The 288358-nt window shown below is 38.9% G+C and overlaps 6 protein-coding genes across 22 annotated transcripts; 3 read left to right on the forward strand and 3 right to left on the reverse strand.

The window, feature by feature from the left end:
* Nucleotides 1-26275: 26275 nt before the first annotated feature.
* Nucleotides 26276-32262, reverse strand: LOC147652445 (uncharacterized). The gene is made up of 2 exons (XM_086894142.1): nt 28161-32262; nt 26276-27341 (listed from the first exon to the last, which is right to left on the reverse strand). Exon 1 carries the CDS (start codon nt 32260-32262, stop codon nt 30544-30546), a length of 1719 nt encoding a protein of 572 aa, XP_086750268.1. The 3' UTR covers nt 26276-27341; nt 28161-30543.
* Nucleotides 32263-63910: 31648 nt separating this feature from the next.
* Nucleotides 63911-138405, forward strand: ANO5 (anoctamin 5). Of its 14 annotated transcripts, none has more exons than XM_086894127.1 (23): nt 64008-64156; nt 74763-74807; nt 77152-77216; nt 83213-83260; nt 88812-88856; nt 89887-90000; nt 102957-103025; nt 104490-104774; nt 105125-105238; nt 106812-106927; nt 107859-107993; nt 109737-109842; nt 109932-109992; nt 118866-119017; nt 122027-122101; nt 123515-123737; nt 126138-126307; nt 126900-126997; nt 129665-129795; nt 131369-131574; nt 132501-132682; nt 133755-133860; nt 134721-138405. In XM_086894127.1, exons 1-23 carry the CDS (start codon nt 64096-64098, stop codon nt 134940-134942), a joined length of 2829 nt encoding a protein of 942 aa, XP_086750253.1. In that variant the 5' UTR covers nt 64008-64095; the 3' UTR covers nt 134943-138405. The 14 variants fall into 14 exon arrangements, with proteins under 14 accessions (XP_086750264.1, XP_086750262.1, XP_086750256.1 ...); XM_086894128.1 differs by having other exon boundaries at nt 131402-131574; XM_086894130.1 differs by lacking the exon at nt 74763-74807 and having other exon boundaries at nt 63997-64156.
* Nucleotides 90499-94984, reverse strand: LOC147652446 (uncharacterized). Its single transcript, XM_086894143.1, has one exon. It carries the CDS (start codon nt 94982-94984, stop codon nt 94466-94468), a length of 519 nt encoding a protein of 172 aa, XP_086750269.1. The 3' UTR covers nt 90499-94465.
* A 2128-nt stretch (nt 138406-140533) lies between the features above and the next one.
* LOC111930676 (uncharacterized) lies at nt 140534-154751 on the reverse strand. Of its 4 annotated transcripts, none has more exons than XR_015288350.1 (4): nt 154288-154605; nt 150987-152396; nt 146278-150139; nt 140534-143620 (listed from the first exon to the last, which is right to left on the reverse strand). XR_015288350.1 is itself a non-coding variant. In XM_086894147.1 (4 exons), exon 1 carries the CDS (start codon nt 154749-154751, stop codon nt 154329-154331), a length of 423 nt encoding a protein of 140 aa, XP_086750273.1. In that variant the 3' UTR covers nt 144589-146458; nt 149974-150139; nt 150987-152396; nt 154288-154328. The 4 variants fall into 4 exon arrangements, 3 of the variants coding, with proteins under 3 accessions (XP_086750273.1, XP_086750272.1, XP_086750271.1); XM_086894147.1 differs by lacking the exon at nt 140534-143620 and having other exon boundaries at nt 144589-146458; nt 149974-150139; nt 154288-154751; XM_086894146.1 differs by lacking the exon at nt 140534-143620 and having other exon boundaries at nt 144589-147730; nt 149974-150139; nt 154288-154751.
* Nucleotides 154752-154912: 161 nt separating this feature from the next.
* SLC17A6 (solute carrier family 17 member 6) lies at nt 154913-183840 on the forward strand. The gene is made up of 12 exons (XM_023928817.2): nt 154913-155198; nt 158222-158474; nt 159457-159575; nt 172048-172162; nt 174128-174215; nt 174315-174401; nt 175317-175459; nt 177458-177607; nt 178884-179016; nt 179709-179819; nt 181255-181382; nt 181724-183840. Exons 1-12 carry the CDS (start codon nt 155113-155115, stop codon nt 182054-182056), a joined length of 1746 nt encoding a protein of 581 aa, XP_023784585.1. The 5' UTR covers nt 154913-155112; the 3' UTR covers nt 182057-183840.
* Nucleotides 183841-235146: 51306 nt separating this feature from the next.
* LOC147652447 (uncharacterized) lies at nt 235147-242551 on the forward strand. The gene is made up of 6 exons (XM_086893309.1): nt 235147-235405; nt 235738-236297; nt 236907-237572; nt 237746-238184; nt 238367-240397; nt 241146-242551. The coding sequence occupies exons 1-6, from the start codon at nt 235147-235149 to the stop codon at nt 242549-242551; spliced, it is 5361 nt and encodes a 1786-aa protein (XP_086749435.1).
* Nucleotides 242552-288358: the final 45807 nt, after the last annotated feature.

Consider the following 288358-nt stretch of genomic DNA (forward strand, 5'->3'; position numbering starts at 1 on the left):
ATTTGTAGTACTAAGTAAGGCTGCAGAACAGCCATGGAGACCAGATGTAGTAAAGTATTTCATTACTTTCACTATTAAGGATGAGAAAGCCACCATAAATAAAGGTAACATCAGGGCTACCCAAAAGGATCACAACTTTCTATCAATTTCAATATTTTATATCTTATCTTTGTGTTCATATTTCCCTGATACGAGCGCATTGCAAAAAGTAATTAGGGTTTTATCTACCCCTAGCTCCATAGAACACTCCTATTTAATTTAACAGAGTCTATGGACATTAAAGATATACAGAGCTCTCTTGGTCTTGTTCTGAATTCCTCATCTTGATACATTGTTAATGTATCAACAGAAAGGCATTTAATGGAGAATACAAATAAAAGAAAAAATAATAATTAGAAGTCTCATTGTTGATTGTTTTCAAGCCTTGTTGCCACTTTAATTAAATTCTATTCTGCTTTTTTTAAAGAAGATCTTGTACTGAACTATTTGTGAATATTGATATAAAGCAACATCAAAGAAAATTTAGATTTTCTTTCAAGATATATTCTCCTACACTTTAAACAATAAAAATACTACACATTGGCACAACACATCTTTTTTTGAGCACTCTGAGTGTCTCACAGCAATAAAAGACATTATATATTTTCTCTTGGAAAATGGCATGAATGAAGTTGATAATGTAGTACCATTTACTGAACCCAGAAATAAATCCCAGTACAAGATCTCTGTTAAAGTGGTATATATTTCACATGTCCCTATACTGAATAATATAAAATTTTATACTATAATTTAAATAATAATTAATATAGAGAAAAAGAAAACCCTTTTTTTGTGACATCTTGTCTATTAATTAAATAGATACTATAGAAGTCCAAAATTAAAAAATCTGAGACTGATAAAACCAGGATAAATGCCAACGGTCTTTGCATTTCTCTGTATTAGGAATTATATTATGAGGCAGGCAATAAAAATTCTAGAATTTTTACCCCCAAAAATACAATACAACAATTTCTATTAAAAACTGTGGACTCTGGAAGTTTTCCACTGAAATACTGTGGATTGTAGACTCAACTATTTTGATGTTTTCAGAGATTACTGAAATAGAAATACATTCAAATCCAGACCTGTCAATTTAAGGCAACCTGAATCTCAAGACACAATAATTATGTCTAGAATTACTTAACTGAAAAAATATTTAAAACTTGCTATCTGTATAGTCAATGTTTAGTTATTGGTCAAAAAAAAGAAAACATTGCCAAGAGAACCAATGTTTATAGGAAGATCATGTCTTTGGGTCAATTAGCACTATAGATTTTCAGTTGACAAAATTTTCCTATCTGATTTGTAATTTTGTCACATATTTAATCTGAACTGCATTTTGTACTTGAGTAGTCTTCCATTCCCCTTAGCAAAACACACAGAAGATTTCAACCCATTCATCATATTTCATCTTAACCCTAGTGTAGTCATTTTATACCTCTAGACAATGTTTTCTAGCATTAACACAAGGTAATTCTTTAATTCACCTACCCATTTTACCAGATTATTTTATGCAAGTTTTTTCCCCCTTTCAGTTCTAATTCATATGCTAATTTGAGTGTAGTGGAAAAAAGCAAGTCAAATTTCTCAGTAGCCTTCTGTTTCATTATTAAGATTTTACTATATTTTAACTCATTTTCACACATGGTTCCCTGAAATCTCTTAATTTTTTATTCCTTCTTTTCTTCCTTTTAATTCCTTATATTGTTTCTACCTAATATGCCCTTTTTTATTCCCTAAGATTCTGGCTACTCTGAGCCACAATTCAGCTTTATAAATCTGCCATGAATGTGCTAAATGCAAGATAGGAAAACTGAGACTTGTGATTTCTTTCTATTTTCTTGAGTGGATTGCTTGCAAATGCTAGTCATGTGCTTTTTAAAATATAGATATAGATAATAGATATGCATATAGATATAAATATATATATAGAGAGAGAGAGAGAGAAAGAGAGATGATATAGATATATACAGCACTACATTTTTTTTTCATTGATTGGTTGGTACAGTGCATTGACATAGCCTAAAAATCTATTCAAAGTATCCCTGGGGTAAAAATAATATTTTGCTGAGTAAGAAGGCTCCAGACTTACTTCAAGGTGAAGGATGGATTAAAAAAACAAATAAAGAAAAAAGAAAAAAAAAAGATTAATCATTCATTTAAATTATGGTGATTTGGTAAATTATAGTAAATACATGATGCAAATATTATTAACAATAAAAAATACAGAATATTTTGGGCTACTCATGCTTTCTGAAGACAGAAAGGTGCTGCTCAGCATTACAGTATTTTGCCCATCAAAATTCTTTTTTTAGGCAGCATTTCTGTCTCAAGGTTTTTAGACCCAAAGCTTCAAATTGCTTCCCTCATGCCTTGGGTACAATATGAAGCGCTTTTGAAGACTGTTTAGCAAAAATTGACACCAATTGCTTCACTTGAAGACAATGAAAACTACCAGCGTACAGTACTTACTAAAAACCTTGGTCCCTACAGTTGAGTGCTTACATCTCCAAATAAGACCTGATAAAAGACTATATGTTAAAAAAATATATAAACTATATAAATATAAAATATAAACTCTACCAATTAGTCTGATGAAAATGATACCTGCTTTTAAATACTTTGCCATTCCAAATCAGCTTATGTTCCCTCAGATAATAACCTTATACAAAAGAGACCTTGAGCACCAAAATAAAAGCCTGCACTACTAAACCTAGAAACGGCAGTTTTTTCTGCCCTAGCTGTACATTATCTGAACATATATTGTTTCCTCTGGTGAAAAACATGTAATACAGAGGGCATCTCTCCATTAGCAACTTAGTGTACATCAGGGAAGCAGATTTTACATCAATCTGTTGTTACTGCATTTTAATTCTCACAGCAGTGTGGTTTTGGACTGCATGAATTGATTCTTTTTCAAGTAGAAATAAATCCAGAGGTGTACTCCAGGAGGACACCTAGCAACACCAAAGCATCTACATGCATTTCTTCACAGGAACCAGAACTAGACTATGGGGAAATAAAACTGCCTGAAATCCGTACAGCATGGACCTTAGCTCCTCCATTCCACAGAACTGCTGCTGCTTGCAGTCTGCATCACTTGTTGACATAGATGTAGCCACAAGAAGCAAGCGGCTGTTCTTCCTAATTATGAAAATGTGTTAACTCTAGAAATCTCTTTTTCAGTGCCAAGTAACAGAAAACATACAAAAATTTTGCTTAAATAACTTTTAATGCAGTGGTGCATCAGCCCTTTACATATAGGTGACTGTCTCGGTTTAGGAGACAGGTGTCTGCTAGGGAGTGCAGGAGCCTCCCTTGGAATGAAAATGTAGACACCCCTTCCCTCCAAATTATTATAATTTTGAAATCAAGGGGCTCTCAGGCAGACATCTGGGGATAGGAATAACAGTTCTTTACTAGTATAACCAGGCAAATAAACAACAATAACTACAGCGTTAACAAAGCAGAAGCAGGGACCCCGTGACAGCTTTCTCGGCTGAGACGGGAAGCGATGGAGGAGAGGCTTTGCTTCACAAACCCCTCGGGCAGTCAGTGCCGGTGCTCCTGCAGGGCTCTGAGGAACACTCAGCTGGAACAGCAGGGATGAGCTGAGATCCTGGGCTGGTGGCTGAGGTGTATCAGTAGCTCCGCGGCAGTGCCTGGCACTGCAGGATGTCCCGGCAGGACAGGGGGTGCGAGGCCAACCAACGAAGAAGGAAGAAGCAGCAGCAGCAGCAGCTCCATCTGGGTGATGGCAAATTCCCTTCTCTCCGCAGCAACAGCTCTTAGTAAAAGTGTCCTTCTCTGAAGTTGAAGAAGCCAGCAAAACTGTCCTTGCCCTCCCTTCTTCCTGCCCCGCTTCCCCCTGGGCCCAGCCGAACTCTTTGTGTTTCTCAAGCACTCACCAAGTACCCGCAGTTTGGTTTTCCCCGAAATTAATGGGTAAAAATTCCACAGGTGAGCCAGAACTCAAAGAAGGACACCTAACCCCCAACAGTGACTTCTATAAAAAATAATGACCTTTCTGGAGCACGGTATTCAACTCCAACTATGAAACACTATGAAGTGGAGAGCTTCCCTGTGTCTCAGTGGTGTACCCCGTTCTCTGCCCAGGACTGCAGTGGCTCTGAAACATGTATGCCTGCTTTAGCCGTAATGTACAGATGGATTGGATTATAATCCTGAGAAAATTTTAGGATTCTCACTTAAGGAAATGCATATAGTTTAGATATGCCTGTAGTTTATAATATGGAGGGGAAATGTTTCGTTTTTCTTTTGACAGGCAGGATTAATTTTAAACTGTGGAAATTTTTATAAGGCTGGCTGATTTCTCAGCATCTCTTTAATGTGCATCATTCATTCTTAATGGCTTTCTCTCCATATTTGCTTTTCAGGCTGATTTCTATATTACAAACATTCCCTCCCACTTCAAATCTAATGGCAAGCATAAGGGGATATTTTCAGAAATATTAGACTTTATGGAGTCAGATTAGCCTTTCACTTACAGAGTTGAATTCTGTATAAGTCTCTCTTGAAAAACTACATTTTACACCATCCATCCTATCTCTGCACTATCAACTCACCAAGTGCTTCAAATATTGAAAATTAAAGCCAGTAATACATTCAGGAATGCAGTCCAAGAAATTATATAAGCGTGTTTGTACTGTGTATAAAGAGGCTGAAGTCATATCAAAAGGAACATAGTTATATCTTGCCTTTCTGACTCAAATTCATATCTGTAAAACTAAAAAAAACAAGTGTGGGAAACATTATAAATTAGGAGAGTAGTTCTCCAGTTGAAGAACAGGCAGTGGTGCATAAATAAAGTGGTGCATTTCTGACTCAAATTCATATCTGTAAAACTAAAAAAAACAAGTGTGGGAAACATTATAAATTAGGAGAGTAGTTCTCCAGTTGAAGAACAGGCAGTGGTGCATAAATAGAAAAACATTTAATGGTATTATTTATATGCCTATAATTGAAAGGAAGACTATATTCTTACTAGAAAACCTTTAGTTTCAGTCATTACTGAATTTCCTTAATGTTGTGAAATTCAGGTATGTGCCTTTTGACAAAGGTGAATTCTAGGAAAACTTTTAGAAAGCTGGAATAGCAAATAACCACTGCTTATTGTCTATAAGGATTTTTATTCTGACAAACCTTTGAAATTATTTGTACTATTGCCAGATTTTATGCTTGTCCTAGTTGTTTACAGCTGAAACTTGAGCTTTCTTTATGAGTAATAACTCTATTTCTAGATAAACTATTTAAAAAGCAGATTATTTTACATGACAGGAACATCATACACTATAAAGTTGCTCTCTTTGCACTTGACCATTGGCTTCCATCAACCTAGAGCTAAGCTTAGCTTTTATCTCTCTTCTGCTTTTGTTCTGTATAGTTTGAAATATTAATTTTCTCATAGAGAAATTCAACAAAGCAAGATTCATATATATTAGGCAGATAAAATTCAATGTGTTAGTTTTTAAATACTTTTCAGTTAAGTCTGTCACATAAATAAGTGTTTCAAAGTGTTCAGCTTTACATGATATACATGAAGAAAACTGAGATGTTCACTAAGACAGAGGGTAGGAAGCAGGTAAAGAATCTGCTGTTCTCATGGGAGAGGAAAAAGAAAGAGAAAAAATTACTCAATTAAAATGAAGAAAGCTACAAGATCTTACTCTATGAAATAAAGAGACCGTTGCCATGGTACCAGGAAAATTTCTCCTTCTCTTATATACACACACATGTATCCTTTTTGACAGAATAAACTTACAAATGTGTAAGGAAAAATATTTTCTATTATACTTCCTCACAATATTTTAAATAAATATTTGCATTATATTTATATGTAATCAGAGAGGTGATCGTCTCTTGCAGATCTTTTCCAAAACAAAGCACAAACACTATATTGGCACTGAAATGCATATCCTCTGAAGATGCTCAAGGCACATAGAAAGAAGGGTATATCACAGAATCACAGAACAAGCTGAGTTGGAAGAGACCCACCAGGATCATCAAGTACAACTCCTGGCCCTGCACAGCACCATTCCCAAGAATTACACTATGTATCTGAGAGCACTGTCCCAATGCTTCTTGAACTCTGCCAGGTTTGGTGCTGTGATCACTTCTCTGGGGAGTCTGTTTCAGTGCCCAGCCATCCTCTGGGTGAAGAGCCTTTTTCTGATATCCAACCTAAACCTCCCCTGACACAACTTCAGGCCATTCCCTCGGGTCCTGTCACTGGTCACCACAGAGCAGAGATCAGTTCCTGCCCCTCCTCTTCCCCTCACAAGGAAGTTGTAGACTGTGATGAGGTTTCCTCAGTCTGCTCCAGGAGAAGAGACAGTGCCCTCAGCTGCTCCTCATATGGCTTCCCCTCAAGGCCCTTCACAATCCTTGTTGCCTCCTTTGGAAACTCTCTAACATCTTCATGTCTTTTTTATGCTTTGGTGCCCAAAACTGCCCCAGCACTAAAGGTGAGGCTGCTCCAGCTCAGAGCAGAGCAGGACAATCCCCTCCCTTGCCTGGCTGGCAATGCTGTGCCTGATGTACCCCAGGACAGGGCTGGTCCTCCTGGCTGCAGGGCACTGCTGACCCATATTCAGCTTGACATCAACCAAGACCCCCAGGTTCCTCTCTGTGGCACTGCTTTCCAGTGTCTCATTCCCAGTCCATCTGTACATCCAGGGCTGCCCCATCCCAGGTGCAGAATCCAGCACTTTCCCTTGTTAATTTCATGTCATTGGTGATTGCCCAGTCCTCTAATCTGTCCAGATCTCCCTGCAGGCTCCTTACAGTTTGTATCATTGCAAACTTGCTTAGTATTCCTTTGAGTCCTGCATGCAAGTCATTAATGAAGATGTTGAAGAGCACAGGGCCTGAGATGGGGCCACTCAGAACCTCATTAGTGACAGTCTGATGCCACCCCATTCATTGTCACCCTTTGCACCCAACCCATGAGCCAGTTGCTCACCCATCATATGATGTGTTTATCCAGCTGTGTCCTGGACATTTTGTCCAGGTCACTCTGAGAGACAGTACTGAAATCTTTACTGAAATCCCAAAAGATTACATCAACTGTCTTCCCTTGATCAACCAGGTGAACTACCCTGTCATAAAAGGTAATCAGGCTTGATAAGCAGGACTTTTGTCTCATGAAGCTATGTGGCTTTGACCAATCACTGCATAGCCTTTCAGGTATTTTTCAATACCTCCCGGAATAATCTTCTCCATAACTTTACCAATGACTGAATTGAGACTGGCAGGCCTATAGTTTCCAGGGTCCTTCTTTTTGCCCTTCTTGAAAATAAGAACAATTTTCATTAGTTTCAGTCAGTTGGGACCTTTCTGGAATTCCCAAGATTGCTCAAAAATAATTTAGACAGGTTTTGCAATGATATCAGCTAGCTTCTTGAGGGATTCTTGGATGAATCTTATCAGGCCCATAGATTTGTAGGGATTCAGCTGCAGCAGCAGATCCTGCAAAATTTCAGGGTCAAATGGAAATTGACCATTTGCAAAGTCATGTTCCTCCAGGTGAGGGTCCATCATCTGTGCTGAAGACAAAAAGGTACTTTCATTGCACTTTAAATAGGTAGGTGTCTAGTGTACAAAGATTTTGTATCAGTCACACAAAAATTTCCTCAGTGTCAGTACAAACACTGATTTTATATAACAGCATTATATCACCTTACACCTAAAACTGGTCCTTGCAGAGTAAATTTAAAGACAGACATTTTGAAGACAAGAGGGATCACTTAGTAGCATTCAAATAATGTATTCTTGGATAACAGAACATAATGCTAATTTGGTAATGAAGAAATGTATGCTTTCAAATAGATCACTGATTCACTGAAGACCACAAATTCCAAAAGAAATCACCCATCTTTGAAAAAGGTCTTACAATGGCTTTTTTAAGTTTTTTAAGTAGTTTAAAAATGTGAGCAATTGTAATTTCACTTATGCCACACACACAAGTAATATAATTTCCCAGTTCCCAAAGGAAAGTTCCTTCTTCTCAACACGTGTTCTCAAAGCCAGGGCTTTGCAGAATGGATTCAAGGTGGGTTGATTACCCAGTATGACCTGAAAACTTTTCCAGAGGCACTACTGTCTTGAGCACAGTCCCTCAAGTCTGATAAAGTGACCTACATTGTCTCTGTTCTTCAATGCTTAGCATTGCATTTGGTTATGCTGAAGTTGAAGCTGGACGTATTTGAATTGGAAAGCAAGCTGTGGAGATCACACTGTAAAAGTGACTTGTCTCCCAGCAGAAACAGTTTGAAACTTTACATTCCCTCTGCAGAATCCATAGACTTTTTCTTTAAAGAGAGACTGTACCTTCTTGTGCTCTCTACTACATACCATTCCTACAGGCATGACGCGTAAAACTAAGTAGTGAGAAGAAAGACAGAATGCAACTTCATATAGTTATAGTGGACACAACGATCTTAGAGATCTTCCCAGCCTTAATGATTCTATGATTCTTCTGTCAGTTATCAATCCATGCCCTACTATTTGATCCTCTGATAGCTGAAGACACACACTTGGGATGGATGAACTGCGCTGTACACAGATCTATAATAGTCATTGACTGCAGCGTCCATTTCTCCTCCCATCTTTCAGCAAATAAGCAGCAGTGAAAACAGATGCAAATATTGTGCTTTGCTGCTTTCTTTCAGTCATGGAGTTACTTTACCTTTAAGGGAGTTGGAGTTGCTGGGAAGTGCTTGGAGTCTTTTCTCCTGACCAATTATTGGTCATTGCTGGGAATTGACAGCAGTTTAGGTCATTGAAAAGTGGGATCAACTTGTGAACCCTACCTTAAAGTGTAAAAGCAGAGCTCTCTGGGTTCTCTTTGTTTTCCTGGCTGTGAAGGGTGGCAGAGCTCCAGGCCTCCCGTTCCCTGCCCAGGCCATGCGGCCGGGTGGGGACGGGAGCCAGGCCTGCCGCGTCTCCTGGCCGGGAGATGGGGGGAGGGGCTGGGGAAGGTTTTCCACGGGCCCCGGGCCGGGCTGGGCCGGGCCCGATTTCTAGCTCGGCTGCAGGTTTTGCTGTAACTACATTCACTAGAAACTGCCAAGTCCCCCTGGACTTGCAGCGGGCTGGAGCAGCGACTACACTCTCCAGAGCAGCTATGAGGAACTTTCCATCGCAGACGGCTCCAGCTCCTGTTCAGCAGAGATCACCGAACCATCTACAAAAGCCTGGGCAAGATTTTAACTCTCTCATTACCCATATGAGACTTGCAGATTAATCTTTTTATCCAGAGAGAGAGAGAGAGAGAGAGATCAACATGAAAAGAGACTTTATAAACTACCAGTGACAGGAAAGAAAAGAAGCTTCAGGAAAGGTAGAGAATTAAGAAGATGCTTTAATTAAGCTGAAATATCTTTCTATTAAAACTATGGAGATGGACAATGAAGTTCTGAAAAGAACTCTTTTAATTCATGATACAGTATCTAGAGAGGAATAAAGTGTTCAAAGTGTAAATTTGAGTAAAAAGTAGAGTAATTATGGTATAGTGAAGTGCTGGGAGATTAAAAGCCTTGAGAGGCAATGAGAAAACTGTTGGGGAGATTTGAAGCCTTGAGAGGCAATGAGAAAACTGTTTTCTGGTGAAGCTCACAGAAACAGATGAAGAAGACTTTTTTTGCCTTTGAATAACTTATCCTTAAAAATGCTATCTCTAGACTCATGGCCCATATGCACTTCAGAGTGATGTGAAAATGGGAGGAGTGAACTCTAATAATAGCAGCTCTGGGCAGCTAACATTAGGGCAATAGAAAACTATAACAAAAATAGTTTTCTTGTGAGAAACTCCATAAATTAACAGGAAGAAACTTCTGTTTCTCTATAAAGACTGGTGAAAAGACTGTAGCAAGAATTGGGACTGTTTTAACCATCAAAGTTCCAAAGTTTTTGTCTCTGTTGTCATGTGAACAAGGGAATAGTGGGTAGATAGGGGATGAAAAGGTTTTTTCTGGAAGTTTATTCTGGTGTTCTTATTATTGTAGTTTGTCAATAAACTTTCTTTTTTTTTCCTTTTAAGTTTTATGCCTGTTTTGCTCTTGTTCTAATCCATATTTCACAGCAAGAAATAAGTAATTTTCTTAGTTATTGGTTTAAAACCATGACACTTTCTAACAGGCTGCATGCTACAGGCTGTCAGGAAACAGTATAAAGAGAACAGAGCTTCTTTCTCATTACATTAATTTTAATGAGATCAGTAAGTGGGTTCAAATGAAACAATGCAGGCTCCAATGATAAGATCCCCATCTTTTATAGTGCTGGATCCAACTCTGAGACATTATTATCTTCCCTGAACTCAATTTAAAGGATCAATCTTAGCATATATTCTGTATGCTGTGATTTCTCCAGGAAAGGAAAACTGCCCTTACTTGATCTTCATTACGGCTGTACTTCCAGGTATTTCTGCTCCCAAATGATAAAACAGCTATCTACAGATTAACACATACATTGTTTTGTGCATGCATAAGATACTTATGTCTTAGTTGTTGTTTACTCCTAAAAAATCAGAGCTCCTCTGTTATGCCTTGCACTGAGATAAATTATATAATTAAAGAACACCCAGGAGAGAGAGAAATATAAAAAGGCTGAAGCACAAACTCATTTAGTTTCCAGTTTTTAAGACTGACACATTTTAAGAAGGCTGCCAAAGACTACTTCAGAAGGAGTGCAACAATCACCAACACAAAGATTAAAAGTGCAAAATAGATAAATAATCCTGAAACTCTAAAATGAAAATAAATCTACCAAAAAGTTAAAGAGAACTCAAACTTCACTAGTTACTTAAACAGCACAGAGAAGCCATATATCAAGGTGCAAGAAAGGCTAAAACTTCAGTGATTACAAGCTAAAGACAAGGAATTTTGCCACAATTAAAAGTTACTGTTCCCTGTCATCACACAAAGAAATTGTGTGCATTACTTTATGTTTTTCTTAGGCCCAGACAAAAAAGGAACAGATCTGCAAGATTATGTTGTCCCTTTCTAACAACCAGAGTACTCATATTTTGTGGTTTGACATTGGTCCAATGCCAGGCAATTTACTGAACAATAACATAAACCATTTATCTGGAAGACAAGACACCTGGGTACATTTATCACTTTCAACAGGAGATATATCCTATTGCAATATCCTATTGCCATAAGTAGCACATCACTGTGGCTGGCTGATGCAGTAAGAAGGAAAAGCAACTTGATCCTTTCCACAGAAGATGAACTACTGTGAGGCCATATAATCAAACTTCAGAGGACCAAAGCAAATGTAAACTAATAGACAGGTCAGCAAGTTAGGAAGAAAATCAAAAGTTGTTTGGATTTTTTTCCTATGACTGTGTGTTTTATATTGTCCAGTCCCTAGCTAAAGAAAACAGAAACCATACTGTACATATTTGTAGCTTCAAATAGAAGTAAAACATACAGTTCTGCATCTGACAGAAATCAGTCAATTGTGTGTAAGATTTGACCTGAAGGACACGTACACACACTTTGGGATTTAGAAAAACTAGGGAACCCTGCACCTTGCTTTTGACCACAGAAGGGCAAGGCAGGTGTTCCAGGCACACACTTCTTTTTTTGCTTTTGCAAACTTGTTAAGTGTGTATGTTCAAAATCCTCCTTCTGAACGTAGGTGTTGCTGGGATTTTATGGGTACTGGGAAACATTTCCTAGCCCTGGGCATCTAAACTCCACCTGCGTCCACCTGTGTCAAAAAAGAGATATTGTTGGCTTCTTTCCTTTGACCTTTTCATATTTTCTTAATTCAACAACTTGCTCTGCTCAGTAGGGAAATAGAGATGGAGTCATTATTACTACTACTGAAGCATCATCCTTTAGATTCCTCTCTCCTCCCTGTTTGTCTTATTTGCATTGAGAAGCCAAGAGTTTCTCATATTCTTTGCTTTCAGCTTTCATTACAGCACAAAGGCTTAGTGGATCACGAGGAGATTTGTTATGTCTGTCTCATTCCGAGTCCTAACTAATGGAGAACCGCTCAGAATATTCAGAGTCCTCGTAGAGGTAAAAGTGAACTTCACTTTATGTCTATCTTTAGCACATTCTTATAGGGTCCTACAGGGTTCACATGGCTCAACAAGCTACTATTGGCTAATAAATTTTGTTTATCATTCCTTTTCTTGCACACAACATCATTGTTTTTCTTCATTCTCGCTGCTCCAGGAAAGTTCCAAGGACGCTGTCTTTGGAATTGTCATCTGGGTTGAAAGCTGGGTTGTGCAGACAGGCTTTGACTAAAATATCATGCCTTTGCTCTGTTAAAATGTTTTCCTACACCTAACAGTGAAAAGTAAATTGGAGAGAAGCTAGCAAACAAAAGAGGTCTTGAAATTAGCTTTAATTTTAAAAGAACTAACTCTTCTAATAGTGGAGCTTATTAATTAGCAAGGGATGCTTAGAAAGATATGAAGCAGAAGTTTTCTTTAGGGTAAAATGCTGGACTGCAGCATTTAATTATGAAACACAAATATGAACTTAGGAGGATGTATTTGAAAATGATTGCTGACACCCAGGGAATGTTTCCATTTGTTGTTTTAAAATGCCTTTTAATCTGCATCCAGTTTCCCCCTAAATCTTCAAGCTCTTTTCACACAATGTAGAGTGTGATGCATGCTTTGCCCATAATGTTACCCTGGCTCAAGCTTTGAACTAGCTGCTAGTGATAATGGAATAAGGAGCTGTCATGTGTTCTGCTATTTCAAACTCAAACTAGGAGATGGGAGACTGAAAAGTTACTCTTTTGACTGTGTGCTCTGTATCAGAGGTTTGAGTTTCTCATTTAATATTGGAGAAAATCCTATGAAATATCACCATCTGCCCTGCCTTTATACTTTCCCCTAGCCACCCACTACTGGCTACTCTAAAAGATAAGATGCTGTACTTGATAGTCCTGACAATGACTGTTATTAAGTTTTTATGCTTTTTTGAAATTTCTGTAGATCATAACTATGTCACTTTGCCACAGTCACCCTTAAATTATACTTTTGGTTGATCTCAGCAGAAAGTTTAAAGCCTGATATTCTTCTCCTCATAAGCAATGCAGTTTGGCTTGTCACCTTCAAGGAAAGCTGCATTAAGTTTTGACATAGAAGAGTGTAGAATCAATAACCAGAAATATTTTCTCCTTCTCCAAGTTTATCTTCTGGATCAGAGTCAGTTTTTCAGAGTACAACACTCTCCATCTGTTTTCTGCTACCCAAAGGAAAAGAATACTGATGCTGGTCATATGAGCAACAGCTCCTCATGTACCAGCATCATTCCTGAGAGGCTGGAAAAGGGATCAGCAGTTACTTTCTGTTTCAGCTGATGACATAAAACATGGCCAGCCAAAAAAACCTGCAGGAACATATATATACATCTTGTGTAAGAGGTCATTAACCAAACTTTGTCCTTGGGTCTATACAAAGAAACTATGTTACTATCAGTAAGATTTATATTTATAGACCCAAGGACAAAATAAAGCTGCCAGACAGCATTTTATAGTAGAGCTGTTTATAGTAGACATGATTATTTACATTGTTATTCTGAAAATAAGTTTAGATCAACAAATGTAAAACTGTATGATGAGTAGAGCAAAACCTACTTTCCAGCCAGACTAAGATGCTTCCTGAAGAATAAGCTAGTTCTGCAGTCAATAAATTTGTGATTTGTTGTTGAAATACCGATTCAAAGTCATTTGGACAGCACACAGAAGAAATGCAATGGATTATTTACTCAGTATTCAATATTCTTGTGTTATGGAGCTCATTTTATATTTTTTCCAATTAGAGGGTAAAGGTTCACACAAAGTCAAATCTATGTTTAAATTAAATTATCTACATGTTCACAGGCCTTTTTTGTTGTTTATGATGTTACCTGTAGGTGTCAAAAACCCAGGCTCTGGCATTCATCATAACTCTGAACACAAGAGATTAATCTCTGAACTCAGCTGTACAGTGCAAATCCAAAGGCTATTACATGTCTCAGAACCAAAACTTTCCCATAATAAGGAATCTACAGCCTTTGTTCACCAGGCTTTGCCAAAATCCCTTCATCTGGCACTCAAAATGATTATCTGGAAGAAAGTAGCATAACCCAAATGGTATACACAAAATATCAGCTGGAGCTTAGGGCAAATCTTGGTCCTAATGAAGTTAATGGCAGAAGTCCCACTGATCACAGTGAGACCTGACAGACTGTGGCAGCTGTGTGCAAGCCGGAGCAGACTGGTAACAGCCCTTCAGCTCATTGTACGCCCTTGGAAACACACAGAGCCTTTCACAAGTCCTTTTATCCATTCCAGATACTCAAATATTTTAAATTATCCCAAGGCTAATACTGGGAAAGTACAGATACAACCGATGTCAGTACCCTGCTGTATAAGAAAAAAATGAAATGCTGTTTCAAGATTCACTTAGATGATTATTCCATGAACTTTATAGAATACTAAAATTCTAAAAAGTACTAGCGTGGCCAAAGTCTACTAAATCTAAAATGTTTTGTAATGCAGTTTAAAAATAAAGAAAAACATTCTTATTCAGTTAAACAGATTTTTTTAAATTAAAAATCTAATACATATATACACATACATACATATATATATTTATATATAAATATATATATATAAAAATATATATATATAAATTATATATATATATATATAAAACAGTTTTTCATTTTTGAAATGAGCGAACTGGGACAATGCATATAAAACTGTTAAAACTTCATTTCCCCAAAAAGTTTCTGTTAAAAAAATCCTGGCTCATTTTTTGTAGATTTGACTTCTGGATAGCATGAGGCTGACTGAATGAATTACAAGCTGCTTCTGGACTCCTCTCCAAAAGAAGTGGCTTGTGGTGATCTAAAAACATCACAAGATGAAATAATTTTAGTAACCCCAGCTGACACAATTGCTTCTGTTGACAGGCAGCTACTGTAACCTAAATTGAGAGGTAGTTCAGGACTCTTGAGAAAATTTGTATTGAAAAAAGACCTGAACATCAGGGCTTTCCCCTCTATTGCAGTTGCATGGAGCATTATTCAGAATTTTCTCCTTGCCCTTTGTTTTTTCTGCTAGCAAAGTGGTTAAGTACTGCTATGTTGAGTCCCACCACTCTGTAGGGTTACTTAATTAGGTCTACAATAAAAAATTAATTTTATCTTCTTTTCCATATCACAGCTGATATTCAGTGGAAAGAATAAGGTCAGAGTCTTCTATTTTTCTTTGAAGAAGATAGCACCAAGCTATTCTGTTTTATCTTGATTTAATTACCAATTCTAGGAGGAAAGCTGTCACACAGGTTCTGTGGCTGCTACTTTGTTTTAGTTGCTATTTGGAGGCCATTGTAGTGACTGTTTTGGATGTGCCGCCAGGCAGTTCTGGCCTGCTGAGATCTTTTTTTTGACACTTTGAGAACTACTGATGAGTTTTCATACCCCTGAGGCAGTGCAACCTGTCTCTTTGGCAGCTAAAAATGATGCTGCGCTGGCTGGACTGCTCTCTGCTACAGTTCATGGATTCTCTTCTTGGCACACAATTACCAACAGGTGTAACCATGCTCTAAGAGGCCCATGGTAGCAGCCTGAAATACACTAATCGCTTAAAGGAGATGTTCTTTTAGAAGAAATGATGCTTGCATTGTCATGCAGGATGCTGATCATTGCCTGGCACCTCTGTACTCAAGGCAGGAGTCCAAACAACTTGTGACAAGGCACTCTGCCATCTCAGCAGATGGACATGAACATAAGCAGCTTAGGGACTATGCCTGCATATCAAGCATAGGCATTGAGGGCATGATTCCTAGCCAAGAATGCTGCAACTGCTGTTTATATTCTGCTTACCAGCCTAGAGTTGTTTATCTTTTCTTACCAGCCCAGAGTTCAGGGAATATGTCATTGCTAATTAAGACCTGGTCTGGACTCAGTTTCAAAAGCATAAAATATGACTGTGCAAAACAAGTGTCTGTCTAGCTTGAATTGAACCACAAGTCCTAAGAGAAGGAGTTATCAGGATGAAATTAGTACCGGGGTGGACCACCTCAAAATGTGGCCATTTCATCAGATTCAGGAAAAGAGTAAGGGAAGTATGAACAGGAAAATCACCATTAATATATGGGTGGATTTATATTTTCTCAAAAGAAAAAGTAAAACTTGGAATCATAAAGATGTGCAGTTGGAATGGGAAAAATAGTGGAGACCAATATGAAGAAAAAGTCCTGATTGTAAATTGCATGAATTTACAGAATAATCTCAGAAAGGGAAGCTTATGGGCATTTTTGTTTGGCAGTTGAAATACCAAAAGAAAAAAACTTATTCAAAAGTAGAAGGCAATAATGTATTGACTGCGAAAAAAGGCAGACCCTAAGGGATCTTTTCTTCTCCCAGTTCCATGAGTCAAGATTTCATTAGCTGAGGTGCAGTGCTACTAGAGGTCCTAGAATGCCTCTGAAAGCCTAAATTAGCATTTAATGTTTGGAGGCCGTGTCCATACACAGAAAACACACAAAGCAGAGGAATGGGCAACATATGATTTAATCTATGACACGATGTGCTTCTGCTCATTGGAGACAACTGCAAATCGGATGACAGGATCAAGGACACACTGAAAATAGACTGGAAATTTATTAAAACTGGATTTTTATCTTGCCACTGCTATCCAAGTTGCAAGCCAAATTTTCATGAAATAGCCTTCTTTATAATTTTAGTATCAAAACTGATTTGCAATTAAGGTAAAAAAAGAGGTTAAGCATTCACTTGTCTGATGAAAACGTAAATAGAAATATTGAGAAGGAAAGCAAGCATATAAAAATGCAAAACTAAAACTGAAAATAATTCACTGCATGACACTTCATTGACTACTTGAAATACAGGAAAAGCTGCCCCAAAAAGTAAAACCCTCACAAAAGAAATGCTGAAACCAGACACAGCAAATTTCAGTGCTGATATCGTCCCATTCAAGTCATTATTAATGCACTATAAGTAACAGGACCATACATTTTACATTATTTTATTTTACCTTCTTTTCCTTATACCCATGAAGCAATCTTTATCAAGCAAAGATTGAAAGACATTATGCCTGTATGGAAAGTGGAATACAAGAAACTCAAATGTTATTTAAAGCCTAACAAATCAATAGATCAAGGCTAGTAAGTTTCTATATATTGTATGTTGCTTTTATCATGTACTGATTCTAGGAAGTTAATGTCTTATATTCTCTTCCTCTTATATTGGAGGTTGGGAAAGAGGAAGGACAGTGGGAAAGGAAGTTTTGCTTACAAGGAATCAATACTGAAGAATAAGCAAGAACAAGATGCAGCATATTCCAACACCCTTCTCTAATGATACAACTAGATAAATTATATCACTTCAGTTCTCCAGCCCTATGCAGAAAGACAGATGGGATTTGTCATTACCGAAATGTCTTTCCACAGTTCTATCACCTTTCAAGACCAGTGTAGCTCTGACAACTTTCATTATTATTACACTTGTATATATATCAATGTTTGAATTTGAATGTATATATTTATGCTTCTGTCAAAGGACCTTAATTTTTAAGAAAATATTTTGTTAATATCATAAAATTTTTGCAGGGTCATCACATCCCCTTGCATTGTTTAATGTGATAATTTTGGAATACAAAGTAAGTTAGAGAAAATCTGAAGTTTGCCTTTGTCTGTTACTATGCACTTTTTCCTACTGAAACTATTTTAAGTCTAAATCAAAGCACAGTGAAGTTAGAAATTGCTCAATGAAAAAACCTTTCCTTATTTATCACACTTCAAGTCACCCAGTTTCCATTTGAATATCCTGATGGGCCTGGAGTTAACATGCATGTCAGAACTATTCAACTCATTCTCTCAGATTGCTCAGACTACTTTGCAGTCCTGCTACAGCCCCTGCCACCACACCAAAAGAGTAAATTAAATGAATATCCTTTTCTTACTTGTAAGATGAAGGTCAGCTACCAGGTTGAAGATGACGCATTTGTCGCCTTCACTGCTAGCTGGAAGAATATTAATGTAGGGAGGGCTGGCTTCCAAAAAAATGTAGGAAAGGATTGCTTTCCATCATAAATCACAAATACAGTCATCGGGTTTTGTAAGGCTGGAGGATGAGCACTGGGCAGTTTTAGGGGAAAAAAAAAATTTAAAAAAATAACCAGCAACCAGCACTAGATATGCCACCAACAATGAAAATGTCTGCCGCTAAATTGTGCTGCTTGTTTCTCTTTCACCTTTAACTTTTTCTCCTTTTCCATGGTATCAAGGCCAAGGTTAACATGGAGAGTAAGCACTTGCAAGTCAGATATTCCATAGTCAAACTTGCACTTTCTAGCATCCACCTCTCTAAAAGGTCTCCAGATACCTGCCCAAGGCACCACTGCTCCACAAGAGAGGATTAAAAGGGCATCCAAAGAGACACTAATATGTGGTACTAAAGATACACACTGGTATTATTGTTGGTCTAAAGATAATTCTGACCTTCCCGCCTCCAGCTTCTTCATTTCTGTGCTCACTCTGTCACAAATTCACACTCTTCCGTTCTGAGGATTGCTCTAGCTATTCACCTATTCATCTTCCATTTCACTGATGCCCCTCTAGCATAAACATCCAGACTGTTTCTATATTGCACAAAATTTCTTAATTGCCCAAGCTCCAGCAGAACAGGACTGATCTGGGACTCCTATTGTCAGGAGATCAAGAGAGCTCAGCTCTTGCCAAACTTGCTCTAAAGAGGATTTGTGTGGCCTCCCAGCACTAACCTGATGCCTTGTTTCCCCATTCACAAAGACATTCACTGGGAAATGGCCTTTTTCTCACAGTCAAGGTTCACTGCTACCTTACCCCACCAAGCAAGCAGAGATCTGCCAGAGGTGGTGGTACAGCCAGGCCAGAGCCAGGCAGGCTGTAGAGGGGCAGGAGAAATTAAACATCCTCGCCCAGCAGCTGCCAGGAGGATAAGACACACTGGAGACTTGAGCCTTGCTCATGCCTTCCTCCAGCATGCTTAGCCTACAGCAACAAGTGTACATTTTTACCATGATTACCAGGAAGAAAGACAGAGGATAAAGAAAAAGGTAGCCACTAATCTTTCCTTAGGCCTCCCTTTGCTCCTGAGGGAAGTATTTCAAGATTTTTTTTTTCTGTTGTGTGTGTTATAAATTTGTATTGTGATATTGGCTTTCACAGATGAATATTATATATTAAATACTTTTTAGCTATGCTAACAAGTCTTAAGTTTAAAAGAATTTCCTAGGTACAAGGCAAGGAAACCCCAGAGGGCAAGGACAGTGGGGCCCAAGCTGTTTTCAGAACAATAGAACCCAAACTGTTATCAGCGGAAGATATGAAGACCAGCTGCCCTCAGGGGAAGGATGAGGGGCCCAGGCTGTTATCAACAAGTGACCATCTGCAGCAAAAAGGAAACCAAACTCCAAAATAATGCTGACCAGCTAGAATAACGATAACCAGCAAAAATTATGCTGACCAGCAGAAAATAACATGATCCAAGAAGGTGGAACCAGGGAGGGGACATGCTTGAATATGCATTAACCTCTCACAGCAAAGATGGGATAAAAAGGACACTCCTGAGATACCAGGTGTGTTCCTGGCAACCCGCCAGGGCACCCGGCCGTTTTAACCCTTTGCTTTATTTCTTTTGTCTCCTAATTGTCTTTTGTTTATATTAAATTCTTTTTATAATTTATTAAGTGAATCTCGTTTTTAAGATGTGGGAAGGTGGGCAAGGAAGCAGCTGTTTTAGGAAACAGTAAGCGCAAGGATGCATTGGAAATGTGACTGTGACCTACTCTGTGCTTCACATTGTGCAGGAAAATGCTTTTATCTGTTGGAGATTCACATCTTTTAGCCCTTTCCTGAAAGAAGGGGTCTGTGACCCATCTTTGAAATAGCTAAGAAGGAACTATTCCTTTTAAAACACAGTTGAAAGGGGACACGATGAAATAGCATTGAATAAAATAGGAATCCTTGTAGCATAACTGAAGCTCTCCATCTATCACATAATGCCCTACCCATGAAGCCATGTTCTACTTTATTCTCATATTGGCCTAGTGAATCCTGAGTTCATTGCTACACAACAATCCAAATTCAACAGGATGGCTGACAAGCACTCCTTATATACCCTGGTGACCATGGACACCCAAACTTTGCAAGAGAATGGGGCATGTAGGTTTCAACTCTGTAAGAGAGGAAAGAAAGGTGAACATATTTTTTTTTTCCACTTACAGGCTACAATAATGCATGGGCCAGAGCTTAACTGGCTCTACCCCTTCAGCCCACACCAGGAGTGGATCACAGTCCAGGAGCAGGATGACCTGAGGCGTAACTAGAGCACTTGCTCTACAGCTTTTTGGCTGTCAGTCTGTGCTCTGAGGAGGCAGGGACAAGAGGGAGGTCTTTTGCTTGGGATAATAGAGGATTTATTGCTCTGGGCAATCTCGGGGGCAAAAGACAGAAAATATGAGCATGCAACAGCTGAAATATGGAGGCAGTTCAAAGGGAGAGTGCAGAGCATAAGTTAATTAGAGATATTCTGGGGATGGCTAAAAGGCAGGGTTCACAAAATCATCATCCAATGAGAGAGGTAGGGGCAGAAATTTGGTCACATGGAGTAATCAAACATCAAAATTTAGGGGATTTCTGAAGTGGAATTCCAAGCATGTGGTGGGCCTAAGGTAAGATTGACAGAAGACTCGAGTAGATTGACAACATGGGGTAGGAGGGTCTGAGTAGGGTGATAATTTGGACCAAACCATCAATTTGGGCAATAACAGAACGTATCATTAACAAGAAACACACTGCAACACTACAATAGATAAAGAAAATAGTAGGGTGAAACTATCTTTCTGCTAAAGGAAAATGACACATCATACTGCATTTTGTCTAGTCTTTTGAGTCCATGAGGCAGTTCACTAGCTGGAATCACTTTTGAGATTTAATTATAGGATTATCTAATTAGTGGATTTAGAAAGTAAAGCCCATGAAACTCAAGAATTCACTGTTACTTTAACTTGATATCTAGACAAGGTTGAGTAAGTCTGAACTCTGGATGAAGAGGGAAAAGAAAGCTACTGAAGGATAATCAGTTACAGCTATTCTCCAACAGCCAACAGCAGTCAAAGGGCCAGCATCCACATCCTGACACGTAGAAGGAAAAGTGTAAATTCATGGCACATTTAGGCTCACCAAAAAAAACCCCAATGAACTGAAAAAAACCCAGCCCTGAAATAAGAAAACTATATAATAAAAATGTCACAAGCAGTACAATTTTTTAGGTTTCTTATTAAATAAGAGAGCTTCACCAAAGCAAGGATCTGAAGTGTGGGTTCACTAGTGAATACATTAAGTAAATTCTTGGTTCAGAATTCCACTGGGCAATACTCATTAAGTGCTGTCTCTTACTGCAGATGGTTATGAAGTATCTTAATAGATAAAAAAGCTATTAAATATTTCATCTTAATAATACCTACCTGCCATCTCATAGTCTACAGAAACAGGCAGGAGAATCTTCCACAATAAATTAATCTTTCTGAAAAGTAAGAACTGGTACAGATTTTTGGCTGAATTTTTTTCCCACTTGTCTTTTTTTGCCATTTCACTCCATATGCTCTGGAAGCATTTTCTGCCAGAGGAAAAATATATTATTTACTGAAACAAATCAAAGATTCATGCCATTTTATGTCCTGTTCTTGGTAGTAGTCAATATGAGTTACCTGACACAGAAGAAGATAAAAGATTTGTACAGGCAATTCTGACTAAAAATTTGGAATAGCAGGGTCAATAAGAAAATACTGGCTTAAGCTCAGGATTAATACCTCCTGAAATAGAATTATTTATGCTCATTTAAATATTCTATCCCATTAATATTTGTCAGGTTTTCCAGTTTTAGTTACGGTAATTGGATAATACTGAACCATTTCAACTCATTGTCATGGGGTGACTTTACCTTTAAGATAGTTTTGAGAGCTAAGGAAGTTGAAGCTGTTGGTGACTGATGGGAGTCTTTTCTCCTGACCAATTATCAGTCATTTCTAAGAACTGACAGCAGTTTTGACCATTGAAAAGTGCGATCAACTTGTGAACACCGGCTTAAGATGTAAAGCCAGAGCTCTCTTGTTCTCTTTGGGTTTCCGGCCTCTGACAAGGTAACAAGGCTCTGTCTCAGCCTCTTTCCCCACCCCCCTGCTCCTGGCTGGACAAGGCTGCAGAGGGTGGAGGGGGGAGAAACGGAGCTGGCCAGCCTGGCTTGGTTTGCGGTTTCTGCTGCTGGACTGAAACCTAACACTATGAACATCTGCAGCTTTTCCAAGACTTTAATTCTTTTACTACTTGGATAAAACGTACAGATTACTCCTTTTTTCCCGAGAGACAGAGAGAGAGACAATCAACATGAAGAAGACAGTGAAGAAAAGAGTTAAGTTTTAGATGGGGAAGAGAGAATAAGGAGATGCTTTATAAGCTGCAATATTTTTCTGTTAAAGCTATGGAGATGGACAATAATGTTCTGAAAAAAAACCTCCTTTAATTCATGACAGAGTATATTGGGAGGAATGGAGTGTTCAAAGTGTGGATTTTGAGCAAAAGTAGAGTAATTGTGATACAGTGAGGTGCTGGAACAGAGTGGAGCGAAGATTTGAGGCCTTGAGGGCAATGAGGAAACTATTTCCAGCAAAGCTCACAGAGACAGATGAAGAGGACTTCTGACTTTGAATAACTCATCCTTAAAAAATGATATCCCTAGACTCATGGCCCATACACACCTCAGAGTGATGTGAAATGGGAGGAGTGAACTGATGACAGGATTTCCGGGCAGCTGGCATCAGAGAAAAAGAAAACTATAACAGAAGTAGTTTTCTTGTCAGAAACTCCATAGATTAGCAGAAGACTTCTGTTTCTCTAGAAAGACTGATGAAAAGACTCTAGCAGGAATTGGGACTGTTTTAAACACCAAAGTTCCAAAGTTTTTTGTCTCTGTGTTGTCATGTGAACAAGGGAATGGTGGGTAGTGAGGGATAAAAGGGTTTTCTGGAGGTTTATTCTGGTGTTTTTATTCTTGTAGTTTTGTTAATAAACTTTCTTTATTCCTTTTTAAGTTTTAAGCCTGTTTTGCTCTTGCTCTAATCCATATCTCACAGCAAGAAGTAATTTTTTTAGTTACTGCCTTAAAACCACGACACTCATATATTTCTAAACAATATTTCACTCCTGTACTGCTTTATAGTAGTTCACTAACACAAGTTAAACCAATTGAGAAACAGTCTGCTCTCCATCTGATACCAACAAATATGATCTAATTCATTAATTAGATCCCCAGCTTTGACAAGTTTTTTAAAACAGTTCTAGAGAACTATTAACACCATTTTTTCCAGTTAAATTTATTTTGGCTCATGGTCTGGTCTACTATTCCAAACCACTGTTATAAATGCAACGGCAGATTAAGGATAAAAAAGATAAATTTATTATAAATTAATAAAACAGCAAAACAGCGAGGAAAAACCACAATAAATGAACAGCGCAGGGCTGGGTGGACAGGGTCTATACGCAAGGTATAGGTGTTCCCAAATCCACGTCTGAGGGTTCTTTGGCCTGGGTTTTTATAGGGATTTTATGTCCCCAGGCTAGAATTCCAATCAGTTTCCATTCACCAAGTGTCCCTGATTGTCAGGTGAATGGATTTCCTGGCCTAGAAAATTGAGTCAGTAAGTGTCCGGGCAGAGTCTCCTCAAATGCAAAGTGAGTCTGTATGTATTTTAACATATTTCATCACAGCAGAGTCGAGGGATCCGGGCTAGTGCCGATGGATATCTCAGAGGAGTAGTCTCTTCTTTGTCCTTCTTGATTGAGTTACTTTAGCATAGGTTTGGCGGGTGTGGTGTTCAATTCTGGCAACGACCATTTTCCTGAGGCTCGTCCCTTTTGTTTCGCTTGATGGTCTCCGGTCGAAGTCGGCCGGGTGTTGCCTAGGTCCGGAGGTAGACTTTCAGGCTAGTTCTTTTGTTTCTATGATGGTCTTTGTCCTGTTCTTTCCTCCGAGTTGATGTGCCTGCTGAGGTTTATTATCTGGGGGGGTTCTTTTGCAATCTGTAACTTTGGAAGAGGAATTCTACCTCGACCTGGAGGAGAATTCCTCATTCCATATTTTCATCAGTTATAACTATACATACTTCATTTAAACCTTTTCTTTCGAATTTTTATTCATCCAATTCTTTATTACAGTCCCCCACCTAATAATTTGACCACATTAAAAATTCGTGTCTGCATACTTTTTCAGAGGAATACAGGTTTAGATAATGTCGCTTTCCTCTTTGTCTGACTCCTCTACATTTTCTGGGGATAACATATGTTTGTTTTCAAATTCTCTCAATGCTTTAACCGCATTTCTACTCTCTTTTTCTTCCTCTAACTTCATGATTTTAGAAAGAAGGGCAGTGTTTCCTTGTGCCTTTTCTGGGTCTATTGGGAGAGAGGCAATCTGCATTCCTTGAACGACAGAATGTATCAGTCTGATCAGACAAGGAATTAGGCAGGGTAGGAAGATGACTCCGGCAATTGAACATCCTATAAAGAATACTAGCTTTTTCCACCATGCCCCTTGTCCAAAAATTTGATCCCACCAAGAAGCTTGTAAAATCGAATTCCATTTCTGGACTGGTACATGGGCTACTTTCTTTATTTCAGCAGCTAGACCCTTTATAGTTTCTCCGAAGTCATCTATTTCCATGCAACACTCTGACTCGTTATATCTACCACACACTCCTCCCTCCTCAGCTAGCAAATAGTCGAGAGCTAGTCTGTTTTGGTATACAAAAGCTCTCATCTGGTAATGTTGTTTTGCTAGGAGTTCCAGGGCTTCTGAAGTGTGGTTTGAAACAACTTCTACCACAGCCTGTAACCTAATGAGCCGATTGAGGAGGTAGATTGGGGTCCTGTATCCCCAACTGCCATCATTTGCCCATGCTGCCGGTCCATAATATTGTATGATCCTTTCGGCGGGCCATTCCTCCCCCTTCCATTTGTGGTTACCCCCGGCTATTGGTAGCTCCCGTTTCAATTCCCTCTTTTGTCGGGCTAGAGTTTCAAAGAGGGGAGCACCTAAAGACCTACTTTCATCCTTAGGTAATGTAAAGAAGAAAGGCCGAATTATTCCAAGTGTGCATGATCCTTTCCAATTTCTGGGTAATTCACTGTATGCTTTCTTTCCGCATATCTAGTAAATCCCATCCGGTGCCTTCCAATCTCTGTTAAGTTTTGCCGGGTCCTCCCAATATTCCCTCAGGCCGAGAAAGGCATGGAAGGGATTCGCCCCGTCCTGTTTGTTCCAGCATAAACCAATTAAATCTACCCATTCGCAATTATTTTCCCGAGATTGGCTCCAATAGCCCTCGGGTGATTCTGGCTGCCAGATTTTTGTCTTTTTATCTGAATTTACCGAGAGAGTTTTTACACACGGGGTGTAACCAACTAGCTCGGTGAATTCCCTTCCTTCCCGACTGATGCAAAATGTTCCAATGATTCTTTTGTCAATCACCTACCCCTCTGGTCGCCGGGTTGTTTTAGATAATTTCAATCCTGTCCACTTAAGTAATTGTTCCGGGGTTAATCCTTCTCCCTTCCATGGCCATCTTTCGGCTGATTTCAGGCCGCCACATATCCAACAATTAGTTAATCCTAATTCGGTGGCTATTTCTTGCATCAGATCTATAAATAGATTCTGATTAGGGCTAGGTAGTTTCCAATTATCGTATTGTTTTTCTAATTGCTCATATTGCTCACTGAGAGAGTTTAACCTCTCTTGTTCTAGTCTTTTTCTTTTGTTTTCCATTTCCTGTCTTTTTAGTTCAAGAGTCAATTGTTTTATTTTATTTTCAGGGTCTGAACCATCCTCATCTTTTGCAAAACAGATCACCTGATCAAACTGTAGACACACCCTGTCATCGTCATTTTTCAGTAAATCCAAAACTATAGGTTCATTACTGAATGACACTTTCGTTTCGTGTTTCAGGTTCCTCCCTTCGCAGTACAATTTCCCTCCCATGGTACAATATTTTAAGTTTGCTTTATTGTAACACAAGGGGTTGACTCTGTGATACGCAATGAACGTCGACTGTTTCTTTCCCCCAATCCAGACAGTTTTATTACACTGCCCGCAGACCGAGATTGGGGAAACCCCTCCTATTTCTCTTCTACTTCGTAGGTGGGTCGCTTGGACCTCTCTTCCCCCTGTGATATGTGATTGCCTTTTTCCAGTACTTATCCCCGGGGTGGAGCACCAAATTTTCTTTTCTAGCTTACACAGGTCCATTTGGGTATCATTTGCCCAGCATTCCCCTGCGTGCAATTCCGGAGGGCAAGTGATCAATCGCTCGGTTCCTGTGGCAGTTTGGCACTGCTCACACTTCCCCAGGGAGGTCGTCCCTGGAGGCGCCTCGGGGTCCATCCCCTCGGCCCAGCACATGGCTAGGTTCAGGATCGTCAGGATTCCCCACAATCGCATCCCTCTGCCATTCCCTCCGCCTGTATAAGAACATACGGTGGGGATAACCATCTTCTCGGCAGCAAGGACTGTCTTCAGGGGCCCTTGACGTCCTGATGGCAAACCTCCTTTTAAAGGTTGCCCACCGAGATGCCTTGATTGTGCCGCTCCTGCACGGTACCTTTACGTTTCGGCGGCACTCGATTATTAGAGGTTCCGCCTTACAGTCTAAATGACCTTGTAGTCCCTTTTGAAAAAATCGGAACCACTCCGGAGAGTCGAGTTCCAAGATGCCCACCCGGGTAGCAAGTGCTAGAAAAAGGTTGGTCTGTTCTAATTCCTCTTTGTAACACACGGCACACAACCCTCTTGGTTTCTGCCCCCCTAAACAATGAGTCACCCACGTTTGTTTACAATATGCACACTTAAAATGTACAAAAGGAAAACAATAACATTCGAAATTGGTACAACTTATCCTTTCTTCGCTGTTCATTTGCCGTTCCGCTGAAGCCTGATTTTCAATTCTCCCGGAGGGGTTACAATTTTCCACTCGGGGGGATCGTGAACCGAAACTTCCTTCACTCGGGAAGAGTGTGTCCAGCCCTTTTCAGCCGTGCGAACCGCGGTGTCTGTAGTCAGGAGGACGAGGAATGGTCCTTCCCAGTGAGGACTGAGGGGTTGTTCTTTCCACACTTTGATCAATACTTTGTCCCCTGGTTGAATTTGGTGGATCGGAAATCCCAACGTGCTGCTCTGAGGAATCAATCCTCTTCTCCTTAACTCCTGTAAGTTTTTATTTATAGAAATGAGATATGGTTGGAGTTGCACATCCTCTATTTGAGGATGTTCAACCGGCATACCATGCTTGTATGGCATTCCATACAGCATTTCAAAGGGGGACAGTCCTGTCTCTGAGTTCGGCATGGTTCTTATATTCAACAATGCCAAGGGGAGACATTTGATCCAGGACATTTTTGTTTCGATTGTCAATTTGGATATTTGTGATTTTAACGTCTGATTCATCCTTTCTACTTGCCCCGAGCTCTGAGGGTGCCAGGGAGTATGATATTGCCATCTGATCCCTAATGCATCGGACAACTGTTTGATAATTTTTGAGGTAAAATGTGTGCCCTGGTCCGAGTCAATATGGTCTACAATACCATATCTAGGAATTATTTCTTCTAGTAGAATTTTAGACACTGTTTGGGCCGTAGCCTTAGCTCTGGGAAAGGCCTCTACCCAATGTGTCAATTTATCTACTATAACTAACAAATATTTGTTTCTACCAATTTTTGGTAATTCTGTGAAATCCACTTGAATTCTTTCAAATGGCCGGTATGAGAATGGCCGACCTCCCCAGTTAATTTGTCTAAAATTCGATCTATTTACCTTTTGGCATATCACACACCCTTGTACCTCTTGCTTTGCGAGCTCGAAGATTCCTTTACACCCAAAGAATTTTAGAAATTGTTCCGCCAATGCCCTGGTCCCCCAATGGGTTTGTGCATGTAGTCTTTTGAGTATTCCTTTTGCTATTCCCTTTGAGACCAGCTCCCTCCCGTCAGGTAACCACCATTTACCCTCTTTGAAATGTCCACCTACCTTTTTGAAGTCTTCCTGCTCCTTTTCCGAAGGAAGCACTGAAACCTCTGGAGGTTCCCTTGGGGATAGCTCAGAAATACTTACGGTTAACAATGCCGCTCTTTTCGCCTCTTTATCCGCTAAATTGTTTCCCCTTGTATGGAATTGTCGTCCGGTCTGGTGTCCTTTTACATGAACCACAGATATCTCCTGTGGCTCTCTGACCGCTTCTAAAATTTGTTTGATTATTTCCTCGTGTATCAATCCTTTTCCTTTGGTGTTGATCAGACCCCTTTCTTCCCAAATTTTCCCGAAGGTATGCACTATCCCAAATGCATACCTCGAATCTGTATAGATGGTTCCCCTTTTTCCCTTCAAGCCTTTAAGGGCTCTTAGGAGAGCAAAAAGTTCACACGCCTGTGCTGACCAATTTGCCTTTAGGGGACCTGATTCTACAGTCTGTCCTGTTATGCCGTTTATGATGGCATATCCCGATTTACGTTTTCCTTCTATCATTCTCGAGGAACCATCGATAAACCATTTTTCTCCTCCTTCCAATTCCTGATCCTCCAGATCGGGTCTTACTTTAGTCTGTAATTCTACTGCCTCAATACAACTATGAAGTAGCTTTCCTGTCGGTTCTCCATACAAAAATTGTGCAGGGTTTTGTGCAGAGGTCGTCCTTAATTCCAGTCCTGGCGAGCTGATTAACATGGCTTCATATTTCAGAAGCCTTGAATCAGTCAACCATTTCTCTGCTTTTTGTTGTAAGATGTTTCTTACGTCATGTGGGGTGTAAACTATCAGGGGAGCTCCAAACGTTACATTTTTGGCTTCCCCAACCAACAGTGCTACTGCCACAATTGCTTGCAAGCAAGTAGGCCAGCCCCGACTGACTGGATCTAGGATTTTGGACAAAAACCCTATGGGTTTTTTCTTTTCTGCCCATTCCTGGGTCAGAACTCCCTGTGCTGCTTGTCCACTTATATCAACAAACAGTTGAAATTCTTTATGTCCGGTAATGTTAGAACTGGAGCAGTGACGAGGGCATTCTTTAGTTCCTGAAATTTAATTTCGTCTTGCCCTGTCCATTTTAATCGATCTGTATTTAGTCTCTCATACAGAAATTTCACCTTCTCGCTGTATCCTTCAATCCACTGTCTGCAATATCTCATGAGCCCTAAAAATTTAAAAATTGCCTAATTTGTCTCTTGGTTTGTGGGGCAGGAAGTTCAAGAATTCCCGCCACCCTCTCGGGATCTAATTTCTTTTTCCCTTGCGATATCCAATGTCCATGATATTTTACTTCGGGCTCTGTGAATTGCAGCTTGGATTTAGATACTTTCAACCCTTTTTGTCCCAGAAAATTCAGCAGGGAAATGGTACATTTCTTCACCTGCTCCTCCGTGATTCCGGCGATTAGCAAATCGTCTACATATTGTAATAGTTTTGTCCCTTCCTCTGGAGTGAATTGAGTGAGTAATTGCTCTAAGGCTTGTCCGAACAAGTTCGGAGATTCTACGAATCCTTGTGGGAGGACTGTCCACCGCAATTGCTGATTTCGATTGGTATCCGGGTCCTCCCACTGGAAAGCGAAAAAATTCCTACCCCCTTCATCCAAAGGACATGTCCAGAATGCATCCTTTAAATCAATTACACTATACCATACATCCTCTGGTGAGAGTCTGTTTAGTAGAGTGTAAGGATTTGCTACCACCGGAAACCTGGTTCGGGTTCTAGCATTTACAGCTCTCAGGTCCTGAACCAATCGGAAGTTCCCATCGGCTTTCTTCACTGCCAGGATGGGGGTGTTATGTGGGGACATGCAGGGTTCGAGGGTGCCTCCTTTGAGCAGCTTGTCAATTATTAATTTCAAACCCCTCCTCCCTTCGGCTGGGATGGGGTATTGTCGGATCCTTATCGGATTCTCTGGATTTTCAATTTCAATTTTGATGGGAGCAATATCTAATTTCCCCACTTCCCCTTTTGAGTGCCATACTCGGGGGTCGATTTCCTTTTCATCTTTTGAAGTCAAATGTAACACCTTTACGACTAATTCTGAATCTTTCACAACGATATTTATTCCTAAAGCTATGATCATATCTCTCCCTAATAGATTGTAGTCTGCTTCTTCCACAAGCAACAAATTCCCTAAACATATCTTATTTTCCGACTCGATTTCCACCTCTTTGATTACCGAGACTTTAAATGGATCTCCCTTTGCGCCAATTACAATTACTTTTTCTTTACTCGTTTCACACCCTATAGGTAATTTCTGCAGGGTGCTTCTCTCAGCCCCGGTATCAACCAGGAAACTCACTTCCTGGCGGTGGGGACCTACCTTCAATTTTATCAAGGGCTCTTTTGCTGTTACTGTCCCCATTTGAAAGAGCCCAAGACTTCCCTAATCTTCTTTAAATATTTGTTCATCTTTCATTCGTTTCCTGCAATCCCTTTTTATGTGTCCTACTTTCTTACAGTAGAAACACTCTGGAGGATCCTTTCGAGGAGGAGTTTCCTCCTTCTGAGATCCCTTTTGTTTCTTAGGTATTGGTTTACCTTGTTTCTGTTCTTGTTTTTGAACTTCCTTTACTGCAGCCACTAATATTTTGGCTTGAAGTTTCTGTTTTTCGTCTTCTCTCCTCATATAAACCTTTTGAGCTTCCCTTAGAAGCTCTTGGAGACTCTTCTCCTGCCATCCATCAATTTTCTCAAGTTTCTTCCTAATGTCCTCCCATGATTTAGCCACAAATTGAGTTTTAAGCAGGACTTCCCCCACCGGGGAACTGGGATCAGTCCCGGAGTAAATCTGCAGACTTCTCCGCAGCCTTTCTAACCATTCGGTAGGGGATTCTTCCTTTCTTTGACATTCCCCAAATATTTTGCTTATGTTTTGTCCCCTGGGGACCGCCTCTCTTATTCCCTGCATGATGATATTCCTTAAATCTATCATGCTTCTTCTTCCTTCCTCGGTCTGGGCACTCCAACTCAGGCTCACACTCGGCCACTTTTGGTCGCCGGGTGTTCCCTGCGGGTGACGCCTTTCCCAATCTCTGATGCCTGCCTGCTTAATCATCTCTCTTTCCTCCTGGCTAAACAGGGATCTCAGGATGGCCATGAGATCTTCATAGGTGTAGATGCTACTTCCTAGAAAATCGTCTAACTTTTCAGCCACCCCAAATGGGTCATCTAGCAGTCGCCCCATTTCTTTCTTGAATGCTCGTACATCCCCTGAGTTAAGGGGTACGTTTACAAATCCAATTATTCCGGGGGCGGTCGGCACTTCCCTGAGAGGGAACATTCGATGCCCATTTTCTGTCTCCCCCCATTCTCCATTCCCTATTTTTGATTTCCACCGAGTCCTGCTTGCAGGAGGGGAACTGGAGTTTGCGGGAGGGTTTCCCCTCATTGCTGGCGGGATGTCTGCCGCAGCTAGGTGACTCAGAGGGTTTTCTTCTGATACTTTCGGTGGTCCCAGCTGTGAGGGCCGGACCGGGATTTGTGGAGGGGGTAAGCCCCATCCTTGCGCCAACATCGACTCCGGAGAGGGTGCGGTGGCTAGGTTTTCTACAGGTGGGGGGGTAGTGAGGGTTTCCGGCACCACTCCCGGTGGTTGAGGAGAGCGTGCTCCTGTCGGTTGCCCTAAGGAACCCTCGGGTGCTGACGGTACTACTTGATCCATCGCCGAAGGCTCTACTGGCCCGCGGTATGGAGGGGGTAAGTGATCCAGGGGTTCCCAGGTCTCTGTCTTATGTTCGCTTTTATGTTTTACTGGAAACAGCCGTACTTTGGTATTTAACCAGAGTTTAGCATATTCTTTCTCCTCAGCGTCTGAAGAGACCTTTTTCTCTAAGTGTGCGAGTAATTCTCTGCACGTCCATCTATCAAATGTCCCCAATACTGGCCAAGTGAGACAGTTTCTTAATTCCTGTCCTCCCCAGATCTCGGCACAGTAATAAATCATTTTTGCTTTGGATTTCCCTCGTCTTTCGGGACAACTTTCCCAATTTCTCAACATCCACCCTAAAGGACTCTCCGGTGGGATGTCTAGCATTTGTTTTGGTTCCTCTGATGGGCTTTTCTCGTTATCTAGTTTTTGCACTCTACTTTTTCTCTGCCCCATTTTTCTTACGATTCTTACCTGCTCTGCGTTGTGTTCGTCTTTCTTTTCGTTTCTGAAAGTCCAAGGTCGCACTAATACTTACCTCTCGGTTAGCTGTACCGGGGTTTTCTCAGTGCTCCGACTTTCTAAATCTTTTGGCTGAGAGAGTTTACCAGTTCCAGAGCTCGACTGGACGTCCCTTCCTCTCTCAGCCCCTTTTTGATCGGTCCCCTGAGACTCCCTTTAGCCTCAGGCTTTACGAGTAAGGAAAGAGAGACCCTTTCTCACAGAATCGCTTCCTTCGCGGCCGGCCAATTCCCTCGCGGGAGGATGGAAACGCGGCCTTGAAGTCCACACTCGCTTCGTGACCAGGTCACGTCTCTCACAAACTCGCCCGATCACCCGCTCAACCTCACAGTACTTACAGCAATTTCCTGCGAGGGCGTCTTCGTGCACGTATGACTTTTTATGAGCTACCAAGCCGCGGCTTTCCCGAAGGCTCCTCGCCTTCCCGAGCTCTCTGGATCCGTTTCCTCTTTATTATGGTTTTTTCCTCAGCCTAAATTTGGTTCGGCAATCGGAGCGAACTGCGGAGGGTCTCTGCTCCCCAGGCCGCTGAAATCAGCGGGGATACCCCCCTGGACAGCGAGATTCTCTCACAGTTTCTTCCGATCTGAGTCACGGCACCAATCTGTTATAAATGCAACGGCAGATTAAGGATAAAAAAGATAAATTTATTATAAATTAATAAAACAGCAAAACAGCGAGGAAAAACCACAATAAATGAACAGCGCAGCACTGGGTGGACAGGGTCTATACGCAAGGTATAGGTGTTCCCAAATCCACGTCTGAGGGTTCTTTGGCCTGGGTTTTTATAGGGATTTTATGTCCCCAGGCTAGAATTCCAATCAGTTTCCATTCACCAAGTGTCCCTGATTGTCAGGTGAATGGATTTCCTGGCCTAGAAAATTGAGTCAGTAAGTGTCCGGGCAGAGTCTCCTCAAATGCAAAGTGAGTCTGTATGTATTTTAACATATTTCATCACAGCAGAGTCGAGGGATCCGGGCTAGTGCCAATGGATATCTCAGAGGAGTTGTTTCTTCTTTGTCCTTCTTGATTGAGTTACTCTAGCATAGGTTTGGCGGGTGTGGTGTTCAATTCTGGCAACAACCATTTTCCTGAGGCTCGTCCCTTTTGTTTCGCTTGATGGTCTCCGGTCGAAGTCGGCCGGGTGTTGCCTAAGTCCGGAGGTAGACTTTCAGGCTAGTTCTTTTGTTTCTATGATGGTCTTTGTCCTGTTCTTTCCTCCGAGTTGATGTGCCTGCTGAGGTTTATTATCTGGGGTGGTTCTTTTGCAATCTGTAACTTTGGAAGAGGAATTCTACCTCGACCTGGAGGAGAATTCCTCATTCCATATTTTCATCAGTTATAACTATACATACTTCATTTAAACCTTTTCTTTCGAATTTTTATTCATCCAATTCTTTATTACACCACCATAACTATTGTCTGTATTTGAAGAGCAAGAAGTTCATTAGTTTTCTATTTTACAGCTGTCTGGTTTAGATTTCTAAAGCCAGATGCAAGCCCCTCATACTGCCTCCATTCTTCTTGATTGCTCTGCTCAGATAATTTTCCTATGACCACCACCCCCTTATGTTTCCTAAACCAGAAATGAAGCATGGATTTGCAGCACAAGCAGTAGGTTTTCATACATGTTGGCCTGACACAGGCAGAACCTGTGATTTCTGGATCCTGTTCAACATTAGTTATTGTTTCAGACAACTAATTTCTTTCCACACTTAATTCCATTCATCTGGAATTGTGAATAATCAATGCCCTTGATTAAGTATTTTGTCAAATAGGTTTTGATGAGATACATAGGTGGATGGATATTTTACTAGTCCTGCATCTGAGCTCTCCAGCAGAAATAACTCATCAGTTTAACTTATACTTTTCAGCAGAAAGAGCAGGGTGAAATGTCATGAGGCTGTACTGGATTGTATGTGAGGTTTCTGACCTAATTTATTTGCATTTTTCTTTCTTCTTCCCTCTCTCTCCAGCAAACCGAATATCAGACTTGCATAACTCTGTTGAAAATTATAAATGCCCCTTCTATGAAGCAGTATGAAAAATCATTGCATCACAAGCTTTACAGAGAGATGCTAAAGCCCATCTTTCATTAGATGCTAAAAGAATCTACAAAGCCGTACTCACAGACACACATACTGCACATGTGGGGGCCAAAGAATTGGCCAGCAAAAGGACTGTGGTGCTCCCCCGTTAACCTGAAAACTCAGCTTCTGAGCTTGCTGACATAGTTTTCTAAGACTTTCCCAGGACAGTAACTGTAAACATAGAGATAAGTATACATTCCTTCCGTTACACATCTTGTGATGGACATCTCTCATGGCCAGTGGAGTGGGAAAGTCTTAGAAAACTATGTCAGCAAGCTCTGAAGCTGAGTTTTCAGGGCGACACTCCCCTGGAGAGCTTCTCCATAGGCAAGGCACTTCCTCTCATAGTGACAAAAGTGTCTCTCCCAGAGACCCTTGTAAGTTATATGTTGATTGATTGTATACCATAGGTTTTCTTCCCTGTCATTCTACCCCGTTACCTGTAGCCAAGTTTCCCCCACCCCTCTCCTTCCCTATATAAACTCTGGTTTTTTTCCCCAGTTGAGTGGAGCTTCTGTGCTAGCCCCCTTTGCAGAGGGCCCTGCACTAATAAAGGCTGATTTCCCTGTGGAATTGCTAGCCAGAGCTCTAGTCCTTTTTCTCCCCACGTTGCCTGGGAAAGAGCTGCTGCTGAGCCTGTCACTGCTCGCTGGGCCAGGAGAGGGACGTACCTGTGCCACTGAGAGCCATCCTTCTCAGGACGCTTCTTCAGGAAGGTTGCAGCACCCCTGACATCCATCCCACCACGGCAGCACATATGGGGAATGAGATTAAATTTGTGTATGGCAATCTGCTAGTTAAATGGAACATTAATGTAGAAAGTATCTGCTTCTATCAGCAAGGCTACCATCATAAACAGTACAGAGTAATTGTCGCTGTATTAGGATCGGCTGGGAGTGAGTGACCCAGACTCTCAAGGGAGTCGATCAGGAGAATGTCTCATAGTTTATTACTTCAGGTCTTTTTTATAGACCGATACGTGGAAAGTTGTTGAGGGTTAGGTGTCTTTTTTTTCTATTTTATTTTTTTTATTTTTTTTATTTTTATGTTTATTTTTTGGTTTTGTCATTCTGGCCTGCCCGTGGAATTTTTACCTATTAGCTGCGGAGACAACCTAACTGTGGGTATTTAGTGGGTGATTGATAAAGGACAAAGAGTGGCCGGGCCTAGGGGGTGAAGAGAGGCAGGAAAGGAGGGTGGGGACAGTTTTTTGGCTGTTTTTTTTCTTCGGCTTTCGGGGAAGGACGTTGGTTTTGCTGGGTCGCAGAGCTGCTGCGGTGAAGAGAGGAGAATTTCGCCATCACCCAGACGGAGCTGCTGCTTCTTCTCCTTCTCCCCTCTTTATTGGTGGCCTCGCACCCCCTGCCCTGCCGGGACGTGTGGCAGTGCCAGCCACCGCCGCGGAGCTGCTGATACACCTCAGCCACCGGCCCAGGATCTCAGCTCATCCCTGCTGTTCCAGCTGAGTGTTCCTCGTAGCCCTGCAGGAGCACCGGGACTGACTGCCCAAGGGGGTTTGTGAAACAAAGCCTCTATCCCATCCCTTCCTGTCTCAGCTGAGAAGGCTGTCACAGGGTCCCTGGTTCTGTGTTCTTGTTATTGCTGTAGTTATTGTTTGTTTGTTTGCCTGGTTATACTAGTAAAGAACTGTTATTCCTATCCCCAGATCTCTGCCTGAGAGCCCTTGATTTCAAAATTATAATAATTCAGAGGGAGGGGGGGGTCTACATTCTTTCATCCCAACGGAAGCTTCTGCTCTCCCTAGCAGACACCTGTCTTCTAGAACCGAGACAAAAGTACAGAAAAGAAACTATTATTGGTTAGCAAATTACTACATTTCCATCATTGGTCAGTGGGGCACAACCCCCTGACTTTCTCCTGCAAAGAAAACAAGGGACAGACAAACAGCACCTGGCAAGGCTGTTTTCTGTCTCTGAGGATTGTTTTGAATACTCCCATGAATTTCTCAGGCTAGCTTCTCAGGCAGGACTGAGAGCTATGTGGCCTGTAATTTCTACAGGCTCTCTGTTTCAGAGTTAGACACAGAGTCCACAAGTAATCTCTCACTGTTAATAACATTTCACAGGAACCATCACAGACAGCACAGCGGATATATCCACTGTAACAATATCTAAAGAATAGTCCTTTCTCTTCAACAAATTTCATGCAAAATTTGACAGGGCATTATTTAAAAGGTAAGCACTTGAATTTTATCCTATATCTCAGATCCTAAAAATATGAGGTTAGGATACCAATCTCATCCATATTTCCCATTTTATCTACAAAAAATTGAGAACTCAACACTTAAATCTGGTACTAAGTATATATGGAAGGAAGAAATTTTCTCAGGCATGCATGGAGTGGGGTTTCCCTCCCTTACATTAATTATAAGGAAATTAAGTTATACTTAATGGACTAAGATGTGCAAATTAAATTGAAGTTTCTAAGCCAAATCCTTAACTAAAGGACTTAACTAAAAGATTAAATAACACGAAATTAGTGATATGAACTACTAGGGAGTAAAAACAATGACAGTAAGAAGGAAGAAATTACATAGGTATGATATTTCCCTGACTAAACAAAATATCTAGTTTCAATTATTTTAGAAATAGCAAGGCTTCAAGTAGCAGTTAGCAAGATGCTTCTGAAAATGATGGTATTTGTTATTCTCTTGTTTGAAAGAGACTTTTTGTCTTGATGTTTCATTTCCTCTTCTATCTCTTCAAACTCCAACCTGAAAAATATGTGTTATCTATAGAGTTTTCTTTAGACTTCATTATGGAATGCTGGATAAGGCTTTTCTGACCACCCTGAGGTTGGAATTCCTTTCTATATTCCCACCTCCATATTTTAGTACAAGCCTGTGGACACTTTATACTTAAAAACTCCTGTTACACATAATACTGGCATTCCCCTTCATTTCTCACAGATAGAAGCTAACAATATACTCTGAGTCTATTTCAACCCAATGGAAAAGAGTACAGGAAATCCCCAAAAAGTCATCAGAATATTTATTTAGGAACTGGAAAATACAGATTGTTATAAATGCAACAGCAGATTAAGAATAAAAAAAGAAAAATTTATTATAAATTAACAAACAGCAAAACAGCGAGGAAAAACCACAATAAAATGAACAGCGCAGCGCTGGGTGGACAGGGTCTATACTCAAGGTATAGGTGTTCCCAAATCCACGTCCGAGGGTTTTTCGACCTGGGGTTTTATAGAGATTTTGTGTCCCCAGGCTAGAATTCCAATGAGTTTCCATTCACCAAGTGTCTCTGATTGTCAGGTGAATGGATTTCCTGGCTTGGAAAATAGAGTTAGTAAGTGTCCGGGCAGAGTCTCCTCAAATGCAAAGTGATTCTGTATGTATTTTAACATATTTCATCACGGCAGAATCGAGGGATCCGGGCTGGTGCCGATGGATATCTCGGCGGAGTTGTTCCCCCTTTGTCCTTCTTGATTGCGTTACTCCAGCATAGGCTTGGCGGGTGGGGTGTTCAGTTCTAGTGACGACTATCTTCCTGGGACTTGTCTCTTTTGTTTAACTTGATTGTCTCCGGCAGAAGTCGGGCGGGCGTTGCCCAGGTCCGGAGGTAGACTTTCAGGCTAGCTCTTTGTCCTTATGATGGCCTTTGTCCTGTCTTTTCCTCCAAGTTGATGTGCCTGCCGGGGTTCGTTATCTGGGTGGATTTTGCAACCTGTAACTTTTGTAGAGAAATCCTGCCTCGACCCGGAGGAGGATTTCTCATTTCATATTTTTCATCATTTAAAATTACATATACTTTATTTAAACCTTTTCTTTCGAATTTTTATTCATCCAGTTCTTTATTACACAGATCAAAAAGCTTAAGCACATTATAAAACTTGGACTTAACAAACCTTCCAGCAGGACAGTATCCCACTGGAAACAAGACAAGTTGTTCTCAATCTTCCCTTGTGATCTTCTTTGCATAGAAAAATTAAAAACCATTTGCCATTAGGTTGAGATGGATTCTTGGAATTAAAAAAATAATCTAAGTTCTATAGGAAATTAACATTTGTTTCTTAAAACTAGCAAGAAACTGTGGAGGTCCTTGAGAGACAGGGAGCTGCCCAAAGTCACTGACCTCAGGGCTGCCCCCTCTGGTAGCTTTTCACTGTCTCCTAGAGGTTTTGCCATTTCTGCATGCTGAATTACAAACCAAATTTATGTAAATATAAGATGCAAGGATTGGGTGATCTTCATAGTCTTTTTCCTCTGTTGTGAGCTTATCTAGCCCTCCGGGTATGCAAAGTTAGGAATTATGTAGGTTAGTTCTGCTGCAACGGAAATCCCCTTGAGAATCTACCCTTAATGCCTCAGTCATGTATTGCCTTAGGATGGGCAAGGGTCAGGTTATTCTACACAGCAAAGCATAAAAAAAGCAATCTCTTTTTTTGCCACATAAACCACCACTGCCTGAGTCAAAAAGCAAATTGTACTCCCTAATTGCAAGTTGTCAGACACAAGTATGCTTTCCAGGTCAGCGTAATGAGGGGTAGTGACTAACTGATCTCACATCTAAAAACATGAGTTACTATCTCCTTTTTCTGACTTTGAGAAGACTGAAAAGCTTATGTCTTATTAATATAGCACACTTTTTCACAAGGATATTTTTCCAGAATATTTCTAGATTAGATTTCAAGACAACCATAAATCAACATTAGAAAATACCTTGAAAAAATGTTTGTTTTTACAAAATGCTTATGAAGAAATGCTTAGCAGATTATGCAGCAATTTTTTCAATGCCAAAATCAAATCTACTCTAATAAAAACCAATTCATTGGAACTTCATGGAAAGATGGGCAGCTGGTCCACTTACGTGACATCGTTATTCTTTCTAGGAATTTCAGAAGTATAGATGTAATGTAGAGATGCTCACACTACAAAGCCAGAATTCTTGAAAAAGAAATTTATAATAAAATTTAAATAAGCACATTGATTACTTAGGAACCTAAATTCCCATTTTGAAAGTGAGGTTGTCACTGACAACCTCAACTGTTCTAAAAATCTAAGTGACTCAACACCCTAATTCCCAAATTCTCATACACATATCCAATGTGAATTAAGCTTTTTATCTATTAAGATACAGAATTACTGCAAATGGCAACTACTTTTTTTTTCCCCACCAATATTCAAGCAAATAAAAAGATTATGTATAGCATCTTGAGAATCTATTTTTTGTCTGAATTCAAAGCTATTCCCTCTTGAAGTTGGTTAAGGGCGTTTTTTGTCAATCTTCCAATTTGAGCAAAATGACTTCCATAGCTATGTGCAGTTTGTAGTAGACTTCTCAAAGAGCACCAAAACCAAACTAGAAAATACAACTGCTTATGGTGGAAATGTTTATAGTAAGAAATATTTTTAGGCAAATATTTTAAATAGCTATTTCAGAAAAGAGACACTGTAGAGACATGTGTTTGCACCTCTTGCTAGCTGGGAAACAGAAAAAAAATTTAGTTTCCTTCTATATACCCATTCCAGATAGTCTGCCAAAATCTTAGCACAAAATCCCCATTCCCCTGCCACCAGCTAATGGGGCTGCAAGGGAAACTGAGCACCCAAACCCATATTTTTTTCCCTTGTTCTCCTGGGTTATAAAAGGTACAGTTTGCAGATTCCTCAGCCTCAACATAGAGCTGCCTGTTAGGGACTTGTCTTTCAATTTTGCTTTTTCCTTGCAACCAGAAATACCTTCAGCACCCTAACATGTCAAAAGGACTTCCCACCAAGTAAGTTTTTTTTTTTTAATTACCCAGGCATTTTCTAACATTCAGAAATCTGCTGAGTTTTGGAGATGATTATTTATTTGAGCACAGATTTTCCTTTAATTTTTGCACAGTGCTTTGCACAATAGGAGCCTAATTGTATTAATAGTACTCTGCCTCTGAAGTGTGTAGGAGACTTGGGCATCTCCATCTGTGCCAAGTCTCTAAGAAGTTATTATTCTAACAGAAAAAAAACCCAAACAATACTCTAAAGCATTTAAGGATCAAGCAGATATCTAAGGATCTTCTTGAGACAATGACAGAAATACACTGGCTCACAGAAACCAATATGGTTCTATGAATTTTCATTTTGATTCCAGACTGTACTTGATACCTTGTCTAGAAGAACTACACTCATCTAATGCATGCATTTATCACACATACACTGTGATAAATTAATACCAGCATTCTGGTATAGTTATATTTAATGATATAGTCATTAGCAACCTGAATTTGGAAGATGGAAATTTAGGATACAATGTTTGCAAACTCAACAGGATCACTCAAAGCACTAAGTTACTTGAGGAGGAAACCCTCCACAGTATGGGAATTTGCACTTCTAAATAAATATTGTTGAAGAATATTCCTGACAGCAAGTGTAGGGAAAAAAAAAAGAAATGGTTGTCAATAGTGTATTTTAAATGAGCTGTTGTAGTATTGGAATTTGATTATGTTTGTGCCCTTTTTGACAATTAAGTGCTTGCCTATGTTTGCTTTCCCTGAAGAGAGTCTCTAATCTTTGCAGTTGCAATATCTCAGGCTGCTGATGAAAAAGCCTGAGAAAACTGGACAAATTTCTTTGAAATACAGAGCAGAATTTCTCAAAAATGAACCAACCAAACGTAGAACTCTCCTACAGAACCAAAACCAAGAGAAAACTCCATGTATTACAAGGGTAAATGTATTTTGACATCTGGGAAATGCTCAGATAGGATTAAAATGGAGGGCAAAAAAATAATCAAGTACAGGCAAGAGTCCATACATACATATGGTTCCCTCAACTAAAAGTATTTGTCCTTCATTGTTTTATTCCCCCTAGTGTGTATCAAGCTTATACAATGGCAGGACAACTAACCATGGTTCTTTGCCATGGCCTATATTAGGAGATACAAGCACCATATTAATTTATTTCCAGAAAAATCACTTGGTGAAAGTGCACATCAAAGTTTTTCTGTCTCAGATGAAAGGCTGGGGTAACAGAAATTGATGATGGTCTCAGACTGGTGATTTTATGACAAGGAGACAAACAGGAAATCTTCTGTAGCATCATGCTATCAGAAAATTAAGAAATTATTTCCCAAAAGGTTTTGCTGATATTTTATTATTGCTGTGAGTACCCTTTGTGCAAAAGATGGAGCATTGCACTACAAAGCCTCTAAGAAAAAGTATTCCAAACTAAAGTTGATTTCATTTATGGGTAACAGGAAAAAATGGAGCAGAAATCTGTACCTCTCCTTTCCTACATATGGAAATTTCTTGCTTGTCCTAGTTTAGGGCAAATTTGGGACAAAAACTCTAAATTTCCTTCCCTGGGTTTCCCCAGGGAAGGAAAAAAAATTCAAATGACCCCTCCCCCCAACTGGTTCAGGAAAGGAAAAAAAAAAAATTCTTTGGAGAGAAGTGGAAAAAGCTGTTTATTTAACAGAAATTGAATAATATTAAATAATAAAACCTCTCACTGTTCAATGGGATGGAAAATCTAGGAAGAAAAGTCCTTTTCATGTGGTGTAGGTCAGCTCGCTCAGGTTCTCATCAGTGTTTTCGATGCTGGAAAGTGCCGAGGCCCAGGCCCCGGTGGGCCCCGGGCGTGAGCTCCCGGGGTTTGGCTGGGTGTTCAGTCCAGAGCAGGTTTGCACAGATCTAGAAAAAAAAGAAAAAAACAAAGGTCCAGGGAACTCCTCTGCCTCAGCTAGCTAAAACTAGCTAAAAGCCAGAGAGAAGCTCTGTCTCGCTGTCTGTCCGTGCTGCAGACACCACAGTCCAGGAGCGGGATGTGGGGGAGTGATGCTTTTCTTTCTTCTTCTTCTTTTCACAAACTGCGTGCTTCTTCTCTCCACTCTTGTTCTCAGAGCCAGTCTTAAAGGTGTAGAACTTAATATATAGCATAAACCAGACAACTGGGGATACCAGTATCATAAAGTCACCCCAGGACATCGCTGAAGATAGTGCTCGAGAATGTTTTCCCTCTTTCTGCTCTTGCTTCACCTGTAAAAGGTTTCTGCTAGCATGTAGCAATCACTACAACCTTGGAAAAGAGATGATGAAACAAACCTGCAGTGACAGCAGATTGCTGGAACCAATGATGTAGGCCTGCATTCCTGGTCATAAGGTACCTGAAAAGGAAGCTTTCATATGTTTTACTTATTTTCATATTTACTTAAACAAAAGAAGCTCGAAGTTTCAAGCCTTGTGACCCTCATTCCAGAGTTGTATGCAGCACTCCAGGTGGGTGTCATAAGAGCTGGCCAGATGAGGAGAACACCCTCATCCTGCTGCCCACGCCGCTTTGGATGCAGCTGAGAACATGGCTGGCTTTTGGGGTGGCAAGGGCAGATGGGTGGTCATGTCCAGCCTCCTATCCATCAGCACCCACAAATCCACCTCAGAAGGGCTGCTTATTGTAACACAAAGCACAAGGCAATCTCATAGCCAAGGTACTGGCATTCCCTGTTGCATGTACAAATAACCAAGGCCATTGGCAGCACTGCTCTCAGCTCTCCTGGAAACAGCACCTGCTCCATAACTGATGATCAGTTTTCAGTCTTTGGATAGAACTGTCTCCCTTCTCATTTGAGAAATGTGACAAGATTAGAGGGTTTCTATTAAAATTCTAATTAGAATCAGAATTATAATCCTTGAGCTACCTCAGGCCTTTAAAATATTTTAAACCAAAAAGGAGTGTTTAGTTTTACCTTTATTTAATTAAATACCCTGCAAAGGTATTTTATTAAGAAAAAAAATTCTCAGAAACCATTCTGAAGCACTGGCACAGGGTGCCCAGGGAAGCAGTTGATTCACCAACCCTGGAAGTATTTATTGGCCTAATCGCTGGACTGGATGTTTTCAGAGGACTTTCCAAGCCGAAGGACTCGGTAGCAGTGGCAGCCCGAGCCAGAAGTGTCCCATAGGAACACCACCCGCCATGGTGTCCCAGGCAGGACGGCGCCCCACAGGAATGCCGCCCTCACGGTGCCTCACGGACGGCCAGCGCTCCCGCCGCCGCGGCGAGAGGCCTTCCCCAGGCACGGCTTGCGGGCTGACAGCGCCCCCTGCCGGCTCGACCCTCACCGCAGTTCACAGACCGTGAAACGGCAGTGAAGTCACCGAGGTATTTTCCGTGATTTCGCTTTATGTTTTGTGCTGGTTTCGGCTAGGATAGACTTCATTTTCTTCCTAGTACCTGTAAAAGGCTGTATTTTGGATTCAGTAAGAGGGTAATACTAACAACACGCTGATGTTGTGATTGTTGCTAAGTAAGGCTTAATGTAAGTCAAGGGCTTCGCAGCGTCTCATCTCTTCACAAGCATCCAGGAGGGAGCTGGCCAGGGCAGCCGACTCGAGCTAGCCAAGGGGATATTCCACACCATGTCCATCATATAAGCTGGGGAGTTACCTGGGAGTGGGGCTGATTGGGGTTCAGGGATGGGTTTGGCATGGATCAGCAGGTACAATGCAGGTATAATGTGCAGGTTGATGCACAACAGGAGTAATGCTGTTGTGCATCATTTGTCTTTCTTGGGTTTTATCTCTCTCTCTTCCTCATCTCCCCTTAATCACTATTTTTGTGATTATTGTTATTAAATTATACCTTATATTTTGCTTTGTTTCATTTATTAAAGTGAACCCACTGGTTTCACTACTTTTTTTCCTAATTCCGCTCATCCAAACGGTTTGGGGGGAGGAGTGAGTGAGAGCTCTGTGGTACTTTTTTGCCAGCTGAAGTTAATGACACCTCTGCACTGTTTCCTATGTCTGCACCCACTCTGTTTTCCAATCGCTCCCAGAGCACTGTGTGCATCACCACATGCATGACCAGAGGTGCCTGTGCCAACCACGATTGTGTTCAGCCAATTGCAGGAGAGCTGGGTCAGGACCACACACTCCTGTAAATGGTGTTTCCTTGCTCCAGTATTTTTCTTGCTGGAAGAGGAGTTTAAGTAATACCTGTTCTGTCTGCATGGCTATAGCCGAGATGTCCAATGGGGATCGTTGGCAGCTGGCCCAGTCCTACCACCCCAGCCAGAAGCAGGGCACTGGGGCAATCCCAGCCTCGGGCATCAGGCACCTCCGTGGGGATGGGGATGGGCTGAGACCAGCTTGGGACGTAGACTCAGAATAGCTTGGGTTGGATGGGACCTTAAAGCTTATCTAATTCCAATGCCATGGGTAGGGACATCTTCCACTATAGCAGGTTGCTCCAAGCCTCACTCAACCTTGCCTTGAGCATGTCCAGGGATGGAGCATCCATAACTCCTGTGGACGACCTGTCCCAGTGTTTCATCACCCTCACCATAAAAAAATTAATTTCTAGGCTGCACTGGTGCCCAACCAAGCCCAAAAAGAAACATCTGATAATTAGGTTTTAGCATTTGTTATCTCACCCACAAATTTATATTGAAAACACATTTTAGTAGTCACAAATAAAGCTGTCAGTTTGTGTCCAATGCAGACATGATTTTTTTAACAAAGTAACATATAAAAGCATGATTATAGGGTGTAACTATGCAAGTGGAACTTCAGAAATAGTCCCTAATTAGTTTATTTAGGATGATATCAAACACCTAAGAAAAAATACAGTAAAACAAATATTTAAGTCACTGGAAGGCTTTAATTTTGGCACGACTGCTTTACCTTATTATAAAAAGAACAGAACATGTTTCCCAAAATGTTTAACGCCAGTACTTGCAGTTCTCCTTTCACAACACCAAGGGGAAAAAAATTGTCTAATGCCCAAAAATGTCATCTGTGAAAAAAGATCAGTGCTAACAAGAATTAGAAAAACATCTCGTATAACTTATTCACAGAAATGTCCTTAATAGACTTAATTTTCATGTTAAAATATTTTTCTACCCAGTTTATATAATAAAGAAAATTACATTATTAATATTGGTGTTAAACCAGCTTTGCGTAGGAAATCAGATATGCTCAGCAGATGGAAACATTTCTTCTGCATGTAGTGACTCTATCAGTCAGCTGTCTGAGAACATCTTATCAGCACGTTCATCCTTGCCATCTGATTTTAATTTAAGAGCATCACTATCAGTAGTTAGATTTAAAAGGTTGAGAAACAGTCAGATCACCAGATCACTCTTTTGTTATACAGACTATCTCAGATAGCCATTGCAGCAGATTTGAAACTGGCGCTTCAGGCAGAGAGCAACAGAGTGAATTCAAGTAGAAGTCATCTTCCCAGAACAGCATGAATATTACTTGAGGAGGCACACAGTAGAACAAACCAAATTAACCTTTTCAGCATTATTGACACTACAAGATATACTACTCCCTGTTCACTTTAAAAAGATTCCCTGGGAAAATTTTTAAGGGGTGATTACTTTATTGCTTGGTATTGAGTAAAACTATTTGACAAGCTTGTAGCTTGAATAACAAAAGCCTTGATAGAAAGAGATCAAGAGACTGATCTGGATGCCATTTACTTGATTTTAGCATGTTGCATTTAATTTCCATTGTTAAAAGAATACAGCAGATTCATTTATAGAATGAATAGTAACTGTAGTGCTGTGACACAACCTAGGGCCCTGCACTGCACACAGCTCTTGCTCCAGTAAGCAATTAATTTCAGGAAGATTACTATGTACAGCTGGATTATTCTGAGAAGGAAGCACTGGAGCTGAACCCCACAATTTCTACGCTTGATATTCCCAGAATCACTCCACTAATATGTCCCAGTAGCTATGAGGTGAGGAGAGAAGGAAAGATGAAAATAAAGATTTCCATCACCTTTAAGCTCAGGAATAAACTTCTTCCAGATCAAAGAAACCAGGGAACATTCTTGTATAAGCAGAATGTAGAAACATTCTGGCAAATATAACCATAGGGTGAATTTGAGTCAGGTAGTTACGCAATCTAAGAGGCAGTCTTGCTATTAAAATACAAAACACAAGGCTAGCTCACAAGTAACAAAACCCAAGGTTAAGCATTGATAAGACTGAAGCTATTTTTTTGCTGAGAAAAACAGAGAGAGCCTACGACAATGGAGACAGGAAAGAGACCGTAAGTTTAATAAACTGACTCAGACACTAGACCATTTATAGAGCTATGTATACACATCAACTTCCTTTAATATGCTGATAAACAGAGACTTTAGAAAAGTAAAAGTACGTCAAGTTTTACAGGATTACATCAGCAGCAGCATTTTCTAACTGCCATAACCCCTAAGTATATCATTTAGATGTAGCCAGTTTTTGAAAGCTGTATTGCTGCTGACGAAATGATTTTCCCTTTCCAAATAAAGTGTTGGTGAATATTCCTGTTATGCCAAGAAACAGGTAATGCAGGGACATAATGTACTCAGAAGTGCTTGTAATCAATTTATCTGAAGCTTAAAATAAAAGATGAAGATTTATTTTTTTTTAAGTACTTAAACATGTCCTAAATAAAAGCCTCAAAAAGTCAGAGTTATTTCAATTCAGGTGAAACTCTCTCTGCTGGTAGGACAGCAGCTATACACATTTTAGACTGAGAACTGTACTAAGTTCTCAGTCTAAATTTCTACTATGTTTCTACTATGGTTCAAAAAATTCCCTCTTCTCATGTGTTTATTTTCCACTCCCTAGTTCTCTGACAAACATATAATTGTGGCAACCTCATTGATCATCTCTACTATTCCAAACTGCAATCACTGAGAACCTGGTATGTTATCCTTTGAAGGAAACAAAGAGTTTTTATTCCATGTGTAAGCATTTCAGAGCATATAAAATATGAATTGTTGAATCCTAGATTTTAGCTAGATTTTGTGGCTTAATGTGAATTGATCATTAATCCCACATCTGTGCTATATAGATGACTTTGGCAAAAAAATTATGCCAGGCAAATATTCAGGTTATATAAACCAAAGGAAGACTGAAATCTCTTTCTCCAAGCACAGAAAGATTATTCATCAGGAATAACATTTGTCCCACTGTTTTTTGACCCATCCACACTCATCCACTGTACACAGCTACTGTAATTATACTTATCCCTCTCTGTGTTACATATGCTAAAGTAATTTTTGGTAGTGTGTTGCAGTCATCCATAATTCACTTCTGCCATTCTAACAGAAACCTTTATGCCTGTGGGGCTGAAAAACACAGTTGGTTTTTGAATATGCCAAATGAATGCTCAAGGGGATTAGAGTCACTTTCCTTAATCTTCACTCCGTTAAGAAGTCTGTAGAACAAAACACATTTAATAACAAGAGATACCATGGGGCAGGAGATATTGTCAAGCAATAGCTCTAACTCATCATTTCTGCTGATCTGACATTTCTCTGTTGCCAGGTTAATATCCTTGTCCTTGTTTTGCATAATTAACCTTGTGCCAGTTCTCTTGTTTTGGTCAGAATATAAGCAATCATTTTTATAGAACAGAAAAGTCTCAAACTATCAAACTTCTTACTAAATTCTTACTAAAAGAATCAACTTCAAATGATTAACATTAGCTCTTGAAAATAAAGTTGGGCTCTCAGTTTCAATATGTCTGTTATTCTGGGTCTGAATCCATAAAGGTCAGTGACTGTGAATGTCTAAATGGTGGATAAAACACACACAAAATATACTGCTGGGTGTTTCCTAAATGAGAGTTTTGTGCATCTTCCTAACTGCTGTGTCCAGGAGGGGTGATATGAGGGATCTCCATGAGGTACTGCTGTGCAACTGTGTTTTTTATACACTGCTGTGTGCTGGGAGAGTCAGAAACAGGGCACAAATACTTCTTGGAAAACACTTAACAATGGAGGAAAGGAAGAACACACTTCTTCACATTAAATCAAATCAAAGTACCATGTTCCAGACCTTATCCACAAATGACTGCACCTAGGAAACTGGATGATCATTTTATGGTGAGCTACAGCCATGGGTATCATATGGCAAGTATCCTGCAGCCAAGGAGCAGCAACGAAGATGAGCATCAGTGAAAGAATGATTGTTTGCAAGCAAAGAAGAAAGAAATTACACAGGAGAGCATCATCTTCTGGGGACAGTATTCTTCTTTGCGCTTTTTAAACCGAACAAAACCTCTGGAGACGTTAAATTAAATCAATGTTAAAAGAAATGAGAATTATTTCTAACTTGTCATATCAAACCCCTACAGAAAAGCATCTCTATTCATTGTGTAATGCCTGTAATGCCTGAAGATCTTCTCAATTATATTTGTTTTCCAGTTCATTCTCCTCATCTAAGAAAGAAATGCATTGCTATCTAAAAATAAATGCTTCTGACAAGTTTTTTCTCTTTTTCAATGGCATTTTAATAGTAACAAAAAATCTTGAGCCATTAACTTCAGTGCAATTTTTTTCTGAAAATGGGCAAACTGAACATTTTAGGATTTGATCCATAGAATTTGCACTACCATTAGATTCAAATGGATAAATATTTTTTTTCATCTGAATGATATTATAATAGTTACAAAGGGAACATGCTGGGAACAAAGGATGCCAGGTTTGTCACAGTCAGTTCACTGTGACTCCTAATCCAGTCCAGCTGGGCAAGCGTGGCAAAATGGAAGGACAGGAATGATAGTTGCCCAAAATACTTTAATGATGGTAAAATAACAAACTGCAGAAACCACACATTCTGGGGGCAAGCTCCAAAGACCAAGGGGCATGGCAAATTTACCAATATATCGGGGTACCTGAGGGCAGGGTCCAATCGCAAACACAGACGAGGGTGGTGACCTATTATGGAATGATTCCAGTAGCATCCTAATTTCCATCCTTTCAGTACCTCACCTCCCAGGTTTCAGGTTTTTGCCTTCTGTACAAGTCACCTGAGCTAAGACACTATCCATCCCAGCTGGTTCAGTTCCCATACAGAATCAGCAACAACCCACAGCAGTCTGATGTGAAACTTTTTATATATTCAAATGTTAAATTTCAAGTACTTGCAGACAAAGAGACAGGGGTGCATTCAAAGGGGACATAAAGTACTTCCTCCTCCCCAGAGATAAATGCTGGATACCAGGAGACTGCTGTGACGGCACCTATCCCCTTGTCTTGGTTTGGGAAGACAGGAGGGCAGGAGCCTCCCTTGGAATGAAAATGTAGACACCCTTGCCCCGAATTATTATAATTTTGAAATCAAGGGCTCTCAGGCAGAGATCTGGGAATAGGAATGGCAGCTCTTTACTAGTATGTATAACAAGACACACAACAGCAATAACTACAGCGTTAACAATAAAATAGAACCAGAGACCCTGTGACAGCCTTCTCAACTGAGACGGGAAGGGATGGAGGAGAGGCTTTGCTTTACAAACCCCCTTAGGCAGTCGGTCCCGGTGCTCCTGCAGGGCTCTGAGGAACACTTAACTGGAATGAGCTGAATTCTCGGGCTGGTGGCCGAGGTGTATCAGCAGCTCCGCGGTGGACAGGGGGGATGTGAGGCCACCAACAAAGAAGGAAGAAGAACCAGCAGCTCCGTCTGGGTGATGGCGAAATTCACTTCTCTCCATAGCAACAGCTCTCAGCAAAGTGTCCTTCTCTGAAGTTGAAGAAGCCAGCAAAACTGTCCTTGCCCTCCCTTTTTCCTGCCCCCCTTCCCCCTGGGCCCAGCCGAACTCTTTGTGTTTCTCAAGCACTCACCAAGTACCCGCAGTTTGGTTTTCCCCGCAACCAATGGGTAAAAATTCCACAGGTGAGCCAGAACTAAAAGAAGGACACCTAACCCCCAGCACCCCTAAACCATCAATCTCTGTTTCAGAAAGCAGGAAATCTGATTTTGCTAGGACGGAAAAGGGAGAATATGTGGATTTGCAGGAAAAGCAGATGGCCAGAAGCAGAAAAAACCCTTTACCCTTACCATTCCCTCATGTCCTTCTTAAGGGAAAAGCACTGAAATTCCAAGAAGAGGAAAATGCATTCTGAGCTGGCTGGGAAGAGCGTGATAAACAAACATAAGGGTAGAAGGGAAAGCATATTCAGGGTGGAATGGAAGGAAGGCTGATATCAGGATCCAATGGAAGGGGAAGGGATCTGGAGGTGGGTAAGAAGAGCTAGGCAGCACCAGTGGGATAAGAGAGAACAGTGGTAAAGAAAGCTCTGGGAAGTTGACTTACGTGCCAGAGGAATTCTTGGTAAAAAAAATTTTCACTGTCATACAACACTGTACATTATGTGGTAAAGAACCTATATGAATCATTAATCTATGTTGAAGTGTGGGACTGTAACAGGAAATGAACAAAATAAAAGCTGTAAAATATGAAGGGAAATAGAGAGAAAACTTGTTTTTCTCAGATCACACTTTTACATACAGAGAGGAAAACATTTTCATTCTGAAATATTAAGGAAAAACAATTAAGGAAAAAAGGTCTCAGTTAAAGGAAACTTTTGGATTAATATCTTGTTTTGTGGCCTTTTCTGTCACTTTTCCTTGTCCCAACTACACTTTCAACATTTAAATATGTATTTTAGACATACATGTTTAACAAGCCCTAGCTATTGTGTATGCCCATTACACGTAAGAATCACTACCCTGCCAACTCTGGTACCTAAGTCTCATTCAGGTTCTGTACTGGAAGTTATTTTCATTTAAACCTGTTGCCATCAAAAGAAAAGTCTTACTTCTGGTCATGTTGACAACACAACTGGACAGCTGAAAGGTAGTCTAGAAGCAAAGCTGCTAAAGACCGAGGCTGACTAGACCACATCAAAGCACTGCCTTTTGAATTCACAAGAGTGAAAAATTAGGAAAGAATTAGCAGCAGAACAAGTTAGGTTTTTATATCTGGGTGACATTAAACTGTACACGAGGTAGTTCAGGTTTTAGGATAAGAAAGTATAAATATAGGTAGGAAAGAAAAACAAATGTCAGGTTACCCTGACAGGAGTTTAATACATCACTATTGTGGACTGTAATATTGATCTACCACATTATCACAGTGAGGAACATAACTGTGTGTCATGAGTTTCTGGTGAGAGAAAAGCAAGAGAAATAGTTACAAAGTCCCAAGCTCTAAAAATAATGAATGACACTAATAAGAAAAAAATTAGTGGAAGAATACAGGAGACATATGAAATGGAATTCTCAAAATGTAAAAAAGTGCCCATGAAGCAGCACAGGAGACTGACCATGTGTCAGGAAAGGACTGTATTAAAGTTGCTGGTCTTTGGAGGAGGAAGCTCCCTTGTATGGTTTAGTAAAATGTACCACAGTAAAACAATTCTAATAAACAATTCTCTGCTATCTGATATGACGACAAAAAGGATCAGTGTTAAGATTGATTAAAGCACATGCTACAGCTGCTGTTAACCCTAAAAACATATACAGTTGCACTGTATTAGAGAATATGAGCCCAAATCTAGCAGCAAAGCAGAATCTTGAAAATTAATTCAGAACAAAGATTATCAGAGTGTCTTCAAAAAGCATTATAGCAGAAGAAGAAAAAAAACATTTTAAACATAAGTTCTGGGGCATGAAGATAGAAAAACAATGATGGGCTCAAAGACCATGAGAATTTATTAAGGGCTGTAGTGTGGAGATACTAAAACACAACCAGAAATACTATTTTAAAATAACATGGGTGTTCATAAATACAAAGTAAAAGATAAATGCTCTGCCTGTTTCAGCTTTCATTTGAGCATGACAGGAAATGTGTGGGGAGGATATCAATTTTACATATAAAAATAGAGAGATGACGCTTAAGAACTTCAGTACTTTGTGAAACTACAAAGGAAATTAAGAAAAAAGGGAAAAATTAGGCAGACCAAGGCAAAGTTAGCTGATGCAGATGGTGCCTTGCTGGCTAATGATTGATAATAGCAGCAATTACTGACAGTTCTAAAAAATGTTGTTCCATTTCAGTTCTCAATGTCTCAGAAAAATTAAATCACATCAGAAGCCACAGACTTATTACTGAAAGTAAACTTTTATGAAACTTCCTCAAAAGTGTTAGTGAAGTGATTAAATAAGCCTACTCCATTAACTTGAGTCAGACAAGTTTTAGAGGAACGTCAGGCAGAAATGGCCCAAGAATTATTGTACTTAGGGACAGCAAGAGACACAAGGCTATGCTTCTATTTCCAAAGAAAATTTGGACATCAAATGGCAAAGCAAAACCTAAGTGGCCTTGAATATTCATATAATTCAAGACTTTCATCAAAACATGCAGATGTGTTTTGAACTGAAAAATGAAGTAGTATCATTTGCTTTAATTAATGTAGGAAAGGTTTAGGAAAGTCAGTGTTACCCCTCCCATGTAATGTCACATTGACTCCTCTAATTCACCCCTTTGATGGAGCAGGGGATGAGCAAATTCAGAGCCAGAATCAGCCCGCTACACTAGCAAATCTTGATACTGTAGCTTCTTCAGTAACCCACAGAAGTGCATGAAGGAAACTGTGATCATTGACTCCTTATGCAACTGACTAGTTTTAAAAGCCCAGCCAAAAAGTGCTGTTTTATACTAGCTCATTTCTTGAGTATGCAGTTTAAAATTGTGAAGCCCAGACTATGCCTCTGAGAAGCTGTATATGATTGTACTGGAGAACAGTGAGAATACTGAGGTTTGATCCAAGAAAATGAAGACTAGACTTAAAGGTCTAGCTTGGGAAAAAAAAACAAAAAACAACAATAGTTCTTGAGAAATAGACCTACTGACATACTTGTGGTACCACAGATTACACAGATACCACTTTCTCTCCTTTACAATATACTGGGCTATCAACAAGTACCTGTCTGTTCATCTTATATGTTTGAAGATAAGGATAAACCCAGTAATATCAAACATTTGACAGGTACACCGATACCAGTTATTTTAGCAGACTGATTTACCTGAAGATATAACCCAAAGGAAACCATCCAAAAGTATAGGATAAGTAACGAATTCAGCAATCAGGAAAAATCTTCAACAATTAACACAGTAAGACTCAAGGATTTCAGAATTTCAGAAAGTGTCCACTTAGTAACTACCATTGTGTATTTTTGTCTCTATATTTGAACTGGTGTGAAACAGCAGAACTTTTAAAATGAGAGAAACAAAAAAATAACAAATGAGACTCTTCCTCATATATTACACAATTGAATGGATATCCAAGAGGGCATAGTTAGAAGGCCCAAGTAATTTGTTTTCTGTTAAATAATACCATTTACAATTCATGAAAAGAACTGTATTATGGACAGTAGCAAGGATCTCAAGAAAAGAGATTTGACTCTTGTTAGTGATACATAGCTCCTGTAATGTATTCAGCCAATTGACAGGAAACAAGAATTAAGATTCTGAAAAGCAGCCACTGAAAAAATGTTCAAATAGCAAATTTGCTCTACAGATATGACAGAATTATGTGCTGGCCTCTCTGTGTTACATTTTGGCTTTCCTACCTGAAGTCAGAGGTAAACAGCAAAAAAAGAAATTTTATTGATGGCACTGGTAGGCCACTTTGAAAGGAGATTAATCACCTTGAATTTTGAGGGCTTTTAGGTATTCCCCTGAAATTTTAAATATATTTCCCAGCGAATTAACATTTTAATTTATTATTACGTTTTTCTAATTTATTGCTTCTATTCTTTTTTACTCTGTTCCTCAAAGACTCTGCTTTTTTTCTGTTTAGAATCTCTACATAAATTATTATATTATATTGATTTCATCGTACTAATCATACTTCTGATCTTCAAGTACTGATTTTTAGATTTCTTTTTAATTTGCCATCTTACTTTTTGCTCAGTACTTGCACTTCTGTTTGATGTGGCTGAGCACGCCTGTGTGTTTAATGACTCCTTCTGCTTCTGAATGCTTATCGTGTTTGCAGAGCTCACAACTGATCTGTATGCCCAGGCTGAGCTCTGCACAGGATGGACAGGCCAGCTGGGACAGCCCTGACAACTCTGCCTAAGGGTTCCCCTTGGTGAGGGAATAAGTACTGCATTATTCAGACAGGATCTGGGATAGGGATCAGCTATGGCTAGGGACTGGGGAAAGGCTGGAAATCATACAGTCACTGTACCTCACACAGTTCAATGGAGAAATAGCAAAAATAAGAAGGAAACTGAAGGGCTGCAGCAACCGAGAGCTTCCACTCTTCAGTTTTATTTGAACTAGAAACAAGATTGTGTTGAGTAGTACTGGATCAAGGCTGACATCATAATTTATCTCCTATGCTGCCTTCTAGCATGTATCAGCCCTTAGACATCCACTGGGGTACAGGCCAGCACAGGCCAGAAAAATGTATGAAGCATGCAGCTGTGTTGGGAGATGCCAGTGCACAGCCCCAGGAAGCTGGGAAAACCTGTGTGTTTGGGTAGGGTTGGTTATTGCAGAAATGTCTTAGTCAGCTTCCTTTTTCCTTATGACCATCCAACAGGCTTCCCTGAGACAGACAGCCCAACATCTTCATCTTGATTTCCCTTAGAAAAGATATTTTTCTCCTCGTCTCTAATCTCCATACAAAATTGCACTTTTTTTTTTCCTGGCCCATCCATCTTCACTAATTTCTGATTAGAAGTGCTAGCTGTATGCTTAGACTGCTCTGTTAGAGGCCTTTGTGGCTTCATCTCTCTGCTTTTGAATGGGACGAGAATGAGACTGATGGCAAAAAAGGCCAAAATTGGAAGCTGCATGAGATTTTAAAGGACGAAAACATTCAGCCAAGGCATTGGAGCAAAACTGCAGAGTCTAATCAAGAAGATGAGCTGAAAAGAGATACGTATCTTGATAATTTGATATCCAAGAAGCCTACATGGAAAGGACACTTCCTTCTTTTATGTTGTTTATAGGAGTGCTATAAAAGTGCACTGCAATGAATGGAAGCTTTGAAAACCAAATATGGGTCTACCAAGTATACAGTTTAACAGTCATTTATAACAGCAAACGTGAAATATTTTCTTAAAGCTTGTATTATAACTATCGCTATAACTACCATCTGCTCATGGAGAATGTTATAAACAGCAGAGAAGAACAGGGTCACCCAATACTGTCCTTATGAATAGACAATCACCTGTACCATTATTTCTTTTATTATCACCAACCTGCCAGCTACATAAGTTGTGCTTGACTATTGCAAAAAATAACTTACTAATATGCATACTGAGAGGTTTACTTATTCTAGAATTTTTTATGAAAAAGCTGATCTCCTGATATCATTTAACACACTTTGTAATGAAAATGTAATCAAGTTTAAAATAGGCATTTATGAGAGATGTACAAGTCATTAAAAGCTGTGTACGATAAATAGTGGTTAAAAAAAATTTACTTGTGATGATAGAATCTTTGTGTGTATATCATATGTAACTTAGGTTTTTCTGTTCTTGTACTTTTATGGAATCTTTATCATTCAGTTCTGCTTTACTGTCTAAGCTATTAATGCACACTGAACTGAACTGAACTGTACTGAACTGAACTGATTTTGTTAATATTTTTGCTAGAGCTACTGAGCTCCCTGCATCATTTCAATGTTCTGACTTTCACACATCGGACTCGGTGACTCTACAATCCTATGTGTTAAAAAATAATTGGCTTTATTCAAACTAGTTATCAGATTTGGATTATCAACAAACAACAAATATTGTCTAAACTAAACTAAAGTGAAGTATTAGGCACCAGCATCCCTATTTGTCACAGGAGAAAAGACTATTCCACCAGAGGGCACTAAACCCTGAGAAACCAAATTTGCTGTAAAAGGACAAACGAAAATATTGATGATTTCACCAGAACGACACAGGAATTTAGTAAGATGATGCAATTTCTTATCTTAACATTGCAATTTAAGAGCCAGAACTGATGGAGTGGCCTTTACCCAACCCCACCCTATTCGGTAATCTGCTCTGTGAGTGTACCGATATCACTACACAACCCATCACAATTAAACACTGAACTTCACTCATGTTGTTTAGGAGCAGTCTAGCAAAATCAGTGGAACTATGTCCATGGCGACATGATGAGAGCAAAGTATCAAGCCTCACACTTCGTTAATGAGCAGATTTTGTACATATTCCACCAGCCTTAAGAATCTCTTTACCAGCAAGAAAGAGATTTATTCTCTTGACTCCCCAAAACACATCAAAGTGATTTTTTCTTGTTGAATTGGGGGTTTTCTGTTTGGTTTGTTTGGGGGTTTTGTTTATTTGTTTTGTTTTCCTATGTTGTTTTGGTTTGGGGTTTTTTTTGGGTTTGGGGGATTGGTTTGGTTTTTGATTCTGGAATTTGTTTCAGTGGTGGGGTTGTGTTTTTTGTGATGTTTTGTTTTTGCGGGGGTTTTCTGGAGGGTTGTTTGGTTTTGGTCTTAGGTTTTTCGTTTGTTTTCGGGTTTTTTTTGGCTTTGTTTTTAGTTTTTGGTTTTTGGGTTTTTTTTATGGGAGTGTTCGGGGTGGTGGGGATTTTTGGGAGTGGACGGTGGGGTGATTTCTTTGAATTACCGCTTTAAGAAAGCTTTACGGCAGCTGTAAATCGGGCAATCCAGTTAAGGGAGTGTAACTGAGAGATTACAGAACAAAAATGTTTGTCTATTCCCGAAAGAGGACGCAGACTGCCGTTAAGGTTTCCTTGATCTCCAGCAGCCCCCTCCGAGCCGCTGCTGCTCACACGGAAGCACAGACTGGTGCCCGCGTCTCAGCTCCTCCCGCGGTCAGCACGGCCGGGAGAGGACACGGCTCAGCTGGGACCACACCCGTGCGCTTTCCTGCCCCTCGGGGACACTGCAAACGGAGTATTTGGTTTTAGTTCTGCTATTGTCAATGTGTAGTAACTCTGACCAAGACAAACAGGTATCTGTAAAGTCCTCTGTTTGTTTAGACACCATAGGTGTTTATGACTGTGCAATTCATTCTGCAATTTCAGCTGACTGAAAAATGATGACGTAGAAAGAAAATGCAGTGACTAATGATGAACTTTTTGCATACTTTTTAAGAAATTTACTTCCTTTGAAAAGCGTTGGCACTCTGCCGCCTCTCACCACAGCTCTTTATGACACTCCCTTTCCGTTTCCTGATGGATTGAGGGCTGTGTGGTAGCAGGCACAAAGTGTCTCTCGATACACAAATTCACGTGCACATCAGACAGCCTTGCTGTATTTCTGAGTCCCTGACCATTGTGTTCAAGCATCTGGGTTTCCCTGAGGAACCGTGTGTAACGGGAAGCAAGAGTGAGATCTCAGACACTGAGTAATGTGCAGGAAGAGTTTGTGGAGCACAGACTGAAACACTAAAAAGCTGCGAATTCCCTTTCGACAAGGGGCTATTACATTCTGAAAAGATAAGGCAAGGAGACCAGCTCCTTTTTAATGCCTTTATTGAGGTCAGCTGTTGATGGGGGGAAGGCGAGGGACTGCACACACTACCACTGCTCCCGACGGATGACTCAGAGGAAGAGATGTTTAGCTGTGCTGCATAGCGGAGCTGAGGCTTCCGTGCTCACGCCAGTCCCCGGGAAGACACTGACTCCTTGGAAACCTAGGCTGTTCATGCATAGCAAGTGTTGTATAGTTATGGTGACGTGGCCCGGAACATCAGTAAGTGGCTCAACGTTCTCCCTTGCTCCTCGACGTAGTTTGGAGTCCAGTTTGTGCCATGGCTCGCTGATTCTAGGGGTCTTTAGATGTTAATTCCACTTTCTCTCGGTGCTAACCCCCATGGGAATTTGCTCATCTACATACTGGGGAATGTCGTCGGTTGCCATTAGGGGGTGCCAGGAGCAGCAGAGGCAATATACAAGGCAAGGTGGCATTTAACAAGGCTGTCACAACAACACTGATATTTACCAAACATGACAGAACATGAGGTATTTAACAAAGAAGGCACCTTATGCTGACAACATTCTACTGTTCAAACTGTAAACATCTTTGTATACTGATCAGGAGGTCACGTTTTACTCTTTACACATTCTTTTCTTTGCAGTGGCAGGCTCCACAGGCGAGCACACTGTACATCATGCATCCCTGCCTCCTGTCTTGTTGGCTGCTCCCTCCCCACTCCTACAGCAGCCCACTGGCTGGTGTGGCAGCATAGCATCAGGGGAGGATGATCCTCTGCATTCACAGTAGCTGTCCTGTGATCTCCCACACTTCAGATTTGTTGAACTTTAACAGACATTATTGCTTAGGTGTGTTGGTTTGCACGGCCTGGCTTTTAGTAGCACTTGTGTCACAGAGTTGGCTTCAGTGAGAAGCTGCTGGAAGCTTCCACCAAGTCTGGCAGAGCTAATCCCTGACGGCTCTGAAGATGGACATGCCACTGGCCAAAACTGGGCCAATGAGAGAGGTTGGTTGGTAACACCTCTGTGATAACATATTTAAGAAGAAAATCAAAGCAAAGTGAGGTACATGCAGTTTTTTTCTAGCCAGAGAAGAGGAGGAGGTGAAAACACATGAGAGAAAACAACATGGAGACACCAAGATCTGTGGAGAAGGAGGGGAAGGAGTTGCTCCAGGTGCCAGAGCAAGATTCCTCTGCAGGCCATGCTGATGGCAGTGGTGAAGCAGCTGTGCCCCTGCAGCCCATGAGGATCCACAGGGGATGCAGAGATCCATCCGCAGCCTCTGGGGGAGGTGTCCATGCCATAGCGGGTGGATGCCTGGAGGAGGCTGTGATCCAGTGGGAGACCCGGTAGAGAGATGGGGCCTTGCTTCCAGGCTGGAGTAGCCTGTCCTTGGAGGGCTGCACCCCATGAAAAGAGAGATCCATGTTGCTGCAGTTTTGGAAGGACTGCTGCTGGTGAGATTGGAGCCACATTGGAGAAGTTCACAGGGAACTGTCTCCTGTGGGAAGGACTATTCTCCTTGTGCAGCAAAATAAAATTTTGGTGATGAACTGACCCTAACCCCCATGCCCTGTCTCCCTGTGCTGTTGATGGGGAGGAGGGAGGGGTTTGGGGGAACAAAAAGGTCTTTTAAGGGCTTATTGTACTTCTCATTATCCTCCTCTGATTTTGTTAGTAATAAATGCACTTTGTGCCTGTTTTGCTCTTGGAGTGTTTTCTCCCATGTGTCAAACCACAACCGTTTTTGGCAAGAGGTAGCAGAATCGATGCCACACTCTCCACAAAGAAACTGTATTGGTTTGACACTGACCAAATACCAGGCACCCACAAAAGTTGCTCACTTGCCCTCTCCTGCCACAGCTTGGCAGAGGAGAGAAAAAAATTTAATGAAGCCTTCATGAGCTGAGATAAGGATCAGGAAAAAAACCTCCAAGGGCAAAACAGGCTCAACTTAGAGGTTGAGTAAGTACACAAAGTGCGCTTACTTCTAATAAAATCAGAGGAGGATAATGAGAAGTACAATAAGCCCTTAAAAGACCTTTTTGTTCCCCCAAACCCCTCCCTCCTCCCCATCAACAGCACAGGGAGACAGGGCATGGGGGTTAGGGTCAGTTCATCACCAAAATTTTATTTTGCTGCGCAAGGAGAATAGTCCTTCCCACAGGAGACAGTTCCCTGCGAACTTCTCCAACGTGGCTCCAATCTCACCAGCAGCAGTCCTTCCAAAATTGCAGCAACATGGATCTCTCTTTTCATGGGGTGCAGCCCTCCAAGGACAGGCTACTCCAGCCTGGAAGCAAGGCCCCATCTCTCTACCGGGTCTCCCACTGGATCACAGCCTCCTCCAGGCATCCACCCGCTATGGCATGGACACCTCCCCCAGAGGCTGCATGGGGCTCTGCATGGGCTGCATGGGTTGCAGGGGCACAGCTGCTTCACCACTGCCATCAGCATGGCCTGCAGAGGAATCTTGCTCTGGCACCTGGAGCAACTCCTCCCCCTCCTTCTCCACAGACCTTGGTGTCTCCATGTTGTTTTCTCTCATGTGTTTTCACCTCCTCCTCTTCTCTGGCTAGAAAAAAACTGCATGTACCTCACTTTGCTTTGATTTTCTTCTTAAATATGTTATCACAGAGGTGTTACCAACCAACCTCTCTCATTGGCCCAGTTTTGGCCAGTGGCATGTCCATCTTCAGAGCCGTCAGGGATTAGCTCTGCCAGACTTGGTGGAAGCTTCCAGCAGCTTCTCACTGAAGCCAACTCTGTGACACAAGTGCTACTAAAAGCCAGGCCGTGCAAACCAACACACCTAGGATACAGAAACCATGCTCTCTGTGCATTGAAAAAACCCACATCACACTCCCAAAAACAGCAACAAAAAATCTGACCAAAAAACCCCAAACAAGCAAAAAAATATCCCCACAAAGAAAAAAAAAATAAACCACACCAAACCCCCAGAAATAACTGAATGGCAATCTGAGATATAATAACGATAGACTTGGGTACCTAACTTCCATCTAAGTCCCACTTTACCTTTCTAAGCTTGTTTGGTTTCAGGCCTTAGAGGTGTTCTAATTATTCATTTCATTCCAAATTACACTAATACTTATGTTCTAAAGAGCTAATTGAAAGACAGGGAAATAAATAGGTTGGCTCTTTAACTAGGAAACCTCAACAGCCTTTAACTGGTTTACAAAGCAGACGCCTATGGGAGCCAGCAACATTAATTTCTGGGATGCAGTCCACATGTGCTGAAATCTCACAACACAGCAAACATATCCATGGGGTTGTTTAGCCACCAGAGGAGAAAGAGCGGGCTAAGAAGGCTGGGAAGGAGAGACACCACTTCCCTTTTTGCTCCTGTCTGTGTCTCAAACTCATTTTCAGTATTTCTGACTTGTTTTCACAGTCTGATTTAAAAACTTATTAAAACTCTGAATATATATAGATATATATAGATATATGTATATGTGTGTGTGTGTATGTATGTATATAACTTGGTAAACACCTTCTGAGACTGTGACATGGATATATGACATACATAGCAGAGGAAATCCTGAAAGCATGTTATTTGAACAACTTACTGGTAGGTCCTCAAGTGGTAAATGCATAGGCTGTACATAGCAGATTCTTTCTCAGAGGATTGATAAAGAATTAACTTTTTTTAACAGCATCTAACTGATAGACACAAAAGCTCCATTTTCCACATGATTTAAGACTCTGGTTATATTTTCAAAGATACTTCAGTGCCAAAAGTTTTAGATAATCCTCTAAATGGAATTTTAAGAGTTGGCATCTCAGGTTGAAAGCTAGGATTTCTTTTGAACAGCCTTGGGGTGTCTACTTGAGAAAACAATAGACAGCAAGATATCTTTGAAATCTTGTCCTTAAATCCCATAAATTTTCTGTGTTTAAGTATTTTTTTTTTTATTATTATGAAGGCCTAAAGATCAGTTGCATGGTTTGGAAAAAGCCAATCAGTGGATATACAAAAAGGTACAAACTGGAAGTTGGTCAGGCACAGAGTGACAGTGAGTTTGCCCCGGCTGACTAAACAGAAGATATCAAGAAGTGGAGTGCTGAGAAAGAGAACATCTAGATATGCTTGGTGAGAAGCATGGGATTATGGATTTAGTTTCTATATAAGGTTATGTGTTAATGATTAGTTAGTTAATGGTTATGTTGTTGTTCATAGGTTCTTTGTTCTGTTACCAAGGTTATATAATGTTCTGTTCACTGTAATATTGGCTGTCCACTCCAGAGTTTTACCCACTGGGGCTACTGTGTATGGCTTCTGTTTTAGTTGGCTCCTCTATTAAATTGCTTTTTGTGCCCTGATCCTTTTACTTCACCGGTAGCAGCGGTGGACCCCTGACAATGGTTGTCTTGATCAGACCAGTCACCTAGCTTTATTGCTATATTGCGATAGAGCTGCTAACCCTGAATCAGGGTGAACCCTGTTCCTCCAGTCAGGTCAACTGGACTGCGACAACAAACTACCTGCTGTCCTTTAGCACAAACGAAGGATTACTTTTTGCCACTGAATATACTAATTATATTCACTGCCAGCAATTTTGGTGATGCTTGCTACATTTACCCACAGCCTTCTAGGTATTTTATTATTTTTTGGTTTATATATGCATTGTATTAGAAATAGTGTTTCTAATCCTATAGCAGAAATATTATAGTGTACCTGACTACTGTATTAATATTTTAGGAATAAAATGGTCCTGATGTTGTGTGGTTTGCCATATCTTCCTTCATTTTGTCCTTACCAGTTGTTTGCAGTGATTTGTGGAATTGAAAGCCCCCAAAACCCCAAACCAACAACATGATAATTTGTTTTAATAGGTTAATATAAGTCATGCATCCCCTTATCTGCATTCCTTATTCAGAGTGAAACTGGAAGGTGGGAGGGAGAAAAAGGGTGTGTGCCCTTGGAAGGAAGTGTGGTCCTAGATCACATGGGCAAACTGTGAAACCATGGAGTCGGACAATAGCTGGTTCAACTGAATATGCACGAAAATCCAATGCTGGGTATTGCATAGACCTGCTGTGCACCTCCACAGATAACTCATTCTGGAAGAGTATCCTTCCGTTCTATCCCTACCACAGGCTACTGTGTACCTTGCACAAAGTCAGTGACTTGACACATGATCAGCCTGTGCAATTACAGAGGTCGTGAAAATCGTCTTTGGCATTCTGGCTGAGGTACAGCTTTAGGTATGGTTGGGTTCACTGCTGGGTGGAGCTGGGGACAGCAAGCATGCAATTAGGAGGAAAACAGCAATGACTGTGGCAGTTCTTGCTGTTTCTGGCTCTTGTTGAATAGCAACTCTAATTGCATCTTCTGTGGGCATAAAAGCATTTATCCAAGATATGCAGTGCTAGGAGGAAATTAAAGGCTTAGAAATACAGCTCTTAAATGGAGCCTTGTGACCTTGTGCACTGTATGCAGTCACAAGCTGTTTCAGGGCACCGTTAGGTGTGCCAAGCCCGTCCTCTTTGTTCCCACCATCCTGCATTGGAACATTAAAACCCCAACTAAACATTTTAGGCTTTGGAGAGCAACCAGACACATTTTAGGTCTCGCTCCTGACTAAAAATATACTTCTTGAAGCATTTATGTTGCACAAATAAAGGCTTAGTACTGTATATAGGTCTGAAAACAAGCCCAGTAGCTCAACTGACTGACTTGATTAACTTTTTATTAAGATTCCATGAATTCTTATTGGTCATGAAAGTGCTGTTGTGTTACAGTTACCTAAGTACCAAAGCTCCTTGTCAGTTTGGAGCATAAAATGCTTACTGAAGTTGTAGAAGATGAATATCCAAAAAGTTAATTTGAAAGAAGACCTGAGCTTATATTAATGAACAAAAAAAATATATTACATACATATACTGAACAAAGACTGATGGAAACTGTCTCAGATGATTGAAGGAAGCAGTAAGAAGGTAGGGCTGTTAGAGACATGGCAATGGCAGCAGCTCCGGGAGCAGGGACAGCAGCTGTGAACGGAGGCTCACGAGTTAAGAGTTTAATTTCTTCATAGCAGGTTTTATGGGTCTAAGTTTTGTGTTTGTGATAAGAACAGTGTTGATAACAGGGAGCTGTTTTAGGTATCGGTTGCACAGCGTCTAGGTCCGTTCTGCTCCTGTGAGTGCACAAGCAGCTTAGGAGGGGACACAGCCGGGACAGCTGAGCCCATATCACACTTATCATGGACCCCGCTCTCAGGCACATTGCTTAATTTCAGGGTTTGTCCCGTACGGGCCAGGACACTCCTCGATCTGCTGCCCTGCCCCTCGGAGGCACGGCCCGCTAGGGCCCTGAGGGGCGCGCTCGCTCAGGGGGCTGCTCCCAGGCTCCCCCGCCCCGGCGCGCCGTCACTCCGCCTCCGCGGGTAGTGCGCATGCATGAGGCGGCCGCCCAGCCCTGAGTCACTGCTGCGCTCCTCAGCCGCTCCCCAGCAGCGGCGGAAAGGCGGCCACCATGAATCGCTTGGGGAAGAAAGCAAATGAGACCCTCATCGAGATGTCTCTGTCTGCGGACGGTAGGAGGGGGCGGGGAGGGGGGGATCCCGGCTCTGTTCCGTCCTTTTCCCCTGGGAAACGGTAGCGCTTCCTGAGGTGACTCCGGGCCCCGTGGAAGCGGCGCGGGTGGGAGGCAGCGGGGGCGAGCGTAGTGCGGGACTCTGGGGGGCTCTGGTTCCTTCCAAGGGTCTGAAGACCGGCGTCTGTGAGATGAGGCTGATCCTGGGTGAATCCTGACCCCTCCTGCATCGAGCTTTTAATCCTTCGGCTTCCACTTGAGAAGAGCAAAACCACTTTTCCATGAGCATGATCCAGCTATGATTAGATCTTTATAATCCACAAATAAACCTTGAAAATGAAGGTTCACGTATCCGCACCCTGACAAGACCAAAAGCTGGAGAATCCGCTCGATTTTTATCTTAGAGACATAGCGGACACAAACAAAGGTCCCTTTGCCGGACAGCAAACTTTAAGCCTCCCCCGAAGCACCAGCTGGGATGGGGCGCTGGCTCCCGGGAGCTGAGGTTGCCCTTACAAGGAGGCTCAGAGCAAACCGGGTCATCTCACTTAGGAAGGGAAGCCTTCTTCCCCCTCGCCCTATCCCAGATGCACTGGGTCCCCTCAGCTTCGAATAGACCAGACCCTGTGGCAGGGGATGTGGGCCAGTGGATTTGTGTCGGGGCCTTGCTTTTTTTTCTATAGCCGTGTTACAGCTTCCACTTCATGTCAGCATAGTATATCATTACTTATAATAAATGTGGTCATATCAGAAATTTGTAAAATAACATGACGCAAGTGTATGTTTATCAGCACTTCACCTGGCAACGTGAATCAACAGTCCGATGTAAGAGAGCATGTTGATATTTTCAGAATGAGACTGTATAGGTTTTTTTTAAAAAAAGGAAAATGCTGACCTAGAAGAGTTTCTGTTTTGGGAATAATGCTTTGCCATCAGTCCTAGAAGTGAAAATCTTAAAGCAGGGAAGAACCACTAAGTGCCTGTGTTGGCTTCTTGGTTATCTGCTCTCCTTCACAGCTTGACTACACTGTCTCTTTTATAGAAACATATATAGTGCCACTTTAAACACCTCAAGCACTAGTGGCAAGTAATGATTTTCAAAATATTTGGCAGTCTTATTTCAGAGATGTGAAATTATCCAAAAGAAGTGACCTTATGGAGGGGTGTCCAACCGTGGGGAGGCAGGCATTCACAGCAAGAGTCAGACGAAGGTTTGCCCTCTCTGGGAAGGCCTGGTGAGGCTGGCAGGCTTCTTAGGAACCTGAGCAGATGGATATTACAGCCTCTTGGCCAGCAATCCTGTTCCAAAGGGGATGTGAGAGACCTGAGTCATTGCCCATCCCACTGCCTGGAAGCAATGAAAAGAGCCAGGACTGAGCTGCTCTCTCCATGGGTTGTTCTACTGAAGTACCTTGAGACTAAAAAATTATACAGAACATACAAAATATTCCCATTTAGGGAATGATTCTATGAAGTCAGATTTGTAAACTTTATTCTACAGTATTCAGTTTCCCCATAAGCCTTGCGGGAGCTTTTATAGTCGTAAATAGTAAACATAAGGAGATTTGAGGGGTTTCAGTGTGCAAGGATGGTTAAGCAGGATTTGCCATACAATAGCACATAACTCTCCATACAAAATTATGTTCTAATTTAGTTCAATTTTGTTAATTAAACACTTTTCTAGAACAGAAACAAATTGAATATGGAGTGAAGTGAGTAGGCTTTTTAAAGTTTGTGTTAATTTGTTGCCCAAAAGTCTCCCAAGGTTAAAAAAAACCAAAGACTTTCTTAAATTATATTCCTTTAATTAAATTGGTTAGGAAAGTTAACAGTATACATACACTGCCAACAGGATTTCTTAGAGATCTAAACATACGCATTGTGCCTTTAAGGGAAAGCCTCCTAAGGGTCTAGATGTCTAATGTGTACAGGCATGGCCCGTGTAAGTCAACAGGAGCAAGGCAGGAGAAAAAACATCTGCTACTTGGTTTCTTTAAAGATAGGTTTGTATTTGGATAGTATGTGCATATTTAATTCTGGTTTACTGTTGCTTTCTGTTAAACTTGAATGCTGAGGAAAAGGTTATGAGGATGCAAAACTGTCTACCAGCATCACAAAGTTTAACTTTCCTGTTTAGAGCCTGTGTGCCAAAATTTTTACCTTGAAGGAAGCTTCCTGGCTTCCTGCTGAATTACATCTGTGTGAGGTAAAAAAATTCCTTTTTCGTGTGTGTGATTTTGCTTTCTATTGGAAGGTGTGTGTCATATACCCCAAATATTTAAGTCTAAGAAAACTGAACTTGCAAAATTGGAATGTCAGCATCATAGGAAGAAGACTGCAATATGTTGCTAGGATTATTTATGTCTACATTCACTTTCAGTAGCACCCCCACCGTGCTTCCCCTCCTCCCCCAACATGCTAGTGCTGCAGTAGCTGTGTTGTGGCATATATCCCAAGCCTGCCAGTTTTCTGGAAGATTGCTCTTGGTTCCATGCCACGATTTGCCATGCTGCCTTTATACACATGGCTTCTCTTCCAGAACTTCCAGGAGTCTGGTTTGCAGTCAAAACGCTCTAAATGAGCTATATTCAAACGCTTGTTTAGGTTGGTTGTCATCTTGCTTGTTCCCTCTGAGAAAGGTGGAAAAACATCAGGGAAAGCCAATGGTGTGACTTGCAAATGGTGCTTGTGCCAGTGTGTTGGCATTCTGCAATACCTCAGCATCCAGAGCCAAATCTTGCTGTCATTTAATAAAATGATACTGCACTTATTTGATCAGAATTCATACCAGTAACATAAAATACAGGCCTCCATTCAAAACTACATCTGTCTCTAAGTACTGTCACAATGTATGTAGTAATTTCTGATCTATTTGTGGAAACATTGAATAGGATATCATGTTCCCACAGGCCTAAACCAAACGGATTGCTAAGAGGAAAGCTGTTTGAAAGTTTATTCCTAGGTAATGAAATAAAAGCTCCAAGAAATTTAGACATAATTCATAATATGAAAGGCAGGGGAGAAAATACTCTCTTAGCCCAACCAATGTCTGGTTTCTGAGTGGAATTTCTTTACTGGCTGCCATGTGTCACTTCGGGGGCACAGTGTAGTTATTGGAAGTTAAACCTCTTTGTAACAGGAAAGTTACTCCTGTTTGTTGTAGGAAAGCCTGCTTTTGGGAACTCATCCTAACAACTTGTATCGTATCACTGTATAGCTGTGGTGCTTTTAATGTGAAAATGAAAACACCAAGCCCATTCCACTGCAAATGTAAAATACGGATTTTTCTCCAAAGATTGTGCCAGTTAAAAATCGCTCTTGGACAGCATTTTCATTTTAGGTGACAACCCTGCATATGAGATTAAACTCACTGTCTGCAGTCCAGTGAGTAGCAAAGGAAGGGTTAAGTCCCCTGTGGCTCAGTTTAGGAGACAGGTGTCTGCTAGGGACGGCAGGAGCCTCCCTTGGAATGAAAGTGTAGACCCCCCCATTCCCTCTGAATTATTATGATTTTGAAATCAAGGGTCTCTCAGGCAGAGATCTGGGGATAGGAATGACAGCTCTTTACTAGTATGTATAACAAGACACACAACAGCAATAACTACAGCGTTAACAATAAAATAGAACCAGAGACCCCGTGACAGCCTTCTCAACTGAGACGGGAAGGGATGGAGGAGAGGCTTTGCTTTACAAACCCCTCGGGCAGTCGGTCCCGGTGCTCCTGCAGGGCTCTGAGGAACACTTAACTGGAATGAGCTGAGTTCTCGGGCTGGTGGCCGAGGTGTATCAGCAGCTCCGCGGTGGACAGGGGGGATGTGAGGCCACCAACAAAGAAGGAAGAAGAACCAGGAGCTCCGTCTGGGTGATGGTGAATGCTCTCAGCTGCAACAGCAAAGTGTCCTTCACTGAAGCTGAAGGAACCAACAAGCTACCCCTGGCCTCCCTTCTTCCTGCCCCCCTTCTATCGCTGGGCCCAGCCAAACTTTTAGTGTTTCTCAAACACTCATTTAGTACCAGCAGTCAGGTTTTCCACACAACTAATGGGCAAAAATTCCACAGGTGAGCCAGAACTAAAGAAAGGGCACCTAACCCCCAACACCTGCATGCTATTTAAATCCTGTAGCAATTATGCGGGATATTCAGGCCACATTTTGGAAAGCTGAGAAATACAGTTGGATTCATAGAATCATTAAGGTTGAAAAAGACCTCTAAGATCCTTCAGGATCTCATCACTGAGTGATGGTCCTGCCATCACAGGTGAAAGCATTTTCATTTCTTTGTAACAAGGGGCCTACAATTCCACCTTCTCGCTCAGAATATGAAAGAAAATAACCTGCAGCTGTCTCCCACTCACAACAGTTCCTGGAGGAATGATTTGGCTCAGCTGGGGGGCAGAGATTCTGGATTATGAATGCCAAATAAACAGCAAAAAGGCCACCAGCATCTCTTCTGGTGAAGGCAAAGTGATGTTGTCTCAGTGATTCCCTCTCCATCCATTTGCTGCTAAGGCGTTGCCTACTGTGCTGTGCTGTTCTGAGGTGTTCTTTACAGAAATAAACTGATAACTGTATTATAAAATGGAAGTACACTGTAACCTTTATGTACAAAGACTTAATCATTTCTGTGATATGAAGAAACACTAGGATAAGATAAAAGGGCACTGATTAAAATGTCTTTTTAAAATCATGCTTGAGCGCTGTTGGCATATAATTTGTAAAAAATCCCCAAACAACAAGCAAACAAAACCACCAAGAAACCAAATACCACTGTCTTCATATTTAGTATCTTTAAACCAGTGAGTTGCATATGTACGTGGAGGGGAAAAATAGTCATCGAACCTAAACATGTCATCAAGAAAGTATAGGTAATGTAAAAAGGTAATTTTAAGAGGCAAGGTAATAATGCAGTGAACTTTTGCACTAGTTTTTATTGTGATCTGGGGATTGGACCAAAAAGCAGTGCAAGTACTAGGTTGTATTTTCTTATCTAGCAGTAATTTTATCATATTTGGTGATAGCATTCCCATGTGCATTCTGCACATAACTGCAGAAAGGGGAAGGAAGGTTCTTATGTTGTACTGCTAGGGATAGTTCTTGCAATTAAAACATAGTTATGGAAGGATTTACAGTTGTTTGCTATGTGCTAAAGCTGAATAACATATCAGGAATTATTTCTAGATTTAACACTGTGTATTTAATCATTGTGTAACATTGTGTATTTTGTTGTAATGACTGTCACATTTTGTGTTAAATTAAGCAGTGGATGTGGGAGGAGCCAAGTCTATTGGGATGTGTTTACTTGGATTTTACTATTTAGATGTATGTTTTTCATTGAAACATAAAGCTGTTAAAGCTGTGGTGTTCATGCCTTTGTTCACCAGTTGCTCTCAGTGAGTACCAGTAGACGTGGTGAAGTTACAAACACATTTTTTTAGGGAGTATGTCTTTGCATAGAGGGCAGTCTTCTAACTGGAAATCCCAAGGGATTCTTGTCTTCTTTACTAGGCTCACAATTTGAGGCTTTTGACAAGATAGCAGAACCCCAGCAAATCACATGGGTAGGACTCATGATGCAGATGGTTGTCCTTTCATTTTCTGTACTAGCCCTAAATTAGAAAGTGGCCTGTGGTTTGTTATTCAAGGAAGTTGGCTTGGAAATCAAAAAGTCTATGTTTGCACAATTTATAGTGTGCTAGAAATATACCATGCCAATAAGTAATGGCTAGAAGGTGTGCTTTTCAGGCCACTTGTTTCTTCAAACCACTTTGCCTACTTCAGTTATGTTAATTGACTGGTGTTTACACATGAACATTTAGGCAATGGAAGCCATGGCCCATTGCCATGATCATTGTCTTGATTGATAGGAACCATTTCTCTTTGGGATCAGTATAGGAATTCCAAAGTTGTTCCATCATTTTTAAAGTAATTCAGACAAAAATGCCAATTCTTACAGTTCTTGTAAGTCTTGCAAATCTTGCATTTGTTTATAAAATGTCATCCTATACTGGTATATTTTTATGTTGTAGAAGCGAGAAAATGAAATACTTGGTGAATGCAGTAGCAAAATTTCCAGTGATGCATTTAATTGGAGGCATAACCAAAAAAGTACTGAGTGAGGTACAGCATAATGAACCAGAAGCAACAAAAATTTGCAGATTAAATTTGCCATCTGAAATGAAATGTCTGGATAACATGAAACTGAGGAATACCACCAGAGGACAGTAAATTCGAGGTGGTTTTTTTTTTTTAAATATTGCTATATTTACATCATTAGTTTCCTAGTTTATGTATCCCTTTTCATTTATAGCATCTATAGAAGACCTCTCATACAAGAGTATGAGTGTCTTGTGTGCACAGAATGTATAGTGCATTGTGCCTTCTGCTACTTTTTGGCACTTGTGTATTGCAAACACAGAAAGAAATTAAAGACATTAATTAAAGATTAACCTGTTGCCTTACGGTTTACATCAGTGATTTCAGTAGAAGTTGGATAAATGCATTAATGAATGATGCTGTGAGGTGTTTGGTGGATCTGGGCACACTAGGAAAGCAAGCCTGTGCCTAACACTTCTTAAAGTGCTTGTGTTTCCATGAATGCACATGAGTGCATGTGGACTGTGATGAAAAACATTCCCACATATATAAAACATAGTTCCTCTTTCTTCATCTTACCTTGAAGGAGAGGAGAACGCACCTGGCGCTTTCATGTATGTGCCAGGCCATTGCTGGAGCTGTTTGCTTGCCTCTGCAGTCAGTGCTGATGAAATCTGGCCCTGAATGTATAAATATTCTTAAGGGCAAACAAGCACAGCCCTAGTGCTTCATGAGTTGTCAGAACTCCTGCAGTCTGGTGTGTCTACCACACTGTTCTGAGATTTGTTTTTCTAGTCCCTCTTACTTGAATGCATGTAAATGCTGTGCAATTTAAAAGTACCTGACTTTATCCAACTATTCCTAATCTGGACTTGCTTTTTTAACTGCATTTGAAACTATTAATCAGTTTATGTATGTCATTTTGCAGAACAATGATACCTGGAAGGTCTGAGTGCTCACAGCATGCTTTGAGTCTTGCCTGTGCTGGTACATAAAATACAGTGGTGGTTGTTGCCTGAATTGCATTAAAATGCCATTCAAGTTCTGTGCTACAACACTATGTTTGTGGGGTTTTTTTTGCTAAAAACAGATTTGTGCAACTTCTCTTTTTATTTAATGTATTCCCTTTTTTGCTCTCCCATTGGCTTTTAATCAAGAGGAGTGATGGTTTTGTGGTCTAAAAGGAAGGCAGCTGAGGTTAATGACCCATTTTGATTTAAAGTAACCCAGTTACTATACTAGAGATTAGGACTAGGACTGCATGTCTTTTCCAAATGCTAAATGAGATTTTCTTACTGTTAGGAACAGATTTCCATATACTTATTTATAAAAAGAGTTATTTTCCTTTTACTTCTGATGTGTTGATAAATACCTGTTCTCTGAAAGTACTTGTTTAATAATAAAACACATGAAGAAAATTAATATGTCTGTGAAGCAGCCTGTACTTGAATGCAGTCTTCTTAAGGGACTAATAAAATACTTTTAAAATATTCCCAATAGATTTTCTTGGATTCACTAAGAATGTTTTCATTGTTAAACTGTTTTAAATTTTTAGAAGCATCTCTGTGTGTGCATGAATCAGCACTTCAGACATCATCTTAAGATTGAACCTTTAGCTCAGCAGCACAGTTACTACTCTTCAGACAATGCCAACTGGAGTAGTAACTTTATTTTGCTTTCTTGGAAGTCAGTGGGTCTTCAGTTCCCATTGGCAACTCCATCCAGCTCTGGAGGATATGATCAGTATGTGTATAAGTTTAGTTGATTGTTCATTGTAAAGCTGCTTTCCTTAGATATGGAAGCACTTGCAATAGACACTATGATGCTTACTTGGAAGGAGTAAATAATTTCTCTTTCCTGTTGACCAGGCCAGGTGATCAAATAATGTCACGTTTATTAAGAGGGTAACTTCAAGACATCTAGGAATAACATTTTCTTTCATAGCTTGTTAAAGATTAATATAGGGAATTTTCTTCATAGCAACTGCAATATAAGTTTCAGGATTTGGTAGGATTTTGCTTGGTTTATTGGTTTGATTTGTTTGTTTCATTTTACCTGGACCATCAAAATTTTGCTCTAGGGATAGGAATGTGTATAAACTAATATGTCAATGTGTTAGACATACGTAGAACAGTATCAATGGTCTGAAAGCTGTTTACTTGGTTTTGTTGGCTGAAAAGGATGCTGTTATTGTGTCTAAGAAAATTGTGGAAATAATTGAAAGCAGTATTTTGGAAACAATACTGAAATAGCAGAATCAGTAGTAATACTGCCTTACTGCTGCTAAACAATGCAGTTTATCAACACCCACATGAGAATTCTGTGGCTTTTCCTTTGGAATAGCTATATCAGATGTCTTAGCCATGCAAAGGCAGATGATTTTCTAGCTTTAGTAGCAAAACAAATTTTGATCCCTAAAAATGTCTCTTCATCTGCCACCTGATTTTGAAAACACCTAATATGTAAATGTTTTTAGTGGTATAAACCATCTGTCAAAAGCTGTACTTGGTGCAGATGGATCAGGGTTATAAAAGCTGGAAGAAAGGAAAATTTAAACTTCTTACTCTGTTTTCTGATGCAGTGTTGCTCTCAACTGTGCCAGGCTGCAGCATCTGCACACCAGCTGCACTGTGCCTAGCTGTACCTCAAGTGCAGCATCATCAGCCAAGCTTTTTTCTTTGCCATCTCCCAGCACACTTGGACTTACTGAGGGTGCTGAAAATTGCCATCTTCCAGGAAAATTGTGGATTAGGTACAGTTAAAAAGCATCCATGGCTGTGACTGTGCTAGTAATTTAAAAAGCCAAGTTTTTTTTAATTTGCTTTCAAAGATGAATAGCACAGTCCAGCCACACCTGTATGGCTAAAATCCCTTCTCTCTCTAACAAGGCAGACTTCTCCATAATGTTTTGAAGACCAGACTCCAGTGTCCTCCAGAGTGTGCTTCTTCTCCATCTAGGAGAGTGCTGGAAGCTGGAACCATTCTTCAAAGCTGAAACCATTCCTCAAAGTGCACCAATAGTTGAGTGAGAAGTCCTGTGCTTAGGTCTGTCCTGGGCTTTTACTTGCCTAGTCGAGGCACCGCTGTTGTGGCCAGGACATGACCTATGACAGGTTGCATTTCTCCTGGAGAATGTGCAGTTCCTTTTTTTTGGCGCCTCTTGCCTTGCTGCAGCTATTATCAAGAAACAGGTTCTGTGGGAGGCCTTGATTTACAATGCCATCATTACTTTTTTGCAACAGCACTGAACACATGTACTTTTACCTTTTCCTAACTCATCAGTTTTACCATGAAGTGGCATTGGACAAAGTGATTCTGGCACTGTGAAAAAATTTGAACTATTGTAGAATTTACCATGAAGTGGCATTGGACAAAGTGATTCTGGCACTGTGAAAAAATTTGAACTATTGTAGAATTTCTGACTGTTTAATTACACAAGAAGCCATTTTTTATGCTTGTTACAGAAATCATAAGATTGCAGTAATGAAAGTACCTTTCTTGTGAGTAAACTACTTATATTTTAAGACATGAGATCAATCTTAATTATGTTCTTCAGTCTTCAGTACTGAATGTTAATTTGTATTGTGAGCTCCTGTTCTCATCATTCAGGTCTGTAATTGAAGTAGAAATGGTCTGTAATTCTTAGGGGTGGCATACCAAAAGTTTCTAAGCAGGTTGCCCTGCAGTTTGGTGTAGTTCGGGACAGCATATGTTGTCTTATACTGCAGAATTATAGGCCTTACAAAGCTTGCTTATTTACAGTAACATGCACACTGCCAAGGTACATGTATTTAAGGAGTAACAAATAGCTGTGTGAAGAATTGTAAGACTGTTGAAGACACCAGTTACATCCTTTTTGCTAGGATATGTGCACTCCCATGAAGGCAAATTATTTGAAAAAATACTAAAATGATAAATTTCTGAAATAATTTAGTGAGCTTTAATAGTCATAGAGTTGTTTTGAAGTTAATTTTGAACAAAATACATTTCAAAGAGTTTCTGCAATTTATACAAATAAATTTTTTAATAAAGGGCCACTTAGTTTAGTAAGTGTCCTTGTTTGTTGTTCTTGGCATGCAGATATTTCTAGATCTGTTTATATAAATAAAAGCATGTACTGTTGAAGAACAAGGACATACCCTTAAGTACAGAATTTTATCAGATTATTGTTTTACTCCCATCTTTAGATATGAAGCAGTAATTTCATGAAGAATTTTAAAAGCATTTTCTTGGCTAGTAGAAACTATTATGGTCCTCCCTACTACGGATAAGGAAAATTGGCATCCTTGTTTGTGTTGCTGAATAACATACCTAGACAAAAAGGTGAATGCTGGTATTCCAAGAGGAGCCTGTGCCATGCTTTCTTTCTGTCTAGGTTGGTCCCTGGTGTACAGGGTTATTCTTTTGCTTTATATAGTGGCTGTATTGTAAAGGATAGAGGAGAACTATGAAATGGGTTCATGTTAAAATTAATTTTACTTCTGGTTCTTACTGAAGCGTTTTTTCCTTTTAAAGATGACATTGCGATTCTCACCAAGTTCAAGCCATCACAGTCAGAAGGTATCGTACTAACCCATGTTTTACCTTCCCCCCTTCCCCCCTTTTGTCTGTTTTCTCTATCTGGCTTTTTTTTTGTTTGTTTTATATTGGGTTTTTTTTGGTTTTGGTTTTTTGGGGTTTTTTTCTGCTGGGAGCCTCTTGGAAATCAGACTTGGGTTAATGTGAGTCATTGGTATCACATATGAGCTAGGCCTTTTGCAATGTGATTTGCAAGTCAATTGTTGGCTATCTCTTGGCAGCTCTCCTGGTTAAGATCTAACTGGGCATTTACATTGATGGTGCTTGGTGCATTTCTGGGATGGGGCCTCTTAACACTTTTCTACATGATTTGGGTGTGCATTACTTGTGCTGTTTATGTTCAAGAATCTGATCACATGTTTTAGAAGGAGTGAACGTACTAAGTATGTTGTACTTTTCAGTTAATGTATGTTTTGTGTTCTCTTTTTACCTTCTCATATGCTGTTCTAGGGTTATTCATGTTTATTCCAGTGGAACAGATATCAAGAGGATTTCCTTCCACAAGTAATCAGCTGTGGTACTGGGAAAGCATTGAAAATGTGGAACTCTGAATTATATTTGTTCTGAGGTTAGACTTTAACAATTACAGAAAGGATAAAATCCAGGAAAAAACCCACACAAAAGCTGTTATAGGCTGTTGAATCAGTTCAGGTTCCCTCAGCAGTATAGAAAATTGAATGTTCCTGCTGCAGGAACAAGGTGCGCCAGACTGTTCTTGGCCTGGAATGGGAGAGTTGTGTGACAAAATGTTTGGGCTTTCTGCTCCTGGGCCCTGGGCTGGTACCTTTGGCCAAGTCAGCAGTTACCACCTGCCTCCTGGGGCTTTAGGCAGCACAGGTAGCAGAGTGTGGTAGGGATGCTCCCATTCTTTATCCTGGTGTTCAGATTGTATCTACTAATGTAGATTTTTGATGTGTAGATTGCTTTAGCAGAATAGCAGGCAACAGTGTTAAATGTCTTGGCATTCATAAAATTATTTGTTGTATTTTACACACCATTGCCTGGTTTCTCATCATGTCATATGTATAGTTATAAATTACAGAGACCATTTTCTGTAAGTGAGCTTAGGGAAAAAAAAATGTAGGAAACAAAAAACTCTCAAGCTGTATTTAAGCAGCTTATTATGTATTTTTGAAGAACCAGTTTATATCCTGCCTGGACACAATTTTGACATCAAATACAAAACGAAAAGTAGGCTTGTTTTATTGGCAGAAGTAGTCTAACTGTAGTTGTCCTGATAGTAGTCCAGTGTAAGTCTGTCCAGTCTAAGTTATACTCAGCAATGCTTCCTTAATGGAGAAAGAAGAAAGATGAATCCTCTCTTCTGAAAGAAAGAGACATAATTTTTAGGTGCATGGTCTAGATTTTGATAAGCTCTTTTCAAAACTGCTTATCCTTTCCCTTTGGTGGTGGAGTGATTTAGATGCCTGATTGAAGAGACTGATTTGCCTAATCAGCACAGCAGAGGGGTGGTTGTTCACAAAAACCTTCTTGGAGCAGGCGCCTAGCTTATGGGCTCAGAGTTGTCCTCCAGAGGAAACTGGTGACAGTGTAAATTCAGAGGAACAAACCTAGCCAGTGTCTTGATCCAGTTTAAGATTATGAAGGTGCTAAATAGGATTTTCCCTTTAGCATTAGCACTTTAGTAACTGTCTTTGGTGAAATGACTATTTGTGGCAAAGTCATATTGGTGTTCACTACTGTCGTTAAAATGAAAGCAGGTTTTTTGTTTGGTTTGTTTTATCGTTGTTGTTTAGGAGCTGGTTTTTTTAGGATTTGTATCTTTGTTTTTTGAACAAGAAGCTAAGTAATTAAGTTCATATTACTATTCCTGATCCTTTTGTTATATCTTCATTGCATGGGCATTTGTAATCTTGAGGTTATGCATTATTGACTCCTTGGCAACAAACCACACCCTAATTTGATTTCTAGCAAACACTTCCACAGGTAATTTTAATTCCATAACCAAAGCAGCAAAGCTCTGAGTGTGAAACCCCATTCAACCTAGCAAATATTTGAGACAAGAAAGATAAGTGATGACAACAGATTTTTTTTTTTCTGTCACAGTTAAAAATATATTTCTGTGAATGCTAGGTTACATCAAGGCAGTACAGACTGGTACAAGGTAGTATTGTGTTTTGCAGCATTTCTTCCCCTCCAAAGAACCGTTGTTGAAGATTTTATGTATTATTAGTATTATGAGTATTATTTTCCATCCTTTACTTGTTCATAGTTCCATGCCTTCAAGGTCCACATCATTTTCAGATCCAACAATATTTTAAAAATGGGATGTATTTATGTGAATCTCTTTTTCCATGTTCCTTAGGGGAAGAATGCAATGGACCTGAAATTATTTCAACTGCAGGATCAGAAATCCCAAGCAGCTCTGAGGTAAGGTGCCTTAAAAAGTAAGAATGAAGTTAGTTAATGTACTACTTGGTAGGAAGGAAGAAGAGTGGTTGTTGTGAAAAAGACAATTAGTTTCCAAAACTAGTATTTCTTTTAGATTGTCTTACACCTTCTTTTTATCCATGTATATTTTTTCTTCCTGTATTGTTTTGAAAGAGCAAAGCCATGAATATGACATGACACTCATTGAGTCTCAGAAGAGACTTACCAGTGTTAGTGCTACAGCACTGTAGTAGTAGAAAACAGTATGAGCTTAATGGTGTTTGCTGTATCAGTCTTGAAATGAGAATCACACAATCTTTAAATGTTTTGATGATTGGAAAATCATACTGTTTTTGCACAAATATGTCCTTAGCATCTTCTGAGGACCACATCTGGAGATGATCACACAAAGACAGAACTCAGAAAGGCTTCCTAGATTACACAGATTTTAGTCTTCTTAGAACATGCAGCCATATCGTCCCAATGCTTTCATAAATTTACCAGTTCCATTTTAAAACTTGTTCATGTGTTCACCCTGTTCCCTTCTGAATTTGTTCCATGAGTTGTAATCATCTTTTTCTCCAGGAAAATTTTCAGTGAACAGCCATATGAAATGCTTCACTGAACAATGGTCATCATACCATAATTCTGAGCTACTTACTAGAGTCTCTGAGTGGATGGATATGACGTATTTCACCAAAGCTTGGAAGAAGTCACTTCATGACTTAGGACATATGAAAGGGCAGGAAGCATGGGAGAAAGTGTGCAACATGTGTCATATATGTAGAGAAATGGGATTTGAACCTTGTTTGAAGGATGAAAGATTCATGATGGGGAGGCAAAGGAGGAGTTCAGCATGTTTGTGTCTGGGAATAATATATCTGGTTATCCTCTCAAAAATCTCTCCTTGGTAACTTCATGCAGCTTTTTCTCTTGTTTTCTACTTACATGTTTCCTTACATAAATATTTTACTTTATACTTTATCATTACATATCACAAATTATTGTCATATTAGCAATATCAGTAAGTAATAACGTGGGGGTTCTGTTTTGTTGTTTTCATTGCTCCCTCTGAGACAACTTGTTTTGCCTTAGTTGTTTCTGCAGATCAGGTGGTTATCTGTTGTTTGCTTATATTTAAGTTAGTACTTTTCTGTGATTTTCCCTGTCCTACCCAATGAACCATAATGCATTGTCATTTATCTGATTTTTGCTTTCTGTGCATTGGGCAGACATAAAGCTACAGAGTTACTCTTGATCTTGCCCAGTTTCACACTCTTATCAGCCATGACAGACTTAGTTCCTGATTATTAATGTCCTAGAACTCAGGTTAAGTCTATATTTAAAAGTTTTTCTATTAATTAATTGCAATAGTAAGATAGCCCCTAATATTTATGGGATTTTTTTTTTCCTATAATGCTAATCTTTTGTCTTCATAAGTTGTCACAGCTTCTCTTTTCTGTATAAACTGGATGAATTCCTTTTCCCTCAGTTCTTTGCTAGGCTGCCTTTAACATCCTTGATGCATTCCTGTAGGAATTCAGCAGGATCTTCTATTCCAGCATGGTTTCTCCTCCTTTCACCAAGGCCCTCCTGAGCTCAGGTCAATATGCTTTGTTCATGTTTTGACAGGTAGAACATTTCTCTGTGAAATGATTTTACCTTTGTGATAGCTTGGTAATTTTCTTGCTACTTAACAATGTTTCTGCAGTTAAAAAATATGAACATTTGGAATTCCTAAACCAATTTAAGTCAAGTAATTTTAAAAAAGAAATGGAATTAATTAAAAAAAAAGAAACATTGGGAAAGAGTTAAATGACATTCAGATCGCTATTTCATTATGCTCAGGCTGTCTTTTCATTTGGAAGAGAAAAATCATAACATCCAGCAACAGTATGCTTCTGTTCAGCAGCACAGAGAAAAAGCTAAAGCTTTATTGTTGATTTAGCAACAGAAGAGGGAAAAAATAAATCTAGATAAATATGGAGAGCAGAAACATTACCCATCCATAATTCAGTGGTCAGTTGTTCTTTTTTTCCTTCTTTTGTAATCTGCAAAGGAATATATGATTTGGATATAGGGAACGATGCAAGTAACACAAAAAGTGAGGAACTGTAGTGTACTGTGTAGTGAAGCCTGCCAGCATATATACAAAAATGAGATGAAATCCAGGACTTAAAAGGCATTGGAGTACCAATCAGTGGTGCATTTGGTCCATCATGATTTTGCATTCTTGCCAATTTCACCCTGGATTTCTCCTGTTTTAAAACTGCTTCTTCTTGAGTCTCCTTATTTTTCTTATTCTTTAATCTCCCACAGGAACAACAAAAAAATAAGATAACTTGGCCTTCATCATATTCCAAGGCTTATAGCAGACATAATTTCTAGATGCTTTGTCATGCAAAGAGGCAAGGAGATGTTTTCTGCAAACAGCAGACTGGAAAAGGGGGAGAAAAAAAGATATAATGGGGGTATTTTCAAATAAGTGCTGCAATGGGAACTGTTTCAAATTATATCTTTATGAAGTCAGTAATAGACAGCCACTACTGTTAGGGATGGGCAACCATCCTAAGTAAATTCCTGTGTAGAATCTACCTCAATAGGTCTTTATGGAGTTCTTGTTCCAAGAAATACATAATTGCCTCTGAAAGTCCCTTCAAGAGAATTGGAAAATGAATGAAATAAAACTTGAGAATTTTGTTTTCCTATGTGCTTTCTATTTGTGCAGAGAGTGCAGTAGAAAAATATACAGTGGTGTGTCTGCTCAGGGATTGTAATTAGTTGTTCAGCTACTAAGTAAATTAAGATGAAACACCCTGACAAACTAGAGTTCCTGTGCCTAAGAGGAAAGAAGATTACTCAATTATTTCAAGACTGGAGGAAAGGATAAAGAATTTAATTTGTATTGCATTTTCTAATAGTAAAAATTCAGGCGATTCAGATGGGATAAATGTAAAATTTGTACAGCTTTTGTGCAAAATTGAATCACTGGTTTGTAGTTTATCAGCATCTGTAGAGGTCCATCTATACAGAGGACTATTTGTTATTCCAATTGAGAAACACAAAGTAATTTGAAATGTTTGCTTGGTATGTATGTGGCCTCATAAAAGGCAGGTGACCACACTACTGTCCAAGACTGCAGGAACTGTGCCCTATTCTACCTGTAAGGCAATAGGAAATGATTTTGCAAAATTATACATTAAATTTTTACCTTTCTGTGAATTTCACACCAGTGAAATGCTTACTGAAAATTCCTGTTAATCAGGATTTTCCATAAGGTAATTTGATCATATGAAAATCTGTGAAGAAGCTGTCTTTATTTAAGCCAGGTAGGCAGAAGTAAATTGGCAAATTTATTAAAGTAATGCACTTTATCACAATTATGCCTTGACTCATAGGTTACTATCTTTTTTTCAGAGCAGCAGGTGCTGCAGGTGTTCCAAGTTAATTGATTGGGATTTTTTTCTGAAGAAACACCATCGTATTGTGGGTTACTTTTTATGCTTTTTCATTTTTAAACTCAGACTGGTACATCTTCAAGTAGAGAAACATAAAATGCCATTGTTAATATTGCAGAGATGGACTAAATTGGTTTCAAAATACAGAAAGAAGTACAAAAGAACTTCTTCCAAGTCTAACAAAAACACAAGGGCTATTCTGGGGAGAGGCAGAGTGCATTAAAGACTTAAGAGAGTGAATTCCATAGGAAGAGGGACCAGCCCAACACTGCTGCCACCACTGCCAACCTTCTCGGTTTTCATCTCAACAAAGTTAGATTATTTGAGTTGATTCTTGTTTTGCTTTTCATGTGTTACCAATGCTGGAGCTACTTTGTGCTGTACACAGACTTTGACATATCATGAAAAAACAGTGTGTTTCTATCGGAGTACTTGAAATGTGCAGGAGAAGATGTGACTGCCAGTTTAAAAATAGTTGATTCTAATGACTTGAGCTAATTAATTTCTGACAGTTATACTGAGTAGGGTAAGATCTCATGACTTACAGGAAAGCATTTAAGAGAATGCATAGAAATGTACAAGGGCCTCTGCCAGTTGTGTGTCCTTACCTCACAGCTTTGTGTTTCACTAAATGTAATAAAATTGTGTAATAAAATTGTGTAATAAAATTGTGTCTCTGAGCGAAGCAGTGTGGGCAGTGAGGACCGTTGGGTGACTAAAGCCAGTATTTGCATCTAACCATGGAGGAGCTGGTGAGCAGTGGGTGGGAGGAGTACGGGGTGGAGAGACTGGATAAAAGCAGATGAACAAGTACCAGTGTGGATGGGGGGAAATGAAGAGGTCAGGAGCCATAGGGCAGCATTGAAGAGAAAGGCTGTGCTTTCATCAGTGTTTCCATGGCAAGTATTTACAGTGTATAATTTGAGAAAAACTTTCTACTTAAGTGTCTCAGCCCTTAGTTCTCTACTAAAAGTGCAAGTTTTTCCAGTAGCATTAGTGACAGGAGGATTAGACCTCTAAACCCAGTTCAGATTATCTTATGGAAAGAGCACAGTGAAGCTATTTATATTTGCACTATTTCTCAGGGGGATTCCTTGCCAAAAAACAGATTGATCTTTCTGTTTATTTTACTGCATTCTGAAAATGACATTTTTTTACTTACTTAGATAAGCAAATAACCAGAGATGGCATCATTCAAAAAGAATGTAAAGATGTTTGTATTACTGGATGTGTAACAAGGACAGGAATGGACCTCAGTGATTTCTCTCAAGAAAAATTGTAATAAAAGTGAAAAATATAATTTAAAAATAATAAAAAGTACTTTATAAAAATTGGATTTGGGGTAATAAATTTTCTAAAATTTTACAACCCTAAACCAGTAAATGATACTATAATAATAAAATGCTGTTAGTATTCTGCTTCTGTTTTCTGTTGAAAGTTAATTTTATTCCACAGAGAGCTATTGCATTTTCATAATGCATTTTCAAATGCACTGTTTGGTTGCACTGTTTAAATCTGTCTGTGGATTTTGTTCAAAGCACACAAAAGCAAGACAAAACAAAAGTGTGATAAGTTGTTGACTAAGAGAATTGGATATGGGGAAACGGGTGAAGTATTGTAAACCATAATTCATTCCAATAACAGCACCTGATCTCAAAACCCATCACTGCTGCAAGGCCAGAGTGGTGGGCCAGGATCTCAGAAAGCTGATGGCCACCTGTGTAGGATGGCTCTGCTCTGCAGAGACTTCTGCTCTTGGTGTTCCTGTCATACCTGTGTGGAATCTGGCCTAAGGATGTTGCAGCAGCCTCCACACTAACATACAGGCAAACAGTGAGCACCCAGATATTGTACAATTAAAATCAGGGCATTACTTATTACTTAAAATTATTATTTCAATTTACAATTAAAATCACACTGGCTGTGGATCAGAACTGGAAACTGGGAAGCCCTCGCTTGTCTCATTAAGTGTAACGGCAATTACTGGTACCAATTTACATTGTCTACACTGTCAGATTAAAGATTTGTCTCATTGCATTTGTTTTCATTCAGTGTACACTTTATAATTTCAGTTTGTACTTGAAAAATAGCCAAGTAAGGGGCAGCACATTTGTTCCAAATGCACAGTCATATATGCTGTATGCATTTTCCCTCATCGGTATTAAATAAGTTAAAAGTTTTTCTTCACTGGATTATGAAGGTTAATCTGTACCAACTTGTTTAGACTGTATTTTTTGTAAAGGAAATAAGGAGGAATACTATTTAACTCTTATCAAAAATTGTAATTGTTGATGCTTAAAAATTAGTATGGAGCATGTAAAAGTTCATAGTGTAGGTTAGAGACCAGGATCCTCTGAGGAAGTAGAGGTTGGTTTAAACTCTGACTATCTGGACTGAAAATCCATTTATCACTCAGAAGAGCTTTTCAGCAACTTAAACTAGGAACTACACTGATCCTTCTGAATTAGCCTTTAATTTTAAAGCATCCATTGCATCATCGCTAACAACATTATGTTTTTCCTATGATGCCACTGGCAGGGCCTAAACAGTACTGAGACTACTTTACTCATCCCTGAACATCAAGTGGTAAGCAGTAAGAAGTATTCATGCTTCCTTGCATGAATTTGTGTGGCATCTTCTATTACAATATGCCAAAATGTCCCTCACCAGAAAATTTTCCAGTTTCAAGGATACCACCTTTCTAAAATAAACTGTTTCTAGTTGATAAAAATTAACATGGTCTTGCATTTATTCATAGAGATGGCTTAAAAGATAAATTGAAGTAAATCAAAAGGATAATGGACAAAATTGAAAAGTTGAGATTGGTGGAGAAAACTGGAAGGTTTGCTTTTTTATCATTGTTTTGGTTTGATAGGATGTAGGATGTATGCTGACTGGTGTTATTAACAAATGTGGGATTCCTTTTTAGCATGGCGGCCTGAGCACTCTGTGAGTCAGCATGATACTTCAAAGAGCAAGAAACAAACACCAACATAATTTGAAATATGTTGCCTCTTTTTTTTTAATTGTAGTAAATAATAAGGAAAGGCTCAGAATAGCCACTTACTGAAATTCGCAGACAAGATAACTCTATAAATTCTCAAATATATCAGAAAACTTAACAGAATCATTATTGTTTTATGGAGAAAAAGTACAAAAAGTCATTTAAAATAGCTGAAGAAGTACATGCTGAGGCGTATTAAAACTGTCTGCTTGCTTACTTTGGGCTCTGGTGTCTTCCATTAATGCATATACTCTCCTAGCTTACTTTTTATTTTTCTTTGTTCTGTTCTTGTTTAATGTATTCTTTTATTCAGAGAGCCTTTTTATGTGCATTTCAGTGCAAATATCCTGATATCTTAAACTGCTTTGAAATGCATATTTTCAAGCTTTCAGATTTTAATGGGCTTGAGAAGTGAAACATGAGTGAAGGTGAAAAGAGCAGCTTGCAAGTTTTAGCTACAAGAAATAGATACATTTTGTGTTTCTATGAATGGGAAAGCCTCATAGCCTACATGAAGTGGAAATTGAGATGGGTGGTATTAAGAGTATTGTTAATATACGTCTTTAAAGTGAGTAAGCTCTTTAATTTTGTGGATTCCTTCGAAGAAGAATAATGACAAGAACTTAATGGAAAGGGACTCTGGTAAAATGGGAACTGAATGCATAAACCAGAAATATGCCATTTTTATTTCCAGGAGAGTATATGTATATTTATGTAAGTTCTGTAAATGTATTTCCAGGAACATTTTACTTTTGGAAATACCTTTATATAATTTAGATATGTATTTATAAAGTTATGTTTAAGTTCATAAAAATGTAAAAATATACATATATATATATATGAATATAAATATACATCTTTAGCATAGCAGCACTTAAATCCATGTGTTTTTCCTGTAGCATGTTTTAATTCACCAAAAAGGAGGAGTATATAAATAACTTTGGTTTTAAGCCATTGAATGTTTCCTACCCTTTCAGTTATGGAGACTTTTCTTGTATTTTGATACAGCTTTTAAACCTTATATTTTTGTCCATTTTTATATTCTGAAAGTTTTTCTGCCAAAAATTGCTAGTTCATAAATTACTTAGTTGCATTTTAATGTAGTTCTTTGGGGTTTTTTTACTGCCTGTTTCACATCTAATTTGCTATGTGATTATTGAAGGTATGCAGTTATTATAATAAATATTTTGTTTGTAGACTGTATCTTTTAAGCCAGCAAAATGCTACAAATGAATTTAATGTTGTAGTTTCAGGTAGTTTTTTTTCCGGGTAATGTAGGACTATGATAATGTAATTTCTTGATACACTGATGGGGGATCATAAAATCCATTCCATGGTATTAATGTAACCTCTCATCTTTCTTGTTAGTTATAGCCAGAGGTGCTTCTAATGAAACTAATGGCTTCCTCCACCTCTGCTTCGTATTGGTTATTATTTTGTTACTGAAAATACTGCTCTAAACTACCTTCCTACAAAAAAGATGCAAGATACAAAAGCAGAAGGGGAAGGGTGCTCAGGTCTCAACCTAAGTCCCTGCTCTGTGGTGTTGGACATTTGGGAAACCTTGAGGTCTGAGGCATTGAATTTGGGAACAGTGTTTCTAAACATAAGCCCTTAAGGAACTTGCACTTTTCTGACTGAATTATAATCTGAAAAGTATTGCTCTAAGAAAAGTCTCCCTGTCTTTGAAGCAGGGACATAGAGAGGGCTGGGATATTAACTAGCAGAGTGTATTTGGTGGGAGCTCCATGCCTACAAGGTAAGGGTTATGCTGAGTGACCTGTAAGGAGACATTTCCTGTTGGATGGATAAGCAGAAATAGAAATCCCTCAGAGTCACATAAAATCATACGGGATTAAATAATTTAGGTATAATCTGCAAAACATATTTGTTTATTGTGTACTGAGATACCACTAACCCATCAGGGGGTAGCTGCCTACACTGCCCAAAGCCCACTGTCAGTGTGCTGATGTGGGGGTAAGTGAGGCCACAGAGATATTTAGCACGGTGCCTGTCATTCAGCTTTAGCCCGCAGTCGTTCCTCTGAAGCACTGTGTGCCAGTGTTAGTGGTAGCTGCCACTTCCAGCAGCTGCATTATGCTCTCCAGCTCCCCGTGCCTGACTGTTTGCCTTGGCCCTGGAAAAGAGTCTCAGAGGCACCTGTGGAGTGGGGTGGCCAAGGACTGTGAACCCTCAGCAGCACTGAATGGAGAGTCTAGATGGATCTGAATATCATGTGAGGCTGCCAGCCAGCATTTACATACCATGCCCAAACCAGTCTGGGCAAAACGGACCATGGGCTTTTACAGCCTTACTTCATCTTGAGCTGTGCTTTGTTTCCTTACCGGCATCTTGGTCTCTCCTGTCACCTGTCCTGTTGAGTCAGGGTTTCCTACTGCAGGGCTTTGGATTGTGTCTGAGGTGAGGATTGCAAGCATAGGTACTTGGAGGGTTGTTTGGTTGGACATGATCCAATACCCCAGCCTCTGGGATAACTATAACTATTGATATAATACCATATGAATCCTGTAAATTTGCACTTACACCACATGAAAAGAAAATTTATCTCTTCATGATAGACCATTACAACATCCAATTAGTACATCTGTCCACAAGCTGAGTGGTCACAGTTCTTAGATAACTAGACTTATGAGGCTGGAAAGCTATTACAGGATAACAGGAGGGCATTACTTGTTTTTTTGAACGGGTGGGTTTTGTAACTTGCTTTGTAGTTGATGGATTTATTCAACTTATTGAAAGCCCTGGTAAATGCTGAATGTTTGCAGGAACATGATTTCATAGAATCCTACAGTGAACTTGGATTGGAAGGGACCTCTGGGTGGCTAACCTCCTACTCAAGGCAGGGCTGGGCTGGCTTCAAACATAGATCAGGTTGCACATTCAGTGCAGATCAGTCCTGCCTAACTTAATCAGTCTGTGTGATCTCTGAGGATGAAGATTATGCAGTTGCTCTGGACAATCTGTTGTACCCATTCCCAGTCAACCACAGCCTCACATCCAGTAGGAATTTCTCCGGTTGTGACTTAAAGTTGTTGCTTCTTGAGTTTTCACCATCTTCCTCAGGGCTCCATCTCTTCTGTAGTTCCTCATTGGGTGTAACTTAATTACTAAAAAGCTTCAGCTTGCTGCCTGTACTGTGTTAGGAAGTTTTAATTTGGTTACTTGTATTGCAGGAGGAACACATTTTAGAATATTTTATGTGATGAGGTGTATGTTCATTTGGTAACTGCAGGTTGTCAAGGATCATTAGCTGCATTCATGCAGTTCTGGAAAGAGTTGAGTTAAGAGTTAAGAAATAAGATGTACAAATCAACAATGTTTAATGATTTACTGATAGAATCAATGCAAATTACAAACTTTTTATATGTGTTAAACTTGTAGGTGCACATGTATGCGCAAACATTTGTGAATGTGCAAGACTGATCTTGTTGTCCTTGTGAAATCCAAGTGCAGCAAAATGGAAAGGAATAATTTATGGGTTTAATAAGCAGGTCCGTCACTATCCACAATGAATAATCCTATGTACAGAAGGAGAAGGACTTGATACGCATTCCTCTTCTAAGAGCAGATCTGACAGTGACTACTGAATCTTCTTAAATTGCCAGTCAGACCTTTAATTACTGAGGATTCTGATACACCTTAGAAAGCAACTTAATTTTAATGGCAATAAAGATAAAATACTTCTTCAATTGTATTGAATAATATAACTATGCAACCCAAAACATTTGGGGTACTCCTTTGGCAGGAGTTTTTTTTGAAGTAACTATTGCTTATTGTTTTATTTCTTCTTTGTGTATATGAATTTAGTGCACAAGAACAATTTCTATGCTTATGAAGTCACAGTGGTTGGAGCAATTGCTAACATTTTAAGTTGTTAGAATGCACTTTGGGGTTCACTTACTGTAATGCTGAATAATTACAGTACTGTTGATTCTACAAAGATGTTAGTGTGGTTCTATGCACTGTTTTTAACTTGATTAACTTAGTATCTGAACTTGCAGTTTGCATGTAGTCAAAATGATATTTGCGAAGAAAGACCTAAACCTGCAAGTACAAAACGGAACAGAAAAATGCTTTTTCTTTTCTGCTGTTGGATTCCATGATTTTTGTGAGCCTTTTAATCATACAAGATGATGTAGTGCATTTGGAAGCAAAAGCATTTCTGAGGTAGCTGTCCTGATTTCAGCCATACAAAGTAATCTAATTGATCTGCTGTAAATATTTCTCAAGAAGATAAACAGCAAAAAACCTTAACGGAATTGCTGAAGAGGAAAGGCAAAGAATGGATGGCAGCATTTTCAGGAAATAATTTCTTTTAGCTTTTTTTGTGCTGCACTGATATGCAACAGTGTTTGTAGCTCCCCAATGGCTAGCATAGGAACACAGGAACTCTCAGTAATGCATGGCTATTTCAAGTATTGCAGCACACAGCTACAGTGTGTCTTCACTAGAATGAAGACAAACTAGAATGAAAGTCTTCTAATGAAGACTTCTTATGTGTATTAGACACACAGCTACCAGTGCGTCTAATGAAGATGCATAAAGTTGTGCAATGCAGGAACAATAGGATTTTCAATTATTTTTATTTTATTTCAGACAATTTAAAGATAAACACATGAGTTATGCGGATATTATTACTTGTAATTTTGTCAGCTCTGGAATTACATGGTTGCCTTTTGTCTTTTTATGTCCCTGTGGGTCCTGCCAAACTTGAGTATAACAGAAACATGTGTGCACTATGAGTGCATGAGCACTCATATTATGCATGAGCCAGTGTTTTGGTACCTTTGCTCTACACTCAAAACCACTTTCTTAGTGCTCTTTTTAAAATCTGCTTAAGTATCCAAATGATGGCAAGTAGCATTATAGGAGTCATTATCTTAAAACATATTTTTACTGTCCAAATGGATTCTAGCCCAGCTTTGCCTTTAATAAAAGAGGCATGATAGTCATATTATTTGTGGGTGCTTGTGTTTTTCTGGTGGTTGGAGGCTTTTCCTATCTTTAAATGACATGGATTTCTTGCTCACCATAGTTGGGATGTATGTGCTTGAAGCAATTGGTTCTTGGAGAGAAATAGTGTGCCTGCTAACTACTTGTTGGTTATTCCAGCAGAGTGAAAGGAAGTATAATCTGTTCCTAAAGCGACGTCTCAGGGTAAAGTGGTGAATGCTATTGCAAGTGACTTGGGTGCTGCAGTAATAACATGCTTCACTGTGTGACGCCTTTTGTTAACTGGGAGCAAAGTTCACAGTTACAAATAAATATTCTGTGCTTTCTCAGGGAACACATGCCTCCTTGCATGTTAAGAGAGAGAGAAGACAGAGACATTATACTCTGTTTTGTTCCTACTCTAATGAAATAAAACCCCAATTCAGCTCTATACAAATACATTTTTGCTGATAGGTGCGGTTGAAGAAAATAACATCAATGTTCCTCAGCACAGAGTTAATTTAAACTAGAATGTTCGCTTCTATGGAGAGCACTTTGCTGTATGTCTTGTATGTGATTTGATAGAGCTGAATATTAAGATGATAATAAATAATATTACCTAATGAGTTAACTTGCCTAGGAGAGTGGGGTTACAGTCTTTTATTTGCCTAACGTTAATTACTGTGGTCTAATAGTGAAAAAGGTGGATGTTGTTACTAAGACATTCTGGCATGTTGGTAAATTAAAATATGACCTTTAATAGATCGTGGTCATATTTTGACCTAATTACCTTGTTACTTTGATATCTTTTATTAGGTGTATTTTTTTCCCGTGAAAGTAAATGCTCAGTGTTGAAACATCACCCCTGTATTTTTGTGAGCTGTTTTTATATGTGGTCATTGCTGGGCCATATGTCTCTGTGGTGGTTGATTAAGTGAATCTTGTTATGTAGAGGAAAATGCATGGAATTTACATTTTGCTACCTGCTTCAAGTATTCACAAGTATTGCTACACTAACATATTACCTTTATTTTTCCTGTACCAGTTATTTACATGTAATGGGTGTGGACATATGTGGTTAATTTTGAAACTGTTTAAACTAGATGTAGCCCTTGTTAAATCTTGCCCAAATGTATCTTCAGCTGTAAAGAAACTGAAGAACTGTGGCAATATGGGGAAACATCTTTGCCTTCTGTTATATTTTAGAGAAACAGTAATGCTTGTTTTTTTATTCATATGCCTGTATCTTCTGCAGATTGATAAAAGACATCAAAGCAAAGATTCTATTTTCTTCAGGGATGGTGTGAGGAGAATTGATTTTGTTCTCTCCTATGTGGATGATCTTAATAAGGAATGGGAAAAAAAGTTGGTAAGTTTGTCTTTTTGAAGTCCTCTTAATTTTTATTTATAAGATGAGTATCAATTACTAACCCTTTCAGATCATTAGACTCACCTGGAATAGAATTTAGCTAAATATATATATAGCTATGTGAAAAACAATTCCATGGATGGAAATTTCTGTGTAATTTACTGTTGTTTGTCAGGACCCAATTTTATTAGATTTATATGTCTATGTTTATTGTGTTGATCATTCTTTGTTACTTAGGCTGAGCAATACAATAGAGCAAAGTAATCCAAATTATTTTGCTTCTTCATTTAACAGTCTAGCAGAGACTGTAGAGAAATATTTGCAAATACTTGTACCTGTAAATACTTTCAAATGAAGGGGAATTTTCTAAATGAGTGTCCTGGTTTAGGGCAAATTTGGGAGAAAATTTCCAGTGGGGCTCCCCCCAGGAAGCAAACTCACGTGGCTCTTTTCCTCCCACCTCCCAATCGGTTTGGGAAGAGATTTCTCTGAGAGAAGTGGAATAAACCTGTTTATTTCACAGGCACAGCGCTACCCAGTACAAAAATGAATGATATCAAATTACAAAACTTCTCGCCCTTCAGAAGAGATGACAAACTTCAGAGGGTCTCTTTCCTGGGGGTGTTCGCTCTGTTATCAGTCCTTCTGGCGCTGGAAAATGCCGCTGCCCAGGCTGGGCTCCCGGTAGTCCACGGGTGCTCTCCCAAGTCCTCAGGTCGATTCGTTTCAGAAAAGGGAAAGAAAACAGTCCAGGAAGACCTCTCTGCTCCGGTTAGTTGGAAAGTCAAGGCAATCTGTGTCTTGTTTGTGCTGTAGTCAAAACTCCCGATGCGGGGTGAGCAAGTACAGTCTGATAACAGATTTGGTGCTTCTTTTCCACTCACTTTTACTCTCAGATGGAATTTTAAGAATACAGAACCTGTGTCTGGGTTAGGTGGACGAATGGGGATACAATATAACATCATAATCAACCCAGGACATTCCACCCCTTATCCCCGTATCGTCGACTTACTGCCAAAACTAACATTCTAACTCTGCACACATTTACATACATAGAAACTTCTTCTCCGTTCCACCCAAAAAATACAAGCAATATATCCATCATGCCTCTGTCAAGCCCCACAACAAGCTACTGAATCCAGACTCTCCATGCTGGAGAGCTGCAGGATTCCCCACTCTCTCATTTTACTCACTCAAAACACCATCTTTCACCTGCTCATACCTTCAACACTTACACATTTCCTTCTATTTCATGTCTGCCTGGTTTAATGTACAGACAATGGCAGTAACTTTTTACCCAATGATCAGGTCTCCCTGAGGTACACATCGTGTTGTTGCATCTTTCTGCATTATCCACCATGTACAACTTGGTCTTTGAGCAAAGACAACTCTACGGATGGGTTTGTCTGTGCCCGAGGTAGAATTGACTCAAACTGTCTTCTCTAGCAGACCTTTGACATGTACCACTGGGACTTTGTCTCTGCCTACTACATGTAAAGACTCAGACTGGGCAGGACCTGCTCGGTTGGTGGAACCTTTGGTGTTGATTAACTAGGTGGCTTTTGCTAGATGTTGCTCCTAGTTTTTAAAAGATCCTCCACTCAGTGCCTTTAAGGTGATTTTTAATAGTCCATTGTACCTCCCCACTTTCTCAGCAGCAGGTGCATGGTAGGGGATATGGTACACCCACTCAGTGCCATGTTCCCTAGCCCAGCTGTTTATAAGACTGTTCTTGAAATGAGTCCCATTGTCTGACTCAATCTTCTCAGGGGTGCCATGCCTCCAAAGGACTTGCTTTTCAAGTCCCAGGATGGTGTTCCGGGCAGTGGCATGAGGCACAGGGTAGGTTTCCAACCATCCAGTGGTTTCTACTATCGTGAGCACGTAGCGCTTGCCTTGGCGGGTTTGGGGCAGTGTGATGTAATCAATCTGCCAGGCCTCTCTATGCTTGTATCTGGACCACCGCCCACCGTACCAGAGGGGCTTTAACCGCTTGGCCTGTTTGATCGCAGCACATGTCTCACAGTCATGGATAACCTGAGAAATGCTGTCTATGGTTAAATCCACCCCTCGGTCTCGTGCCTACTTATAGGTGGCATCTTTACCCTGATGACCTGAGGCATCATGAGCCCATCGGGCTAGGAACAACTCTCCCTTATGTTTCTAATCCAAATCTATTTTTGACACTTGTATCTTTGCAGCCTGATCTACCTGCTTATTATTTTGGTGTTCTTCATTAGCTCTATTCTTGGGGACATGGGCATCTACATGGCGGACTTTCACTGGTAGTCTCCCTACTCTGGTAGCAATATCTTTCCACTCTTTAGCAGCTCAAATTGGTTTTCCTCTACGTTGCCAATTAGCCTCTTTCCACCTCTCCAACCATCCCCACAGAGCATTGGCCACCATCCATGAATCCATGTAGAGGTAGAGCTTTGGCCACCTCTCTTTTTCATCAATGTCCAGGGCCAGTTGAACAGCTTTGAGTTCTGCAAGTTGACTTGATCCACCTTCTCTTTCAGTGGCTTCTGCAACTTGTCATGTGGGGCTCTATACGGCTGCTTTCCACTTTCGGTTCATCTCTACAATGCAACAGGAACCATCAATGAAAAGAGTGTAGCGTGTTTCTTCTGCTGGCAGCTGGTTATATGGTGGAGCTTCTTCAGCCCTTGTCACTTCCTCTTGTTTTTCATCTGTGGGACCAAAATTTTTACCTTCAGGCCAGTTTGTAATTATTTCTAAAATCTCAGGGTGGTTCAGTTTACCAATACGGGCGCGCTGCGTGATAAGAGCAATCCACTTGCTCCATGTGGCACTGGTTGCATGATGGGTGGAAGGAACCTTTCTCTTGAACATCTATCTTAGCACTGGTAGTCGGGATGTCAGGAGGAGTTGTGCTTCAGTGCTAATCACTTCTGAGGCGGCTTGGACTCTTTCATAGGCTGCTAAAATTTCTTTTTCTGTTGGGGTGTAATGGGCTTCGGACCTTCTGTAGCTTCTACTACAAAATCTTAATGGTCGGCTTCGAGTCTCACCAGACACTTTCTGCCAAAGGCTCCAGGACAGACCATGGATCCCGGCTGCAGAGTAGAGCACGTTCTTCACATCTGGTCTTGTTCTGACTGGGCCAAGGGCTACTGCATGGGCAATCTCTTGCTTGATCTGAGCAAAGGCTTGTTGCTGCTCAGGGCCTCGATGGAAATTATTCTTCTTCTGAGTGACCAGGTAAAGAGGGCTCACAATCTGACTGTATTCAGGAATATGCATTTTCTAAAACTCTATGGCATCTAAGAAAGCTTGTGTTTCTTTCTTATTAGTTGGTGGAGACATTGCTGTAGTTTTGTTAATGATATCAGTAGGAATCTGACGCCGCCTATCTTGCCACTTTACCCCAGGAACTGAATCTCACGAGCTGGTCTCTTAACTTTGCTCTTCTTGATGGCAAAACCAGCTTCCAGGAGGATCTGGATGATTTTCTCTCTTTTTTCAAACACTTCTGCTGCTGTGTTCTCCCACACAATGATGTCATCTATGTACTGTAGATGTTCTGGAGCCTCACCCTTTTCCAGGGCAGCTTGGATCAGTTCATGGCAGATGGTGGGGCTGTGTTTCCACCCCTGGGGCAGTCGGTTCCAGGTGTACTGCACTCCCCTCCAGGTGAAGGCAAACTGAGGCCTGCATTCTGCTGCCAGGAGAATGGAGAAAAATGCATTAGCAATGTTAATAGTGGCGTACCACTTCGCTGCCTTGGACTCTAGCTCGTACTGGAGCTCTAGCATATCAGGCACAGCAGCGCTTAGCGGTGGAGTCACTTCATTCAATGCACGATAGTCCACAGTCAATCTCCATTCTCCTTCAGATTTACGCACAGGCCAGATGGGGCTGTTGAAGGGTGAGTGGGTTTTGCTGACCACTCCTTGGCTCTCTAGCTCTCTGATCATCTTGTGGATGGGGATCACAGCATCTCGAGTTGTTCTATATTGTCGGCGGTGCACTGTCGAGGTGGTAATTGGTACTTGTTGTCCTTTCACCTTCAGAAGTCCTACTGTAGATGGATTGTCAGTCCAGGCAAGGTGTTCAGTTGCTGGACGCCCTCTGTCTCCACAGCTGCTATTTTAAATGCCCACCTGAATCTTTTTGGGTCTTTGAAATACCCACTTCGGAGGTAGTCTATGCCCAAAATGCATGGGGCCTCAGGGCCTGTCACAATAGGGTGTTTCTTCCATTCATTTCCAGTCAGGCTCACGTCTGCTTCCACCAAGGTAAAATCTTGCGATCCTTCTGTCACGCCAGCAATAGAAACAGATTCTGCCTCTACATGTCTTGATGGGATTAGCGTGCACTGTGCACCAGTGTCAACCAAAGCCTCATATTGTTGTGGTTCTGATGTGCCAGGCCAACGAATCTACACAGTCCAAAAAACACGATTTTCTCTAGCCTCTACCTGGCTAGAGGCAGGGCCCCTCTAAGCCTGGTTACCTTTTCCTTTGGTATATGTCTTGGATGTTCTTTCAAGGGGATCAGACGTGTCATCATCATCATACCTGGCAGTTCGGCTACGTGCAACTGGAGCTGCTTCCCTTTTGGTGGAACTTCCTTTGTGACTCTTCTCCTCCTTCAATTCACGCACCCGTTGTGCCAGAGCTGCAGTAGATTTCCCATCCCATCTCCTCATGTTTTCTCCGCAATTACGCAGGAAGAACCACAGCTCAGCTCGTGGGGTATACCTTCTCTCCCGATCTGGGGAATGCTTGCGTTGAGTGCCAGAACCTCTGATCTGTACTGCTGAGATTTGGAGAAGGTCCTCTTTAATCTCATCTCTAAGTTTCTTGTGATTCTCCTCTATCTTATCTTCTAATCTCTGCAGACATGTTTCCACAGCTGCGATTCTTGCATGTGTGGGGCCATGCACGGCATCTGCGTATGCTCGAAGCTTCTTCGCCATATCCAGCACGGTCTCCTCCCTTTCATCCCGTTTCATCATTGCTAACGCAGATGCATATTCTTGTGGCCCAAGTCATATCAATTTTCGCCACATCACGAATGTACGTGGCACCAAGTCTGGATTCTTAGTTGGTATGTCATCTGAAAAAACACTCTCTGCCACTGCCATTTCTCTCATGTGTTGGATCCCTTGTTCGATGGTTTTCCATTATGTTTGCTGCATGTAAAGATCATTTACACACAGGTATCTTTGGGCTACACTTTCAAGGACCCGTGCCCAGAGACTGTGAGGGTTAGCCCCTCTCATTATCCCCTGGTCGATAACCGGATCGTGTGACAGGGATCTCAGATGCCTCGCTTTAGTGCCATCCAGAACTGTAGCTTCACCTGCGGCATCCCACAGACGGACTAACCAACTAATTATAGATTCATCAGGTCGTTGAGTGTAGTCCTTCCTTAGGCCACGAAGATCTTTCAGGGAAAAGGACTCAAACCTCTGATCTTGTGCCAGTTGCTTTGACTCTTGGTTTTGTGTCAGGAGGCGTTGAGGGTCCTTCTCCTGTACCATCATCATCATCATCTACTAGTCAATCGGTTTTGTCTGTGCACTTTCCACTTCTTGTGCTAGTAGCAACAGCTATGGGTTGAGGCTTGCTGTCTGGTTTAGCTACCAGCTTTGTAACTGGGAGGTTGGCTGCAGCCTGAGTAATTGGGGTAACTGTTGATTTATCTCCCTGTCCCCTTTCTCCTGTCTGCTGCCCTACAGTATCTATCAATGTGCGATAAGCATATGCCAGGGCCCAGCTTACTGCAATGATCTTTTTTTCTTTGGAATTATCCTGACACTTCTCTTTCAGGTATTTCACCACCTCAGCTGGATTCAGAATTTGTTCATGTGTAAAGTCCCAACCTACAGGGTCAGAAAATTCCTTCAGGATTTGGCCCATATCCTCCTATTCTCCACCCCACTCAGGATTTTCCATGCTTGGTTCTGGGGTCTCATCAGTCCCTCTAGAAATCTCAGCTCTCATTCTAGAGAGGCTGAAGACTGTATAGAGGAAACTTACCAGATTAAATGCCAGAAAGATGGTCTCTTTAACATTCAGGGGAAACTGAACACTCTCCAATAGTGATGTAACCGATTCAGAGGAGAAGAAGGAAAGGAAAGGTTGAAAAGCCTCATTCCTTACTCCTCCTCTAACAAACTGGGTGCATAACCATACCCATGAATCCTTTATATTTGGAACAGACTGCAGCACCTGAATAAACTTCTTGGAAATCATAATCACTAGGCCCAGCCCAATAGCTATTCTAATCCGTGCCCCTCTACTGTAAAAGCTATGTGTTAGGGACAATACCAGGGCTAGTTGTGGATAAGAAAATAAACCAAGGGACCATAAAGGTATTAAAACCTAAAAAAAGCCTAGCGACCAGAAACACATGAAGGCCTGCACCCCAAAAGACATTATTAATTCAATAATTCATCCAGCATGGCTGGATGGCTAGGGACTGCTTTATCTTATCACAATACAAAGTAATTGCCACTTCAGTACAATCAGTACAGGGTTTTTCCACTCTCTGGTGCCAATGAATGTATTTGTCCTGGTTTAGGGCAAATTTGGAAGAAAACCTCCAGTGGGGCTCCCCCCGGGAAGCAAACTCACGTGGCCCTTTTCCCCCCACCTCCCAGCCGGTTCGGGAAGAGATTTCTCTGAGAGAAGTGGAAAAAACCTGTTTATTTCACAGGCACAGCACTACCCAGTACAGAAATGAATGATATCAAATTACAAAACCTCTCGCCCTTCAGAAGAGATGACAAACTTCAGAGGGTCTCTTTCCTGGGGGTGTTTGCTCTGTTATCAGTCCTTCTGGCGCTGGAAAATGCCGCTGCCCAGGCTGGGCTCCCGGTAGTCCACGGGTGCAAGCTCCTGGTGCTCCCCCAAGTCCAGAGCAGGTTCGATTCGTTTCAGAAAAGGAAAAGAAAACAGTCCAGGAAGACCTCTCTGCTCCGGCTAGTTGGAAAGTCAAGGCGATCTGTGTCTTGTTTGTCTGTCTGTGCTGTAGTCAAAACTCCCGATGCGGGGGGAGCAAGTACAGTCTGATAACAGACTTGGTGCTTCTTTTCCACTCACTTTTACTCTCAGATGGAATTTTAAGAATACAGAACCTGTGTCTGGGTTAGGTGGATGAATGGGGATACAATTTAACATCATAATCAACCCAGGACAATGATCAAAGATCATCCAAACAAGATTCAACAATAACTGTTTTTTCACACCCTTTGACTGTAGTTAGAGGAGAAATAGATTCTTAGCTCCAAGACTCAATGCAGTTTTCTGTTAATACTTTTGAGACACTTTTCTTAAAATATACTCTGAGTGACACAGACACAGCATGTCCTCCTGGAGGTTTTCCCTGTGTTTGACTTTCTGTCTACATATGTGTATTCTTTCTTCTAGAAGAATATTCAAAGTGGCTTTGATAAGAGCCCTCCTATGTAACAGAGCACAAGAACAAACTTTCTCCAAAATACCAGTTAGTGATTATCCCTGAACTTGCCAGCAAGACCCAGTTACCTTGATGGTAGTAATAGGTCAGATGGAATCAGTTAATGACACCTGTTTGTTACATGCTCTGACACATGTGGTCTAATTTGGCTAACATAAATTCAAGCCATATAAAAAAAGTAGTACGTGAGAGGCAGTCAAGACAAAAAATTTTATATAAAGCACAATATTTAAAAAAAATAAGGATTTCAGTTTTTTTTTCTCTGTATTTGCTGCCTTCTTTCAGAGGCAGGAGAGGTTACATTTACAAACTAGTCTCTCCAATACATAACAAAGTTTACTCGTGATCAAAAAAATTTTAAAAAGGAGACACCAAAACATTTTCAAGTAATCATATTATTCTGAAAGATAAGTATATCTGAAAAAAAGCATAATTATACCAATGTTTATGACAAAATCATGATCAAAACTGTTGGTCTTTGAAACAAAGAACACTTACAATCTATATCTTGTCATATTAAAGTATTTCGTAATTAAAAATTCAAATTACCTTTTGAAAAATACTGTGAGACTGGGCTGTTTAAAAAATTTGCATGTTGCTTTCATTCTTTTATTAAGAAAATATTGGTGGCCTGTTTTCGTTAACAACTTCTGCTGCCTGTCTTTGCATCCAAATACAATTCAGTGAGGAACACAGCCCCTGCATCCTACTCTAACTACCTTAAAAAATCCAAAAATTTGTCATGTCTCTGTTTGATGCTTTTCCCAGATTAGGCATCTCAGTCAGCTTTGCTCAGCTAGCCACATTCCAAAGATTTTCTTGGGAGACCAGGTTATTTGATAGCTATAATACCATAGGTTTATATGCAAGCATACTTTTTCACTTTTTCAAACTCACCCTGTCTCTTGTCAGGCCGTACTCTTAGCTAGATGCTTTCTTCTACCCTGAAGCAAAACACGTTTGAAAAAGAAGGAAGACTACTCAGTATAGAGAGAAGAAAGGTGCCCATGCAAAATTTGTCAAAGCAACTCTTAAACTTTTCCATTAGTCATACTTGAATTATTTAAAATCAGGGAAGAAATGAATACTATTTAGGTAATGTCTCAGGTGGGAAGGAAAATGAGTCAAATGGTCAATCTAGTCACTCACTCATATTGTGTGCAGCAGTTTCCTTCTCATTTCTTTATGGGTCTTTAGGGGGTAGTAGGAATCTTTGCCAGACCAGAGTCCATGTCCATGGGTGTCATTATTCACGTGGAAAAAAGCCCAAGAGTTAGTAGCTAATATTCTTCTTCCTCTTTGAGGTAAAAATGCACTTCCTAGAAGAAACATCTCTGTCTTTCAAAAGGTCTAAACATCTCTTGTGAGATTTAATTCTGTGTATATATGTTCCTTGCAAAAGAGTTTATGGCCCTATGGAGGAAGATCAGTAGCCCTGCAGACTAACTCTGTGGTCACTGGACGAACAGTCATGGAGATACCAATTTTTTTTACACAGTTCCTGGGGCATCTACATTTTCCCTATAATTATATTCAGCACTGATCTTTATGCAATTAGTAAGTCCATAAATTGGTGCAGACTTCTTAGCTTACAAGTACTGTGCTGTTGTCTTTGTGGTAACAAGATTTAAATATTGATGAACTGCAGCCTCTGGAATTTGTCTGACATATACTGTCCTTGCTATTGTACAGCTATCATAGAAATAAATGTGTTTTTTACGGTAGTACAAGGATGCAGTAAAATGGAACAACTAAGAATAGAAGTATTCATATGAGGAGAATAACAGTTGTGACAAAGGGTTTTATTTTCTAATCTCAAGGAAACAGCTCTATTCTGCATTTCTAAGAATGGGATAAATAACTTCTTTGTGTGTTTCAACATTGTCCTGATACAGATAGAAATTTTGAGACAGTCTGTTCATCTTCTCCCTTAGTTTCATGCAGAACAACAGGCCTACTGTTTTTGATATTCCCAAATACATTCCAGCTTCAATGCTGTTTTGAACTTGCCTTCTATAAGCTACATAAATAGATCCAAACCACAAAGGTCTCTGAACAAAATTTAGGATTACAATTTTTTGAGACAATACTTAATATTATTCCTTAAAGCCTCCAGCACATGTGGAAATAGTTCACCACCATATGAAATGTATGTGAATATTAAAAAAATAAATCAAATTTATAAAAATATCTAACAAAGATGTATGACCTTTATTGTCCATCAGTGTATTTACAAGAATTACCAAGCATTAGGACTCATGGATCTCTGTGCAAAGTAACTCACTCCTATGTTAACTGGAAGCAAAGTACCTCTGTCCCCAGTGGGGTACAGAGATACATAAGGAAATTTTATCTAGTTCTTTCCTGGTTTTCATCATCTCAGACAGAATCTTCTGCTTTCTTAGAGGTACCAACTAGGCCAGGGAGCCACAGGCAGCAAGTATCAGATGCTTGTTGCTGCTGTTAGCCCTGTTACCAGCTGCACCCCCAGGTCTGCATGAGTGGCCGAAAGCTGTGCTCAGTCTGAACTGGGACTTCTCCATGCAGCTCTGTAGAGGTTTGTCTGGTAGTTGCAGAAGAAATCACAGCATGTCCTGCATTGGAAGGGACCCACAACAATCAAGTCCAATGAGTCAGCAGTGCCCTGGCATCCAGGAGGGCCAGCCCTGACCTAGGGGTGCATCAGACACAGCATTACCAGCCAGGCAAGGGAGGGGGGTTGTCCCACTCTGCTCTGAGCTGGGGCAGTTTCATCTGGAGTTCTGTGTGCGATTTTGGGCACCACAATGTAAAATAGGACAGATGTAGAGAGACTGTCCAAAATAGGGCCACGGGGCTGGTGAGGAATCTTGACTGGAAGCCTTATGAGAGGCAGCTGAGGGCACTTGGTTTATTCAGCCTGAAGAAGAGGAGACTGAGTGCAAACCTCATCACAGTGTACAGTTTTCTTGTGAAGAGGAGGGAGAAGTACCAGTCTCTTCTCTCTCAGACCAGTCAGTGACAAGACTCAAAGGAATGACGTGAAGCTGAGTCAGGGGAGGTTTAGGTTGAGTATTAGGAACTAAAGGTTTTTTTACGCAGAGGGTGGTCAGGCACCAGAACAGGTCACAGGCCACTGCACCAAGCCTGACAATTCAAGAAACATTTGGACAACACTTTCAGGTATACAGTGTGACTCTTGGAGTGTCACATGCAGGACTAGGAGTTCATAAAATTAGAGAATCACGGAATATGCTGAGTCAGAAGGGACCCACCAGGACTTTGACCTGCATTGTTACCCATTGTTGTATCAGCATTGTTATCACAATGGGGTTTATAGAAGTTATCTCTCTTCCATAGATACCTGATTATGCAGTGTTGCATTTACACTGGGCATAATAGTACTGCTGGACTTCGGATCTTGCTTAGTTAATCCTAGTGAGGTGGTTCATTACTGCCCCACATGTGTTAGATGATAAAGTTAGTCTGTGCTTGTCCCACATTATGGGAGATATCCACATAATATGGTGGATGTGATGACTTAAAGAGCTTCCTTCATGCCTCTTTGACTACAGAGTGGCATCTATAGCAGAGTCAGAAATATATGCATCAGGGATAGTTTATTAGGTTTGGGGGCCAGTAAGCTTAGAATTCTAACAAGTACACATTAAAAACTACCAGCTCTGATCCAAGGAATATGTTTTGTCCATTTTAAGCCTTTTATGATGACATGAAGAAATACAGTATTTGGCAAGATTTTTTTTTTTGTGTGTGTGTGAGACTGATTTCCTTTTAAAAATGTTTTTCCCATTAACTGTAAAGTACACTACATTGCATGAGTTTCAGGAGGGGGCTTGTGGGAGAAGAGCAAGGTGGTAAAAAGAGCATAATTTCTTTTAAGAGTACTGCAGTTCATCACACCAAGTGTATTGTAAGGAAAGATAAGTAAGATGGGGCCAGACCCTTTGACTCTGTCTGCTCCTGAGCTGCACAGTTGGACAGAAGCTGGTTGGTGTCTGGTGGCAGAGAACCCTCTGAGCTGACTTGTATGGCTCTCTTTCAATGTTTGCATACACCAGTATGTTTTGTTAGGAGAAAAGGTAATCCAGAGTAGCATATAGCTTTGGATACTAGGCTTGAATGTCAGCTTTTCTATAGTATCTTAACATATATTCTTAAATCACGTTTAAATTGTGTTGTTCTTTATCTGATTATCATGTCAGCAAACCACAGTTCTCTGACATGTTTATACAGGTGCATTTAGGAAGGTTTGTAGGAAAAAAAGCGCATGTCATTGCTTTTTCCCCCAGCATCTGCTAGAACTCAGGAGTTACCATATTCACAAGTTTGTATAGTCCAGTGTCTAATTCAATATCTAGTAATATTTGGCAAAATCAGATGTGGCATTAAAATGAAAGGCCGCTGACACAGGAAAACATTTAAGGGCTATGAATGCTATTTTTTGGTCTGCATTTGTCTGAGTAGGTTATGCAAACTGAAATGCAAAAATGACAGTCTACTCCTCACAGACATGCAGGAAAAGAATATTGGCTGAAAACTATAGTGTTTTGGGTTTTTTAAGTATGTTTGAAAACTGTCATTTTAAGACTTTTCAATAAAAGAAACATTAGACAGCATGGCATGGTTTAGCCAGAAATAATTTTGTGGTGTAGCTTGTGCATTTTAAGGGCTCAATATTTGGCTTAATTTATTGTTATTCTGACAGTTCATCAGCGAATTTTATTTAATTAAGAGGAAATTAATAGTCTCTCAATGGAAGCAAAAATTATACAGAGAAGGAGAGGAAGAAAATGTTCTTACCTAAACACACCACTTAGGAATTAGTTTGCAAAAGAAAGAAGTTCAAGAAGAATATCAAGCTCACACAGGTCATGCAGCCACCACATACTGCTAGGGGTAGGTTTGTTATCTGCATGAAGTCTGTGCTGACTTTATGCAAACTAAGCATTTGATGATTTGTTTGTCTTATCAGTGATGTTTGTGAAATACTGTTTGAATTGTCTGTAATCAGTACTTGAATATCTCTATGGGCATAATTGTATAACTAAATGTGCAAAATAAATAGATGAGGTAAATAGATGAGGCTGTAAGCTATTAGTCTTCCACACGCTTCCAGAATTTTTCTTTGATTTTTCTTTTGGAAATATAGCTAAACTTGAACACACCCCACACACCAGCCTCTTTAAGTCAGAAGTGCTCAAGACAGAAGACATCAGTTGCTTCTGATGACCCAGATCGCACAGAACAAGCCTTTTCCTACCCAGTGGGTGCCCTGTGGCTAGTCAGTGCAATTCCTGGTGGGTTCCCATCACAAAGCTGGCCCTCACTGGAAAGTGGCCTGGTATGCATTGGCTGGTTTTTGTCTGTTTGCTTTGAGAAGGTCACATAGCCTTAAGGGGTTGTCATTGGAGCGGCTGAGAGAAGTGAAACCCAGTGAGTCATCGGTGAGTGATCAATTAATAGCTAACTTCATCAGTTACTTAAGTGTCTTTGTTTCTCTTCAGGAAAGGAGAAAAGAATTTGAGAGCAACCTGCAAAAGGCTGGTTTGGAGCTAGAAACAGAAGATAAGAAGGTAAAAAAGAAGAAAAATTAGGACCAAAATAATAGATCCAGAAATTAATAAACCACTTTCTTTCTTTGAGAAAAATTATAAATTATACTTGTGGATTTCAGTGTAGTGTGACTAATTTAGGGGAAACAAGGTTATGTGTTAATTTGAGTGCTTTTTCCAGATACATTGATAAGAATTGTGGAAGCAGAATAATTTTGATTCAAGAGGAAGCTTTTACTTTTGGTTTCATAACAAAAACAAAGCCTTTGCTTTCATAACGAGAACAAGGCAAAATAGCTGTGATTTGATTTAAATCCACATAAATGGGAAGTATGCTTACAGCTGATTTTAATCCCACCTGGAAATGAGTAACAAGTTTGGAAGGCAAAGAATGGATTAGTTGTGCTCACTGGATATTGTAATTATGAGGAAGGACCCTGTAATAACTTCAGGATATTTGATTAGTGGTACTGTTTGGTGTAATAACTAGAGAACATGCGATTTTGACTGATGCAGTCAGTGTGCCAGAGGCTGAGTTGAGTAAAATAACTCTTGATGAAGTTCAGACTCTGTAACATCCATAGATAGGGAATTCATTGAGCAGCATTAAAAACCCTTCTGATTGCTAACTTCTACTGTGAATGCAGAGCAACACTAGAAGAACATACATGTTACATGAGGCCTATGACAGGATTATTCTTCATGTTTCCAATGTCATGAGAATTTTCAGGCTTCAGTGTATGAGATTGTAAGAAACAATGCTCACTTTTAAAATTTCAAAGGTTTATTAAACCTTTACAAAATACAACAGAAGTACTCAATAAGGAAGGAGACACAGTGCCGGAAGCATATGGCTATCTGCTGTACACTTGTCTACAAAATGGCTGGTCCCCTTTTTATAGCCCTGGGATTACATCAGGCAACCCTGGCCCTCACAAAGTCTGTCAGTCAACTCTTCTTTGCTGTCTGTTGGTGAAGACTGCTTTCTTGCAACTTGACTGGAGGGCAGGTGTTGCCGTGCCACGCCTCCTAGTAACAAGCCTGCCCTCTTCCCAAATGCCCCAACTATGAAGGCTGTCTAGCCTTACAAAAGGGGAGGGGAAAGAGAACTATGGGGAGAACAAATCACAATAACATAACTATACATCAGTAAAGCTTCTCTTAATAGACACATAATATTCATCCCTTAATTGAGAGAGCCAACCATCGCATTACCCATCTGTAACAGAGACTAATATAGTTTGAAAAGCCTTTGGGAACTTTTAGTACTGCAAAGATTGTTTCTATGAACAGCCATCCACCATCAGATAAGCTTTTCAGTAAATATATGTATACACATACAGAAAGTCCTTTATTCCCCCTCCTTTGATTTTAAATCATTTAAACATATGTAAAAGGTAATACATTTTATATGAAAAATATTCCCATAAATCTTGCAATAAAACACAGTTGGGTCTAATGTCTGATTTAACTCTTCTGGAACAGGAATCTGAAGATGGCAAGATTTTTTTTGTGAAGATCCATGCGCCATGGGAGGTTCTGATCACATATGCAGAAGTGCTGAACATTAAAGTTCCTATCAGGGAAAATGACATTACCCCCAGGGTGGAGAACCCCCTGGACTGTGTGCTTTTCCCACTCAGACTGCCTGAGAAGGTGATGCACCCTGAACCAGATTACTTCACGGCACCATTCAGCAAGGACAAGCAGGAGCTGTACCTCATTAATGATGAGAGCACTTTCTTCTCACCATCCATGAGAAATAGAATAGTACGTATGTGAATTTGGCTACTTGTGTTTGTTTACATGTAGGTTTACACGGCCCCATCAGAATATTCATGTAAGGAAGGACTAGGTATAGAAACTAAGGTAAGCACAGAGAGGCCTGGGTACCTGTGCATCTTGCTTAGAAATATGGAATAATTGTTGGAACTGATCTTCTGGATGTCTACAAGGCAATTGTGCCCCCTTTGTTCTTATATGGGATTAGGCCTTCTGAAGAAATACTTTTTGCTTTTGCATGTTCTTCGTGCAGATTCTACACAGTGCACACCATTATAGGTTGCTATTAAATGGCCTTAAAATAGGAAAGGTCTGAAATTCTCGTCCTTGCATCTCAGGTTAATTATATTCTTACACGTTGCCCATATGGAACAGAAGAAGGGAAGAAAAAATTTGGGATTAAGAGACTACTAAACAATGGCACCTATACAGCTGCATATCCTCTTCATGATGTAAGTATTTCAGCTTTCTGCTCCCTTGAGCATTTCGCAGTGTTTGCACTGTTTTACCTACTGTGACATTTGCCGTTCCAGGAGATACGAAAATATATTCAAACCTTGCAATTTGTCCCAGTAATTGATTCTGATTTATAACACACAAGACATACCTGTCAGCCCTACTATCTGGCTTTTATGTGCTGAAATGTTTCTTCCTGTGGATGAGATTTTAGAATACTTGTCAGTCACATCATTTCTTTAGAGACTTATTCCATCATATTCCTGTAATGTTGGTCACACAGACCATGCAGTAGTACCTTAGATTATAACAAGGAATTAATACCTACTGCAGATCCGTACATTAAGCAGTGTGTGTGTATAGGCTTTGTACACACACACTGTAGTTACACTGTAGTGCACACTACCTGCAGTTAGAGAAAAACTCTTGGGATCGTATCATTTTGGGACTGAAGTCAGGTATGTTGCCTGAATCCTGCAGTTCAGTGTGAAATGGTGACTTGGCCATCTCTCAGTGAGCTTTGGGGTGCAAATACTGTAGTACTGGAAATGTGGTAACGATAGTAAATATTGTATTTAGTTTTGCTGTAAGATCAGTTTTTAATATGACACATATGGATTTAGTCCTGGAATTCCACGGAGAAAACAAAAGAGAGATGGGTTGCAGTGTTTTAAATGGGTTTTTTCGCTTAAATTTTTTTTCCTCCTAAATGTTGTGTTTTATTCTTTTGCTTAAATCTTAAATTCTCTCCATGTTTTTAATGGTTATTTCAGATGTCACTATGCTTTAGTGAACTTGAGTTGCTTATTTATATCTCTGAATTCTACCATAAGACATATTTAACTACTGTATATGGACTTATATTTTTAAATGTTTGAAAATATTTTATTTTCCTTGGAAAATAAAATTAAATGAGTGAATGGACATTCCTTAGGTTTTCAGGAGGAAAGTTTGGCTGATTAGGATCTAGAATGCTAGTCTAGGCAGGGAAGTACTTCATACTGTTGGGACTACCAAAACCACAGACAGTAAAAAGCAAGAATCTCTTCTATACAACTACAATCGACTTTAAATGCTAAGAAATCTTATGAAAAAAATTCTAAAACTTGTGAGACAGACTCAAAAATCTTTGTCTAAAAATAATTATTTAATCTTTCAGAATACTTCCAAAATGCAAGCTTCAGGTTGCTTAAACTTCCATTGGTTGCTTCCTGTTTAGAAACTGATTTTCATGCTGTTCTTTGTGACTGAAAGGCATTCAGAAAAAAAGGAAAAAAAGGAAAACCAAGATCATGAAGTGAATAATTGATGTAGCCAAATATTTCTAGAAGTAGAGTTCTGTGGCACAAAGTAAAATTACAAAAGCTGTCACAAACTGTGGTTATTTTACAGTGTTTAATTTCTAGGAAAGTGATGAAATTCCAAAATTTTCTTAGTATTTGACAGTTAAGATACCTGATAATGACCAACACCACAGTGTGGGTGCATCATCATTCCTGTTTGTCTTTTTCAATGTAGTATTTGAGCCTGTCAATGAGCTGTTTTCCCCTTACTCTGATTTACTCACAGTGCCAGTACTGGAAAAAGGCAAGTGACCCAAACTGTGACAGTGAGAGGTACACACTCTACATGGAGTGGGCCCGCTTCTTGCGCTTCTACAAAGAGCAGCCTTTGGACCTTATCAGGTGAAATACTGTCTGTGGGTTATGTTTCCTTGCTTTTCACTGTAATACGGTGTATATTCATTTGTAACGTGATCCTGCTAAGAAGTCTTTACCACTTTTAATATCCAGTGAGAACTGGATATTAATTGTGCACTGTGTCCTGGGAGGACATGACACAACTTTCTACTGAGAAGTAGAAAAATGCTTTATCTCAAATCAAGCATCTTTCCATCTAGCCAGTCTTCCTGGGGCCAGGAGGACTTGATGTAAGAAACACATACATAAAATATCTCAGATTTTTAAATCAATCTCTGCAAAAAAGTGTTAAAGATTTGTTTGAAATGTTGAAATTTCAACACAGACTTGAAAAAATACTGATAAAATCAGTTTGGAAGCTTGAGTTTCAGTTCTAACCCCAGATTTAAGCTCACTTAAGATCTCTGATTCAGCTGATGTGATACAACAGAATGTTGCCTTGTTCACAGGTTACAGCTCTTTGTTTGTAACACAGGTGGTTGTATTTCTGTGGATTGCCTATTTGTTTTAACCACATAGTCAGAACTGTTGTACTGTTTCATTTGCATAACTCCTTGGAAAAATCAGGAAGCAAATCTTCACTTACACTATCATGTAGAAAAAAGAAAAGAGTGATTTTAAAGTTAGTTTCTACTAGGAAGAAAAAAGTAACAAAAGAGGCCATATATCCTGATCATTCACCTTGTTCATGCAGCTTGAGTAACTTCTCATGGCCAGCTTCAGACCTCATTTTCCACAGTACTTCAATGCCTTTACTCTTCTGTTTAAAGAGAATTTTGCCAAGTATTTCACTTTTACTCTGGCCAGTTTGCTCTATTACTCTTTTTACTCTATTAGCTTTTTTGCTCTATTTGCTCTAGTTTTAAATTTCTGCTTTAAAAAGTGTTCTTGTTAACTGCATTTTCTTCTTATTCAGAAAATACTATGGTGAGAAGATTGGAATCTATTTTGCCTGGCTAGGATTTTACACAGAGATGTTGTTCCTTGCAGCAGTTGTTGGTTTAATCTGTTTTCTCTATGGATTGTTTACAATGGATGAAAATATGAGCAGGTAAGTGTAACGTTCAAAATCTCCTGGGCAAAAGCTAAGCAATGTGAAAATTTTATTCTTGAAAAAAAAAAAAATCATTCGTACTGTTACTCAACAGGTAACAAGCTTTTAAAGCTGTCGTTATTGACTGAAAAGGTGGTGGACCACTAATGCAGAGCTTGTGGCTATCAATTAGTAAGACTCAACTTGTAGGTGAAAAGCAGTATTTTATTGACCATTGTAGGAGACGCTTTCTGGGGACGGTCAGAGACACGGCAAAGACCTCTATAATCGAGTTAAGTGTTAGAAGTTTATTTCAGGGCGTGGGGTAGAGAGGTAGAGAGAGAGAGCAAGAGACGGAAAAAAGAGCAAGCAAGAGAAAAAAAAAAGAGAGAAAAAAAAGAGAGAGACGGGAAAAAAGAGACCGAGCTCTTCTATACCACTACTTATATAACCTATACCTTTGAATATTCTATTCCTTAACTAACCAATCTTTCTAAGTATACTAATATAGTAACATTTGTGTACAACCTATAGAAATCGCTATTTTTGCATATTTTTAGTTATCTCAGGGTCCTTCAGACCTTTCCTTATAAGGCTGGGATGAGGGGTCTCAGCTTGGTTTTATTGCAGGAAAGAATGCGTTCTGGCATACCAGCCCGGTTGGTTTCTTTGAATTATTCAAACCGTGCTATCATTTGTATTTCTTCCTTAGCCTTTCTGGCTACAAAATCATATTTATAATTTCTTTCTAATTCTACCTTCCCAACAGACCATATCTTTCTGTATTGGAGAAGCTGCAATACATGAAGTCCTAAGAACACCCCTTAGATCTCTCAAAATTGTTTAAGTGTTTATTGTTGCCTTAAGCTCCTCTATTTAATCTATCTTGCAGAGCAGTCTGATCTTTTTGTGTAATTCATTATTTGTACTAACCAAAAGCATGAGTAAAACACAACAGCAGTGTTCTCCAATCAAATTGGGATCCAGTATCTTAGAAGCCACAGTTTGGTGGGTTTATTTAAATAAGCATAGTGTTTGTTTTATCAGAAGTCCATACATTTATTGTATTCAGGGATTCAGGGTGGGGAGAGGAAAAGAGAGTTGACTTTTTGTTGCTGACTGCTTTCTATAAGTAGGCTTCCATAAAATTTTGAGTTTTAGCCATAAAAGATGACTAACAAGTTAAAATTCTAATCTATTCTGTTGAGTAATGTAGTTTTGAGACTTGTGTTTTAGCTAGGTTAGGAATTCATCTGGGAATACTGTTATACATATTGAGATTTCTCTGGATACCAAAGGACTATCATAGGATTCTTAGGATTCTAAATTTTTCCTGTCATTAAATTGAAGTAGCAAGTTTTACTGCAGCTGTCAAAGCTGAAGTGGTCTCTCTGCTTTTAGAAAAGGTGTTTTGATATCATTGCTAACCTGGTGAGAAGCATGGTTTATATCTTGCCTGAAAGCAGTGCATGTGCAGTACAGCTCCTGACAGACTCCTGATTTATTTCTGGTAGAGCCAAAAAACCCATTCTGATGGAACTGTTAGTTCTACTCCTTTTAGCAGCTGCTTCACTCTTGGCTTGCCCTAACCAATCAATGGTTAACAGCAGTGACTGTGACAAGATGTGGCATCTTTGCTGTAAAGCTGCAAATATTGAGCTTTGAACAAATCAAGCTCCTATTTATTTTTTAAATAAAATTTCATATAATAGCATTTAAGATGCTGTGGAAACAGATACTTTACAATGTTTTCCTCCTTAGCAAAGAAATCTGTGACCCTGCAATTGGAGGAGAGATTATCATGTGCCCACTTTGTGACCGAGACTGTGAATACTGGAGACTAAATACCACCTGCGAGTCCTCACAGGTTTGTATTTGGTTCTGCAGCCACTTGTCATTTTTGTTCATCCTGAAAACTGTCTTGGTACTGACCTGTTCCTGGGTATTCTGTTGCAGTATTCCCATCTGTTTGACAACGTGGCAACTCTTTTTTTTGCCATTTTCATGGGTATATGGGGTGAGTACGTTTGATAAGTTTTATGTTCAGCAGGAAGGAGATCTTGGCAAAGCTACTGAGGGACACTGGAAGTGGGAAGAAGGGAAATAATGGCTTCACTTTAGTATCCTGCCTCAGATGCAGAAGTGACAAATGAGTGAAATTAATTTAAAGTTACAGAAGAATGAAGATTTAAAAAGCCCAAGCAGACATCTTGGATACTGACACTAGAGGACATGAACTATTGAGCGAGGGTCCCCAGAAATCAGTCACACAGCTGCTTTCGTGAGGCAAAAAGCCTTTATTGCGGGGTCTTGACAACCCTTTTATAAGCTTCTCTGATCAGGTCACCCTGATTGGTAGAAGGAACAAGACAAGCCGATACAAGGTGTCACCTACGCTCCACCAAGGATCTTTCAGCAGTGCATCAGTGGCAGTTGGAAAAAATCCATTTATTTTCCCCATAAATACAAAGCATTAATATCTGGTTCAGGAATATCCAGATGCTGCCTGTGGAGAATGTCAAACCACAAATCCAGGACAATCTCATCCTCTGGGGCTAGAGCAGCGATCAGCATGCTGTCAGCTCACTGGAGGAGTCTCCAGCAAAAGGAAAAAATGGCAGGCAAAATAGCCCACAGTCTGGACTGAAAAAACTCAGAATCCCCGGGGGGGTGGGGGAGGAAAAAGAAGGTATTACCTTCCCGCAGCTGCGTGATTTCGATGCCGACTCCCATGTTTCAGGCCACCAGACGTCGCTAGAGGACATAAAATATTGAGCGAGGGTCCCCAGAAATCAGTCACACACACAGCTGCTTTCTTGAGGCAAAAAGCCTTTATTGCGGGGTCTTGACAACCCTTTTATAAGCTTCTCTGATCAGGTCACCCTGATTGGTAGAAGGAACAAGACCCCTCTCATCCCATTGGTGGGATAAGAGAGAAAAAACATGCTCAGAACATCTGTGCCTTGTTTTGGGAAAGTAATTCCTTATTTACACAAATAATCCTTGAGCAAGAATGGGTTCCCAAGACTTTCTCTTGGGAACAGTCAGCATCTGAGAGCTTGAAAATTCTCTCAGGTTCAGAAAATCATGCCCACATCTATCTCTTTTTTTTTTTTAAATCAAAAAAGAAAAAAAAAAAAGAAAAATAAGCAAGATGCCTGCTTAGAGGGACCATCCGAGTGACCACACTCATCTTCTGCATCTGTGTCATCACTCAAAGGTTCCTCCACTTGATGATCTTCCTCCTGGTCACGGCTTGTGGTTTTCCTGTTAGCTCGGTTCTGCCTTTGGGATTGCAGGCCAGGATGGACATGCTTTGTAGGTACCCAGTGTACCCCAGTATCTGTGGATACACACACATACTCATGACCCGAAGCAATAAGTTCAAACGGGCCTTCCCACTGCTTGGTAGTCAAATTTCGCACCTGAACATTCACTCAGGGCTGATGCGTCTCGCCTGAAGCCTGCAAAGAAAGGTGATGGTTTAAGATGACAGGGTTATTTGAATTCTGCAGCACCATAAGGTGATTGGCCATATACAGAATTTTTGCCAATCAACTTTGTGGGGTTTCACCCTGCATTCCTTGTTTTTGTTTTTGAAGAACCTGCTTCAGAGTACCATGAGCACGTTCAACAATGGCTTGGCCAGTTGGAGGATGCAGAATGCTGAATTTGTGTGAAACACCTCACATCTGCATAAACTGCTGCACTTTCTGTGAGGCGTAAGCAGGGCCATTATCGGTTTTCACAGTAGAAGGTATTGCTAACACAGCAAAACCCTGCCTCCAATGGGCAATGACATTGCATGGTTTTTTCTTCAGTGTGAGCAGAAGCCCACATTGCAGAGGAGGAAGTGTCAATAGACACATGCAAATACTTTACCCTGCTGAATTCAGCAATTTGGGTAACATCTGTTTGCCAAATTTCCAAGGCCTTGAGACCCATAGGGTTTATGCCCACCAGTATAGGAGGAGCAAGCGTGTAACAATCATCACAGGAATTGACAATGTCACTGGCCTCAGTTGGAGTCAACTGAAACTGTTTTTGCAATGTATGTACATTTTGATGAAAGAATTCATGCAGTGCTTTGGCTTGTGCTAGTACATCAGGCTGAGGTGCTACCAGTGCAAGGTTAGCCAACTTTTCAGCCCTGGCATTACCTTCTGCTATGGAACTTGGCAGATTGGTATAGTTTGTACCTTGCTCTTGAACCAAATCTGGAAGGGCGACTACATTTTCTTTTTGGAGGGACCACTGGATTTCCCAGATGGGTTTGTCCCCCTGCCCCAGTAAAGGAGGTGTGGGGCACGGCGTGCCCTTCACTGCAGTGGCCCCCTTCAAAAATCTGTCCTGATCCAAACCCCCAAAGCTGCCAGTACATCCCACCCCCAGAGGTTAGCAATAGCTGTGGTGACATAAGTCCGAACTCTAGCAGATTGTCCCTCTGAGTTCATGATCTGCACAGGCCGCTGGCTGTTGAAATATTGGGCTGTTCCACCCAATCCTGTGACAGGCGACTCCACAGGATCCAGAGGCCACTGCAGAGGCCCTGCAGAGGAGGACGGGATGGTTATGTAGGCACCCGTGTTGATCAGAGCTTGTAGGTGTGTTGCTAAAGGACACGTAATGATTCACATGGACACATCTCAATGGTATGACAGGAAAAGAAATAACTTTATTTTCTGACTCCAGTATTTATAGATTCTTGACAATGACCAGGGATTGGATAACTAAGTTACCACCTTCCCAATCACACTGGTTAAGTGAAACATCCATCAAAGACATTTCTTAGAAGGAATGTGTAAACACTTATGTTTATAGTTACTTTCCTGGGAAAGTAACTAAAACTATGAAAACAAGATCAGAAGGTTTAATTTTCATGGCGACATAGGTGGATCTCCGGCGGGGTGGCACCAGGAGGGCACAGGGTACACCACATCTCAGGCCTTCTATTGGTCAGGGTTGCAGCACAGTGTATCTGAGGTGGTCCAGTCGATCCAAAGCAGCCATCCCCTCGACACCAGTCCACAGTCCTAGAAACTGAAGACTTGAAAGGCACAAGTTGAGCAATGCATGTTTTTTCGGGGATAGTTGTCGCACTATAGGGAAGAGTGAGAAGCACGTCACAGACTCTCTTGTGAGTTGTACAGGAGAGCAAGGTTTATTACCTCAGATCTCCTTTTATAGACTGATACATGAAAGTACAGAAAGGTAAAACTCTTATTGGTTAGTGAACTAACATATTACCATCATTGGTCAGTGGGGTACACCACCCCTTGACCTTCTCTTGCAAGAAAACAAGAAACTGACAAACAGCACCTGCAAGGCTGTGTTCTATCTCTGAGGATTGCTTTAATTCCTCCTTATGATTTCCCAGGCCACTTTCACAGGCGAGACTGAGAAAATTATGCGGCCTGCTTTTCCACAGGCACTGTGCTTCCTGCTTTTGCTCATATTTAGCATCCGTAGATAGTGATGGGAGAGGTGGGAGTGGAAACCATAGCACAAATCTGTCCCGAATAATCAGCATCAATAAGTCCCAGATGCACAATGATGCCCTGAAGGGTAGCATTCGATCTTCCTATTAGGAGAGCACTTCTTCCCTCCCACAGGGGTCCATAGGCATCCAGAGGAACTCTATGCACTTTGCAAGAGCTCAGGACTACTGTTGCTGCTGTGCAGACATCAAGTCCAGCCGAGCCACAGGTGCTGGCCATGAGCTGGCTAAGCAAGCCTGTATCAGCTTCAGGATGTGGGGAAAAGCTTATGTCCGAGCGTGTTTCCCCAATGCACTCAGCTTTGCGTTTCCCCAACATGCTCAGCTTTGCATTTCCCGAATCTGGCAAAGGCTGGCCTTTAACATCAAACTTTGCTGTGCAAGCCTCTGCATAGTGGTTTGGCTTTCCACACCGAGTGCACAGAAATGAGAGAGCTTTCCCTTTCTGCTTCTGTTTTCCCTGCTTTTTGGTGGCTTGTGCTGTCACCTGCTTCTGCTGCTTACCTTTTGGCCCTTTTGAGGATGCTCGTAAGGCAGTAGCCAAGGCAGCCATCTTATAATCTGTGGTGCCAATGTTAGCACAAGTGTGCACCATCTGTGCTAAGGACGGATCACCTGGGAGAGCCTTTATCACCCTCATACAGTAATCACTGTCATTGCTTCTTGCCAGCTGTGCAACCAGTAGCTTTCTCAATTCAGGTTCATCCACCTGCTTCTCCACAGATGCAGAGGGTTTTTCAACAAACTACATGTACGGCTTCTTAGCCCCTTGGACTATAGTAGCAAACTTCTGCTTTGGAGCTCACAGTTCTATGGTTTTCAGCAGAACTGCAAAGCCTGTTTTCTGGCATTGATATAGCATCTGCGGGTGGAATGTAACCTGGAAATCAGGATCAGAAAAATTCCCAATCCCCGTCAATAGATCTGTTCCAACCCCATACCTAGGGTCATGGTGAGACAACTGACTATTCCATCCAGCTACCTGTGTGGCCAGCTGACTCCAATTAGCTTCAAAGACTTCAAACTGAACAGGCTGAAACAACATCTGAGGTGCCTAATGTCATATGGTACCAGTGGCTTAGAATGAAGAACGTGAATCATGTGCATTACCTCCTGAGACCCCAGGCCATATTGTGTCACCTTGTCTCTAATGCCCAACACAGTTTTAGTGGATAGGACTTGGTGTGTGTTAGGCAGCCCTGTTCGAGGATTTCCCTTTACCACAGGAAAAGCCTGTAGACCTCCTTGCGAGGTCACAGCATCTCTGTGATCCTGCCCATTAGACGTCACAGGAGCAGAGACAGGCACCCAGCTGGAGCTTGCTTCTCCTGTACCAGACTGTCTGTTCCTGGCAGAATCTGAAAAATTAAGGGAAGTCTCTCCAATTCCCCTACACCTTTCAAGGAATTCCCAATCCTCCATCTCCAAGGCTTTCTCATTTACCTTGTATCAAAACTGTCTGGGATCTCTGGGACGGACTGTGACCTGGCATGGGGGAAGTGTCCAATGGGCACTGGAGTGTGGGCCTTCTCAGCGTCCTCCACTCCGAACAGACACTCGCCCCGACGAGCCAGTGTCACCGCGAGCCCCTGTGGTAAACAAGGGTGCCTCAGATGCACCTGCCCCGACACCCGTGGCACCAACTGGGGCGTCCCCCACCGGATCCGAGGCAGGTCTGGCGTCTGAGCCCTGCCCGCGGTGGGGGGTGAAGGGCGGTCTCTGAGAGCCGCCTCTGTGGGCGGCGCCACTCCTGACAGCCCCCGCCGCCACCGCGCTGGCCGCGGGCCCCGCGGGCGAACCCGATTCCAACAGCGGACCTGTGTCGGCCGCAGCGGCCATTGTGCTGCCTGCGCCACTTGTGTGCCCAGCAGCGTCGCTCGCGCCGTCGTCCCCCGCCCGAGGCGGTGGGGGCGGGGGCGGCAAGCTGTCACAGGGGACTGCAGCAGCGTCGGACAAGCTCCTGCAGTTTTCACGGCTGGACCGGGGCCGGCCGTGTTTCCCCCAGCCCTGCGTGCGTAGACCTTCCCACTGGTCCCTGCTGCCGCGGCCGCGGCGGCAGCCGGAAGCGCGCTATCCCCCGTGTGAGTGCAGAGCTGACCCCATCTCCTTCAGACATTAAATCAATTAGTGTTCCGACTGCGCCAGCCGGAGCGGGAGCCAGCTTTGCTCCCTCCACCGTGGGAAACGCCCGGGGGATACTGTGTTTTCCTTCATCCCGCGGTTCCCCGAGCCCCGGGCAGGGTGACTCCCGCTGAGTGGGGGGGAGTGACTGTCGCAAGCCAAATCTCCCGTGTTCCCTTCCTGCCGGTCACCCGTCCCGTGGGACTCGGACAAAAGGGCACCCACCCCCAGGCTAGAGTCGCAAAGGGATGGGGCTGGGGAAAAGATCCCCTCTAGGCAGTCCTGGTCTGAGTTTGATGCCACCTCCTGTGAGTCACGGTCCAGCAGAACGGTTTCTGGATCGTACGGATCTCCTCCGTCAGGGCCTGTGTCTGAGACATCGCGAGATGAGGCACTGGAGCTCGCGGCTTCTAATAGACATGAATTTCTTCCAAGGGAGGAGCAGTTTCGCATCTTCACCCTTGCCAGTAAACACCAGCTGATACAAGGTGTCACCTACGCTCCACCAAGGATCTTTCAGCAGTGCATCAGTGGCAGTTGGAAAAAATCCATTTATTTTCCCCATAAATACAAAGCATTAATATCTGGTTCAGGAATATCCAGATGCTGCCTGTGGAGAATGTCAAACCACAAATCCAGGACAATCTCATCCTCTGGGGCTAGAGCAGCGATCAGCATGCTGTCAGCTCACTGGAGGAGTCTCCAGCAAAAGGAAAAAATGGCAGGCAAAATAGCCCACAGTCTGGACTGAAAAAACTCAGAATCCCCGGGGGGGTGGGGGAGGAAAAAGAAGGTATTACCTTCCCGCAGCTGCGTGATTTCGATGCCGACTCCCATGTTTCAGGCCACCAGACGTCGCTAGAGGACATAAAATATTGAGCGAGGGTCCCCAGAAATCAGTCACACACACAGCTGCTTTCTTGAGGCAAAAAGCCTTTATTGCGGGGTCTTGACAACCCTTTTATAAGCTTCTCTGATCAGGTCACCCTGATTGGTAGAAGGAACAAGACCCCTCTCATCCCATTGGTGGGATAAGAGAGAAAAAACATGCTCAGAACATCTGTGCCTTGTTTTGGGAAAGTAATTCCTTATTTACACAAATAATCCTTGAGCAAGAATGGGTTCCCAAGACTTTCTCTTGGGAACAGTCAGCATCTGAGAGCTTGAAAATTCTCTCAGGTTCAGAAAATCATGTCCACAGGATACCATAAAAATATCATAAGCATTGTGTACTCATAACTGCTAAAATTTGATTCTTTCCTTCGTGACCAGAGGGGTCCAACCTTATGCAGGTCATGTAAGAGTCCTCTCTGTTCAGCCCTGCACATCATCAGTGTCCCAGTGAGGGAATGGGGAGCTTTGTCTCCTTTCACTGGATGGATGGTGGTCCATCACTGCCACTGTATTAGCTGTACTTTTGGGATGAGGAAATTCTACTCCAGTGAAATTCATACATTTTAGTATGCTTTGCTGATGTAGAAATAGGTGGATTTCTGGCCTCTATAATCTTAGATACTTTTCCAGACTTCTAAAAACTTTGTGTTGAATATGTGTTCTTTTCTTCAACTCTATGAAGGTTTATAAATTCGGGATAGCATAGTTATTGTTTTTTATTTTCTTAAATACAGTTCTCTTGTTTTATACTGTTTGTATGAAATGTCATAATTAAATCTTCAACTTGTTTATAGATATTTCGTTAACTCACAAAGATTCTTGTGTGCTAATAGGAAACCTGTGTATTTTTTTATCAGAGGATCTAACCACTCACTTCTTTCATACAGAATTATTTTTTAAATCTAATAAGGTTTTTGTTGTATGGCTGTTTTACTAAACTTTTCCTGGTTTCTAAGAACTAGCATTTGCATGACATGGATTAGTCATTCAGGAAGAACCAGCCAAAGAATTTAGAACTGCAGAAGATAAGGTTTGCTCTGTTTGTCTAAACAATAAAACTTCCCCAGTTCAAATAAGAACAATCAGATTACAAAATGTTTACATTTTAAAGTAGTTTATAAAGAGCTCTAAAACTGTTATATAATATTATAAATTTTATAGTTGTTTATATATGAAATCAGTTCTCTCTAGGCCAGCCCAACTCTTGATCATATGAAAATCATCAGATGTTCACTGTCTTTAAAATGACCATGTGTCCTGATGTTTTTCCTCCAAATCTGGGAGGAAACCTCCAAAGTGGTTCCTCTAGAAAACAAGTTCAAGAAGCCTCTCTCCCCATCAGTTCAGGAGACATAAATCTTCTTTGAGAAAAGTGGAAAAACATTAATTTAACAAGCAAAGTACTCACAAACATGGAAAAATTAATAATATTTAGCAATGGAACCTCTTGTTGTTCTGAAGAGATGGCAGATTCAGAAAGTCCTTTTCATGGAGTATAGCTCAGTTCGCTCAGTCGCTTATCGGTCCCTCCTGCGCTGGAAAATGCAGTGTCCTGGTCCCCAGTGGGCCACAGGTGTGAGCACCCAGTTTTTCAGTCCAGAGCAGGCTTGAACAGTTCCAGGAAAAAAGAAAAGCCACAGTCTGGGAAACTTTTCTGCCTCAGCTAGCTAAAAAAAAAAATAATAAGTAAAAGCAAAGGAGAGCTCTCTCCCGCTCCCTGTCCATGCTACTGACAGTATGCACCGGGAGAGAGAGAATGGTGAAGCTCTTATCTCTATGTTTTTGAATACAGCTGCCTCAGACATTCAACCGCTTCTCCTTCTCCCCCCTTCTGCTCTCAGATCTAGTTTTAAAGGCACAAAACTTATTTCTGGGCTAAACAGACAAATGGGGATACAATTCAGCATGATTAAGTCACCCTAGGACACCATGATACCAAACAAGCATCAAAAAGCAACAGAAATATTTCAACATATTATTTGAAAGCTGTTCTGTGTATTTGTTGTAATAGTTATTTATGTGTTACAGGTTTATACACAGCAATTTGTGGAATTATCAAGTTCTTTTCTTAATTCCGTGTTGCTTTTTGCATACACAGAGTAGTTAATTGAACATGGTGACCATAACCATGGAAATACCCATATCTTGTCTTGGCATCTTCCTTGTCATCCACTTCTGGAATTCAATTTGCCAATTAATCACTGGATCCATATTGTGATCTTATTTGTGAACTATAGTAGGTAGTCAGTAAAAATCAGTGAGTCACACTGAAAGGATAAATAATAAACCACAGAAAAGAAGCCAGTGCAGATGTTTAACTTGGTTCATGAACTTGTTCTCTTCTTCCTTGGCTCTGTTTTTACCTTTGTAAATTGTAGTTACGCTTTTCTTGGAGTTTTGGAAAAGGCGGCAAGCAAGACTGAAATATGAATGGGATTTGGTTGATTTTGAAGAGGAACAGCAACAGCTTCAGCTGAGGCCTGAGTACGAAGCAAAATGTACCCGAAAGAAGAGGAATCCCATAACTCAGGTATGAACATGCTGCATTGATGTGTGTGCAAATTCAGTTGTATGATGAAAGTTTCATAATAAGGAAGTGGATATATTAGATCAGAAAAATAAGGGCAAAGTTTATGGCTTTTACCTGTTCTTTTACAGCATCTTTCACAATTCAGGGTAGCAGTAACTGAAACTTTCGTGCCTTTAAAACCATTCTTTCTTATCCCTACACAACATATGAAGAAGCATCATGATCTAAAGTGGTAAGTTGGTCTAGCTGTGGTTTTGCTTCTGATACACAACCACTTTGGGGACCACCAGAGGAGTGAAAATTGCCGAAGTCCTTTCTCTGAAATGTAATTGAGATGCAATTAGTGACCCTACTTAACTCTGTTGCATACTCTATATAAATAATTTATATTAGTTGTTTTCATTTAAAATTATTTTAGGTAGTAGTTATTTGACAAATTTTGGGATCAGCTGGTTGCATTCCAGCACAACATCGACCAGCCCATTTGATATATTTTAAAATCATCTTTTCCCTTTTATAGAATTGCATATAAAGAGCTTATTGTTGCTAATCCTAGTTAGATAACACAATCTTTAAGAAAGAAATAGAAACATAGCCAGAACGTGAGAAGAGTCTTTATTCTATAAACACTAGCCCTGTCTTTCAGGGCTTGTCTTCTTAATCATTAGGAAATACATATACTTATTTTTCATGAGAGTTTTTCCCCTTCCATACACTGCATTAATTCTGCTGTTACAACTAGTGCTGTGTACCTTGCACAGAACTCTTTGATAGCAGTACACTATGTTTAAGAGTGTGTCGCCCTGAGAATCAAGCCTTTCGATATTGTTTTCATAATTTTTAGCTACTTTCCCAGAAAAGTAACTATAAACATAGGTGTTTATACATTCCATTAAAGATATGCCTTTTGATGGATGTCTCTCATGGCCAGTGTGGTTGGGAAGGTGGTAACCTGACTATCCAATCCCTGGTCTTTGTTGAAAACCTATAAATACTGAAAGAACAAAATAAACTTCCTTCTTCTTTCATCACACTTCAAGCTGCATCTGTGTGAATCATTTCATGATTCGACAGTGACGAGTGTAGCTCTGCTGAAGTATTAATTTCTGTATGTTCAGGAGAGCAGGTTCAGGTAAATCAATTTTCATTAGTTAGCTCTACTAACTGAAAGCACATGCCTGCCAGTTATGTGTTATTTACTGATTTGCATCCCTGTGTATGCTCAGGCTCAAACCCCCCCTTCCATGGCTGCACAGGGCCCAAACCCTGCCAGACTGCTGTGGTTGTGCTGCAGCTGAGGGCAAGAGCTGGGGGAGCTTTGTCCAGCAGGCAAGTGCTGGCACTTGTGTGCTCTGGGAGAGAGGGTGATCATGTTAGGACAGTGCAGTAGTGGGCTGACTGTTAGCAGTGTTTGTGTACAGAATGGACCAAAACCTTTATCCTGGTGAGGTTAATCAGCTGTACCAGGGCACAGCCAAAGGCTAAGGTATGTTTGTATATCTGTCCTAAGGGAGAAGATTGTACTCTCTCCAAATTAATCCAGATCCCTTAGGTGAGATAGGGTTTGTGAACTTCATTTAGGTAGGAAGTAGAAATGGACTGTAATACGCTTCTCTTACCTCAGTGTGAGATACCGCACTCCTCTGTACTTTCTAAGTATGCATTAAAAATTGCCATAAAAATTCAATGACTATACAAGCCTTTATTTTATGACAATTCAATTTACTGACTTGGGGGTTTTTAGAAGCTTTTTTGCAGCAGGGTTTATCAGTGATCCTTATCAGTACCCAATTGTAAGCTAACTTGTACAGGTAATAGTATTGTAATTTCCTTCTGTTAGAGCATGTGCTATACCGAACATGTGGAAGGTCAGTGGTTTCAAATAAGTTAATTCTGCAGTAACCAATAAGGTTATGTGGGTAGAGGACAATCACCTTCTTATGTCCCACAGCTGGTTTTGCTTCACTCAGAAAATTATTTCATCATTATTCATGATTCAAAGTTTTAAGTGTACTGAAACTTAAATTGCTGATCTTGAGGCTATCAGTAACATACTTGTTCATGGTGCTAAACTGTCTAATTAGATCATTGCTAAAATCTGAGTTTAATGATCACAATATAATTCTAATTTACATAAATGATGAAGCATTTGATTCAAACTAGGCTCTGTCATTGCACATTACTGCCTATTATTATATTTGGGATTGCAGCCATTTCTAGTACTCAGTGCCACTTTGCTCAAGAGAAGTCTAAGCATTCTACAGTGCCTCGTCCCACAGATTTATCAAATTCAGGTTATTTTTCACTAGATCTTCTTCCACTTGCATTAGTTCTTAAAGAGACGATTCTTTTATAAAATATGTACTCTGATATTTTAGGAACTAGAATTAGTTGCAAAAACTTTACATGAGCATTGAAAATTGTTCATGTGTTGTCTGGGAATACTGGCATGGCTAAGACCCAGTTGCCTGATGCAGTGGTAGAGCTTGGCAGCTATGTTCATAGCCACTTCTTCAACTAAAAAAAAACAAATAAAATTGAAGGATTGGAGAAGAGCACTGTCTGGCAGACTGGCACATCCGAATGACAAGATTTAAGGAATCTTGGCATGAAGAGTTTATAAAACTTGAGTCCAGTTGTGGACTCAGCTGTTTGACAGCTAACCTAGCACTACGGTAATAGTTGTGGCTTGCTTGTCTCAGGAAGTTGATCTTTTTCCTTTAGCTACTGATTGATTTTGCAAAATTTTAACCATTCTTTTCAGGTACTGTCTTTACTTATAGCAGTTTTATGGCTGCTTCTGCCCTGAACTTTTTGCCCTGCACTGCTCCCCCAACTCCTAGCACACTCAAAATTATGTCCTGTCTGCCATTAGAGAGGGGCAGGGTTCTGTATGGTTTCCCTTGGATGTGAGCACTTTTCACACAGCTGCTGAGAGCTCTGTGTGCTGCTTCATGTTGGAGTAAGATGTGAGAATAACATGAACTGTGCTGTCCTTGACTGTTTCAGGAGATGGAGCCTTATTTGCCTTTAACTAGCCAGGCTGTGCGATTCTGCATCTCAGGAGCTACAGTGTTGTTCTGGGTGAGCATGTTTTTGAATCATTTTAGCATATATCAGAGATGCTGATCATTACTAATCATCACATTAACATGAATTGGTTTTAACCATGATGTTAACACATGCTTTTATTACTGTTCTGAAGATTTCATGCTGTCATTTAAGGTGCACTTAAATTCTGATTTTTTTTTTAAATAAGGCACTGGAAATCTGTCATTAATTAGTAATTTGTGTAACTTTTTCAATCTCTTTTTTTAATTCTGCTGCACTTCTTCTGCACTTCCCCTGCACTTCTCCTCACACCTGGATTTCTCAGTCTCTTCTGAGCTGGTCTTCTTCAGAATACTTCTTCATGGGGAGTTCCATTTGTCTCAGCTCTCTGGGTCAGGAAGAAAACTCCAGAGCTCATTAGGATCTTGTTTCTCGTGTTTATTAGGATGTTATCATAAAACTTGGCAGACTTTTCCAGACTTTTTGCTCAAGTTCAATTAATCCTTCCCTTTTGGCTCACTTTGGCTTTGAAGGCACAAAATGGCCCCAAACCACACAGCTGTTTCATCTTTATATCTATTTTTATCCAATTAACAATAGACACGTATATTATTTTTCTTAATGACCCAATGACCCATCATCTGCATGCTACATTGCGGCATTCTCTATCCAATCACTTACTACTACCCAAAAACCTCTAGAAGAAGAACGTGGAGAAGAAAGGAAAAGAGACCACACCCTAAATCCTCCATCTTGTATTCTGCTTTCTAAACTAGTTTAAACTCTAAATTAACTTTTTCACCCAGTGACTTAAGAAAACTCTCTAATCTACACTCACACTTTTAGTTTTTCTATCTAACTTTAACAGTTGTTTTCATGTAAGACCATGAAAACGTGCCCATAAATTTCATGTTATATGAACTTCAGTGTTCTTTTGGCTCTCAGAGCCAGGCATCAGAGACAAGGGCACACTTTCTGTGTCTCAGACTCCAACAATTTGTTTGGGCATTTTGGCATGGGGATAACTTGCTCTGTGACTTATTTGATGTTAACAGATATACTGAAAAAACTGTAGTAAAGGCAAACAGAAAAAAGAATTCACAACATGAATGAAGAGTGAGTTTCAGAGCAGACAGTTTAATCTAACTTGTCCTTTCCATCTCCTGTCTATACTCCTCTGCACTTTCTCAGATATCGGTATTAGATTGTCAGCTTTTCTTATGCTAACAAAATAATTTTGTTGGTTTTAGTGTATATAATGTAACAAATTATTTTGCCTGCCTTCTTTCCATTTCCATGGTGCTGAACTCATACCCACGAAGAATAAAATTTTAAAAATATAAAGCATGATGGTTTAAATCTTGTTTTTAAAGCTGTGTGCATACAGCTATAGTGTATAGCTGTACTCAGCTGCAAGTGTATTTCAAATCTCCCTCTTTTCCTCAGGTGTCCTTGATCATAGCCAGCATGATAGCTGTGATTGTGTATCGCCTTGCAGTGTATGCTGCGTTTGCCAGCCTCATGGAGAACACTCAGACACTGCAGCCCATCAGTGGCTTACTGACCCCTCAGCTGGCAACTTCAGTCACAGCCTCCTGCCTCAATTTTGTCATCATCATGATACTGAATTTCTTCTATGAGAGAATAGCCATCTGGATTACTGATATGGGTAAGTTAAGCAGGGGTACTTGAAGGCAAAACTTGGAAGGAGTCATTGAAAATTCCATTGAACACCATCAAGGTATTCTGTGCTGTTCTCAACTCAGGCACAGTAAGAGCTCTGTAGCTCACAGTATCTTACAGCAATGACTCAGGTGTATCCACGGCCATACTGAACTTTTTCCCTGCATTTCAGTAATTTTCATAACCTAGTTTCTCATCATATAGTTCTTGTTTATATTAGAACTAGTCTACAGAGAAAATCACAGACCTGAACATAGTTAAAAATCATCTTGAGTCATCTTGCTGATCAAGCAAGATCAGGCTGTCTTGAACTAGTAGTCTTTCAATTAGAAATCCTGTAAATATATTTGAAAAAATAAATCACAGCTATCTTTACAAGCAAAAAAGACTAAATAATCATGACCCTTAGTCTGGGGGAAAAGATGGGATGAGACAGTACATTTTCCATTTCTTTCTGAGAATTGTTTCCTTCAGCTCCGGCTGTACAGATTTAGAGTTACAAAGATGGAAGGCAGAGGTTGAGCAGGATGAGAATCTGTGGCCAAGATGTGTCATTGTGGCAGTAGCCATTGATAACAGTACCCTTGCTCCAGAGCTGAGGCCCAGAAAGAGTGACTACTTTTGTAGTGTATTTTATGTTCGACTTCTGCTTGCATGCTGAAAATATCACTCTTGAGAGGCCTTCTTACATATTTTTTTTTTTCAATTTTATTTAATTTTATTTGTCCCTAATGATTTAGATCTAGAAGTTCCCGAAGGTGTTTTATAGAAAAACATAATTGCAGAATATATTCAGTGTGGGGAACTTGGGGAACTGAAAGTATTAGGTACTTGCAGTTTGTGTACTTGTCATAAAAAGAGTTGGTTGATCTTTTTTTTGTGAGATCTTGCAAGTCGAGTCAAGAGTTGAAGGATGTTCCTTGCAGAAACTTACATGGATGTTACATTTGGTTTATTTTGATTTATCATGGACTATCTCTCATATCTGTATTGCTTATCTCTCTTGGCTGAATCAGACCAAACTGAAACAAAAGAAGTAGTAACTAAAATTGCCACTAACAAGCACAGAAACAAACAGAAAATCAGAATTTTTTTTAATCTTTCTTTCTTGAGGAGCAAGAATTATAAGCGTTAAGGCTCAGCAGTGTTATTTTGCTGATTTGCAAGTGTGGATGATTAATTTTTCAAGTGGCAGCAGTACCTGGGGCTGTGGGTTACAGGGGGAGCATAACAGTTCACTGGTGTGGGGGGAACTGCTGCCATCCTCAGGTGGCCAAGGTGGCTATGCCTGGCCCAGGCTGTCAGGAGTGTCTGCCCAGACTTTTTCACTCTTGAAGTCCTTGAAATGGTTAGGCCATATTTGGTGTTAAGACAAGCAGATATAACCTGCCTCTGGTGCTCTGAACGTTGTTTGCCTCACATCAATATTTTAACAGCTCACTGAAAATAAACATATTTTAGGGAGCTTCAAGCCAGGCAGACTGCCTTACCTGAGTGCTCCCTCCTCTGTCTTACACTCTGATGTCAGATTCCCATTAAGTACCTCATGTTCTTCTGGCATGCAAACTTACACCAAGCTTGGAAACATCAGTTTACTCAGCTATATGAAACAATTTTACAATAAGGCAAATGAGTTTAACAAGCCTGCCAAAGTTCTGACCAACAGAGAGGGACTTGAATGTCTGTAGTGTTTTTTCTTATGCTACTTCCCAACTTGAATTGGTTATATGTTATCATTTAACAGGACATTTGATAACACTATGCTTAGGGCTTCCTGCTGCCTTCAAAAATATAAATGCGGTAGACAATGAGCAGCAAAAGGCAGCAAAATCCTGAGCAAAGGTTTTGGTGATGTACAGTAACTCCAAGATGCCCATACTCTCCCCTATTCTTCTGCCCATTATGAGCCTTAGCCTCGTCTTTCAGAGGCACATGGACCATGCAGTTTCTGTTGATTTTAATGACATGCACATACAGTATGTTGGGGAAGAAAATATTGTAACATACTTCTCTATCACAAAGAAAAAAATAATTGTGTGTTGCCAATAGTGAAATTTTCATACTACAGGAGATCCTTCTTGAGATTCATCTCAGCTCTCCTAAAATAGTGTAACATTTGGAGATAGACAAGTGCTAATGAACAGGACATAGAAGGGGAAATTAAATTGTATAGAAGTTTTAAATATGAGTTTGCTTTGCCTGCCTGCATCAAACGTTGTATTGTGAAGTATGGGTAGGGTGTCTGAAAGTAGGAACTCCATCTGCTGAAATATTTTTTAAAAAAACCTTTTTTTTTATTTTTTCTTTTAAGGCATGATGAATATTTGTGAATCTGCCCTTTAAAGAGAATAAAGGAACATAAAATTATTGTTTTCTGGTTTCACAGAGATCCCCAGAACTCATATGGAGTATGAGAACAGGCTCACTATGAAAATGTTTTTGTTCCAGTTTGTCAACTACTATTCATCCTGCTTTTACGTGGCCTTCTTCAAAGGGAAGTTTGTTGGTTACCCAGGTGGCTACACATACATGTTTAATCGCTGGCGAAATGAAGAGGTAAGATTTTCTTAATTAAGATGGATTGTTCCTTCAATCCGCACAGTTGTAAATTTCCAACTGTAGGCTTGGTCTAAACTGAGCTGGACCTCAGCTGTCCTGAAGCTGATGCTGGGGCTTCCAATGACTCTTCCTGCTCTTTCTAGTCAGGGAAACACCAGCAGTGAAAATCTGTCTGTCACAAGAGTGAAAAATCATAAAGCTTTTATTGGTCCCAGTTCTCCTGAAATACCAGTGGGTCTCACCATGGATCCTAAAAAAAATCTGGTGCTGAGAGCTCACTGAGTGCAAAAGATTCACCTTGCTGGGGCTGAGGGGTGCACACAGGCCCTGCTGAAGCATCTCTGAATTACTCTGTCTTCATATGGTTGTTACATTTTGGTGTGTGTTTTGTCTCACACTTGAAACACTTAAAGCCCTTCTGTAACAGCCTTCCTAAGAGAGTGGCTTATCTGGCAATCCATGTGGAAATTAAATATTGTTCTTACAAGTTTTAAGATCTCCTTTCTTGCATTTATATAGTAGTAGAATATAGTTTATCTGGGTGATACCCATTATTCATGCCCATTAATACTCAGTTTGTCTCCACCAGTGTGATCCTGCAGGCTGTTTGATAGAACTGACGACACAGCTCACCATAGTCATGGCTGGCAAACAGATCTGGGGAAATATCCAAGAGGCTATTGTTCCGTAAGTTCTCTGTGACACTGAGGCGGCCATCTTATAGTTAGAGAAATTCTTGGGAGGAGTGATTGCCATATGAAGAAGATAAGAAGAATTCTGTAAATTAAGCACAAATTCTGACACACTCATTTCATAAATGTTTTCAGTCTCTTTTGTGAAAGCCATGCTTGTATGTATGTTTTATTAAGGAGCTTGCTCAGAAAAGGGGAGGGACCTATTTGTAAATAGACATGGGCTGATGGGAGATGTGGTGTTTGGAGGCCACTTGGGGCACAGTGATCAGGAAATTGTAGAATTCTTGATATTTGGTGAAATCAAGAGGAACATCAGAAAGACTTCTACACTGGACTTCAGGAGGGCAGACTTTGGCCTATTTAGGCAACTTTTTCAGAGAGGTCTTTGGGAAGCAGCCCTTAAAAACAAAGGAGTTCAGGAAGATGGACATGCTTCAAAACAGAGATCTTGACGGCACAGGAACAGACTGTCCCTGTGTGCCAAAAGATGAGTTGATGAGGCAAACATCCAGCCTGGGTGGGCAACAAGGTTTTGAAGGAACTTAGAAATAAAAAGAGTATGTATCATGTTTGGAAGGAGAGTCAGGTCTCTCAGGAAATATTTAAGAGAGCTGCTAGGTAATGTAGGAGAATAATTAGGGAGGCCAATGCTCAGTTCAAACTTAATCAGGCAATATCTGCAAAAGATAATAAAAAATGGTTTTACTAGTATATTAATGGTAAAAGGAAGGGTGAGACCAGCCTTTGTTCTCTATTGGATGCAGGAGGGAACTTAGTAACTGAAGATGAGGAGAAAGCAGAAGTGCTTAATGCCTTCTTTGCCTCAGTCTTTAGTGGGAAGACAGCTTGTCTTCAGGACAGCTGTCATCCTGGGTTGGTAGATGGTGTCAGGGAGCAGAGTGGTCCCCCTGTTGTCCAGGAGGAGGCAGTCAGAGAACTACTGAGCTGCTCGGATGTTTATAAATCTATAGGCTCAGATGGGATCCATCTCAGTGTGATGAGGGAGCTGGCAGACAAGCTTAAGAAGCTGCTCTCCATCCTTTACCAAGAGTCCCAGCTCACTGGTGAGGTTTCAGATGACTGGAAGCTGGCCAATGTGACACGCATTCACAAAAAGGGTGGGAAGGAGGATCCTGGTAATTATAGGCCAGTTAGCCTGACCTCAGTACCCAGTAAGGTAATGGAGCAGTTTATACTGAGTGCCATCATGCACCACTTACAGGCTGGCCAGGGTATCAGACTCAGCCAGCATGGGTTTAGGAGGGGTAGGTCGTGTTTGACCAACTTGATTTCCGTATATGACCAGATGACCCACCTGGTGGATGCAGGGAAGGCTGTGGATGTTGTCTGTTTGGACTTCAGCAAGGCCTTTGACACTATCTCCCAGAGCATACTTCTGGGAAAGCTGGTAGCCCATGGCTTGGACAGGAGCACTCTGTGCTAGATTAAGAACTGGCCAGGCCCAGTGAAGAGAGTGGTGGTGAACAGTGCTGCATCCAGCTGGCAGCCAGTCACCAGTGGTGTCCCTCAGGGGTCTGTGCTGGGGCCAGATCTGTCCAATATTTTTATTGATGACGTGGATGAGGGTATTGAGTCTTTCCGTAGTAAATTTTCAGATAACACTAAGCTAGGAGCACGTGTCAATCTACTGGAAGGTAGGAGGGCTCTGCAGAGGGACCTGGAACAGTTGGATAGATGGGCAGAGTACAATGGAATGAAGTTTACCATGTCCAAGTGCTGAGTCCTGCATTTTGACCACATAAACCCCCTGCAACATTACAGGCTGGGGATAGTGTGGCTGGACAGTGTGCAGGTGGAAATGGACCTGGGGATACTGGTCAACAGCCGGCTGAACATGAGCCAGCAGTGTGTCCTGGTGGCCAAGAAGGCCAATGGCATCCTGGCCTGTATCAGGAATAATGTGGCCAGCAGGAGCAGGGAGCTCATTCTTCCCCTGCACTCAGCACTGGTGAGGCTGCTCTGTGAGTGCTGTGTCCAGTTCTGGCCCCTCAGTTCAGGAAGGACGTTGAGACGCTTGAGCGCATCCAGAGGAGGCAACGAGGCTGGTGAGGGGCTTGGAACACAAGCCGTGTGAGGAACGACTGAGGGAGCTGGGGTTGTTTAGCCTGGAGAAAAGGAGACTCAGAGGTGACCTTATCACTCTCTACAACTTCCTGAAAGGAGGTTGTACTCGGGTGGGGGTTGGTCTCTTTCTCCAGGCAGCAACTGACAGAACAAGAAGACACAGTCTTAAGCTGTGCCAAGGGAAATATAGGTTGGATACTAGGAAAAAAAAAATTATGGAAAGAATGATAAAGTACTGGAATGGTCTGCCCAGGGAGGTGATAGAGTCATCGTCCCTGGATGTGTTTAAAAAAAGACTGGATGTGGCACTTGCTGCCATGGTATAGTTGAGGTATTAGAGCATGGGTTGGACTTTATGATCTTCAGGGTCTCTTCTAACCTAATTAATTCTGTGACTCTGACTTTCACAGAATGTTCTGAGTTGGAAGAGACCCACAAGGATCAAGTTCAGCTCTTCAGTGAATGGCTTGTACAGGGACTAAACCCACAAGCTTGGTGTTATTAGCACCATGCTCTAACCAAGTGAGCCAATTGATCTGCTTCTCTCATTGTTAACTTTTTTCTGCATATACAGCTGGATTTGTAACTGGTGGGGTCGTCGGAAAGCCAGAAATAATCCCGAAAATTTATACAGTCGCTGGGAGCAAGACCATGATCTGCAGACATTTGGAGCCTTAGGCCTGTTCTATGAATATTTAGAAATGGGTAAGTTTAAAATTATAAATTTGGAATTGAGGACAGGACACCTTGTACTGACACTTTCAAAAGAACATTTTCTCAATTAATTGTTGTGGGTTGATGCCACCAGTTTCATGTGCATAAGAGGACTATTAACTGCTGGAAATCATTAAATAGATCAGCCCAATTAATAAAAAAGCTGTCTTTGCATCTTGAACTGCTGGGAATTTCACAGGAACACTGCAAAGACTTTTTTTTTCTTCATTTGAATGGGTAACATTATTCTCAGTGCAGCCAGCTGCCTTTGTGTTCTTTTCTTGTTCCAAAGCATATTCTTAGCTGATGTCAGTGGAAATTTTCAGTTTGGGATGAGTGCCAAATGTGCTGTAAGGATGGGTACTGCAGACATGAGATCTACAAACTGGCTAGAGGAGAATCCCTTCAGCTTTAGTCCTACACTGATCAGTGCTTTGGTTCAGTCCGTTAGACCAGCAAAGGGAGTGTGGGCAAGGGAATATGGGTTTTCAAAGGTAAAGTGAGCATGTCAGCATATAACAGTTGTTTACAAAACCTGAGAAACTGAAACTAAAACTGAAGCAAAGATAAATCTAAAGAACACTTTAAAGAAGCTAATATTTGGCTATTACAGGGATATATTTTGTTGAAAAATGGACCTTTGTATTGTTTTATTTCTGCAGAAATACTTTTAAGTATTCTAGAGCTGTGTAGTGTTATTATCACTTTAATTTGATACAGGGCTGTGGTCTTGTGAAACTAATACTCTCATAACAATCACTGTTGCCAGCCATGTCCTTGCTGTTCCAGAATCAGAACTATGCTCCAGCATTGCCCCAGGGCTGCTAAGCTAGTAGGAATTTTGTTGCTTGGCTGACATGAAGAGCTTACCACTGAAATCATGGAAGAGTGAATGATTGGTCTATGGGAATTTCTTTTTATCCACGACCTAAACCAGACAAAATTTTCTATTTCCTTTATTAGAAATATAGTGGTGGTATTGGCTGTGTACTGAGGATTATCACATTCCATACTGAGATACTTAATTTTGGTAACAACTGAAAGGGTCATTTGTATATTTTAGTTGCAATTCTTAAACTAATGTCAAGACTTCCCAATGAAACTACTGCATATAGAATTTTATGCTATAATTTTATTAAAAAATATTAATGTTTTGATTCAGTCAGTAACAATAGGTGGAGGTAAGGCTGTGAGATGTGTAGTTGAGAAGTAAAAGAACAAGGTGGTAAAACTGCAAGAGAACAAAACTAACCTGATAACAATTGAGAAATTTGATGGATAAATACATCCCAATTCCCCTACAGTTACACACCATATATCCAGCACTGCTGGCAGCATCATTTCACAGAACCTAAATGCCTATTCCTATAGGTGCTGCTGAATGGCAGCCAGAAGGGTGTGAAGAAGTCTTGGGAGTGGGGCTGATTGTCACTTAGGCCAGTGCTGAAGATGACTAGTGCAGCCTGGCAGAAGTTTGCCATTTGTCTGCTAGCGGTAAACCCCCATCACTCTGAGGATACTTCGGGAAGGGCAAATTTTGACACTTTGTTTTCCTCTCTTGCAGTGATTCAGTTTGGATTCATTACTCTCTTTGTAGCATCTTTTCCCCTGGCTCCCCTTCTTGCTCTGATGAATAATATCCTGGAGATTCGTGTAGACTCCTGGAAATTAACCACTCAGTACAGAAGACCTGTGGCTGCAAAAGCACATAGCATAGGAGTGTGGCAGGAAATCCTCAACGGGATGGCCATCCTGTCTGTTGTCACTAATGTAAGTATATTAACTGTGCTACATCAACACTGATTCTTCATGTATTCAAAATGTGAAGAATTAAAAACCAGATGATGCTTATTCTCCTTCATCAGCGCTGTATCATGTTAACCAACCATCAAACAAGTGGTCTGGCTTGTCCATATGTTGACAGTGTGCAGCTCCCGATCCACATTTTATTGACCATAATCTTTCATTCAGCTGTCTGTGGTTCCAGCCCTTTGGAATGGCGTTAGCCAGTATGAAACTTAGACTGATGAAGCACGCTGTTTGCCCAGAGGGAACTGTAGGGGACAGGAAAGGTGGATGAATTCTGTGTCTGATGCATTTTTGTCCTTGTCATTATGAGACCTGTTCTGTGGGAATTCTGCTCTGCTTCTGGATGCCCCTGTGGGAGCAGTGGCTCCAAGTATTTATTACAAACTGGTAACTAAATGCTATGCCAGTGTTTCATCAGAAACATACTGTAAAGCAGACTACTGAGCACAAGAGACACTTCTTTTTAGTGTCTCTCAGGCAACAAACCCACTTGCAGGTACTGCTTAAGTAGCATGATACCTCAGCACCTAAAGTGTATCTCAAGCTTCTAGGCAAAATGTGCTGAGGCTGCAGTCAGCATCTTTTACTGAGGTGAAGTGCCCTAATCCTGCTTCTCACCCTTTCTTAAAAAATTCTGGGTAATTTTTAAGCTACTGCTTAAGTAGCATGATACCTCAGCACCTAAAGTGTATCTCAAGCTTCTAGGCAAAATGTGCTGAGGCTGCAGTCAGCATCTTTTACTGAGGTGAAGTACCCTAATCCTGCTTCTCACCCTTTCTTAAAAAATTCTGGGTAATGCCAGAGTCACAGAAACAAAACCCCTTTATAAATCTGCTCACAAATTTTGTGTGCCACTTCCCTTATTTCTTTTTCCAATTTCTTTTCAGGCTTTTATTGTTGCATTCACATCAGATATGATCCCTCGTTTAGTTTACTACTATGCTTATTCTGAAGATGAGGACTCACCAATGTCTGGATACATAAACAACAGTTTGTCAGTGTTTCAAATATCAGATTTTCCTGAGAGAAATAAACCTAAAGAGAATCCAGAAAACTTTTTCATATGCAGGTTGGTGTATTTTATTACTTTGTATAGAATAACTGTAAAAAGCCAGTGCAGATCTAAGTAATCCATTAGAAAATAAATTATGTCATTCTCATCATTCTAAAGTGTGAGAGGTAATATTTAGGCTATTGATAAGGTAATGCTTGAGGTGGTAAGAGATGAAGCCAATAACAAAAATAATCACCTCAAAAAAAATCACCAGAAAGAGTCTCATTGATAATTTGCATTTTGCTTTTTCTTCACTGGAATTTTTGTTTACTTAATTACAATATTGATTTTTGAGTGAGGAAGAAAATTTATGTCCCTAAACATAAACTTCAGGCAATATTTTCAAAGATTTTTAGGCTGAGTAAGTGGACTATATAAGTGGAATAAGAGAGCAGGATAAAGGACATGTTTAGATCCCAAAGCTGAGAATGAGGTATGGTATTTAAAATCAATCCTTATTTTGCTTGATCAGACCAAAAATCAGACCTATTCTGCTTTTGTTTAAAAAATAGTCCTTTCTTGCTAGCAAAAGCATTGGAGATTCTAGAATAATTTCAAAAGAAGTTTAGAAATGGTAAAATAAAAGTATTGATTGGATGAAAAAAATCTCAAAGCAAGCAAAAAAACCCCTAAACCAACCACCCCAGCACTTTCAGAAAAAGCTGCATTTGTTTGGTGGTGTAGAACATGCACTCAAGTCTGTTCTTTCATGAGACCCTGCATCTATCCAGTCCATAATCTGCTAATGTCTGTCACATTTATTCAATAGGTGTCCATTACCCTGTGATATATCCCATCACCCTATCCTGTATTATTTGATCGTTGCCTGAAAAACAAGTAACCTGTGTACCATATTTCATGTCACACATCCTCATCTCTGCTCTGTTGCTGTGTGTGTGAGGGTGTTTAAGGAAACACAAAGATAGAAACAAGCTGAGGGTCGTTTTTTTGCAAAAGGAAACAGACCATTTAAAACAAGGAAAGGTTCCTTAAGTGACAGCTGTACTTGCTTGTAAAGTGTCACTAAGCTTGTAGTCTGTCCCAGGCTGACTGACATTTCACCTTTGCATGTCTGTCATTCCAACAGGTACAGAGACTATCGATATCCTCCAGATCATGAGAGAAAATACTTACACACTATGCAGTTCTGGCACATTCTTGCTGCAAAACTGGCCTTTATAATTATTATGGAGGTATGTTCCCTACAAAATTTCCTTCTGACATTGGTACCTTGTGATTCTCTAGATAATTACTAAATATATATATATAAATATATATATATACAGAAAATAGAATTGCTAGGAGTATAAAATAATTTGTTCCCTAGGTAATACCAAGTACTCATGTCCTAAATAATTACTGTTACTGGGCCTTTTAAATTCAGTGAGCTGATCTCAGAGTAGGAACAGTGAAAATGGCTAAGCAAGACTGCAAATGTTGATCAAAATAATCAGCAAAATAAAAAAGGTCTTTAAGCAAGTGTAAGAGATTAAAGCCATCAGGACTAGCACTTCTACTCTTTTTGCTTTCATTAAAGAGCTGTATGTGAGATGACTGTGTTCAAAATTCAGACAGCATTTTGCAGTGATGTATATTGGTTAAAATCAGCTAAATCAATAGTTTGGATTACTGGCACTTCAGTGTTAAGCCACTGCTTTACAAGTTATGAAGGGAAAAGGGAGTAGTTCAGGTGCTCATCTCATCACTTTTCCTGCTGAGTTTCATCATCTCTCAATAGCTAAGTGTTTTCAGCACAGCTGTGTGAACTTTTTAACAAACCACACAGAGAAGTTAAAAAGTGATGGTTGAGATTCAGGCCCTGACACTTTCCTCTTGGGTTTGCTGAGTCATTAATGGTTTGGAATTAAAATTTCTGCACAAGAAGATATGTTTTAATCTTCATGTACATCTTAGATACTAAGTACTAAGTATTGTTCCAGGATATCCAAATTAAATGTATTCTATTGTGAACAAAAAGTGACCTATTTGGTGACAGATAAAACAAGACGTGTTTCATTTAGTAATGAGTTGTTACTTTTTTTTTTCTTTTTAGCATGTGGTATTCATCGTCAAATTCTTCGTAGCATGGATGATCCCTGATGTTCCTGCAGATGTGAAAGCCAAAATAAAACGTGAAAAGTATTTAACACAAAAAATCCTACATGAGTATGAACTTGAAAAACTGAAGGAGAGACTGTGCCAAGGTGATAAACAAGCCACAGAAAAAGAGTTCATCGCCACAGAAGGGAGAATGGAACTATCCAGAGCAATGTAGCCAAAAATCCAATTGTTTGGGATTTAGCTTGTTTTAGCTTTTTTTATCTGTGGTTTGCTCAGTATGTTGAAGGTTGTAGGAGAGTTCAACCTTTCTCTTTCAATCCAAAGATTTTAGGGTTTTCTTTAAAGGTTTTACTGAGCTTTCAAGGTTTAGGAAATCTGCTTAAATGTATGATTTCAGCACTGGTTTTTATTTTCCCGTGACTTTGAACAGTAAATGTAATCTTGTAATCCTAGAATTTTGACTCCTGGTATAGGGACTGTTAACCTCAAAGGGCTCACAGGGCATGATAAGGTCATTAACCACCAAGCCCTCTCCGTGTTGCTAATTGCAACATTCCAGACTGTATCCCAGCTGACTGAAAAGGATACCACAGAGGACCACTGCTGTGGAATATGCTGAGAATTATTATTTTTATTATGTAGCAATTTGAATAGAACACTCCTGATACAACGGTTAAGGTTTAGGACTGTTTTTTTATATTAACTATGTCTTATGAAACATTGGTTTGAACTTCTATACATTTTGCAGAAGGAATTAATTTTTAAAGATATATTGGCTTAATTCCACTTGTAATTACTTGTAGGCACAAAATTCAGTTGATACAAACTAGTTGAAGGGGAGAAAAAAGCCATAATTTATTTTCTTAAAGATACAATTTGTGGAAGAGTTTACTCTCTAAATGCAGTTATTGTGGAATCACCTAAATGCAGTGGGTTTTGAAAAGATGTATGCAATTTGGAGAATAACAGTTATTTAATTTCTCATTCTCAAAAACTGCCATTGGAAGATTATGTTTGACATTGTTTTTGGCCAAATCTTCTTGTTTGTTTATTTATTTATTTGTTTGGATTCTCAATGAATGCAAAGGGCTAAAACTGTGTGTCTGTCCTCAATGCATACTATGGAATGTGCCTGCACTCCATGGCAGTCGACTGGGAGCTGGACCACCATACCAGTGGTGATTTAGCTGAATGGTTTGGTCTTGGATTTTTATCATAAAGATTTTAAGCATGCCAAATAATAATCTATGTTTATGCTATTATTGTCCTTATACATAATATCCTGTGGCTTGGGGGTTATTCTGTTGTGGTTTTTTTTTCCTTTTGAATCTGTAGGAAGGATTTTTCTTTTCCTTTTTGTTAGATGGCTTTTCTGCAAAGTTACTGGGTTTATAAATATATAAATAACTATTTGTGCAAAGTAGCTTCCAGCTGTTTAAGAATGTGCCCTCATTTCCTATTTTGAAGCAAGTAGGCATTTTTATAATTTTGATGTATATTTAAAATGTATCAACGCTTCCATGCTTAGTGCCTTGTTTCTTTGCATTTGCAAGAGGTGTGAAAATTATCTCTGCAGGCCAGTGCCCTTTTCCAGAAAATGCTTGCAGGCATCAGGATACTGTGAACCTGCAGACAGAGCTGTTCAGTGTTACCAAACCAAGCCTGCCTTGGCACACTTCTGTTTCAGTTCTATGTGGACTGTTGGAGAGCAGTTTGTGCCTAGATTGCAGATTGTTTTAACACCAGATTATTGAGTTCTCTCATGCTGAATATACAAGGTAGACAAGATTAGAAAATTTTGCTCTATTTGCGCTTTGAAAGTTATACTTTGCAAGTATAAACATGAAAATTGAGATTTGTATTCCATATCAGCTGTATTATGTGCTGTTTACTAGTACCACAACTTAAGGTGTTTTGTTTTAGCAAACCTTGCCTGTGTCTTGGAGTACTTGGCAAGTAACCTTAATGTTGTAACAGTTTTAAATCAATGTCCTGAGTGGAGCTGTTGTTATTAGCAAAAGGATTAATGCTAAGTGCCTACCTCGAGCACACATCACACAGTTTGGCTGCCAGTCAAGGAGTCGATTCTGATAATTATTTCTCATTACTGTAAGCTACCTTCATTCTCTAAGGTTGCTTGATCAATCAAGCATGTTGGCAATTTATGTTCATGATCATGTTCTTGAATATTCAGATGTATTTGAAGTAATAGATCTGTTTGAGGAATGCATGTGTAAATAAATTAGCTCTGCTGCTTAATGTGTAAGCCAAAGAAAAGTATTAGCCATCAGTCGTAATCACATATCGAACACCACAATTTGCACCATGAAAGCACTGTGCTGCGTCTTGCACATATACTGTTAATTAAACTGCCTAATTTAGCTGTTGTGGGTTTGTTACTGTTTGCAATGCAAACAGATGCTTCAAACAGAAAGGTGATGAAATACAAAAGGATATATTTCTGTAGGAAATGTACAACCTGACTGAAGCTGAAAACAGATTTGGAAACTTAGTGTTAGATGGACTATTTCTGCTTATGGAAGATTAGTTTCTTCAAGTAATAAAGTGTCCTTATATACTACTCTTGAAAAGATATCAGCAAAATAGGTGTGTTGTGAATGAGCAATGCTATTTAGAAGTAAGATGGAGGAAAATAAAGAAATACATTTGTTTGGGATACAGCAATGATATGCAGACCCTAAATTTGAATTGATGTTTTGACTGCTATTTTGTTCTTCTTACAAACTTATTTTTTAAGATCACTTGCAGTACAAACAGATGTTTTGTATATGTTGTATCATAATTAGAAAGTGGAAAAAACCCTGGGATCAGCTTATTTAGAAAGAAATATGTATGTATTTTAAAAATAAGTCATTACACTTCATAGCATTACTTCTTTGTATACAGAAACTGTTGAAAAGAGTTCTCATACTAAAAGCTAATGTCACATAAAAAAATTATCTTGATGCCTTTTTTCATAATAGTTTGCCTTTACTTGCCATTAAGCAGTATTTTGACTAAAGGTATCAGTATGGTTGGGTTTATAACGGTTCACATAAGTTTCCTGAAGTGTTCTTGAAAAGTGATGAAAGTAAGGAAGGCCTGATCAGTTTGGAGATGTGCTGATTCTTCCTGATTGTTGGTGTGATTTAGTATCTAGAAGTCTCCTTTAACCAAAGTGAATAAAGTTTTGTCTTGCAATTACTGTAATTTAAGCAGCAATAGACTGCCTCATTACAATTAGTTACATAAAACAAATTTGACCTTTCAGGTGTAATACAGTCAGGGATTTTTATTTCTTTTTCAATTAAAATTTAGGTTTTTTACTGTGGGAAGGTTTAGTGGGGCATGTTCTAAGCAAAGGACTGAAAAAGAAGTGTGCTACTATGAGACACTATCCTATTTTTCTAGAATGTTTTTTACAATGCTTTTTCTTTTTTATTTAATGCTGTCAGTTTGAGGCAACAGAATGGAGTGAAAATAGATGACTATTCTACATGTACCACTTGTTTGACTCATACTGTCATGTAATCTGACTAGCATTTTTGTCTGCTAAGTATGTTGCTGATATATATGATACACTAATATCGCAATATTTTTTTAAACATTCTGCCGACATTTAATATGCACATTTAATAAGATCTGAATCTAGAAAATAAAGCTGTGTTCATTTTTAATGTGCTGTCAACTTTTGTGTGAAAATTCCAAGAAGTGAGAGAGGAGCCAAAGTACAGAAAGTCAAATGCCTGAAAAGCCTCCTGGAGGAGAATATTCATACAGATTTCTGCAACTCATGTATGTTGTGTTCATAGAGATCCATTTTCAACCAGGCTTCTTTTTCTGGGTTGTCTGGATACACTTTTTATTCCTGCAGTGCCAGGACCTGAGGTGACTTCTCAAGTTCTCAGTCATACATGCTGCTGTTTCCACATGCAGCACAAGTGGTTCACATACATGCACTTTAAGTAGCTTTTGTTTGAGTACATATACTGGAAAAGATGGCAGCGTCAAAGCTTTCCCAAGGGACTGGTAAAGTCTTACAATACATATTTTAATCTTTCTTAAAAGTCACTTCTGGGACCAGTGAAGGGCTTTGGATTATATCACAGGGAATCTGGCTTGAATTTTATGACATGCTCTCAGTAGACATCTTTATCTCAGCATGTCACTTCTCCTGTTGTATCACCTTTTCAGAACTCTGGAAACAGGGTCACCTGCTAGAATTGGTAGGTCATTGTCTTTGTAGCTTTGAAATTATAAACTAAGACACATGCAATTTAAGCATATTAAAGAAAGGTGTAAGATGAATAAAAGAATCCTCTCTGTATTAAAAAAGAATGAAAAAATACCAAAACCAGCAAGATGTAATTATATAATATGGTACCACTACTGTGCTCAATACTGAAGTTAGATAGGGTACTTAATTAAGTATGAAAATGAAAAAGCATTTAAAAGGAGAAGGAATTAGTAACAAAAGAAAGAGCAGAGGAAGAAAAAAAAAGATGAAGGAAGATGCTACTGATATGCAGGATATAAGGGATATTTATATATTGAGTTGTGAGTTTTCAGGTGCGTTCAAGCTTTGGTCTTGGATGTTAAACCTTGCCTCCACCAAGGCATGTGGTAAATGGGTAATTTAAATTTAAAATTAATTGGGGTACAATGTCTTCCAAAGCCAATTATATTTTATAAAAAAAGAGTAGTGTATTAGCTTGTGAGAAGACATTTACAAATTCTGGTACAAACCTGGCACTCTGTATGATTAGAAATTGTAGCTACCCTTCAAAAGTCTTAATTTCTTCATTAAACTTGTGCACCAAAATTCAGTGGTTTTACTTTCTGAATCAGAAAAATGGGTAAAGTAATATCATCTACCTAGATTAAAGAGTCTTTCTAAAAACAAATCTATGTTTATTCTATACAAAGAAAAAAAAATTATAGGGAGCACTGAAACAGAAGACATTTTTCCAATGTTTACATTTCATAAAGTAAGTTGTCTTACAGGAGCAGAAAAATAAGTAACCCATTCACCAGCGGATTAGTGGGAAAGAACAGCAAGATGTGGGAGAAACAGTATGCCAGCATCTTAAGTCTGCAATTTGTTTGAAATGTGTAGGCTGTGAAATGAATAAAATCTTATCTAATATTCCTCAAAATGTTCAAAATTAATAAAAACACAATGTTTCTGAAAATACTGTCTTAAAGGGTTAGGACACACTGCTGGAAAACACAGGGTAGGGGTCAGGGGTCCTAACATGTGGTGTGGCAAGAGAGGTTAAAGGGAGCCCTCACAAAGGACTTATTTAAAAAACTTCCCTTCCCTAAACAGATGGAAAGAAGTAGAGGGGGGAAAAAGGATGATCATTACCATATGAAGGGTAACAAAATTATTTCCAGACTATATGAATTACTGTGTAACCTCATTAAGCCACAGCTTTTTTTTGTCTGTCTGCCTTGTTAAGGGTGGTCACAACAATTCTTGCCTTGGCATCCTTAAAAAGGAGTAGCTAAATTAAATCTGGTTTTAAATAATCAGTTGTCTTAACGCAACACTTACATGATTCAGATGCAACTCAGGAAGGGTTTTTTAAGGAAATACTGAGAAATCTGCTAGGAGATGATGAGTAGGATGTGAAATTCAGCCATATCAATTTTTGGAAGATGCAATATGCATATTCCCTTGCAATAATTAGTGACTATGCTTTCTCAGTCAGAAATGAGTTAGTCTGAACCATTTGATAAGGGTAGGATTTTTTTGATTTTTTTTTTTTAATTATTCTTTTCAACTCCTCAACAAGCCAGTGCTGTTAGCTTGCCAAAAACATTTGTATTTAAATCACTGACTGACCTTGCTTGGCCCTTGGGTGTTCAAAGCATCCAACACTATTCAGCATTTCAGTTTTGATACTGAAATATGCAGAGGCCATAGTAACTGCTTCTGTCATCAGGGGGCATTAAATAAATGAGCCTTGTTATGCTGGCCTTTTCTGAACCAGAGTTGGTTTGAAACCCTTGATGTTGTAGGTCTATCTGGCCCACACCATCTTTGGCAATGAAAAGTTGCAGAGGTAGAAAAATTGTGGCTCATATGGCTCCTAGATCCTTGCATCTCACATGCTGGTGGCTTTTATTTATTTTTCTCAGCTAGTGGTTTTTGAAATGTAATACAAATAGTGCTTGAATGTTCCAGCACTGCATGCTCAATAGCTCTTTTAATAGGTTTTTCAAAAAGGAATAGAAGTACACCAGAGAGAAGGTTTTAGCAGGGAAAACTGATAGGAAGGCAAGATTCCCTGCCATCTTACATCTTCACAACAGGTAGTTTTGTTGTCAGTTTATCTCAAATAAACATATCTGCTGACAGTAGCCCATAACTAGTGCCAGCAAATAGTAATACTACAGGTAAGCCTGTTCTCTGGTGGTGGCATCTATATATTATTCTTCAGCTAAAATTCTGTCTCCATCTATTCCAATGTAAAGTGTACTGTTATTTTCAGATGTGGCCAAGATTTCAACATCTCTGTAATAAGAATCCAGTTAAAAAACCAAACATATGAAATAGGTAGGCAAAGAGGTTTATATACAGCTCACCATATAATAGTAATCTGTTAATTTTAAGGTATCAAGAGTTCATGCTGCTCTAAGCAAGCCACCAGTGCATTGTAATCAAGAGGGATTCCCTGCTTTCCCCTTTCACATAGGATTCCTTGCCTCTGTGTCAATGACAGCTTTTTAAATTCCTCAGGAGGTACAGTAGCAAAGGCAGTAGTAGAGGCAGTAGCAAAAAAGTCTCATATTTTGAATAAGGGAGAATAATCCTGTGTGTTTTATGGTAAGAAATAAGTGTTTTTCCTTGGGTTTTTGTTTGCATTTAGGTGGAAATAGCAAATAATTCTGTGGCTGCAACCTGCCTGTCACAATGACTCATGTTTTAATTAAAAGATGCCACAGTATATTGAGTCACCAGGTACCAACATCCAACTTTTTCATCAACTGAAAGTAGTCTCTGTGGGACTGGTGAAAAGATGATGATCTAGTTAATGGGGTCACTGCTGTGATTAGAGCTGAGGGAGTTGACAGGGGTAGAGGAAATCAAAGCAGATAAAGAGCCTGCTTCATACTTTTGCTATAAATTCAGAGTGCTGGGGTTATGTGCTGAACATGAGGAGGGAACTGAAAATAGAAAGGAACTATGAAGTCTTTATTAATTACTTTATCTTCAGAACGAGGAAGGTGAATAAATATAAGTGTGAGGTCTTATGAACTGGAGAAGACAGAAAAGCTGAGGCATCAGATGGGCTTGAAGCCCTAACTAGTAGAGAAATTTTTAATATTGAGGTATGTAGAAGAAACATTTAATTGTAAATGTTAGTCTGTCAGCAGGTCTCCCCAGCCTAGGAGAGGGGACCCAGTATTAGTAGTTAGGAACTGAAAGGGGGCATCCAAGACGTTGATTAAGTTGAGAATGGAAAAGCAGGATTTTCTTTGCTTTTGCAGCTGGAAGAAATTAACTGCAAAGAAATCCTTTGGAGTGTTTGCTTCATTTTCAATGCTGGACAAACTCTGCTTCAAATGTATACTCAGAGTAACGAGACACCTCACAGCTGCACAGAGCAGCCCCCCTCTCTCCTGTGCACACACCATTCATCCTTGATTGTCACATATCTGTCATTGCAGGGACTGAGCTCATTCCTGGGCACAAAGACAGTCACAGGAGCAAGGCTTTTCCATAGACTTCAGGTATCTGATGGGGATGGGGCAAATGCTAAGCAAGGGAACTTCAGTTTCTGTTATGAGAAAAAATACAACTTCCGACAAGGCTACATTGGGGAGCTTCTTCATTCTGCAGTACATGCCAATTATTTGGTGCATATTTGGCACAGAAATGCACAAAATTCACAGTCATTCTGAAACTTTACAATTAAGGCTCTAACCTGACAAAGCATTGATACTGTTTAGCATGAAAAGAATGATATCAGAACATTGTCTTTGGACATTATGCTCTATGTCACATTTTAAAGCATGCTGGAACAGCAGCTTGGCCTGGAGGTGAAGCTGAAAGGGCTGACTGAAAGGGCCAACCCAAAGCAGTGGATAGGTATTTCTCTGTTGATTTTTTTCTTTGATCAGACCGCAGTGATTTGTCAGTGAAATGTCAAACATCTAAATTAATAAAGACAGTCCCACCATAAATCTGTTGTCAGAATGGGCAATAATGGTGCAGACAATCACAAGATGTTCATGTTAAGTGTAAAGCAGAGAGGAAACATCTGTCAAAGTGGCAACATTATGGTTCTGCATTTGGATGAAAAACAGGCAGATTTTGGTGGAAGTGCAGGTGGCATCATGGACACTGTTCACAGGACACTCCTTCCAGGGACTTTTTCTTCATTCCATCTATGGGGCTGACTGAACATCTTTATTTAGATTTCTTCCTTCCCTCCTCCCTTCAGGGGAAATGCTGGAATGCAGAGCAGGATTTTCTCTTGCAGCCTGGTCTTAGCTGAAACCTTTCCTTTATGATTGCCGTTGCAGCCAGCTCCACTGTGTCTTTTGAGATGTTCTTTGCAAGAGCACTGTATTTTTTACTCCAGTAACACCTGTTTTGTCACAAGTGGCAATTGTGAATCACTATCTGGGCCTGATACACCTTGAGGCTGTTAGACAGTGATGGGTGATGATTTGTCTCCCCAGGTAGGACAACCCCTACCTTGACTCATCTCTTCCAATAATGGAACATCTATTTAACAACATTCTGTAACAACATCTAAAACAACAACTATTCCATCATGTTACAAAATCCATAGCAAGGCCACATCATCTTCTTAAGGCAGGATATTATCATACATGTAGGAGACATACTGATATATACTCGGGACTCCTTTTGGGCAGCTACAAGAATAATGGAAAATAGTTTCAAGACTGCAGTAGTCAACTTCCAACCCTGAATATTCTGTTCTTTCAAATGAAATAAGGTAAGAAATGAACAAAGCTGGCAGCAAAACTAAAAGTTTGACAAAAAATTATGCTTTCAGAATTTTTTAAAAATTATTCTCTGTTAAGATTTATTTCTTTATTTTATAGCTTTAATACATCCCCAGCAATATTAAAGATCCCAGTGAAAGAGTTAGACATTTTGACCCACCATTTTTGCAAATGAAATCGTTCCCTTAGTTTTATTTCCTGGTTGTTAACAAAACTTTCCTAAAGTAGAATTTTTCATTAAAAACAAACATTTGTATCAACATATTTTTAACTGAAAAAGCTTTAAATAATGGAAAAATTCTAAATGGTTATTAAATATGTCTGGGGAATATTTTAAAATATTAAGAATGGAAGTTTTAATTCTTTTTTGTTATCTTCAAAGGCAAAAAGTTTACTACTTCTTGCAGTTCTCAGTCTTTCATCTTGTTCTGCAAGACTGAGTTACCAGGTACCATACTCAAGTTGCACGTCAGATACTTACTTGTATGTGTGAGTTTTTGTGTAACCATAGCATCAGACAGATTATATTGTGAACACAGTCATAATGAATAGCATAGCATAGCATAGCATAGCATAGCATAGCATAGCATAGCATAGAATAGAATAGAATAGAATAGAATAGAATAGAATAGAATAGAATAGAATAGAATAGAATAGAATAGAATAGAATAGAACCTACTCATATTATCTGGAGAATTAGACTAATTAATAAATAAAAATCCTGAGAAGTATCAGGTATTTGAATACTATCAAGAAGAAAAAGTTACTGCTCATGCTTAGTTTGCTCAGTCTTCCCTCCTGATGCACAAAGAATTTCTGAACCTGATTTGTCTACTAACACAAAAGCAGCTACTAACAAAAAAAATGGAGTTACATTTTGGTCAAGTATTTATTAAGGGTATTAGAATTGGAGCCCAATGTTTAGCAATATTATCAACTGTTAAGAATTACTTTAATTTTGAGCATTATATTGTCCTATTTATGTCCCATAACCTTTTGTGAAATAAGAAAGAATATAATAAGAAAAAGCACAGAGAAGAAAATGATACAACTGACGTGTACATCTGGCATCCCACTTGTGCTGAGAAAGGGACATTCCTTCAAATGCAGGGATCTGTAAACTGCTTGTTATCCTACTGCAGGGAAATGGGGTAGATGAAGCATGGAGCATTTTGAAAAAGCAGTAATATATATGTGAAACAGAAATTGCCTTCAGCCCCCTCAAAAAAGTTTAGTGAGGGTCTGCTCTCAGGCTGCCTGTGGTATGTGGTATGAGAAAGGAATTCAAGAACATGAATAATTTGTGAGATTTCTTGCCAAAATGCTGGCACTCATGAAAAAGTCCTGTTGTATTTAAAGTTATATTCCTTGATATTGGGTTCACTAAGAGAAACTTGGGCTGGTTTGTTATACTATCTGACCACCTCTGTGCCTCAAACAGATTTAAGGGAGGATCCTCCTCCCTCTTTCCCTCACTGGTCATATTTTTCATGTCCCTCAGGTTTTGTGACTGGTCACCCATACTTTCAGTGAAGAAGGATTAATGAGTATCGTTTTGAAATCTATTAGAAGTGTTGGAGAGTACAGGGAAGCTTTTGAAAGATAAGCAATCGATTTATGAAGCCTTTTGGAGAACACTACACAAAGTACAAGACCTGAGTGAAGGAAAGATGCTCACGTAGATAGGGAAAGCATGTGCTGGGTGAAGCACTTAGGTGTAATGTTAACCAGCTGCCAAAGTACCTCTCAATGATTTATGATGTGTCCTGATGACAGAGCACACACTAATTTGAGAGTGATTAATATTCTTGTCATACATGAAAAGAAATGGACAACCTGCCAAGGAAATTTTTCTGTGAAAGCAGAAGTCCATCTCAATGCACCAAGAGTGACTCAGTAACATGAGACTGATATAATGCATGGATTCAGTGGACATTTCTATTTAAGATAAAATTCCTCCAGGGAAAGGTGTTTTCATAAGCCAGTGGGGCCCCCTAGTAAAAAATAATTTGCAAGTGAAGAGGACATGACTGACAGAATGTATTTTTAGGGACTACTTACTTTCCAGCCATTCAGTTTGAGGATATTTTCAGAGCTTTGATTATTATATGATTATTCCTAGCCAAAAGCCAAAAAATATGAAACCAATTGTTGTAAAGGCACTAAATCTAGCCTTTGTAATGCTTCTGATGTGTTCAGCACTTCAGAAGCCAGAACACATCCACAAAGAAAAAGGGAATATATGACATCATGGTAGGTGTAAATTGTGGTTGAATTGGTAGTCTCAGACCAATTGCTAGACACATAAAAACAAAACAAAACTAGGGAAAACTAGTACTGAAAAGTCAGTCTATCATGATAAGGACAAAAAAAATGATGTGTACAAAAAAACATTCAGATCACTGTAACAAAATATAGGTTCTTTGTTCTGGAAATAGCAACAGTGATTTTACTGGAATTATGCATAAAGTAAGACATACAGTGTGGAAACACAGGAAAATATTAAGTGAGAAAACAAGAAAACAATTAAATTTAACAACTTAGGTGTTGCAGACATTAATTACCTGGCTTCAACTTCCAGGGTGTGAGCTCTGGACATCTGGCAAACAGCAAAAAACTGTGCTTGCAACCTCCATTTTCTCACATATTTATTCATCTCTCAGTCTTGATTTTGCTTGGCTGTAGTATGATGGACATTTTTCATGGATAAAGCGGGCTTAATGTCTAAGAAATACCTCAACAGGGCTTCAGAAGAAACAAATGGTAAGACAATTTTTTGAGAAACTGCCATGACTTCTGAAAGGAGAGCACAGAGGATGTGAAAATTATATGGAATCTTTCTCAGCTGGCAGAATGCCATGGGCACATTTCAATTATTTCCACACACATTGGCCAATCTTGAATTCCTTTCTGAATATTATTAAGAGATATGCCTCCTGCTCTACAAGGTAGGAATACAGTAAAAGGAGACTTTGGCACTTGTCTCTTTCCTCCTTCCAGCTGTTATTTTTCTAATAGATTGAGAAGTTTCTGTACCACTAAAACAGAATAAATAGCATTGTCTTATAAGAGCTTTCTTTCTGCACTTTAGTATTTGGCTTTGGCAAACAGAGTGGGATCCCTAGATCATACACTACAGCATACAGAGACGGCACTAATGGTAATACTGATCACTTCTCACAGCACACAGGGATAGCACTAGTGTATACTGATCACTTCTCCAGCTCTGGAAAAAAAAAAAAAGCCAGTGAAGAATTGTCCGTAAAAGAGTGCCCTTTGGGTAGAAAAGGGAAGCAACCAGCAAATCTTTGCTCCAAGAGGAGTCAGAAAGTGACTCAAATACAGAATGAGTTGTAATAATCAGATGTAATTCAGTAATAGTCCATGGTAAAGGCCCAGCAGATGTCAACTATTTAGATGAGGGCCGTTGGAAAGAAAACCAAAAGACAGAAATGCTTGTCTTGGCTTTCAGGATGAAAACACCAGCTTAAGAGACAGACAAGGAAACCCTGAGCCTGGTAAGGAAAGAAGGTTCAACACAAGTCTTATAAACTGTTTCAACTTCCAAGTCTTGCTAATAGGCCACTAAATGAGTAATCAAAATTCACCTCCCCCATAGAGGAAACACTAGAATAGCTAAAGACATCAGAACTGGTCACACAGAGACTGAGTCACACAAAAATCAACAGACTCCCTCCAGGGGAATCAGTTAGTTGATCTATCATATCTGTGATGATTTATTTGTAACAAACAATACAAAAGATAGATGTAAAATATTTACACTTAAACACCAGATTATAAAATGAAATGCGTACGAAATCTGAGCTCAATGCTGACATTTAGAAAAGGTGTCTGAATCAAGAACTTGATATTTTTAGTTGCATTTAGAGATCACGTGTATTTTTAAATAGATAGGTTGAGTACTTCAGCCTGAAGTAATCTTTCTATATGACATCCTAATCTTCCTGCCTCCTCTGTGGAACACAATGCAACCACCACTGAGGTCATTAGCAGTGCCTGAAAATAAAGCAGATATTCTCCTGTCAATTTATGTGCTGCTCTAATATTTCTGAGGGAGAAAGAACATCTTATGTATTCCATATATCAGCAAGAATAGCATTTTTGTCTTTTGATTCCCTTAAAATCGTTTACAGTCTTTGATTTTCCTTTGTAAGAACAAGAACACTTGGAATTTTCTACCTTCAAACCCATGGCCATGTTCTCCTAAGAAGACATCTAGTACTTCTGAAGTATTCATAAAAGTGGCAAGTTCTCTTGTGGTTTAGAGAAGGCACACACATTGTCCCTCAAAAGATACAACAATATCAAAGATAGTTTTTGCTATTAATGAAACATGAGATCAACACAACCAACAGCATCTAACACTGATGGGTTGAGTCCTATTTTATAACAAAATGAGATTTACACTTCTTTTTTGTGAGTGTGTTCATTTCCTTCCATAATCACTTTTGAACCCATTTTGATCACATTTGGCAGAAACATAAATGTGCCAGAATTATGATTTCCCTACAACTTTAAAGAAAATCATTTACCAAGGGTAGTGTTGTAAAGGAAATAAAAGAGGCACAATAAGGAAGAAAGATAAGGCATGTTAATGACATGACAGAAACTAAGTATGCTGATGGGAAAGCACTGAAGAATATGCGGGGGGGACCTGAGTTCTCATAGATCCTGACCAGGGCCTGATATAAGGAAAGGGCAGTAGAATACCAGGATTACTGAGGACAGGAAGCCTCAGAGAGTCAGGTGAACTCATTGACGGCTGGGCTCAATTACCTTAGAGGTCTTTTCCAGCCTTAATGAATCTATGATTCTGTTTCTGTACTCACAGAACAAACAGTATTTAATTTTATATTATGAATACAATGATTATATATTATTGAATAAAATATTTTTATTAAAATATTGGTCATTTGAAGACATGCTAGCATTGTTAACTTGGATTAGTGTTATCTGATGCAGATGCAAATGTATGACATAAGAAACCTGCACAGGTTTCATATTCTTCTTGTTTGGATCCATATTGGAGACAATGCTTTTATGCTAATTCCAAGAAAATTCAAGAGAATAAATGAATTATTCAGTCTTGAATTTGTGTGATGGTTGTCAGCTTGTCAAGAAATGAAACCAAAGAAGAAAATATGGGATGAATGAAAGTGTCCCTCAGATTTCTTTCTGGGAAAGCATGACAATTACTTTCTATGGACTTGGCTAACCCCAAACAACTAAACACATACTTCTCCTTATGTACTTTTTGCTACAATGAACTCTACTCATTGTCTCAATATCCTTCTACAGAGAAAAATTATGGCTTAGCACATGAAAATATGCAAGTGTCCACTAGTAGATTATATTTGTGGATATAGATTCTAATTACAGTTATATCTATCTTTCTCCTTAATGAAACAACTTTATACATTCTTCCTACATACATCCTTCCTAAACATCATTTACTGTATTTTGTACTGGTTTAGTCTTTTTTTATTGTTTGAAAAAACAATATTTATCCTAAAGAAGAATAATCCCAAAAAACTGAGGCACATTAAAACTGAGTGACAAATTTAGGTTGTAGTATCAGTCTCAGACCCAACACAGTATTCCAGAACCTGCCCTACCAACTCAGATGTCAGTTTGCTGTTGTACTAGGCACAATTGTTTTCCAAATATCTATTATGTGTTTTCTTGGGTTGTTTTCCCCCACCAGGAATAGTTTCCTGATCAAATTATGTTACTTTTGATATGTCTTTAAGTGTTCTTCTAGCAAATGAAAGCATATAGTAAATTTAAGCATATAGTAGATTTAAGCCCTGTTCAGATCAGTGCAACTTGTGATCTGAATCAATGGAAATTCATCCCCGAACTTTTTTTAATACATTTTAAAATAATGTAGACAAGTCAACAGAAAATAAAGGTCTACTGCAGCCTTATAAAATCTGCTTCTGATTTTCTAATTCTTGCAATAGATGGTCACCACAATACAGTCTCCAATTTCTACATTTCTCACAAGGTTTCTCAGGCAGTGAAAAGAGACCTGACTGTCACTAATACCAAACTGACTCTTGCATAAAACACTCTTCTAAGCTGTTAAAAAAATCCAGTGATGGTCATCCTGGAATAATAATGTAATGACAGATTAAAAATATTAATCATTAATCATCATAGTAATAAAATATAGGAAAATGTGCTGCAATCACAAACCTTTGGCTAAATTTTGTTATGGATAATTGCATCCCACTCACCAAGTGTTGCATAGTTGTCTTGGATACTGAGAGAATTGTTACTGTGTCTGAGCCCCAGAGGTAGGTGCATTTCTGTCCGTGTAACATGACAGATGGCTTCCAGTCCTTTGGGATCCTTCGCATGTAACTCATGGAACAGTACTGGAATTCAAAGGAACAGATGTTCCTGTAACATGTGGGAAGGATATAAGCATCTCCATTTACTTTTAAGATAAATGTATTCAATGCTGTTAAATTTTTCCACAGATATACCAGAAAAAAAAGAATAAAATTAATATAGTTGCTTTCATATTTTAAAAGGCATTTGCCATTGGGTGGATTTTTATTAATTTGTTGGGGTTTTTTTTTGAACAATCTATCTGCTAGTACTAAAAATTAATTAAATTTTAGACAGGAAAGGGAGGATGGAGGAAATAAATAAGTCTTTTTGTAACATAACAGAAAAATTTCTAGCCATGGAGTAGTCCTATATAGTAACTACAAATAATCTAGTATTTCTTTTTTTTTTTTTTTTATGGTGAGATCTGCTATACCAATAGAACATAAAATTTGACTGCAATTCCAATTATTTATCTAGTCCTTTTACCACTGGAGGGCTGAAGGAAGAACTTCAACATGAACTGGATTATCTGATATTAGGTGCTATTAGAAGGAACACTAAGAATTTACATGCTTAGAAACAAGATATTCCTAAACAAAAAAGCAAACTGACAAAAAACCAAAACCCTGGAGTTTTGTAGCATATCTTTAGAATATTTCATCATCTATGTTAGTGCAGAGATCCCTGAGCAAATTATCTCTAGTTTGGTTTAAAACCAGAAACTGCCCCAAAATATGAGTGTTCAACTCCTGTGCTCTATCATGTTTCATTTCTTTTGCATTTTAGACTACTGGCAAAGCAATGCAATAACATTCTAGCAACTGAATGAGGGCATCTGAAAGAGTAGCCCTATTTGCAAGCACTAAACTGACATATATAAAACTTAGCTGAAGCAGTGGAAAAGCTACTCAACTTTGCTTGACAGAGTCCACAGCCGCTTTTATATTGCCTCTGTGGCCAGCTTCCTGGTAGATTTTTCTATTTGTCCCTGTGATAGTGGCCCAAAGTTCTGGATTCCTATTTCCAAAATGCACAATCTGGTTGAGAGGGACCATGTGAATGTGTAACTTCTGCCCAGACACATCATTCTTTAGCATATTTCAGTCCAAGCATGTTCTGTTTCGGACACAAAATAAGAAGGATAATTGTGTTGTTGTGGAAATACAGAGCCAAGATTTGACCCAACACTTCAACTTCTGCCATGTTTGTTGTATGACATAAATCACCAATCTGGCCTGCAGTTCAGAAAATTAAAGTACCACTCAAGATGTAAACATCACAGATTTTGAGAAAGCAGGAAGAAGTTCCATGAGTATTGCATCACATTACAGCTATTCCTTTTGACACCATTGTGTAATACACTTCTCAACAGGACATAATAACCACATTGTGCTCATAACCTAGGTCTAGAGCTATAGGCACAGCCCATTCCATAAAATACAGGTTTAGACATTGATGGATAGGCCTCCAAAAGGCGAAATTATCTAAAATGTGTTGTCAATCAGACTTCACATAGTTTTAACTTGGATTCAGGAATCTTTACAGCTTGGCATGCAAAATCCAACATAGACACATCTTTAATATGTCAGTGCATGGACACTACATCTAAATCCTCAAAGAGATGTATTGGGCAGTTTTTCAAGGGACTTGTCCAGCAGTGAATTGTCGCCCTGAAAACTCAGCTTCTGAGTTTGCTGACATAGTTTTCTAAGACTTTCCCAGGACAGTAACTGTAAACATAGAGATAGGTATACATTCCTTCTGCTACACGTCTTGTGATGGACATCTCTCATGGCCAGTGCAGTGAGAAAGTATTATCCTGACCATCCAATCCCTGGCCGTGGTCAGAAGCCTATAAATCCTGGGAGGAAAAATAAACTCTCTCTTCCTTTCACCACAACTTGACCTGTGTCCGTGTGATCTATTCATCTTCAGCGGCAACAGTGAATCATCATGACTCTGGAGAGTAAGACAAAAGCCCACCAAACTTGTTCAGGAAGTGATCTTTGCAAATGTTCATGGAGAATGAGAAAATTCCTGCTTTAAAACAATCTTTTCATCACATTTTTCTGCCTCTTAAGTCAAGGTTTGGCACAAGATCTTATTTCAATATCTTCTTTTAATGATTGAATTTTTTTCAATAAATGGTTGACTAAAAAAGGGTTTACAAAGCTTCTTTCAGAAAACCTTCTTTCTGGTGGCCTGGCAAGCATGATGATTATTTTGGCATTGCTGTATGATTTTGCAGTTCCATAGTCCCAAAGAAGGTAGAAAATTGCTTTGTTTTTCAGGTGAATCAAATTCCATTTGATTTAGTGGACATCTACCATAAAAAGAAGTAGTAATTAGATCATACTTCATAATTTTTGAAGTATGTTTATGCTATCCTCAGTACCAGAAGTCTGTATTACACACAGCAGTTTAATGGCATAACTAAGATTTTAAACACATAATTTTTTTTCCTGAAGATGACACTGTGTTATTGAGAGCAGTATTCTGTCACTTTTCAGTTAACAGGAATAATAAAATGTCTTTGTATGCATGATCATATGAAGTTAAAGTAATACATATATTTTTATTTTTCAAAATGGATCATAAAATATATGTTCACTTATAAATTCTACTCATATGACACTTGAGAAAGAGAAAATTCATTTTGCAGTGAGACAACAGCAAGAATAAGGTCAAAAATAGAATTTAAATATTTACTATTTTTAAATCACCTGATCTTGTTCAGGACGTGACTCAGTAGCATCTGAATTTATCATCTGATAGACATAAAATTTCTATTTCAGATAGCTACAGCAGCAGACCCTAATCACTATAGGACTTTACTGTATCAGGTTAGCTTGCTATTTTGCATATTTTATGCAATTAAGGACTATGTATTTCTCCTCTACTAAGGGAAACAACCAGGAATCTGGACTTTTCTTCTCCATTTTGGTGTGATATGGTAAATTATTTATCTTTCCCAAATCAATCGTCATTTATTTATTAGATACTATTATTTTGCTAGTAATTATTGCTGCTACTAAGTAGCCATAACATCATAGCCATGCCAGTGCTGAGCTTTCTAAAAAAAAGGGCCAGAGCTCCTTGCACAGCAAAAATAAACAAAGCACCCTTGCCCTGCAGGCTTTACAGCCTCAAATTCCTCAGATTCCAGCTCAGAAAACGACTCAGTACCTTTCTGAAAGGCTTGAATTACAGAATTCAATCCTATTAATGCATCCCTGAAAAACAATATTCTGTTCTTGCAGGCTCTCAGAAAAAACTATTAATATAGGTTTCCTTTGAGCATCTGCAATGGCACAGTGGAGCCATGATACACTGGGAAGACATGCTTATGTAACTGTGCAGCTTTTCCTCTTCTGGGAAAAATTCTTTCAGGATTTTAATGGTAGTGACAATGCTGCAAACCACATCCAATAGCTATCATGAGGTAGAAATCAGGGCTGTGTTATGATGCTAATTAGCAACATTTCAATTACATATGGTTTATTTATAATTTATTTTCTACTCTAGTACTTTGTAGTTCTTGTACAATTTTGAAAGGAAATATTGAAATTCTACATGGATCAGTCATTATGGGAATTTCAATATTAAAATAATTGGTCTTGTATAAATGTACATTGGTGCTGTAAAACTTCATTAACCCTCCAGCAGAGGGCAACATCTGAAAGAAATATTTCAATAAATCCAGAGAGCAGTTGCTTTTAGGATATTGCAACTACAACATATGTTTTCATCAGGGAATCTTCCTCTGAAAATACGGTTTGCATTAGGTTACCAACTGGGCAAGTGAAAGAGCTTAATAATATTAGAATGACTTGGTTAAAACACAAGCTATAATTTTTTTTAGTAGCACATTGCAGAAATATTAAGATTAAATCTAAGAGAAATATAATCGTTATGACTTAGAAAGAAATACCGATTTTTGCATCTTCAATTTTCTTCAAAGATATAAAAGTTTATTCTTATTAGATTCTGAAAGGAAAAATAATTTTCTTCAGAGTATGCTCAGTTCATTCCAGTGCTGTAAATACCACAAATCAAGGTTGAGTGCTACAGTGGCCTACTCAGAGGCATGAAAACAGAGAACAAAAAAAAAGATGAAAAATATTAAATGTTTCAGAGAAAGCAGTCACTAATGGATTCCTAACATGATCTAAAATAAGCTGTGTGAGTAAATTTGGATATAGAGGTAAATATACCTTTGTAACGTTTGTTATCTGTTTATAGCATTACAGCAGCATTATTGCGGCTGTGCCCGGTTTGCCCGGGAGCGAGACTGGCTGCACGAAGGCCACGGCCTTTCCCCGCACCGCGCTATACGAGGAGCAGCGGCGCTCCCCCGGGGCGCGGCGGGAGCGGCAGGGCCAAGGTGCGGACGGGGGCGCAGCGCTGGCCGTGGTGCTGAAGAGACGAAGCGCCTGGGGAGCGGAGCCGCGGCAGCGCCAGGGTCAGCGCTGCTCGGGAGGGAGCACGGGAGGGGACAGCGGGCACACCGCGACTCCACGCCGCCCGTGGGTTCGGCCGGCGGCTCCGGGGACTTGGCAGTGTCTGCCCAGGGCGGCGAGCGCACCCCGCCCCCGTCAGCGCTGCAGCCGGGGACACGCAGAGCCGCCACTGACTCGAAACGCTCCCGCACGATCTCCGTCCCCTCCCTGCCGGGCATGGCTCTGCCTCCGCCCGCCACTGCTGAACCCTGCGAGGCCGAGGAGAGTTTCTGACCGTGACTGGCAACTCCGTGGTGCCGGGAACCCCGGGGGCTGCCTGCAGCGCGCTCCGACGCCCCTCTCGCTGCCGCACACAGGCGCTCTCCCTCGCCCTCGCCCCCCCCGACTCCGCACGTCGTCTCCACCTCACTCACACACACACGCGCGCACTCTTCCTCTCATTCTCCCTTCATCCGTAGGTGCACCGATAGCCATTGAATGAGGACGAAAAGTTAAGAGATTAAACCAATATGAACCACCGTTGCTCGTAGCAGTGCCGTATCCAGCGCAGAGCATTATCCAGCGAGCATCCCCTCAGGAATGGAGTCCGTAAAACAAAGGATTTTGACTCCCGGCAAGGAAGGATTGAAGAATTTTGCTGGAAAATCGCTTGGCCAGCTCTACAGGTAAGACCGGTATCTTTTACAGGATTCTAATTCCCCCCAAAATTGGAAGCTTTTCTTAAGCGTCCATTGCTGCAGGAGGTAGAATGCTTTGGGGAGGTTAGCGGTGGCAGGGTTGGGAGCTGTTGTGATTCTGCTGGATATAATCTAGATCCTGGAAACTAGTGCTGAAGCTGCTCAATATGGCACCCTCGTAACTTCTCTATCTGATTCGTAGATGGTGTCAGTAAAGATGTAGTAAAAGATCACCCCACCTTTCTTCAAAAAAAACAGGATCCCATCTTGAAATCATAATCTGGAAAGAGCAGCAACCTGTATTTTTGTTCCATCATAATTTTGCAATGCACTCACAGGATCTTGCCCTCTGGCCTTAATAGTTATTAAATATATATATATATATATATATATATATATATATTTTCTGGTTTTGATTAGTCTTGTCCTTTGTGTAATTCATCATCAGATGAAAGTAAACATGGAGATGTATAAATAATTGATATCAAAACGATTTTTTTCCTACTGAAGCTGAAACATATAGAGGAATGTGTTTAATTATTCATCCATATGCCTTTAGAAGCATCTGCTTGTCCTATAAATGATATACCACTGCAATTGCTGAACTCAAAAGCACCACTCCTGTATATTTCTGTGTGTAAAGAATATTTCTGTCATCGTGCACACAGATAAATAAACTCAGATTTTTGCATACCTAAGAAGTGCAGGCACTAAAATTCACACATCATTCTCCATCCAATCTGGTGATTTTAGTGACCTCCACAGCGTTTGAGAATAATATGTGAAATTACAATAAATTTTCGATTGTACCTTCTGCTAGAAATTACCCCGAAATATTTGGTCTGGTTTTGGGTGTTCTGTTAGTTTGGACTGGGTTTTGGTTGTCTATGTGTGTGTGTGTGTGTGTGTGTTTTGTTTTTTTGGGTTTTTTTTGTGTGTGGTTTGGGGGGGGTGGGGGGTCGGTGGTTTGTTTGTTTGTTTGTTGGGGTTTTTGTTTGGTTTGTGTTTGTTGGTTTTTGTTTTGGTTTGGGTTTTTTTTCCGAATTGCAGCTATAAGGTAACTGCGGATTTGTCTGCCCAGGGTAGGTCACGTAAAAATCTTTTTTCCATACCTATGCGGCAGTGCTGGGCACATACACCAGGCTGTTTCACAGCATGAGTCACAACTTCTGCTGCCATTTTAAGGGAAGGGGACATATCAGTGAAGTGATAAAGACAAAATTAAGGTTTCCATTTTCATAGGAAGTGTACCATTAAGAAAAGTCATTAAAGTTATCAACAATGCAATTAATTTCCTACAGTTTTTGGTTATATTTAAGTAATTTTTAATTGCTGAAAGCTAATAATAATAAAAAGAAAAACCCAGAATAACTGCTTAAAATATAATTAAGGAATTAAACCTCTTTTTTTCCATTCTTAAAGGCTTTACAACATTTAAATAAAGCTACTATCTCTACTACTTGTAGTCACACAGTGAATAATGGAGAAACGGTGTTTGTATTTTCCAGCAAAACTCCGTTTGAATTCACACCTCGACTAACAAACTCGCGATTTGCTAATTTTTTAAGCTCAAGGCAATTAAGTACTTGTTTACTCTTCTTAGAATCTAAATAATTTTTTTGCCTCTTTCGCATTGATTTCCAGCCTATTCCCGAAGACAAGACACCCATTCAGAGAGAAAACACTCCTACTCTTTATCCACACAAACGAATTTTGAACATAAACCCACGGTGGTTTATTTTATTCACAACTTTTAAAATGTTTCTTAATGCCGCGATCTTTAAGCATGGAAATTACATGCTCAGAAAAATCAGGAAAATTTAATCTGAGTAGCTTTTGGAGAAAATCCCTATATTTTCTCCCGAGCACGGATAACCTTTTAAGCCTTATTCTGCTACTTGTTAGTGCCCTATCAGCTGGATGAGTTAACCTGAAAGAGATGCTCCTCCGAGTGATAAAGCCCTTCTACAGCAGAGGTGAGATCAGCGGCTGTAGAGTCCAGAGTATCGGCAAATGGTCACATTGCTTCTCAATACGACATAATTGGTTAGCTTTTCTGGTTTTTAAATATCTCAGTGACTTCAGAAGAAGGTTTAGGGATTCAATATAGGACACGTGCTCTATAAAACTGATTTTTCTTGCTACCGAGACAGCATTTTAAAGAATTTTCCACAAAAAAAAAAATTTAAAAAAAAAAAAGTTCTAAATCACCTTTCATGGTATTTTTCAGCTGGTTGGAAATAGCTGCAAACAACATTTCCCTTCAGATTGTTTTCTAGGAAACACCATTTTCAAGTAAAACCGAGGGAGTGAGAGCAAGGGGGCAAGGAGGTAGCGCTTAAAGCTGCTCTGGGAAGGTTAAACCCGTTAAGTGATCACACACTCACAACGTGCAGCTGAGCACTGAGGTCTTTGGGAAAGCCTTCTCCGGAGATGCCAGTTCTTGGCTGTGTTTTCTTTCACTGCATGTGACAGCCATTTTGCAAATCTAAAATAAATAGCAATATCGCACTCTCCTCCTCGCTCGTCCCTCCCATCATTTTCGCTTAACATTTCTTTTTTTTTCCCAGACCTAAAGCGAGGTGCACACCAAGATCGCTCCCTTGGTGCTTCTAGCACAGCAAGGAGGTAATAAAACCTCTAGAAGCCCGTTTCTGTTTCTGCGCCTCTTGGGCTGCCCAACATGGCGCCTCTGCAGTGGTTACAGATGATGTCTTCTTGATACGTCCTACATATTTAAGCAGAAGTCTTTAATGATAGATGAGGAATTCTCAGCTAGAGCTCCTCCCTGGGCTGCTGCGGAGGGGTGGCGGGGGGAGTTGAGGATGACTAATCATGACTCCCACAGGTAATTGCTAAAGAACAGTTGAAGGTGAATGGGAAGCAAGGAATAAATCCTCAATCTCCAAGCCAAAGGAGTGAGAGGAACGGTGAATTTAAACCTCCAGCTCCCCGAAACTGTTGTGCCTTCAGACGGCCAGGGTTTGACTTTCCCTTCTTGTGTCGGGCAGAGTCCTAGAGAAGAGGCAGAAGCCCGGGGACACCATCGAGCTGACTGAAGATGGAAAGCCCATGGAAGTGCCCGAAAAGAAAGCCCCGTTGTGCGACTGTACCTGTTTCGGGCTGCCCCGGAGGTACATCATTGCCATCATGAGTGGATTGGGATTCTGCATTTCCTTCGGGATCCGATGTAATTTGGGAGTAGCCATCGTGGATATGGTCAATAACAGCACCATACACCGAGGAGGAAAAATTATTAAAGAGGTGGGAGCCTTTCTCTCGTAAATCTCACATCCTCCCAGTACAACACTCAGTGAAACACCTCAACACAGGTGGGACAGGCTCTGGATGGTTTCGCCGTATTTCCCCCCACCTGAGTGCCGATGCTCCCCGGTCCCGGGGCTGGCGGCCCCCCTCCCCCTGCCCTGCCCCGCTGGTGCCCTTAAAAGGACGGAAATCCCGTTCTTGACACACAAACAATTTCTACCGATTATTTCTACTTTTTCGTTTCAGTTTCTAGACCCAGTTTGTGGTATTATTGTGCGGGCAATTTGCCCCTCGCCCTATCTTTTTCACACAGCCTTGAAAAAGGCAGATATCTCCTAAAATAAACGTAGGGGATGGGAGAAGGAGGGTATCGAATAAGGGACTGACAGCGGGTGTACCTCACCTTTAAGGAGGCGGAGAGGTTTTGCAGAAATATTTGAAAACACCAGGGTGAATTTGCTTTGACAAAAGGCTTTAAATTATAGAGCCGTTTTAAAGCGAGTTAATAGTGTGGTGAGAAAGATGTGACAAATGCAGATGAGTCTTAAATACCCAAATTCACAGATAAACGCCCCTTACGGCTCGCTGGCCGCACAGGCAAGAGGTGAGTTCGGGCTGTGCGCCTCCAGCCCCTGGCTGCGCAGGGCTGTCTGTGAGCCGGGGGTCCCGCGGGTCCCAGGGATGCCCGGCTCTGCCCTGCCCGACCCCGTGATCCGTGCCTCGGGGTCCCCCTGCCCCTCTCGTGTCCCAGGGAGGCACGGACGGTGGTGGTTCTATTGCTATTACTGGGTTTGTTTTGCCTATCTGGCGGGCAGTCCGAGCGTTTGCCGTGGGGGGCCTGGGCAGAGCCCGGCGCCGGCACCGGAACCCTTTCGATTGCGCTACGGGTAAAGCTGCTGCTGGTGAAAGCTCTGAGTGGCACAATTACAGCCTTCCTCCTGTCTTTTTCTCTTTCTTTCCTGGTCCTTTGCATTGGAAGAAAGCGAAGTTTAATTGGGATCCCGAAACAGTTGGCATGATCCACGGCTCTTTTTTCTGGGGATACATAATCACCCAGATCCCCGGAGGGTATATCTCATCCCGACTGGCAGCGAACAGGTAAACACCGCCTAAATAGCTCCAAGCCCCGTCCGAGCCCGAGCCGGGCCGGGCTGCGGAGCGGCGGCGCGGGGGGAGCGGAGTTGAGCTCCGGACCGCCGGGGCTCCCCTGCACCCCCGAAACTTAACCCCCGCTCAAAGGGACTACCTTAGGAAGGGAAGGACCTCTTGCATGCGATCCGGGAACTCCACTGTGATGGTGCATTGCTCTCCCTCCTTCAAGCAACCCCCTGGTTTTGCGGGGGTATCTCATGTTGGTTTCTTTTTCCCTTAGACAGTCACTTAAGGAGGTTGTAGCAATGATGTTCAAACAACACATATTCAGAAGCAAGTTCAAAAATACATTATTTCATCAAGGGTTGAGATTTATTTTTTTTTTTTACTGTGATTGAATTAAAGAATTTTATGATTTTTCTTTTAATGGAAAAGAAAACCGTCAGCAGAAATTTTACATTAAAGCATAAATTAATTTAGAATGGTCGAAAAACATGTTTAAATGAGACTTCCACAATGAAAAGAAAGTGCAGATGGTCCGGGGACTTAAGGACTCGTTTCTATGGTGTCTGGCAATTTTTCAAGCACCCAGGGTGCGATTCTACCTGTTAATTAGATCCACTGAGTATTCGAGACACATGAGGCTTTCACATCGATGTTTAATGCCACAGGCTCATCATTTGCAGAAGCAGCAAAGGTCCTAGTGCCACTCTTCAAACCAGTACCACACTAAGTGCAAATGGATACTAAACTCAGCCATATATACCTTTAACTCTTCTCAGGATGGGCAACATTAACGGTAAGCCTGGATGGGCAGAGAGGCTTAGCCTGAAGAGCAAGATGGTTTATGTGTGCTTGAGACTGAGAGGAAGGAGAGAGTGTGGCTAAAGCAAAAAATGGTCTCCTCTAGACAAATATCTTTTAGACAGATCTACAGTAGAAACGAGTATTTACAAAAGGAGAGATGCTCTGTAACTGAGAAAATCACTAATATCCTGCCCTTAAAAACAAATAAATCAAACCACAATTTTTAAACTGGGGTATCCATTTGTCTTTCTGTTTACAAGTGCCATCTTTCTGATAATGGCTCAGAAATGTAAAAGGCTTTTTCAAATAGCCATTAACAGCTATTTAAAGGGGTTTACCTTTTCTTCCTCCTTTAATTATTTTTGTATATTTACACAGTCTGTAGCTCCTCAGGATTAACTGGAGTTTTGGTTGAGTAAAGGCTGCAGAATCTGACCCAGAAAATCAAAAGCTGTCTTCATTCACTCAAACAACATCAGAAAAGCTATTTGAACCAATTCAGATGTAAAGTGATGCAACTACAAATTTGCAAGACAATGGCTGGGTCATTGCCAGGAAAAGTCAGTATTGCCGGGAAGCACACAATTTGTGTTCAAATCAGATTTTTTCTCTTCACAAACATTTACATTTATGACAATAACTGAGGACTATCCCAGTTAAGCTAGACGTATTTTATCTAGTTAGGTATTATTCCTGTGGAAGCACTTCATGCCTCAGGCATCTCTCTGTCTATATATTCTGTAGGGAACCCGGGTTACTTGGGGTATCTGCCCCAAGTGGTGTGATGAAATCCCTTCTTTTCTTTTTGTCTTTTTCACAGTCAAGTCAGTGACTAACCGGATTAGTGATATTTACCACATTGGGAGACTGATGATTATCTGGCTAGAGTTTATGAACCTTTCAAAGATTCAGATATTTATGATACTGCTTAGATTTGCTGTGGTCTTCACATTTCATCAGTGATTTGGGAATATGTATAAATGCTGGTAAACTTGTGGGTAGAAAAAGATCCAGCCAATCAGACAATATATTAAATTTTTGATTGACTGAATGCTGTTCAATATATGACACTTGAGTACAAAGTAACACCAGAGAGGGAGGGACCACTGAAAAGCAGACTCACTGAGTGGTATCTTAAGCCATGTGGGACTAGAAACACATCACAAGCTTCCAGCATAATGCTCTACTAAAGTAATCAGTGTAATCCTAGAATGTTTATTTTTCTTTATTTAGTGCAATGAGTGTATTTAAGTCAATGATGTTGTTCTTGGATTTTTGTGGGTAATTTGGACACATTCATATTAGTGTGGGCATTGAAAAATTAGAGATTCCTTTAGAGATCTTTAACTGCTTCAAAAATGACAGTATAAAGTGATGCCTAGTGAAAGAAACAGCAAGAACTATGTATTCAGGACACATGTATATAAAAATATTGCTAGGAGGTAATCTGATTGTAAGTATGCATATAATTTCACTGGAAAAATTGCTTGGTATAAGTATATCCTTTAGTCCTCTGGAAAGAGATGACAAGAATCAGCAATTGATAGCCATATCAAAAAAATAAAGGTTAAATAGTAACAATAATGACTACCCACCACGGGTCCGACCAGAGAAATTATGTGATAGTTTTTTTTCATTGTTTTCATTGTTTAAACTGTTTCATTATATTTTAGCTATTGTTAAATGTTTGCAGTAGAGTGATAATTAAGCAAAATATAAGGGATAATCAAATGTTAAAGGCTGTTGCCATAGTGAATTTCAGGCTACATGGTCCTATTAGTAAGCACGTCTTGTTTTTAATCTAGAAATTTAATAATTTAATTCAAATTGATATTCCTTATTTCACATTCATGCTACTGCAGCTGACTGTGAATAAAATACCTGCTGTGCTGTCACACACACATGGAAAGGTATGAAACTACTTGGTTTTATCACCTCAAGATAATTTAAATATTATATTTTAAGCTTCTGATACACCCTTTAAATATTCTCTACTTTGGAAATCTATAACAAACCCCTTGCCCTACAAAAAGCAGTACTAAAATGCTGTGGCAGTATTTCCTTGCTGATTTCCTAAGTGAACTATTTAAACATTAACTGTAAATCAGGAAAGATTCTCTGAAATTAACAGGGCATTGTTAGATTACACAACAGAGAATCAATTCCTGATGCAGTTATATATTTAAAACAGAAATGCTAGTTTTCATATATTTAAAACAGAAGTGCCAAGCATTCTTTCAAAAGTAAATCTGCAATAATCACAGACTATTTTTTATAAAACATAGCTGAGTGACCATTTTAGCTCATTTGTGTATACTCACACATAAGAACCTTCTGTCACAAAGAGACACAAAGGAATAGAATACCAATTTTTAAAAAATATAAATCACCTGTGGTAATGACAGATTTCCTCTTATCTGTCAAAGCTCAAATCCTGGCACTATTCACATTAAAAAAATGTAACTACATGACTATACTACATTTCTCTATAATGCAATTCTCTCTGATCTATGTTGAACTCAGTCATAGTCATTCTAATCTGAATGAAATTATACAAATTAACATTTCACTTCAAATTAATCTTTGTTTCTCAAGTGCCATTCTTCTTGTTATTAAAGGCTAAATCCTTCTTCCCAGCAAGAAATCTGATAGGATTATTTGTGTGAATAAAATTAATGATATTTCAGACAACTCTCAGTGCATCTTGTCTCAGATTCCCACAGATTTTCACTGAAACTGTCATTAGCATGTCAGTGAAATCAGAATCTCTCTTAACTCAGCTTTAATGACAGCAAGCATAACAATTTAAGGTAAAGTATTGGTTTAGAAAGAGGAATTGTTCCATTCTTTTAGCAGGTAGGCATATTGTGTGTTTTCTGTTTTGCAAACAATGATTAATTCACAGCATGAATAGGGGATTAGTGGATGATTAAACAAGTGCCAATTTCAGAACTTCTGTGGACTTAAGATGACCTTGCATTGTGAGAGAAACACCTCCAGAGCTGAACTTAACAACCCCACCTTTCATACTCAGTCCAAAATCCTGCAGACTGAACTGGTCTCAGATCCCTGGCACTGGTGTGGGGCTCATCTGTTTCCAGGCAAAGAAGCCAATATTGCAAAAAAAACCCCAAGACTATTTTTTTCACCCTACTGCATTGCAGATTCTTTTAAGTACCAGTCTTTACAAGAAGGGGACTGGGGAAACTGGTAGCTGGAACTGCTTTTCCCTCTGCCATATGGTTCAGGGTTCTTCCATTTTTCTGTCATGAATGATGAAGCTGTTTTCACAATTTAATGATGCAACGAGGGATTTAGATGGGGGTTTTGCTTGATAAAAGGGGGCCTCAGATGTGTGACAAAAATTAATAATGTATCCAAGCCCTTATTATACTAGATTAGATGGCGGGAGGTCGATTTTTACATATTAATGCTTCATGAAGGGCTTATAATAGGATTTAGTATGAAGAGCACAGAGACACATCCCCCTCCTCCCATATACACATGTGAATGAAAATAACCTGTTTTATCTTGATTTAAGAAAGCCAAATAAAGCTGTTATACTATGGCTTCTGGCCACAGACTGTTTTTAAAGAGGTTCTGTTTTAAGCAATTCTCCTATGAAGCATGCTCAACCTAGGACTGGTACTTGGGAATAAGTGTTCATCTCTAATGGCAGAGGTAGATTATTCTCTCTGCTTTTTTGGGCAGCTGGGTTCATCTACCACTCCAATTTTCATGGCATAATCCCAGTTTTTTTAGCCCTATGTTGTTTTATGCAAATAAGGGCCCAATTCAGGAAAAACCACTACATTCTATCTATCATTTAGGAAAACAAATTTTCAGAGTGAGCATTTCACAGGGATATGTTTACAGTAGAGGGGTCAACAGAGTCATAGGGGAAAATCGCCTGTACTAGACAAAAGTCAGAATGACTATATGCCACAGAATAGCTAAACAATATCTCCCCATAATGGCTTAAATTCTACTTAGTTATTTTGAAGTACATAAACATCAGTAAAGGTTATCCTAAGAAGGGTTATCAGTGTGATTACAGACTGAAAAAGACAACTAGATTAAGACAAATATTATCAGGAGTATACAAAGGTTACAAAGGAGATGAACAAGTGACATGATAGTTATATAACTAAAAAAAAAAATCAATACAGGTAGCATAAGTCTTCCAAAGGAGTGGTTACTCACAGTTTGCAGTCAAGGAGGTGAATATGAAGAAAGCTGAAAATGCTTGGAGAACAGCTGGGGGAAAAAATGAAAAAAAAATATCACACTATTATCAAGCAAAATTAATATTTTCAGAGTCAGTAAGAACACAGTTTATATTTACGTGCATTGGAAGCAGGTGAACCATCATTAATGGTGTTTAACTTTTTAGGTTTCAAGGCACCTCAGGCTAGAGTGTTATAGGCTAAAATGTTATTTCCTCTGGTACTGAGAAGCAGCTGTGTAACACTACACTGACAAAGATGGAATTTTGGAACTAATTGAATACAGAAGGGAAGAAATCCTTGAGAAACAAAATGCAGACAACCAAATTTATCCTTGATTAATTTTTTCATGACTAAATATAAAATTTTCAGAATTTAGCCCTCCTTGTTGAGATGTAACTACAAGAGTTGGGTTATGTTAGAAATTTGGGCTTATTTTTGCATTTCATCCCCACTGATAAAAATCCTTTGAAATCCTTATCAGTATAAAGTTCACTACACAGTTTACATAAAATTACACCAGATACTTTCAGAGAATCCTAGAATGGCTTGGGTTGGAAGAAACCTTAAAGATCACCCAATTCGAACCCCTGAGGCATGACACCCCTTTCAGAATAAGCCAATAAAGTGACTTCTAATTTATTAGGATTATATCATCCATATATGTCAATGCTGTCAAATAACTTTATTCCCAGTTCTCTTCTAGTCCTGAGTTTCCACAAATCCTTACTGCATTAACTGTGGTATCTAATATATAAAACAGTCTCTGAAACAAAACCCAGAGATGCTTCTGACCATTAATTGAAAGGCATGCTATGCAACAGGTATCCTTAATCACCTCTACTTGCTTTGTTACGTCACCCCAAAACAATTTGTACACCGGGTTATGCAAAACAATATTATCTACGTTGGTTGCATAAAAATGCTAGTGTCACTGTCTCTTTTCTCTGAAGGAATCTGCCTTTGCTCTGAGCAATCCTGATGAAATCAGCTGTAACATGTGGCCCATATATCAGAAAACACTCCAAAAAGCAGTACAAATGTCCAGCTTTTGAGTCCAACATATAGTAGTTATCCTCCCAAACAACTCCACAAAACATCTTAAAATTAAACCTACAGATGATTCTTTTGATAAGTGTGTTATATATCTCTAAATCAACAGAGACAGAGACAGCCTAAGCCTTGCATGTTGGTAAGTTGATTTGAATGAGATAGTCCTGGTTTGAAACGTTATCTAGCAGATAACATATTTAAAGAGCAAGCTGTCCCAAAGCAAATGAGCTAGAAGGAATGAGTTGGAGCTTTGTCTAGACATATATAGATATGTGTTGTAAAACTGCAGGTTGAGAGATTCCCCAGGTGAATTCAGAGAGGACAGAGAGAGGATTGGTAGAAAGAGCAAATGAATGAAGAAAAAAGCAGACAAGGTATAGAGATCTGAACTGGTTAGTAATGCAAAAGAAAGAAGGCAGGATTGCAGTTGTGGAAACTGAAGAGATTAAAACCATTAAAATAAAGCAGCATTATATTGGGTATATGAAGTAAAAAGTTGGAAAGGAAAAACTACTACTAAGTAGGGCAAATACTTATAACTTCTCAGATGGAACATAATCTGTGACAGTGCCCAAGTTTTTATAAAACAGACATTGACATATCAAAAAGTAGGTCTGCAAACATGCAAAGGAAGGTGCAGCCTGAAAACTGGGGTCTTGGTAGGAGTCAGTGGCAGCAGTGGGGTTTGAAGAAGGCAGAAAGCTGAAGACCTTCAGATTGCTGATACACATTGATTTAATCTCTGCACGGCATTTCATACCAGTGCTTGATCTAGTCCCTTGTATCATCTGTTTTGCTAAAAGTCCCATGAATATTTTGGGATTTTTTCATCTTCCAACCTGGTAGACCAAACTGTAGCAAATTCAGGTCATCAAAATATACATGTTCTGTATCAAAGTCTTAGAAGGCCCTCATTACACATACCCGTAACATCTCTATGGGTAGAGATATGCTTTGTAAGAAGGGAAGTGTTAAGTGTCAATTAAGCCCTAAAATTACTATATATGAGAAGAAAAATCTAAGTGAAAATCTTGATCATAAACTGTAATTGGCAGCAACATTTACAGAAGAAAAGATTCTGAAAAGCTGCTATAAACCCACAGACATTCCAGTTAGATTCTATCTTGATTCTTTCTAGATATTAGGTTTTACTGGAAAAAAATGAAGCATTTAATATAGCATTGAGCCTTGCAGTTCCTCTGCAAGACAAAATTTTCTTTGGGTTGTATAAAAATATAACATAAGCATGTCCATATTGTGTTCCTGCCCTTTGCGGAAGAAATTGTGTCACAGATTAAAGACAATAAATAGAGTCAAAGAATACATTTTAGAAATCTTGAGCTGACAGAATAGCCTAAAGCCACATTATGTGATATATACTCTGCTGCTCAGATCTGCTGCTGCACTAAGACTCTCCCAAACAAGCACTGTTCAAGAAAGAACAGCAAAGGAGAGTCAAAACCCAGCTTAAGTTTTATATATGTTTCATAAAATAAGTCTTTTTTCAACATATTTCATGTGATTTCTGTAAGGAAAATGTCAAACCAGCTCACCAACTTTAATCTAAATAAATTTCATTTATTTTATAATGAAAGATTTTTTAAATCTAATCTTTAGATTAGGTTGGGAAAACTTCACAAGAAAGCTCGTTTTTTCAGTCCTCTTTATTTTCCACCCTCACCTAATACATTTGTAACTATGACCAAGGAAAACGTTTTATCACTGCTTACAAATCAAGTATTTGGTCAATACACATATTCATTTTCATCCAATGAAAATAATGCTTTCTAGAATATGATCAAGTGTAGAATTGTCAAGTGCAGATGTTTTTTAGAAAAGAATATGTTACATTTTCCATAGGTTCCTGTTTACAGTCAGAATAAACTACTTCATAGTATTTTGAATTTAATTTATTGTAGTTGTGCAAAATGCTCTCGCACATACCCACACACACCCTATGCTTCCCTAGAAAACTAACTAAATAATCAAGCTTTCCTATTCAATAGATAGACTTTACATGAAAAGATGATCAGTGGTGCTTTGGAGGGAAAAATTATTCAGTTACAGTCCTGAATTAATTTTCTATGGAAGCCATTGAATATTGGTAATTTTCAATGCAAATCTGTTAAAATACATGCAATGGTATTTTGTAGTTGTGACCAAGACTTACTGTTCTTTAATTATTTTGAATTTTAATGAAATTATGTTAATAATTCACTGATACAGCATATATTTACACAACTTAAAACTATTTTTATTTAAACAAGCATTTTCTTGTTTAAATAAATATTTAAAAATCCATTTTAAACATGCAGAGTTACTTTTAAATTATTTTAAAGCACAAATTTAGCTAAGGTACTTCATATGCTTTAGAAAAGATGCATTCAGTATCTTTAAGTTTCATTCTCTTGAGGTGACTTTACTTATTCAGGGAATAGAGACATCAATCATTGTGTAATTTTCCAAATATATTAAAAATTGACATAAATAAAAATAGTGGGGAATCAGAGAGAATTAATTCCATCACATACACATCTAAAAGTGTTTTTAGTTTTATGAATTCTTTGCAGCAATTTTCATTCCCAGTCACTGGGGTAAAAGGATGTCTGTAACCAGGACCCCTTATTTTCAGATACCTGATATGTAACTCAATATGTCTTCCATCTGGCTGTCAGCATTTGAAGTGCACTCTGCTCAGCTCTCTTTTTGAGCTGACACTGCTTCCAGCTGAGTAACAATATCTGTAACGCACTGCTTATGTAACGGGAATTGCCTGACAAAGGTAGATTACAATAGTGCTGCTGCACAAATGCAGAGATTAGAAATCCAGAGATGAAAATACGTATATTTATTTTAGTTTTGTTCAAAAGAGAAAGATGAGCAATTGACTTGAAACACAAACAGATTAATTCCCTATTCAACCTGATTCCATTCTAAGCACTTCTCCTGAACTGTCAAAGTAATTTTCTTTCTTTTCTCCCATCTCAAGTGTCTTACATTCAAATTGCTATTATTACTGCTTATATTACAGGAGGATTGGGTCACAGTTCATGACCTTTGAGGCCAATGTCAGCAAAACACTGAAGATCAATGCTAGATTCTGATTTTTGGAACTGGGTCTATCCAGTTTAGAAATAGATAAGTAAAGCATAATTTTTTTGTTTCAGGACTGCTTCTGGTCACTTATTAGGACCAGAATTTATCAGGGTTTTTCCCCCCTCTCCTTGACATACTACTACTGTATTTATTGTCCTTTTCTATATATGGTTATTTTCTTCCAGATATAGTTGCAGAGTCGCTGATTTTGAGTCAGAAAGGAATTTTTTTGCAAGACTTAGGAGCTACTGAAGACATGTCATGTCTTCATGCCGTCATGTCACAACATTTTAATTCCATGCTAATGCAAGGTCCAAGAATTATGGCAGTGTATTACCTGCTTTATCTCTGTGATATAACACTGTTTTCCCACAGTTTACCTTCAGTCTGCTAAAAGCTCTTAGTTTGTGCCACGGCATTAAAACGTTTTGTGGGGTTTGGAGTATGCCCAGAATGAAATAGATTTTCAAGGATACCTCTGAATGAAAGTCCAGCCACATGGATTTCCTAAGCTGAGCTCAGCCCAAGGGACACCCTGCAACAAGGCTTGGCTCACTCCAGGGCCCAGCTGTGGAAACACAGCTGACCAAGGTACAACAGGGCATAGCAGCTTCAAATCTGTGTGTCCGATAAGGCAGCTCTCCATTCAATGTGGCATCAAGCAGGCAAACAGGTACTTGTATAAAAATATGATGAGGAGTGGAGAGGAAGGAACGCTCCTAAACAAGCTGGAACTGTGTTTTGCAGGGAATTATATCTGTCTGAGAATTAACATTAACCATCAGTGCATACAACAATGGAACCACACACACATTCAATTTGCCATGAAAACAAGAAATCTGAGCTTTCTAACCCATTGCTGAAGTTAACTTTGTAGAAAAATTGAGCAAGATGCAGAAATTAAACATAAAGGATCATAAGTCGCTAGCTTAATAGACAGAAAAAATGTAAGCAGAAAAAAAAAGGATTATGCAATTTGACAGTTTGATGTGTGAGTCAGCAAAATAGTTTAGAAATGCCCTAGAAACAATCAGAATGTTCAATTTCCCAATTAAACATATTCAAATATGAGATGCATTCAAATATATTTTGATTGACTGCAGGTCAGATTTATTTTTACTTGATCTAAATAATAATAAATATTGCTAATTGAGATATTTAAAGCAGTAAAACAGTTTTTACAAAAAACAGCACTATATCAATATTTTGTTAGGCAGAATTTAGAATTTATGGAAATAAACATAAGAAGATTAAAGAGCAAAAAGGAGAAATACTTATGATATTTATGATTGTGCACTGAGGATGCAAAGCAAATATGGGAAGATTTATTTGCTCTTGATTAAGATTTGTAGAGGAAATGGACTCACTGAAATAGCCCTGCATGACATCAAGAAAAGAATTAAAAGCCATTTCTTGTGAGAATCATAATTTAACTTATTCTACTTTTAAATCCTTATATTTTTGGGGAGAGAGAGGAAATCATCCTTATAAAATATAGTTCAGAGAGAGAATTGACTCACAAGTAACGCTGTGGAATTATTTCATCATCTGCACCCTGATGTAACTGAATATTCATCAACACTATGTCTAAATACAGGCAAGGTTTTAATTTAGAAGAAGCATGTCTCCAATCATTCCTTCAGTTACATTTTCCTTTGTCTTCTAGAAGGAACAAACTCAAGGAAATATCTTCTCTTTAGTAAACATGAGAACAAAGATAATTCTGGGAAATGCAACTTTAAGTTGTGTGCAAATAGAAGCCAATTTCAGGTACACGTTTAAAAAACTAGAGTAAATTTCCTTGAAGAAACAGTTAGCTACTGGAACAATTTTGTAAATCTCATCCTTATAAAGACATAGCATTTTTTAATATTCTATCTTCACATGATTTTAACAGGACAAAACACCGTTGGAGTTTATGTGATCATAAGGAGGTATAAAATTGTAAGGAAATGAAGTGCATGTAGTTTTGGGGTGGAAACTTACACATAAAGAAATCAAGAGTTGAAGAAAATTTAGGTCAAAATAGTCCTCACAGTGCAACACAATCATATGCCCAGACAGTCCCGGCAAATGTATTGAACATGCTGACAAGCAAAGCCAGATATACAGTGTACAGGCAGCTAAATGTTGTCTAACTTGAGATGGAGATCAAAGGGAACACTATGAGGAGAAAAGATTAAGAGCTCTTTAGCAAATCTTCCTTATATATGTATCAAATAAAAGTGGCATATATTCAGTTTGCTATTTGAAGATTTGTTTCAGACTGTGATTGTAAATACAGAATGTGGAATATTGTGTCTTTGAGGAGAATTTTTGTCCTGCTTCTTTAGCCCAAGCATCCTGCATCTGTAGCCCAACATCCGTTTCTCACCAACTTAAGTCACTGTACCAGTTTCTGAAGAACTCAAGCAAAGGTCAAAGGTTTCTGTCAAATCTGTTCCACATCAGAAAAAGTGATGTCATATGTCATCAGATTTATATTTGCATTATATAGCTTTATAAAAAAAAAAGACACAATAATGCTGGAGAAAAGGTTTCTTCCTACAATAAGTGGATATTAATTGAGTCAAATGAAAATTCAGTCAAATCAGTGGAATTGAAAATAGATCACCACTTCATGCATTTATTTAGACTTTGTAATGTGCTTTATTTAAAGTTAGGATGCTGTGGAACCAAAAGGAGCAATTTTTAGTGAGTAGCCTCTGAAAAAATAGCAGTAAGAATGATCTGTTTTCTACAGATATGTGTTTCCAGATTGATTAACTCTAGTGTCTAAGAAAATCCCAGCTCTAAAATTCTGCCTGATGCTTCTGCCCTGTATGAAAGTGGATTCTCTTCTGTTTTATAAGAAATGAATGCATGGTGACACTTCCTTACAGAAAGAAAGATAGAAACTCTTTTACTGACCATCTGTTTTAGCAAACCATTTGGAGACAATTTCTAGTTTTGTTTCCAGAGGGTGGAGTAATCAATCAGATTTGGTTGAAATTAGTGTGAAAATTAAAGTAAAGTGGGTGTTTATAGGGAAAGTAATATCTATACCTGTGATTGCATAAGATATATATCCTTAGGAGGTTATGCTAAATAGATAAATACATCCATGTTTGGTCTGGGTCTTACCAGACAGATTATTACACTAGATGGAAGTAGACACTTATCCAGTCCAGTCAATATATTCCTCATATACAGAACACATGTAGAGAACATCTGTATTGATATATGAGCATATGTAGAACAAGCCAATTGGAACAACACTGAAGTTTCTTACTTTCCCTTTTTTCCCACCTTTGCAGAGTATTTGGCGCTGCTATACTGCTGACATCTTCCCTCAACATGTTAATACCATCTGCAGCCAGGGTGCACTATGGATGTGTCATCTTCGTTAGGATCTTGCAGGGCCTTGTAGAGGTATGGAAAAATTATATAACAAATAGTAAATGTGATAGATGTTTGTTAGCCTTTAACTAGCAATTGTAGCTTTGGAATGAAGAGAGAAATGGTTTTGAAGTTATTACTGATATTGAGTATAAACAATTTCAGTGTATGAATTATAGCTATTTGATTTTTCTTCAGCTATAAAACTTCATGGCAAAGTATTCTCTGGCTGAGAAGCCAGTGGGATATGCATTTAGCACTGACATTTCACTAAACTCCTACACTGCATAAAGCTTATACTGGTGTAATTCTCAACAATTACTTGATGGTCAGCATCCTAGAATAAACATATAATAAAAACCTAAGGTCATAGCTTAAGTCCTGACCATGCCATGTTTTTCTTGGAATGAGTAAAAGATTTACTATAATTTAAAAGAGGAAAAAAAATAATTGAGCCTCGCCTCACCTCATCTCCCCTTCCCCTTCCCCTTCCCCTTCCCCTTCCCCTTCCCCTTCCCCTTCCCCTTCCCCTTCCCCTTCCCCTTCCCCTTCCCCTTCCCCTTCCCCTTCCCCTTCCCCTTCCCCTTCCCCTTCCCCTTCCCCTTCCCCTTCCCCTTCCCCTTCCCCTTCCCCTTCCCCTTCCCCTTGTAGCTGGTTCATTGCTCCTCAGGGCCACAAAGCTTCTGTTGCATTAACTGCTTTTAGCTACTGTACTTTATTGTATTAAAAGATTCCAAAAAAGGGTGCAGAAACAGCCTGAAATTTAGGTGACTGTGAAATAATTTCTTAAAGCATATGTGTATAAATTTGGATCCATTCCTGACAAGTGATCTGCATGCACAGAGGGTATGTTTCACTGCAAATGTGAGAGGACAAGAAGCAAGTGGGCAATGAATCACACAATAAAATACCTATTGTAGACTCACACATTTCTCCAATACTGTTCAAAGGAATTATGAATGCAAAACATTCCAAACAGGACTTTTTAAAAAAGGGTTGTGATAAATAACAATAATTTTATAATTATATATTTTTATTTTTTTAAATGATAAAATACCGAAATAAGCAGTAAACTGTGTACAGGATCTTTCAAAACAAAAAAAGTGATTTTACAGAAGTGATTTTTCTGCAGAGGCTCATCCTCTGAATATTTGTGAAACCCTCAGTATGCAAAAAGTTACTGGATTTTCTAAATTTTAGAAATTTTTGGAGGAACAAATTATCAGATTAGGAGAAAAATGGATCTATATAACCTATATAATATATATTATGTATATGTACCATAATTCTTAACCAGCAATTTGTGTACAGTTGCTGTACATTTCATATAACAACTTCTAAATTTCAACACAACAGGTTTAGTTTTTCTATTGCTAAGTCTAGTTTTGAAGAGAGACCTAAAAGGTAGCTGGTTTCAAATCAAGTCAAAAAATATCATTCAACTACTTGTTTTACATGGTCAAGAAGGTTCATTAAAGACTTCTCTTAAAAGTATATTTCTAAACAGTTATAGATCTTATTTCCTAGTTTTAGAGCAGTGGCACTTTAATCTGGATTTCCTAGACTATACTTTAAATGTTAGATTAAAAAAAATAAGGGTTGGATAAATCAGTCCTGCATTAGAAAGACTTCAGAGGGTCTGTGTTCCCATCCTTCCTTTGACTCTGGTTCTTGTGCACTAATACTTTTACTCTTTAATTATTTGCAATTCTTTCCTGAAAGGGGGAGGGGAAAAAAAAGGAAACATGTTTCATATTTGTTTCATATGGTTTCCTTAATGATTTGGAGTGATATACAAAGCCCATTTCAGCTTGATTAAATATTGACATTTTTCTGTGGCTGTGCTCAGATTTTGCTATAAAAGTACAAAGCATTATTATTACTGTTATAAAAGTACAAACCTCTTGTTTATAGCAATTAAAAATAAAAACTCATTCAAAGACAATTAAATGAGTGACTGACCAGCATTAGCTAACTTGTGGCACACCCATTCCCCAGGGGGTCACCTACCCTGCCTGCCATGGTATTTGGAGCAAGTGGGCCCCCCCATTAGAAAGAAGTAGGTTAGCAACCACTTCCTTTTGTGGTAAGTAACTTTGTATTTTTGACTTCCTTCCATTTGTAATGCACAAATGTTTTGAAACTGATTTTTTCTCCCTTTTCATCCACATGTCTTGTTTTGTAGGTTCCTATGCAGGAGCTGTCATTGCAATGCCTTTAGCTGGGATTCTAGTGCAATATACTGGGTGGTCTTCTGTGTTCTATGTGTATGGTATGCATTTCTGCTCATTTCACTCCAGTATTGTATGATCTCATTCTACCCTTTCTAAAAAAGTAAAAGCTACTGTTAAGAGGACAAAAATCCCAGAGAAGTGGGACTTCTAAGATAAAAGTACAGTCTAGACAAAAGAACAATGAAAGAACAGAATTTAAAGAGTATGAAGAAAGCAACCTAATTAAATAAGAAAAGCTAGCTCATGTTCAAACCTTCATCACCTTTATCACAAGGAAAACTTCTGTGCAGACCTATAGTATCTCTGCTCACAGTAACAACTCTCACACTGATAAAACTGCAAATTTAGAGTAGCTTCCCTGATTAAATTGTCCTGATTTTTATCTGAAGACCTACATAACTTTATTCACATCAGTTTTGTTAACCTACACTGACAAAAAAGAATGTCCCAAGGGAATTAATTCTGCATTTATGTGAATTAAGTGGAAGCATTATAAAAATTTGATGGACTACTCAGGAAATGCATTGCTATTTTGAAAAATATTGCCAGTCTTCTATTTTTCAGGGAAAAAAATTAGTGCTGTAATCAAACAGTAGCATCTTAAAGCTGAATGAGCCTTCATTTACAGTTTGGTGAAATGAAATGGAAGCTGTTTCATTGCCTTGTATTTTACAAATTGATGTTAAGATCATTGAATATTCACTTCCAGTGAAATCATGCTGTAAATGAAGCAAAGACTACTTCACTGTGCTATAGTTCTACATGTATTTTGAACAAGTATTATTCACAGTATCAAACTCTCTGTTGGAGAGTTATCTCTACTGAGAGAACTCAGTAAAGACACACTGACAACAATTGCCATTTAAATTTGTTGTTATTCTTCTCAGATTATTCTTCTTTGTTTGCTGTTTTACTGTGTATTTCTTTTTAAAGTCTTTTTTTCCATTCCAAAGGGAGCTTTGGTATAGTCTGGTACATGTTTTGGCTTTTGGTTTCATATGAGAGTCCTGCAAAGCATCCTACAATCACAGATGAAGAAAGGAGATACATAGAAGAAAGCATTGGAGAGAGTGCCAACCTCTTAGGTGCAATGGAAGTAAGAATATTACCCACATGAGATATTTCCAATGAGACAGTAAGAAAAATAAACATCCCAGCACCCATATAAAGACAACAACAAAAAAAATCACTCTCCTTTAAGATCAAAAAGTGTATTTTGAGCAACTTGAACAAATGTGGTCCTGGGGGATGGGAAGATCTTAAATCAGCTGGTGGATTTCTGGGTGGATACTGTTTTTGCACTAAGAGAACATAGGTTTCAGTTCTTCTAGCAGATGACTCATGGAATTTATGCCTCTCTTTCAACTCCAAATTATAAAAAAGAGGTACAGCTACATTTGAAACTGCAATTTTATTTAGACTTATATCTTGAGCTGAAAAGCCAGTTTCCTTCTTATAGAGTTATTTCTGGACGGTTTTAATCTTCAGAAAAGTAAACTTCAGGAAAAGCACTACTCAGTGTCTTTTGAGGTCCCCAGAACATCAGAAAATGCCAATCTGTATTATTTTATGTTTTGTCTGCTAGAAAGACTGCAAGTTGCAATAGAGCATGCTTTGAGATCCATAAGAACATTTCCCGTTGTTGCAGTAATTTTGCTGGAGACATATTATCAGTAATATAATCTTAGTTTTGTACTGGTTTGGTTCTCAAGAACTGCTAAAAACCATGTATGGACTCTGAATTTTCCAGCCATTTACCATTCCATTCATGAAAAAAATCATATTAATTCTGTAACTGCTGAAAGACTTTAAAGAAGCTATTGCCATGTTTGCCCACTCAGGAAAATTAAAAAATTGTTTAAGTCTCACTTCATTGCTTAAATTTTTGCACTATCCATTCCCAGTAGACCCTCATTATGTTTTCTATTTGGTCAGAACACTGGTTCTAGATTGAACTCATGAATTAATAATTTTTGTCTTTGTAAAAACTTTGTTTCATATTAAATAAGGAACTGAAAATATTAGAGCCATTTTTTGATAGCTGATATTTTAAGGTGTTATTGAGGGCCTGTCTTAGGTGGTATTCAACAGCATTCAGCAAGGTTCATGGTTTTGAAAACCTGATGTAAAATGAGCTCCTTGAAGGATGTCCATACAATTTGAACTGGGATTGTACGATTTATGTCTATTTTTTATTGTGGCTTTTTAATTAAACTTTTTTTTTCCAAAGTGATTATATTGTTTCAGTAGTTCAGTTGCCTCTAAAATATTTAAGCTGAAATTCTTCTCATACCATCAAGTTCGATGATTTTCTGGCTGGCTTCTCATTAATTAAGTCAATTAATCCTTTCCTCTCATTTAGGTGTAATTTAATAGGTATACAGGGTGTTGCACATATCCATCTATGGACTGTGTTTCTTTGAAGAAAAGCCAGTGTTCAAATCAATAGTAGACTGAATTCAACCTGAATTATTGCTGAAGTGATTTTCAAACACTTATCTGGGTATGGATCCTGTGTTTGGATCAACACAGATGGGTGGAAGCCTGGGCTTGTGGACAGGTGCTGGAACCCAGCAGGATTGTCCATCTGTCTTTCTCTTTTTCTTTATGCAATTTATTTTAAAAATACAATAAAGCAAACAAAAAACAATATTGACCAAGAAGTTTCAGCTGAGGCTTGATTTAAAAAAAAAAAGTAGAATACTACAATTAGGATTTAAATGCTAAAATACATGTTTGCAGCAAATATGAATGAAATCACGTAGTTACAATGTCAAATCTGACTGTTGCTTTACATATAGCAACATTGTCTTTTAAAGACACTATTTAAAGATGTTATTATTTAAAATGTCATTTAAATACATTATTATTTTGATGTATGTTCATGTTTATATGACTGAGATAAAAGCCATTGTACATGAGTGTTGTGATACAATTAAGTATCTCTGAGTTTCTCTACTTGTGCATTTTGTAGTAACTTTTATGTTGTGCATATATGTGCTTGTTGGACCATAGCTAAAAAAGGGTAAGGAAAGGGAAGATGGATGGTTGATAATGATCAACATGGTAACTGGATCCTTTTTCTATGTTTCAGAAATACAAAACACCATGGAGAAAATTTTTTACATCTATGCCAGTCTATGCAATAATAGTTGCAAACTTCTGTAGAAGCTGGACTTTTTACTTGCTGCTAATTAGTCAGCCTGCTTACTTTGAGGAAGTGTTTGGATTTGAAATAAGCAAGGTATGTAAAAAGAATGTAAAGCTTTTATCTTAACTAAGTAAATATCAGAGCTACATTCATAGTATTTAGGAAGAACAGGAAAGAAAAGTGTTACACATCCTTATCATGGATTTATATCTTAAATCTTACTCATTCCAGTTGCTGTTTCCTTGACTAGCATGAATGAGTGAAGTAACAGTTATGATAAAGGATGAGATAGGGAAAGGTGGAGGCAGGATGAGATTTAGTGATGAGCTACTTGGGGCTACATTGCAAGTGCTCAAAACCAGATGTGCTTGGTATTAGAAAGGTGTCAGCTGACCCATTACACTTTGTCCCTGATGCCCATGGGGTTGCAAAATCCCATCAAAGCAGTACAGAAAGCATTGACAAATGTATTTTTCCAGGTGTCTTTCAAAAAGCAGTGTCATCTTGTTCTAGGAAGGATAATATTTGTCACCTCTCTGTATGCCACTTTAATGTGGTGAGAACTGCTCTCCCTTTCTCATGTAGAAAGGAGAAAAGATGGAGGCAAAATGTGAGTATAGGGTTGATGTAAGGTTCCATGTGATTCATATGAAGTTTGGATCAGACCTGTAAGGTAAATATGAATACACACATATAATCTATTGGAACAGTCATCACAAAGTACTACATCTTATTTTGCTATGTATGTGTAGTACTTAGAATATCACCAATGGATATTTAGTATTTTATCTTTCACTACATAAAAAGTTTTTCAGACATATCTTTTGCTCCCATGCACTTTGCAGCTTAGTCAGAAGTCAAAGACAAATAGCCATTGTGCACGTGATGATTATCCACAGGGAATCTGTCTAGGTATGTGAGGCTTACTGCAAAGCTGCAATGAACACCAAAAGAAATGTAGCAATTTGGTTTTACATGTTTGATCATTAATATTCTGAAAATTCTGAAAAGGGAACTCTAAGTGAGGGGAAAAAGCTTTAGCTTAAATATAAACTAAGAAAAGAATCTGTAAACAAAAATTGTCATGGCATCAGAGGGTCTTATAAAGTCTCACTGGACTAAAATAAAATAAAATAAAATAAAATAAAATAAAATAAAATAAAATAAAATAAAATAAAATAAAATAAAATAAAATAAAATAAAATCTTCAGATCACCAGTTTTGTTAATTTCATAATCCAACACTTTTAGTTTTAACACAGGGAGTGACATTGAAAAGAAATGACTATTTAGCTTCTGAATGCTTCAGAAAATGAAGAATAAAGGTTTTCTTATGGTTTATACTTGGCTAATTCTAATTTTAATTTTAGGTTGGTATCTTATCTGCTGTACCACATTTAGTGATGACAATTATTGTTCCTATTGGGGGACAAATTGCTGACTTTTTAAGAAGCAGGCAGATTGTTTCAACAACTAATGTGAGAAAGATAATGAACTGTGGAGGTAAGTCTTTGTATTTTATTTAAAAGTTTGTTGGAGGGATTGAATGTTCATATTGTTTTCTGTATAAAATAAAGAAACTGTACAGTTGTATGTTCTTAGGAGGCAATACTTTCTGCACTTTTTATGTAATGCAGATGTTGTTACTAAATAAAAGAAAACACAGGTGCTCCCAATCACCATTTCCATCTAGTTACTTGGTATTTGGAAAACAATTTAGACTGTTAAAGAAATAGATGAGCTTTTGGAGGGTAATTTTCCTACCCTCAGCTATTTACTCAGTCTTAGCTCCTTATCTAAGCACCAAGAGAGCCTAGACAACTACCTGAGATTACATCCTTGGCTTCTGAGATGTTAAAGCCACATTAGCTGTGGTAAGGGCTGGAAAATTCACAAGCAGGTTAAATCTATATTCCCATGAGAGTTGGCTGGGATGACCTAACTACATCACAAGTGTTTATTTTTATCTTAAAACTGACAGAAAGTAGCAATAAATTAGCATACAGAGAGTAAAATAAGTATTATTTAAGAGAGGAAGAACATATGTTTTATAGAGATGAAAGAAATACCTGATTATATCCCACCTTGAGGTAATGTTTTATTTGTGTTTCTATGAAATATCACAGTATCCTAACACCTGCATTATTTGAGAAGTAATTAAATCTGATGCCTGGTTTTATTTATTATTTCACCAGGTTTTGGTATGGAAGCAACTCTTCTTCTTGTGGTGGGATATTCACACAGCAAAGGAGTGGCTATTTCATTCTTAGTGCTTGCTGTGGGCTTTAGTGGATTTGCCATATCTGGTAAGATTATATTACTATTATTAATACTAAATTATTTTATCTTAAGAGACAGGATATCTAGCTTTGCTTTTATTCATGGGTACTAATCAAAAAACCCACTCACTTTGAAATTCCCAAAGGACATTATTTATGATTGTTACAAAGGAATATACATTTGATATTACAGCTTTTATATTAGATTATTTTTGTTCAAATAATTCAATCCTTTCCATATTCATCACAGCAAAATAGAATCTCTTCTCATTAAGAAGCTAATGTACAGATTTTTCTTGAAATCAAACAGAAGGCATATGGACAAGTATTACACAAGGATACCTAAATATATGTCTTTGTTTAAATAGAAGTATTTTTTTCCACTATGTATTGGTTATTGGTTTGTTAATATTGTATTATTTTATTAATTTGGGGCCTGTTAGTATTATATAATTTTATTTTGGGGCGTAATTACCAGAATTTCTTTTCTGAGATAAAGTTCAGCTATTCCCCTTTCCTGCTGATTCATCAACCCTTTGCCTTTGCCTTTCCCCTTCCCAAGCACAAGTCACCTGGCCTCTCCTTGTTTTCCCACTGTGATTTTAGTATCCTCTCCCGTGCTGGCTCCTTATGTCTCAAAAACGTTCTCTTTCATTTTGTGCCAAACATCTAAAATCTCCTCTAATCAAATCTGTCCTTAATCTCACGTCTTCTTCAAGGTATCATTCCTGTTTTGTTCAATTTGGGAAGCGTATTGAACTTTCCCCAAGCTGATCATATCATACTGCCTTCCTTTTCCCTTTTACTATCTGTATCCAAAGGTTTGGTTTCTGATTCCACTTATCTAAGTATTTATTTTGGGAACATTCATTATTCCTCTTCAGATTATTTAAATAGTTACTGCATACATTTTCAACAGAATTGTTCTGTGGAAAATGCAAGAGAACAAGTAAATATCTTTCAAAATTAATTAGTAATTCAGTTATAGATACTGCATTTTTTCTCCAATTTACCACTGAAGAATAGAAAAGAAGTCCTATCTGCTGGTCTGGTGACAAAAAGAAAAATGTGAGTAATAGGGAAGGAACATATTACAAGCATGAAGAAAAAAAGACATGTTATTTACATCATGAAATGAGCGTGGAAGGGACTATGAAATATAAATTCTTTTTCTGCCTAAATATTTCTGGGTTCTCCACAGAGACACTTCTGGGAGGTTTTGGGGTTTTCTTAAACTGCAGTTTTGGGAGAAAATTAACCTGGTATCCCTTTAAAATATTTTCTTAAAAGAAAACGAAAATCCAGAATCTCTCTAGGAATATTTAAGCATTATAAGTCTTACAGAGGTAAAGAAATGCAATTAAGCAGCCCAAATATGTTATAGTAAAAATGTCATGTCACTTATCTCAACTGAAGTACTGCTCTGTCTTGGTGTGAATGCTCACTGACCTTTCTATTGCAGGATTCAATGTCAACCATTTAGACATTGCCCCAAGGTATGCTAGCATTTTAATGGGGATTTCTAATGGAGTCGGGACCTTGTCTGGAATGGTTTGCCCTATAATTGTTGGAGCAATGACAAAGAACAAGGTAAATGGAAGTACAGTTTTCGAATCTTGCAATTGGTTTCAAGAGAAAGACCTTTCTGTAATACAACTTGCCAGGATATCCATACATCCATATTGGAGTCTGGGACTTGCATCCAGGGATACAAATTTGAGGCAGGCTTCACTATATGCCCACTAGGTTGATGCTTTTGTGAGCTGATAAATTTTTCAAAGAAAGATGGATATAAATATTTCTAAAATATACACTTAAATGTTTTAGCTATGCTTACTATCACAAACTCAATCCCTAATTTAAGTCTTCCAGCTCACAAGAGTTAGGTAAATCTATGTGCTACTCTGATTAAAAAAATTACTTTTTTACAGACACGTGAAGAATGGCAGTATGTCTTCCTTATTGCTGCCTTAGTACACTATGGAGGTGTGATCTTTTATGGCATATTTGCTTCAGGAGAGAAACAACCCTGGGCAGACCCTGAACAGACAAGTGAAGAGAAATGTGGCTTTATTCATGAAGATGAACTTGCTGAAGAGACAGGGGACATTACTCAGAATTATGTAAATTATGGTACCACCAAGTCTTATGGTGCTACAACCCAGGTCAATGGTGGCTGGCCTAATGGCTGGGAGAAAAAAGAGGAATTTGTACAAGAGGAAGTACAAGACTCATACAACTACAAGGAAAGAGATTATTCATAACAAAGCTAAATATTTGGTAAATTTTGTAGTGTTTGTGATTAAATTCATTGTGATTGTTTGCACACAGAAATAAAATGTGGTATAAACTTGTAAACACATATCAAACAGGAAGGTCTTACTGTAAAAAAATACATCAAAGTGCAATCTGTATGAGTTGTGATGTTATCACTTTCATTAGGCTATATTTGTTCTATAAACATTAGATTTTTAAGGGTTTACTGGTCAAAACTATAGAGGCAAGTAGATACTTTACAATATACAAGAGCTAAAACTCATAATTAAAGATTAAAGCACAATTAAGCAACCAAGTTGGCACATCTAATGCTCTTTTTAGAAAGCCAAAATTACTTGATCATTAAAAATGCACTTATATATTTGTTACACTGTATTGAAAGAGATTGTGTTAAGGACACACATTTACTCAGTGCAAAGTAGGAGTTGTGTGTTTAGTCTAGGACAAGAACTTTCTTAAAGAAGAAAAGTTGAGTCCTAGGCATTTATGAGGATTGATCCAGTTCCTTTAAAGTAATTGTATCAAGCCTAAAGAACAAATAGGGCATATTGTATGTTTATTGTGATAACATGCTGCAGGCTACTCTGTGATAAAGGAATGAATTATTTAGGAGTTTTATACTGAATGTTTGGGCACAAATTCTTATTTCTATTCTTTACAGAATCTCATGAAATTATAGACATTGTCATGTTCTTCCCTGCATTTATCAACTAATATAAAAACAATATAAAATACTAAGTCTGACTTTTCAGACAGCCTGGAAAATCTCTTTATCAAAAAAACAAGCTTTATTATTCTATTATTTACAGTATTTTCTGAATTTGTACTGGTGTCTTTAGAAAGAGGAAAAAAAACCAATATAACATAGAAAAATATAGTCTTTTACAAAATTCCAAAGAGAAGTTTACTATCAGCAAGTAGCCCTATGAAAAAGGATGCATTTGTTTTGCAGAATATTTTGAAACCAATAGAAGAAACAGAATAATTTAACCCTTATCCTTCCCTTAATAGCTTTCATATTTTTACACATCATGCCACAGTTGTATACATAGATATGTTTATTGAAGATACTGTAATTATAGAAATTGTTGTTATTTTAGAAATCCCTGAAATAAAAGATGTATTTGTCTTTCAATCAAACCTAAAAATGGACACTGAATATGAGTAACATAAAAACTCACAATAAACCAAAGTGGTAAATAACTAGTGTTGGGTTGAAAGAAGCCAACAAGCATTATGCTTGTCTTTTTAGCATAACTCAACAGCGACTGCAACATTAGTGTACCAAGCAATAAGTGCAATGCATTATGAAGTGCATAATCTTCTAGATGATATATTAACCTTCATTTAGCTTGTTGTATATACTTGGGGTTGTTGGGATTGAACCAGACTGAACCAACTGAAGTTCACAACACCAGACCACTTCTTAATACTCTAAAATGACAACAATGATCCATTTCTTAATTCAATCAAATGATTATTATTGTATGTAATAATCCATTCTGGATTCTTGGTCTGTTCATTGTACTGTGCTAGTGATTGGAAACCCTGCTACCGCAATATACAACTTGAGGATTGTTTTTTCTCCTTTTTTTAATGCAAATCATACCTTGACTTTAAGAAAAGAAGTATTTTGCTTTGTGCCTCAAAGTGATGTAAAACGTGACCATAGCTTTTGCTGTGTTTAATGAAAAAGATGTGGACTGTGTCACTTTTGTTGCTGCATAAAGTGTTAATAAAATGCTCTATTTATCCTTTTATATAAAAAAGACCACTATAGCTTCTTGTAATTTTTAGATGTGTTTTAATATAGATGACTAAAATTGTAGTCACTGCAGAACAAATTCTGCTATTGACATGGAGAGAGTCTCACAGCTGGGAGTTCTGCTCCATACCCAACCTTTCATATTGTTCTTGCCTCCAACCATGTGCATGCCTGTGGTGGGGAAGGCACCTGTCTCAAGATTGTTTGTCCTCTCATAAGGATGGTTGCCATAGGTGTGGAAGAGAAAGGAGCAGGAGGATCAGTGTGACAGATACAGTGAACCTAGGAAGAACAGACTAATCTGTGCTAGTGGAAAAGCTGGCATAGATCAGCATTCTCTAAAGAAAATGAAAAGCTACACATTGCTGTTTGCAGAATTTTTCACTTTCTTGATTATGCAACAAGGCTCCTTAACTGAAACATACTACTTTCCGTCCATTTTTTAGATAAACTCCACAGCAATCTGTAACTTAAAGAAACCCTATATTAAAGTAAGTATTTTTCTAGCAAAATTTTTATTTTCGATAAGTAGTAGAATAATGCAGAAACATCAAACTGAGCAAAAGGCTTCAGAACAGTAATCAGAGCAGTAACAAGCCTCGTGCTTTTCACCAATCGGCTGGTTGCCATGAGATGCTGAGTCAGTTAAAAAACAAAGTTAATGCTAACTGTTTTGATGGACTGGTGTGATGTTGCCATAGAAACTTTCTGAAAGATTCAGAGGTTGGATAAGTAGTGGCTTCAAAATTACTGTTGTATTTATTGTGGTAAGTGGACGGCTCAGAAAGTACAAACTAAAAATAAATTTTTCTTAATTTTCAGTCTCATCTTACAGGTTCTCTATCTTGGAATTATGTCAATAATTTCCTTTCATTAAATATAGGTAGGGTTTTTTTTCTTATTAGCTTGAGACCTTTGAATTATATAGAACAAAGGAGAGATTTTAATCTAGGCATTAGATACTGCACTGTTCGGCCAGCTACAACTCAGTGAGGACCTAACAATTGTCTGTGAATACTACACTACTAAAGGAACTTCCACATTCTTTTTTTAGCTCTCTGCTTCTACTTTGGCTCCTTCACTTCCTCTTTCAATGGCAGAGCAGAAGAATCCATTCTTTTGGGAAGGAGAAGGAGCATGATAGGTCTTAAGGTTTTTACTTCTCCACAGACTCCTATTCATGTGAAAATACAGGAAGCAACTATTAGGAACATGACAGAAAAGGAAGAAGGGGAAAATGGAGAAAATAATTAGGTTCTTCAAAGACAAGTAGTAACAGCTATGTCTGCTTTAGGACAAAGGAGAGCTGAGGGGACATGACCTTTTATCTAAACCCCTGTATTTCTTCTCAGTAGATTTATGTTTTTCTCTTGCTACTTCATTTTTATAAAGTAGCATTTCTAAAATATACCTCTTCAGCATCTTCTGAATTGTGCCTTTTCTGCTCAGAGGTTTCTCTTCTGCACAGGTTCAAAGACTTGCTCTGCAAGCCTGGTACACATGTATGGTATAGTGCTTCCCTTTTGGAAGTCTCAGAAGCTTGAATAACCTCTGTTTGTCAGTCAGACCATGTTCATAGTCACTTGATGGTTTTTTCTTGTCACTAATTTCTGTTCTGTTCCCCACCTGATCATTCCCTGCTCACTTATTATGTTGAAAAAAGAAAAAAAGGAGGAATTGTTACCCACATTTTTATTTATTGCTTGGTTATCTTTTCAGTGAGGTATGTAAAAGGAAGAGGCAGAATCTGGGCTCCATTAAAATTGTTAGAAAGACTTTGCATTTAGATGGGCTAGAATAACACCTCAGATGTTCATGTCTTCAAATGATTCCATATTGACAGTATCAGTCAAATTGATAATTCTTAAAATATTTGAATCTCCCTCAGTGGGATCCCTTCTGTTAACACATACTCTTTGTTGCAGATATAAAGCTATCATAAAATATTCTTTGCTTTCAAAAGTGATCATGAAATTCAATTGATCAAATCTTTTTTAAAAAACTTTCCTAAGGGGAAAAAGAAAGCCTCAAGGTAAAGGTTGAATAAAAGTTACAAAAGAATATCTGCAAATATGAATAAAATTCTCTTTCAGCATGAAGCTAGGAATAGGAATGAGGGTGGAAGTCAGAATAAATGTCACAGTTCAAAGCCATACCGTAAGAAAGATAACATCACAGTCTCAGTTGCTGCCTCTGAGAGATGAAATGTTTTGTTCCTTTCATGATAAGCTGTGAAGGAGTTTAAAGGCTAGTATAAGTCTAGATTAACTACTTAACAGCAGCTGCTTTTGTACTTATTTGGAATTTGTCTGTGTCTTTTGCATGAATAATTTTCTTTGCACTGGGAGACTTAAGAGTAAATAGTCAAGGGACCTAGAGCTACAGTGGGATATTTTAATTAGATATCTATGGATATCCTCTCTATCCAGCTAGTGTGTCTCATGTTGCTATTCTAGCTTTGCTTAATGTCTCTTCACTCAGCTGTAAGCCCAAGCACATCAAAGAATGAAATGTATTATTTGTTTGCTTATGAACCACTACAGAAGCCTGTGCACTTTTTTATACTGAGGTCAAGTGCTTAGACAGTATCTTCCATGCTTGGGAATTAATGTAACAAAATGATTGTTGGCAAATGTCTCTTTGGTAAAATTTTAACACTAGAAACATATAATCCTTGCAATTTTTGTTTCAGGTGAATAAACATTCTCTCAAAAACCACAGGTGAGACATTAGAAAATAATACAAAATTACATTTTGAGCAATGGTCTAACCTGTCTCAGGCTCTTATCTATAAGAAAGTAGGTAGAGAATAAGTATGAAACAGATGTAATGTCAGACATAAAATAGATGGATAAGTTATAGATAAGGAAAAAAAGCATTGTAGGAAATTTGAGGAAAAGCTACAGAAGAGCCAACAAATTTCTTCACTTTTTCACAGAGAATCATAGAGTGGTTTGAAATGGAAGGGACAGCGAGAAGAAAAAAACCCTGAGTATGAAGTCCTAAATATCCGGTCACCCTCTCTTGAGGCTAAGGTGGGGTCAGAGGTTGGCTCAGAAGCTGATTGCCACATTCTGTGGGACCTAGCCTTGTGTCTAACACATTTCTCTGCCAGGGCCACAGGGACACTTTCAGGCCTTAACTCCCCTGACCATTTTGCACTTGCACCCCCAACAAAAATTATGCTTGGAAGCATAAAATTAATTATGAAAAAGCATGTAAAAGAGAAGATATTGCATTGTTAAGATTGCAAGATTGCTATTTTAATAGAGTTTGTATTGTATAATCAATTCAATGTGCCAACACTGGCTAGATGCTACCAATGGCCCTGCACTAGAAGAGTTTGTGAGGAGAACACAGTAATTTCCTTCAAGGTAAACATCTGAACAATCAACTATTTTCAGTTTTAATCTAGACAGTTCCAATGTTATTTTCTTTTTTGTAAATGTTGCTTTGTGGAAATTAAATTGAATCAAGTAAAACTAGAGTCAACATTCTTCTTAGTTGTGTTTTTCTGTGGAATTATATCTGATCATAGGGTCAATAAAACACGAACAGTTACCCTGCATAGATGAAACACCAAATTAAATGTGATATATGTGATGTATAATATATATAATGTGTGTATATATATATAGATGTGATGTATGTATGTATAAAAGATGCTGATTGGCACATAAAAGTCTTGCACATAAAATCACAAGGCAGCACTGTAAGGTGAAGACTGACCATCTAACTCTGCTTCAGGAATCCTGAAGGTAGTTGTTCATAATGGCTTTTGCTTGACTGCAAATGTGTTTGGACTATGAAGAAGTGGATTGGCAGTGCTTTGTGAGACAATATTGTCCATTGCATGAACATGAAAATACTGTTGACATATGCCTTTTAATAACAAAAATGTAATAATAATCTCAGTCAAAACTCTAAAAATACTTAATTCATATAGCATGTCTGTATACATTTTCCAAAAACTTACTGGATCATTTTAAACAAGCTGAAAATTAAATACATTAAAAATGATATACATTAAATATTCTTTTCAATTATGTTTTTCAGAAAACATAATTTTGATTTTTTTCCATATATCTCAATCACACCCAATTAAAACCATTTCTGTCTCATTTTTATATAGTGAAGATACTCGGTTTTGAAAAAGACAAAGTAACATCTAAGAAATCTGAATTTCATTTTTAGGCAAATTATTTTAAAGGACATTTTTGTGCATCTGTGTCTGTGTTTCATATGAGTAAAAAGAAAAGGCATTTTTCTAAAAAACATATTCTAGTTCATTCACTTTCTTGCCTTAGAATATTTTTATTAGCCTAGAAACTTGCTCATATAATGCCAGCCTTATGCAACAGTAATTTATTGTTTATATCACTAAATGTAAATAGTCCACATTTTATTTAGAATAGAATCCTTTGGGCCATCAGTAGTTTGTTTGTTCTTGTGCATTAATTTTATTTGAGAGGACACGAAAACTACTTACAGAAAACAAACAAGCTGAAATATTTTTTGTCATGTAGAAATAGCAGTACTGTTTAATATTTAATTATTGGCACTCACTTAAGATCAGTTCCTTAACTGATACTTCAGTGCAGACTATGACACTTTAGAGAATCAAGTGCTATTCCTCTATCAAAATATCCAGTTCTGCTCCCTATGGAAGCAATATGTTTTGAAGACACTGACGTCACTACAATGAAAATAAGCCAAGTTCTTCAAACTTGTCCCTATTACACCAGTGACTGAACACTGCTAGGTAACAGGCAGTCTACAAGCACTGAAATTCTGTTCTGGCACTGTTACCACCAAGTAGGAGATTCTCCACAGTGCTTCTGCTCACTACATTTCACACTATGTTCCCTTTTAACAGAACAGAAGAAATAGAGAGAAGGCCTTTACTGTATTTTCCTCAAATTCAAAGCTCCTGGCATTTGTTAATTCTCTGATAGAATGAAAGCTTCATTTTCACACGACTTCACAGTGATGCGGGTCAGCTTGAGAGTACTCCTGGGCTATGGCTGTGGTTGCAGTGAATCAGAGCCTCAGATATCAGTCTCCCATATTCCAAGAAATGTTCAAATCCTTCTGTCACTGAATTGATCTTCTGTAATCTCCTGTCTCTGCTACATAGCATGAGTTGGTTAGAGTATTTGAAGCAAAGAAAAAAGAAGTTTGTATGACAGAGAGCAAAAGATGGGAAGGTATAGCTCCTGGTCGCTAAGGGAGCCACCTCCACCTGCCATGGTGCCCAAATGACAGACGTTCCAGATATTTTGGCTCCAGCATCAGTTAGATAATATGCCTTAATGCTCACCTAAATTTCTGTCAGTACTGAAAAAGATAAGTCATGCAAGAAAGACAATCCCATATACAGTTAATCAGCCTTGAGAAATGTCAGAGAAAGCCTCCTGGTTTGACTAAGAAGTGAAACTGAAATGAAAGGCACTGCTTGGAAAGCTTACTTCATTTTTTACTATTGATTAATTTAATGTTGTAAATATATCACTTTCAGTTATGTAATAAAAATAAACCAATGAATCATATACAAGTTTTTTAACAGCAGCATATTGGTAGCATGGCTTAAGCATTCCCTGTGGAATTGCCTCTTTCGTTTCAAGCAGCTTTGGCTTTCTTTCCTTTACAATGAAATCCCATACCATGTGATTCTTCCTGGAATTATCTCAAATCACACAAAGAATCTCACAAAGAAATGCAGAAAAAGGAAGGTGGGAGAAAGAATGAGACAGAAAAGAATACTTCAGTTGACTAAGGGGAGAGATTTAAAGGTCAGTATCAAAAAAACTGCTGCTAAACCAAACATCAGAGAAGACAATAAAATCAATTAGCAATATTGTATTGCTGATGTTTGAAAGTTAACTATCTTAATTACAGGGTATAAACCTGTCACATATTCAAAAAATTTTGGGCAACTTTATTCACTTCCAAAATAAAAGGTCCATGTAATTTTTATTAGAGATTAAAATTTCTTTAAAAACCCTTTTGATGAGCATACATTACAATTTATATGGACAAAAAGTGTTTACAGAGTAGCTTGAAGCCTGATGTCACATTGTGTGGCTTTGCTTCTGTTGCCTGAATAGACAGTGTAGGAGCCATCCTGTGGCATCTAAATGAAGTGATGTGGATCTCCCAGGGAAAAATACTGGAGTCCGTAATTTCATTTGGTGTGCCCATTAGTTTGTGATTAATAACAAATCAGGAATTATTATAAATAATAACAGGAAGAAATAGAGATGAATTATTGATCATATTTGGGCACTAAGAAGAACAAGTTTACAGTTAATCTCTAAAGCACTTTTTATCTTGCTGCAATTAGAAAAACAAATTTAATTACTCCTCTGTTTTTCTTGTGATTAATAGAATGTATGACAAAAAATCAGCACCATATTCCTAATAAGGTAATTGTGAACGGTCACTTTGATTTGCAGATGTCATTCTCCTCAGTCAAAAGAACATTCTCCTTGTCATTCTCCTCTGTAGAAAGAACAGAGATTATCAGTAGCAACTTTAACAGTCAGCAGGTTTGGGGGTAAATTTTGCAATATGCTAATATTATATTTGCAGTAGATAAATATATCCAGCTGGGGTGGTGGTGGAGTGCCAAGATCCTGCACCTCTCAGCTGCTATAGTGAATTCAGCCTTTAAAAATTCTCAGTGAAATTCAGCTCTCAGTGATGCGGAAGAAAGGGAGATGGAGCTTCGTATTTGATCTCTTTGGAGACTTTAATTCAGCTCTCTTCCCCAAGAAATCTCTGTACTAATGCTACTGGGCTACTCAAAAATCGGACCTTTTATCTCCTGCAGGTCAGGGTGTGTTAAAGGGAACAAGCAATAAGCAACACAGAACTAACATGAACTGCAAAGGATGCTGGACAGGTGGCTTTTTGCTTCACCACACCTGTGAAGGTGGCCAGCTAAGGTTTCTCCCTTAAGGAGAATGGCAAACTGTATCCTAAATAGTTTCTTCCCTCCAAGGAAGGATGGGTGCACTGTTGGCTGGCCCACCATCTGTCACACTATATTAGGAACAGCGGAAGCACAACACAGAATCTTTAGCTGGGTTGCACAAGAGAGCAAGGTTTAGTATTCCAGATCATCTTTTATAGACAGTTCCAAGAAGGTACAGAAAGGTAAAACTCTCATTGGTCATTAAACCAACACATCACCATCATTGGACAGCTGGGAACATCACTCCTTGACCTTTTCTTGCAGAAAACAAGAAAAGAAAACAAGAAAACAAGAAAACGACAGACAACACCTACAAAGGTTGTTTTCCGTCTCCAAAGAATGTTTTGATTCCTTCTTTTGATTTCTCAGGCCAGTCTGAGAAAACTATGTGGCTTGGTTTCACACAGGCTCAAGCTAATGCCTGAAGCCTAAAAATCTCTTATTTGACTATTGCCAGTTCCCACAGCCATTCCTCACAGACAAAATGCTTTACTAAGAAAATATAGGCACACTTTACCATTAGGATTTGATCTCATGCTTTGACTAAGCTGTAACAGGCCACATTATCAAGTAAACAATCCTAGACTTTAAAAGGGGTTATCTTTTAGCTGGATCTTCTCTTATTAATCTTACCTTCACAGTCCCTGAAGGTGTTTAAGAAAAGACTGGACGTGGTACTTCCTTCCATGGTCTAGTTGACATGGTGGTGTTTGGTAATAAGCTGAACTTGATGATCTCAGAAGTATTTCCCAACCTAATTGATTCTACAAGCAAGGTATTTTAGGTAATTTGCCACTCTGATACAATACCAAAAATGTGACATATTAATGAAAGAAATGAAAATGTCTACATGACAGTTCTAATTTCAATCTTTAAAACTCTATTAATTCTAAGTAAATTCACCTTATGTGCTTTGCATTAATATTCACAGTAGCCTCACTAGTGTTGTTGAATTTATTATAAATTAAAGAACAGAAAATCAGAACGTTATCTCTTCTTTTTCCCTTGAGGCTTTAAACAAAGTTAAAGTCCATAGACAGAAGAATAAACTCACCTTATCTTCTGCTGCTTCCAGATGATGCTCAGACCTCAAACTGAGCATGTGCAACAAATACTCACTGGAAATTCTCATTGCTACTCTGGATGTTTATATGTGTGTGTGTGTGAAGACTGAAGTTTGCAAAGACAATTGCTAACAGTCAGGAAACATCAGAATTAAAATTTCCATGTACAACTTTTGTTTCTTTTCCACATATGTTATGAAAAAATGCACAATGAATTAATATACTTTTTTGTGAAATCTCCATGTCACTCAGTACACAAAGTAATAAAATAAATTAATGAATATGTTTTCTATGTTGTCATCACCCCATTTAAATCCTAATTTGAAGACTGAATTAGTATTTTCATTTATTACAGTTCAGTAGTACTCATCACTACAGTGTCCTCATGCTTCAGATGTTGATCTCCATTTCCTCAGCACGTATATGCTGGGAGGGCCTTGATTGTATATTTAATAGAAAACAAGATCAAAAATTATAATTAACACAAAAATTATTATTAACTTAAAGGGCACTAATTTGAGATTTTTAATTGTGACTTTTAAGAGCAATTTGTGATAAATAAAACTACTTCAGTATAGCCCCCATATCAGCTACAGTTACAAATTATTTATTGCCATCAATCAGATGCATCATATGACCACGATCAGACTGTATCTTTTCTATCATCCCAGAAATAAGAAGTACAGTTATTTAATATCTATAAGAAGTTTTGCTTCTGTTTTTTAATAGCTTGTTAATTTTCAGTCTGGAAATTTTGGAACAAGAACAAAAGGAAATCACTTAATTGGGGTGGCATCCAGCTGCCTCAGTAAAATATCATCCCCTTTTCCTGGTAACTTGCTAACGATCCTCTGCCTCAGCCAAAACACTTTTGTGAATTAATGGAACAAGTTGGGGGTTTTTTTTCATCTACATGAACTATTTTCTGTGTGATCAATTAGCCAATGATGTTCATGAGAACAGCAGTGCCCAGTTCCCAGCTTGTGTTCCTTGACTCACTACCCGACAGCAAAAATCTGTAAAATACAATTACCAGCCCAGATCTATTATCTCAGCTTCATTTGATTCCTTAATCCAGAGAACTATTTGGACAGCAAAATTTTTGTCCCTAATCTGTCCATATGCCAATCCTTCCTGAGGTTGGTAAGAGCAGCCATAATGGTCTACATCACCTGTGGAATCTTTTTCATGGGTGTTCTACAGGAGCTGGAACTCTGCACACAAATAAATATTTGTGCCTTTGAGTACAATGAAGCGGCGCGTCTTTTCCAAAATATCAGTAGACAAATGTAATGATTGTACAGACTACTCTGGAGCCCAAATATCTCAATGCATACTTTCAACCATTTCCCAGTTTTAAGTTTTGCATATTGATTTAACAGTCTAAAAGATTAATTATCAATTTCTGAAAGGTTTGTTTCTTATTCTATGAAAGAATATTTTCATTTTGTCATGTATGATGCAGAAACAGAAAAAAGAGGATGGGGATATACTGATAGAAATAAAGCAGCAGAGTTGCAAAGAGATAGTCATGCAACTTTGGTAAGTAGCTCTACTGTATCCATGTGATTCAGGCTAGGTCAATAAGTATAACTGCCATCTGTCATGACATCTGTCATTTAAATTTTGAAAGATTTTACTTATGCAAGTATTCATTCACACAATGAATAAAAACTCAGGCAAAAAACTAACTAATAAATCAGTTTGAAAATACATATGATTTCTGAAACTGCTGAACTACTTTATAAAGAACTTCTGTCTTCAAATATTTGGTTGTTTTTCCTAGCTATTTACTTAAGAATCAAAACCTATATATACATTATAGCAAATGAAGAAAAGAAACCCCTTGAACAAACAGTGAATCATGTGCAGCTTAGTCTAAAAAAGGCAACTCCACAAGGAGCCACTAGAGTATAAGAAATTTCACTTATTTGTAAATTCATGAGAGATAGTTAGTCAAATCCAGGCAATGAATTATGAATGGTTCTGAGCAAAGGGGGGAAATTGTACATACTGTACAACTGACAAAGAACAGTTCAACATCCAAATACAGAGAAAAATACTGAATACAAAATAAATAGTAATTGAGAATATAAAAATATTTTTCTATTTCACAGCTGCCAATCTAGTGGTGAAGTGTATAGTTTGAAGGTGCGGTCCTTTGTTTAGATAAAGAATGAAATATTTGCAAGAAGCATGAATTATATCATCTTTTTCTGGTATTTCTGAGTTGCCTGCCCATCTTTTAGTTAATAACTCTTTTTTAAAACAACTGTTTCTAAAGATAAAATTTAGCTACTAGCTCCATTTTCTGAGTGTACAAAAACTAGCAGTGTGGCTTTGATAACATCAAAGAAGAGCTGGCAACATAATGTGCCAAACTCTCGAAAGTCTTGTGTACTTTTAGCTACTCATATTGTCACATACTTTGACATGTCTCATATCCTTTATCTCTGATTCCTGAAGGTTGCCAATCTACTCACTCTATGTCTAGTTGATTAGATACAGAACCCTATATACTAAGAATAAGCACCATAACAGAGGTGATGGAACTAGATGATATTTAAGGGCCATTTCAACCCAAGCCATTCTCTGGTTCTGTGGATGCTAAATGCAAAAAGTAAGGAGGGAACAGAGCCCATGTGAAACTAAGTCACACAGCCTTCTCATTCTGGCCTGAGAAAGCATAAGAAAGAATCCAAACAGTCCTTGGTAAAGGACAGCAATCTTTGCAGGTGTTTAGGAAAACAGTCAAGGGGTTAACAAGCATTAACCAATGCTGGTGATGTATTGCTTTAATGACCAATAAGAGTTTTACCTCTCGGACCTTCTTGAACATGTGTATAAAAGAAGAATAATAAACTTCACTCTCTTGGACAATGAAGCTAAGAGAGTCAGTGTCATACAGCCTCACTGTTCCTAATATAGTGTGATATGGTTTATGACGGGAGCTTGATATGACAACTATTAAGATTTTCCTTTCAGGAAGATTAATTACTTTCAAGGTTTTCAGATAGACTACATTGGTATGAAATATTTACCTGACTGAAAATTTTAAACAGAATTCAATGTCAAATATGACAAGTGTGTTGAGTTTCATTTTTATTCTCTCATGAGCATGTGTTTCCCCCGAATCATAAAAGCTTATTAAACCAAACCTTTCTCCTTTTTCACAGTTTCAAAATCTTTCTGTCAGGACTCTGGCATAAAAAGCCCTTGCAAATAGATAGCAATCTATTGCTATAAAATAAAATCTATAAATCAATAAAATATCAATATATCAATAAAATCTAGCAATTTTAAGACGTTCATCACCAAAGTTAAGCATGCACACACGACTTTTTCTCTGTCCACCCAGTCATATGCTCTGCTCATATGACAAATCTGGCATTTGGAGGGGAAAGAATTAGTCACTGGAGAGGGAGGGAGAACTAAGGATTTCTTACAAAACAGTGCCTTCAAACCATCACTCCCTTCACATAAGAATTCTAAAATACATGATATGTTTCATGGAAAGTTGCCTTTTTGAATTTAAAATTATAATAATGGGAACTGTCTAACAGCTGCCCCAAGGTTTGGAATATGAATACTGGTCCCAGTAGGGGCAGAGGAGAGGACAAAGTACAGATGAAATGGGGAAATGTAAAAGGTTACTAGCTTGTATCTCCAAAATGTATCTTGGAGATATTTACAGCATAGTTATGCTCTTATGTGTACATCATTGTTTTAGTTTTGGTTGGATGCTCTTTAATATAGAGAATATATAAAAGCATATTTACATATTTATTATATAGTTGTTAGACATGAAATAGCATCTATCAATCTTTAGCAAAGTTTGTGAAATACAATAATAAAGAAACTGTCACTAGTATGTCATATATCATGACCCTGAGATGAGCTCAGTTGGTCAGAGCATGGTCCTAATAACTCATAACCAAGGTTATGAGTTTGATCCCCATAGGAGCCATTCACTTAAAAGTTGGACTTGATAAACTTTGTGTGTCCCTTCCAACCCAAAACATTCTGTTAATATTCTGTGAATACTTTTTATTAGGAAGTAGATTAATTAAATACAGAGGAAACTCTTTGGACTAACCTTATTTCTTTTGTTCATAAATAATTTTTGTATTTACTCAAAGCCTGCACCGTTATAAAATCCTAAATTTTTTTCTGTAATCTTTGATTTTCAGGAACAGATACTGAAAACTGTAATAATTAGGCAACTAGTTCTACTGTATGGACAGTCTGCAAGTAGATATGCATAATCACTCCAGCAGCATCAAATATTGCCTGTGGAAATTGCTGGGAGCCACTATCAAGACTGGGAAATAGGATATGCTGTGAGATATCAGGAAACATGTCTATTATTTCATCATCTGATGAAGAACATATGCAAAGCTGCCGATTTCTTACCTAGCTTGACAGAACACGGTTCCTTTAGCAAGAGATGAAGAAAGCTAAGTACCTCTTGGCTCAGCCTGAGCCCCTTTCTGGATTACAACATACAGAATCTGCTTTCATATAATTTTTAGTGGTAGCAACATACTGTCTAAGGATTTACTCCCCCCTGACACTGCACAAAGCAAAGTCTTCTGAAATCTCACACAATATGGGTCTTATTTTTTCCTCTTCAAGACAATGGATATGCAGTAAATATATAGTAGAAATGTTCCTAAAAGAATATTTTAATTAAGCACTTGACATTTAGGAAATAGATGAGGTAGAGATGCTTCTGAAATTTCAGTGTGTGTATCTTTCTGTACATGTATGATAACATTTTTAAGGATCGGTTGATACATTTTGCACTTATTTTGCACACAAAATGTACAGAAGGACAACATTGTTAAGAGCTCTAAAGCAACCTCAAATTATACTTCTTCAAATATTCAAAGTCCTAGCAAATTCACTATTTAAACAGCAATTTTTTCTTCAACTTTTTCCTCAATATTTTTCTCAGATATTCAAAGGGATATTTGAGAAAACTGTATATGGGAATTGAACCGACTGGGATGGACAGTGGCTTGTGCAGAAGGCATAAACCTGAGTCCATGGGACATAGGATACTAAAAGGATAGAAATTAGCATGCTAATTGGATCATCCCATAATAGGCCGTGTTTCTGGTTCTGGTTCTCATTTGTTCTGGGACCTGTCACATATAAGGTCATTTTCCCGGTCTACATTCACAATTGGACCCCTGCCCTCAGGTCTCCCTATATATGTCCCTTGGTCTTTGGAGCTTGTCTCCAGAAGATGCAATTTCTGCAGTTTGTTATTTTACCATCATTAAAGTATTTCAGGCAACTCCATCACTCCCGTCCCTCTATTTTGCCATGCTCACCCAGCCAGTCTGGACTCGGAGTCACAGTGAGCTGACTGTGACAAGTGGCACCCGAACAGGGACTCCCACACTGGGAGACCTCTAGGGAAAGGTTTGGCCGGGTCTTCGCCAAACCAGTAGGACTCTTCTCTCAACTGTGGATTATTTCATCAGGCGTGACACTTTTCAGCAACAGACAGCCATCGGAAGATAACCAGCCATCTTGGAGGATGCCTGCTAGGAATGAAGGTGAGTGGAGAGAGGGAGAGCTTCTCCCATCACTCATAGCCCAACAAGGGGGTGTCATGGGGTGACTTTACCTTTAAGGTCGTTTTAGGAGCTAAGGAAGTTGAAGTTGCTGGTGACTGACGGGAGTTTTTTCTCCTGACCAATTATTTGGTCATTACTGTGAATTGACAGCAATTTTGACCATTGAAAAAGTGGGATCAACTTGTGAACCCTACCTAAAGATGTAAAGTCAGAGCTCTCTTGTTATCTTTGTTTCCTGGCTGTGAAAGGTAACAGAGCTCCGGCTGGCCTCTCGTTTCCTGCCCGGCCATGCCTGCCACGGCTCCCGGCCGGGAGATGGGGCCTGCGGGGCGTGCCCCGGGCTCTGGCCGGGCCAGGCCAGTCCCTGGCTCGGCTGCAGTTTTTGCCGTGACTGAATTCACCAGAGACTGCTGAGTAAAGAAAGGAAAAAAAAGCTCTTGACCTGCGCCAAGCTGAGACAGCGACTACACTCTCCAGAGCAGCTATGAGGAATCTTTTATCGAAGACAGCTCCAGCTCTTACTCTGGCAGAGATCACAGAACCATCTACAAAAGCCTGGGCAAGATTTTAACCTTTTCATTACCCAGATGAGACTTGCAGATTAATCTTTTTATCCAGAGAAAGAAAAAGAGAGTAATCAACATGTAAAGAGACTTTATAAACCTATCAGAGACAGTAAAGAAAAGAATTAAGTTTCAGAAAAAGTAGAGAATAAGGAGATGCTTTATGAGCTGAAATACCTTTCTGTTGAGGCTATGGAAATGGACAATAAGGTCTTGAAAAAACTCCTTTAATTCATGACAGAGTATATAGGGAGGAATAGAGTGTTCAAAGTGTAAATTTTGAGTAAAAAGTAGAGTGATTGTGATACAGTGAAGTGCTGGAATAGAGTAAAGCAAAGATTTGAAGCCTTGGGGGGGGCAATGAGAAAACTGTTTTTCTAGTGAAGTTCACAGAGACAGATGAAGAAGACTTTTGCCTTTGAATAATAACTCATCCTTAAAATGACATCCCTAAACTCATGGCCCATACACACCTCAGAGTGATGTGAAATGGGAGGAGTGGGCTCTGATAACAGCATTTCTGGGCAGCTGACATCAGGGCAATAGAAAACTATAGCAGAAATAGTTTTCTTGGGAGAAACTCCATAGATTAACAGAAAGAGACTTCTGTTTCTTTACAAAGACTGATGAAAAGACTCTAGCAAGAATTGGGACTGTTTTAAACACCAAAGTTTCAAAGTTTTTGTCTCTGTTGTCATGTGAACAAGGGAATGGTGGGTAGTAGGGGATAAAAAGAGATTTCTGGAAGTTTACTCTGGTGTTCTTATTCTTGTAATTTGTTAATAAACTTTCTTTATTCCTTTTAAGTTTTAAGCCTGTTTTGCTCTTGTTCTAATCCATATCTCACAGCAAAAAAATAAGTAATCTTTTTTTAGTTACTGGTTTAAAACAACGACAGGGGGCCATATCCCACCCCATCCAAGTTTTGCTGTCTTGCAAGATGGGTTTAAGATTTTCCACATTAGAGAGGGATGTATACGGATGGCTCAAATTACTCTTATCAGACCATGTGAAGGAGGTTGGAAAGTGCAAGCTGACAATCCTGATTGAATGGGTCTTGCACGATTTCCCTGCCGCCACAGCCCCAGCCACCTCAGTGCTGGCTGGAGCCAATTCAAGTGGTTTCACAGGAGACCACTCAGACTGTGATAACTTTTCTGTGGATTTTTGGGAGTCAGTGGGAATTAGGCTGTATGATTTAAGAACTAGGAGAGATCCTTGCTTGCCTTTCACGTGATTCTTAAGACCCTAAAAGGCAAAGATGACAATCGATGAAAATACAAGTCCAACCTCACCCCCCAGCCTCGGATTGCTTTTAACCCTCCAAACTCTGGGGATCGACCACAAGAGCAAAGCCTGTCACAGACGCGGGAGCCCATGCAATTTGCAACTCCTATCCTTTTGTGTTCCCTCCCTTCTTGCCCTTTGGACAACCCTGGAGTGGGATATGGGGCCAATATTGCTGGCGTACTCAGAGGAAACATCGGTTCACCCTGTTACTCCTCCACCCTGTGTCTACCTCCAACTCCACAAGGGGCCCAAGATGGCGATGGCCATACCATCTGGGACCGTTCTGCCTCCACACTCCCAGCACCTCCAAAGACCCATCCTCCTACTTCTTCACCCAAAGTACTACCTGCTAATGACCCTCCTGCTGCCTTGCAACCTGCCTGAACCATGCTATCTCAAGTTTTCTTCCCCTGGCTCCTCCCTTCTCGCCCCAGGTCCCACCACCCCCTCTCCAGACCACATCCCCTCAACCTCGAGCCACGCTCTTCATAGGGGGGACCAGAACCATGCCCACCATCATCCTGGAGACACCACTCTCCAACATGGCAATGCCTGTGCAGCTGGTGCTGGTACTGGAGACCAAATACTGCTGCCACCCATCCAACAACAAAGGCATTGTTCTTGTGCCCTCCCCTCTCCTCAGAAGAGGACCTAAGCTTTTCTGGATGCAGCAATTCCATCAATCCATGGAAGAAAATCCAGACTAGTGTGGGCGGTTATAGCAAGCTAGCCTCAGGAAATTGTAGCATGGGACAGCCCTGCACTATCACACAAATACCTCAGCCACACATGCCCATGACCACTGGAGGCTGGGTAACTCAGAATTTCAATACCTCATCTCAGGGCTACCAGCAGCCTTGCCCCCAAGGTGCCAGGTTGGAACTGACAAGTGCCAAACCAGTAACACTGACTGACTATTTTACACATACCATATCTACAGGCCAACTTGGGCCTGAAGATCAGACCCATGAATTTTGGGGAATTGTAGATCAAGGACTGAGGGATTTTTTGTGTTACCCTCTGTGTTATCAGTAACATGCCAAGACGAAATCACTGCACTGTCTATGTGTCCTGACCCACCTTGCTTTATCCCTCAGGGACTGGTAATTGCTCAGACGATTGCGCTCCCCAAACGGGACTCTAGCAACACATCAGAGTACTCGGTAATGTGTATTAAGGTAATAAGCCGACCTCAACTAATCTGCACACTAGAATTTAACACCAAAAAAATAGTTCTCTCAGGATTTATTGACAGATGTACAGATGTGACAGTCATCTCACAGTCCAAGTGGCCTCCTGATTGGACTCTTACACCTGCTCCAGGGAAAATATCCAGAACTGGAGGTAACAGCATTAGCCTGAGTGTGCAGCTGATCAAATTCATGGGACCTGAATGCCGTATCACCAACACAAGACCATTTGTGAGATAGCACAAGCCATTGCAACTAAATGAGAAACCAGAGACTCCACTGTGGGAACTGACAGCAGTCAAATAAGAGATTTTTAGGCTTCAGGCACTAGCTTTAGCCTGTGGGAAAGTCAAGTACATAAATTTCTCACACTGACCTGAGAAAGTGTGAGAAATTTATGAGTGACCTGAGAAATCATAAGGATGAATCCAAACAGTCCTTAGAGAAGGAAAACAACTTTTGGAGGTGTTGTTTGTCTCCTTGTTGTTTACTTGCAAGAAATGGCCAAGGGGTGTTGTTCCTAATGGTCCAATGATGGTGATGTGTTAGTTTGATGACCAATGAGAGTTTTACTTTTCTGTACCTTCTTGGAACTGTCTATAAGAGAAGATCTGAAAGAACAAAATGGGCTCTCTCTTCGCACCTAAGCTGAGAGTCTGTAGCGTCACTATCACTGTTCCTAATACAGTGCGACATTCCATGATTTACAAAAACTGTTAGGAACTATTTACTGGGTTAAACTTCTGTTTGGGATCACTAACAAAGATTTGGTTCCATTGTTTGTTTTGTTAAAGGGGGATTCTGAGTTAAATTCACCCAGGCAGTTGATGGGCAAAGAAAGGAATGCCTTGGGAAAAGTATCCCAAGCCATGCAAACCCATCAAGCACACAGAATGAATCCAAATTTACCATTCCTTCTAGCTATTTTGGGGAAGGGACCTCAACTCCATGCTTTGATTTTTCCATGAGACCCTAAGACATCTGATCCTTTGTTAATTCTAGTATGAATTTTCATGCCCCAACAGGTGGGGAAAACCATAACAACAAATCCAGAGATGATGGTTCATCTTATTACCAGAGCCAGATCACAATTATTTTCCCTTGCAAGGAAAGAGTTCTCTACTGTATTCCTGCCCACAACTACTGTATATTTGGATTGGCTACCACAGTAATCAGAATGTTTGTAAATTACACTTGAAAATTTTACTGGGCAAATTTCAATTCATTACCCTAAACACAAGTTATTGCATTCTGTCTTTAATTTAATCCCCAAACCACTAAGAAATGATGAGCCATTTAATGCACTCACTGTCTTCACAGATGGATCAGGATGGTCCCATAAAGCAGTTATAATCTGGCAAAACCCTGTAACACATGAGTGGGAATTGGACATCCAAATAGTAGATGGTTCACCCCAAATGGTTGAATTAGCTGCAGTTGTTAGAGCTTTTTCTAAGTTTACATGCCCTTTTAATTTGATTACTGATTCTGCTTATGTTACAGGTACCATTGAGAGACCTGAAAATTTCTAGACAGTTACTAATTATCAGTTATATATGTTGTTAAAAAATTTAATTTTATTCTTTCTCAGAGACAGCACCCTTATTTTGTCTTGCACATCCATTCTCATACCTCACTGCCCAGATCTCTGACTGGAGGTAATGAGCAGGCTGACACCCTTACCATGACAACGCAGATAACACTGCCAAGCATTTTCGAGCAGGCAAAACTCAGCTAGTCATTCTTTCACCAGAATGCTCTTGTGCTACATTGCATGTTTAAAATAACTAAAGATCAATCCAAGGCAATTGTTAACACATGCCCTCATTGCCAAAGGTGATCATTACCATCCATCAGGGCAGGAGTAAATCCCATAGGGCTTCACAGTTTACAAATATGGCAAAGTGGGGTTGCTGCAGCAAAAGCTTTAAAATGTTGGATGATCTAGGGTATTGGCTGAGTAGGCAAACCAATGCCACACCCTGGGCACTGAGTGAGCTATTGACAGATGTTGATAGCATCAGGCATACCACCCTGCAAAATGGAGCTGAGTAGACATCCTGCTATTAGCCCAAGGACATGGTTAGGAGGATTTCAGACGCATGCGCTGCATGAATCTTTCAGTCCACAGTGAGTCCATACACAAAAGTATCCAGATTGTTCCTTCCAGGGAAGGAGTTAAGAAACTTCAGGTAGAAGATGTCAGGGACTGTTGAATGGACTATTCAGAGAATGGAGTTTACCTAGATGGGCTCTATTTTTGGTTAAAACAGGTTTACTGATTTTTGTAGTTGCTATTGTTGTGTTTATGTTTTTATCCTGTTTTATGAGTTGTCTGTGAAGAGTTTTTTGGAAGTCTTTACAAAGGATTTTTATGGTTCAACAGGAAGGGGGAAATATGGGAACTGAATGGACTGGGATGGATAGTGGCTTGTGCAGAAGATATAAACCTGAGACCATGGGAGGCAGGATACTGAAAGGATGGAAATTAGGATGCTAATGGGATCATTCCATAATAGGTCATGTTTCTGGTTCTGATACTCAGTTGGTTTAGGACCTGTCACATATAAAGTCATGTCCCTGGTCTGCATTCACAATTGGACCCCTGCCCTCAATCATCCCTGTATATTGTTAAGTTTGACGTGACCCTTGGTCTTTGAAGCTTGTTCCCGGAACATGCGGTTTCTGCAATTTGTTATTTTACCATCATTACCATCGGGCAACTCCAGTGTTCCCATCCCTCTATTTTGCCATGCTTGCCTGGCCAGCCTGGACTTGGAGTCACAGCAAGCTGACTATGACAAATGCAAGAAGTTAATATTTCTGTATACTGCTTAGCAGATGTTCCTTGGCTATGTCTTCCACTATACAAGTTATTGACATATGAAATGGCTGGTCACTTGACATGCAATTTGGAGATAGGATGTGGAATGTGCCATGCTGGGAAACCATCAAAGGTACTGCTCCAGCAATCTCAATTTTGTGACCATGCAGAATGGCTGATTCACTTGTCTGGGGAAGAGCAGATAACAAAGAAAGATCGGGATGCAATACAGCTGATCTAAAATTTTTTTCATGATGTCATCAAAGCTATTGATTGTTCATATATTACCTAAGTGATCTCAAAGATATTTTCACAGAAAGAAGAGAGCATTATGCTCTCCTACAGGTAGGAAAATCCAGGTTCAGTAAACTAAAAACTGAAAGGTCCAGCACACTACTATTTATGTAGTAGGCTATAGTCAGAGCTAAGAACAGTACCCAGCTTCTAGTGCTAATGTATATAGAACTATGATTTTGGTGAAGAATTATAAATAGACCCAGACTTGCATTAATTGGATTGAAGTTTGATTAACTTCAGCCCAATTTAATTATTGATTCTCATAGAGCACTTGACCCATTAGAATCTGAAAACTGGTTGCACTGCTGGGAAATACATTCTCTACACTCATTTGTGTAAATGGGACTCCTGTAATATCAGGCTGTGAGTGCTGAATATGTTCAGCCATTCACAGGATTTAAAACTAGTCCTAAATAATTTGATGAGGAAAATTATTTATCAATCTCCCTTTTGGAGGCTCCCTTCTAAGGCACACACTTGTTTTTCAATATAAAAAAATTCTATTGTTCTCCTTTAAGCAGTGAATTGCAAGAAAAAAGATTTTACTGGGCACTTCAATAAACCACTTTGAGCTTCTTAGTTATGCAGACATGCAGAGAATGAGTAACAAATGCTCCTTGAAGGATCAGGACAATTACTGGTGAATGGTATTATATGCACAGACTGCTGCTCTGTCTTGGTAGCACACATACAAAGCAACTCTTAGAACATATTAAACTTATATTATTAGGGTCATATACATTTCTAAATACAACTATTATCTCCTAAGAATCAACATCTGTATTTCAGGTTCTGCACCTCTCAAAATGTAGCATTTCAAAGACAAATGCTTTAGCAACCATGGTAACCCTATGTGAGAAAATGCAATTTTACTGAATTTTCTGCATTAATGTTTCTTAAAGAACATTAAACATGAAATATGCATTTCCCTCAAGGGATTGAAATCTGAGAATTCCTTTTTTGAGAAATACATTCATTTCTATACAAATGTTACAGAAGAATACAGAAAGGCTAACAGTTTATCCTTGAGATTAATGAGCAAAAGACCTCTTCACTTTCCTAAATGAAAGCAAATGTTTCTCTGTGCCATAAATCACAAATATACAAGAAATGAGATTAATTTTGTAATAAAATATGCATAGTTTGGATGAAATGTATAAAAGAGAAACATTCTAAGACAAAGACAGTGCTTTTATTGCAGTGAGTGACTTAGCTGCGCAAAACAAGGGCAGCAGTAATTTGTGTTGCTACCAACTTTCACAGCTTTTCTTACCTTCTCATTGTGCTGCACAATAAAAAGTGCATACAAGTAGTTTCCATGGTAATTCCTGTATCACATGATAGTCATAAACTGTTGCAGAGATACAGAGCATTTTCATAAAGAAGCATGCACAGATGCACACAGATAACAGATAGTAATTTTCAGATAAAGGTCCTTGTACAATACATCTTTAATTTGATTGGGTGTGAAAATGTTAGCAGAGGAAAAAGTCATGTCAAGGCTTCTCAAGCTGAAACAATTAAACAGCTTAGTAACAGTGAAAATACATTTTCATGTAACATAAGAGTTCAGTGGGCAGAAATTATTAATTAGGTTCTAAAACTTTTGGATAGAAATCTTTTTCTTTAGCAGTGCAAAGAGTATTGCACATACCTTGAAAATAAATATAACAAAAACTGACAATTAGTTCCTTTGTAAAATAGGCCTGAAAGCACTTGACAGACATGGTAAGAAGGATCTGCATGTGTTAAATTAAACTCATTCAGTCACAGAGAAAACAGCAGAATTAATCTGATTTTGAAATTCTGGATTTTTTTTAAATATGGAAGTAATAACTTTTATTAGATAATGTGTTTTAGTCTTCAGTCACAACCTAAACACCCATGTCTGAAGAAAATACCCCAATTATTCAAACAAAATACAGGATTTCAACCCTAGGGGTATGCCCTTGCTTCACCATCTGAGAACAGAGCTCTTGTTTTCAAAACAGCTTGTCTTCACCTGTGAAGCATCCTTTTATCAGACTCTCTCTAAAATTTTCATTTGGGTTGATCTGAGACAATGCTTAGTGTGTGACCAGGGAAGGACATGAAAGGACAGACAAAACAAAAAAATGCTTCATTAAAAGATTTGCTTACATAAGCAAATTGCATAGGAATAGCGAGAAGATGAAGGAGGCCACATTTCCTATTTCCTACATTTCACTAATACAATTCCTGTTTCACTGTTTCACTAATACTGAGCTTTTGCATGGCTGACCACAAGTATAGCAGCAAAGTCCACTTGGCAACCTCTTGCTGTTCTCTACAAAGAGCCAAGGCTGATATTCTTTTTCAAGCAAAGGTTGGGAGAGAAAAATAAAGCAGCTCTAATTAGGGATAGAAATTAACAGTATTATATTCTGTGTATAAACAGTTGTGCAAGAAATGGAGAATTTCAGCTTCTACCAGCATCTGAAGACAAGGAGGGTCATAAGCACTTCACAAATGCTTTTTCCAGTATTTGAAACATTTTTTGGCATGTTTTCTTTGTCTGTTTTCCATATCAGAGCAGGCCCCATTTCTCCTGTTCATCACCGTAAGGTACTCAGAGTTATGAAACTGAGTCTCAAGAAAATGTTAAATACATTGAAAAAGAAAGAGGAAAAAAAATATTACAAAGTTGTCAACAAGTTCTCCTATGGGTCACATTCTCACAGGTTTGGCAAGTTCTTGTGTTTCATCCACTAAAAACATGCTACCATCTCAGCTGCTTCTGCTGCTGCCATTGCTGCTCTGGTGTGTGTCACCAGGGTATTGTCCATAAAGAGAATTCTTCCCAAAGTACTGCGTAGCGTCACTGCCAGTTTGCAATATGAAAAAACAGTTCTGCTCTTGAAAAACACCACTGGAGGTTTGCCCCTTTCTTTCTTTACCATTAAGCAGATTGTGAAAAAATTGGAATATAATGACTTTGATGAAGAAAATACAAACTACTTATTATTGCAATGAGATGTTCAAGGATAGTTTTGAGGATATTAGGTTATATAAGTTGATCAGAAACCTGAGAGTATAAAAAAAGATGAGGTCCTACATTAAGAACTGCAACACAGACCTCTTGACAAAAAGGAAATGCCACTGGTCTGTCAGATATAATCAGTACTTCATTCTAGCTCTTCATATGATAGAGAGACACAACTTACAAGTGTAAAAATTATAGCTATGAGTAAACATTAAGCTAGGGGTGGAAGGGACAAAAAAAATTACAGAAGGCATGTCAGTGAGTTTAAAATACTTTTTGTTTTGTGTTTTGATTCTGTATGTTGGCAGCAACAGGTTTACACCTAGTACAAAATGAAATCTTAAAAGAATGGAAAAAGAAATATCAGTCAGACCACTACAGAGATATATCTTGGAATCTCTACTAAAATTCTAAAAACTAAAAATAGCATAAGAAGATTTTCAAGTGAGCCACAGTGAACATTGAGGTACTAAAGACTGTAGGGAGAAAGTAGTTAAATATTTATGTTAAAAATGAGTGTAAATGGGATCCTCCATTCATCACTTCCTGATGTTTAGGAATATAATCTATCACTGTAGAAATATGAAATTCTGTCTTACCTCAATATCATTCAGCAATAACACAAATCTGAGAAGTGTCTGAAACTCAAAACAGTGTAAGGTAAGGACTAAAGTATAAACTCATTTATATTAATAAAAGTTAGAAAACCAGTTGTCCAACTATCTGATGAACAATATCCTAGAACAACTTTCTGTATGGTTGCTGAGGGGAAGATGAAGCTTGATCATGTAATGAAAGTGTGTATGCGATGTGTTTGAGTAGCACCAGAGTACATATTTGGATCCACAAATTTATCTCTAGGCCTTGCAACATGTGAGATTACTTCTAAAAGGAAGATGATACCTTTGGGAAATATTATTAGTGCAGGTCTCTTAGCATCACATCCACACCATGAGGTTATTATTATTTTCTTTAGTAAACTGGATTCTGTTATAGAATTACAGTATTTGGTTTTCTTTTACAGTGAATTTCTAAGGCAGAATTGCTAAGAATTAATCTTCAGACTGAATAGGGCTTGCTCCAAATGTTTTTCACCAAGTAATTATTAAAACTGGGTCTGCTAGTGCTTTGGAAGCAACATATATGTCTCTATTTGCATTTCAGGTCTACGCTGAGTATGGTAACACCAGGCAGCTTTCCATAATTGCAGATTGAGACTGGCAGGTACAACATCATCTGTTTTCTTTTTTGCTCATGTTTTCTGGTTGTGAAAAAAAATGTTTTAATCTCTAAATAACCAAATGCATCTTCTGACTTGCAAGAATATGAAAAAAGTCTGTGATGATCAACATGAATCAATTGACCCACACATATTTCAACAAGTGCATGGGTGTACACGAGAAAGTTTTACTGCTGTCAACTTTTAGGCTACAAAATTATCAGGTAACAAAATTATGTCATTTATTTCACAGAATTTTCAGTAACAAGCTCTGCTGGACAAAAACTAAAGAATTATACGAGATTTGAAGACTGAAACTGAATGCCATAGAAGTATGTAGGTTTCTTGTGTGTTCTTGTGCACGTTCTGAAGGTCACTGAAGTGTGATGCAAGAAATCTACCCTTTAACTTCTGTATAAGGATATTTTTTCTCAGTTTGTTCATCTTTACTGATGAAGCAGTTCCATATGCAAGGAAGGAACACAGAGGACAAGAACTGCTGTCCTTGTCAGACCACATCTTACTGCTTTGACTCAAACAATGAAGAAAAATGAGCTCCTATGAAAGAGTAGGAAAGAAGGCAGGAATACGCAGTATTTCCCCGTTCATACTCTTGTTCCAACAACTCTCAGCTTGGAAAATTCCCAATTTGTCTACTTAGTAATCATCAATTAATTGATGATTACTGGTATTTGTCTACTTAGTAATCATCAATTAATCTCTCTTCCAAATGCTTGTTAGTCCCCTTTTGGCAAAATATATTTTGTCATCCAAGATGCACTAAAACAAACAATTTCACAGGCCTAACACAACCATAACTTCCTTCTTGCTTTTTATGTTTTGGGATTTTTTTTTGTTTGGGGGGTTTTGTTAGTTTGTTTTTTTGTCAGCCCCTCCTACCTTAATCTGATGCTCCTGATTTTATGTTGGATAAGATAAATGCCAATTCACTCTCCTACTCATGATTTTGAAGACTTCTGTCTTGATTAAGCTGCCTTAATTTCCATGTTGATGATTACTAGTCATCATGGTCTACATGAGTGTCATTCCATTCTTTGGAATTCCTAGTGTCTGAAAGTTTTCTAGTTCCAGTATATATTTTGTTAGATTAGAGGACCATAACCGTCCATGACATGTCTGATGCTGACAAACCATAGATGGTTTAATGTAGTTTTCTTTCATTATCTTTTCCAATACATGTAATACCAAATGTTTGATTTTCTTTTTGACACTTAGCATGCATCTCTATATTATGATTCCAATGCCTTGTTCCTAAATGGTAGTGCTCATCTCAGAGTCCATCATACAGTATATGAATGTGAGACAATCTTCCCCTTATGTGAGACAATCTTCCCCTTATGTGAGACACTTAGCACATAAATAAAATCTCACACACAATTTATATATATAAACAATTTATTCCAGAAATAGTAACACATCAGTGTCACATGGCGGAGAGAGATCGGATTCCTAATATCTATTTCACTAAATAATTAAATTCTTATATTATTTATTGATTGGAAAGAAGAAGCATATCTCTTCCTAACTTAATGCTCTCAGCAGACTGTAGGCTTTCTCTCTTGTCTCAAACATGCCTTCTCTCTTGCAGACCTCCATGAACTTTTAATTGTTCAACACAGAATTGGGCAGCTTAGGCATCAGAGACTGACAATGTATTATTTTACAGTGTTTTACTGGCTGATGAACAAAACCATAAGGAAGGGAGTGAAAGAGGAATGAGAAGAAGGAAGGCAGGAAGGCAGGAAGGCAGGAAGGCAGGAAGGCAGGAAGGCAGGCAGGCAGGAAGGCAGGCAGGAAGGCAGGCAGGAAGGCAGGCAGGAAGGAAGGAAGGCAGGAAGGCAGGCAGGAAGGCAGGCAGGCAGGCAGGCAGGCAGGCAGGCAGGCAGGCAGGCAGGAAGGCAGGAAGGCAGGAAGGCAGGAAGGCAGGCAGGAAGGAAGGCAGGAAGGAAGGCAGGCAGGAAGGCAGGAAGGCAGGAAGGCAGGAAGGCAGGAAGGAAGGCAGGAAGGCAGGAAGGAAGGCAGGAAGGCAGGAAGGCAGGAAGGCAGGCAGGAAGGCAGGAAGGCAGGCAGGAAGGCAGGCAGGAAGGCAGGCAGGAAGGCAGGCAGGCAGGCAGGAAGGCAGGCAGGAAGGCAGGAAGGAAGGCAGGAAGGAAGGCAGGAAGGAAGGCAGGAAGGAAGGAAGGCAGGAAGGAAGGAAGGCAGGAAGGAAGGAAGGCAGGAAGGAAGGAAGGCAGGAAGGAAGGAAGGAAGGAAGGAAGGAAGGAAGGAAGGAAGGAAGGAAGGAAGGAAGGAAGGAAGGAAGGAAGGAAGGAAGGAAGGAAGGAAGGAAGGAAGGAAGGAAGGAAGGAAGGAAGGAAGGAAGGAAGGAAGGAAGGAAGGAAGGAAGGAAGGAAGGAAGGAAGGAAGGAAGGAAGGAAGGAAGGAAGGAAGGAAGGAAGGAAGGAAGGAAGGAAGGAAGGAAGGAAGGAAGGAAGGAAGGAAGGAAGGAAGGAAGGAAGGAAGGAAGGAAGGAAATTAAAGTCTGTAGCCCACATTAGTCCTTGTATTACTGAACTATTAGATAATTTTTGGATCACCTGCTTCTGCTCTGTTCTGAAAGATTAGCCTCATGTCATAAAAAAAAAGCTGAAATGCTTGATTCCCATGGAGAGTTTGGGACTGAACTGAGAGAAGTAATGGATCAGTGTGCCTGTCAATGTTTTAATTGCCAGAAAGGAGATGAATTCAAGCTATGTCTTCCTCATCATTATTTCCTCTTGGCATTTTACATTTCCTTGATCAGTACTTCTGCCTTTGCATAGCATATGCACTAAGCCTGACTTTTTTGTTGTGCCAGTCTCAAGTGTCTGTGATTTCAACACACTGGCAAAGCAAACAAGTTAGAATCTGTGTAGCTGGCATTATTGAGACCCAAGGTCCCCTTGCCACCGAATTATCTAAGTGGAGTTGAATATAAAATGGCTTTCTGTTGAACAGAGAAAAAGTCAAAGTTAATAGATTCCTATTAAATAGAAAAAAAAAAGGCTCATTATTTTTAAAGTAAAATTATTTTTTTTTTACATGGCACTTAAATTCCCAAATGAAGTAAATATTGGCACAAAGGACAATGCCATTATAAGTATTTTTAATATGTGGTGCTTTAGGGAACTCCACAGTAGTTCATTCAGTCTCCCATATGTAAGCTTATCAAGGCAATGCTTTCATTCATGTTTCATTTCTGTGTAGACTTTTTGCTTTCTTGAGGATATGGTTTATTTTACACTGTATGTACAATACTTAGTGTAGTGGGGTCCTAATCACAGTTACAGGCTATTTTAACTTTGGCAACGTAGTGACCACCATTTAATTTATAAATGAGTCTTTTTAGTCACTAGTATCTACTGTTATGGTGTTTTTCTGTCTTACAGAGAGAAAAGTACTTTCAAGATTTTGAAATTTCTGGACATTAGTTAGTATACTAACTTCAAATATTTTCTTCCCTAAATGGGAAGAAGAATCATGAATAAATTAGTAGTCCCTCAAGGTGCTTTAAAAATCCAGGTCGTTGGGATTTATATGTTTATTTGCAATTTTAATAAAAAAGAAATATTCAAATACCCTGTGCAACTCTGAAAACTCTATCTTAAGATTTATGCCAATGTATAAAAAGCTGAAAAGGAACTTGTTTCCTCAGTAATACTATGCATTATTTACCTGCATATTCAGCTGTATTTTCATTTTACAGCAAAGAAATGAAAATGCTGATGTGCCTACTGACTTGATAATTTAGTCCAATTCCTGTCAAATATTGGACTGTTTTTATAAGTGGTAAAACTACTTTTGCTCAGCTATGTGTTGTGCATGATGTGCTGTTTTGTAATGCATGCTAAAAGCTTTTTTTTTTGTATTTAAAATAGTTCATTTATTTTATTATCATAATTTTATATTTCAGTTATTACCAGCAGTTACACACAACCTGATTTAATTAAAGAAATATGGCTGGATTTAAAGATCATGAACGCTCCAAAGACCTAAAAATAATCAATTCTTTAGGGGGTTCAGGAGCTTTTAAGTATGTTTCTGCAGTACAGAAATCAGGTGTGGATTATAAACAGGAAACAGTGCCCTAATAGCTTACAGTATTATTTTGCGTCATGAAATTGTGTACAATTCAATGTGTACACGGCATAGCATAGTGCCTAAATCTGCCCTTCTATGTGTCCTCATTGATTTTATCATTATTTAAATACCTCATAAAGAAAACTACTGCAATAATTTTTGTGCTATAGCATACTCAAATGACAGGTATAGTATTAGTATATTCTGTGCAATACAAAGCAAAGTTTTCACATGGGCCAAGGACACCTTAGGCTCCAAAGATGTAGATGTCTTTCAGAAATGAACCAGGGCAATTCTGCTAAATGAGTGATTACTGCTTTTGAGAACTCTCACCAAATTAAGTATCATTATATTTTAGTGTGATATTTGAGCACATAGAATCAGAAGATCCAGAATTTAATATTTAATCTTTAGCATTCACAAAGCATTAGTCAAGCCTTGAAAATCGAGCATTTACACGGAAAAAGAGTTAAATTTTTTGTGAGTCAAACATTAGTTTAATCAGCTGTTTGCCTGTGCTGAGGTTTTTCATTTTAACTTTCTGGATTGTAACAATGTCACTGTATTGTGCTGTCCAGCTCTCTTCCAGATGTATGAAGACTTGAAACTAGTATTTTTTTTCAACAGAAGTTTGCAATTCTTATAGAACTGTCTGAATTAGGAGGCTTGTTCTTCAGAAAAATTGCTAAGCATGGTTCCACCTTCACTAAAATGCTGACAGTTCAAATGAAGATGTTCAAATGAACCCCAGGGCTCCCTCTTGCATTTTCCCAAGGTAGACATACTCAGACCATACTACTTACATTAGGTTTCCGCCTCTTCTTAGTCACCCTGAGATCAGAAATGAACTTCATCCAGTTTGGGTGTTCACAGAGCTGAGTCAAGAGCCCATGATGTATTATCTGCCTCTCAGTGTAGATGTCTGATATGAATTAAGCCTTAGAAATGCTAGGACTTGTAGAAGGTTTTTACAGTGGGAAAGTTCATTATTTGCAGAGTTATACACAGATGCTTCAGGACTGCAGATTTCTATGAAGACCAGCACAAACAACACAGAGAAATTAATGCAGTCCTTTGAAGACACTTCCCGTGGAGCTTTTCTGTGGAGTTACATCCAAAGGTTTCTCAGCTGCTTCCAATAGCAGAGTCTGGACATTAACAGAAGGGATTTTTAGCAAGGACAACTCAACCAAATAGTAATAAAGCTGTTTTTAGGAAAAATAAAACAATTATTTTTCCAAACAATGCCTTTTACTTCCAAAAGCTGAAACACTTTGGTTTCATTGAAATATTGTTTAGTTGAAAATCAAAAGAGGTGTCAAGAATAAAGCAATCTGTTTTGGCACTTCTGAACTGAAAGTTTGTTGTTTTTCTTACACACTGAGTGGAAATAAAATAGAATGTTTCAAAACATCCTGTTTCCCAGGATTTTCATTTTAGAAATTCAAAATGTTAGGTATATTTTCCCTAAATTGAACAGGAATAACTGCTGAACTCATTTTTATACAGACTGAATTTTCTGTCTTCCATGTAGCATTCAGAGTGTTCCACCTGCTCAGAAAAGACCATCTTTGTTTGGTCTACAACCTCACTGGACTGGTGTGTTAAGAAGCAATTAAAAACCTTTATTGAGCTGCAATTTCCACTCTCCTGGGAGAATGAAAAAACCCCAAAACACATTAAGGCAATAACACATCCAGTAGAATCTTGATAATGCTTTCAAAAGTGCTTTAAAAGTCACATATTTATTAGATGACTGTTTGTTGTTTGGCAGGCCCAGACTCAGAAAAACAAGCAAACAAACAAGCAAGCAAACAAATCCATCAAGTAATGTCTTGAAATACATTAAAATAACAAGACAGACTCAGCAATCTGAAGTGAATCGTTGTATAGCCTCATGGTAGTCTTGTAGTCAGTTCTTTCACATCTTCATCTTGCACACAAATAAAGGCAGACAGCTAAAGGAAACCTTTGCCTCAATGTACAAAGAAAATGCTAAATTTATATGCATTTATTAACCCAGCTTGTTTGACCACACCTATGATTTCATACCACTTACTACAAATGTAAAACATATGTAAGGAGAATAAAAATGTGTATATTTTTACTCAGTACATGTTCATACAGCTAATAAAAAGATATTCGTGGTTCAACATGATGGTCACGCATTTCTTTAAAAGAAATGTAAATTAGTATAAAATAATTTTTTACAAAATAATAAATAATAGCCAGTTTTAACATAAAAAGGGAAATTAATATTAAACAGCATTTTTGTTATTTAAAATGTTTAAATTAGGTATGGTTTTGATTAGGCAGAGAGATTTTTGGCAATATTTATTTATCCTAAGTTTACTGCTTTTTTGTTGGCAAGGTAGGTACAATACATCAGAGACATTAGCATCCCCTCCTCTAAATTCTTTGATTCTGGCAAGCTTTGCTTATTTGTCAAAATGCTCTCTGCTCCACTTGGTTTCACAGTAGCTCTTAAACCAGTCTCTAAAGCCTATGCACACCACAGATATTTATGTATATAAAGGGATGGAAGCAAGAGGATCCTTGAAAAGAGGGACTTGGCTGTTCCCATCTGGAGCTCTAAATGTGGAGCTTTAACCTCACTCTGGCCCACAGGGGACATTCACACCAGTGTAATAAGGTTTCCTATACATCTTGTTTAGCCAGCATTAGACTGAAAAATGCCAGTTTTCATCCACATGTCACCATCTCCTGAGCCCTAAGCTTGTCCAAAGATCTCATAAAAGACTTGCTTCCACCTGTTTCCACCAGTATCCCCTAGAGTTTACCATGAATTTAATTGCCTGTCAGTTTTTACGTCTGCTTAAACTACAAGACCTTTAAATAATTTATGTCCTAATTACTGTTCATCATTTTTTAGTAGAAGGCTCAATTTCATTCACACAAAAGAAAATTAATGGGATTTATTCTGGGGAAATACTTTCAAGGAGCCATATAGAAATAGTAAGTGTGATATGGTTTTGAAAAATGAACTTAAACTTGCTCAAATAAAATGTCACAAAAACATTAATTGTTTCCTTCTGATATGGATCATATTAATTTTGGCACAGATTCTATTAAATAATTTAATATGAAATGTAATACTTCCCATTTCTAGGAGAGCTTATGTATTGATCATCTCATTCAGGGCTACCATTCTGCTTGAAATTTATATTCCCCCAAGCAACAGGATTAAACCCAAATAATGTTTCAATCAATCTCTACTAACACAACCCCAGGCTATCAAATTCATCAAAGTTAATTTAGAGCAGAAGCCTGCAATGCCTCTGAGCCACAGCTCAGAATTAAACTTCTCTTTTTGGAAAGGGATTTTCAGTGTTTTTTTCAGGACTACAGTATTTTCAGGAATAAGCTAGTAATGCTTAAAGTTGCTCTATGGCTTGTGGCAGGGCATCTTAAGGAGAGGGGAAATCAGTCTAATCGAGTGTTGTAAGCTTCTTGAGTTCAACAAGTTAATAGAAAACACATGTCTGGAATAATTTTACTGTTAACATTTTGTCTGAGAAATAAATACAAAGGAAAAAGAGAAGATGAAATTATAGGACAAGGGTAGACTAAAGGTCTTTTGAAGTTTTACTGTTGCTACCAGGAATAGCTATAACTCTTTTACAGGTGTTTTGGTATTTCTGTTAAGCATATCCTGGCCATTACGTTAAAAAAATCTGATTGTGTATCCATGCATGATTCCTCCTCTGTGTTTGCTCAACTGGGTCTGTTTAAGAGAGTAGGGGCCAAGAATTCCAATGGTCTATGCAACCAGAAGCTGTAAAAAATTAATTCCTTGTCAATTTGAAAAACACATGCCTTTGTAGACAGAATTAGATGTTGCAGGATACATTTGGTTATTAAAATATTCACTTAAAAAAATAAAACTGTTAGAAGTTGACCACGTTAGAAAAAAAGAATAAAAATTACTCCTCAGACATATATTTGTATAACTTTACTAAAATGAGTTGTACAACATTTATGAGTAAATTTGGCAATATATGGATGCCTTTCCTATTTCTGTGTGTTGGATCTGACTCACCTGTGTAGTTCAATACTGAACTCCAGTTCTTCCCTGGAAGCCCTTCAGGCATCTATCTGGTCTTCAGGGTCCTGAAATGCCACATTCCTGGACAGAAAGTGTTCTTGTAGCATCATTGAATGAGAATATTTTAACACATGTATTAATGAAAATAATTACTCATTTGCTATTTCATGACCTGATGTACATGCACTGTATGCTGCAATGTTTGCAATGTCTGCATTAGGCCACATAACAAATACCATGTAGGCATGTAACCAGGGAAAGGAGAATACATAGTTCCTCTTTATTTTCAGAACAAACTATTGGCATTTCCTTATATGTAAAAGATTGTGTTGAAGTGGAACAGATGTCGAAAAAAGAAAAAAATCTTTATGTCCATCCGCTCAGTTGTGGAATTATAAGTTATATAGGAGATAAAAAATTCCATCTGATTTTCTGTACACCTTTTGGAGCTACACCCCTCCAAACAAACAAACAAACATACACCAACCAAGCAAAACCATACCCCCCACCAAAAAAAATTAAAAAAAAAAAAGTCCAGTACAATCAAAGACTGCATATTTAGATTACAAAAGTAATTTCTCAGTTGCCTACATTTATCTTGTTTTACTTAATAGCTCATCACATCTTAGCTTGGCTAGCCTACTTAGGAAGTGTGGTTAAGATTTCATCTAATACTGAAAAAGGTGGCAAAGATTTCTGAGCCAATTTCCTTCCCTTTTTCAAAGGCTTAGCTGATATTCTGGTTTCTCCCTTCATCAGAGGCAACATATGGAAATAATACTGGGGAGATATCAGTCCAAGCCATTTTTATGCTCTTTGAAACCTGACTGTTCAGGCAGTAGAGCAATTTCGTGACCAGTGCTCTCAGCTACAATGTTCTTGTTAAAGCAGTCAGTTGCTTGCAGCCCAGTTGGAACAAATACAGTGACCCACATACTCTTTGGCTTGAGAGATTGATCTCTCCCTCGTCCCCAGTCAAACCATATCATGTCTCTATGGGTATCTGTGAGGAAGTAGCATTAAGCCACCGATGGCAGTTTAATCCAGTGTGGTGTCTGGGCACTGGGTGACACTGAAGTCTTTTAAAGATAGCTAAATTCTTTCCACCTGTTTCCAGAGAAATGTGTATGTGTCAAAGCTACAATCAGACTCCCACTTCCACATCTTCTGCTTGAGCTTGGAATTATTCTGCCTGCAGAAGCATGTTTTGCATGATTTCAAGCATATAGTGCGATAACTGGGGCAATCCTTAAAGCCAAATAAAGAATTTTATTAATTTATTTATCATCATTAAAATTAAAAGGAAATATGTTTATTGTCAAATTGTCTCAAATACAAGATTTTTGCTTCTACCATGTTTTTTATTCAAAATTAGATAATTGTATTCACTACTGAAGGTACTGATGTGAATTCATGAAAGAATGACTATGTGCAGCCTACTTAAAAATGCTTTGCCAAATTCTTCATCCTAGTAATTTTATATCAACAAGGGAAGTTCAGAGCCTGTTGTTGTAATAAATTACTTTTCCTGAGGGAGATTAAAGTCCTCTGACAGTGCCCCATGTGTTGTAATAACTGTGGGCTGTAACATTTTCATCATGCTGTGGTATCCCTTGTTGATTTATTACCTAGCTAATGGTCTTTAGAAGGAAGACTTGTTAATAATTTTAATTCACTCCACACTCAGTTCAGCACAGAGAGTGTTATGTGTACCATCACATTATGAAGTGGCCCAAAAGACTGACTGAGCAGAAGCTCCCATTTACAAAGAATTAATCAATACCTAAAGGCAGGGATCTTGTTCAGACAGAGGAGCACCCATTACTTGTGATCCTGACTTGTGTCTCTTAAAGCAACACAATCGTTCAAAATCCTTAATTAATATTTTACAGGACATAAGGCTTCACCACATTTCTCACATAGCAACAACAACAAAAGCCTAACTAGTTAAAAAGACAGGACCCTCTGTTGATTATAACTTTAAAATGATGTTGTATATGGTGGAAAAAATCAGCTACTTACTTTTTGCTTCATACTAAGTTTTTTTCCTTTTCAGAACATGGAACAGTTCATGAGCTGCAGAATAGCAATTTCTGTGAATATTTAAAAAACCCTAACAAATTATATATTGTTTAATATGTTTAATGTTTGTATTAAAAATAGTGTTGTATCTTGCAAAAAATTGTTAATTTGTGCATCACAACCATAGAAGATAGAAGGGGTTTTTTTATTTTCCTTAGGTGAATTGTGTTTAATCACTGACTGAAAATGACACCATTCACTAGGAAAAGAACTCCATGTTTTGTAGGAGTTGCTCAGGTAGATATTCTCAGAAGTGATCATGAATTGAGTGGCCCAGCTGTTCCAAGAAACCACTAACAATGGGACAGTTAATTTTGGTGATATGCCTGAATCTGTCTGGGTTTAGGGCAGAAATTCTATTGACTTCAAAGAGCACTCAAAATTAATGAGCATTGATTGGAACAAATTTAGCTTTGATAAATACGTTGGATTACATTGTGAGCTTCAAAATTAAATCCTGCATTTTATCACAATACTGGCATTTTAAACAAAGTACTGAAACCCTAAATCATGTGCAGTGAGAGCTGATGGGAGGCACAGGTACTACCTGTAACATATTTTAACATTCTTATTTAAATTGCTGACTGCTATTAGATAATAAGTAATGCAGATTTAAACATCTATTTTATCAACTACTTCTCTCCATGGAAGGAAAAGTAGCAGCATAGCATTTAGATCATCTTTTGCAGGATGAATCAGATTGGAAATAGATTTAGGTTGATGAGATAGTCATCTTTATTCCTATTCATTCCAAGTAAAGGATACAGAAAATCAAAATGTCTAGCAGGATCCCTGAGCATGATCAAAATTATTTTAGTGTGGCAGACTTGTTCAAATTCTAGACACACTGCTGTTTATAGCATAGAGGAAAAAGCTCTTTGTGCATTTAGCCTAAGAATTTCAAGAAGAACATTGACAGAAAGATACAAGGCTGTGTACCTCCTAGTTATAAAGAAAACACAAGAAAATTAAAAAGCATGCCTGAAACAAAAATGAATCAGATTATGATCCTTTTCTGTTAGAGGACATAAATTTTATTTTTGTTTTTTACAAAAAATCAGTGAGTAAAGAATTATTTAGTTTGCAAGTCTTTCTCTACTGTAAAAATAGGTAGAGACCCATACCAAATCATCAAAAGACCCACCTAGTACCAGTTTCTAAATGTTTTTCCTTGTCACTCAACCAGATTTAATGAATTTGCAAAATTGTTTCTCTCATTTTGATATAGAAAAAATATTTTCCTTTTACACAGATGAAACTAAAATGAAGCAGAGGACAAAAAATACAACATTTCGTTACTCAAAAGATATTTCATAAGTGTCTGAAGCATTGCAATTCAATCAAATTCACCAATGTTATTGGTAGTCCCATCCAGTGTTGATTTAATCAAGTTGATAGAGAGCACTTAAAATCAGGGCCCAGTTCAAGTAGCTTCCTCGACAATAATTTATTTTCCTTTGACCCTTCTGATAATGAAAATATTGATAGCTTGGTACAGTTGTAAAGAACACATGAATTAAAGCAACAGGATCAGCCTCTTTATCTATTGCAGATACCTGGGAAGTCTAAACCACTTCTGAGTGGGACATAGGAATCTGACACCAATCCTAAATTATGCTGCTGGCAACACAGGTTGGGAACTGCTGGCTGCAAAGGACCTTTGCACAATGAGAGATGGGGGTCCTGGGGAACAAACAGAACACAAGCTACATACTTATCCAGCAACCCAGGCCAATGACACTGGGCTCTGTCAGCAAGACTGTATCCAGTAAACTGAGCAAAGGCATGCTGCTTCTCTTTTTGGCATTCCATCAGGAGTAGTGTCCACTTTTGTGTTTCCCTGTATGAGAAAGACATTGACACATTTGAGCAAGGTGAGTGAGAGGCAGCTGCACGGGCAGGCAACTTACACATTATATTCTAGGAGAAGGTGGATGTACTCAGAGAAATATTTTTTGGAGACACCTGAGGGTGGATCTAATTGCTATCTCTCACTGCTTTTAGGAGAATGAAATTGAAATCTTAGGGATATGCACTGGGGAAACAAAGGGAAAAGTTCTAAGTGCCATCACGTATGAAATTTGATTTCACCACGGAAGTAGCTAAATACTGAGAGTGATTGCTCTGAGACTCTGTGAAATTTCTATGCTTGGAGATATGCATAACTTGACTGGACAATCTCAGAAAGAAAAGCCTAGTCTAAACTGACCCTGCTTTGAGGGCAGGGGGATCATACCCATCAATCTCCAGAAGTCCCTTCCAGTTCGTATTATTCTATGTTCCTTTGATTACATTGGATTACACCCCCAGTTTGATATCGGTCTCTACCACAGATAGATGATATCACCGTCACCCTCCTTTCAATCATTGTCTTTTCAGCTGCAAAGAATAATACTTTTTCTGTCAGTTTTCTCTCACAAGGTGCATGTTTTTGATGCATGGATTTCTTTGGCTTTAAATTTGGGGACTACCAAGTACAGTGGGGTTGAAATAATAATATCTTTTCTATACTTCTCAAAATTTGATTTGGAGCCAACATGAACTATCAAGATAAAAGGATAATAAAAATTTACTGAGTTATTATTTATTCCATTTGATAAGTATCTGTGTCATATCTAACTTATTTCCATCTTGATTATAGTTTTTGTTTTTAAATAACCATGATCAATGTGTGGCAAAAATTATACTGCTGCTTCTTAAAACTATTACTGTATTGCATATTCAAATGTTAACCTTAAACCTTAGATTAAGTGACTTATTTACTATATCCTCCAATTTGCAAGGATGTGTTACATATATGTAATGAGTAAAGACTGATGTAATAAATGTAGTTGAGGTCTATTAAATATCATTAACACTTACCAAAGAAAAGGCAGTGTAATCCAGTAAAGAGAATATATACTGAGGAGATGGCCGTGTCCTATTGTGGTCTTTGTCATATTTAAGGGTAACCTTATCATGCTAACCAGTCCCACATTCACATTGCTTCCTAGTAAATTTTAGCTCTCTCTTCAAAACTTTTAACTGTCTATTAATTGTTACACAAATAAGATTAGGCAGGGGTCAGAATGAATATAAAATTTGGAGATTATGTCAATCTGAAACATGGTGTCACATCCAAAAAGGACAACAGGAGTTCTCCCTTCTCATCTCATTCTTTCTCTTGTTTGAAAAAAACCCAAACAAACTATTAGGAAATATGTTTCAATTTCATTGTGCATAAAAAGTGAAAAAAGTAGATTCAAGGAAGGAGCAAGGGAAGACAAGAAGTGAAAGGACAACTGATTGTCTAGAACAAACATCTAAAAAGACACAATAGAAGCAGTGAGTAATTTAAGATTTATAACATCAACTGAGTTTATAGTCTCCGTCCTCATGAAATATTTTCAGGAAGATTGTGACATTGTAATAATACTTCCCTATTTACCTAATCTAAAATTCACTAAAGTTAATGGAAATAATTCTATTAATAGGGATAACATGACTGATTTGGGAGGTAGTTTTGATTTAGGAGGATTTGGGAAGTAGACTGATTTAGGAGGTAGGATTCTTGGCTCTATGGATTGAACTCAAGGAAATCTATGCAAACAAAAAAAAAAAAAGAAAAAAAAATTCTGCAAGAAAAGCAAAATTTGTTTCAAAATTATGTTAAGGTTAGGATCAAAGGGTCATTTATTACTGTTGTGTCCCTGAAGAGCAATAATAATAAATACAACTAATTTCTACTAATATACAGTACTATTTCATGGAGATGAATGGGTAATGCTGCATGTCATGCTGTATTCTATGTTTGTTGAACTCTCTGGTTTTTAAGTGAATATTATGTAGCTTGAATTTAGCAAGGCTTTCGACACTGTCTATTACAACATCTTCATAGGCAAGCTCATAAAACATGGACTGGATGAGTGAACAGGTGGATTAAGAAAAGGCTGAACAGCAGAACCCAGAGGTTTGTAATCAGTGGCACAGGATCTAGTTGGAGGCAAGTACCTGGTGGTGCCCTCCAAGGTTCAATACTATGCCCAGTACTGTTTAAATTCTCCATCAGTGACCTGGACAAGTGGACAGGGGCCTCCTCAGGGAGTTCACCTGGTGACACAAAGCTGGAAGGAGCGGCTAATACCCCAGACAGCTGTGCAGCCCTTCAGAGGGAATTCTGACAGGCTGGAGAGATGGGCAGAAAACTGCCTGAAATTCAAAGAAGGGAAATGCAGGGTCCCGCACCTCATGTACCAGTACATGCTGAGGGCTGACCTTCTGTAAAGCAGCTCTGTGGAGAAGGACCTAAGCATCCCAATGGAAAACAAACTGTCCAAGAGCCAGGAATGCCCTGTGGCCAAGGAAGCCAATAGTATCCTGGAATGCTTTAGGAAGACCATTGCCAGCAGGTCAAGGTTGGTGATCCTGCCCCTCTACTCAGCCCTGGTGAGGAATATCTGGAGTGCTGTGTCCTGTTCTGGGCTCCACAGCACAGGAGAGACACTGAGCTCCTGGAGTGGGAGGAGACTGAGTGGAGAGTGTTACTGTCCAGTGGATAGTAACAAAGGTGACGAAGGAATGACACATCTCTTTTAGAAGGAAAGGTTGAGGGAGCCAGCCTGTTCAGCCTCAAGAAGAGATGACTGAGAAAGGAACCTGTCAATGTCTGTCAGTATCTGCAGGGAGGTGTCAGAGGATGGACCAGGCTCTATCTGCTCAGTGGTGCCAGGAAGTAAGATGAGAGGCAATGGGCAGAAACTGATGTATGGGAGGTTCCATATGACAAAGGACTTCTTTACAATGCAGATGACCATACAGTAGAACAAATTGCTCAAAAGGTTGTGGAGCCTCTCTCTCTGGAGATATCCAAGAACCACTGGGATGCAATCCTGTGCCATGTGCTCCAGGATAACCCTGCTTAAGCAGAGAGGTTGGACCAGATGAACTACTGGGGTATCGTCTGTTAATGGGCCATTGAATCTCAATGCACGACTGATAAAATTACATCATCCCATTGTGAGATGCTCCACCAAGGGGGAGGAGCCAAGCATTCCTACCTGGGTATGTTCTGAGACTTGTAACACCACAGGCAGCCTTTCTCCACTGGATTCCCAGAGGAAGACCGGACCCAACTACACCACCACAGGACCTTCAGAGGAAAACTATACCCTTCTACAGGATCACTTCTTCAACAGAGCCACGTGTCACTCCAGGAGGACAGCAGCCACCGTTTGGTCAGACTGCTACCAACACCCTGCCCAACAGGGTGTCAGGTTGTATTCTGACTCTGTCAGTGTTTGTTTTTTTATTTGTTTGTTTTGGGGTTTTTTTGTAGTACTGCATTTTTATTTTAATTTTCCTAATAAAAATCTGTATTTCCTATTCTAATACTTTTGCCTGAGAGCCCCTTGATTTCAAAATTCTAATAATTTGGAGAGGGGGTGGTTTACATTTTTCCATTTTGAAGAAAGTTTCTGACTTCCTTAGCAGATACCTGTCTTTTCAAACAAAGACATTGCATTTATATAATATCCTTCAGCACTATTCTTCTGTAATGAAGAGTCTGATTTTCTGGGGTAATAATATAAAACAATTTATAGTTTAATAGTATGAAAAAGCAATGCATTGATCACTTTAAAATCACAGCAGAATTATCCTCTATGACTAATTGTGTATTCTAATGTTCTTCCAGTTTTACACTGCTCTGCAGAGCTTTCATGAATCTTTAATTTCCTTCAAATGCAGTCATGCCAGAATCACTTCATCATCATGTCCACTCAGCTGAATTCCAATGATCTCCACAAAGCAGAATATCAAAATATATTTCTGAGATTGTTTGCTTTACAAATTATGAGCTATAGAAAACTAACATTAAGTTTCATGTGGGGTACCACATACTTTTCTTGAAGGGTTTTCAAACAATATTTCCTCCAATTGTTCCAGGTGCTTGAAAGTATAACAAGGTGGGAAAATCAAAGCAATTTCAATACCAAAACAGATCCTTTGGAAAAATTGTTTCCATAAACCTGATAATTTTTAATAAGTTCTATACTGTAGAAGTATTTCACTAAAATTGTAGAGAGAAATGTTTCTATATATAGCATGATTTTTTCTCTTTGATAAACACTATCTTTTGCTGCTTGTGACTTCTCATTTATTACTTAGCTGTGCCATTTTCTCTTCCCAATTTTTCTTGAATTTTAGCACTGTTGTATATTTATATTTTCTGTTAATAAATCATGTCCATAAAATTTCTTTTCTGTTTTCAGATAAACTTCAGTGTTGTTTTCTTCTCTGTTGTATCACTTGTTCCTGCTTTATGAAGGAGAGAAATGCAAGAGCAATGCAATTTTAGTTTCTGTTTGCTATATCTTGAAATTAATAATTTAAAAAATATTTTAATTTTCAGATTTTTTTTTAATAATGTTACCCTTTTTCTGAAGTATCTTGCATTGGAAATTAAGTATTTAAGTTTTAAAAATCTAGATTTTTTAAACTAAAGTATTTTATAATGTATTTTGATAATATCTGTATTATTTATAAATATTTATTCTAGTGCTAGAAAAAGACCCACATACAATAGTGGAAAGTATACATTACATATGTTGCATATTTTTTACTTTTTTACTTCAGAGAAAACACATGAACGATATCTATCCCTCATGATTACTCCTTTATCACTACGTTAAATGTGCCTAAACCTGTAATTTCTCACTTTGAGTTGTCCAACTTTACCTTTGACTATAAGACAATGTGTGATAGTTACCTTCATAAGTAAAAACTTGTAAAAGCTCTTGGTACTATTTTTGAAACAGTAAAGCTGAGAAGATGTAGCATAATTCTACTGAGTCATATAATAGAGCTGGTGAAGACCTTAATATTTGAGAGGGAGGAGAAAAAAAAAATTGAGAAGAATATCAAAGAAAAATAAATCATCTACAAACTCCAGCTTTCACTGAGGAAGGTCTACAGGAGGTGAGCACATGACTTCACTGAACCCAGAAGAATTATCTGTAAGTTCATGGTTCTCCTGGTGGGAAGGCAGATAGAATATTCCTTCCACTCTGGTTCACCACAGCAGACCATCATGGGAAATTGGAGCAATTCACCCCATTTCCTCCTTTCTGTGCTGCGAATTAAACCATGTACACATCCAAGTGTGTGCTAAATTTAAGCAATAGAGCAAAATTTGTAGGAAGGAAGTGCAATATATCTATATCAAACATTTATGTTGCAAGGTAGCTGTTTTTCTTGGTTTTTTTTTTTGTTCCCTTTAGTGCCTCCATTTCTCGGTTGTCTACAAAAATGCCCAGCTAACAATATTCTCTGTATCAAGAATACACAAAAGTAGCGTACTACTATCTACTGAACTATGCCATACATGAGCTCAAAAGAAGCAAAGCCCAACAGTTCTTCAACTCCATCATTTCCTGAGTAGTTTTATTAGAGCTACAGCTAATAAACAAATTTTTCAATATGGGGCAGTGGACCCTGAAAGCATGGTCTGACCAGATGGGTACAAGGATACAGACAAATAAATAATTAAAGATAAATGAGGCTTCCCGGCTTCTGCAGGAAATGAGTGACAGCTCTTATGCTCAGAGCATTAACATGACATGAATGCAAAAGGCCTGAAATTTATGTGGACCATTAACACTGCACACATGTGCACAAACACATACAATTTCCTAATCAGTCCTGGCTCTGTTTTCATGTACCAGCCTTAGGTCAGAAAGGGTGAATGCTTCCAATCAATATCCAGTTGTTAGAGTAACAGCCATGTCCGTTCTGGATGGCTGAGTGGGTGAAAACATGTTTGTTCTACTTAATGTGACACAACCCCGTCAAATTAACAACCACGGGAGCAGAAGCAGGCTTGCTTAATGGGCTGAAGTCAGTTCCTCAGAGAATTATTACCAACACTGAACTAATAGATCTGAAACCTCATTACTAAAGGTTTATTTGCTGATAATAACTTAAGGCACACTTTATGTACATAGGTGTTGTCTAATTTTAAAGATACAGCATGCTACAGTACTTAGTAAATAGATTGTCTTTAAATTGACATAACCTCAATATAACATCTGTACATTATGTGAGTAGAAGAGTTATTTAGACATGCCCTCCTGTTCACTTACTACTACTACTACTACTACTATTAAACTACAATAGATACTAACCTTGTAAATGCGAAGAATGTCCTTTTTCTACTGTGAGTCAATGATAACTGTACTGAATATGCAAGGAAGCTGAACCCCAATATAAAAGCTGTAACCAAGGTCTGAAACACAAATTTTAGCTCCCCTGTGTATTGCTAGAGTAACCCGATAATGTTTAAAAGTCAGCTTCAGTCTGGGGCAACTTTTTGCTACAGGCATGCAGAAATCTTTGCCATTCTGTTAGCTGGATTGATAGATCCTCTTCCCTTTTCCATTACTAAGAGAATGATGTGTAGAGGTAAAAATAGGAAAGCTGACCACAGTCTTTCATAAAAGTGCCTTTTAATCAGAAATGGCTGAAATTTGTCTTGATAGCACTTGGTGTTCAGCTATGAGAGATGCAGGGATACAGCCCAGCTACACAGAAAGGAGACTAAGAAAGACAGAGGTGCAGAGCCGGGTTTACTCTTCCCTTGTGAATGGAAAAGTGAAGTTGGAAAATTATATTTGTGGGGGAATCTCGTTCTTTTAAAGGTGTACCATGGCTAGCCTAGCTTTTCAGAGCTCTCAGGGTTTTGTTTTCTTCAGCTATCTGCTGCCACTGCCAAAGGTTATTTTGCCTTCACATAGAACCAGCCCTGAGCATTCCCATGTGCAAAGGATAATTTTACATAGCTTGTAGCCATGACCATTCCTGTCTGATTTCCACTGGGAAATCAAAATTCAGCCAATTGCAAGATTAACTCCCTGCCACATTTCAAAAAACACACTGTAAACTACAGAAAGGCTAAGAAATTAATACAGAAAATTTTAATATTGGTGTAATTCCACTGAAATTTCTCTTTGTAGTTCTCATTTTTGCTTCTAAATATTGTAGATTAAATTAGAAATCTCACACTAAAAAACCCAATAAAAAAATAAACAGAATAATTACTTCATGAGAAGATCCAATAAATGTTAGGTCCATACATTAAATTCTGCTGTAAGAAGGTTTGAAGTAAGTGTTTAATCAAAATTATTCAGAAGAAGATCATCAAAATTATTCCATAGCAAATGTTATTTTCAGTAATTTCTATTGTTATTATTCTACCTAAAACATCTGCTTACTACCAACAGCTCAGAATTTTAAGTGGTGAAAAAAATATCTTAGAAACTGGAAAACTGAAATGTTTTGGCTACAGCTAAACATTCTTTGATCAGGAGATGTTGCCACTTAAGAATGATAGGATTTGGAACACAGGTGCTTTTTTTTGTGAAGTAGTCAGGAAGATGAGACAGAAAGACACAGATCAAATGCAGTTAGTAGTCTCTGTATTTAGGAAGAGCAGAGGTATGTCCAAAGGAACTGTAAGAAATCTATGGTCTTTATATATTGGATCAAACTGCTAAAATATTGCAGTTCCACCATGTATGCTAAAGCAGGTATATTTTTGAAATCTCAAAAAATATTCATGAAAGAAGTCTAAGATGTGAGAAGATGTGGGAAGGTTTAACCTACCAATGTCTCAATAATACAGTCGGTGTTTCCACTATGTAATTTATGTAGAATACAGTTTTCTATAATAAAACAAAATAATCAATTTAATCAATCAAACAGTCAAAGCTTTGGGAACATCTGGAACTTAGTCAGTGAGGAAAAGCAAATAAAGCTTTATTTGAGAGATAATTATTAAAACATTTGGCAGAACTCTCTAAGGATTTTTTCCTTAAACTTTTGCTGCTAAAGATTTCTATACTTCCAAAATCCAAATTTAATTATCTCTCTGCTTGCCAGACCTTGGAAAATATACTTGCATCTGTTTGATTAATTTATATTTGCCTTTGAGTTTTTTATCAACACCCTCCCACTTGTCTTCTGGAGAGCTATCAATACTGCCCATTGCATTCAAAGAAGTCAGATAGGAGAGAAAAAAGAAAAGAAAGAAAAAAAACAAAACCCTTCTCTTATTTGGGACTTAACTGCATGAGCATATGGAGGTGGGCACAGTTCATATCTGTTTTAGAGAGCTTTCATGGCTGAAGTGTAATCCACATCCAACAATTTGCTGCTTCATATGTCTCATGCTAAATTTCCAATTCTTCAGGAATTTAAGGAAATTTGAGACTTAAGAAGGGGGGCATGTAAAATGACTTTGGGTGAGATCCTGTCCTCACAATCTCAGTCATATTTTGTTACTGATTTAGGCAGAAACAGAATCTCATCTGTTTTGGTCTGCCATCTTCTCTTGTTGTGGTCTCAAATTCATACCTTGCCATACATTATAGCAACAAACAGCCTGTGATCAGAAACTGCCAAAATAAATTGAGTTCCAAATAGTTTACCCAATAAGTAAAAAACCAACTCATTGGGATTTCATGAGGAAACCAATTGATGAATTGCAGAGCATTACAAAATAGGAGGGTGTCTATTCTAGAGGCAATGAGAAAAAAGTGTACTATTCTGTGACATGTGTCAATCAAAAAACAGAACTTGTTTAAGAGATGATACATACTTGGATACCTCTGCCTGGTAATAGAATCTTCTAAATCTATCAGCACCCACAACTCCACTGCAAAAACACAGAATCATAATCTTCTTTAAAGAGAAGGCATGGGAAAAAGTGTGAGAGAAGCATTTGTAGGATAAGAGAATAAAACCCATAACATTTCTTTGCATGAATAGTCAGTAGTTTTATGTATTTTCCAAAAAGGAAAAAAAACTTAGTAAAATATTTGTTATGAATTGTCTAAAAGGACATATTCATTCTAAGATCGCTTGCATTACGAAGAATGTTGCCATCAGGTCAAAGGAGGTGATTCCTTCCTGCTGCTCAGCACCAACAGGACACAACTGGAGTGCTAGCTCCAGTGCTGGCTCCAGTTCTGGGCTCACCAGTACAAAAGAGATGGTAATTGGCACAAATACAGTGAAGGGCCACAAACATGGCTGAGGCATGACTGAAGCATCTGTCACATGCGGAAAGCTGTGAGGCTGAGTTTTCTAGGCTGGGGAGGGTTCTTGGATATCTATTCAATAGATTAAGTGCTGGGTGGTAGGGAAGAGAGAAGAGGTGAAGCCAGATACTTCTTGATAGTGCCCTGGTGTCCTAGGGCGATTTTATGATGCTTGTATCCCCAGCTGACTGTTCTGCTTATGCTGGATATTGAGTTCTGTCCTTTTAAAACTAGAACTGAGAGCAGAGTGGGGAAGAAGGAGAAGTGGTTGAATGTCTGACACGGCTGTATTCAAAACCATAGAGATAAGAGCTTCAGCTCTTGCTCTCTTTCTTGGTGCATGTTGTCTGCAGCACAGACAGGGAGCAGGAGAGAGCTCTCCTTTGCTTTTAGTTAGTTTTTTTCCAGTTAGCTGAGGCAGAAAAGCTCTCAGGACTTTTCTTTTTCTTGGAACTGATCAGCCTTGCTCTGGACTGAAAACCTAGAAAAACACTGTGAGCTCACGCCAGTGACCCACTGGGGCCCAGAATGCAGTGTTTTCCTGTGCAGGAGAGACTGAGGGAGCCAAGCCACACTCCATGAAAAGGACTCTCTCTGAATTTGCCATCTCTTCAGGAACAAGAGATTCCATTGTTTAATATGTTAAACTCCATGTTTGTGAGTACTTTGCTTGTTAAACAAACAGTTTTTTTCCACTTTTCCTAAAGGAGATTTATGTCTTCCGAACGAGTTGGGGCCTCCCAGTGGGGGCAGTTTGAATTTGCTTTCTAGAGGGACCCTGTCAGAGGTTTCCTCCCAATTTTGCCCTAAACCACAACACCAGGCATGAGAGAAGAGGCAATGTAAAGAAATAAAAACACAGGAAATGCCATTTGCAATGATGTAAAAATATGATTCGTGTAAGAGTGGTCAAACAGTGTAACAGGTTTCTCAAGAAGATCATAGAGCCTTCAATGCCAGAGACATTAAAATCCAACTGAACAAGTTTCTGTTGTAGAACAAGCTGACCTAGATGATTTACTGCAGTCTTTCCAAAACAACATTCTGCAACTTTGTGATTTTGTAGGCTGAGTTTACAACTACCTTTATGGATATTTGCTCTTACACGGAGGAGGTCCAGGCTTCCTAATGTCACAGTTCACATTGTGCTCAGACCATGTCCTGAATTAAGATGACCTCAGGTCCAGAATCTCTCATCACATGTAACAAGTTGTCTGTCTTTAGGTGGAGAGGATATTAAAGGAGCACAAAAGAAATTTGGATTCTGCAAAATGGGCAAGAGTTATTTGCAGAGAAACATCACTGACGTATTTCTGAAAGCATCACCCTAAAAGATCTAGGAGACACATTAACAAATTTAATTTCATTTTAATACAGAAAAGATCTGCCACTGATTTTATTTACAATGTGTCAGATTATAATTTTAGCTTTTTTTTCTTTCATATATCTTTCTAAAGGCTAACTTCCCTCTTGTCTGCTTCATATCAAAATAGTGTTATAAATATCACAGCTGTTTAGTGCAGAGAGCACAGGTGTGTATTAGTTTCAGCAGTCACACAGGACAGTCTTTGGCCCATAATGTGTGAATGTAATGTGAATTCACTGAATGCTGGCAGCAGATTGAAAGAGGAAATGATGCCTGTACATATGTAGAAGAGGGTACACAGAACAGACATCTGCCATCCTTATACAGATGTACAACATCAGAGTATAACAATGAAATGTATCTCAGAATATATGTGCTTAAGAGAAGGACCTCTTAAGAACCCCATCTAGAGCTCTGGATGTAAAGAGTTTTCTGAAAAAAAACTTATTTTTTTCTTCCCTAACATCACAACTTATCCCTAGGAGAGGTGAAAAACAAGGGCTGTAAAGAAGTATCAATATATAATCTTTAAGACTCCTTCTCTCTTCAAAGCAAAACAGCCTTATCCCACCCCTCCATCCTTTCTACATCAATGTAGGCAACACAGAGCACAGCTTGGAAACAAACAAAAAAAACCCTTTGTGTTTCACTGTTCCTCCAAAATAAATAAGATTTATGAATAGATTAAGCTCCTTAAATATATTTTTTAATCCTCTTTTCATCTGAATATGATACAATGCTGACAAGCAAACTGCTAGAAAACACAGATTGCTCAGACTGAAAGCACATTTGACAATCATAGACAAAACTTCTGTTGCAGAATAATGTATGATTCCCCTCTACAGAAAACCTAGACCTATACAATTAATTGAGTTGCTGGTTTACAAGAAAGAAATGTATTAATAAATAAAAATTCTAAAAAAAAGAAAAAAAAAAAGAAAAAAAAAAAGAAGAGATTCTCCAGTGATAAAAGAAGTCCTCACACACTTAAACTTTGAGTTGTAGATTTTAATTAATTAATTAATTGAAACTAGAAAACATAATAATAAGTCTTTGGAAAAGTCAGGTAAAACATTCAAATAGTTGGGGGGTGAGGAGTGTTTATATTAATTTCCCAATATGTAAAAAGCTTTTATTTACTTTTCAAATAATTTTTACTTTCAGTGGGAGAAGGGAGGAGAGCTTCACTTAATTTTCCTAATAACTAGCTTTATTTATAACATGCTGACTTCCAAATGGATGCATTACAGCAACAGCTTCCAAAGAAGCATATTCCTACAACTAAATAAATTAATGCAGCTAAAATAAGGTGCATTCATTTGGAAGCTCACATCTTTTCCACTTCAGTTGATGAAACATTTAAGTTACTTTGATATTCACGCTATATAATAAAGTGAGAAAGGATGTAATTTCTAATTCATGATCAATGCAGCCTGCACTATATTTGACTCAATGGTTTGCCATAATAACATTATCAGTTATGGAGTGGAATTTTCCTTCTCCCACAATTTACTTGTAAGTAACACAGTACATCACAAGATATTCAGTGGGCATAACAGAAACATAAAAATCCACCTAAAATGCATTAATCCTAGGGTTTCAGTATAGCCAAATAAATGTTTGGAGAAACTCAAGCATGAAAGGGATTTCTTCCTTAAATTCTTTCCCAAGGGACAGACACAACTTTTAACTGAAAGAGTAGAATCAATGTGATGAATGACAGGCCAACAACTTAATTTAACTAAAGATTTACGTTTGTTATTGTCAGATATGCAGCTTTACCGAAATCACATCCAACCCACACATTACTTCAGGTAATTACTTGCAAGATGTCTCAGGTGACATATGTCATAACCATCAGACATAAGATAAAATTACAACTAACATATACTGTTTTGTAGTGCAGATTCCACGGGACATAACTTGCTTGTACTGTGTTGCAATCAAATTAAATTTTATAAAAACTATGCGGTAAGCTGTTGGTATACGGCAGGTCTCTCTGATTAGATGTATTCAATACCTTGGTATAGCTTCTTTTTCTTTTACAGTTGCCTTTTGTAACATTTTATGATCAGGAAATTGTTCACAGTGAGTAGCTTGACAAAATTAGGCAATAGATAGAGAACCTACACAAGGACACAAGAATCTGTCCTTCGGGAATGCACAGGAGAACTGGTGCATAAATGTATCTTTTTGCAGCAAATTTGTTTACAGACATGTAAGTGTGCTTATTATTTGAAAGTACAGACTGTTTGAAGCACTTTGCTACAATAATCAGAAAGGAACGTCTTTGAAAAGGAAACAATTTCTGAGACTATTAGGGGTAACTACTCATCAAAAGAAATCATTCCTGTTCCTCAGCAGATGTTCGTAACTTGAGAATCCAGACAAGAATTTAACAATCTGTGCAGTCTTACCTGGATATATGCTGATGTCAAATGGCTGCTTAAGGACTTTGTAGACAGATTTGTGCTAGCTTTGCACTGGCAATGTGTGTTCTAAACACACATTGCAATGTGTTTGGCGAAGTGCTGAGCACAAAATACCTCACAGCTTTATGTTAATAGCTCAAGTTTGGTTGTGGGCATGGTACCAGTATGCAACTCAATCATCTGAAATTGTTGATTCTCACATAAACATGCTCTCAGAATTAGAGGAATACAAGTGCTTTGTGAGAATAAAGAGGGTAGAGAATGTGAGTAACTTTTCACACTTCCTTGTGAGGTTGCTTCTGGATGATAAAATAGAACAAATAGAAGGCAAAATTTCTGTGGTTTCCCCTGCCTTTCCTGCCTCAGATAATCTGTGGGAGCTGGCATTGACTCATTCTCTAGGAATTTAAAGTTCTTTTGCATGACTAGTGTATTAGAAAAGGTCACCAGTGCAATTATTATCCATTAATATCATTAATCTTAAAAAGGGCTCCACAAAATAATTAGAAAACACTGTAATAAGAGATCTTTGGTCCAAAACATTATTTTTAGCTATGTGCATAAACTCTCAATCTCTGTCTAGTAACTGCAGCAGAAGCTTATAAAAAAGATTTGGGATTCTGAAGGTATTACCTGCTTGAACTTGATCATCAGTAGATGTGTAAGCTTTGCATTTTAATTTGCAAGTTTACCAACCAGAACCACATTCATCTACATTATCTTTTCTATAAGCAGGACAGATGTATATGATAGACAGTGAGCGCAGCCTAAGTAAGTTTACAGGCTATTAAAGATTGGCCTCATGTTATTGTTGTTCACCATAAAAGGGCAGATCAGTTTGACAACCACTTATCTCAGTTCTCACAAATCAGAAAAGAAATAAGTATCCTAAAGATAGGAACAAGAGGGCCTTAGCATTACCTATGGGTCCAAGCATGGGGAGGAAACTGTGGAGTGGGACTGATGGGGAAAAGACTGGAAGAAGGCTCTTGGAATAAAATAGAAGATCATCTTCAGCTTGTTAATATTCTTTACCATCTTTTTATCTTTGCTTACAAACATGTACCTGTTGGACCAAGTCCAGATGGATGGATCCCTCTCCCATGAAGACAAGGTGAGAGAGTTGGGTTTCAGCCTCAAGAAGAGAGGTCGCTGGGGAGACCTTAGAACACCTTTCAGTACCTGAAAGGGTACAAAAGAGCTGGAGAGCGACTTCTCACAAGGGTGTAGGACAAGAGGGAATGGCTTCAAACTGAAAGAAGGGAGGTTTAGATTAGAAGTAAAAAATCCTCCTTGCAAAGGAGGCCCTGGCACTCTTTGCTCATAGAAGTTGTGGATCCCTCATCCCTGTAATTGTTCAAGGTCAGGTTGGACTAGAGCAACCTGGGATAGTGGACAGTGTCTCTGTCCATGTCAGTGGGAGTTGGAACTAGATGATCTCTAAGATCTCTTCCACCCCAAATTGTTCTATAATTCTATGATTCATTTTGAAAGTATGGAGGTAACTAATATGTATACTTTTAACGTGGAACATATGGTGTTGCCGCCTGTTCATTTTGTTCTGATTATTAATTTAAATGGTTTGTTCTTAATGTTGTTCCCCCCATGAGTTGTAATGGTTTTACCCGCTTGTCAGTTTTGTAAACCCCTCCCCTTTTTCCTGAACCTTCCTTGTCCATCACCCTGTTCCTGCCCCTGAACCCCATCAATCTATGTAAACCTCACCCCTTGTTCTAGCTCCTTCCCTGTCATTCATCCCTCACTGGAGGCCCCATTGGCATTGTGATTGCCGCCCCTCCCACAGGTTATTCCTATTGGTCTCCAACATTGTAAGCCTTCCCCCAACTCCTCCCCTGAGATGCCCTGATTGGTTCCTGTGTTTGTACCCTCCCCACCTTAAATTGAGGCGCACAGAGGTGCTGCTTGCCCAGAGCCTTGGGGTTCCTGTGCACCTTTCCAGCCCTTGTCCCGTCACTGTTCCCTTTCCCTTAATAAATCCTTCTTCCTGGAAAGCTGCTTAGACTCTGGGTCTCCTCCATCTCTTCGCCGAAGCCCACGACGCCGTGATTCCGCAGAGCCTATAGTGGCACCAGGGCTCTGAAGGTTCGGTCTGGGGAAAACAGCTCCCAGACCGTTCCCCACTCCTGACGCTGCAAGCGGCCAATGAGCAGAGCTAGCCTAAAGCGTTACGGGCCACAGCGGGCAGCGTCAGCTGGCGCCCAACGTGGGGCCTCTTCAGCGAGAGGAGACCCCCGGAGGAGTCGTTTTTGGATTATAAAGACTTTTGGGCGGCAGCTACCCCGGTTGCAGCAGGCCGGTTTTTGTCCGGCGGCGCTCCCGGGGGAAGGAGCGACAATCTCTCCGCGCACGAGGGACCGCTCCTGGGGCTTTGGACACCTCCCACGGCCACTGTCTGGACTTGGTAAGTTTTCCCCGGTGGGGGAAAAAGCGGGGGGGGGCGTGTGTGTGAGCCCCTTGGTAGCCCCTTGGTAGACTCCCCTGGGGGGGGGAGTGAGTGTGATTCGGGTCCAGACCCTTGTTTTAGTTTTTTAATTTCTCGTTTGCCGTTGAGGGGTGGTGAGACTGTGGAGCCGGGGGTGTAAGAGATGGGTGCGCGTTTGTCGGCTCCGCAGAGGGGGATTTATTTCCAAGTTGTGGGTCTCCTTGAGGGTGGGAAACATAAGTATTCACGAGGGTTGGTTAAGAGGCTTGTGCGTTGGCTTTTTCTGCATTTTCCCCATGTGTCCTCCGAAGATGTTCTTTCTATGTCATTTTGGAATTCAGTCGGGTCCAAATTAACGGCTTTAGTAGTTCAGGGGGACAAGACAGCCGCCAAATTAATCCCGCTTTTCGTTCTGATTCGGACCACCTTAGTTGAGAAGAAGGAAAAGCAGAAGCAGCCAACGCAGCCTTCCCCAGTTTCTTCAGTTTCCCCGGTTTCCCCAAACCCCTGCTCCTCGTCCCTTGTCCCTAAGTTGGGGGAGACCTGCGGAGCAACCCGTGAAACGCAGGGCTCCGAAGTCGGCAGTAGTCTCCCTGGCTCCCCAAGCCTCCCTCAGAACCCTTGCCCCGGTAGCCCTGGCCAAGCTGCCGGAGCCCTTACCCATTCCCCTACTTCCCCAGTTGATAACTCCAAGTTTTTCCCTTCCCAGTTTCCAAATCCCCGAGTTGATAAAGTTATTGATCCCCAGTTTCGCTCCCAGAACCCTAGTTCCCCTACACTCCCTAATTCCCGGTGTTCCCCTGAATCTTCCCTAAGTCTACATAATTCCCAAAATGGCCCCCGAGGGACACAAGATGGCGGGGACCGCATGGTCGGACCCCTCCCTTGTGCTCCTTCTTCCCACAATCCCTTCCTCCCCTCAAAGTCCAACCCCTTCCTCCCTAGCTCCTCCTTCCCTTCCTACCCTGACCCCTCCCACTTGCCCTCAGATAGTTCCTCCTCGGGGGTGTGTCCCCAAACTGTTACCTCCCAAAACTCCACCCCTTCCGGCCGCCATTCCTCCCTACAATCCTCCCCCTCAGTCGGTCCTCCAGCCCCGCCTCTTCCGGCTTCTGGTTCCCACGCCCCTCCTCCCGGTTCCCACGCCTCCCCTTCCGGTTCCCACGCCCCTCCTACCAGTTCCCACGCTTCGGGAACCGGAAGTGACAAGCCTGAGGACCAGAACCCGGAACAGGTTATAATTCCCTTTGCCGCACCGGTTAGTTTTAGAGGAAGGGGGGGGAGGTACCGAGAATGGGAGCCCTTCTCCTTCCAGACAAAGAGGGAGCTGTGCAAAGCTCAGAAAGAGTTCGGCAGGAGAAGTGAATATTTTAAGGGCTTGTTAAAAGCCACCTTCTCCGCGAACGAGATGGTCCCCCACGATTTAAAAGAGTTGTTTGCCTGCCTCCTTTCCCCAGCTGACTATAGGCTGTGGAAACAGAGGTGGAAGAAATCGTTGGAGGCCATCCTTCCTGAGTTGTTGCGCAGCGAGGAGTCCGCAGTTGACGCGGATGAAAACCCTCTCTCAATTGATCATCTGTGCGGTGAAGGGAATTGGGTAAAACCAGAAGAACAGGCTAGGGTTCTACCCCGGCCTGTTTTGATTAAAATTACGGAGGCCGCGGAAAAGGTATTTAACATCTTGCCGGGGGGGGAACCCCTTACCAACTTTTCGAACATCAGACAATCCCCCAATGAGCCATTTACCATCTTTGTGAACCGATTGCAGGAACAAATAGAGAGACAGGTGGATAGGCCTGAGATGCAAGAACAATTTATCCTCGAAATGGCAAAAGCCAATTGCAACGACATCTGCAAACAAGTTATCTTTAGTCTGCCTATGTATCCACCACCGACCCTGGACGCCCTCATTGATGCGTGCGAGAAGAAAGTGCCATTAGTGGGGACGTCCAAGGTGCCACCACCACCACACACGGTCAGGAGACCACCAACGGCAGCAGTGACCCAGCACCCGGCGGGGCACACCGTTATTCCGCCGGCGAGAACCACGCAATGCTATCGGTGTGGACAGCTGGGCCACATGGCAAAGAACTGTCCTGCCAACCACCCTCACCAGGGGCCGATGGGGGATGGTTCAGGGGAGAGGGTACATAAAGAAGTATCTAATAAAAAAAACAAGGAGTGCGGCGCGAACCTGCCCCGCGCGATGCAAAAAATGGGGCAGGTATCGCGGAGGGGGGAGACCTTAAACGCTGGACATGGCACGTATCCCGGACGCGACATCTCATCACCACCAAAGACACCCTCTTCCGGTCCCAGCACTGGACGGTGGTGGCTGTGGACCCTCTGGAGGGGGATCAGATGGAAACTGGACACGACTGTAAGTTTATTGCCATCGGGGACACTAAATACACACCCCCAGAGATTGAGATTTCTCCGATTACCTTCCCGGGTGGTCCGGAGAACCTCACTCTCCTGGCGCGCTGCACTCACCCACCATATTTCCTGCCAAAAGGGCAAATTATTGCCCAAATTATCCCAATGCCTGAAAGATTTCCAGTAGATGACCACGCACCAGGCGTCTACTGGGCAGAAGTGGTGGGTGAAGATAAGCCTATCATTGATTGCAGCGTCAAGCAGGGTGCGGAGTTTGTTAACATGAAGGGTCTGCTTGACACAGGGGCGGATGTGACGATCATCCCCGAAAGGAGATGGCCGTCACATTGGGAGTTGCAACCTGTGGCGGGGAAGATACAGGGTATAGGGGGCACCCAATTGGCTCGAGTTTCAAAGAGCGTGGTGCAAATTAAGGGGCCGGATGGGCAATTGGCTAATTTACGCCCATTCGTCACAGACTTCCAGGTTCCCTTGTGGGGGAGAGACCTCATGTCTCAATGGGGGGCAAGAATTGAAATCCCGAAAACCCCCCGGGATTTTTAGTGGCGGCCACTGTGGAGCGCCCCTTCCAGAAGCTGGATTGGATCACGGATGAAGCGGTCTGGATTGATCAGTGGCCGCTCAGAAAGGATAAATTAAGGGCGCTCAACGAGCTCGTGGAGGAGCAATTAGTAAAAGGCAACATCGTAGAGACAACGAGCCCTTGGAATTCTCCGGTTTTTGTCATTCGTAAGCCGGGGAAAGACAAGTGGCGACTCCTCCACGATCTTCGTGCGATAAATAAAATCATTGTAGACATGGGGCCCCTTCAACCAGGGATGCCTTCCCCAACCATGCTCCCCCGAAATTGGAATTTGGCGATAATTGACATCAAGGATTGCTTTTTTCAAATTCCTCTACACCCTGAAGATGCCCCACGGTTTGCCTTCTCGGTGCCCACCCTTAACCGAGAAGCCCCAATGAGGAGGTTCCACTGGCGGGTATTGCCCCAGGGCATGAAGAACTCACCGACTATCTGCCAGTGGTATGTCTCCTCATTGCTGTCTCCTGTGCGCTCCAAAATGGGGGAGGTCATCATCCATCACTACATGGATGATGTCCTAGTGTGTGCCCCCCATGACGATTTACTTACACAATCTCTTGACCTAGTGGTTAAGGTTTTAACATCAGCGGGTTTTCAACTCCAGGAAAATAAAGTTCAAAAGATGCCACCCTGGAGATATCTGGGTCTGCGGATTGCTGAGAGGACCATTGTGCCTCAAAAATTGGCCATCAACAGCAATCCGAAAACTTTGGCAGACCTTCACTCTCTGTGTGGGACCTTGAACTGGGTCAGACCTTGGCTGGGCCTCACTACTGAAGACCTAGCCCCCCTCTTCTTACTTTTGAAGGGGGAGAAGGAGCTAAGTTCTCCCAGGACCCTGACCCCAGAAGCGAGGAAAGCACTAGAGAAGGTACAGGATGCGCTAGTCAAAAGACAGGCGCATCGGTACGAACCGAGCCTACCCTTTGAATTTATAGTATTGGGGAGACTGCCACACCTGTGTGGGCTCATCTTTCAATGGGACCAGGGCTCCAGGGACCCGCTCTTGATCATAGAGTGGGTCTTCCTGAGTCACCAGCGGTCCAAAAGTGTCACCCGGCCACAAGAGCTGATGGCTCAGCTCATCAGGAGAGCTAGGGCTAGACTTCGGGAAATGGCTGGGTGTGACTTTTCGTGCATTCGGGTGCCTGTTAGCTTGTCTCGGGACAAAGCGTCCCCAGATAAGCTGACAAAGGAGATGTTCAATCAGCTGTTACAAGAGAACGAGACCCTCCAGATTGCTCTGGATAGTTACTGCGGACAAATTTCGGTCCACGCCCCTGCCCATAAATTCTTTAACGCAAAGTTCGATGTAATTCCAAGAGAAGTTCGGAGCAGAAAGCCCCTCAAAGCTCTGACTGTTTTTACAGACGCATCCGGAGCATCTCACAAGTCAGTAGTGACTTGGCAAGATCCTCGGACTCAGCAGTGGGAAGCAGATGTTAAATACGTGGAGGGATCTCCACAAGTTGCTGAGTTGGATGCAGTCGTTAGAGCTTTTGAGAGGTTTTCTGAACCTTTCAATCTGGTTACAGATTCGGCCTATGTAGCAGGGGTGGTCGCGAGAGCTGAACATGCAGCTCTCAAGGAGGTCTCCAATCCTAAGCTGTTTGAGCTGCTTTCTAAACTGATCTATGCTGTTTCCCACAGAAAGCAGCCTTTCTTCGTAATGCACGTAAGGTCACACACGGAGCTCCCTGGTCCGGTAGCAGAGGGGAATAAAATAGCAGATTCCCTCGCTACCCCCGTTTCAATGGCCCAGCTCCCTGATGTGTTTCAGCAAGCCAAGCTGAGTCATCAGATGTTCCACCAGAATGTGCCTGGACTGGTCCGTCAGTTCCACCTGAGGCGAGACCAGGCCAGAGCCATTGTGGCCACATGCCTGCACTGTCATTCTACCGCCATGCCTTCCCTAGGATCGGGGGTCAACCCTCGAGGTCTGGGGAGCTGCGAGGTGTGGCAGATGGACGTAACACACGTCCCTGAATTTGGTAGGTTCCGTTTTGTGCACCTTTCCATCGACACCTTCTCGGGTGCTGTCTTTGCCTCTGCCCACACAGGGGAGAAAGCCGAGCATGTCTGCAAACACCTCATGCAGGCTTTCTCTGTGTTGGGGGTCCCCAAAGAAATAAAAACAGATAATGGCCCAGCATATACCTCCAGGAAACTGGAGGAATTCCTGCAGGAGTGGGGAGTGGAACATAAGAAAGGCATCCCACACTCCCCCACAGGCCAAGCGATTGTTGAGCGAGCCCATCAGTCGCTCAAGCGTGTCCTTTTCCACCAGAAGGAGACTGTGAAGGGCTGCACACCACAAGAACGACTGTGCAAGGCCCTTTACACACTGAACTTTCTAAATTGTTCAGATCAAGATCCCAACCCTCCAGTGACCCGGCACTTCCAGACTGCCGACAGCTACCGATTGCAACACCGCCCTCCGGTGCTGGTCCGAGACCCTGAGACCCAGAAAATCATGGGTCCTTTTGACCTAGTGACCTGGGGGCGCGGGTACGCTTGCGTATCCTCGCCCCAGGGACTAAGGTGGATCCCACAACGGTGGGTTAAGCCTTACGTCCCTAAACATCCGAGCAGGCCGCCAGATGGGGTCAAGGATGCTGGCACTGTTGCGTCCGGGTGAGCCACCCCCAACCCGAAGAGGAGGAGAAAACAACCCTGAACCCTTTTGTTACGCCGACTTACCTTTTAGTTAAGTTATGTTTTATGTTTGCTTTGTTTTAGAGAGAGCCATCCCTGAAGACATGACAGCCCCAAGGGTCGCCAAGATCATCTTTAGTGTGATGTTGGTAGTGGCCCAGATGGAAGGGTGGATCGTGCCTCAGCCAAAGCAAAACGTATGGGTCATGTTGGCGAAGTCCCTGCAGCGCGACGAGCTGTGCCTCTCCACCGGAGCAGCAGGAAACCCAATGTCAACATGCCTGGTGGGGATCCCTTTGAAGCCTGAAAAGTTTCCCGACTCCCTTACCACCTTGCTCCATGACGCCAACCAGGGAAGGCCGGCTCAACGTGTCGTCCGCTCAGCGCCAATGTACAAGATCAGAAGGCCAGCGAAGAACCCCCTCCTCCTCTGGAGAGACTGGCAAGCCACGCTTGAGAAAGCGACCGTTAAGCCCCAAGAGTTCGACCTTTTAGATTCCTCCCCAGCGTCATTCTGCGTTCATTTCCGTTATTATCCCTCTGATCCTGCCCCATATCCAAAGGTGGAACAAGTAAACAAGCAGTTCCAGGCAGCCAAGTGGTGCCAGAACATTGCCCATGTAAAGATGCCCTCAACCCTTAATCCTTCCCCTCTTCAGTTACCCAAAGGTTTATTTTTGATCTGTGGAGATCGGGCATGGGCAGGCATCCCCTCTCGCCTTCTCGGAGGGCCGTGCACACTGGGCCGGCTGTCCTTGTTTTCACCCAACACGACCCAAATCGAAAATTGGAGCCAAAAGAATAATTCGGCTATCAAAAAGCGCAGCCTGGATGACTTAGACCCAGACTGCGACTCAGAGATTTTCCATTGGAGTAAGCTAAAACGGGTAGCAGTGTCTGTTTTTCTGCCCTGGTTGGCCGCTGCTCAAGCCCTTGGAGAATTAGGCCAATTCGAGTGTTGGGTAGTAAAACAAGCAAATTTAACGTCAGCTGCGCTAAGCGACCTCCTCGAAGACGAGGAAATCACCAGGCAAGCCACCCTCCAAAATCGGGCGGCCATAGACTACCTGCTGCTCCTGCACAACCACGACTGCAGGGAATTTGAGGGGCTTTGCTGCATGAACTTGACATCAAAAAGTCCCTCCATTCGCCAGACCATCGAACAGATGAGAGGCATGGTCCACCAGATAAAACAAGAACATGAGGACTGGGCCACCAACATCTTTTCCAACTGGGGACTGTCCGGATGGCTCTCATCCATCCTGAAAACTGTTTTATGGATTGTTTTCATCATTTTTATAATTTTAGTTGCGTTCGCCATTCTGAGAAAATGTTTAATTCAATCTGTTCTCCACCTTGTATCTCCTCCTCCCCAAGTTAATTTTGTTGATGCTCCTTCTCCTTCCTCCTCGCCTCCACCCTCTCCCTCCCTTAAAGACTGGTTCCCTGAGCCCTCTACACCTCCTGCGGATGCAACCTCCTCTTTCTAAAAAAGAAAGGGGGAGATGTTGCCGCCTGTTCATTTTGTTCTGATTATTAATTTAAATGGTTTGTTCTTAATGTTGTTCCCCCCATGAGTTGTAATGGTTTTACCCGCTTGTCAGTTTTGTAAACCCCTCCCCTTTTTCCTGAACCTTCCTTGTCCATCACCCTGTTCCTGCTCCTGAACCCCATCAATCTATGTAAACCCCACCCCTTGTTCTAGCTCCTTCCCTGTCATTCATCCCTCACTGGAGGCCCCATTGGCATTGTGATTGCCGCCCCTCCCACAGGTTATTCCTATTGGTCTCCAACATTGTAAGCCTTCCCCCAACTCCTCCCCTGAGATGCCCTGATTGGTTCCTGTGTTTGTACCCTCCCCACCTTAAATTGAGGCGCACAGAGGTGCTGCTTGCCCAGAGCCTTGGGGTTCCTGTGCACCTTTCCAGCCCTTGTCCCGTCACTGTTCCCTTTCCCTTAATAAATCCTTCTTCCTGGAAAGCTGCTTAGACTCTGGGTCTCCTCCATCTCTTCGCCGAAGCCCATCGACGCCGTGATTCCGCAGAGCCTATAGTGGCACCAGGGCTCTGAAGGTTCGGTCTGGGGAAAACAGCTCCCAGACCGTTCCCCACTCCTGACGCTGCAAGCGGCCAGTGAGCAGAGCTAGCCTAAAGCGTTACGGGCCACAGCGGGCAGCGTCAATATGGTACAGATTTTCTCTAAGGTGTCTCAACAAGATGTAACAGTGACATGAAAATAAGATGACTAAATGTTTTGGGACTCAAATGTTGCCTGCAGAAGTCAAGAAATGTGAAAATTCAGAAGAAATACATGCATTTCTTCACTCTGACCCAAGATCTTATGCTTTTTTGAGACACTATATGAAAAATAACACACTATATTAGGTCACACTTGGTTCTAGTGAAGAAGCTATATACAAAGAATTGGGGTGTGCCTGTCACTGCCTATACACAGTATCTAGAGGACAGCAAACTCTTCTTGCCATCTCAGAAGGCTTGCCACAGTGGCTAATGAAAATCAGTCCTCCCTGGATTACCCAGCATTTTTTAATATCACTAGGAAAAAGAGCCAACAGCAAAAAGACCAGTGGTACTTCATCCCATCCTACTACAAACTAGAGTAACTGGCTCAGCTAAGACTTGCAGCTACACAAAGACTATGGAGTGGACGCTCAGGCATCTTCCCAGTTTGCAAACATAGATTTCAATTTAAATGAGAAGAGATCCTTGCAGAACTGGTAGTGTGCACCTTTCTGCCCTGGTATATCAGTCTTCCATTTTCATGTAGAAGTAATAAACATATCAATCTACCCTAATACATACTCATGTATGTTCTCAATTACTATCTGAATAAAGCCAGGAAATGCGACATGTCTACACAGTCATAATTCTCCAAGACAAATATGAATTAATGTGATTTTGTGATAGGATATTGACTAAAGTATCTATGCTTTTTGGCCTTAACAATGACCTGTCTTCTATCCCCTAGATGATTTCCTTCCTCTCAGCCTCTGCTTTCTCTGTAAAATAGAACAATTATTTTGCCTCTTTTTGTAAAATACACCAAAATCTATACATGAAAAATATTTTCTGAAATCCAAGTTTTCATTTTAATGAACTTAAATTATAATTAGTCTATTTCCTAAACTATTTCAGAAGATATTTTTCAATGTGAATTAATGTCAATGCTTAATTATTAATTTTAGCCAATATAAGTTCTCAAATGGATTTCTTTTTTATTTCCATAATAAAGAAGATTTCTTTCCTGCATCTATCAGGTGCTCAGAAAAAAGTTCTATGATTTTAATTTTCAAGATAATTAAACTAGACAATCATTAACTAACTGACAAATTTTGGGGGATTGAAAACCCTGGAGTGTTTTTCAGTGTAACAGCAGGCCATATAGAGCCATGATCCCAACTGGTAGTTTCATTCATTTCATTAAATTGTAATTAATTACATACAGAACATTTAATTTAATATTCTATGTGGTTGTCAATGAAAGAATATACTTTTAATTTTTTATTTTGTGCACACTTGTGGTAGATATTGCTGTTATTTTCAGTGAAATTTTAGCATGAGTATAACGATGCTATGTTGGGAAGAAAATTTATTTTTAATCCCCTTGAATTAAAATTCAATATTTCTTGACCAGTATAATGCAACACGATTAAAAAAATACAAGCACACAGGTGAAAAAAGAGCAAAGGAAATGGGATATGAAAACAGGAATGTCCTGAAACAAATAACATGGTTTGAGCTTATTACAAACATTATACAGCAGAGTTATGAAAAAGCCCTAATTCTTTAAATGCTTGTTTATGTGTAAAATTTGAATACATGGGTAGTTTCATTCCTTTAGGATCCCAGAAACAAAAACTGAAATTAAATACCTGTAAGTAAATACCTGGCTGTCCCCTGAAAACTCCATGCATTGACATTCTGAAATCCAGCATTACAACCAAGAGCACAGGCATTCCCTGCAAAACCGGTGCTTTTGGTTTTCTTTACCAGAGAAAGTACAAAATGGGTAAGTTCTCTATCTTAAGTTAAACAAGGTAAGAGATACCTGAACTTTAAGTATACCTTGTAACTGCTTGAAGAACTCTAAAAAGGAGTTGTATTTTCACGTTAATCAAGCAGATACAGAAAATGAAAATCATTCATGACATAGCTACATGTATTTTGACTTATGTGAAATGACTTCTATGATGCTCAAAAATTTAACAAATTCTGCAAGACGATGAAATCCTGATTCATAAATCCTCATTCTGAATCTCACTAGGTGAGATTATGGCAGATCATGATTGACTGTTCATCAGTTGTTTGGAACTGATGGGCTGGCTAATCAAGAGCCAGTTTATGATTCATGAAAGGTAAGCATATTTTTAGTAGTATAATTTTCATCTACTCCTTCACTGCTCCAGAAACGGGATAAATGCTCATTATTAGGTCTTGTCTGTTATTTCTCCATTTTCAAAAAGATGGTCACCAGAGGAAAAAAAAATTCTTAAATTAGCCCTTCTATAACACTAGTAATATATTCTTACATGCTGTATATCAAATTTATTCTATCTATATAATAATGTGCACAGTGAAAATAATTTGCAAACAATAAACTAAACAACTCTGGTAATGAGTATCTATGGTGGTAACTACTAACAGGAGATGGTTCACAGGAGTTGAAATCAAATCAGAAAAAATGCATTTAAAAAGTAACAGGCTAAGATAATTCAAACAGATATACTTGAAACTAGCATTCAGAACAAAAATCTGCAGGCCAAGTGTTGCAATGATTTCCTTAAATGCTCCTTCTAAGGGCAAAATCTGCTGCTAATGATGGGCAGTTGAAGAAATTAAAGAAACAGTATAAAACCAAAATATACAGTGAAAATCCATTCAGGAACTTTTCAAGGAATGTAGAGGAACAGTGCTGATCTGCTGTGATGATATATTATTAATTACTCAAGCTTAAGACCTACATCACCCTGAAACAATCAGCTGTCAAAAGTGGAGAAATACAGCAGTGTTCTGCTGTTCATATTTCTCTCCCAAATTGCATCAAGTTTTCTCAATTTAATAACAAACAAAAAAAAGCTGAAAAACAAAGAAATAACGAAGTTTTGAAAGTTCTTGTAGTTCTTTAATAAAGAATGGAAAACATATTTTTCCTTCTTCTATTAGACGTGTTCCAATAGAGAAGATTCTCATTCAAAATGTCATGTGTATGGTGCTCTCAGGCACTTTGTGAACTTTAACACTATGTGAGAGAATGTACAATTTTTCCTTATTGCAACAGCATTCACAATTGTGGAGAACACAAATACAGTAGCGACAAGACGTCTTGGAAAACATGGATCTGGTGGGCATGGTTGTACAGTCACTGCCCAGAGCACTTGCATGAGGCAGGAAGAGATGCCATGTTGGGAGGTGCGCAGAGGCAGCAGGGAAAGCAGAACCATGGTTTCTTACAAGCAGAGACCTGGTGTATTCATAGTATTCTGTTATTTGGGTCATAGAGTATGACCAAGAGTATGAGTAACCTTTAAGACCAACACCATTGAAACATTTCTTGGAAAGAGATACTGTCGTTTGCTGTGGTAAGCCAAGTTTAGACTGTGCTGCATTTGTGAGCACGTGTTGTAGTAATCTTTTAGGGTCTGGCAGCAGTGGGTGACATTTTATTTTTACAATTGCTTGTGCAGTAGAAGCATATTCGCCTGCACTTAAATACACTTGATGGTTATTCACATTAGAGGCAAATTTTCAAAGAGCTGTTAAGGTTTTTGGCCAGGTACACCACTACTTTTATTGAGAACTGCATGTGTTAAACTGAGCAATGTGCTTTGAGAAACAAAAATATGCTTTCTTCCTCTGAACATTCAGGAATGTATGATTTTTTTTCCCCTAGATTTTTAAGGCAGTTAGTATGACCAACAGTTTGAAACGAGTGCTGGGAGAACTTGAATTCTCTGGTATGGCTGACAAAAGCTCAGTGCCCCCTGAGGATCATCCATGGAAACACTCCTGTGGTGAAATGGAGAGGTGTTTGGCATCACTGAAGCAGTGCAAAAGCAGAAGGGTACAATTGTAGTGGTGAAATATATGTCTTGGACTAGCATGATGTCCTTTCCCCTTTTCTGTCTCCAAGTATGCTCTCTCCCTTAAAAAAAAAGTTAGACTTTTGTTTCAGAGTATGTTCATTTACAATTTGTAGGCCTGAGAAGAGATCTAAGCTTTTATTAAAATGTCCTTTTCCAAGCTGTATGGCCCACCACCAACAAAACAAGAGTATATATTTCTTTGGTGCTCCCATTGGCTTCAGTCCTACAGAAATCCTGTCAACTCCAATATCCCCTCCTCTTACAAAGGGAGAGCTAGCCATTGAAGCAGAAGGACCAGATCAGGGGCCATGTTCTCTTCAAACCACATATGGCAAAACAGCAGCCACCACAAGCTAAGAATCATCATTGTGCTGCCCAACATCCACAGATTTCCCTGATTATGAGCATGTTTTGTGCAAAAAGAATCTCAAATCTTGTGACTGTTCCTATAAAAGTGATTAGAAAATATTTTTTATTTATAAAATATTTTTTATTTATAACAATCATAAAAGCAATAAAAGCATCATGAATTGTATTAATTCAGTCTATAATTAAATGCATGCTCTGCAATTTGGAATTAAAATTTGCCTTCCTAAGATGAAAAAGTCTACTTTAGATATCAAATTGCTGGGTAGAAGATGTTTGAAATATACCTTTATACTTTTTTGAAAACAAAAGTGCTCATTACGTAAAACATTAAGACAACAGATGTGCTTGCAGAAAAAGGGAGGTGCTCACTCCGCATTGTCCAAGGTGCTAATTCAATGTGTTAATTACTGTTAACATGGATAATGATGCTGCTCTAGGCAATTTTCACCCAGCATTTGGAGGAAAAAATCAGTTTTAATTGTAATCAACCAAAGTATTATGTAAACGTTGCTCTACAGCAACTGCACATTCACTCAGTACACATGATGGTGTTGGTTTTAAAAATAGATTAGAATATGTGTAAGACTCTACTAGGCTTGGCAAATAGTTTTTATTAACAAAACCTAATAGAGCAGCAGATGGTGAACTGGCTCTAACGAAGCTGCAGAATATTCAGTACCCTTTTTTCCAGCTTTGCCTTTTGATATGACTCAAGACTTTATCCTGGAAGAAGGTGGAACAAAATCTGTTTTCTCAACTAGTTTAGTCTTTGGATCAATAGAAAGATGGAAGAAAAAATCCAATTATCCTTCATCTCAGAAAATGTGCCAACCTGAGGAGATTCTGAACACTCCTTAGAAGCAGAATAAACTGGTTTTCTTCTCCAAAAAGAAAGTGAAAAAACAAATGCTACTGGGGCAGTCACCTGCAAAGGCCACAGGTTCAATATTGAAATAAAAAAGTCGTTTAACTTTGTGATCCATTAACAATTTCAAAGATTTTTTTCTCTGTGGTGATTCCTGGTTTAAATACATATAACTTAGCCTAAACCAAGGCAGACAGAAGAGGCAATTCAAGATTTTTGAAGTCTGCATTTGTAACACAGTCACACAATTGCTAACATTTTGCCTATTTTCACTCATCCTGTGAAACCATCATCAATATAGCTGTGTGCCATATCATGAAAAGTAAACATATGTATTCCTCTTAAAGGTTAGGCAATTTGTTTCTATGTTCTTGGCAGGTTTAAAATTAACACTTTATGATAAAGAACTAAAAATAAGGTAAAAGGACACGGTAAGCTTATCATGATGCTGAGGTAATGGATTTTGACAAACCTTCTGCTATTATCCATTTAAGACTGTAAAGCAAAAGGTATTACTTTCCTATAGCACCAGAATACAAATTCTCTAATGTTATAAAATAAGTTTGCAGCTGGAAATCGAGATGATAGGGCTGAACATATCAATGGCTAGCAATTCCATACAGCCATACTACTGGAAAAAAATAAATTAATACAATCATATTGCAGAAAAAGAATTGCTGCAATGAAATATTGTAGATTCCAAAAGGCCATAAATCTGTAGTTAAGGAAAAAATACACCACCTTTCTCAAGCAGCGGAAGTTTGCTAGTGTTAGATGTGATCTATGTAGTCTTGAGAAGGCAGCAGCAGTACAAAAATAACTACCACGATCTGGAAAAAATCACTCTTCCTCCTCTCATAACAACATTTCTTTTCTGGGTTCTTAAGAGCAGAAACTTATGGCTGCTGCAATCTGCTCCCAGGCTTTATACATCTCGCTTTAAATCCATCACACAAAATGAACGGTACAGTTCATTATATGGAATAATAAAACTTGCACCATGTCACACGTATTTCTGAGCAACATAAACTGCTACATTCTCACCAAGCTTACTTCAGCAGGTCAAATTCTGTTAGGAATCTTTATGGTTTATAGTGTCTAGTTATAGAATCATGGTAAAACTCTTTCAGCTGAAATTTTGAAGAAAGCTAGAAAAGTGACTGATAGAGTTGAACGCTTTAAAGGAATATTGAAAATATTAGAAGCATTATATTATTCTGAGATAAATATCGGAATCTGTTAACATGAGAGACCCACAGACAGTCTCCACTAGGTATTATTTCAAGGCAAACCTTTTTGTGTCCGTGAACTGCTCTCTTTTTTTTGTACTTTTCATATGTAACCCTTTTGGATTTAACTGGAATGCTGTCTCCATAATTTCTATGTAGCATTTCATTATTTCTTAATTCTAAATCTCATTTATTTATTATTTCTTAATTCTAAATATTTCTGTGTTTTCTTCGCTCAGTTCTAATTGCTTATTCATACTGACAGTGCTTTCTCCAAGCGGAGTGGCAGTATCCCATCACTTCCCTGTGACATCTGCTTCCACGCCCCACCTATACCCAGCAACAAAAGGTGGTGCATCTTTCTCCACCTTGATCTTTTGTACTGCATGCCAGATGGGTCTGAGCTCTGCTCCATGCATGCAGCAGAGAAACAAAGTCTGTCTGCCTGCAGGAACTGATTATTGTTGAGAAGAAGAGGTGAAGATACCTTTCATTTGCAAAGGTATTGCTGACTACTTCAAAATGAAGGGCTTTTCTAAGGCAGTTGAGGTTGAAGTGTGCTGGCCAGGGTGTTGAATATTGAAATTATCTGTCAAGATACAGAGTTACCAGAATTCATCTGAGTGTGTGACAAATAGAAAAATATTTTCTTTTGCATTTTTGTTACTTGGAGAGGTTTTTTAAAGAAGATTTTTTTGTGTGTGTGTCTCCGAGGGGATGAGATGTATAAAAAACCCCATCTCTTTGCTAAGATAATGGGTTTTTTTCATGCTATTTCACTATAGCTAGACAGGTTTGATTTAAACTTCCAGATATAGTCTGCACCCAAACAGTGACACAAACAGCCCATAATTATAACATAACTTCAATAACAAAGGAGTTGGATGTAAATAAATTAAATTGAGAGTGTAAACACAGCTTCAGTCTGAATGGTCTTGTCATATTTCATACCCTCATTTTAATGCAATGCTAAGCAAAGCATGCAAATATTTACCTTTGTCTGATCTTTAATTCCCTAAATTTATGTGGAATCATGCACAGATGCTCTGGAAACCAGCATGGAAAAGCCTGGCATTTTAATTGATCCCAGAGCCTCTTTCATCATAGCCCCTGCTGCTACAAAGTCTGCTTCTTGCTCCAAAGGTTTGCCTAGTTACGGCAAGCAGCCAGGCAATGTGCAGAAATCCAGGGAAGGAAGTAACCAATCAATTTTTTAATTTCCCTATGTAAACAGCAGCAAATCAGGATGGATTTTGAAATCTCGTTAGTGGAAAGTGAGATGCATTGTGCACATTTTAACATAAGTATTAACTGTATGCAGTGTCTTGCAGAGAGAAATTACAAACCACAGGGTTTGTTTCACAAGTCTTTTTTCAAAAGACAACCTGAATATGTTATTTAATAGTCTGAATGCTTTTTGGAGGGTGGGGGTGGAAACAAATTTTACTCCTTTGTCACTGATATCCTATTAATTTAATGTTTTATTTATAGTTAATTATGTGAGTAAAAGTATGTGGTAATACTTTTATTATGTAAGTAATACACTTTTTTTATGCTTGAAAGGCTAAATATTGTCAGAGTTAGGAGGATGATATGTAGAACAAGATCCTGATTTTAGGAAGATTTATTACAAAAGGAGGAATTTTATGTTTGTCATTAAAGATTTTCAATTAGTGTTGTCTTGAGTATATGAGTAAAAGTGAGTGCAAATTTATCACTATCATATTTGCAAGTCAGTGAGTTGTATGATCTCTCTGCACCTTCTGTATAATAAGCTGGTTTGCAATTGTTCCTAGGTTTTTAAGAGGCTGTTCTGCAGGTTTGCTCTTCTGTGACAATTATCAACAAGTGATTATTCAAGATATTCCATGCTCCCTGCCATGTTACCTTAGCAACTCCCATGGACATGAACAGATCAATGGTCATTTGAAATCACTAACTCATTGTTCATTTCAATAAAAACATACATTCTACTGTGCCACTAGTAATATGCCACTTCTATATTTGAGGTCCCTACTGCCTTAATGTAGCTCAAAGTTGGATCCAGGTAATGAAGTCTTACATATGCTACATAAAATACCTGAATTTATCATAAGATAATACATGAATTTGTTTCAATATATGGAGTTTGAAAACTGATGCATGCCTCAAACTATTTACTCTATAAAAATTTAAAAATAAATATTATATATACATATACAGTTACTTCGCAGGGAAAAGGCTTTTAAACTTTTGATGGGAAAATATAAATTTGCTTCACTGGCTCCTAAGATAAATCCTTTTGGCACAGTGAAAGGATTAAACATGGACATGAAAATTTCAAAGATCAATTCATTTTTTCAATAGTCTTAAAAAGAGAAAGAAATCCTAGACATACTCAGTTACATATAAGCTTTGCCACTGAGTTAAAGTCGATACTTTCAGTAAAATTCTCATGGTAGGAAAAAGAAATAACATTAAGCATTAGCTATATGCAGCAAAATGCTTTTGTTTATATTATTTAGTTCTGATTCACCCTACAAAGATACTAATTTGATTGTGAGAGTCAGTGAACCTTTATTTATCAGGCATAATATAAAAACAGTTCTTCTATAAACACATTATCCTCTCCTGCTGTCTCAGTCATTGCTTGGAGGGAATAGGGAATATGTAGGAAAGGAGCCTAAAAGGATGCTTTATTCTCAACAGGCTATGGTGTCCTTGACTTCTTTGTTCCAACCTCCATTCAAATTGACAACCAAGGGATAAAATATAGTAATTTTTTGATTGTAGATGAAAATCCAGTAGAGAAAAATAGACTTCCTTGTCTATTGTTTAGGAGACCTATGACTTCTTGAGTCTTCAATCACTATCAACTCAAACTAATTTTCAATTCGTAAGTCAGATGAGAACAGTGTTTCAAGGACAACAGAAAAAATATTTGCTCTTTGTCAAATAGATTTTCAGAACAATGGAGGTTGTTTTTAAAAATAAAAGAGAAATTTTCAGGCTAAAAATTCTTTTGAATAAAAGTTTCCATACTAGTATTTTTTTTCCTTGAAAGTACTTCTTTAAAAGGAAGGAAAAAAGAGATAAAAATATCTTTTACTCAGAGATCATACAGATGTCACAGTTCAGGCATTTATTTTATTAGCTGTCAAATAGCACAAAAACCTCTGATATCTTTGATCAGTTCTAAAACTTGAAGTCCAAAAACTAGTAAGGATCTTAAGACAGATCTTTAATTTTAAAAAATTTGAGTTCTTTGCAAATTCATTGCATAAGTCTCTAGTGTTGTAATGAGGAATAAAATCAGAAATAATTTGCTTAAAAATCAAAATGTCTGCAGCAGTTTGAGCACCTGCGTTTTAGGGTTGTTCTCTTTCCTATTACAAGTCCAGCCATTAAATATTTATTCTCTCTCACAACTTTCACACCAGTTTCCCAAATGGATTTTCCACCTGTCTGTCTTTTTGTCCCTACTTAAACATTAATTTTCCTCCCATTTCATTGTGTGCAACTAGAGAAGTGAAATAATTGCAGATGTTACCCTTTTTTTCATTGTGGTAAATAGGAGAACTCTTTTCATGCTGACAACATACTCACAAAAAGCTGGACTTTACTTGTTTTAGCAGACATTTGCTTTTTAAAACTCTCAGAGGGACTGACCATATGTTCAGTTCACATTTATACAGCCTGATTAATTTAACCCATTATGGTCTCCTAACTGGCTTAAGAAAATACACTTCATAAGTATGCTGGAATTAAATGTAATTCTGATTCTATAAAACACAAATAAATTTGCAGTGTTTGGATGCTGAATCTAGATTTTCAGTTTAAAATATATTTATATCACAGAAATCACATAAAGTGGCAGGCCAGAAACAAAGAAATCCATTTAAATCACTTTGCACTGGAGGTCCTTTGTAGCTTTGATAAGGTGATTGTGGAAAACGGACTCTGAAAGTATTTTTATCAATCATTTGGTAAATGATGCTTTTCTTACAATGATATATTTGATTAATATTTGCAGATGTCCAAAATAGTAGCATTTCTTGTGTCACCACTGTATCATTTACATGTTCTGGAGCAGCTAGACTCCCCAGAGACAGCAAAGGAAGGTGTTGATTCCTCCCCAGCACTGTTAACAGCATTTCTTCAGAGCAAGGGAAAAAATGGTAGTAAAGCTTTCCTTATTCTTACGGTTTTGAAATGAGGTTAAGAACTTCGCCAAAAAATGATTCAGAAATATTCAGTGGCTCCTGAATCTCTCTTTTCTATATGTAAAACCTTTTGGGCTCAGTTTAATCAATGGAAATATGTAAGTACCTGGGCTGAAGAAGGATCTCAGTCAGCTCCAAAGCAGACTGAATTAAACACTACAATTTCAACATGGCTGCCATTATCCCCAAGTATAACTTTCCACTTGTGAGTTTATGTGGAGGGAGGCAGGCTTAATACTATGGAGGACTAGTTCTGTCAAGGTTGAGATTTCCCAAAATGTGCAGTGCTGGCCTTTGTTTCTTTCTATATACTAAGTGAAAGAGAATTAGCTAACACCAAATGCTTTAAAAATCCTGTCTTCTGTTAGTTTACTTCTCAGGGTGACAAGGAATACAACTTTGTCATGTGAAACTAAAAATAGTGATTACTTTTTACTAGTTTCAGTAACACCTGCAAATAGTGCAGGCTTCACAAGACTCAGAGAAAGAATCATCCTGCCCTGAAAGGATTACAGGAGAGAGGACAAGCAGGTGAAAGAGAGAAAGTAACTTCTCTGACAAGTTCCTCAGATGGTAAGAGACTTGACTTAATCCCAGTCCTGAAAAAAAGCACACTGAAGCCAGTTAAAAATTTTGCTGTTAGGATTAAACTCAGATATAGAGGGGTAAGATGAAATAATTTACTTTTACAAGTCTTTTAAATTAAAGTACACTTCCAATTACTTTCCTCAGCTGAAAAAGACAGGTGGAATATGCTGCTGCACCTCATTTTGGACAATGTTTTTGCAGGCTGCTTTGTTAGATATTTCTTCTATAACAAATGAGACAGTAGTAACTGAAAAATATTTTTAACCTCCTCAATATCTCTCATGAGTGAAAAGCAGAAAATCTGTTTCATAGGAATGTCTTCTTGCAGAACTTCACCTAAAACTCTAATTTTCAGGGCTAAGGTTTCATTTTCTTACTTATGCCAGCAACTAGGTAACAAATCTTAGGTACATGCTCAGGTTACGTTTCTGTTTCTTTAACATTTTTTATTCACTGACTCAAAGTAGTTAGCCCAGCAGGAAAGCATGCTATCTTTCCAACTTACTTTCTCAGTGACAGTAGGTAGGCATGACAGGGATCTGGTCCCAGCCACTCACACATCAAAATCAAAATGTTTTAATTTACAAGACTGTTCGGGGTTTTATCCTAGCCACAGGAGAAATTAGATGATACATGTCATTTCAATAGCATTCACACTACCTAGTTTTAGAGAATCGATTCATTCTACTCCTATATATGAGTATACACACTCAATTTGGAAACAAATCAACTGAGAAGTTCTCATTTCCTCACTGGTAGTATACCAGGATGATGCAAGCTGTGGTTCTAACCTATGACAGCTGCATACAACTTCCAAAAATTTGGTAGCAGGAGTATTAATTACCCCAGATATTTCTTGGGGCAGCAACTGCCTGGAGCACTTTGCTCTAAGCCACAGACTGGAAGCATGACACATTAGGCATTCAGAAGGCGGCAAAGTGTGGGAAGACAAAATGAAATAAAATTATTCCCCACACACAACATTTCTGTATTAATTTCTTGATATGTGAAAATTATGGAACAAAAATGTTGCTTCTTATTTGGTCAAGACAGATAAGAGGAGCAGTGATTTTTCAGAATTCCTTCAGAATCCAAAAGCAATTCAGCTGTTTTCATTATCACTTGTTTCAATATATCATTATATTCTAAAGGAAAAACTTCAACCCTTGCTGGTCATTCAGCTCACTGTGATTATTCTTAAATCCCATAGTAGAGAGCAGCATGACACTTCACAGTAAGAGTTATGACCTGTAGTTAAAGTCTGCTTCAGTGCACTGAGTTATCTTATTACTGAGTTGTGTACCATAGAATCGCACAGTACTTAAACCTTACTGTATTAATGGAAAAGCGCTCAGACTATTCATTGAGTCCTCACAGAGGTATAGTGAACGTTGTTTATTTCTATCTTTAGTACACTTTTATAGGGTTTGACAGGGTCCACAGGCTTAGCAAGCTACTATTGGTTAATACATGTTGTTTTACATTCTTTTCCCAGTACACAATGCCATTGTTTTTCTTTATTCTCGCTGTTCCAGGAGAGTTTCAAGGATACTGCCTTTAATATTGTCGCCTGGATTGAAAGCTGGCTTGTGCAGACAAGCTTTTACTAAAATATCATGCCTTTGTTCTGCTAAAATATTTTAACAAATCCCCATTTTTCTTTTTGCACAAGTCAGGCTTTGGACGCGATTCATTCTACACTTCTATGGATACAGGATAACATACAGCTCAAAACAACTATCCCTATTAATATCATAAGCTAAATTAATCCTCCCTTCTAGCACAAGAAACATCAACAATCCAGTAATGCCCCAGTTGGCTGACCAACTTTCAATGGGGTTACTATCTTCTTTCAGGGCATGTAACCCATTCTGTAGCTGGTTTAGCTATTTATGGATTGAAGCTGAATGGTCAGTAAGGTTCAAACAGCACATACCTTCAAACTCCTCACAACCATGTCCTTGTGCCAAAAGCAAGAAATCAATTGCAGCTTGGTTTTGTAGTACGGCATGACGTACACTACTTACATCAGCTGAAAGTTCACTTAATATTGTTGATGTCAAATTTAGTTCTTTCCTGGTCCAACAATCTAGCCTTTTTAAAGTTGCTAAGGCTTTAGCAACAGCTGCTTCTGCAGTAAAAAAGGAGGCCAGACATACTATACCATGACCCCAAAAGTCTGAGTCTCTAACATCATCACACTGTAATTCATCCAGGCTTTGCTTTGACCAAGCTATACTCAGCAATTGGTGTATATTTGGATGGAACAAAGTAAGCTTTCCAAGGTAGCAGGAGATTGTGGATCTCCTGTTATTAAAAATTGCCCTTTAGGAGGCTCATTAAAAGTGCCATCTCACCATTCCTAATGCCAGCAATAGATCGTACCCATTGCAGATCTCCAATGAGCTTCTGTGCATCATTAAGGGTGTTGATCTCAGTAGTCAATTTCAATTTCTGGAGGTGGACAGATGAAGATGTTAAAATCCACCCTAGATATTTCCATGGGACTTGTTTTTGAATCTTCTCTGGGGCAATTACCAAGCCTTTTGCAGCAAGCTGAGCAGCAATATATGCAAGGTCATCATCTTGGAATGCATCAGGTTGACAAAACAAAATATTGTCCATGTAGTGGTAAATAATTGTCTGAGAAAGTTTGGCACACACAGGTGTCAGTGCCCAGTGCACAAACAGTTGGCACATTGTTGGGGAGCTTTTCATCCCCTGTGGAAGGACCACCCACTCAAATCTCTGAGACAAACTTTATTAATTGCTGGTAAGGTGAAGGCAAACCATACTGTGCCTTCCTTTTGCAGGGGCATTGTGAAGAAACAGTCTTTCAAATCTATAACTAAAAGATGCCATTCCTGTGGTAGCATTGTGGGAGAGGATGTAATGCTGGTTGTAATGCTGGTTGTAATGCTCCACATTTGGTCATTTACTTTGCACAGATCATGCAGTAATTGCCACTTTCCAGATTTCTTCGGGATGACAAAGATTGGCGTATTCCATGGGCTGACCAATGGTTGGATGTGTTTTGCTTGCAGCTGCTCTTTGACAAGCTCATGCAATTGCCAGCCGCTCCTGAGAGAGAGGCCACTGCTCGACCCACACTGGCTCATTGGATTTCCATTGAATCTTTGGGGTCGGTGGCCTGTCAGCAGTGGCGACTACTGAAAAGGTGATTGGGCAGGAAATGTTAATGTTGCTCCAAGCTGGCTTAGAACATCTCAGCCAATGAGCCCTCCAAGACTCCCAGGCAAAGACATGACATATGGACAGAAGGTGGTAGTCTGTCCCTCAGGAAATCGAAACTGAGTTGGATGAACTCTTCTCAGTGGTGTAGAGTGTCTTCCTACACCTTGTACTAAGTTTAAGGCTCAATGGAGAGGCCAATCTTTTGGCCACCAGACTCAGCTGACGATGGTGACATCAACTCCTCTATCTAGCATTTTGTATCCTGTATCTTATCATTTTGACTTTTTGTTGCTTCATTCTTTGGCGTAGGGTGATTTCAATTACTGGTCGATGGTTCATTTGTTGAAAAAGATTCACCACTGTATCTCCAGTAGATACAAATCCTCTGGCTCCACTTTTACGGGTGCTTCGAAAAATACCTTTTTCAGTTGCTACCTTTTGAAACAACACCAATTGAGCAATCCTTGTCCCCTTCTTAATCGTGAGGGTGGGGGCTAATGTATAGGCACAGATTTAAATGTCACCAGTGTAATCAGCATCAATAACTCCTAGGAGAACAATGAGTCCCTCAACTCCAGTAGATATCTTCCAATTAGTAAAGCACCAAGTGTGCTAGTGATGGAGTAAATGGATCCTGTGACTCCGGTTGGGATCTTACGGATAGTACTGTCAATGAGAGTGACATCTACTGATGCTGCCAGATTGATTCCCAGGCTTTCCCTGGTTGCTGATGGGTTGAGTTGCTGTATAGAGTTGGGCCAGCTACTTGCGTCCCCTCTCAGCGGCTCTTCGCACTCTTGTTCACATTTTTTGCAGAACGACATGCAGCAGTAGAATGATTATCTGTCTGGCATCGATCACACCATATGGAAGCTTGGCAGGACTTTTGGACATGTCCTTTGTTGCCACATTGGTAACAAATGTTTGGAATATTGGTGTTAGGTTTGTGCCCATTTCCCAATTTACTGACCACAGCAGCAAGTAAGTTTGTAGTTGGTTTTACGGCTTCTGCAACTGCATTGGCTACAAGTTGGCCTTGCTGTGATTGATTAACTCTCAGAGCAATATACAGCACGTCCCCCACACCTGCTTGTTTTGGGGGCGTGGCAAGGATAGGCTTTATTTTTGCATTAGCATTCTCAAAAGCTAGCAATTTAAACATGTTCTGCTTTGCTACCTCAGTCATGTAATTTTGAGCTTTCAGGGCTGCTGACAGATGATACATAAAATGAGGATATTGTTCTGTGAGGCCTTGCCATAGTGTTGTGAAGGAAGGATGAGGTTTGGAATCAGGCACAGCATTAAAAGCTTGACAAGCAAGCTGCGCTGACAAGTGATGGATTGCAAGGGGATAATTTAGTTGTACAGCCATGTGACTGTAGATTCCTGAACCGGTGATCATGTCAGGATTAAGTCCTTACAGTACATCATTTTGATCTTGAGGTCTATGGGCTTCCAAAATAGCTAACCTTCTCCATTCCTTCTCCCACACCATAAGCTGAGATGGAGATAAAAGCAGATGTGCCAAGTTCTGGCTGTCTGTGGTACTATCAACATCAGAGGTGAATAACCAATCCAATGCAGTGTTTGCAGCTTCAGATTTAATGCCATGTTCACTAACTGTCTTTTTGGCTTGCTGCAGGATTTTCCAGTCGTGCTGTTCATATCATGGATTTTGCTGGTCATATAAAATGCGACAAGCTATTGCTCCTGCTTCTTGCCATTCCCCTTCAAGGGTTGCATCTCGAATGATGCTAGTCCATCTTTGCCCTGATTTTTGTTTCTTGTTCTCTTCTTCTAGGGTAGTAAAGTTAGAACTTGAATAAGATTGCCCACAAAGGGTCCTTGTTCGGATGCCAGGTGATAGAAAACCACTCAGACTATTCACTGAGTCCCCACAGAGGTATAGCGAACGTTGTTTATTTCTATCTTTAGTACACTTTTATAGGGTTTGACAGGGTCCACAGGCTTAGCAAGCTACTATTGGTTAATACATATTGTTTTACATTCTTTTCCCAGTACACAATGCCATTGTTTTTCTTTATTCTCACTGTTCCAGGAGAGTTTCAAGGACACTGCCTTTAATACTGTCGCCTGGATTGAAAGCTGGCTTGTGCAGACAAGCTTTTACAAAAATATCATGCCTTGTTCTGCTAAAATATTCTCTACACTGTATGGCCCAAATGCAATGTAAGTCATTCAATACTGTTCCACATCTTGCTTTCTAAATGTAGATCTTGGTTGAAATTCAGTTCTGCAAGTGCATGCATAAAAAATTGCATGCAAACCTTGCTAGCTGCAACTTCAAATATTGCTTAGAAAATTGAAATTTTAAGCCCTGATTCTATCTCCTCCTGCTGACTTCAGCAAAGCAGGTTCAGAAAAAAAGAGTTACAAATTATATTTGATTAGTAATTCTCAATCTGAATTCCTACTCTTATTACCACTAATCTCAAATTTACTTTGTGGCTTCTAAATCAGATTATTTTTGCCAAGCCTTTCAGAAAATGCTTTTGGAATCACATTTCACTGTTATCCAAAAGGGTGGAGGTGGCTCCCCAGCCCAGAGTAAAAACCTGACAAATGAATTTGCTGATAAAACATTTCCATGAGATTAGATTACAAATGAGCATTAGGGTCTATGAATCTACCACTTAGAGTAAAAAATTAAGTAAAAACTTCTATAAAGAACTGGCTGATTTGGAAAACAAAATTACATTAATGTTTCATGCCACAGTACCAGAAAAACTTTGTATGCTTTATAGGTGAATTTTGACCACTGATAAAACAATCAAATGGGTGCAAGTCATAGGATATTACTTTTAGAGTCAGTATATTCTATTAGTAATAGACAGTATTCCTAATGGACAAATAAGACAATCCCTTATTTACAATCTACCTGCTGAGAATTTTAAATCACTGATGAGGGAGTGGGGACAGGCCTGAAGCAGTTTCAAAAAGTTGTCTCTAATCTCATCAGTGAGTCAAGTCCTAAACAGAGGAGCCTCAAAACCAATTGGAACATAAAAAGGCTACTCCAAAGAGTTCATAATCACCACATCAGCGTAATTTATAACTCTTCTAAAGTAAAAGCAGAGTAACCATTAGTTTACAATAACTTACAACAAAGAACTATTAGAAGAACGTATGTCTTTAATTTTCTACTTGGAAACAGTTTACAACACTGATTAGTATTCACAGAATACTTAACCAGGTAGTATTTTTGATCTATTTTAGAATGAGAAAATGTGGACTTTGACATCAATTTTGGTGGTGGTGGTAGTAGTAGTGTTTTCATTTGTCCATTTGTTTTTACAATTTCTAGAGACAATTTTGCATTCATTTGATAGATACTGGGTAACTTGGCAATTGATCTCTACGGACACCTAAAATGAGCACCATTATATCTACCAATAGTGGTGGAAAAACTGAGCACGGGAACAGGTTGGCTGGAGCTGTCATGAGGGTCTCCCACCTTGGAGATACTCAAATATAGACAAAATCCTGGACAGTTTGTTCTAGATGACCCTACTTGAGAAGTGAGAGTGGATCATATGGACTGCAGAGGTCCCTTACAAACTTGAGTTTTCTGTGATTATGTGAGTCAAGTTAGTAGAACATGAGCAAATCCCAGTAGAATGCTTCCTCAGTATTTGTGTCATGGTCTCATTGTAGTTGGATTCTGGGGACAGTTACAGTGCTATTACCTCCAAATAAGAAGAATCTAGTAAAAATTAATTCCTTCTCAAGCAGCATCAATAATGCAATGTTCTCAGAATAGAGCATGTTTGGTTCTTCATTTTAAAAAGGTGTTCTGTTTCACCCTAACCATGATCTCCTTTCCAGCTAGTGGCAGGACTTTGCTGGAAATTCTGAATACTCAGCAGATCTTCTGCATTGTGTATGAACAGAGCTTGCAAACAAAAATTGTGTAAGATTCAACTTTTAAAATTAAGATAAATTTTGAATTTCTGATACTGTTACATACTTTCTGGAATCAAGACCCTTGGTATAAGATTAGTGCATCTATGGTTTAATATTTTGTCATTGGCATTTCTTCTAATAGTCAACAATGAGATGTTGTCATTCTTGCTGAAGAAAAATTCATTCTTTTAGATTAGTAAAAACTGGATCTGAAATACAAGTGTGAAATAGAATGAAAATACTATCAGTATTAAAATATAATCATGGAGCCATGGTTGCATTTCCCATTGCCTAGAAAAATCTTCCGATAGTATTACAAGCAAACTTTAAATGTTCCATACTTCCATAACTGCCTCATTTTTCTTTCTGTGTCTACCCCAACATCTCTTCATCTTCTGCCATCGAGTCAACATATAAAGTTAAATTCTGGTCATAATGTCACATTCAAGTTTTATTCTGCAAAAATAAACAGCAACAAATGCTGCTAACACAGACTGATTTTGGTGCACACATTAATGCAGACTTTTGGATGAATACAAATTGTCACAAAATGTCCTCAAAAGACCAGTGTTTCTGCATGTTCATGAGGTTGCCATACTATGCCATCATTAACATTGTGTAGTGTCCAATAATTCTGTTCTCCCCATGGACAATGACTGTGCAGAAATAATTACTTGGCAATCACATGCACTTCATCACTTCCAAATTAGATTTTAGTGAACCACCTCTTTATTTCCTGAGTAATCTAATCACTACAATGGAGTTGCTTCACCTTTTCTTTTTTTCTTCTTTCATTTGATATTTATTGTCATCAGTGCAATGTGAGTTAATCACAGCCAGGAAAAATATGATTTGGGGAGAAGCAGTTGGACAATGTGCTTTAAAACATAAATGAAAATGAACCTTTAAATCTCTATTCCAAAGTAAACATACGCAATAAATCAGTGGTATAAAAAAAATCAAAAAGTGTATCTAGAGAATTCCTTGAAGTAATAGATTTTGAAAAAATAATAAATTTATGATCACATATAAATATTTCTTTCATTTTTTAGCAGTACTATTAAAATGCAATTCTGAAAAAAAATCATTTAGTCACCTTGGAAAACTTAGAGTGTCTAAAGAAAGGCAATCAAACTGGTAAAAGTTCTAAAGCACAAGTGTGATGAGGAGAAGCTGAGGGAGGTGGGGGCTCTGCCTGGAGTAAAGGAGGCCTGGGGGGACCTTCTCTCTCAACAAATCCCTGAAAGGAGATTGTAGCAAGGTAGAAGTTGGCCTTTTCTCCCAGGTAGCAAATAACAGGACATGAAGAAATTATCTCAAGTTGCACCAGAGGAGGCTTAGGTTGGATATTAGGAAGAATTTTTTTCACCCAAAAAGTTGTCAAACATTGAAACAGGTTGCCTAGGGCAGTGGTGGAATCCCTGGAGCTATTTAAAATATTTGCCTTAAGGACATGGCTTAGTAGTGGACTTGGTAGTTCTCAGTTAAATGTTGGACTTGATCTTAAAGTTTTTATCCAAATTAAACTATTCTCTGATTTGCTTCTGTTATACCACCAGAAGAATAGTCAAAACTGATTTTTCCTTTTAATAAAAAATTGCCATGTGAGAATTTAAGCTTTTTCTGAACTTTGGATGGTTCTGGATGAGGCAATTAGCCCACATTCATCAGATTGTGACTATTCAGCACCGTATTTCATCAACCACTTAAATATAAGAACAAAAGTCTCTGGCTATTGAATGAGACCTAAGAAGACACTTACACAAGAAGTTATAGTTAAGGAATTAGCTAAAGAAGCAGATGCATTTGACTATATTTTTTGTGCTCAGGTGTTTTGGCATATTTTGTTCTTTATTTTGTGGACTGAGGACTCAGCTGAATCAAACCTATTGAAATTAATACCAAGTCTTGCAGATCCTCATGATTTGTACAACAAGCTGGCGATTATTACTGTATTTTTTGTTCCTCTTTTTATGGGCTTTAAGAGAGAGATTTATTTTCTCAATAGCAAGGCTTGGTACTTCTAAAATCCAGTAGGATCATCTATTGGATGTGTGTGCGACAAACATCAATTATATCGGACCTTTAGACATTTAGGTAACTTGATTTTACTAAAGTTTCAGTATGCCTTTTACAGATAAATTAGGTCCTGTAATGCTAAAATGAGTATTTTTAGCACAAGATTGATCAGTGTTTACAGAGTTGTGACTTTTTTCAAGAAAATTAATAAGCAGTGCTCTTGCTGATATATTTGCAATTAGAAAGAAAGGTTGCTATATGTTTAAAACACATAATGATGTGTTGTCCATAAGCAGAGCTCCCTTTTGCTTGGACCTGTGCTATTAATGCATTGAAATATTATTGCTTACTTATTTGTGAATGTACAGTTAAATCTACCAAGGTGAATTAAATTCCATAAATCAGTATTCTTGGTAGACCAATAAGCCTGGGTCTTTATTTCCACAATAATCAAAACCTAACATTTCAAATTACATATGCTGGTTATTTGCTATGATAGCAGAACCTATGCATCTCTATTTCACCGCTCTAGTACCATTCTAGTCCAGAATATTACATATGTATATTTCTTCAGAGACTCAGTATCACTAAAGCTTCACAATTCAGGACTGGGAGAACAACCACATTCCATATAATTGTCACACATTTTTAATTGGATTCTCAATCTACTCTCTTGTACATCTTCTACAAGACAAAGGCATTCGCTGAGATCCTTTGACTTAGGTTACTTAATAAAAAGGACACCCTCAGCTTACTCTAGTTCTTTTGTGTCATGAGGTGACAGAAAAGATATTGCAATACTGTGGCCATCAAAGTGAACCTTGCAAACCTGGGAATAGAGTACAGATCCTCATGCAATGAGGGTCTGGAGAATCTTTCTGAATTGTACAGAAAAGCTAGAACTCCTTTTGAACAGTAAGTACACTCTTCACAGCTAAGGATATTTCTTCCTCCAACACTGCGAATAAAAATCCTGGATTTATCATGTAAGCTTTTTCTAAAAGTGGAAACAAAATTCCATTGTCTTGCACATTCACTTGTTTTCAAGCACAGCTGAATCAGCATTTCCATTTAGGTTGCAGTATTATGACTCTAATGCACAGAAGCAAGCAAGCAAGGAAGTCTATATCTAAAATCTGCCCTAACCTTCATGTCTTTTTAATGAGCACTTCTCATTTTTTGTCAGCAAGTCAGGATCAGATTTTCATCTCTCAACTCAAATGCTGATACAATCACATTAATTGCAGTTCTATCTGGATAAAACAGCCAGAATTCTATCTCTAATCATAATTTGTGTTTTCCACTTTACCCTAGCTCAATAAAATTGAATGCCACAAACTCACATGCTCAAAATGTCTGCTGGCAGAATTAGAAAATTTGTTTGGCTTTTGTGGGAAGATCTGTGAAAGAAAGAGGGCTTAACTATTGCAAGCCTAAAGTCTAAATTATATTTTCTGATATACCTAGAAACAGATATTTTCTCATTAGACATGTATATTAAAAATGGGCCAAAATCAGGCAGACATTTTAGAAGAGACTTGTACAACATAAAAGAACATTATTTTAAGGCGAAGGGAGTTAATGCGATCATTCCATTACAAGCAAACATTTTGGTGCTCTCTAGCGGCAGAACATTGAGATGTTCAATAGCTTTGCTATTTATTTCCTATTTAAAATCCTGAAAAAGACAGGATAATTTTATTTTTTCTGGATGTACAGATAAGTAAAGTGTCCTAGACTGTATTTGCCTAGTGTTCTTATATGCAGGGGAAATGAAGCATTCCTTAGTGTTAATAAAAGACAAAGAATCCTTGATTAGTAATCTCCCGTAGTCAACAGACTATTTAGACAGATTTAAGGCTTCATCCCAACACAGCAAGGAACCACTTACATCTAAATCATGCTGATTTATACTCCAGAACTCCCTCCCCCTGGAATTGGTGGGCTTTCACTCTCAAGTGACTGATGACTACTAGTACATAGTTGACATAGCAGGCGTATATATAGGATGTGCACAACTGTACGTACACTTGCATTCAACCATGCACATATACATGGATATAAAAATATTATACCAGCCAAAGGACTGTAAGATAGGAAGGGAAAAAATGTGTGATTACATACTGACCAACAGCTGCCCAAACATTCATAAATTAAATGAAAGAAAAAGAGAAAGCAAAAATGTAGCTATTCTATATATGCTCAAAAAGCAAAAAAGCCATAAGCCATTATAATATCATGAGGCTTTAAAAGTCAAAAGTAGTGACAAAATTGCACTGAAATACTGTATATGCAAGACTGCATTGTTAACAGAATAAAACATTTTTTACTAAAAAGTCACTTACTTACCTTTAATTGCTAAATGTGGGGCTATAAGGAAGAACTTTCAAATAGTCTGAGAAGATGGAGAGGGGATGCTCTATCCTTAAAAGGAAAACTGAACAGAATTTCTTAGCTAATAGTTCCTCGCATGGATTGCACTAGACCCCTAGTTCATACACACAGAAACTGAGATGCGGGAAGATGAAGTGGCTTGACCAAATTATTTCACTGCATAATGGCACAGTTAGATTATATTTGAGTTTTCCTGAACTCCTCTCCAGTGCTTATCCAATAAAGAATCTTTCTCAGTGAAAGCACACATCCTGAGGACATGGAAAGGTGCTTCTTTATATGGAAAGTATATTTACAGTAATCACTTCAGCCCAGGGTATTTTACTAAACGGTTCTGAGATGAACTCATGTATAGAAACTGCTATATGGCACAAGATAGATGCTGGTGTTTGAGAATATTAGAAAAATGTGCATTAACATATTTCCTCAGGAAAGCAGTTGCATTAGGACAAATAAGTTGTTGTCCAACATTACATGACTTTACATGACTTTACATGACTTGTCTCTTTTTCTTGAATACCTAAACTTGATGTTGTTTTCCTGTTAACCTCTGAATTCTAGGTACTGTTCAAAGTATACTGGTTTCTCTCTGTTACTTACTTACAATAAGAAAAAAATAATTGACCTTCTAGGTCCTTTTAAATATCCTAGCATTAAGGCTATAAGTCAGGAGGACTAAACTGCATGAAGTCTGTGAAAATTCTGAGAACTCACTAAATTGTGTAAACCTAGAGATTACAATAAATCAGTCAGAATATAGGACAAGAGTTAACAAAGATTCCCTGCTTGAAGGACAGAATATATTTAAAAACCACTTGCATGCACAGAAGACACAGCAATTGGTTTTCCAGGAGTAAATATAAAAATTGCCTCTTCTAGATCATTGTTTCTAAAGATTATGTCTACTTTATATTTTTATACTTAGTATAAAAACACAATTAGAACTTCTGTTGATGTATGTAGACCAGCTTTGAACCAGCTATTTATATGTATAATAAGAATAATATCATTTGCTCCTGCCTGGTTCCTGAGGTCTGTATCCTGTAATGAAAGCCCATGGCACAGCATCTGCAGTGTTATCAGTAGCCAGATTACACTGTGGAGGTCTATACAAGGTGCAGTCAAAACCCTGAACATAGATATTATCTTCAGAGAGTTTCAGATCCTTTCAGTTTTAAAATAATAACTTGCACCTACCCAGCTGAGGTTATCCTAAAGATCATGAATGCATCCACTGACACCAAAGGAATTCTTCAAACACAAGGCAGAGGAAAGCATAACTTGTTTAATTGCAGGTCAGCCAAAGGAATTTAATTTCTTTGCCCAGATAATTAAAGACACAAGTTTGCTGTCAAGGTCTTCTTTCATAGCATCATGGCCTCATACTTCAATCAAAATACAAGTTTGAAATGGGAAAAATCTTCATCAGTGGAGACGGTTTTGTCAGTCAGATAAAAGTTGCATTCTTGTGTTATTATATGAAATTGCAGTTGTTTGCAATTATTTGCCTGCCCCAAGCTCTCAGAATGTATGAAGAGAAAAAAAAAAAGTTTCAAGACCATTTTGAGAGGACTCTTGAATATTTTAAAAAAATTTATCAGTAACTTAAAACCTTCTAAATATAAGGTTCTTCTGCTATTCATATAATTCCTGACCATGAGACCTATTGTGTCATTTGCTGTAGAAAGAGAGCAAAAAGAAGCAGTGGTCATTTAGGACTTTCTCTTTGTCCTACAGTACCCTATTGTTCCCCATCTCCCACATGTTTTTTTAACTGGGGAGCAGAACAAGCTGTTCATTAAACTTGCTTCAGATACCAATTCCAAAAAAATATTTTATGCCATCTGGATGTTTCCTACAGGTTGGTCGCTATCCAGACTGGTGGGAGGAAGTCAAGGGCTCGTGCTCTGCTAGTGGTGGTATGAGACAAGCAAGAAGTGCTTTATTCACAGAGAATGAATATATCAATTATAGCTAAAATTTGCTGCTTTTAGAAAATGCATTTCCAAGCTGCATTGCAGGCTCTAAGAGCACTATGAGAACCTACCAGCTACAAGGACATGGGAGTACGTCCTACTCAGAAGGAATGTATGATTTCACCCTAGGGTGTTCAAAAGAAATCAGTTCACAGAATGGATCAGGAAACTTTAAAGATGGAAGAGGTTTTGCATTTGTACATGAAAAAATGAAGAATGTTACTTTTCTTATTCAACAGAGTATTTGTATTCATGGTAATAGTTGTATCAAAACACATTTAAGTATATTTGTTCCTCTTCAGTAGATTCAGTAGAATAAAGACGTTAAAGCAGTCAGCCCAAGGTCTATTACTGTAATTGGTTTTAATTTCAGGCAGAGGAATGCCCACAGGACAATTGAGTGTGATAATACTTCTGCTATGCAAGCAACATTTTTCATTACTTGATGATTGAACTGCTCAGAAGAGAAATTGTAAACTGCACAAACAGCCCTTGGATATCTGCCCTACCCAAAAATCTCAATGAATGCCTTGAGTTTGTCCTGTGTGGAAAATGTGTCACCATCCAGACATGGCACAAGTGAAAACTAACAAAAAGATTCTCTTTGCTTGACTTCTGTATGACTTCAAAGTATGAGAAGGAAAATCTGAAGACCACTGACTTCATTTTTTACTGTCTCATGTGTTTATTTAAAAATAAATAAAAGTCACTGTATTTACTACACTGATGAATAAACACAGTTTTCCCTCTGCTAAAGCAGAGGAATGTTTTCATAAAAATAGGCTTTAAATATGAGGGCCAGGCCTACTGACAGATTCATATGTACACACATTGATTAAACGTGAAAATACAACTCAGGAAAAACAGAGGTGCCAACATTTAATGAGTAACCACATCCCTGAAGAAAAAGTCCCAGATGATCACACTTGGCTCAGAATACTGAAACAGAACAAAGAAAAAATAATTGTCTCTTTTTTTTGTAACAAGAACTAAAATAAGCTTTTAAGGACATGAACTCCACCCTGAACAAAATTTCACATTAAATAAATGTATATCCTATGAACATTCACTCTATTACTTGGTATTTTTTCACATGAGTTGGAACATGCCTATTACATGATAATGTTGGGAAAAGCTTTTCTTCCATTCTTAGATATGATTTCAGTGGAGGTGTGACTGTTCAGCTAAGGTACTGGAGCCTAGCATGATTTCTGGTTTAATAACCATAGCTTCATTTTACACTTGGAAAATTTTCAGGTTGCATTATTTTCCATTTCATAATGCTGCACTACTGTGTTTTAAGTGATTGCTCTTTCATTCCGAAAATGTTTTACTTTTGAGGTTCTAAGTCACAAATTGATGACCTGGCTCATTTGTTTCTGCAGGTCTTTCTAATAGAAAGCTATAAACTTTGTATAGCATAATCTAATTGTTCTGGTTAGATAACTCAGGAGTGGATGCTAACTCTGGAGAAGAGAGTGACAGTGTTCTTGGATAGCTGTAGGATAATGAGTCCCTCAGACTGGGGTAGCTGACCCAAGCAGCAACAGGAGGAAGTGGCTGTTCCCTTCTGGCAGCATCAGGCAGGAAAACAATAAGATAAACTGAGATTTAATGAGGTCTTCTGCCTGTATTTATTTTGTTTATTTTTATCTCCCAGAACAGGGAACAAAACACTAGAAAGAATATAGAATAATTTTACATCAAATCTGAAGAAATTTCAGCTAAAGACAATGGAAATATATTAGATGAAAATTACATAAAGATAACTGAGGATCCAATCCAATTAATTTAATTACAAAACGATCCCTGCCCCTCTGGTTAGAGTTTAGAATCTAGAAATACGTAGGTACAAAGAGACAGTAACAAGAAGCACAAAACTTAAAAGGAATAGTAAAGTGCAAAACCAAGCCCGCAGAAGTTTGGTGGCCACAGAATTATTGCTACTTTTTTCTCTCCTTGTGGGAAACAGTAAAGGTAAGAAGACTTTCAGAAGCCGTGAAAATAAGCCTCAGAAAAGAAAAAGCAGGGAACTTAAAGCTAGCTGCAGCTGCAAGGCCTGGAAGTAAGGAAGATACAATAATACAATATGAAAGGACATAAAACAGTAGTTGAGTTTTTAGGCTTGGCCAAGATAGATCTTAAGACTGCAGAAAAATATGTTTACCAAGATAATAGAAAGTTTTAAGCTTAATAACAGTGTTGTGTACTGTTAATAGAAAGCAAACCAGTAAGTATTGTTTGAAGAAGGTGTACGTGTGTTTTTAGTGATTGGATAGAACAATTGTCTGTAAGCTTTAGCAATATGCTATTGGCTGAAAAACTTATAAATGTTCTGTAACAAAGAGATCTTGAGCTGCTTGTGGCAGACATGAACTTGTGCCGTCTCCTGTGTCTGTGGCTGAGACTGGTGCCCAAAATAGAAGCTCATGACGCATTACCTGGCAGTCCTGCCCCATTTGTGAAAAAACTTCCAACATCTCCCTTCTCTTATTCCACTAATTTTTTTCAGAAACTCCTGAAATGTTCATCCTGGGGAATATGCCCAGTAGGAACAGTTAACATTTTTTATGGTTCAAAACACTTTATTTTATTAATGGAAAATGTAAGATAAGCATTAATTATAAAGAGCAATATATGGACAGATTATGAACTAACACTCCCTGGATAAGAGGGTAAAATTATCAATCTGATACAAAATTCAGCACATATTATTTAGACTTGTATTGATTTGAAAAAAAAATCCAAATATTTTCAAAATAAGAGAGCATGGACCTGGACTGGAGTGAGAAAGAAAGGCTCATCCATGTCCAAAATAAGTTTCCTGGTCCAAACTTTAAGATTCAAGAACATTTATAATTAGCCAGCCCAGAACTTCAGATCCACACAGCCTTACTTTCTTAGGAATTCTGCATTTAGATTTTACTTTGGGAACCCTTTCATGTTTATGAAAGGCTTTGGGAACCACAGTGAGAGATATTCATAGCAACGTCTCATATGTCTATGCAAAATCTTCCTCAAACGGGAGGAATCTTCCTCTGATGGGATTCCACATCCCCAGCCAAGAAAACAATGACTTCATTTTGTTTCTTTCCCTGTTTAACTGCAGATTCTGGCACCTTATATCATCCATATGGGCTGATGTTTTCCTCTCTAGTGCCTTTAATATACTCACCAAGCAGCCCTTCTCAGCTTCAACAAGGGAAACTGCAAGGAAGATCCAGGGGTATGCAGAGAGGGTAGCAACTTGTATAAACCTTATCCCGTAAGCATAAAGTCCATCACCAGAACATTTTGTTCTGATGGCTATCACAGACTTAGAGATATAAAACCTACAGGGAATAATCTGAACACATTATCTTTTCTCCCCTTTTGTTCTACTCTCCTCTTTGCCCTCATTCTTCTCCTCCACCAAAACTTCTCAACTTCTGAGCCAGTATTTGTACCTCAGCTTTCTCTGATTCATGTTTGTTAGAAATTACATGAATTAACATATGTTGTGCTTATCATTGGCATTTTATGCGATATTTGTTTATTTCTATGTTCATGGTTTGTTAAATTTCTCTACTTTGGTTTTCCACAGTCCTTTCCACACAATTTTACGGATCCTTTTGTGTCCTGTTCAACTATGGATTCTTTTGGATCCTCTTCAACTATACAGCACACTTGCCATTACCAGTCTGAAAGTATTTTTAACTACTTAATTCAAAAGTTATTTAACCTTTTTACCAACTGAAGTACAGATTGTTTGCTAACTTCTTCTTTGCCCTTGTGATTTATTCATTAAATTCTCCATTTGTGGAAACTAATATGTGAAACTAATAGCTGCATCTTCTAAATATTTTAGACAATGAATTCATCATCAATGATATCTGTTGAGACTTTTCTTATATTAAATAAAAACATGTTGAAATCTAAGTCAGTCAGTCACTGAAGTGACATTTATTTTCCATGTCATGTTGATGATCATGTTCCTAAAACAAATTACCTTCAATTTCATATTAAAAATCAAACCCCCATATCCTGCAGTATTCTCTTAAGGTTTCTTGTGTTAGTGAATAGTTATTATGTTGAATTTCCTATAATAACCACAGAAAAAGAGAGCAGAGTTTTGGTATAATAAGGATAGTTGATTTTGATAGTAGAATATATATTCACAGTTTCTGTTGCTTACATTGGGCTAAGTAAAAGCATTTCTGCCCTGAGCTGTGAATAATGTGTCATTAAGCAAACTTAATTTTTCTTTTGAAACCAAAGGCAATGTGCATTAGAAATGTGATATTGTAAGTTATTCATACCTGACATCTTGTGTGATAGGTGTGGCTCGGACTTGTTCAGAAAAAAAAAGTGAACAGAGTTCAAGATGTCACCAAATTTCTCTTTGAAACCAACACAGACCTGTATTAATCCTCTTCTAAAACTTAAGTATCTAAAAGCAAGGCCTTAACCACAGGGAACAGTGAAACTACTGTGAGAAATAGAAATGAAATCTTAAAAGTTCAAAACATAATACACCTCAATCAAAGACCATCTTGGTTTTTTGCTGCGTAGCTACTGAAAATTGTAACAGCTAAATGTAGAGCATGCTTTCATACCATTCTAAATGATTTTACATGCAAATATTTGCCAATAGCAGTAAAGATACCACCTACAAACAGAAATTCTCCTTGTAAATGACACAATTATACCTACCAGTTTATACATATGTACTTCATTACTGCAAATCAGAATGAAAAACAATGCAACTAAAATATTTGAAAGGTATAACTTGAAAGTTTTAAACCCAAGGAATTAGAAACAGTTCCTGTTTTGCACTAAAGTGGTCTATCTATATTTAATCACAACATCATGAAGCAATTACCACCTATATCACAGCATCAAGACAATAAAATACTCTAGAAATAACATAAGTGCATGCTACAGCCAAATTTCAGACTGAAACATCTTAGCAGTTTCAAGGCCTTAAAGACTTAAAGACTGCCTTCTGAGAAGGGTGCTGCTTGCAAAATGGTATGATTTCCTTCCTAAGCTAATAGATTTTGTCAAAAAGTCACAAGGGATCTGTCTTTAGATTACTTTTCTGCATTGCTCAGTAGCTAGAATATAAGATAGCAAAACAATTTGTGTTTTGGCCTCATACAACATAAAGCAGCTGGAGCAGGAACCTCACAAAATCAGTTTTCATAATGAGAGAAGCATCTCTGTTTCCACTATCAGTGGCGCTTCCAGAGAAACAATTGCTTTTCAAGGTGTCAGTGGTCTGATCACATAAATTACTTTTCTGAAAGTTCTAGACAGTCTTTGAAGGACTTGAATTCATCTTGTGAATACAGGCACACATCCCAGCTCTGATAATACCAAACAAAAGCCTTTGCTCATTCTTTTCAATAAAAATGCTGCTCCTAGATCTGTCAGTCACACAAAACAGTCCCTTAATGCTTTCTAACACCTCTTTTTGAAATCACCTTAGATTCAGGCTAGAGGGTTGGGAAAAATACCTTTTTCCACACTCCAGCAGGACAAAATGTGTGGGTGTCATCAGAAAAAGAAAGACCCATGAGCTTACGTTAGTATTCAGTTATGCTGGATATTCACTATTCTGAATGATCAGGAAACTGTAAAGTTTGTCAAGAAATGTTATGATATCCCTCAGTCCTGAGGAGCAGTTTTATGATGGGTAGGATCTGGGAACAAGCCAACATCATCTCCAAGACCAGAGCCTGCTCAGCATCACAGAGAGCAAATTCTCCCTGCTAGTAAGCATCCACTGTGAAGTGGAACAAAGCTCCACTGACCATCAATTCACATCCAAGAAATTTCTACAATGTGTGCAACATTTTTGCCAGTCAGTAAGTGTCACAGAAGTCATCAGAACCAGTTGTAAGTGTAGGAATAACTTCCAGGTATGCCGCATGAGTATAGACCATCATAGCAACATCATTATTCTGGATGATTCCTTTACTCAGGCATTATGTCCAGGTCTGTGAAAGCCTCCCGTCACCTGTAGCCAAAGCATTCATGCTCTGATAGATTCTCAGCTCCTATGTTAATGACTATTGTTGTAGAGAGCCCCAAATAATCCTTCACCTTATATTTCACCCAATGCCTGTGCTCAACAAAGCAGCAACTCTGTCCTCAGCAGTTGTACTTTAACTCCTGCCCGTCACCTCACACCAGAAGTCAGTGAATTTCTAAAGGCCCTAAGGCAGATGAGGTGCATTACAAGCGTATACTGAGATAAAAGAACTGTGTCAAGGCAGCAGAAAACAACATTACCCAGAGCATTAGTACAGAAGTCTGTGAGTACAGAAGAACTATGATTTCAAATCACCACCTCAAGAAATCACTGAGATTTAAAATCTTAACAAAACATAGTAATCAAAGTGCAATTAGCAGAAGGCTAGTTTATTACTTAATAATAATAAACTAGTGAACCAGTTCAGGTAACAATGCAGAATCATTAGTGAGCTTAAACCAGATGGTATCTCATTTTTAGCTATAGGCAAAATGCCAAATGACATGACTAAATAGAAAAAAAACCCTACAGTATTGAATTTTTGCACCTATTGAGCATAGAGACTGAAAGGCAGGAACATTTTTAATAACTTTTCTTTGACAAGCTTAAAGCCATTTACTGCTGAAGCCTGTCTTCAACATAAAGCCAAGAGAATAGGCCTCTAGAGAAAGCTCACTGCTGTACAGCTTCACCTTCCAGCAAAACACATTATGCAACAAAGACATATAATACTTGCTTCCATTAATAAAACAGACCCTGACAGGCTATCACAGCAGTGACTTTTCAATCCAGGCTTCTATAGTATTTACTGGCTGAAAACTTCTTTCTATGAATAGTAATTGCCTGATTTTAAAACTGAAATTTTTCTCTGTTTCAGGGAACAGCATTTGCGAAGGCAATGGCATTCACTCAATGAAAGGGAAAGGTAACCAAAAGTAATGAAGTGCCACATAACAAGTGGCATTTAAAAACAATATTCATATTGGTTTTATTGATACAGAAATTTCATTAGAGAGCCTTATTCAAATGCAAAGGTCCTCCACATGAAAGTATTCCAAACATGAAGATTTCACACTTTGACAAATGCTTATATGACAAATGGGTAAGTTAAAGCAGGCCAGATTCTGGAGTGTATTTTGTTCCTTTGACACTAGGAAGAGGCGAAAAAGCAGCTCAATCTCTCTCCCTCTTATAATTCATGTCTGACGTCACTGAGACATCTCCAGATGACCTAACTGGCACTCACCTGAAGCATGACACCATGGGGACACTGGAGCAGTACTACCCAACGGCAGCAATTTCCCAGGCTAGCAGGTGGCTGGCAAGAGAAAGGCTGAATGAGAACACCATCAAGACTACAATGATATATGCTGCTTCTCAGAAGAGGCTACAGTGTGCACTATAACTTGAGATAATTTTTGTGACTTTTTGCTCTTAGAGGACCAGTTTAGCCGATACAGGCAAAAATTTAGAGATTTAGGACAAAAAGATGGTTTCTTTTTATCTAGATATTTCCCTTCCAAAGCATTCTATGATTCTATGACTAGAACATTCTTGCACAGTGCTTCTTTGGTGGAGCTACAAGAGCTCAGCACAGTCCTACAAAAAAATCTGACTCCTAAAAATATATGCAGTAAAATATAAAAGAGAATCAACTGTATTTAGAGAGTAAAAAGCTAAGAATACTATGGTGAAAAGAGATAGTTTTGTAGACCAGAAGTCAGAATTACAGAAAAGATGCAGAAAGAATAGAGAGGATCCAGAAGAGGGATGCAAAGTATCAAAGGATTGTGATTCTGCCATTCGAGGGAAGGCTGAGAGAACTGGTTTTTTTCAGACTTGAGAAAAGAAGGCTTAGAGACTATCACCATGTTCCAGTATTTCAAGAGTGGCTACAAAGAGATTGTAGCCGCCCTCCGTATGAGGAGTAATGGGCAAAAGTTACTCCTAAGAGATTTTGATTAGACACAAGAGTGCAGTTTTCACAATGAGAACAATCAGACATTGGAATAATTTCCTCAGCGCAGTGATGGGTTCCCCAACATCGGACACTTAAGATTCAGCTGGACACGGTGATGTGCCATCTTGTCTAGACAGTTTTTGTGCCAAAAAGATGGGACCAGATGATCTTTGAGGTCCCCTTTCAACCTGGTTTTCCATTAATTAAATTTTAAGCAGCATATTAGGGTTTTTTTGTAATGTCATATAAAGAAGGATGAATTTTATGTCCATTGATTTAACTGTGAATCAGTATTGCCAAATCCTGCGATTTTAATCAAAAATCTTGAATTATTTCACGATTTATTGTTAATTTGTTTATGTATTTTAAGAAATACCAAGTTCATATTGTTATATCAAGTAAGAAAATTTGGGTTTTTTTAAACTCAGTCTTGAGTTTAAAATAAATATAAGGCACAAAAGCCTGAAGACTCTAACACTGAAAGGGAAGTTGAAAAAAATGAAAATGTATAAGTTTAAAATACTTAGGTGTTTAAGCCAAACTTACAACTAGGAGTTTAGATTATTACCTGTAAATGCTAAAGCTGCAAATATTGAGCATTGTAATAAATACAGTTGGAACAGGGTTGGGTTTTTTTTATGCTGGGCATTTTATGCAGCTAATGTATTATTAATCATTCTACAAACATGGAAGAGGGAATCCTTAAAATTAATGTGTTAAAACTGGGGGGTTTTCCCAGTACGGGTCTAGTATCACTTAAAACAAAATTAATATGTTAGCAGTGTCTTTGCTTCTTTGAGTTCCAGTTATTGACAAAATTTGCCAACAAATTATGCTTGTGTTTTAAAGGTTTTAATGGGGAAGAACACTTACTATAAATATTGGGCATTTCCCTCCTGCATTAAGGATTCCAACATTTCTCAGCTGTTTCATTTTCTTTTCAGCAGCTCACAATGTCCCTGCTATAATATCGATGAGCTCCCAGGTCTTATGTTCCTTTCATTAAGGACACAAGGGCACTGAGGCTACTTTCATTCAGAGTGACTGAGCGTTTCATTTAACCCTTATTATGTCAATAGGAAACCCACACTACCCCCAGCCCCTCCCCCATACACCTTCAAAGGAAGGAAACACCTCTGTGAAAGTTATCAATCATTTTTTCATAGGGTTGTTTATTTCAGCTGTACACAGTAAGCTTTCTTGATCCTGCCACCCTGGATCAGAAAGGGCAGTGAATGTTTTGATTTTCAATGTGAATGAAAGGGATTTAAAATATTATTAGACATTGATAGAGCCTGACATACCCCCTAGAAATGTAAGCATATGCACAAGAAGGATCATGGAATAAATTCTAGTTTTTCCACTCCACTATGTCATTGATCACCTGCTGTAGTGAAAACTGTAGCAGAACATTTTCAGATTCAAATGACTTTTATTTTATTACTACTAATTTGACTTTTGATTCATTAAATTACGTAGGCATACTGAATTTCATAGATTTATTTTCAGAAAAGCTCTTTAGACACCACCTTCTGTATTTAAAAGTATCTTAATAATAAAAAGCATTTAGTTTTTCAAAAAAGATATATTATACCGTGCATGTTTATGATGTATTTGAATTTCTCAATATTATTCACAGTATCTGCTAACTTATGTGTTCATGACTACATTGCCTTGTGATTGTGATTTTGCCATATCTTAGCCAAATCTCAATTTGGCTAAGATACGGCAAAATCATACATTACATTGGGTGAGAAGGGGCCTTTACCAATCATCTAATCCAAGCAGTCTATCATGGGCAGGGACAGCTTTCACTAAGTCAGGATGCTCAGCAAACACAACAAAACCAAGAATCGAGGGAAATGTATCCTCCTCAACCTGGTTTTGGATAAGCTAAGCTTCATAGGGCACAGAATATCCTTTAACAGTGGAATGACAGAAGAAGTTTTGGCATTAGGTCTGAAAGTTCATAAGACAGTGCAATAACATTGCTTGTGGTATCCTACAATGCAGAAAATTAGGTGTCAGCAATGTCTCACAGCAGGCCAAATGCCATCCCTAACCCAGCAAATTTCCTGCTCCAAAGAGTATTCATTTGAAGCTACAATGCTGTTCCAGAAAGCTAGCTAGCTTTATATTACCTCCTTTTTGAAGGCAGCAGTTAACTAGTTGAAACTAACCTCTGTTTAAATACAATGGGAGGTTGTATCACAGGCAACTTGCAAAACAGGTGTCTTCATCAAATGCTCTCATGGTTCCTTTGTAGAGCTTATGAGTTCCAAAGTGCCAAGTAGTTCTGAAGGCTTTGCTTTTCTGCATCTTTCCCTTTTAAGCACACTTCCCAACCTCCATAAGCATTACAACAGAGTAAGGAAACTTATCATTGCCTTCTTTACAATTATAAATAGGTTATTGCTCTCTAGTATTATCAGTCTTTAAAACCCTCTTAGCTGCAGCTGCAGCTCCCCATCATGTTTGGAAAATCTAAGAAAAATCATGTAAATGGAAGCCTTAAAAAAGCCCAAAAAACAAACCCCACAACAACAAAAGAACCCCCAACTAACCCAATCAACCCACTAGGTAAAAATTTTTGTACCTAGTAGAACTGGAAAGAACATAAAGGCAACATAGCAGTTGCCAGTGACCTCCTGAACTGCTTTTAAAGAAAGAGCAGGAAGAAATAGGATAAAAGATGGGCCAGGCTTACATCTACCCCAAAAGCTGATTATAAGACTTGTCAAGTAAGAGGAAGAATGACACACACTTTGCAAACAATTTAATGCTTTGATGCAGGAACTACATAGTAGAGTTTTGGCTCCTAGGGACTCCCATTTCCTTGTGATTCCATCATCCTCCCTTCCAATATAGGAGAACATTGTCCTGTTTCTAATGATATTAAAATTACAACAACAAAGAGATAACCCTAATATTTTATCTAATTTACTATATCTCAGGCATTCCGAGAATAATTTTAAATATTATCTATTTTTCCTTGGGTAATATCACATTTATTTTTCCTCTTATTTAAATGCTTCCACTCTGATATACTGAACTCCTGAAATTACAAACAGAGCTTTTTGCAGTACATTTTATTTTTCCTCTTTCTTCTTCAAAATGTAAAGGATTATTGGATTCTTTTACACCTTGTTGATTTTTTTTTTTCCCCAAATATAAAAATCTGTTGGTACTGTATTTCATGGATAATGCTACCATAATGGGAAAGGTGAGAAATTAAAGATATTTAAGAAGGTGCTTCACTACCCATTATTGTGGAAGCTCCAAAAATTCCCACTGAAGAATTTAACAATGTTAGAGTGTCTTCTGGAAGAGGAATTCAAGAGAAATAATTTTGTATTGCTTAGGGAAAACAAACCTTTTCTATCTCCTGGTTTTCTGCATTAATTCCTTTTCTTTCAAAAACAGGTTGCATAGTACATGCTGTCTAAGATAGTTCTCAGTGGCAGAGACCTGAAATGACATGAGTTCTGTTCTCTGCCTTCTGGAATTTAAATCTGTATTAAAAGATCATTTAGTCTGTTCACTCAAAATATAAGGTCTATGACAAAGGATTCAGCTCTCTATCTGGTAACTGTATTAGATATCTTATATTCCCTCAAAAAGGCCTATTTACCAGTGAAGCTGGTTATGAATCTTAGAATGATAAAACACAGATTCAATCTAAGTTTCAAAATAATATTTATTTATCAATTTGATTATATATGGCACTAAAAACCTCAAGAACCTTGAACCAAAATTTTAACTTCAGTTTTTCTTTACTGAAAAAGTATGTGAACCACTTCATATGAATTCAACCTATTCCTAGATCAAGCTGAAGCTATGATCTATGGTTCCATTCTTACTATAAATTTGCTATTCCTTCCTCTGAAAAAAGTTGAATTATTGAATTTTTAGTCAACTGTACATTTTACTATTGTGAAAGAATAAATTATGCCTTTACTTTAACCAAAACACCAGATAAATCAGAATAGTAATGCTGAAAATAAGAAATTTTTATGCCTAACAGATCTTAACGGATAAGTTAAAAAAACTATAAACACAAATGCTAGTAAATGGGTTTTTGTGGATTTTCATACATTACTATGAATGTACATTGAGTCTGACAAGATACACCCAAGCCCACTATTTTCCCCAATATTTTAGCAAAAAGGATTGTTTCATTAATTAATAGTAGTTTTGTAACATTTAAGGATTCCAAGACATGTTTTAATAAATTAATTTGGATTCACAGCTCTCTGGGGAACACAGAACATATTACCAATATTACCAACTTTTTACAGGTTAAGAAAATAACAAACCAGAAGGCATTAAATAGTGTATTACAACACACAGCTAGTTCCTACAACAGCAGAAAATGCAAACTTCATCTGTATTTAAAACTCGGTTTTCAGAATATAATTCAGACAGTTTCAAAAAAGGGTTAATGGCTACCACCCATGCTTATGTAAGCCTTTGCTCAGCAGCTCTGCTGGTTACCAAAAAGACTTGCCGCACAAAGTTATTTTTTGCCATGTGTCTACAGCTATGGAAGACCAAAGTCCCACATCAAGAAAGAGCTGTCTGTATAAAATGTCTCTGAACAATCACAGTTAATAAATTGCCTCAAACCAATAAAGGCATAGCATGAATGAAAAATGTACTGGTGTGGAACAGATCCTAGCACAGGGGGAGAATCAAACAAGTGGTAAGTGGAATTTTCTCTACGTTTCGCGGAATGTTTATAGAAAAAACACCATGGAAAGTGAGAAAAAAGTCAGAATACTGAACGTATTTTCCAAGTACTTGTGCCAAGAGTAGTAAAAATTTTGATTATTTACTTTGTAATTCTTGTCATCAATATAAAACCAATGGCAGGCCTAAGGCAATCATACTAGTTTTAAGCATTATTATGCTGCAAGTATGAACCATTACTCTTTTCTGTTTACTTCAGTCTAATAAAGTAATCTTATCAATATAATAAATGATAATATTTATCATTAAACTATCAATAAAAAATCTTTATATCTATTAGTGGACCTATAAATTAATGAATGCATCAATTACATTTAGTTATAAATTATTGATATATACACAAAGCAACTTGAAATATTTCTTTAATGAAAAAACATAAATTTTAACCTGAAAACTAAAATCAAAAGCTAAATACGAATGAATATATTTGGTTCTGTAATTGATCTTGGTGCTATCACAGTTTGTATCACCAGTAAAAGGTTTTGGAAGGGAAGATAGGTTGTTGGAGCAATGTCTACACAGGTTAAAACCTAATAGGCGAAGCTATGTTTGAAAGTGTCCTATAAAGATATGATCTTCCTCAGTCCTTTAACTAGCAACAAAGAAAAAAAAAATTGTTTCAAGAAAATAGATAAAAAATTAAAATAAGCACAGATTATGGGTTATGAGACCTACCTTTTGCACTGTCAAGAGGTGCCATATGAATAAGAGAGACAGGCCTAGTGATAAATCCAGAAGAGAAAAATGACTCTTAGACAAAAGACTGGATATCTATTAGCAAAAGTGATGTGATGTGTAAGTTTCTGTAGGAAAATGAGTCCACTGCAGTAAAAACTAAAATCTGCCTACATCAGGTGACTGACTGGCTGATAGAAGAAGGTTTTTCATATCTATATTGCCTACAATTCATTTCTGTAATTCTGCAGATGATATATTATCAATAGTTATAGTAATGAAGTACTTTTAAACCCAGAGATGAACCTTAGGTGAAGGAAAACCATTTGAGGGAGACAGGGAAACAGTTTGCTAGCAGATATTTTGAGTCTCCTAGATGTCTGAAAAGAAAGAATACATCATCAGTCAAAACAAAAGCCAGTTCATGACCAGAAACTGAATAGTCTTGATTTCATGCCAGAAAGGATGCAGTTCATCACAGTTCCACATATTTAATCTCTATCATTGCACTCACTACTGTGAAACCTTAGAACAACCCTTCTGCCCCAAGGAGTTGATCATTAAAATTAACAAAAAACAAGTCAGGTAGACAATGAAGTTCAAAAATAACACACCATATTTTATGACATAGGTGTATTACAAATCTGTAATCTGATATTCAAACTAAGCACTAAATTATCAGGAATCTTAAATCTGCAGAAATGAAGAAATCTGTGAAATATTAAGATTCTAAATATCCTCTGATGTAGAAACATGCCAGCAGGCAACTCCAAGGGAGTGATACATACAATTTCTATTGATTTCAGTTATGCAAGAATAACTAACAGCTGCTTTCAAGATATCCATCCTTTTTTGCTTTTCTAGCTGTGCAAGAAGGCATGATCTTAGTGTACACAGACCTTCTAGAAGCAATTCTATACTCCCCATTTAGGGTGTTACCACTGAAAACTTCACTAGGCCATCCAATAAGGAGATAAATTATTTATTGTGACATAGTCCCTAAGAGGTAGTCATCCTTAAAGTTTCAATGAACAAAAACTGGAAAGTACTCTGTGCTATAAATAAGCCCACAGCTATCATTTTCTTGTTCTTTCATCACCTCTTGCTGCAAACCCACTGCAGATATATGCATTTTAGATGGTTGCACCTTACAACTCAGAGTAGATGTTGACACAAGATAGTCTCACAGCTGTCAGATCACCAGCTGTGAAAGGAAAAATATGGTGGCAATGGTGGGGAAAGAAAAAATACCTGCAGGTCCTACTTTCCTAGCATTAGATCACTTCAACATATAAAGAATTCCAATGCTATTCAGAAATCTTCCTTGAGTACAAACCATTTGTAACTGCATTCAACCAGCTGCACGTCAGTAACCTCATGATTTTAAGATGTTTGTAAAAACACAGTGCAGCTGGGAACCTTAAACTATTTATAATGCAGCCAAGAGTGGAGAAGTTACGAACAGTTATTTGTAAAGCTGCAGCCTAAGCAGAGATATGCCAGGCAAATATCCCTTAGTGACTGTGTACTAGCCCAATGACAAAAGGAACAATTTCAATGTTCAACATCTGGAAGATAAAAGAGATTCTTCATCTCTTTCGAAAAGACTCAAAACTAAAAACCGCTGTACAGTGATACCTAGAAGCTTAAAAACATTAAAGACAATTGTTTTTTAAATTTTTTTCGTTATTTTATTCAAACAAACCATTTTTATTTCATTCAAACAAGAATGAAATTTTCCTTTTTTTTTTTTTTTTTAACTTCATTGACTCATATTAGGCTTGAGTTTGGTCACCAGACTTTAGCAGAGTAGTAAAACAAACATTACAATAGTCTACACAAAGAACTTCCTGCCATGCACCACCTTGCTGGTTTCTAACATAAAAATATTGCTTGGAAATTGAATTGTGAATGGGACATATTTATGCCAGACAGATACATACTGAATCTCTGGTACTCCAGCAGATAATTTCATATGAGAAGTTACTAAAAAAGGGCACTGAATTACATGGAATACTAACCACAGTACATCTTAATACTTATTTCTAATAGCCTACTTGTGTGATATGTAATTTCTGACATAAATTGCCATAAGCTTTTTCTTCCACTCTTTTAAAAATGGCCCAAAAGCCTGAGCTAGAAAGATAAAAAATGATTTCCTGGAAATGGAGAAATCCACAGCAGGTAGAAATGCAAGATAATCAGGTTTACCAGGGACTGTGCCACAATACGATATGCTCTGGTAACCGTCCTCCCACACACATACCCAGTGATTCAGCTCAGCAAGTCCTTTCATTTTTCACTTCCAAGTGCCAAACTACTACAGAATAAATAGTACACAGATTTTCAATTTGGAATTTTTTTGTGAAAGAAGGAAAGGTCTACTATGCAGCACATAAATTCCAGAACCTCAAAAAAAATAATCTCTGAGTATCACTGACATAAAATCAGCACATTTCAAAACCTGAGGCACCCAAAATTCATCAGTTAATCTCAAAAGCTTTTCCCATGCATGTTCATCAATTGTAAGACCAATCATAATTTATCAACAGAACTGATAAGTAAAAGAAAAACCAAAACAACCAAAACACACATAGATAGTAACATATTGCAGTGCTAAAAATACATTTCCTGTTGTTGAATAGGTTTGGACTATGAATTTATCTGCAGAGTGGTAACCAAGACACAGAGACAAGTGTACCACATTTTCTTGTTATGGGTGCCTGCAATTATCAGCTATCAATATATAAAATGACTTTCCAGATGGGCTAATAGCTAATAGTCTGGCTGGTCTGGTAAATTAAAAAGAACAACTTATTTTTCTGATGAAAACTGATGTGGATTTTCTATTGAGTAAAATCCCTGGTAGGATATATGTACAGATGCTTTTGGCCTACCTTTTCCTTTTTGTCTTCATTGATGTTATTATGGTACAAGTAGCAGAGGTGACTTGTCCAGCATTACTCTTCCCTCAGAATATCTAGGGCTTATCCATCAATTTTACTTTGTTTTCAAAATATATTGAGCTCTCTTCCATTTACTAAAATTACTCTTCACAGGACAGAGTTATCACTTTTTTGATGTTCACTTAAAATCTCAGTGCCTGTCAGCTGTAGGACTTCCATGTTGGCTCTACACCAGATCTGCTGGTCCTAGCCCAGAGTCTGTCTCACCAAATATTTCAGAAGGGATGACAGGAGACAGACTTTGAGGCAATGTCTATACAAGGTAAAATCAAATAGGCTGGACTATATTTGAAAGTGTCCTATGCTTGTAATTCTGCAAACTGGCATTAAACAAGAACTACACTAAATCATCTTCAGATACTATGTCACAGCAACCTATTGGTATGGCTTGATATATAAAAAAATTAACTTTTATGATTATGTTAGCTCTATCAGGTTACCATAAAACAATTCAAACATCCTATTAAAGGCAGGTTAGCACCACTGAACCATATTGTTTGTCTATATGTGGCAGTCCAAACAGTTTTAAATTACCAGTCTACTTTTAATCACATATTTTGGTCCTGTTAAATTCTATTAGAACAGAACAGCTGACAGAGAAATATTACTTCCAGAAGCAATGTGTCTAACTGCTCGTCCACAGAGGAGGTGCTTAGAGTGGTACTCTTATAGAAGTATGGCTAAACTTTTAAGGTCATACCAGTGTAAATATCCTAGGTTAATGTTTTGACTACAAAATAAAAGTAGCTTGACATTATTTAACACATTTTTTAAATAAGTGACATGAATTAGAAAAAAATAAGAATAAATTTAAGGGAGAATAAAAGTATGTGAAAAGAGATCGTAACATTTAATTATACTGAAATAACTAAACTAAAAATTTACATGTTGTCTTAGACTGCTAACCTTTGATCTCTGTTGGAGTGCTCATACTGTAAGAAATACTCTGCAAAAAAAGTTCTTTCAATCTGTCCCAGTCAGTAGGGTCAGCTGAAGATCTTAATGTAACATATTTCAATATTGTATTTTAAATGAGATTTGTTCTTATAAGCAGAATTAACTGTAAACAAAAGGCATGTAGAAAGAGCAATGATTTCTCCCCCACTGCAGTGTGAATGAACTTCAGTTGTCTTCCTTAATTCAGTAAGTAGTGAATGCTACAGTATTAGTCCACCACTCACTGAGACCAGTTCAGACAAAATTAAAACCATGATTTTTTACTATTCAGTAGGAAAAAAGGATACCACTTGAAGCCTACAATGGGCCAGATAATTAACTAATATACCTGTAGCCTACCTATGTTTGTTGCATCAGGGGTTGTTTTTTTCTAACAGGTGAAAACCTCTTCCTGTATCTGTAATATATGATTTGTCCATACTGCATTTGTAGAGCAGACTTAAGTTCCTGTTAAGCCTAATTTATCTGCACCAAAGTAAGCTACATATGCACAGCACAGCTCTTTGTGACAATGTGCATTTTACTATCAATATTGAAAGCATAAAATTTCAATGCTTATTAAGTCCTTGTTTATAACATTTTCATGGACACTTCTCTATTCCATATTAGCCTGGACATCCTCCAGTCATCTCACACTTGTTTATGTCCCAGCAGGACAGACCTTTCTGAAGCCCTCCAGAATTCTGATCTCAAACATGTTTAAAACAGATGCAAAATGCCAGAACCTTCTCATCAAGGCTGCCCATAGAGCAAACAGAGAAAACACTTCAGGAGTACCCTAAACGCTCACTACATTATGGCACCCAGATACAAAGGAAATAATTCAGAAATTAAAAAAACCCAAACCCTTTCAATCTAGTAATACCAGGAGGAAGCCAAAAGTTGCAATCAGAATTGAGGAGAGAAAATTTTTATTGTAGACTCAAAATAAATAATGTTTTGTGAATAGTAACCAGAAGTCCCACCCATGCCCAATAGACATAATCCACTGGAAGAGAGTCCATAATGATCCAGCATCTAACAAACCTATGTTGAATTACAGGGGGTAAGAAAACCCAACAAAATGTACATTTAGAGATTATCTGGAACATGGAAAGCAAACAGAGATGGCATAAAAATGCATAGGATTCTTCTGGTGTGAGTAAGAGGAATTAGCCACTCTGGTTCTCACTTTGCTCAGGAATTGGCTCAAAAATTACCATAAAATTATAAAAAAGTGCAGAGACCACTTCCGAAGATCACCAGCAGGCAGGCTGGCCTCATCAAAAACTCAGCAAAGACATACTCTTTTAGGAAAGCAAAACAGCTTCCTCAAAACATCACTCAGACTACAGTACTGAGTATGATCAGCACAGGCTGCTGCTCTCTCCACTTCCAGTGCAAACCAGCACTCACCTTCCCAACATCCAAACTAAGCAGCATTCCAGCACAGATGTTACTTTTGACAGCAGCTACAAAAATCTTAATGAGTTTCAGATTGTACACAAACTATTTACTCTTGGCTTTTTGTTGACATGTTTTCAAAATGCAATTTCATGACATTCATTATATATGCACATCTAATAGCTAAATATCTTCAGCTTTGGATTTGAAAAATATTTTTCAAGTATTGAATGCTTAATAAAAATTTAATAACAAAATTACATATACTTCACTATCTTAATATTAATATGTACAAAAATATTCTTTGAAAGGTTATAGAATTAATACGGAAAATATTATGAATTTAATAAAAAGAGCATTTAATATTGCATAACTATATCCCTGTAGGAAGGTAGGAATATGCAGCACTGACTGCATGGTCCCTCCATTCTGCTTGAGGGATTCTCATATTACATACAGCGTTCCAAATGCCTTGGCCCTTCTGCCTCTTAACCACTGCTGAATACCTCTTTGTTTTCCACAGCCAGGGAAAGGAGTTTCTTTTTAAAGTAACTAAGCTCTCTAAATTAGGGGATGTGTCTTCATGAGTACAAAGAACTGTAAGATGTTTGCATTATTATTTGAAAAAGAAACATGCAAATTTTTCAGATATACATTTTCAAGAAAAATAACATTTTCACATATCAACACGGGGAGAAATTTGTAAAGAACTCCTGTACCCATGTGGGTATTCCAGCAAAGCAGTAAATTTTGAAACAGTAAGAGCAGCTCTCCCCACTGCTACTAGATCTCTTCTACAGAGCACCACACTATTTTCCAGCTTTTCCCTTCTTACAGATTCTGTTTGGAAACAGAATGTTTTTTCTGCTTCACCCTCTTGTTACATTAAAAAGAGTTGCAACCCAGCACAGAGTCGTTGATTTTTGATTCATTATTATGATTCAAATAGTATGATACCTTAGAAACAAGACCTCATCACAAAAGTAATTTCAAGTAAGATCCTTATAAAAGCTAAACTTAGAAAAACCTAACTATCAATCTTCCAAAATATACTCAGGAAAAGTTAATCAACTTGTGTATCATGTTAAAACAACCAGAAAAGGAAATATTTTAATTAAAGAATATATAATATTCAAATTCATCATACGTCTTGTAGAAAAGGGAGAAAAAAACCCAGCAAAATTACTGTTCTTGGTTAAGACCCCCAAGGACATAAAATAAACAATATTTAACAGAGCTCAATTTTCATTTATCTTTAAAATAATGAATACTAGAATGATAATTAAATGTCATAATGATTTCTGTGGTAGTTGGTACAAACAATATGAATTGCCTAGTAAATTTTTATTCCTTTACTGTAGGTATGTTGACTTAGTGGCCTGAAATAACTATGGTACAAGTCTCATTTTTCTGCTTGTACATTCACCATACTCGTGTGTCTTGGGGTTCTGACTAATGGGCCAGAAGTTCTGGCTCAAGGATCTGCTGCAGATCTTCTACCTCAAAGTCCTTGGACATTACCTTAAACTGCGCACTTTTATTCTGTTCTGCAGGTCAGGGCAGTCAATAGATAGATTACTGTGACTCAACAGTGTCAGGATTCCACTTCTTATTTAGGTCTACATATTACTGTTTCCTGACACACAGTAACAAAATACAGGAAATGTAATAAAAGCAATTGCTTGCTGTTATTGGGCACAGGGTAGGGTGGCAGACTCTGAACTATT

The sequence above is a fragment of the Cyanistes caeruleus genome, chromosome 6, assembly GCF_971803275.1.
Source record: "Cyanistes caeruleus chromosome 6, bCyaCae1.hap1.1, whole genome shotgun sequence".
In the NCBI taxonomy this organism is placed as follows: domain Eukaryota; kingdom Metazoa; phylum Chordata; class Aves; order Passeriformes; family Paridae; genus Cyanistes; species Cyanistes caeruleus.

What these genes read in the sequence shown, in the direction of transcription:
- LOC147652445 (XM_086894142.1), bottom strand. Translation starts at nt 32,262, where the DNA reads ATGGGGCAGAGAAAAAGTAGAGTGCAAAAACTAGATAACGAGAAAAGC.
- ANO5 (XM_086894127.1), top strand. Translation starts at nt 64,096, where the DNA reads ATGAATCGCTTGGGGAAGAAAGCAAATGAGACCCTCATCGAGATGTCT. An exon ending in AAATCCCAAGCAGCTCTGAG is followed by an intron (nt 77,217 to 83,212) that starts GTAAGGTGCCTT and finishes TGCCACTGGCAG; the next exon opens with GGCCTAAACAGTACTGAGAC. An exon ending in AGGAATGGGAAAAAAAGTTG is followed by an intron (nt 90,001 to 102,956) that starts GTAAGTTTGTCT and finishes GTTTCTCTTCAG; the next exon opens with GAAAGGAGAAAAGAATTTGA.
- LOC147652446 (XM_086894143.1), bottom strand. Translation starts at nt 94,984, where the DNA reads ATGATGAAACGGGATGAAAGGGAGGAGACCGTGCTGGATATGGCGAAG.
- LOC111930676 (XM_086894147.1), bottom strand. Translation starts at nt 154,751, where the DNA reads ATGCCCGGCAGGGAGGGGACGGAGATCGTGCGGGAGCGTTTCGAGTCA.
- SLC17A6 (XM_023928817.2), top strand. Translation starts at nt 155,113, where the DNA reads ATGGAGTCCGTAAAACAAAGGATTTTGACTCCCGGCAAGGAAGGATTG. An exon ending in TCCCGACTGGCAGCGAACAG is followed by an intron (nt 159,576 to 172,047) that starts GTAAACACCGCC and finishes CCACCTTTGCAG; the next exon opens with AGTATTTGGCGCTGCTATAC. An exon ending in TTCTGTGTTCTATGTGTATG is followed by an intron (nt 174,402 to 175,316) that starts GTATGCATTTCT and finishes TCCATTCCAAAG; the next exon opens with GGAGCTTTGGTATAGTCTGG.
- LOC147652447 (XM_086893309.1), top strand. Translation starts at nt 235,147, where the DNA reads ATGAGCAGAGCTAGCCTAAAGCGTTACGGGCCACAGCGGGCAGCGTCA. An exon ending in ACGGCCACTGTCTGGACTTG is followed by an intron (nt 235,406 to 235,737) that starts GTAAGTTTTCCC and finishes TGTCCTCCGAAG; the next exon opens with ATGTTCTTTCTATGTCATTT. An exon ending in TGTGGCGGGGAAGATACAGG is followed by an intron (nt 238,185 to 238,366) that starts GTATAGGGGGCA and finishes CGGGATTTTTAG; the next exon opens with TGGCGGCCACTGTGGAGCGC.